This window comes from Plectropomus leopardus, chromosome 7, assembly GCF_008729295.1.
Source record: "Plectropomus leopardus isolate mb chromosome 7, YSFRI_Pleo_2.0, whole genome shotgun sequence".
NCBI classification, from domain to species: Eukaryota; Metazoa; Chordata; class Actinopteri; order Perciformes; family Serranidae; genus Plectropomus; species Plectropomus leopardus.
This window is the reverse complement of record NC_056469.1, coordinates 8,599,511-8,887,868: the sequence shown is the minus strand read 5'-3', so window position 1 is coordinate 8,887,868 and position 288,358 is coordinate 8,599,511. Positions and strand designations below refer to the sequence as shown.

Below are 288,358 nucleotides of genomic sequence, written 5' to 3'. Positions count from 1 at the left end.
CATAACCTTAAAAAATAATAATTACAGTGATCTAAAGAGTTTGTTCAGAACTAACTGGTACATTCAAGTTATATGCAGCCCGTAGTTTACCCTGAATTCAAATGCATTAGAGTGCATACACATAAGTATTATGGAAAACAATGCATCACTAATGCATGCAAAATAAGACGCATTTAGAACCAGAAATGCATCAGCTTCACACCCATGACAAAGCAGACACAACAGAGCTGAACACAGAAAGGCTGCATTTTTTTCCTCCCTTGAGCCAGCTGTTATTTGCCATTAAGCGTGTGCAGGGTGACAGCAGAGTGCTATAGCTTACATCCTGATGCATACAGTAGCTGTCTGTGGATATCTATCATGAGATAAAACAGAGTAAGGCCACAGGGATTTCATATGGCTGCAGATCTCCCCTCAGGAAGTGCAACTGAGACTGAAATCGATCCGAGTACGAGACGCAGAGAGGCAGAGACAGAGAGACAGAGGGAGAGAGAGAGGCTACTGGGGAGATCACATTAATTACACACACAGTGCATTTGACAGCTTCCTGGAATCAGATGCACTGGCCTCTGTGCATTACCTAATGATATGAAGAGGCCTGCTTTCTGATGGATGAGCATAGGTGGGTCCTTGTCCAACTTTTGCACCGTGGTGAGATCCAATAAACAGTATCCTATTAGTGTGACTGTGTGAACACGTCGTCTAAAGAAAGGGCCAGACAGTGACACAGCTGTAATTACATAATGATTTATTCCTGAAGAGATCTGAGGAGTTTGCTTAAAGCGGTTACCTATAATGTTTTTATTATAAAGACAGTCTGGCTTGTTTTAGTAATTAATTTATTTCGTGATTCAACATTAAAATCATATTTGAGCACATTTCCTGGAAAAAAAAATGTGTTGGTGATGATTGGGGTATGTATGTCAAGTCAGCATTCATTTACCAACAGGAAATCAATATGACCACCTCCACTCGCTGCCATTATTTCACCCTGACAGCCACCACCGAAGCCCTTAGAGCCAGGGAGTGGCATCATGATATCATCCGATCACGTTTCATGTCACTTTGGATCTATTTTTGGATTTAATTTGGAAGTCTTGCATTAAATTTATTACCTATATTCGGGGCTCAGGTCATAATCCTATTGATGGATTGCTGTTTCTTTTACATGCTTCACATTGTTGTTGTCTTTTACCACCCACACCCCCTATTACATGACTGTCTGCACAGAGAGGCAACAACTCTGTTTAAATTGCCTCCCCTGAGGTTATACTCTGTTTTTCTTTTGCCTTAGATGTTAAGGGCTTTGAGAAATGTTTTCATGCCATCATAACTGTTAATGCAAAGCCTGTAAGGGCTGTAAACAACATTAGAAAATCTTAGTCGACTGAAATCCTACCTACTTTTCAGCCAATCAATTGGTCCATGGGGAAAAAAAGGGGCACTTTAACCAAATTTCCGCAGCACATTGAGTGCACCTAGTTTTTGTGTGTTCATGACCTTGTCACAGGGCTTAACATTGACACAGGACAAGTAAACTCTGTGCTTAGGCAAGTGGAATGCCCCATGTGTAAAATAAATGTGATCTCCAATGTAATATTATGCAAAAATAAACTGGTCACTGCAACGCTTTTCAAGCTGAGCTGTGTGCACGGGTCCGTCTCACCACTTAGCATTAAGGTGGCATGATGGGAAAAATCGGACATACTCAAAACGTTAAAAAAGTTAAAAAAAAGTTAAGTCTGGGGATGCCATTGTCGTTTACAACACCAAGGTAGTAACTCAATATCTTTGTAACACTGCATGCAAGACAGAGTTTTACACCGGGTTCACAAAAGAAACAGAAGCGCCCCCATATGTTAAGGGTTGCGCAGCTGGCTGTTAGCAGTTGCCTGGCCGTTCACACCAGACGTACATTTCTCTGCGTCTGCTAGCGTTTCTGCTCCTCTGCTTTTTTCTAATCACATGTAGAGCTCTACCTGCTCACTCATGTGTGTGTCTGTGTGTGTCCACTCGTCTCTCGCTCTCTGTTTAGACACAAATGATAAATAAATGGAAGAATGGGGTGCATATTTATCATTGATCATGATCAGATAATTTATATAATATCTAATATTGTTGCCAGATCATCATTGTGTTTTACTGCCCGATTCGCTCACAGCTCATGGAAAGAACAGCCAAAACTACCGTTGCAGATCATGACACAAATACCGATAGGATTGGGCAGCATACCATGGAAAATCGGAGCGTATCGCAGTGCTTCCACATCCAGAGTGAACCCAGCAAAGGCTACTATTTTCAGCCAAGAGGTGACATTAGCCATCCTGCCGCTTCAACAAGAGTTCCAGTGTGATTGTATCCTTTTCAGAAGTTTTATAATCCAGCCTTAAACTGTTTCTTTTTGGAGACTTAGTAAAATAAATCAAACACTGAATGTCTTCTGTGATTTTTTTAATCCATTTTTCCAATTAAAACTGAGAGTTGGCAAAAGGTTGAACTTTTGGTAAAATGCTGTTCTTGTCGCTGTCACCAACCGTCCATTTACAGTCAAGAAGGGGAGGGACAAATACAGCAAAGACCACCCATTACAGAGGACAAAAACAAGTGCTGAACAACAACAACTGTTTTTTTGAAAAGAAGCTTTAGTGGACACACGGTTTTATTAAAGTAACAAATAAGAATTTGACAAGAACATATTGACCAACAGTCCTGTAGTTTATAGCCCATAACTGCTTTAAAACACATCTGACTGCCTGCTTGGGTAATCAAAGTATGCATCCAAATACCAGTGCTCCTTGCAGTGCAGCTCACACAGGTTACCCCTATGGCACTCAATTATTATTTCCTTTATCATCAACTTTATCTGTTTGGCCACCATATTCCTCATCACCACAAGCATCAGTGGAACAAAGCAGACGGCCATTCACAGTTTCTAGTCAGGATTGAATTCTTAGCATTCCCCCGTTTGAAAAAAAAAGTGGAGCAACACCTGCGCATAACTTGTTCTGAGAGGTAAAACCTGACAGGTCACGTTGAGACGACGTAACTATGGGAACATGCGGAGTGATGAAACAAGAACAAAAAGTGCAAACATCTTTCCATTCCTTGTTCAATGTGACAATCAGTGTGCTACATCTCTCCCTGCTTTTTACACACACACACACACACACACACACACACACACACACACAGACAAACAGATGAGTGCAAGAAGAGCTGCCCATTCATTAGGCACAATTTCACTGCTAATTTTAGGTGAGGCAACATCACATTTGCATGGTGGGTTTTGCATTGCAAATGTGAGATTCTGAGCGTACATTGCTCAAATGTCAGCATTCTTTACTCCTTCAGTATTTGTCTGTTTGCACAGGCTGGGATACAGTGACACACTTCTCTGTGTCAACAGCACAAAGGTAGTAGACTGAAATTAAACACAGCAGCCGAACACAGACAAGAGGAGCTCATATCCTAGGTCACACCTGAATACTCTTTTTCAAAACGTGTTTGTGAAAGCCGAGTTAAAAGTGTCTGAGCTGGGGGATATTCTGAGCTTCCGCTGCTTTTCAAACAATGCCTGTGTCGGACACCCCTCCCTGTCTGCCTTCCTACTGAGACACAATAAAATGTCCCTCTCATTCTTTGTGGTTTGGCCACAATAATTTAACTCAACATTAAAACACTAAAGTACCCAGATGTTTGATTCTGGGAATCAAAATTGAAATACCTTTGAGAGAGGTGATCTCATTTTGGATAGACCTGGGGCTGTCCATGGTCACTTTTTGGCCTCCTTGTGAAGAATGATGATAATGAATGCTGATGTTGACGCTTCAGTATTATTGCCTCCCTCCTGTGTAGCTGAAGTGATGACACAACTGGTGCCTAAGTCGATTCCTGTGTCTCAAGTGTTCGTACGTCTTTGGTCACTTTCCTCCTCTCTCTGCCACTGCAGGTCTGCTGACCAGGACGCTGCTCTGTTTTGGTCCCTGTGATACACCATGTGCACACACACACACACTCACTCACAGTCACTAACACACACCCACAAACATGTCGTGTGTGTGCAGGCATCAGCACAGTGCAAAGCTCCTCCCTTGTCCCCTCCTATTCTTCCTCCGCCTCCTCTTTCACCTCAAACTGGCTTTTCATTCAGTAACAGCAACACAAACACAGTCAGTCACTTAGTTAGACAGCTACCTGCTTTGCTTTTCATGAACCAGCCAATCAGGAAACTGTAGTAGAGTAGATTACCCAAAAAAATCAATCAACTGTTTCATTGAGGCTGACATTAAAAGGGATACTGTTGAGAGCACATATACACAGAAAGCAGATTTGTTGAGCTAAAGACATAGAAAAAGTACATGTTTTGAGTGTGTGTGTGTGTGTGTGTGTGTGTGTGTACTATACATGCAGAGAAACAGAATCCCCTCACCACACCCTGATCCCTGCAGTAATTCCCAGGATGAGCCTGCTGCTTATGCAGAACAACCACAAGCATGCGAGGAGATATAACAACTCTCTCTCTAAATCCTAACCAAACTAGCTTAGTGCTGATTACACATTTACCAGTTGTGAGGATCTGAAACACATCCCTGAGAGAAACCACGGTTTTTCTGTGACAGTAGCTGATACAAGAGCATATTGAAGCAATCGCACAAAGAATCAATGTTCAGTACTCATTTCCTGCAGCATTGATACATGAGTACCAGATGCGCTTTCTCGCTCTCTCTTATTGTTAATGTTTACTACAGTTATTCTGTTCTTTTCTGCTACTAACCAAGAAAAGAAAAGCCACTGTAGTCACGTTATATCCTTGTTGTATTTATGTTTTAACAAAAAAAAGTAGGGCTAGCTCGTGATGCGATTAAGGTCTGTAATTAATGCATTTACTTTTTTAATTGCGCTATTCGCCAACTGACATTCACGTACTTAAAAGGCTGTGCTGGGTTGACTTTTAAAGTTAGAGTGAGGATACTGATATAACATGAAAGTTAAAGACCTAAAGAACCCAGCGATACCAACCATGTCATGGTATCTTGTCAGTAAGGGGGCGTAAAAACGCTCCAAAGTAAGGCGTTCAGAGACGGACATGCAGGTACTGCACCGCACTGTCTTGGTCAAGAAGGAGCTGAGCCAAAAGGCAAAGCTCTTGACTTAAGCTTTATGGTCATGTGCTTTGGATTTTAACTGAAAGAATAAGATGGTAGATAGAAGCGGGCCCTCCGTTGGGTTTCTGAGCTCAGCCTTAGAGCTAAGGTGAAGAGCTCAGACTTCTGAAGGGAGCTCAGAGTAGAGCCACTGCTCACTAGTGTCAAAAGGAGCCAGGTGAGGTGGTTCAAGCATCTGATCAAGATGCCTCCAGGCACCTCCTGTTAGAGGTTATCCGGGCATGTCCAACTTGTAGGAGGGCCCAGGGTAGAACCAGAACACACTGTAGGAATTATATATCTTGACTGGACTGGACTGTACTGAAGAGACAGACGGACACTAGCTGCATTAACTAATTTATACATTTTATGATGTAACAAAGTGCTCACTATCCCAGTTTTTACTAGTTCCAGCAGTCAATGGATTTTTGTTGAAAATAGGACATTGTTCTGCCAAGATTGCTCTATCTTTTCCAAAATCTTCCAGTGTCAATACCAACCAAACAATTCATAGAATGGGATATGATGATATCCAGGTATTTATGGCAGGGGAAAAAACCCAGGATCAGGTTTAAGACCTTACAACTAAGTAAAGAGAGGGGGGGTATGGGTCTCCCCTCCTTAAGAGAATATTACCTAGCAGCACAGTTGAGGCCATTGATCTGCTTATGTACCCCAGATTATTCAGCACGTTGGAAAGAAGTTGAAAATGCCTTACTAGAAGGGATTCCTATTGAAGCTACTATTGCAGATAATGAACTTTTAAATGAACAATTGAACATAAGCAACCTTTGGTTAAATATATTATTGAGAACCTGGCAGGAAATTGTTAAAACTTGTAATTTAAATGACTCAATTAAACTACTGCGATGGTGTGCTTATGACACTGACTTTATTCCAAACAGATCTGATGGCGGATTTAAAAAATGGGCTGCTAAAGGCCTAACAAATTATTACTCATATACTAAGGAGGGGACATTCCATAGTTTTGAATTCTTAAAGAAGAGATACAATCTTGAGCAAAAGGATTTCTATAGATATCTTCAAGTTAGAAACTATTTTAACCAGAATCTGAGACCAAATGTAGGTAAAGTAGAATCAGGAATTCTGAAAATTCTTTTGTCAGTATCAGAATCTCCGTGTACTAAGATTATCTCTAAACTATATAAAGATGTACTCCATCCCAAATCAGGAAATACGTGGTATATAAAAGAAAAGTGGGAAAAAGAAGGCAATTTGATTATAACAGAGGATGCTTGGGAAGGAATATGTCTCATACAATGGACTTCAACTTGCTCGACTACTTGGCGTGAATTCTGTTGGAAAAACGTTGTTAGGTTTTTTATTACACCTTTACAAAAGAGACATGGGGGAGGGGGTTCCAGCTGCTGGAGACAATGTGGGATGGACGACGCCAATCATTCTCATGTTTTCTGGAACTGCCCAGTCATTGTTCCTTATTGGCAGGAAATCCACAAACACATTAACAATATATTTGGAGTCAATATTCCTTTTATTATGAATACAGTTTATATGGGAGATATTCAATTTGACGGATGGAGAAATAACGATAAAAAGTTGATTCAAATTCTCCTGGCCGGAAGCAAAAAAGTTATTACGAGAAATTGGCTCAAACCCCACTTACCCACTATAGATGAATGGATAGACATTATTTATGAAATTTACATAATGGAGCGGCTATCATATTCCCTTCAAGTCCAGAAAGATAGATTTTACAAAATTTGGAGCAAATGGACTGAGTATATTAAACCTATAAGACCAGATTTCTCTTAAATTATTGGAAAAGGTCAGGCAAACAGTGTTGTATTGACCTAGGTAATTTTTTGTGACCTTTAACCTGAACCTTTTTATTTTGTTATATGGATGTACTGATATTTTGTTTCTATACCTCTCCAATGTGAAGGCCTCCCGTGTTCATGTAAATAATTCACATTTAATGTTTACATAAAGGCTCAAAAACATCTGAAAGAGCAATATGGAGATATACTCAGTTGATCTGTGACTACTTATTTGATAATGTCATTGTATACATATGTTTTATGCTGAGTATCTTACGTGATTATGACATTGCAATTTGAAAATGCTCTTTCTAAATAAAAAATTAAAGAAAATAGGACATCGGTAAACAAAGAAAAGTATCTGTGGAAACAAGCACCAGCAGGAGCAGCAGCTCTGATATACAGGAAGCCTCCAGAGGCATCTCAGACATGCTCATTCAGTAAAGAGCTAATAAAGAGCCTAATGTACCATACCTACATAAACACTGCGGTTGTTTGTCTATTGTGATACAATCCTAGACTAAAGGGGAATAATAAGACATTTTCATATCTGTAGGTATGCTAAAATATATTACAAAAGTGCTTCCTCAACTCGAGGGACCCCTGACTCCTCTTGTGCTCAGTCAAAATATTCACAACAAAAAAGATGACAGCCATACCTGCTGTTATTTCTTAAAGGAGTCTGCCAATTTATTGTGCTCAGTGAGACATGTAGAGCTACATCAGACGAATGAATAACTCTCAGATGAGAATCATTTCTATCAGCGTTTGTTGGCCAAATCACAAATGTGGTTCAAAGCCAACTTATGTGATGCACTGAAAGCATGAATTATTTCCTACAATCTGCTAAAAAGCTTTTGATGTGGGAATGAAACACCAACTGAGAGACGAACTTGGCTCCGTCAACAAACAATCAGTGCCCAGTGTGAACAAATCCAAATATGTCCTCAATAAACTCCTTCCTTTGTGCCGACTGGCTGACTGACTTACACTGTGAGTATGAACATTAAACAGTGATCATCCCCATCATCACCAAGGAAGCCCTGCATTTTACCCAGCAGCACCGGCTGCGGTCAAAGCCACAGGAAATGGATTAGAGTGTACCAAATCAAAATCTAACAAAATAAATGATGGCGAATCAATCCGGCCTCTCATAGATGGTTAGCCTCCGCCTCGGCTCAGACAGCAGGCGGCCTTGTTGCAGAGCCATTATTTAATTCAGCTCTTACATGGCCTCTTGTACATAATAAAGGACGTCTGGCGGAAAAGGACTGACACATTTTTGGCAGCAGGGAAAATGAAAGTCTAGCTGCTCTGCACAGTCAAGGAGAATTCAATCGTGTGTGTGTGTGTGTGTGTGTGTGTGTGTGTGTGTGTGTGTGGGGTGCAGCTTGTGGTGGCCGTCTCTTGAGTACTTCTTGGGAATTTGCTATACAAGAGACGATACTTATACAACAGAATAACACACACACACACACACACACACACACACACACACACACACACACACACGCACACACGCACACACACACTTGCAGAAGGACCCAGCTGTGTGTTTTGTGTGCTGAAGTGTTTGTCTGCTTGCTTTGGCTGACATCAGAAGCTCTCTGGACCTCCGCCCGTCTCTCTCTCTCTTTCCATGCCCGACTCTCGTCACTGTGACATGTTCCATTACGGACGGCCAGACAATGCGACCAAGAAAATTTATATCTGTAATTACTTAATAACAACAGACAGTAGAATTATGCACAGACGGATCCTTGTGAATTGGTTAGTTGCTGCAGAAATAGCTAAATCATATATTACATAACTGTTATATACCTGCTTCAGCAAAATGATTACAGTTTAACAATCAATAAAGACTAAGTGATAATGTGAAAGATGAATGGACGTATGAACTGACTGCTGTGTAAATGCAGTCTTACTCCATAACCTGTATGCATCTGCAGAATCACCATTGTATGTGTCTGACTGGAAAAACAGCAACCCAATAACTACTACGCAGGAACAGACTCTCTGACCAGCAGGTTTTAATGTTGTGTCGCTGTCAGTGGTGTTCGCTAATGTTACGGGTTCTTGGATTGAAATAACAGATTAAGAATCTAAATTTATCCAAAGTCCCACTAGGAATGAAACAAGAAAGCCAACAAAACAGCTACCACAAAACGGGCAGGAAACCATGCAGACATTTGCTTATTTCAGCTAATGGTATAGTGATGTTATGAACAAATATGGATGTAACACTGATATTGCTATCAGTAAGAATTATGATTAATGTGGGCTGTAATCTACCTACATTTTAGCTATGCATCTTAAACAAAACTCAGTTATCTTAACAAACAAATGAGAAGGCCTAAATTCTGCTGGATAAAGCACCACTGAAAACGCAAAACAAGGCGTTTCACATCACCTGGCAGATTTTTGATCACACCACAGGCTGAGTGTTTCCAGCAAGGCCAAAAACCATGAAGCTGTGCACATTCCCGCCACTGCAGCGACATAGAGCTGGTTGAAAAAAAGTTAATGAAAACTGGAATTAAATGTTTTTATTTTTTCTTAAAATTACCATTTAACATGACAAACATTATCATGATCATACGTCATAAAACTTAATTTAAAAAAAGTGCTAGTTGATGGTGCATGTACCTCTATTTTTTTTGCAGGTGTTTTTATTAATGACAATTAGTGAACACAAGTGTGTGACGCACCCACACTCAAAAGCTGGTAAACTCAGCTACTGTGTGTACTTTAGTTTGAATAGAAATGTCAGTGAGCATTAAGTCACCTGAAAAGAGAAAATGACTCACTCATCAAATTAGGAAATAAGCAATATGCATCTGTGAGTGTTATTCGCCAACATGACTCATGTTTATGTATTTAGTAATTAACTGATTCTGCAGAGCTGTGGCAGATTTGCCAACACTGTGTGCGTTAATACACTGCCTGCAGCGGGATATTCAATCACAGATAATGCCTCTAATTACAAGAGTAAAATCCTCAGTTAGAGGGATGACTGGAAATCTAATACTGAGACTTAATAGCTGGATGCAATAAGAAGCTGTGAGTAAGCTGTGTCTGATGTGGAGCCAGAGGGAGGTCTGGTTGTAGATTTTAGTCAAATTTCCCCCAGTTGCCCTCTGTTGCAGATTTATTACATAATATGCAAAAATACAGAAATATTGTCATCTCTAAATATTGTCTAAATAAATACGTAGTTTGGCTTAAACTAATGCTAACATGGCAATATATGCACCAGGATGTAACATGTTTTTCACTTTTGACCTGTGTTTGACATTTGGATTGCGCAAAGATTGTCCTCCGTCATCCTTTTCAAATATTTTACAGAGATGTAAAACAAATCTCAGGACGGCAGATGCTCTTATGGTTACATACTGTAACAAACACAGCTCACAATGTCAAACACTAACTCTCCAGCTGCTCGAGGTTACAGGGATGAAACCCTTCAGCCACTAGCAACGTTTCATAACCGGGTCTTAAGAGGCATGAGAGTTATGAGGAGCAGAGCTTTTGTCATGCTAGTCCGGGCTGAGCCGGAGGTATTTGCTTCTGTGCAGTTTTAAGTCCAGCTCAGACTTATAGCAGGATCCTGCCAATCTACACAAGAGTTTATTAGCAGCAGACAGCCTGTAAATTGCTGAGGTTTATTTGTAAAGGCCTGCTATGGAAATCTTCTCTCAACCTCTTACAGACAGTCAAAGCTGGCTTTTGCTGCGTTCGTGATGAGTATCAGTGCGGAGCATGCCAGCTAGATTACTGCCTATCCTCCACTTTATTACCTTTTTCAGAAATGTCAGAGAAAGAGCTAAGTGTGTGTGTGTGTGTGTGTGTGTGTGTGTGTGTGTGTGTTTGTGTGTGTGGTTATTTGACATTATGTGTAACTAGCAGTAAAAAAGAAGCTACACGACCATCTGTTGCCATGTTACCAGAGATGTACACTTTAAAGTACTCCGTGGATATTTTGACCACCGGTAGAACTATGGAGCAATCTTTATAAGAACGACTGAGATTGCCTCAAGTCAAGCTTTTTTTAGGTGGGCGTTTTTTTGCTATTGACATGCAGCCTAGGTTTTTTCCCCACTGTACTGAACTTGCACTGAACCGTGACTCCTTAACAGGAATATTACCTGGTTCGTGACTTTTGTGTACAGACACACCCCAAATATTTAAGGACTACACATCATAGAGCATGAAAGTAATCAATGTTGCCTCTAAAATATTTTTTTTGTTGATTCATATATTGTTCCCTGTCACTGAGCAGCTGCAGATTGGTGCCACAAGGCGCTGTATTTAAAACAGAATTGGTGATTCTTTGATACAGTCACAGACTAAATGCCTTGCAGCCAATGATAATTATCAAAAAAACAAATCAAACCCTATCACATAGATGGGACATTCCGTCCTTAATGTAGCAGTAAAAGTGAATTTAACCCCCATAAATGAAGTTTGCTGTTTCTGTGTTAAAAAAGTAGCACAATTTTCTTTAGGATAAAGCTGCATTTTTTTCTCCATGCTTAAGCATAAGTGTTACATTTGGCTACAAACATAAAATCTTATTATTGTGTTGAATTTAGTAGCCATGTGTTGCTACCCTGTACCACTGCTGTTGAAAATGCACAGCTGATGAGTGTAAACAAATGCTCGCCTCCCTTGTGTTCCTTGTCAACCAAAGCGGCGGAGACTGTGTGTGAAATGATACAAACTGGCTTAAAGGGTTTGCAACATTTCCAAACTCTCTCTATTATTGTTCTGCACACTGCACTAACTGTTCTTTTTGGTACTTTTCACCTACAAGTGTTTCATAGCCCTGCTGGCTCTCTCCTCTGTCGACATCAGACTGGTAGCCCTGCTGTGGACATCCAGACAAAACATTCCATCTGTCTGAGGTCACGCAGCCCCTCAAATCTCCGGCCCAATGTACCGGCTTACAGGCCTGGGCAGCAGTCAGCGGGAGAGCAGCCTCTGCACCAACAGAGACAGTCTCTGTGTTAGCCTGTGATAGAATAATTAAGCCAATGGATGCTGAATACAACAGATCGCAGCCTGTCACACGAGGATGTGGTGTAATGTGAAGAGAAAGTGTTGCTTTTTCGTCACACAAGCCAAGTTTACATTGTTTCAGCTTCCACTGAATTTACTTATCTCATAGTTTATTAAATGATCACTTTCAACAGTTCCATGTGTTGTTCATGTAAACAACGCTTAACCCTTTTAAATCTGGATCAGCATCACATTTCGTGCGCTGCATTCAGATCCCTTCGACAAGTATTTAAACCTTTGAACACTAAGTAAATTAGTGTTCTTCCATAAAAAAGGCAATAAGCAATTTAGCAAGAAATGTCCGGCAAATTGCAAGAAAATATAAGATTAAGAAATTGATTTTTTTTTAAAGAACCAGGGAAAAAATTCCAGATGACTACATTTTTAATTATCATAACTACAAATTTAAAAAACTTTTTAAGCAGAGTTTTTTTTCCTCAGGTCATTTCTTTACTTTCTTTTGGATTCTAGTTTTTTGGGGGTATTTTTTTTTTTCTTTTTTCTTTTGTTTTTTGCTAATTTTTGGGTAAGTTTGTTGCCTTCCTTCAAAGTATTGAAAGAAATCATGCTCTTTTGCCCTGGAATCCTGAGCAAATTGTCTTTATATCTTTCAAAAAAATGGGGCGAAGGCAATACACAATGGAGGGAGATCCACAATTATCAAGAAATTAGTAAAAAGTACAAGAAAATAACTAGATATTAGTTAACAAAAAAAGGGAAACACAATAAATTAAAAAGAACGTTAAAAGAAAAACAGGGAAATATGCTTGAAAATTTAATTACTTTTGTAACAAAATGTTTAAAAATGTAATTATGATTATTATACATATAAAGTTTTTTCCCTTACTTTTTTTTTTCACCTTGTCATTTTCCCTACCTTTTAAAAAATATTTTTTTAAAATTCACAAATTTCTTGCAATTTTTTTTTTCTCCCTAAGTAACTCATTGCCTTTTTTCCACATGTTTTTGGAAGAAATCGCAACATGTTTCTAAGCTTTAAATACTTGTGAAAGGCATCTGTAAGCAGCACAAAAAGGTGATGTCACTCCAGGTTTCAAAGGGTTAAAAAGAATGTCTCCATGTTGACGGGCAAACATGCAGCTGTTGAAAACTTGACTCATTTTCTTACCAGACTGATAAACGCTGGTGAGAATTTCTGGGAATTAAGACAGAAGGGAAACAAGGCATGGAGCAAATGACCCCTGCAATTTTCCTCCCATGCTCCACCCTGCGGGCCTAAGACCAGGTCCCATGGGGGCTTTCAAGTTGTGTGAGGTCCCTGCCTATAAAGAGCCTCCCGTTTTCAAATTTGGATGAATTACAACACAGAGGCGGTAGACACTGGAAGCATCTGCTCCAAGTCACATCCTATTTGCAGAAAAGGAGGGTGTAATTTAGAGTTTTTTGCAGTGGGCAAGGAGCAAAGCCGAGGCCCCAGAGGCCCCCCACCCCACCCACGCTCTGACTCATTGGCTTAAACTCAGAATTGGTTGGAGCTGGACCAAGAACATCACTGGAGAGATGCTGTCATTTCAGCTTTATTTAGACTCGGCTACTGAGAGAGAGGAGGCTAATCCACACTTTGATTAAAAGATGATCTAGGAATCCCCGAAACTGCACTTAAAACTGACCTGCTATTAAATGGAATAAAGTAGTCATCTATTTTAGCTGCCATTCTGGATGGCCTGGAAGTCAGCTCAAAGCTTTTTATCATCCCCAAAAGGTTTTCCTTAAAAGTCCATTCATCTGCTTTTGTGATTGTCAGATCTGTTGTTATGAGGACAATGATCCACTAGGGGCTGTGCTTACCCTGTAAAGCCCAAATAAGCCCAGCCAGTATGAGGAGAGGTGAGAAAAGGTGTAAACAAATTAGATATTATGATCCTCCCAGTACTTCAAGAAATAAAATCATGAACAATGTATGAAAACTAAATGCTTAATAATGTCTTATTTAAATCACCGTACTCCCAAGAGCAGTGGTAAATGTTAGATCAGCTGAACATTAACGGAGGAAAATCCATCAATAATGGATAGCACACTTAGTAAAATGCATACTTAATAAAAGAAACCCACTTCCTTCTTCCATCAGCCCGCTGAGCTTGTGCAGGGAGTCAGAGGCAGAAAGCTCCAGGGAGCAGGGAGCTGGATGCTCACATAATGCTGGAAACACTGTGTTTGCCAAGCACTGCCTCCCATGGGCCTTAAGGGAAAGAACACGGAGCTGGCAGTGTGTGTGTAAAACAAACAAACAGTTGGATGGAAAAGCGTGACACTGCTGTGGGCTTTCATCACCATTCAAACCAGTCAGATTTTATTGGCAGGGCGCGCCACTGGTGCTTAGTTTACTGTTGTCGGCACAGCAGGGAAGATGTCACGATTGGCTAAGAGGCAGATTCTGAAATTTGTAATACTGCTTCTGGGAAGAGAACCAACTGGGAGATGCCTCATGAGCATGTATGTATGATTGTGTTCTATCTGAATTAGGGGCCGACAGATTATCGGCCATGCCAATTATCAGGGGCCAATATTTGGCATTTTGCTGATTATCTGTGTTTTATTTAAATGATTGCAGATGAAAATTAATTATTTAAAACGTGCAAAGAAAGTGTCAGCATGGGAGAGACCTTTACTTTGCTGTATATGATGTTAGAAGTTTCAAGTTTGATTAAGCATTTGCTAAACAAAGTTTTGTATAGGAGCGGATTCTCTTCCAAATTCTACATTGACAGAAATATTTTCATTTTTATTGTAAATGCATATCAGTTCCAAATATTGGTCAGTAATATTGGTCTTCTTAAAAGACCCTGAAAAACTAATATTATTTGAATCCCTATTTATCCCTATTTTTCCCTATTTATTTTCACTAAGATTTTTGTGGATGCATAATGAAGATGAGATGAGATTTTCATTTTTATTGTAAATGCATATCGGTTCTTCAATGTCTGTTATCTGTCTCATTAACTTATAATAATCTCTATCGGTATCAGCCCTGAAAAAACAATACTGGTCAACCCCTAATCTAAATGACAGCTTTGATAAAAGTGAAACGGAGTCAAGTGATCTATATAATACCTAATTACATACTCTAACATCACTATATTTTCAGCAAATCTTTGATTATTTAAATCTTTTAACGTTTATATAAAAGCAATATTTGCACATAAATTGGCAAAATAATAATATACTTAGGACCATCTTTTTGCCATCAGGGCCCCTTGGCTTTGGAACGACCTGCTAAAGGAGATACGACTCGCAGAATCAGTGACTTCTTTTAAATCACTTCTTAAAACCCATTTTTATAGACTTGCTTTGATGTGATGTTGTCTTTTTATTTCTTTTATTTCCTTTTGTTTATTTGTATTTGTTTTACCTATCTGATTCATGTTTTATTCATTTTATTTCCTTTTATTTGTGCTTTTATTGCTTTTATTGCTTTTGTTAGCTTTGGTCTGTTGTTATTATGTTATACTGACATTATTTGTCCTGGATTTTGTATTATTTGTCCTTTTGTTTTAATTTGATCCTAACTCCACCCTAGTTTCATCTCACTTGTGCTCACTGTTTGACTGTTTGACTTTCTTTTGTTGTATTGACTTTAATATTTCCTGATTCTGTTTTTGCTTTGTTTGTCAAAGCACATTATTATCTTTGTTTTTAAAAGTGCTATATAAATAAAGTTATTAATTCATATTAATCTTTCTATGGCAATGCTCCCGCCACAATATAGCCATCTGTGACTTAAAATGAATGTGAGCCTAGGGCAAAAAGTCAGGGGGCAATGGCCCATTCCCTACTTCCTATACTTTCGGTGTCCTTGCTTGGACCACATCCATGTTTATTTGATCATTTTGATCTCAGCTACTGGCCTGTGAAGTATTGTGACTGCATCTTGTCATCACAAGTTAATAAAATCTGTCCACAGATACACTGTAAGACCTTTAAACACTGAGAAAATACTCACAACAGCCTCTAAGATAATTGATAGCCACAGCTTTATGTCAGTTTACGACCATAGAAGACTAAGAACAGTAGAAAATATTCCCACTTGAGAGGGTGGAATCAGTGAACTTGTGCTTTTAAAAAAATAGTCAAAGGATTTATTCCTCATTGAAATAACTTTGGTAAAAGAAATCTTCATCATAGCGTTGAGGTGTCATGTTATTGAATTAGCATAGATTGTTTTGAAGGCCAAACATAAAACCTCTCCAGCAGTAAAGAGGCCAACCCTGAGAACAGGCCTCCCTTCTCACCTTACACAAATCCCTTCATCTGAACAGACTGCTGCTGAGCGTGCAATAAACCACATACCTGATCAATGCTAAGAGGGGGAAACACTGACACCCTCCTCTCTTTTATGTTTGTGTTTTTCCTTCCTCTTAATTTCTGCTTAGAATCTCTTATTTCATTTTCATTTCAGCACTCTGTCTCCCTACTTCCTGTCTTTCCTCGCTCCCACACTCTCTGAGTGCCTCATCATCTTTTTCTGTCTCTGTTATGCATGACGGGGGGTTTCTTGGGCGCCGCTCTGGCTACTGGCAGCTCTGCTCAGCTCCCTGGATGGGTGGTGAGACTTGTCCTACGTGTCTGACAGATTTAAATTGATTCTTTCACAGACCTTTCAGCCTTCCCAAAATTGACACTGATGTGTGTCTCTGGTCAAATGCCTCCTACCAAAAGACACATGACATAATTAAGCCACTGACTTCACATCTCTTTAATGGCTCTGGTACAATTCAGCAGACATTTCTGTGTCTAAAGGCCCTTTCACACAGAGATTTCTCAGCAGGGCTGCTACTTAGTCCCTTCCACTTTTGCATTTTTACACAGAACCAAACAACAACACAAACATGCCACTCGTGTGAGATTTTAGACAGCATGTCGGCATGGCGGAAGCAAAAGAGGCCAACATGTTCTCATCCAAAGTCCATGTTATAGACTTCTGGGTCTTCATATTATGCTGTTACTATCCCTCTGTGTCTGCTGATTACATTCGAGGATACCGCAACTCTGAGATGTCAGCATAAATACATGGTAGGATTACACTGCACGTGGTTATGTTTAGGCAACAAAAGCACATAGCAACCAACAATGGGATGTCAACAAACGCACATGCTGGCCGTCACTTCAACATAGACCTCAAACTGGCACTGTAAGTACCATTGCTACTGTCTCAAAGGCGAGACAACTCTGTACTCCAGTTTCACGACTGAACCTTTATTACAAAAAGGTGAGGTGACATAGTGGTGCGATATTCCTGCCATGAATAGGCAAAGTTAAAGAGGCTATAGTTAGGCAACTAACTTCATATGTCTTTAATTGCTATAGTACAACTCAGCAGGCATTTGGGTCTCATTAGATTCAAATCATGACTAGAGAGAAATTAGGCACTTTTTTGGCCAAGGCTCAGTAGCAGGGCTGTCACTTTTAACCAAAATCTTATTGTTCAACCAAAAATAAAATTTGGTCCGTAATTATCATTTCAAATTAGAAATTCCTAGTGTAAACTCTAGGTTATTAACTCCAATCTGCCCACATATGATATACTGTACCTCTGTAGTTGTAGTTCAGCAGTGCAACATTGACCATGGCACAACTTTAGGTAAAGTTTCCACGTCAACTGAGAGAGTAAATGTCATATCATATTCACGACGATCAGTCCTGGCCTTCAGCTGCGAATTCATGGAATGAATGTAAACTCCAAAGATGAGTGAAGTGTACCAGAGGTCACAGCATTCCTACCCCCTCATGTAAGCTTCTGCAGCTCTGCTACACATCAAGAGCGTGTGGACTGCCTTAAGTGTGATAACAGCTGTAACAACTTAGTGAGCAAAAGGTAAAAATGACACGCTTGTTTTAGTCCACACAAAATGCACTTTTCAATCCTTGAGGAGATGAAAGGCTGCTGGAGTGTGCTCTTTTCTTTATTTCCCGACAAAACACAGTTTGACTGTGTCAAAGTGCAGCTACAGCCACTACAGGAAGGCCAGAATTAGCAGCGATTTGAACTTTGAGATAAGAAAACAAACAACATGCAGTTTTTTTTTTTTTTTTCCAGGGGTTGGTGTTTGACCTGTGGTTAAAGAGAGAATGGACACACCCCTTGGAGACCCTGCCGGTCAATAGACACACGAATGCACGAGAGGTTATGTTTAGTTTTACAGCAGTCTGTCATCTCAGAAGCGGCTTTATTTATGAAACAAATCATGCCGTTATGTAAGTTTGCATAAGCCTTTTTGGTGAAACCCAGGAGGCAGCCAAACCATTTAGGGTAGTTTTTAACTAACTGCATCAAGAGAACATCTCTGTGGAAGGTATTTGAAGCTGCTAATAAGCTGTACTCCTCCGTCTTTGGTTTCTCTGACCAAAAGAGATTAAGTGATCTGCTAACGGAGGAGAATGTAACAAGTTATTCCTTGTGGCATGTTTGTAGTCAGCGAGGGTGTGTGTGGAAAGAGCGCTGAGAAACTTCATGTCGAATGTCAGTGTGTTTGCGTGAGTGTGCACGTGGGGCGCATTCCCCCCGTTGTCAGCTGTGTGAGGTGACCTGCTGTGACATTCCCGGCCTGTGTGGTGACTGTCACAGCGGCTCCAGTTGCCCTGAATACCACTGAGCAGCAATAAACTCATTGCCTGTTGGTCGGGAAATGACAGGGCTGACTAAGAAATAAGGTGTGCTCTCATACATCACTGCCTGGTAATACACATTACCAAGCATCAGGTCATGTGTGAAGGGGTGTTTCCATTAATACTCACTTCGTAATAACCCTTAAGTCTATTGAAGTCTTGTTGGCAACAAAAAGGAAATGTTTCCACTTGCTCTGGCTTCCAAAATCTGGACGGTTTTCAATGGGAATAAAATTACTCCAGCTATCAAAAAGTTTTTGTCTTCCCTCAACAAAGTGCTCCTTCACAGTGGACACAGACATTTCTATTAACTCAAACCCCAGTGAAACAGATGGTACTTGACAATTACTGTCAGAGTATGTCAAACAGCTGGCACACTGTCAGCTTTCACAGAATTCTGTCCTCATTAGTCTGTTTTCTTTCAAACGGTCTATGAATATTGGTCGATGTTTACACTTGTTAACTGTATTCTGGGGCTTCTGTTATAAAGTGTAACAGGGACTCTCTACCCTGTGTCACCATTTCACAAAATAAAGAAAATGGAACAGAGCTGAATTCAGGGTCAGTTTAAACACATGTGAAAACAGAAAATGGTGACAAAACAGCTTTTAATTAACATTAAACGTTCCATTTCAATTTCTCAATCCAAATATCAACAAGGAGGGTTTTCCAGAAGAAAAGACCAGACATCTGTCATTGTGAGGTGAAAATAGCACATGCAGTGACTACATTTAAGACATTCCAATACCTATAATAAGAAATAAGGATGTTTTTAGACCCGGGCAAGACTTGCATAAACTCAGCGTAAACTACATGTAAGAAAGATTGAAGAGATTAACTCTCTCTCTGTAAACCAGCAAAGACTCTACAAAGTCATTTTATTTTAGGAAATACACTTTACACAAGCTTAAACTATGTCCCTGCCCCCCCCCCCCCCCCCCCGTGTTTTTATTCCCAGCTGAAAATGCAAGGCGCTTGGAGCCCTTGAGAGTGCTCGAGTCTGAGAAGCTTTGGTTGCGTCTGGTTGCTATGATACTGAATATCTGCGGAAGCAAAAAATGTTGGCGCATTGTGGAATATTTGCTCTGGATGAAGGACGACTGAAGCCTTAGGGAGTGCCGGCCCCAAGAACTACTGAGATAAAGTTTTTTTTTAATTGAATTGAACAGTATACCTCCCTTCATCCTCATATCTGCCTTTGTTTTTCATGCACACAAACACAACTGTATTCATGCACATTAGCAGGCCCCTCAGTCCAGTTTTAATATCATTTGAGAGGGGAGGGCTGGGAAATGAGGGGGAGGGAATGTTCTACAAGCCAGTGACTCCTCTGCTTTTCAAAAGACCTTTCCACTTACAGTAGTATGGCGAAGCAATGGTATGCATGTGTGTGCGCGCGCACGCGTGCGTATGCATATGCATGCGTGCGTGCATGCGTGCGTGCGTGTTAAGCTGTAGTATGCGGGGATGTTTTTTGTTTTCGCCATTACATTTTTCAAAGCCCATTGAAGCCTTAAAGCTACAATCTCAGACTAATAGTGGACTTAATAAAGCACCAGAGCCCTGCCCAGCAGTACAAAGCAGCGGAGACACAGAGAGTCTTTTGTCAGACACAACCCAGGTGTTAGAACCTCAATTTTTTTCCACACAAATGTGTTTTCCACTCTTTTTCCCACTCAAGCCACAAAGCCATGTGTTTCAGCCCCTTGTAAAACTCAGGGAGAGACTCCGCAGGGCTCCTGGTTTCTGTGAAAAAAATGTTTAAAAAAGAGCAGCAGTGAGGCTCCAGGCTTAAGTCCAACCCTGACAAGCTGCAAACTGAAAGGTCTGGTGCTCCGATGTGATGCATGAAGGCCTAATGAACTGACAGCTGCCACTCAATGTGCTAGTTAAGCAGTTATTTTGTAGTTTCAAAGCAAACAAGACGTCAGATTAAATAGGATCATCAGCGCTGTTGGTCGCAGACTCCATCATCCACAGGAGTGCTGCGCAGCATGACGCAGTGAGACAGCAGACACACATCTGTCTGACTCAGCAGTGTCACACATCCAGGCAGGAGCATGACACTGAAAGGTGGAGCAGAGTTGAAATGGGTTTAACCATATGTGTGTGTGTGGTCTGTATACATTAGCATCACATTAACTTGTGAAGGTTGAACATGAAGGAGTATTTAAGTGAGTAGGTCTTAATTTCATATGTTTTACCGTTCAACACGAGAAGTACAGAAGAGGAAAAAAAAATAGCAAAAATACTGCAATGTTGTACATCCTTGAGCCTGTGTTATGCACATCAGTGTTTCCATTATGAATGATGTGACATTCTAGAAACAGCTTTAGCCAAGAAATACTTCACCTTACTGTGATAATAACAAAATGTTAGATAGAATGGGGATTGGAGTTAGAGCTACAGTTGGTAACTTTTATGAAAATAACTGTCATATTTGCAGAAACTGTCACAATATTCTAGAAGAAGTACATGAGACAGTTAATCCATGAAAAACATAATGCCAGCCCTCCTCTTTCCATTGCATCTGATGGCATTCACTAGAATCTATCGAGACGCACCAAAAACAACCAGTCAGTGCATTGCTTATTTCTTGCCTCAAATGTTTACAGGTACATATTTTAGTGCTGTAAAATGAAAAAGTTTGTGATCTGACTGTCAAGCACGGCGATAAAAAACTGATAGTGAAACTAATAATTTTGCAGGGGTTTAAAGTGTATCAACTGACACTTTTTTTACAATGTAAGTCTTTAGGACAAAGTCTTTTTTGGCCCAATGGGCAAAAATTGCCTTTAAAGCCCAGCACACTTCCTGTGGGGCCTGCACTGCCCACTGGCCAGACCAATTTTCATTTTACAGCTAAATAGTACACTAAAATATGTTTTTTAAAACAATGTGAGGTAAGAAATAGGCAATGTAGTGTCAGAATCTTTACATGATTGACAGTTGAAAAGTGGGTAGAGGAATACTTTAATAATTAAAGTATTTTTAGTAATTTTTTTCACAGATTGTGTCTCTCGTAGTGCTGTGTAGATATGACAGTTTAAGCGAATACGATAAAAGTTATGTTTTACAGAAGCTACCAACTACAGCTTTTAATCCATGTTCAAAAAATGCATTTGAAGCTTTCATTTTAAGTTTTCCCAATCTTAGCAGCAGGAAAAGCATACACAAGAGAAAAAGAAATGTTGACGGCACATTGAATATTTAAAGCTCCAAAAGTGTGTAATTCATGCAACATTTCGACCTACTGTCGTCGTGCTTCGACAGGTCTTCCTTTTTCCTTTTCCTTTGCCAAGAAACAGAACTGTTTCAGACAGGTTATCAAAAGCACTGTATTTGGAAGTCCAACCGAAAATAAACAAACCCAAATTTTGGTAATAAACCCTTATTGCACAGAGAAACTGCGTATACCCAACTACAACAAGACCTTAGCTATTAACAGGGTGTGTGGAATGTTAAAATTAGCCACAAGGGTGACTATGGAAATATTACCAAAGTTGTACAAAATGTTGATTACCCATCAATTGATTATTCACTTCCAATCAGCAGAAAGACAAAGTCCCTAGCAAGTACATTTCCTTTTAGGAGATGTTTTTGGTTTACAGACACAGCATCTCTGTACTGTTTTATGTATCTCAGTATATTACATGGTGTACTCCACAACATCAAACCTCGCTCCCTGTCTCTTGTAAACATTCTTTCCTTTTCTTCACCTCCTTTCTCTCTCTCTCTCTCTCTCTCTCTCTTACATTTCTCCGCTCACACACTAAGACATAAAGCACCAGAGATTCTGGCATAAAAGAACTGCAGCTTCTGTTCTCTAAAATTGCTGAGTGTTTGACAGGAAGGCCGACAGATTTGGGGAGCATCCCTCCGGAGCTTCTCTCTCTGCCATAAAAGGCTCTGAAGGAATCCCAGCATGGCCGCCGTGCTTATCAAGCCCTGCCCCAAAGTAACCTTTGACCTCAGCTGTGTGTCAGTGCTGATCTATCCCAGGCAGCAGGATGCTGACACACATGAAAAAATAAAATAAAATCACAGAGAAAAAAAGAAAAAAGGAACAACCTACTGTCTCTTTGGCTATACGAATGTGTCATTTCTCCCAGTAAAGCAGCAGCAGACCTAAAGGGACAAAGCTAAGCACTTTCTGACCCACACACACTGAGACACACCCTGCACGAGCTCAATGTGGTGCTTCATTTCAGTTGGCGTATTGAACAGAAATATAATAACAGAAAAGTTCCATTACGGAGACTTTCCTGTTTGGTTTGCATGGCGGGTAACTGGCAGCTTAAGCTCTGAAAGGGCACCGTTTGGCTGTGCTCAAATTTGGGAAAAATGTCCGAAAATGTCATGACTGAATGAAGACATACACACACGCCAAATTCACTGATTTTACACCAACGACCTACTTTCCATGAGGGTTTCACCTGGCACTGGCGTCTGTGTGTAGCTGACCTCAGTATGAATTCAGCACTTTGTGTTTGTAGTAGTAGTGGCCAGACTGGGCTCCAGCAAAAGAACAGCTTACTACAGTGGGAGAGGGAAAATAAACGGCACAAATTTAATTGATTTTACTGGCACTAAAGGCCGTGTGTAACGGTCATCATATTTATTTCAGGTTTCAGGTTCTTTTTTAAGCTATGTCATGTGTACAGTATGTGGTACACATTTTGTTCACAGGCTATATTTTTGTTAGCTGAGCAAGCTGCAACAGACTAAATAACTTGATAATTACAGGGTTCCCCCACACTGCTGCCACAAAGAGATTTCCTATTTTTAGAGCTAGACTGTACATGAGCAGCACTGTTGGAATATATGCACCATTATTGGTTATTGATTGCACCACACTCGCGGAGTGCAGAGCAGACTCTAAGCACAGAGGGAGTAGCAAGATTTCAGTCGCATGAAAGTGAAACTTAACTGTTCGTTCTGCTGGGTTTAAACTGCCTCTCGTTTAACTCGCCTCTACAGCTGCTGCTTCAGTCCATCAATCCAATGTGATCAGCTCTGAACGAATCAAATTAATCATCCACCTTGCGACTTACAAAGTGCTGCTGAGGAAAAATAGAGATCTCTACCTGTGCTACGTTGATGGACTCATTCAGATTTATAGAGGGTAGACAGCATGAAACAAAAGGATACACATGCATTTAAAATAAAGAAAAATAGAAAACTAAAGCGTTTTAGAATAGTATGTAGTATGCTATACCAGCCCCCTGTTGTGAGCTACCGCAACACATAGACTCTACCTCTGTGGGAAACATTAAACTGACATAAGCTCAAAGCTCACCGAGTCACTGTAATGGTTGTTGATTCTCAGTCTTATTCAGCTTATTGTTGTTGGAAAAAAATCCTGCATTACCTGGCACTTAATGGAGATGCAAATTCAGTTAAGAGCAGTCTGCCTACAAGTAGCCTTGTAGGCAGACTGCTCTTCAGCTGGGGTGCATAGACCCAAATGCAATTCTGCTATGAGACAGGTTAGATGTACAGTAAGTGATGACCAACCTGCTCTCATTTCCAGGTCATCAAATACAGACACGTAGACACGCCCCTCTGCATCTCATAGCAATGAACAGAAAACCCATCAGTTCATCTATGTGACGCACAGCTGAATCACCACGATTGATGTCACTGCGTGACGACCAAATGAAAACTGCGTAATTTTATATTAAAACAACACTGACTTTTGGTTTCACACAGGACATGAACAGTGGTTTTCTGGGTGAAAGTCTGGTTTCATTTGCCCCACCCACCTCACTTCCCTTCTTTGGAGCTCTTAATACCACTTTGGTTGCTCTCAGTGTCAAGTATTGCCACAGGTGGGTTTACATTTGAGTAAGTTAAAACCCCGTTGTGTCTCAGGGTGCCTTTGGTGTCAATGTCATACACAGAGGGGAGTGACAAAACGATGGTATTTGACGCCCTGAAAAAAAGAACAGACTAAGATGACCCTCAGATTCTTCTACTCTTTATTGTTGTAAATGCCCTTCACAATGCAATAAATCATAAGGTATACTATAAAACTTATGTGTAACTATTTGTGGTTTCCTCTGAAATTGTGAATTATGTGATGTGTAACTTTTTATAATCTTACATGAGTAGTAAGAGCGAGAGAATGGGCACTGTGTGTTTGACATCAAACTGAAACATAAACTAGATAACGAAATCCATTTACAAGAGCCAAAACATCTCTTTTTGAAAGTAGTAAGTAATATCTAGGCCTTACCAAACAACTTGAGTGCATTCACCTCTTGTTGTTGGGGGTTAAGTGCTTTTCTCAAGAGTGCCTCCCAAATTGTTCTCTCTGACCTCTCTATTAACACTTTTCAACCTGTGGCAGGCAGCCAACATAAAACTCAGAGAAATACACGGGAAAAGACAAGAAAAAGAAAAGCTCCACAAGTCATACTGTCACTGCTCAGGAACCAAACATCACCTTTCTAATTGATATTATTTTTCACGGGAACAGGAAATGAAAAGAGCTCACTGGCATTGGTGCCAAGTTCTGACCAGTCACAAGTGTGTGTGTGATGGGAAAACCCAACCTGTCGGTGACTCACACACTCGGCAGCTTTAAACAGACACACACTGGACAGCAGGTTTTAAAATATATATTACTTACACCCACATGCTCAAATGTCTCTCAGCTTTTTCAAGAGTTCACTCATTCACAAATCTGTGTCATGAATCACTTCCCACACCACTTCTCACCTCAGACAACACATACTGCAAATACAATCCACTGCAGTCACTCATACAGATAGCTACACTGTATATGTCTTTTGGACTAAAAGGTAGAATGATTATAGAAGCCTTCAAAATCATTAATCAAGTGATCATCACAGTTTCTATTCTTGTCGTACACTGGACTGCAGTTTGTTTTATCCACATCAAAGCTAGACTTAGCTTAATAATTCACAAATGTTTGATTTTTTTTTTTTTTTGAGCCAAGATGAAACTGGAATTTAAATTACCCATAGCAGACAATTAAGCTCGCCAAAAATAACCATTTAATTGGCCAGCTGAACATGGCCACGTCTATATTTAGGGGTTATTTTAAGCCTTGCGGGGCATAGGATGGGGCCTTGCAGGACACACACCGGGGCGAAATATGGATTCCAGAAGTGGCTGTGCACCCTCAGCAGTCCACCCGACATGAACAGGGCAATCCCCCGCTCAGACCGCCCAGCAACATCGGCATCAGCTGCTATCACAAACTGCATTAGAGGACACTGGGAAGGCAGCCAAGCCTTTACCATCTAGCCTGCTACAATTTAGAGCAGGCAATGAGACAGCAGTGAGTAACATTACAAAGAGCAGACTGACTGATTGACTATAATTGTATTCAACCCCTTTGGAAAAATATCAAGCCCATTTTTCAAATCAACCCTGGTATTTAAGTTCCAGGTTTTGCTGGGTTTTTTTCAATCTTGAAACTGTTATATCAAATATCTTGCTATTAAGAAATCAAAACCTTACCACTTTAAATTGCATACATTAATATAGCATTTATAACAAATGACAAGCATAATTAAAGCCTCCAGAGCTGAGTAAGGCAAAGAATCTTCTTTGTCTACAACTAAGCAAGCTAAGCCATGCTCACAGGTTAAGTGAGGCTGTACTAGGCACAGTAGTGCTTTTAACTAAATGCTAACATTAGCATACTACTGTAGTATGCTCCAAATAACAATGTTAATTTATGTTAAGCAACAATAATGTTGACAATTTTCATCAACTCAGTTTAATGTGTTAGCATGCTAACATTTGATAATTAGCACTAATTACAGCTGAGAATGATGAGAAGTTTTTGGTCACAAAAAATAAATACAGTATTGGACAAATCAAAAGTTTGACCTGATGATGGAGCCATTAAAAGTCAAGGGATTGCGTACATGAATGTACTGTATGTACAAAATTTCACAGCAATCTGTCTAACACTTGTGAAGAAATAACCAAAACCTCATTGTGGTGCTAAGGAAAAGTCCAAGGATCATCAGGTTCATGGCAATCCAGAAAGTGTGCTAATGCTCCCTTGTGTTTCCTTGCTGCAGATAGCCTTGCTTGCTCATGCTTCCACGCCTCATTTCCACCACCTGTCTGCCTGCTTGCCGCCTGCCTGTCCCGCTCTGGCTTTTGGAAATTGTTTGTTAGAACAGAGGACACCATTACCACTTGGAGGACACCACCAGAGCTCACTGCCACTCTCCATTCACCACAGGATCCCGGACACGTCAGCCCCGCCCCTTGCACCTTTGCACTGTATATATTATTATCCACATCAAATGACGTGATCTTTGACTTTTGTGTGGTGTCTTGCATTTGGGTCCTGTGTTCCTCTGAGTCGTTCCCTAACAATGACATCATTAAAAGAGTGCCAGGCAAAGCTAAAACAAAGGAAAACAATGGAAAAATAATGACGAGCACACTTGGGAATGGAAATGGAGTTTTGAACGACTAATATCACAGCTATGTGAATTCTGGTAACAGCCATGTGTGCTTACATAAGTGCGTTAAAACCATCCAGAAATGACAAAGAGAGCTTGCAGTGGGCTATGTAATGAAGGTAGGCCATGAGCGTAGGTTATTAATGTTTTCGCTGAATCCCTTTCTATTAGTCCCATTTGCCTTTAATCAATATACCATCTTTTCCATAAGTTTTAAACTTTTTTGCGATGTATTTAAGGATTTTTTTTTAAACTTTGGGCGCAAAAACTGAAAATGCACATAAAAAGGAGTGGATGGAAATGCACCTATTGCTTCCCTAAATGCATGCTGATATCAGCTGATATCTAAAGAAATGTAAACATACAGTGACATCACAGAGGAGTGATGGGTAAGAAGTAAGACCCTCTTTGCCACAGGTCAGCAATGGCACTTAAAAGAAATATAGAAGCACCAACTATCCCAATAAGAGGACAGCCACTTTCCCTACAAGTTAAAGTAGGCTGGGAGCACCCTGATAGGCAAACATCCACACCTGGAAGATGTGTCCTGTATCTCGAAGGCTTCAGTGATAACATAAGCAAATGATTTCTTTGCAAGGCAGCATGTTGAAGATACCAGCCAGCTTTCTAACGTCCAGTAAAGGTTTTACATATTATCAGATTGTAATTGTAGCCTGTCAAGTACCTGTACAGGAGCTATCTGAAGGCAGGAATATTGGAGCGTTCATTATAAAATGGATGATCTTTAAACTAAAAACAAAAAAATATTAGTCTTTGTATCTGAACTAGTATGTAGGACTTGTGATTTTTCAAATAATCTCTTGGTAGGGAAAATGATGGACTGATCAGCCTTAATCTGTCTTTGTCTCAGGACAAACCAGGGCAATGTGTGGAGACCATGGACAAGGACAGGTATTTAGGACAGCGTGGTTATAATCTGCAAGGACGAAGAAGAAGTGCCTTGAGAATGTTTATGAACCAAATACTTTCCATTGTGAAGCATAGGTATATCCAGGCACACATAACCTATACAACTGTACTGCATGCAGCAATAATGGTGCACACGGAGTCCTTCAGAGTCCCAACAGTAAGAACAAGGTTATTGGGTTCAGTCTGCCTACAGTGTCACACATTCTGCAGAAATGCAGCCCATTTAGAGGGAGTCTGCAGTATAAACCAATATTCTTTTAAAAATGACAAAGAGTAAAAAGTCAAAGACAGCTCTCTGATTGGCTGTGTCATCAGTGTGCCTTAATAAGGAGAGCCGGACCTCTGCGGAGCTCAGACGCTGTTGAGGAAGGAACACAGAAGAACGTCTGGAACATAAACACCTGCCACAGAGCCGGCTCCTGCTTCCCATTACCTCCTGGTACAGAAACAGCACCACAAACACAAAGATCACAAGACACACAACCAGGACACTTCTAGCAAATTAATTCCCATGTTTTATCAACATTTATGTCACAGTTCCAATTAGCTTGATTGCAAATAGCTCAAGAACACGTTGGAAGTCAGTTTCCTCAGTCTTACAATATCAGTCTTAATACAACTGCCAAAAATCCTTAAACCTTTCACGATATTTGCACCTGATAACAGCGCCTTCCTCCTATTTTGTGTCACAAAGCACTCTACCTTGTGTTCTTTGTGTTTCATACTGAATCTAACCCAATGACACACAATGCAGAGCTCAGTAGAGGCTGCCTATTTGGCAATGGCGCTGTTTGTTTACATAATAAAAGTGACATCTAAAATCAATGCACTCGTGCTCTACAGATGTAAAATGCACGACAGTCTTTGAAAAAAAGTGTAAGACTTCCACACAAATAGACCTGCTGAGGAAGAAAAACATGCAAACATGCTGATACACAGAAAACAAGCTATGTGATTCAGCACAAACCCGGTTGGATTCTCACAACACAGGGGGGAGAAGAAAAAAGAAATCTGGGGCAATATTTATAGAGGAGCTCTCCCTCTTCCTGGTGATCTGTTGGAACATAACGGATGAAACATGCAGGAAAAACATCAAGCGGGAGGAAATGTGAGAGAATACCAACACATGACATGCAGACATAAAAAAACAAAACTTTGAAATGAAAGCACCTTGAGGATGCTGCGGGCAAAGTGAAACTGGGCAAAGAGATGTGTTTGGGAAAGACTAGCTCTGATTTGGATTTGCTTTCGCTTGAACTTCATCCTCCACATCGCCATGTTTCTCTGATTAATTCCCCACCACATGAAGATTTCCAAAAAAAGTAAAGTATGTCAAATAATCCAACGAAGGCATTCCGGGCTGCCCACTTGAGCAGATAAAGGGATAAAGGGGATCAAATGAGATGAATATTTGGGAAGAAAGCTCCCTGGGCTGTATTAATGAATTTCGCCGTTGCTCGGCAGCACCTGTTAACGTCCTCTGTTGTGACTGGATCGGGGATAACAATCAGCAGAGCGCTGAGAGTTTAAACTAAAGCCCTCTCTTAGTCTCACAGAGGTCAGAGGTCGGTGGCATGGAGTTTGTTGCTACGGTCACATATCAAAGTGAAGCACTCCTGTAAATCCAGCTTGCGGCAGAGAGGCAGCGTGGAAGAGTGACAGCGAGCATGTGCGCCAATCAATAAAACACTCAGCAGTCAGAGATGCTGCTGCTCTGTTACACACACACACACACACACACACAGACACACACACACACACACACAGAAACCAGTGTGATCAAAGACAAGGCAAGGTGCATATGCAAACAGTCACATGCTTGCACCTGTGCAGAGTCAATAACACCAAAAATAGACACGAATACACTCCTCTCCCTACAAACACGCACAGACACCTCGTCCATCATCACATGTAGTTGAGCAGTCACTGTCACCACTGTAATGTAAGGCTTCCCACCTTTGTACTTCTCTCTGACGTTTTCATAAGCCTGGATGAAGTCCTGCTCCTCGGCGTTCGGAGGCAGGTAGGCGGGCTCGTACATGGCCATGCTGGCTGGCACCCCTCTTCTTCTTCTTCTTCTTCTTCTCCTCCTCCTCCTCCTGTCTCGGCTTCTTCCTCTTCCTTCTAGGTCAGCTCTCAGTGTCTCGGAGCGTCTGGATGTGTGAGGCAGCCCTGCCTGTGCTGTCCTCTGTCTGCTCTCTCAGCTGTGTGTGAACCCGCCACAGCTCCCAACTTCATTCCACAGCCCGACATCCCCCCCCACCCCCTCCTCTCCTCCATACCCTCCCATAGCCTGGCTCAGAAACACTAATATAAATGTCAGGCCCCTCCTCTTAAAGATACACAGACTTGGACCAGCAGGCACCACACACTCACTGCTTGCTGCTTGCCAAGCACAAACACGGAGCAGCGAGGAGAGCGGGGCAGCAGCATAAGGCTCTCTGGTAATACTACAACTGAATTAGACTGTGATGGATGGCAAGCAGATTGTAGGAGACCACTGAAGCACAGATACACTTCTCTTACTGTCAGAGCGATGTTCAAATTCAATTTTCCTGTAAAACTCAAGGGTGATATGTATTGCACAATGCATTTGTTGTATCAACTTCTGACCATAAATCTATAGAAAAGCGTGCAAGCCTTGTGAAATGACAGCAGTCCAGCATTTACAAATCGAAGTAGACACCACAGGCATTTGCAGACTTTGATTAGGCTCTATACTCAATGCTTTGGTTATCAGTCCGAGTTGAACAGGTGTGCAGAGTATATTTCATCATCCTGTGTGTCTGATAAATTTTCAATCAAAACTGTGCTGCCAAGTTTAGTCTTCTACTGTTAGATTTTGCCCATATTTCAGCAGCATAATCCACCATTAATCTTGTATCTGATAGTTTCCAATGGTACACAGTAGGATTTTCATACATGTTCAAGTTACTAACATCCAGAATAAGTTGGCCTCGGTAGTTTTTCCGTGTGCAGTCAAAGAGCAGGTATTTTTTTGATATGTTAAAGCAGCTTTTTTTAAATAAATTATTTTATGTTTCTTTATTTATGCCACTGTTACTTGTTTGAGGGCTTCTGAATGTTTAAATCGTGCTGATTTTGGACAATTAATTTCTCACCTTCATAAGAGCTAGAAAAATACTGATCGAAATGAAGCTACAATTTCACCTCTGCACAGGGTTTTTATGGTTTTGTGGTTTTCGTGATCTATGGCAGATATTCACATTGTATCGTAATGCTCCTACTCCAGTAAGTAGAAGCTGTTTTTTTGTTTGTTTGTTTGTTTGTTTTTTATGTTCAACTTAAACTGCTACACCACCAAAATACTTGATGTGTGCATTGTGCCGATGTATTATCAAAGTAAATAAACGTATCGGATTGGGACTCAGTATCGAAAGATATTCAGTATCATATTGATTTGATCGGGATCTGGGGCAAAAAAACTTGTTCAGGACATCCCTAGTGGCTTTAAAGTTGCAACAGCTGGAAATGTTCTCACCTCATGAGTCTGGTTGTGAATGTGGTGCTGAAGACACCAGTTGTAAAGGGAACCACAATAGCTGTTTTGCGTATTTTGACAGATGTTTATATTTCTGTCCATCTCTGTGTCTGTGGACAAATTTTGTCAATGTGATCACGTTGCTTCAGTGCAAGATAGATACACAAAACTTAAGCGGTGCACAGTTGAGATCATAATGATGGTCGAGTTTGAAGACGAGTGTGGTCTGAGAGAAGGCACCAGAAGTAGGGAAGGGGCCACTGTCCCCCCAACACACACACTTTACACCCCTGGCCAACATTCACTTCAAGTCACAGATATCTGTATATTGGCTGGAGTGATCTAGTGTCTATAGTACCAATCTGTTTTTGTTTGACTTAGTTTCCTTGTTTCAGTTTAGTGTTTATTGTTTAAAAATGTTTAGTTTCATTTTTATTGGTTTCAATATTAGTGGTCCAGGGGAAAATTTAAGAAGCTCAAAATAAGTATTACAATACACATACACACAACACTTTGTGAAAGCAACTGATTCATAGTCATGTAGACATTCCAGTCTGTATCCACACACAACTATGACTCATGCTTGTTTTGTTGACACATTTGACAAAATTGACAAAATCTAACACTAAAGATATTTCCTGTATATTTTTTATTCTATTTTTGTGAATTTTATACATACACACTATCGTTTCATTTTTTTTCAAAGTCTAGTTTTTATTTTCATTTCAGGGAGCAAAAGTATTTATTTTTTCACACCTACTTTGAGTTTTATATTTAGTTTTAGTTAACTATAATAACATTGTCTCTGAACTGTAATTTTATTAGTTTCCAGCAAGCTTTATTAAAAATACATTAGCCTTCCCCTGCTGGTGGTATTTGCAATAGTTTGTAAATGGGAAATCTGTCTATTATTTTTGTTTTTATTTTTCCTCATTAAGGTTTTTGGGGAATTGTTCCTACCCTAAGTGAAGGTCTAAGGACAGATGGTGTTATATGTTATACTGTAAAGCCCCTTCAGGAAAATTTGGGAATTGTGATATGGTATATTGATAAACAAATAAAACTGACTTGACAATTATTTTGACATTACTAAAAATGTAAAAAAACACATTGTTTCTGTGAAAATAATATCACCAAAGTAGAACCTTCTGCATAACCTTCATAAATTAAACCAGGGAAAACTCAGTCATTCCTTATCATATCAAAAATATGGGACCTTACGAGTTATTGTTAAAAATTGCCTTTGTTTAATCACATTTAATAAGGAAGCAGCCGGGCGCTACAGGAAGTAATCTTATAACAGAGAAGAGGTCCACCCTGTTTGTGGCGCAGTGACAAACTCCAGCTGGTAGCTGTTATGTTTCGGCCAGTCACAGACAAGGAGTTGATGCCTGCAGCGCCGTGAATGCATTCAAAGTGCAGATATGCCCTTGACATCCACCGGGAACATCAACTGTTGTAGTGGCCACTGAATATTCAGCAGATGTCCTGACCAGCCACCCTGATGACAGTCCAGACTAAAATTACATTTTGAGGAAAAAAAAACAACTGCCAGGCAGCCACACGTGCCAGGACTTTTTAATTAAATGTAGCTGCTTGATTGTTACATAACAAATTTGAAGTTGTGGCATTAAAAATTATTAATAAGCGATGTTGGCAAATAGACACGGGATCATGTCAACTAACGGAAACATACTTAACATCTGAAGCCAGCTACACTGTGTGGAATCTAAAAAATGATGTCTTGTTGGGGAGTTTTATGACAGCATGCCTCATAAAAAAGGAGGACGATATCATCCTGCACTGTTTCCATGCTGCTTTGTGTAGGAGTCTGCTGTAGCACAATATCAGAGACCTGATGTAGGAAAAAGGAAAATCCCTGCAGCTCAGCCCGATTAGCAGACATTTCTTTGGCCAAGGCCAAACTGACATCAGCCAGGACTCTTTCCTGAGAGGAAACACGATAAGTCCACTCCAAACTATCTGTTGCTGCTGCTGCAGAAGTGAGAGAGTGTGCATGTGTGTGTGTGTGTGTGTGTGTGTGTGTGTGTGTGTGTGTGTGTGTGTGTGTGTGTGTGCGCGCGTGTCTGTATCTTTGCAATCACTCAAACAGGAAATTTTACTAGCAGAGACAGAGTTGGGCACGCACGCCAGCATGTTTTCTTAATAGCAAAGTTAAGACACAGTTTGGTTTAAAAAAAATAATGATTAAAAAAAAACAAATTTCCAGACATTACTTTATTGTTTTGATTACACTAGGTATTTAGCTATCCTGCCAATATTGGTTAATGTTGTTTATGTTTTGTTGATTATTTTGTATATATTAAGCAGCATTAAGCAGCACATATTCTAATATGCAATTTAATGAACTCAGCAATTATGCACTATATTCCTATTCATTTACATTATCCTTTACAAAGACACAGTGCATGTCCACAATAAAACACTTGGACTTTTCAGAACACCTACTCACCAGAACAGAGTGGGTGGCTGCTGGCTTGGGTGGTATCAAGGTATTATGGTATATCCAGGCTCACAGGAAAGCCGCTCAGCCTTGCAGACAATTTTTCCCAGTGGCCACTTCTCCCCATAATTCTCCCCATAGACCACCATTATGAAAGAGATGTCTGTAAAACTGTTGACAGAACACCCTGAACTGCAAACAGGGTCATTTATGAATCGTTCTTCTGATTCTGAATTTTTAAGCCATCGTGGTTTTATATTTGTAAACTCAAGCTGAGAAAAGTGATTTTAAAAATCTGTGACGTCATCGCAATGCAACATCTATGAGCTGTGCTGAAACTCCACTTCAAGTGGAAGGCACACTACTACGCATACAGTCAGCCAAATACTGCAGAAGTAAACCTGCAGCTAGAAAACCTTTTATAGCATATAACCCAGGCAAATCCGCTGGAATAAATAAATGAATAAATAATAAAAAGGCCCCATATTTGGGAGGTATATATTATTAAAATATAGGTTTATAGTAGTATTTAGAAATCATAAAGGTATACTTTTAAATACTGTCAACTGTCAAAAATACAGGTGCTCCTCTTTCTTTTACACAGATAGGGAAATTAAGTACTGAGGCAATATAGTGCACAACATGTACCACCAGGGATCATTCTCTACTGGTGGAACCACCAACAGAGCAGAGAAAGATGGCGACTGCAAGCGATGGGGATAACGTTACAGGTTTAGTTAGTTAGTTACATTACAGGTAAGTACTGCCACATTTAACTTTCTCTTCAGACGACCTCAATTACAAAGTAGTTTATTATCAACATGTGTTATTCCAACACTCTCCTTTTAGCCCACTAATATGTTGGTATCCGTGACAACAATTCTAGGCTAATTGCATATTAGAAACACAGCATCGTAGGCGAGACAACTCATTATATAACAGTGCTGTTTTTTTTGTTGTTGTTTATTACACAAACAACATCTTATACCATACACCCTGGTGAAATCACAGGACGGTTTGAAAACCTTAATACTGCACAAGCTTAGCAGCTTCACAAATAAGCATCCTTAAAAGCCCATGGGCATATGGACAGATTAATATGCAGTCAACACAACCTCCTCCTGAGGCAGCATCAAACAGCTAAACGCTTACACATTCACTGAAACAGGGAGTGGCACGACAGAAAAATGACATCATCACGTTGATTCCTGCTTCTGACAGATAAAACTGCCCAGAAAAAGAGGCCAGCAGCAGGCAAAGTGAATGCACTCGTCATCTGTCATAGACTGCAAGCAAAACATGATGAAATATAATGTGTAGTTTGGCATGAGGCCATATTCACACAGTGTCCAAGGAGTGTGACATCAATAGTTTCTACTGGCTGATACATGTTGTGGAAGCCAAGTGAGGACATTTAAAACTAAATGTTTAGCACTTCACCCACTATTAACACTCACTGACACTGAAGCTTATATGTTCCTCGACACACACAGTGGTGACACTTAAGAGATACTTAAATTTCTTACAGGGTACTTAGTGGGTCATTCTAGCATGGTGTCCACTCCTAAATAGCTGGACCACCAAATCTGGCCTCAGGACATCTGTTTACTTAGTTGAGCTGTGACTCTAAAAGGCTTGTGATCTGAATGGGTATGGGCAAACATGTGGGGGTGTAACTGAGGGTACGTTTCCCACATCTCATTCAGCAATACTCGACAGGTGCATATAGGGGCTAAAGATCCTGGCAACTATTCTTTAGCTTGCTACCACAAGCTTTCCACATTAGAGGATCTGAATATGCTGATACGTTTCCATGTATGAACCCCTAAATATGTGTGTAAGTGCACTCCTGCCTCATGTATACATGCAGGCTATGTGTGTGTGCATTTGCACTTCATCTGACACTCTGCTTGTGCATGGTCCAAGGGGACCAATGGAACACAACAACCACAGCTGTGAAATGATTGCTTTTTGCTATACATTTTGTGTAGCACACATGTAAAACAGAGGATGTGTTAGTCACTTAGATGTTAACATTACAGATACATCAAGGCAATTGTTTGGCCAATTTCAAATTCCGATTTTTTTAAAAGTCTGACCTGCCAATTCCAATTTGGGCTTTCTCCTCTATAAGAACTATTATTGACAGCATACACAAATATATTTGGAACTTTCCTGCATGTACTTCATGCTGACACTTTCTTTGCATGCAGTACAGACTGCCTTCCCTAACGCTGATTGAGTGAAGTACGCACACTTTTTCATTAATTCATTTAATCGGCGATCATTAAGATAAAATGCCAATACGGATAATCTGCAAAACGCCAAATATCGGCCCCGATAATCAGCCAGGCCAATAATCTGTCAAACCCTAAAATAAATGTTCATAACCATTACAGTTTTATCCAAAACTGACCAACTGTTCGACGTCATTGCCCATCAAACTGAAAATCAGCAAATTCCGGTCACCAGCTGATCAATCAGTGCATTTCTAGTTAATATTGCTTTAACCTTCTCATTAAGATTTCTTTGTCTTATATAAGAATCGTGCAATTGATTGGACTCATTATAATGTAATTTAACATGTTTTTTTTTTAAATATTTCTTCCCTACAATACTGTACACTACATAAGCTTTTTCCTCATAACTACATTATAGTTAATACATTTGGAAAGTTATAAAATTTGAATCTACAATTTATGTGAATAATATATTACCCTTTAAAGATATTACACTTTCAATCTATGAATAGGTCCATTTTTGCAACATTCAGTCCATTCATTGCATTTCCAGGTGTTTAAAGAAGCTGCAATTCACAGCTGGCCAGTAAACAGTCTGGCTCTCTGTTTTTCCAGGTGAGTTTCCTTCTGTTTGATATTCAAGTAGGGCCGACTCATGAGACAAGAGCAGATAAATCATTATTATTATTATTATTAAGGCTTTTTTCACACCACCCTGTTCTGAGGAAAAGTTGCCAGTCTTCACAAATCACAGCGCATCTTTTATATAGCGTCAGGGGGATTACTGAAGCACTGCTCACCGCTGATGGAAAAAGCCATGGGGGAAAAACAAAACCTTGTGTACACAAATACACACCAGAGTGTACGCACACATGCAAGCACACACACACACAGGCAGGAGTTTAATACTGGCCAACAGCTAGACTGATAGTCTGGCTTCGCAAGATGACAAACCTCTCAACAAGTGTGACGGCTGTTGTTATGAGGGAATTTAAAGCCGGCACAGACCAAAACAGGCCTTTTTTGATGTTGATGGAATGGAAATTATTTTGTCAGCAGAGACATGGTTTGAAAGTCAAGAAAATCTCTCAGTGATTCTTTGCTTCCCTGTGCTTTCACCTTTCCTTGCTATAAATTAGATTCATTTTGATCTAAACTCATGGCCAAATTATGAGACAATGGGTCTCTGGGCACAGATGGGCAAAGGGCCCCACTTCTTCTCCTACAAAGTTGCAGAGGTTTTGCATCTTTTTGTGGTTTTCTGTCTCTTTGTAGTTGTTTTTGCAGTCATTTCGTGTCTCTTTGTGGTCGTTTTGTGTCTCTGTGTGGTTGTTTTGCCATTTTAGTAGTTATTTTGTGTCTCTTTGCAGTTTATTCATATATCTTCTGGGTCGTTCTGTCTCTTTGTGTTCATTTTGTGTCTCTTTGAGGTAATTTTGCATCACTTTGTGTTTGTTTTGTGTTTTTTTGTGTCTCTTTGTGGCTGTTTTGTAGTTATTTTGTCTCTCTTTGTGTTAATTTTAGTGACATATTGCAAGTCAAAGCCAGAGGGCCCCCAGACACTTTAGGGTCCTGTGTCTGTGCCAGGCAGGCCCGTTATTATATAAGTAATCCATCCATGGCTACACTGAATCTATGCCATGAACAAAAACAGACATTAGACTATAATTTTGACAAATGATTGCTGCTTGTTTTCAGTGTTTCAGCAGTGAAAGGACCTAATTCAAGACATCTCACCTCTTTCTTTCTTCTTTGTCATTGCATCAACTGATTATAACCAGTTTTTAGGCATGATACAGGTCCCTGTCAGTCAGCAGGGCTGGGGCTGCTCTGGCATAGTGCAATAATGTTGCAATGTTGCTGTAATAACAGCAAAATAACAGTCAGGGCAAGCATAGAAACAGGCCTGGCTCCCTCTTCTGGATATCCCAAACAGTGTCTTACTTAAACACACTGATATATACTGATGTTTTTTTCTGCCTTCTTGGCCTGGATCTGCCCTTTTTGCTGTGGCTCATTTACAGAGTTTCAAACTGATGCTGAGGGTCAGCATTCCTTCTCTGCTGCTGCTGCTGCTGCTGCTGCTGCATATAATGGGCAAGACACAAAGGTCAAATCTGCCAAAAAGGAAGAAATAAAGCTGTTCTGTCTGATAGACTGCTTCAACAAGCATAAAACTTTTTGTCTGCTGAAATGAGGCAGAGCACTGAAGGCAAAGCAGCACAAAGAATACACTGTGTAGTCGATGCTATCTGAGACGGGTGTGAGAAATGAGACACATTTTCCAGAAGCTGTGATGACTCTCCAGGAACACTTTAAGGCTACGGCCTCTTTAACAGAAAGTGCCATCTAGTGGACAAAAGGGTTGTTGCTGTCTGAAATGTGTTACCTGCATAGAGTTTGATTTATGCTTAGTTGACATTTAAACCCTGTAACACCTGGATCAACATTACTTTTCTTGTGCTGCATTTTATATTGCTTAAACCTGAGAAAATTGGCTTTATTTCTGTCAAAAACATGGAATAAAAAATAATGAGTTAACTTAACTTAAAAAAAAAAGATCTGCAAACTGCAAAAAAAAAAAAAAAAAAAAAAAGTAAGGTGACAAGAAAATGACCTGAAAATTCACAGTGGGTAGGGGGGGATCATTAGATATTGTCAAAAATTAGTGAAATATGTCTAGAAAACTATATTTATAATTTTCTAAATTATACATTTAAAATTATGCTATGGAAAAAAAGAAAAAAAAGTATTTATTTGTTAGTACTCGTCTGGCATCATGTTCTTTTTTTGCTGGTTTGTTTGTTGTTGTTTTTCAACTTTTTTTTCTTATTTTCAGAAAATTCTGTTACAACTTGTACTAATTTCTTACAAATATTTGGGCAATTTCTTGTTAAGTTGCTCTGTGCTTCTTCCCCATGTTTTTGAAAGAAATCAAGCCAATTTGCTCAGGTTTCAAAGGGTTAATAAACTATTGTAGCTAAACTGCAGCTGAGATCCAAGAATAGGTAAAAGGCCAGAGTTTGTAAAAACATCATAATCCCAACACTTAGTTTACACAAGACATGTCTTAAACCTGAGAAATCTGATTAGAATCACAGAGGCTTTCAAACTGTAGGCACATCACATCAGCAGAGCAAAATGCAACCCATAATATGATAAAATGCCAATGTATCCAGCTCTAATGCTTCCATTAAATGTGCTTTACTGCACCATTATGAAAGCCGCCGAGAGCATGAGTCCTATGACTGTCTGTGGTACTACTGGTGTAGATGAAGATTTACACATTTGAAGGGGCATTTTTGTTCTGCTCCTGTCACAGTGTAAACTGATAACATGGAGAACAGACAGTGTGTGACTACAATAATTCCCCCATACAGCCTGTAATATACAAGCTACAGTACAGCTGCGATACTTAGAGCTCTGTTCATCTGATTATTTCCACCGTAAATCTCCGCTTACGCCACAGTGTGTGAGAGAGTCCCTGTGTGGCAGCATCTCTGTCAGATCATAGCCTCCTCATGATGAATTATTGAGGAGTACTTTGCAAGGAATTTGGAAGTTTAAGTACAGCTCCAGGCCAACACTGGAACACACACACATGCACACTCACTGACTGTGAGATTGACTGTCAATATTTGTTAAATAAAATTAAATCTCACATAAGTATTAAGTATTTTAACCCTTTGAAACCTGATGATAAGAACATTTTTTAAAAAGTAGGGAATAATGTCCAGAAAACCACATCCACAATCATTATAATGGCATATTTAACATTATGTTACAGAAAAAAAAAAACTTTTTTTTTTTTCATTTTTGGCAAATTTTTCAGGTAATTTACTTGTTAGTTTTTGTTTTTTACTTGTTTTTTCTCTTATTTTCAGGTGATTTTCTTATTTTTCTAAACTAATGTCTCGTTTATTTTGGGCCACGTGTTGTTAAGTTGCTCATTACTTTCTCCTTGTGTTTTTCAAAGAAATCAAACCAATTTGCTCAGGGGTCAAAGGGTTAAACTAATAGCACAATTAAAACCAAAAGGCGTATGAAATTTCCAATTTTACAACAACCTTTGAAATTTGTATGGCTGCTGCCTGATAACTACAATGACGACAAAAGAAAATCATCTATAACATTTTTATTAAATCGTAGATTGTGTTATATTGTGCATTATCCATTATCCAGGGCTTTATGAAGCCCTGTAGAAGTATAGGCAAACTCTATTTAAAATACGTCTGAACAATTACTTTAATATAATCACCTGAAATTCAAAATTGTGGTCAAACTAATCAGAAAAAGTCTGTCTACTGCAAATGAAAAAAACTTTCATAAATCCTTTAGTGGCTGCAGAGCGAGCTGTGATGAGGTCTGATAAATTACCTTAACTGATGTCACTTAAGTCAGAGTCAGTTTGGGGCTAAAGAAAAATAAGTTAATAATAAGTTACATGCAGTGTTAATCTGTGTAATACTTTCACAATCACGACCCAGCAGATGATTTTATCTCACGTCACAAGTGAAGACTTTAATATTATTCATGGAATTGACATTTTACACAACACTGGTTGATGTGCTGCTGTGGTAACTGTATTACTTCATGAATAATGACTCTTCGTGAGAGATAATGAAACCTATCATAAATTCCCATATTCTGCAAGACATGATTATCACTGGGAGGGTGATGACAATGTTCTTTTTTATATTTTGACATAATATGATATTTTCAGGTTGCACTTTTCAATGAACTCATGCTATTTTAATGAATGATACCACGATGAACACAGGCATCAGTCAGTTCGTAACTTAATGGTGAAGGCAGGCAGCTCTGTTCTCATGCATGTTGGAAGAATATGTTGACTTGATGGGTGAAAACATTTTGCAAACCACTACTAAAGATAAATAAGGCCATGGATGAGATCCGAATAACCAATCAAACCATACCAACCACATGAACAATATTTTAGTAAAATGGAAAACATATTAGGTGACACCGTTTTCACACAGTCCAGATGTGTTTTTGGTGTCTGGTGATATCCAGAGAGAGTTACAGCCTTATTTGCTATGCTGTGGTAAAATTACATTAACCTCATTGCTTTTTAGTGGTGGCAGAAGCCTTTGTGGTGGAGATTTCAAAACCAAGATAAATACTATAGACCGTCTTGCGATGGGATTACTCCAGCCACGATACAGCAATTCACGACTTAAAGCAAATGTCAGCCAGGGCCCGAATGTGAGCGCCCTTGTTTGGACCACTCCCATCTTCGAACATGTATCTCTACGATACATTTTTAAAATTTCGGGACTGTATGTCATGCGGTTGCTACGTTATCACATTGACAAAACACATGGACTCACAAGGTGAAAACAACACCAGCTGTCATGAAGTGTTGTGGCTGGTAACAAGTGAACGTAGTTTTGTGATAATTCTTTTTTGTTTTGTAAAATGGGTTAACAGCCCTTTTAAAGATCTGTGTATCATACCCCACAAGCGAAGGTCAAACAGTTCTATCAACAGTCAACCACAAAATGTGAAGGTAAAGTGTCTAACCTCAAAATGAGATATGTTGCAGAGCATGGTGCCAGTTCTTGGGTCTCATCCTTGAGCCACACTGTGGACAGTAAATCCTCCCAGCAACCAGTCTGACAGCTGACTGACTGGAGAACTTTAAACTCAATCCACTGGTTTGTGATTGGGAGGCCACATGATATCAGCAGCAATTATGCAACTGAACAATTTTGCATCACCTACATTTTCTTAATGACATATGTAATGCACAAGAGAGAAGAGACAGCAGGGATTTCTTTTAAAAAATAATTAGTGCAGTACTTAGTACTTCACCATACAAGCTTTAATGGTTACACTGGTGGGCCAGTCCATTCCTCATGTCATTCTCAATGGAGTCTCCTCATTTCTATTTACAACTTCCTAATGTCACTGCTGGGTAATAAGATCCGATGGTATGTAATAGCTTAACACCAGATCTTAACAAGCTCGCAGTCTCATTTCCCAAGGTCTGTTCTCACAAGTGATTAGAAACATGCTAAGCTGCTTTAACGGGTAATTAGACAGAAAGATGTAATTTAAAAACTAATTTCCTCATCTGCAAAGTTGAGAATAGTCATGAATTTCAAAAGTGGCTGACAAGACACAAAAGAGAACACATGTCCAGCAAAGTCTTAGCTCAAGTCATAGAGTTGTGTTAAATACTTTTTCAAATTTTTTACCATTTCTACCACTTATTCACTTTCTTGCATAGAGTAAAAATAACAAGGTGTATAAAGACTAATTTATGTCAGACTATTTCTTGGCAATAAGCAGTATCTTCCTTGAGTCCCTGCTGTCTGCCTGGCAACCTCCCAGTGACAAAAAGACTCGAGGAAGACTATATGCTCGTCCAAGAAAAAGTCCAGCACATAACTTCTCATAAAACCACAAATCGCCATTTTTAAATGTTGTATTTTAACAGATTAAACGATATAAAGCATGCTAGACAGTGAACTATAGAAGTAATAGTAGGTGCATTCTGGCCTTGCTCAAACTGCCAGCCAAAATCCGTTTTTTGGCATATCTAGATTGTACCCAGATTTTTTTTTAGAAAGCCTGGACCGCATAAAACCACATTACATGCCATTTTTGCAAACTGGATTCAAACCACATTTGGAGGTTGTTTGAAATGTTATTCCCACTAGATTGCTAAAGAGGCGTCTCAGTCCGGCCGTTGATGTTATGTATTTATTTATGTGTTTTCCAAAACAGCAGCTAGAACAAAGAAACAAAGTCCATTCCATCATTTCACATGCTGCTTCTAACAATAATCGATAAATGACACAACTGGTGGGTTCCTCACCCACATGAAGATCTAATGCTTCTAAAGTACCAGAGACACAGTCTATTGCTGCCTCAGGCAGGTTATCAATAACGAGAACTGTGCACAGTCCACTTCTGATAGCCCCTCTAGCACATGCTCATCTATATACAGTCAGGGATTCTGCAGCAGCCAGTTCATCAGTCAGCAGAGCCCACAACAAAAGCTCAGCCTCACCCATGGGTGCTGACACAGCCTGACCTGGCCTTCTGGTGGATAGAGGAAGAGCAGTGCAGGATGTGGACGCAGGCCTATTGTAGGTGCTAAAGTTATCCAAACTTCCTCTTAGCCAGGCAGGAGCACAGCATTCTAAAACAAAACTCCATCAAAGACTTGCTGTGCTAGAAATGGCACATTAAAAATTTGTACTGTACTGTACATTTCATTTTTGCACTGATAAAGACACCATACAAAGACATACAGACTGTTGTGTCCATGATGGCGACACCATTTCAATATGACTTCAAAGACATTTTTGAATTTATGTAATGCAAGTGATACTAATATACTCCATATGTGTGAAAAGCATAGATTATCTGATAATATCATTCTGCTAAGTTAAGCTCTACTGTGTTAGAGACACTGCATTGCAATGTGGTGAGGTATACAGTAGGTCATTACACAGACCGTTAATTGCATTGACACCATGATAACAGTTATATCACTCAGGGGTGATTTCAGATATCAAATGACTGGTGTACTATCATATTGTTGCCTCAATCACATTGTGTTATAGTGGTGGCACTCATAATTACATATAATGAGGAATGATTATAACTTGGAATTTCTAATAAACTGATGTTGCAGTCAGTTGTCAGTGCATGAGGTCTTCACTGGACTGTGTAAATGTACCTAACACTTGGCCTCAGGCAATCAGCACATCACAGCAATGGCACTGCTAAAAGTAGTTTAAATAAATAATGTGTTTCCAGTATCCCCACAGTTGAACTGGACAGGATCCCAGTCTATTGTTTGAGCAAAAAGAACCACACCTTACACTTGGAAAACTACTGTCTCTTGCCGCTGTCCCTGCATTAATGTGTAAAGTGTACAGTATATCCTGTTCAGCTGGCAAAAGGCATTTAAGTCTTCAGGGGAAACAAATACCTTACATATACTCTGTTTTTCTTTCCTTTTTGAGTACAGAATCACTCACAAGGTTAATTGTTCCTTAGTGACCTGACATTTAAAGGTGCACCAGACAAGTAAAGGCTGCTTAAAATGCATAGTAGGGCTACAAAAGAAAAGAGCCTTCCTCCATACCACTAACACAACCGCATGTGATCGTGTCCTCAGCCTCCTCTACCATCAGACTTTATAAATGTCCCTTAAGCTATTTTCAAATACTGAAGTCCACAACTTCTCACGGCCATTTCAAGACACAGAAAGTGCATTTACACCAAAAAATAAGCACAAACTAGTACAAATTTGTTACCTGTGGAATTCAGTTGTCAATATCTCAAATGGAGCTCTCTTCCAATTGATGTCATGTTGTATGACAAGTTCTACCCTGAATGCAAACAGCAAGATTCCCACAGAGGACAATGGCCCTTAATTGAGCTTTCAATTGCTTTCCAAAAGTCAACATCATGAATAATGTTCTTTGAGAGCAGTGTGGTTTCCACTACCATCACAGTAGACAAAACCCACTGATGCATGGATGAAATAAGTTTTACAATGCACTTGCTGTAGTGACTTGCTTCCTTTTTTTTCTTGAAAGCACTCATTCTCGTTTCCCAGCTGTTGTCCCCATGTAGAGTAAACAAAAACTAGAATTACCACTTCAAGGTTATATGCCACCGTGCACGAGTCAAGTTTCAATTACAGTTTACATCAATGTCTGTCCAAAAGCTACAAATTCTAAAACATGGACACTTCACACGCAGATCTATACAACAGCACAGTTTCAAGTTGGGCACTAAAGAGTAGTGTCACAAATTCAGGTCACAGGGACCTTGACCTTTGACCACTAAAATCTAAACAGTTCATCTCTGAGTCAAAGTGAATGATTTTGCCAAATTTTCTAGAAATATTTCATGCATGAGAATGAGACAGATACGGTGACCTTGACCTTTGACCTATGACCACCAAAATCTGGTCAGTTTATTATTAAGTTTAAGTGGACATTTGTCTCTAATTTGAAGAAATTCCCTAAAAGTATACCTGAGATATCACGTTAATGAGAATGGGACAGATAATCCAAATCCATATTGTCTCCAGCCACTATCTGCTTCGACCAGTCTTTAAAGGTAACTAAAGTAAACTTCAGCATCACCGAGTACATGTACGCACTGTATCACACGTGACAGTAACACTGCAGTTGTTAAAGAGAATCCTACCTGCTATACGAATGACAGCCCTCTCTGCTGGATCCAGGACGTCTCCTGAGGCTGACTTGGAGCGTTTGACCCTCTGGTGTTTGGACAGGTTCCAGGGCAGAGTGTCTCCAGGACAGGGGACACTGCTCCTCTCTCCATAGCTTTCCTCCAGTGGGGTTCGATCCCTGCGTCTGTCTTTACGGGTTGCCATCACCTTCGTGAGGAGATTAAAAGACAGAGTTTGAGAAAAGCTGGTGCAGTAACAGTTGTGGTTATTTCCCTGGTTATCATATAATACACAGTAGTTTAAAACCTTGAAATATTCATCATAAGGGTGTCTCTGAAATCAGTCAACCACTGACTCCTTAATCTAATAGCCAAGAACCAAGTTGTTAAAGAGAGACACCCAGCAGCCAGGGCCAGCCTGTGTCAGGTGTCTCCTGTGTGCTGTGACCTCACTCCTGTACTGTTTGACTGCCTTTGAAATGTAAGTTGAGATAAAACTCAAAACACTTTGTGTAAGATCATCATAAAATGCAAAATGTAGGGTGAGACACACAATGTGCTGTGGTGCATGAAGATGCCATGCAGGGTGAGGCTCCATGACTGTGATAACAGCACTGTATAGACCATCACCTGTTCATGCAAAATACAAAAGATGATTGCACCTTAATGGCATATTTTGCTCTTCATATGTGGACTTTGAACAGGAGATGAGAGACGAAAGTGAAACATTTCTAGAAAGGATCATTCTACTGATTGAGCATTGTACTTTAATGACACATATACAATAGCATGACCGTATTCTCATTAAAAATGATTTTCTTCTCGAATAAATCATTCTGGTAATATTAGGATTTTGTTCTCAGAATCTGGCCCTAATACTACTGTTGTACCTCAGCACCAGCCAATGCTGGCTGACTCAAGTGACATGACTTTAGGCAATTCAACCAGTTTTGGAGCCATAAAAATGTTTTATCCATTTCAAGCATGAAGTACTACTTCTCAATACCTCTGATATGTAAAATTTGGTGGAGTTCCCCTTTAAGTTAACACTACATAACAGTGCTTTTACAGAACATTGCTGACAGCCCCTCACTATGCAGTCGGTGTAGTTTTATTTGCTCTGTCTTTGACCTTTGCCCTTAGATTAAATATTTACCAGGAACATGCACCGTCAGTTACTGTATAAATAGTGACAGAGCAGAATGGAAATTATCTGTGAAATACCACAACTCACTGCACATGACATCATACCCATCCTTCTCTACATTAACACGTGGCACAGTACATTGTGTAAAGTGATAAGGGGAAATAAATCCTCAATAGAAATGTAAGAATTTGCCAGTAAAATCCAACAATGGCTGAAATCAAGGCAAGTGCCACAACAACAGTTTGCATGACCAAGAACCGTTGCAGGTTTGTGAAAATATGTGCAGACACCATGATTTATAACTGCCCAGGGTAACATACACATACACACACACACACACACACACACACACACACACACACCCATGCTTAGAGAAAGTTCAGCCTAAGTTGCATTCATAAACCTGAGCAAGTCAACACAGAGTAGTTGCATGAGTCATCATAAATCTCATCTGTATATCTGCCAAATAAGACTGAAGAGGTGTTTCCTAAAGGGCCCTCTGAGGTGACACTTTCTGTCACCTCATGACACAAACACTTAACTTTCTGTCAGCAGAAATATTTCAAGAAAACTCTGGAAGTGTGCTTTGACTTAAAGGTCCATTGTGTAGGATTTAGTGGCATTTAGCTGTGGGGTTGCAGAACTGAGACTTCTCCCCTGTAGAAGAATGACAGTTGCTGATGCGAAAACGCATATACCCCAATCTAGAGCTCCATGCGCCCGAGAGAATAAGAATCTATGTGTGGCAGGAAGGGGACGGGGGGAGCTTATCATGGGAGGAGTTTGTGTTGCGGTGTAGATACAGCTGATCACATGGATGAGAGGCGTAATTAAAAATTACATTTTACTTTCATTGCACCTGACATACTGCTGCTCCACGTGTGCAAAGAGTCCGCTCTGATCTCCGAGAGTGTGGTGCACATGACTAATAGAAAAGTGTAAATATTCAAATCATGCACCTAATTAACAGTGCACCTCCAAAATTATAAAAACAATTCATGGCAGCAGATGATTTAATCGTGGGATGTGTGAGAAACCCTGAGAGCCAGTGTTTGATTAGTCCATTCTTGGTGACTGTAGAACAACATGGCGGAGATATATTATTGATAATGTGCGTAGATATAAACAGCTCATTCTAAGGTAAAACAATTCATCAACAATTATTTTCAGGTGATTATCAACTAATAAAAACATAGTTATAAATATTATACAGCATATCATTTCTGTCATAGATACCCCTAAATCCTAAACACTTGACCTTTAAGTTCAACATTGATGACTTGAATAGCTTATTGACTAATTTCAGTAAAGAAACATTTCTTTTGATGTTGTTATGACAGTGACACACCCACTGCCAGCTATTACAGTAGGTGATAGCACAGCTGTAACATGCCACAGCTGACCTGAGTTCAGAGTACAGTTATCATGCTCTACATGCAAATATTTTGGCAGTCCAGCAAGCACTGGGTCATGATGTCATTGTAAAACAGTAACCACGTTCTCAGCAAATAATATGATCTGTTAGTTCATTTGTTTCCATCCCAACATAGGAAATATTGTCTCTGGAGAATATGTGTACACTGTTTACATGAAAAAAAGTCCTATTGCCATGCCTTATACTGCATTACAGACCACACACAGAAATAAATGGCCAGTGCTGTAGGATTACAGTAAAAGCCGGTCTACTAATTGGCTCATAAATTATATAAAGACAGAGTCTGAGATCTCATAATTACTAGTACTGTGGGCCCTCATCTAAGCCCTCTGTGGTAAGATTAAGTTGTTGTCATGTTGCTGACAGCATGAAATTGTGGCAGTTATCTGCATATTTATGAATCGCAATATGAGTGGCAGCTTCAGTTTGATTGGAACAGATTATGATCAAATGGAACGTTTTATTGAGGATTTTGGTGCAACTGATCTCTGCGTGATTATGCCAGACACCTTCAGGACTCGAGGAACCTGCACCACTGGCCTGATGCAATGGCAACAAACACACTACAATATGATGACTCAGTGAGACAAGTTAACACTAGACTCCTGTCTCTATAACCTACCAGTTTTTCCTGAACCCAAACCAATGCACACACACACGGCAGCAGTAGTGACAGTGTGTATCAGTGTGTATCGCCTTACCTTACTGCTGTGCCGGATCAGTGCGTAAAAGCCCGTCAAACAGCCATGAATGCATGTGGCGGTGCTTCAGTCTGTGTCCTCCTGCAGGTTATCGCTAGCCAAAACAAATAAAGTCGCAGACAGCCCGTGTGTGTGTGGTAGCGCACTGCATGTGTGTGCCGGTAATGTTGAGATAGCCACTCCTTTTACAGGAGGCAGGGCTGGAGGAGGCTGGAGGAGGCTGGAGAGACGACCCGCCGTGCAGTATCCGCAGTCATCTGTAGTGTTTCTCTGGCTCTGCCCGCACTTTCTCATCTAACCTCCGTCTCTGGCGACACGAATTTAAAGGTCCGTACAATCATTCATGCATTCGGCGACTGACACCCCCCACAAAACTGCAAAATGCTGCTTCTAATCTTCATTATTGCAGAAACATAAGGAAGCAGGCGTCCTTGCTCCGCATAGCAGACCTGCTGTAGAGCTGCTGAACCGATCGAGAGCAATTAACGGCATTCCGCCACCTGCAGGGACTGGTGCTGCGGTGAAAAGCTGCATGACTCGCTGTTCGATTAGTTTGCCTGGGTGTCCCGGGATGAGCATCTCTGTGTCTGCAGAGCTTTCTCAGGGAGTTGTTGAAAAAATTAATTTTGTTGTCTTAGGTTGTGATGATGTTTGGATTAGTCTATGTATATAATATATACTGTATGTATGTATGTATGTATGTGAGTGTGTGTGTGTGTGTGTGCGTGTGTGTGTGTGTGTGTGTGTGTATGTGTACAAAACCAAACAACAAATGCTACAAATGGGGTGTCTGGTGACTCAGTGGATAGAGTGGGTCCCCCATGTACAGAGGCTGTGTCCTCACTGCAGCAGCCACAGGTTCGATTCCGGCCTCTGCTCTTTGCTGCATTTATGTCAAGCTACCTAGCAGATTATAAAATAATGAAAATCAGTCCCACCTTCATCAGCTTCAACATTAAAATGAACACCCCATAAATGCACCAATAGATGTATCTATAATGAAATAAATATTCTTTCTGAAAAGGGCCTCACAGACTATTCTATACTTTGATGCTACTTTGATTTGTAATTTTTGGTAAGTACAAATTTAAACACGACTTTTACTTGTAACAGAGTATTTCTATACCTTGATATTGCTACTTTTACTAAAGTACAAGATCTGAGTACTTCCTCCCACACTGGGATCCAGTCACTGTCACTTTTCACCATTTTTGTACATTTGGTAACATTTGTTAGGTACAACCAATATGGACGCATAATGGGCAAATCTTTATGGCAAAAGTCCAACAGAAAATTTTACATTCAAGTTATATGGTAATGATCTCCTCAGGGACCCACCTCAAGGACAGCATGTACTATGAGCAGCCCTGAGTCAGCATTTCTTGCTCCTTTATGCTGTGTAATGTTCAACCAATCAGATTAGCAATTGCAAATAGTTTGGACAAATGGAAAATAAATTGCAGGGCTACAAAACCTTTGTATAAGTTCAAGGTGGCGTGAGAACTCAAAAAACATAAAATGAATTTGATATATCTCTGGTTCTCAAGATCATTTTAGCTTTTTAATGCAAACGCTTTACCATCTTCAGGCCATGCAAGTCATTCAAAAAATGATCAAAGAAAAAAAATACAATCTGTGACAAAGAGTCATGACAGACATTGCTTTCTTTGAAAGGGTCAAATGCCAAAAAGGTTGGGATCCACTGTTTAAGTATATAGAGTATGTCCTACATAAAAAAATATACCTTGCTAGAAATAACATGTGCAAGTAGTCCAGCAATTGATATTTGACTAGTTTTTTGTAGTATCATGTTGCTGTTGAGATTTTGTATTCACTGATGAAATACTGCATTGTATCATATTCAGGTTCTTTGAATAAATAGGGTTATAATTTATAGATTTCTGCAGCATAGAAGCAAAGGACAGTGAATCTAACAAGGACCATTAGTGCAGCATAATAGAACAAGCACAAAGAACAAGTCTAGACATATTCAAACCCCAGTGCAGAGGTCACGTAATATATCTGCTAAGTGAAACTTTTTTTTTTTTGATGTTTTCAAACAGCTTAATTGCAGATATCTCAAATGCTGTCAGTGAATGTCTGCACTATAAAAAGTGCCTGTCCCAAACATACATCACTGTGATAAACTGTTAAAAAGCCAAACACTCCCTACTTAAAACACTAAGTTAAACCGTCAAAAGGATGTTATACCTTACTGCAGCATTACAGTATTTCATCTTAAAACAGCACTGCAGTTAAGGGTGGAGAACATAATGATACACTGTACTTGGGTTTAATTTGTGGTACTCACTTGAGTATTTACATTTTGTGTTACGTACTTCGCTACACTTCAGAGGAAATATTATACTTTTTTCATTCGCTACATTTATTTGATAACTATAGTTACTTGTTCATTTTCAGATTAAGATTTTGCATCCAATAAAATCACGGCTGATGATCTTATAAATTGCAATTTTAAACATTATAACAGTGATGCCAACCCTTGCTTGGTTTGTGTCCCCTCCAAAAAAGCACTGTCTTATTAGGGGCCCCTTGTCACATTTTAGATGTCTATAAATTGTTAGCAGTACCTCCAAACAGACAATTCTTCTCAAAACTTCTCACATTGTTTTGTTTTGTTTTTGTTGGGTTTTTTTGAAGCCCAAAGAATCAAACTGTCCAATATTGTATAAAAAAGCAAAACTTCAGTCCAAAAACCCAAATTTGAGTTGCAGAAATTGCGATGCTTTGAGGTGGCCAACCCTTACTAGGGGACGATAAAACTACCTTACTTTATATAAAGTACCACTCAAAGCTATAAACCAGCTAAATATAAATTGCAAACATACTGATGCATCCTTTGGTAACAATGCAGTAAGGCATTTACAATAATAATCAGTCATAGGGAATATTCTTTAGTAGTAGTAGCATCCTTTTGATACTTGAAGTACATTTGCTAATAATACTTCTGCGCTACTCAAGTTGAATGCAGAAACTGTAATGGGGTATTTTTTCATAGACCTTTACTTGGTAAAAGATCTGAATACTTCTTCCTCCCCTGGTGCCCTCAGGACGTGTTGTTGGTGTACCCGATCACCTCTGCTTGCCAAGGAGAACTCAATTATCTTGTCAGTGACAAATGTCTCACTGTCCCCTCACGGCCAGATGTGTACAGCTCAGTACATGTACCAGACAGTCAGTGACCTGGAAAGGGCAGTTGTGCTGTTGCCTAGAATGATGTGGTGCGGGAGAAGGGATAAATTATATCAACGTACACAATCAACTGTCTAGAAACTTAAAACTGCATTAATTTATGGGATAGTTTTTTTTTTGTTGTCAAAATTTTTAATGTAATAGAGGATCTTTGAGGCCATGCACTACACCAGCTATTTACTGAATGGGCATATTGGGGAGGTTATAATTCTAGAAACAGAAGTGATATGAATCTGGAGGGAAATAGATTGTAACAATAAGAGGATTAGGACAGACATTAAACACTAAACGAGTGCATTTGAGAGATAAAAAGATGTTTCCCATCTTCAAAAGATGACCTTGACTTGCTCACAGCAAAGAGGCTCACTATTTTTTTTTTTTTTTTGCAAGAGTTCCTATCTCAAAGACTCTGCAGCTTAAGATGCCTAACAAAATCCCATTATTGTACAAAGGGTCTAACTTTGCTTGACAAGCTGAAAAATGTGTGGCTCTGTGAGTGTAACAGTTGAATAATGGAATGAAATAATAACCTACTCTCTAAAGCAGTACCACGAAATACCTGGATAAGTGTTGCAAACTGACACCATGTGTGAGGTTAAAACTTTTTTTAAGGCCTTAAAAGAAAAGTACTCTGTATAAAATAACTGTATAAAATTAAAAAAAAATTAACCCCTAGGGACTGCTTTAATATTACAGAGACTCATATTGCTCTGTGCACAAACTGTGGTTTTCAAAATCAAGCTTTCATAAAATATTCTAAGTATTCTAAGTTACTTTTTGTAACCAACATCAATCCTTATCATAAGCATCAAATATTCATTACTTTTCAGAATTTTATCCCATTGAATGTCAGCTTTTTGTCGACAGATATTTTTAGATGAAATAAAAAGAACTGTTTTCAATATACTACATGAAATGGTGATTTTTATTTTATTTCTTTTAATCATTATTTTCCCATTATCGCAGTCTGCAATATGTCAGTGATTTTGCAGCAGCATTGACTGATTGATTGATTGCTGTGTATGTTGTGGGACACAATCTAAAGCAGTAGATTCCAACTGGTGGGTCGCAGGTGCATTCTAGTATAGTGTATAGTATAGTACAGCAAATTTCTAGCACAGAGCTTTTATTTTGAAGTGCTATATCTGTTTATTCTTTCAATATGTTTTATTTCATTGTGTTCTAAGGCCAAAATGTTGTTTACATTTTGTAAAGCTGAATGCATGGTAATTTATAATATGTGCACCTTGAACTAATGACTAAGGAGAAATATGGACTCCGTGACTGGATCAGTTGGGAACTACTGATCTAAAGCATTATATTATTATATTATTATATTATATATTATATTATACATCGTTGTGCATATTGCTGTAATATTACTGTAGTAAGTGTAATGTAATAAGCTGTAATATATATTTTAACACATGATTATTCTGGAAATCTTACTAGAAACTTAAGCTATGTCTCTTGTTAGGAAACTTCCAGTGTCTCTGTGATCCAGTAACATTTCTTACTCCCCTGTTTGGGGTTTCCTAGCTACCTTTCAGATCCGCTCACTCATTCTGCCAAGTTTGAAGTCTTTATTTGGCCTGTAACTTTCACTTCTTGCCAAAACAACAACAGTACTATTAGGTTGTGCCTTCCATTAGTTTACTGTTTGTGTCTCTGCATTAATTAGTCTTGCACTTACTGTTCTGTGTCTGTGTGGACAAAAGCCAGCCAGCAAAGGATTTTAAGGGAAATGCAAACACCGACAGACCAAAGTTTCTAAAAATATTTACACATACTTTTTTTGCAATGCATTGTCTTTAACATCAAATACATGCATTATTTCTGGGCTTGTTTTCATTTTGTTTTACTTGTTTTGTTTTGTTTTGTTTTGTTTTGGGGGGGGGGGGGCAGTGTTTTGTTTGTTAGTTTGTTTGTTTTATTTCCTTTACACTTGTTTACTTGTGGATATTGCATATTTTGTCCTCCAATGGTACAGAATTACGTTAATCAAAACTTCAAATCAAATTAAAATACAGAAAACATGTTCACTAATTTTCAGACTGGTGCGACAACCCGCAAATTATTTTAAAAGATAAGAAAAAAATGAGAAATAAAATTAACTTTGTCAAAACTAACTAGAAAAAAAACTATAAACATGAAAGAAAAAAAACACAGTAAGAGTACAATCCCTAAAAGGGATTTAAGGGTATAAATTGGCAGATATTGAATAAAATATAATAACTATCTTTTCCTTACTGTGTTATGTGTCATGTTTTTGTTACTTTTGAATGAACAGTTTATATTTACATAGGGTGTGGGTCCTAAACCTGGAGATCGCCATGTGGTGCCATCATGTTTCTACAGTAGCCCAGAACAGACAAGCCAAACAGTGGTTCTAGATAGGGCCTTTGGTTTTGCATTTTTCCCATCAGCCACTATAGTTAGCAGTGTCTGGCAGCATCAGATAAACACTGAATTTTTAACATAAAACTACTTCATTCTGGGTTTTTACTTGTTTAAATCACCGGGTCTGCTTGTTTTGGCGAGGAAGAGGCCTCTGCAAAAAAATCAGCTCCCAGTAAAAACCTCCTGAACATCTGGATCTTGAGTTATCAGAAGAGAAAAAAAAAGGTAAGCACACATTAGCAGGTGCTGGGCTAACGGCTCATCTCCAACATGCCAAACAGCATCAGAGAAATACAGATTTGTAATGTGAAACTGCATTATTCAGTGTTTTCACTGGTTTGACTCACCGGGTCCATTCGTTTTGGAAAGGAAGAGACCTCTGTGGAAAATCCGGCTCTTGATACAAATCTCCTGAACGTCTGTGACATGCTAAACAGAGTAAGAGAAACACTGATTCGTAACATTAAAGTGCTTGATTTTGTGTTTTTACTGGTTAAATCACTGGGTCCATTTGCTTTGTTTTTGTTTTGTTGTTGTAGTATATAACAAAATCTGCCAAACAATTCACCATCAACAGATCTGGCTACATCTACAAGAAATGGAAATCTTTAAACACCCTCAAAAAATAAACCACCCATCCATTTTCTGTAACCGCTTGTCCTGTAAGGGTTGTGGGGGGGCTGGAGCCAATCCCAGCTGTCATCAGGCGGAAGGCGGGGTACGCAGGGCTGACACATATAGACAGACAACCATACACGCTCACAGTCACACCTAAGGGCAAATTAGAGTCACCAATCAACCTGTGCTGCATGTCTGTGGACTGTGGGAGGAAGCCAGAGACCCTGGAGAGAACCCACGCAGACACGGGGAGAACATGCAAACTTTGGTCCACGGACTGAACCCCAGTCCAACCGGGTTTTGAACCAGGACCCTCTTGCTGTGAGGCAACCGTGCTAACCACAATGCCACCGTGCTGCCCTAAAATAAACCATCTAATCTAAAAAAAAAAAGTCAATTGAATTGATCAATAAATGGTACAAGATTTCTTTGTGCGGTCCCATATTGATCCCATATATACAGCATACTACTCGTCTGGACATAGCTTACATGCCTCTGTGTTCCTGCTGGTGACTCTGACCCCAAAATAGCTCAGTGGTGTCCCCCACCCCCATACTAGCTTTCAGAGTGCTGCATCATCATACAGTCCAGTGCTGAACAGGGAATGCTGGGACAGGAGCCAACTGAAGTCACACAGACGAGGTTGAGTCCCTCAGAATGAGCTGACCTGACCTCCACTGCCCGATTCAAACAACATATTTAATATGAATGTCTAAATCTACTTTCTGTTGCTCACGGTGGAAGATTTGGAAGGGTTGGGGATCGTGTGGGCGCATACTAAGTAGGCTGGAGGGAAGAAAACAGACAGCACCAGTTGACCTCTGTGATGCTGACATTGTCTGTGTTCCTATGCAAACACCCTAACACACATTCACCTGCAGCAGCCATGGATTATTACTAAACCAACACTGCCCTCCAGTGGAATTATTACAATTATTTCCTCAAATTCTATTAAAAAGTGGGATTGGGTTCAAGGCAGGTCATGTATTATTCCACATGAGAACCGTCTTATTAAAGCAATTGGAAGAAACTTTGTTTTATCCACAAAGCCTCAGACATAACATTCACCACATCAATAAAGATCATCCCATCCCTCAAGCACTTAACATTCACCAGGCATCTACTTCCTTACCCAACGGAAATACCACCTTAGCCACCGGGAGCCTTTTTCTGTTTAAAGCATCATAAGACTCGTATTTTTTTTCATGTGTTTGTGTGATGGAAGGCACATATTTTCAGAGAGCGATCACGCCAATAAAGCCAAAAAGTAATGACGGAAATCTGGAACGCTACGGGAAACGTTATGTTCACTCTATATGATTTACATAAACAATAAATGGAAAGACTGAACGCTCCTCTCCGCAATGAGTCACTTTTGGAGCACACTGCATCATGGGAGAGTCTGTGCATGGCAATGAGAGGGCAGCAGAGCGCTTTGAGATATGTTTGCATTAACGTTTGACTGTGTATCAACAATATTAAAGTGGATATATAATGTGATTATTACTAACCGCCAAACACACTCGCGCACACACAGTCACACCACACAGGCATGCAGGATGCAACGCTGGGCCAGGCGTGCACGCATGATCCACACACATGGGCCCTACTACTACACCCACGAGTCCACACACATACACACACACACACACACACACACACACACACACACACACACACACACACACACACACGAGTCGAGTGCGAAACCACATATACACACACAGGAGCACTCGCTCGCCATAAACCACATTCATACACACACGCACACTTCTGCAGTGCATACCTCCCCACTATTGGTCCAGACCCAGACACCGCATGCCAGTGCACCTCGCTCCCTGAGCCGCAGGCCGCAGGAGGAGAAGAAGAAACAGATGGGTACCAGCTGTTTGGATGAGAGCCTCGGGTACACAGCTACTGTATTGCAACCCACACACACACACACACACACGCATGCATGAACACAAACTCATTCAAGTTGTTTAACTGTGCCCCTGCCTATACTGCTTCTAGTGTTTACTCACACAGCATTTACAGGTGATGCTTTGTCAGTGCTCTGTTAAACAAGTGTAGATGTGAGTTGCCAACCTGAAATTCAAAAGCAACTACTGCAGATTTACTGGTGTTTAAATGCTACACAGAGCAACTTTAACCCTTTGAAACTTGAGTTAATTGATGTTATTTCTTGAGGAGAGAATGGGGAAAAGGCTATGAGCAAGAACTTAGTTATAAAAGTTACAATAAGAGTACCTTAAAATGAGCACAAAAAAGTCAAAACAAACAAGAAAATGGCCCAAAAAGTGCTAAATATTTAAAATATATATGTGTACTTTTTCCCTGTAACGTAATTTTAAATATCTAATTCTAATGATTGTAAACATGTATGAATTTTTCCCTATTTTTTGATAATAGTCCTGCCCTTTTACAAAACCAATTTTCAGTAATTAAGTAAGTAAAAATAGTTTCAATCATTTTCTTGTCACATTACACTGATTTTACACAATTTGTGGCAAATGTGACATTTTTGCAGAGTTAGTTATTGCCTCTTTCCACATGTTCTTGTAAGAAACCAAACCAATCTAGTTTCAAAGGGTTAAAGAGGATATACTGCGCAGTCAGGAGTGTTTGTACAGGGAAATGATTCTGGCTCTCGACCTAAGCAAGCACACTTTATTTAAGACAAGAAAAAAGAAGACAAAAGATAAAGAGAAGAAACTGTACAAAACAAACATGTATGTTAAAGTCACAATGTCAAGAAAAATCCAAAGAAAGCAAAGGGGTTTTGAGATATGCACTGATATGGCTTCTCTGAGACGAGCACATTGCATTCTAAATGAAAGAATAACTATGAGGTTAAAGTGCTGACTTTGAATGTGTTCGCATCCATATTAAACAGAGTAGGAATGGTACAAGGCAACCAAAGAGGTTTTCAGAGCAAAATGTTGAATGCTCTTGACTTGCCGTGTCAGTCACCCCACTGAACATGTGTTTCACTCTCTAAAGAAAAGACAGAATGTGAAAAGTCCCTAAAACAAGAGTGCTGCACGGCAGGCCTGGCAAGGAAGATACTGAAGTTTCTGCTCGTGTCTGTGGTTCACAGACTTCAAAGAGTTTGTAACCAAATATTAAAGCTGCACCACATGATATTTTCATTTTAACAATTGGCCAAATGACTACTCACTTTCTGGTGGTGACAATCTCACAGAGAATTATCACATGACTGCAGGTCTCCTCAGCTGCACGGACAGGTTTAGCATCTCCTAGCTCTTTGTTTTGGATTAAAAACATGCAACTTTGCTGATTTGGTTCACTCTCGCCACATCTCACCTCATCAGTATAGTTTCCAGCAACAGCAGATTTTGTCAGCAAAAGCTCTGATAAACTCACTGTATGCTACCTGTCCTGCACCAAACCGCAGACAGGCAAAGCTAGCACCTAGTTGGTTAACATAATGAAGCACCCAGCAAGCAGGGAACTTTCCCACAACATTGACTAACGCTACCTACAAGTTGCAATGTTTCAAAGAAAACATTTTCATCTAATGTTTAAAGAACATTTTAAGGATGTTTATCATATCAAATAATGTCCCTATAAGGTTAAATTCTGACTAAGGTGTAACGTTATAACAGCAACATTATGAGGATGTTTTGGTAATGTTTGAGATGTGATAGATCATCGAGTCTTGTTTTATAAAACATTCCCACAATGTTACATGAGAACAAAGGAAGAAACATTTCAAATCAACATTCATAACATGTTATTGAGGACTGAGATAATGAATCTTTATGAAAATGTAATGTGACATGTTAACATTAAAAAACAACATTTGTACCATTTCTTGATGTTTATAGAGAATGTTAGCCCAACTTTAACAAGAGCACTTTGGGAACTAAAAGAAAACTTGCTGCTGAAAATATTTCTTAAACACCACATTGGTTGCACTGAACCATTCTCAGAATGTTTTAAGAAACAGAAATTGCTAGCTGGGGCATTTACCAGCTAAACGGACACAATTTTCCTTCAGAAGTTGGTGCTGACCAAAACAGAGCTAAAAAGGAAATGAATATTGGCACATCAAAATTAAAGTTAAAGTTGCTTCCCAACTGCTGAATGTAACCTTTTGCGAAGACATTTACCATTTAAACTTTATAACACTGTATTCACATGGATTAAGGCAGAGGGTAGTCGGCATTTCGACTCTCATCATTTTAGTGGAGAAGAGCAGGATTGTAAATTAGGTGAGGCCAGGAGGAGTACTGTGAGATGCCATTGCTGTCCGGTGTTAAAATGTTTTGTAAGTTTTTGCCATCCTCCGCAATGGAATTTACTAACTGAGGTCGGGTAGCTTACCCGCACAAGGTGAAAACATGGGTGATCCGAACAATTACTGGATATTACTACAATAATGACATTAATACTAGACTGGAAATAATATTATATGCTTTTTTTATTCCAGTCTTTGTAAGAGAAATATGTCACTATAGTAATATATTGTCATGCTTGTTTCATTTTGCAGTCATCCTGCCATCCCATTGGACTGTTTGTGTGTTACTCCCATGCCGTCCAGAGAGTGTTGTCTGTCCACTATGTACTGTCTACCTAAATCCATTTGACTCCAGCATAAAGCAATAATGTGTGGTGTTTACAGCTTGTTCCACTGTCCCCAAGTGTAAAAGAAAAAGAAAAATGCTTTAAATAAGATGACCTCAATTGTTTACTGTCCAAAACCAACAGTCCACTAAAATTGAGATTATGTATAATAGGGGCTACATTTCACCAGTAAAACCAATTTGATGTAAACATCCTGAAACGGAGCCTTAAAGTTGGCACTCCAATGTCTTAAGTCACTTTTTAAGGCAACACTGCAAAAAAAACAAAATGTGTCTCTGTGCTACGTGCACTGTATAATGCAGCAATGTCATACTGGACAGCAGGTGTATATTGAAAAAGTATCACTTTGGAACAATATATTGAGAGATTTAGAGATTTTTTTAAAGAAGTTATAACATTTATGTTTCAGACTACTGAATTTATCCTCAGAGGTTGTTTTTCTCAACAACTGTGACCACCGTTTCCCAAATAGATGTCAAGTTAACCATCTACAGCAAGGCCATGGTGGATGCTGTTGATCCTTCAGGATTCTTTCTTTCTTTGTGTTTCCTCCCCGAACCCAACAATTTCTGACCCGACCTCAGCTATCAACTTTCTTCCTATGAGTCAGTCGAGGTGGTGACTCCTTCAGCTCATTACAACATGACTTACTGAAACCAAAACTCTCCCTCTAATGCATGAAATGCATGTTTCCTCCGCCTGATGCCATTAGTTACAGCCAGTGGTTGTTCCCTCTTATTACACTCACTTTGAACACAATCTGTCTCATTAAATAAAAAGCACAGCATTGTGTGAAGTACAGTAAAAGCGAGGGCTTAATTCATCAGTATTTGAGGGCTGCTGTGACAGTCCTGCCACTACAAACGTGACATTAAACATCACAGAGCGCCATCTGCGCAGCTTACCGGCATCCTGGAGCAACACTCGCTAACTGCAGCGGCTATTGAACACTGTGCAGAAAAAGACATGACAAATGGAAATGGTATTGTGTGTATGGTTGACCACGGCCGTCCTGTGATTTCCAGCTTCGGCGCTGATGTGGTCTGGCCAGTGTGGGTTTAGAGGGCAGACCGGAGCAACGGTTAGGCTGGTTCGGGATCTTTTTCCCTCTTGAAGCCAACAGGATGTCTTTAATGAACCACAGTGTGTTTGAACTGTCGCATCTTACCATACTGCAGTCCAGCCCTCATCGCTGGCGTGCACAACATGAAAAGGAAGTGAAATAAGACACAAAGTGAAGATGTATCAAATCCAGGAAACGCCGTCTCCGAGACAAAGACCACAAATCAAATGTTGGCCATAACAGACGGGAACGTCTTTGGGTAGCGTATTGTGGAGGTCTCAAGTGACTGGGGCAGCCCTGCTCTTGTTGTGTCCAGGCAAGTGTTTTTTACTTCCCTGCCGCAAACGTCTTCATGTCAGACTTGATGTGACCTCAGAATGAGATTGCAGCCAGTGTTTTTGATTCATTTCTTAGGGTTTTTTTAGGGGAACACTTTTGTTTACCACAGGTTCCACAGTTGACCCTTGCTTGAGTTGTGAGTGAGTTTACCTGTTCTGTCCACAAGATGGTGTTGCTGGTGTGTCATATAACCGGCTCGGCTGCGGTGCCAGCTATTGTGTGCAGCAACAAAGAGAAAACAAGCTCACATCATTATCACGATATCTGCAAACTGTGGTGATGGTTCAGTAACTGTGAGTGTTGATATGCCGCATATTGTTTCAATTACTCCAAACTGTTGTTCCAGACCATGCCATAGGAAAATGCTCAAAATACTCCATGTTTGATCTTGTGGGCTCTTGTGAAACTGGAAATGAATGGTGATTAACTATAATGATGATCATCATGGTGAAAGGTTTTGTGCCACAGGTTATTTGACTGTGTGAGCCAGTCGGCCTAAAAAAGGAAAGCCCCTTAAAACTCTTACAGTTTGCGAGGAATATTGCACGTGGACTTCAAGAACCACATTGTAGGCGCTGAAACAAGTCAGCAAATAAACTTGTATTTAATTGAAAAATGCCAACCCAAATTCCATAAGCGCGACAAAGTTGTTTTCCGTTCCACGTCGCATGGCAGTTGGAAACAAATAGAGTCAGTTTAGGACTCAGTTTTATTTGTGTGCGTGTGTGGTGTTGTAGTGGGAGGCTTTGTAGTGTTGAGTGAGAAAAAAAAAGGATATGGCTATGATTAAAGTAGGCACTAAAGCAAAGGTGGTAATTGGGATCATAAACACTCACTTTTCCATTTACCCCTCTAATGACGCGTTCCTGTTTATTCTGAGCAGCCGATTCATCCGAAAAACAGCATCCACTCTGAGCTGGTCTCGAGTGTTTAGCACCATTCAGATCTGCTTATATGATGGCGTCAGCATGATGAAGGATGTCAACAAATACAGAGAGTACAGGACTCGACAAAAACAGGCATACAGTAGAGTGAAAACGCATCACACACTGATTTGAGGGTAATGTTATTGTACTGAGGCCACTGCTAACTGATATGATGGGCCAGTTTGTACATTTTATATGAAAAAAATATAAGGATTAAGAGAAAGAACAATAAACAGTCATATATGCCATCTTTCCATCCAAATTCAGTGCAAATTTTAAACAAAGTTCCAGAAAATTTGAAAAAGACTATGGGCATAAATGCATGTGTCCATCACCTGCTGTCATTTAAATATTATGAGTTGAACACTCCAGGAGAAACACTTGATAGCGCTAATTCTTCAGTCGAGCACCATGAAACCAGAAAATAAGAAAATAATATTAAATGATATAATCATGTAATGTGCCCATTTTGAAAACATGATGTATATATGGTATTTATGCATGTTTCACTCATGAGGGCATCTCCTCATCGGTCTACACAGATCTGGAATTTTTGTCTGTTGCAGTGGAGCGAAAGCTTAAGTGGACATATAATTTGTTTCATGTAGGCTATGATTTACTCACTAAGTAAATTTCCATTTGCACCATACTTTTTGTTACTTTTTGGTGTATTTGCTAAGCAGGCAGTTCTCACTGGACTGGATAAGCACCATCTTGGGGTGCAGTATCCAGATCTAATACTACATCAATGGCTAAGGTAACATTCATATTACAGGGTTTAATGCCCGATTATTTCCTCAGATACAATCTGTTTGCCTTTGACAGTTCACATTCATGTTTGAATTGACATATATCTGACACCAATGAGAACTGATCTCTGCCCTCAATTGCCTCAAATGTAACCTATAGCTTCGCACATCTGGGCATTTGAACAACAACACAAAGCATCATATTTGCAAGCCAGGAAAAAATGAATGGCATTGCAGAGGAAGGAGCAAAAGAATCAGATTTAGGCCAAAGGTGCTTGTAGTGTGAACATAGCCTAAGACATGCCCAGTCACTCCTTCATGCTGCAGGGATCTCTAAATACTTTGTACCAAAATATCAAGATTTAGACCTTAATCCATCAACAACACTACTAAATAATAACCATATAAACTGGTTTACTGTTTTATATAAAAAGTCTGGCCTTTCCTCCTTTCTCAATATAAAACATGTACTAAGTATTTTAAGTTTTGATGGGGACACACTCCACAGCCTTCATGGATCAATGCTAAAACAGATTGTGACAACGTGCACTGCAGGAGGGAGTCAGCCTGCCGTTCATACACAAAAACCTGTGTTACACCCTCTGTTTAAGCCCAATTCAATTACGCTCTGATTCAGAACTGCATCAGTTTCTTGTAATCCGGCATACCTGCTTCCAGGTATAACTGGCCTTAAAATAGTCAAATTCAACTATATCAAGTTCCAGAGGACATAACCTCACTGCGTTTACATGATACACACTGCTCTATTGTTAAATAGACTTAAATCAACTTGAAACATACATCTCTCTCAAGAGAGCCCTGTCAGTGTAGAACTGTGCAGGGCAGAACAGCAAGCAAAATTGGCGTTACATCACTGTTGTAGAAAATGGCAATAAAAATGGACGTTTAATCACAGGATAATATTAAGAATAATTACTTTTTGGCAGGGTAAGGTCAGTTTTAATCGCAGGTTTTACAAACTGCCACCCCGGAAGCTGTTTAACAAAACTGAGAGGCACAAATGTACTCAAAAAGTGAATCTAAATATTATAAAACCAGAATTACTGCCACTCAATGTTATGTCTCCATACACCAGTCAAGTTACATGCACACTTTACATCTATGTTGGTGAAAAAATGGTTGCTTCAAAAACATCTTCCCCCCAGGAGCACAGATGATCGATACAATCAACACAATTTCAAGTTTGGCACCCAAAGTTACTGTCACCAGTTCAATATACAACCAAATGTCTCCCCTTCCAGTGCTGAGATCTAGTGTTTCAGTCATGGCTAGAAAAGTGTTTTTGCATAACATTTAATTAAGTGAAGTTGACTTCTGACCTCTTAAATACAAAATGTCATTACTTCATCATTATATCCTAGTAGACATTTGTGTTAAACTTCAGCATATGAATTCTTGAGTCATGACCAAAAACATGTTTTATGCAGTCACGGTGACCTTGACCTTTGAGTTTCACCCATCAAATTCTAATCAGTTCATTATTAAAGCCAAGTAAATGTTTGTGCAAATTTGAGGAAACTCCCTCAACGGCTTCCTAAGATATATTACGCTCATGAGGATTAGACAGACGCAAGGTCACTGTGACCTTAACCTTTGACCACAGAATTCTAATCAGTTTATTGTTAAGACTAGATGAATGTTTTCACCAAATCTGAAGAAATTCCCTTGAGGTATTCTTTAGATATCACGTTCATGAGAATGAGATGGACGCGAGGTCACAGTGACCTTATCCTTTGACCTATGACCACCAAAACTGAATTAGCTCATCCTTGAGTCCAAGTAAACTTTTGTGTTAATTTGAGCAATTTTCCTGAAGGCTTTCTTGAAATATAATGTTCACAAGAATGGAATAAGAGCAAGATCACAGTGAACTTGACCTTTGATCACCAAATTCTAATCAGCTTATTGCTGAGTCCAAATTGACGTTTGCGCAAAGTTTGAAAAAAAAAAAACCTCAGTCAAGGCGCTCGTAGGACATGTTCACAAGAATGAGACAAACAAGGTCACAGTGACCATTTGACCTACGACCACCAAAATCTAATCACTTCTTTGAGTTCAGTGGGATGTTTGTGCTAAATTTGACGAAATTTCCTCAAGGTGTTCTTAGGATATTGCATTCACAGGAATGGGACAGATGTACAGACAACCTAAAAACATATTATCTCCAGCCACAGCTATTGCTGGTGTATCTGCAAGTGATGGATCTTTAGTTTTAGCCTTTCACATGCAAAACATACTCACAGCTTACTAGAAGATGTAATGTCTTTAGTCTTTGGGAAACTGTGATCATAAAACACTATTTTATAGTGGTTGAGATAGGGGAAAGTAAAACTAAAGCTTTGGGGATCATGACAGGGTCAGACCTAATTCTTGGCTAAACAGCCATTTTTCACCTAGTTTCCTGCAATTAATTAACCTTGCAAATGGGACTCAAATTGCTCTCAGGTTGTGTCTTTATAGAGGTAGTCATCACTGGAGGACAGAGCTGTCATACATGTTTTACTGCCGATCTGGGCTCTGCCAGGCTATCTTAGTGGTGGCTGCTGTAATGCAGGCTGTCAGACAGGAGAGATATTAAGCCAAAGTAACTGGCCGCTCATAATCGTAAATATCAGGAGGGAAATTTCACTGTTACTTTAGTATGTGAGAACACACGATGTCACAGAGTCCAAAAAATTATATGCAGCTCATCAGCTTCGGGTGTATTTTCACTGGTTTGACAGATGCTTTATTACAACTGGAAGTGTTTAACTAAATATTACGCCTGCCCTCTGGCTGCTTAGATTAGGATCTGTTTAACATTCTTTGCTTTCCCTTTAAAACGAAACATATATCTATTAGACCATCTGCATTTCCAGTTCAACCCCTGCTTTTAAACCTGATTCTTTTCGACTTTGCCGCTCACCCAGTACAAGGAACGTTAATTTATCGTAATCCTTTGAAGAGGGGACCTGGAGGAAGCTTGCCCAGTCAGTGTGTTCCCTTTGCCTTTCCAAGTCCAAATGCCATGTGGCATGTTTGACATAGCGAATGAAAGGAATAACGCAGGTTGTCAGGTAAGAAAGAGCCAGGCTGTGAGGCCACAGCAATCAGGAAAACTTGGTCCGGCACTAGGCATGACTTCAAAAAAATACCTCCAGTCCTACTTTTAAAAGCATTAGTCCAGGGCAAATTAAAAAGTAGAGTGCAATTAAAAGAAATCACTGTGTAAATGTTAGCATGTGGAAGTTTTTCTTTTCCTTTTCCCTTTCCCCCCCTTTCCTCGTAGCTGAACAAAGAATGCCCCAGAGGCAGAGCTGCGCAGCTGCCGAATATTACTACACCCATGTGTTTTAAATAAGACCCCATTATAATCAAAATCATAAAAAAGGTAATGTGGCTCTCTTAAACATTTAAATTTGAGTTAACCAATGTAGAGTTCAAGCCTTTGTGAGCATTTTTGTAGTTCCTAATTGAATCTTTGGAAGAAACAGATTAAGCAGCCATCAAAGACGCCATTATTTGTAACAAATATATTGCTCTATTGAAAGCATTTAAAGACATAGTACATGTGATTACAAGTTCTAGTCAATCAATCAATCAAATCTTTATTTGTATGGCACTTTTCATACAAAGAGTAACACAAAGTGCCTAACAGAGATTAAAAACAATAACAGAAATGAAAAACATCAAAGAAAATCAAGAAAAATACAGACAGCCTGACCCTCCCACCCCCACAAATACGTACGCAACAACACACACACAATCATGTAGATATTCCCACACATATTCGCAAAGGCACCCGAACATCCACCCTTACCACCCACACACACGCACACATACACCAACACACACCAATTGTTACTAAAAGACAGAGACATGGCTAGGCACTGAGACCTGAGGCGAGGGAGAAGCTACCTTTGGGGGCCAACCTCACTGAGAGAGGTCACGGTCCAGCACCGCCGGGGCGCCGCCACAGAGACCATCCCAACCCGGGCGGACAGGAGTGCCCGCACCAAGATGCCGAGCCCTCTAGCCACCCGGGCCGAAACAGTCCACGGTACAGCACCCCCAATGGTGGACCAGAGACCACTCCCAGTCCGGTAGGCCCCGATGAGGAAACACTGGAGCTAAAAACTAACACAATAAAATAAGGTAAAGAACATAAAAGCTAAGAACGTAAGGGACTGAAACAGTAAAATAAGACAAAGAATACAAGTGCACAGTAAAATAGTTTAAAGGTTATAACCGCTAATAAATATAAATAAATAAATGGGAGACTAAAACAGTGGGATAAGATAAAAAATAAAAAAGTAGAATAAATAAATAAATAAATAAAGTTAGTTAGTTAGTTAGTTAGTTAAAAGCCTGATTGAAAAGATGGGTCTTGAGCCTCTTTTTAAAAACCTCAACACTGTCTGTGATCCTGAGGTTCTCCGGGAGGCTGTTCCACAGACGGGGGCCATAGTAACTGAAAGCCGCCTCCCCATTTCTTTTAGAGCTAACTTGTGGTATGGTTAAAAGGCCAGTGCCGGAGGACCTCAGGGTCCGCGAGGGTTGATAAGGTAAAAGCAGCTCAGTTAGGTAAGAAGGCCCAAGACCTTTGAGACACTTAAAAACAAGTAAAAGAACCTTAAAATCAATCCTGAAACGCACCGGGAGCCAATGAAGCGATTTTAAAACCGGTGTAATATGCTCCCGCCCTCTGGTCCTCGTCAGCACTCGTGCGGCCGAGTTCTGCAATAGTTGTAAATTGGAAATGCTCTTTTTGGGAAGACCAGAGAGCAGGGCATTACAATAATCTAGACGACAAGAGATAAAAGCATGCATCAGTACCTCCGTGCTGGCCTGAGAGAGAAACGGGCGGACTCTGGCTATGTTCTTTAGATGATAAAAACCAATTTTTGTTGTGTTTTTGATGTGTGGGATAAAAGTAAGCTCAGAGTCAAAAATCACACCCAGATTTGTTACAGATTGTGATGTTCTAAAAGCCTGTAACTTTGGTAAAAGTCTCTCTTTCTGGCCTTCAGGACCGATGACTAAAACCTCTGTTTTGTCCTGGTTGAGCTGTAGGAAATTTGCTGCCATCCATGAATTTATGTCTGAAATGCAGTTAAAAAGGGCATCAATAGGCCCTGTGTCATCAGGAGACACAGCGATGTACAGTTGAGTATCGTCAGCATAACTATGAAAGCTGATGCCGTGACTCCTGATGACGTCCCCAAGGGGAAGCATGTACAGATTAAAAAGAGTTGGGCCTAAAATTGACCCTTGGGGAACCCCACACTTTATCTCATGGATTCCTGAGGAACATGTATCCATACTTACAAAGAAGTGTCGATCTGTGAGGTAGGAGTCAAACCAGTTCAGAACAGTACCAGAGAGGCCGACCAGGTTCCTCAGTCTATTTAATAAAATGTGATGGTCTACTGTATCGAAGGCGGCGGTTAGATCCAGTAGTACCAAGACAGTGATTTTATGGTTATCTAAGTTGAGCCTGATGTCATTTAAAATCTTTACAAGGGCCGTCTCGGTACTGTGATTCATCCTAAAACCAGACTGACACCTCTCTAAAATGTTATTTGTGATTAAAAAGTCATTTACTTGGTTAAACACAAGTTTTTCCAAGATTAAAACTTAAAAATGGTAAGTTCGATACAGGCCGATAATTATTAAAAATGTTGGGATCTAAATTGCTCTTTTTCAGAAGGGGTTTCACCACCGCCGTTTTAAAGGAGGTGGGGAAGACACCCGTCTGAAAAGAGCAATTCACCATGTATAACAATTGTTCCTCAAAGAATGCATGAAACGTTTTAAAAAATGGAGTGGGAATTGGGTCTAAGAGGCAGGTTGTGGGCTTTACTTGGGAGAAAACTCGACCAAGTGTCCTCGCATCTACCAGGGCAAAACTCTCCAGTGTTTCCTCCGGTAAAATCAATGATCTGGGTGAGTCAACACTTAAAATCTGATGCGGTAAAAGACTCGATCTGATGTCATTGATTTTACTTCTGAAGTGGTCTGCAAAATCCTCACAAAGGGCGTCACTTGGTATCTTGGAGGGTCTATTAAAGTCCTGTAAACATGTTGTGGTTGCCCTTTTGACCAGATGATGCATCCAGGGAAATTTCTCTGTTATGCAAGGCTGGGAGAAAGAGTTTACAGAGAATATTGACAGATACAATCAGCTGCAGCAAAGTGAAAATGTGTGTGAGGTGGGTGTCATCTCCGCCTAAAATGAGAATTATAGAGAGTGTCCTAGTGACCTGTTGTAATCTTGTTATGGATTCCTGGGTTCAATATGGCTGCCAATGGCTGCCAATCTTTGATGCAAGTGATGTCATCCCCCCAAACCGTCTCTTGTTTCGTGTTACTCCTCTGAATCCTCTAAATACGTATTTGCTGTTTAAAGTTAGTTGAATATAAACATTATTTCTAGGAGACAGGACTGCTTTACCGCCAAAAATCCTAAAAGTGGTTTAAATGTGTGAAGATTATTTTGCCATACTGCATATTTTCTGCAATACTCGAAAATCCATTGACAAAATACTATTGGCTCTTGTCAGTGAAACTGGGCCTTGTTAACTTCTGGGTTGGCCGAAAAAAAAAAGAAGAAAAAAACCCTGTCATCCCTACATGACTTAATTGTTCGTTTAAATGATCTCACATGTCACTACTCAGCCAGTCAAATCTGTATTCTGGTAAGCATTGACATTGACAAGACATGACAGTCAAAGAAATAAGTGAGTTAAAGGAAAGTGTTCTTAAGAAAAAAAAAGACAGCGAAAACTGAGCTTTTAATTAGGAAAGACTCTACATGTTCAGCCTTACCAATGGCACGTCAAAACCAGTATGTCTCATCATATGTTCCAAGACAGTGGCAGTTATTAAACCTTCCAAACCTAAGCAAATCATCTTGATTTCTTTCAAAAACAAGAAGAAGAATAAGGCAATGACCAACTTGACAAGAAATTACCCCAAAATTGGCAAAAATAAGCAAAAGTTACAAAAAAATTACCTGAAAATTAGTAAAGACCAGAAAGTTAAAAAAAAATAAACAAACAAGGAAATTGTGTGTGTGTGTGCGTGTGTGTATATGTGTGTGTGTGTGTGTGTGTATGTGTGTGTGTATATGTTTGTGTGTGTGTGTGTGTGTGTGTGTGTATTTATATGTGCATATATATTTATATATATTCTGTAACATATTTTAACATCACATATTTTAAATATAGAACTCTAACAATCGCTATTTTAAAAAAATAATTTTTGAATATTTCTTTCTCTGTAAGAATTTAACTTTTTTGTCCAGGTTTTAAAGGTTTAAACACTTGTGAAAAGCATCTGAATGCATAGCCACTCAAATCCACATTTCACACCAATCTATTAATTTGTGACATACTAGGTACAACACCAGTGAAATGGACTGGTGGCTGGTGGTCCAATCCAGAACTACTTACAAGCAACTGAGCAGGTAGGTAGTTGTTGGGGTGAGATCAGCTGTTACTAGATATTCAGAACTTTCTTTGTAAAATAAACAAAAATGAATAGATAAAAACATGAGAAATATCTAAAATACAAAACAGCTGACTCAGACAACCTGCAGTTGTCAGTGGAGCAGATATAAAGTGGATTTGAAGTGAATTCCTTTTCAAAGAAACCAGAGGACCAAATTGCGGATACATTCTGTGGGGCCTACTGGTCTGCAGAAGTCTGCTGTGCTCAACCCTTTAGTTAAAAGTCACCGAGGGTGTCGCCTCACACCAGGACAGATGAGTTTCCATGGGAGGAACGAAGATGTCTGGCCAAATCCACTTTTCCCCCTTATTAAAATGGATATTTCCGAGCTGTCAGAGGGTGAAGTCTGGGTTTTCAGAGACTCTCGCTGACAGTGGGCTTCCTTTCCCCATAGGTTCAATATCTCCTGTGGCTCTCCCTCCCACCGTGTGGTATAGCGGGTTCCCTATGGGTCCCGAGCCAACGCAGCTCTGGCAAGCTGTTCACTTTTCACTTAGCGGCACACACTAATTTACTGAGACTCTACACTGTTTTGGGTCCGCGGTGCATTTCCCACGTTCCAGCTGAGAAAATATATCATTAGTCCCTCATCGTGTAATGCTTGCCACGTTACGTTATAAAAGCTGGGTGTAAAGCGACATGGATAAAACAGGAGTGATTTCCAGCGTGCCTCATTTTGACCGCCTGCTTGGAATAAGTGGTGGGCGTTAAGGATTTGAAAAGGGGACAAGATGCGGTGTTGAAAAGGCCATTTTGCTTACTAAATACTCCTGGGTGGCTGGAAGACTAAGCATTTCCATTGCAAGCGTCTCCAACAACGTATTACAGCCATACGAGCGGGAGTCTTTACGAGCCTGCCTTGAAAGTTATATGGATTAATTAACTTTCCAGGCAAATTAAGATGCCATGCTAATTGTAGTCTAGGTGAGTTTAATGGGATCTAAACAGAAGATGGGTACCGCACAAACAAGCCCCCCACCCACCCCACCCCCCAACAGCAGTGAAATGTAAGTACAGTCACTCAAGTACTGTACTTGAACAGAAATTTGAGGTACTTGTATTTAACTTGAGTATTTTATTTTCATGCCACTTTGTACTTAAACCTCACTCATTACTTTACAAATTAAAAATCAAAATTTTGCTGAAAAACATAAGACTTTAATAGATGTTGATGTAGATGCTTTTTTGTAATAAATTAAATTATCAAATAATTTACACAAGTGCAGCTGCAACAATTAGTTGATTAATCAGTCGATTTACAGAAAACTGATTGCTAATTGTTTGGATAAAGCCTTAAGTTTAAGTTTTCATTTTTTATATATATAATTTAGAGGTTTTTGGGTGTTTTTTCCGCTATTTTTTGTTCATGGGGGGGGCGGTTAAAAATAAAAAAAATAGTAATTGTGAGGGTTTTCAAGCATTTTTGTTTTCTTTTTCTTCTAATAATTTTTAAGTGTGGTTTAAGGTTTAAGTGTGTTTTGTTTGTTCTTCTTTTTCTTCATTAGCTGCTTTTACTTTTAATACTTTAGGTATACTTTCCTGATTATACTTACTTACTTTTATTTAAGTAACATTTTCAATAAAGGACTTTTACTTGTAACAGATAATTTTCACCATGTGGTATCAGTACTTTTACTTCCATAAAGGATCTGAATACTTCATCCACCACTGCCCCCACACGTTAACTCTCTGCTGTAATTCTTAATAAAAGAATAAAGTTTGTTTACCACTCACTAGAGGCTCTCCAGATCTGTCGCTGACCTATGTCTTGCTCTGTCATTATGCACTGAGAGTGAGTGAAGACCCTTTTTTGGCACAACACCACACTTTTCTGGGTTCTTCACTTCACAAACATTTTTACAGGCGTGACAGGCTGCGACCGAGCGTGCCGCAACAGACAGCTCTGTCACCTCAAAACAACCACCCCGCAGGGCCACACTAGACGGCTAAATATATCACCTCCCAGGAAGCCGGGCAAAAAAGACTCTGTTGAGTCTGACTGGCTGTATCTTGTGGCTTAATTAACGAACACAGGACACAAATTAGAGGCTAGTGGAAGCTCTTTGACTGGATGCTTTGTAGGCTTTAACCACATGGCGACCGCAATGCAAATGGCCTCCTCATATCACTCATCAATGCCATACACCCAGTCACCCCGGTTTACTCTCTGTTAACTTACCTGCCTATCCGGAATTACCTACAAACCATCCTCTACACCCCCATCTGTCTATTTCCTTAATCACAAGTGCACAAGTCATTCATGTGGCAGCAATTTGGGACAGCCGACACCCAGTGGTGAATGTGCCTGACCCCATTTCTGCCCCCTCTATTCCTCCCTCCACATCCATCCTGACACAGTCTGCGAAGCCACATCTATCGCAGGAGCCTTTGGGGCCCTTACTGGCAGGCCCTGCCCATTAACGCTGGCTGCATCCATGAATTGGAGGTATTACAGGTTATGAAATGTTCTGGGCATGTATGTCACTTTAGCAATGAGCATGACAGTCCACTGTACTGTATTAACACATGAAACCTTTTAAACATTTTGAAGATCTATAATCCTATTTAAACAGCCTTAATATGCCGTTCGAAAGGCTCCACCAGACTTAGAATGTTATGTTAGTTGAATTAGATCCAACAGTTAAATATGATTATTTGACGATGCGGGGTTTGTTTTTTTATAAAGTTTTATAATTTGAACAAGACATTTAGTGTACCTGCAGTATTCATGTAATATAGTAAACAAGTGAATGTGCCCACGATGGATTGCAAATGCACAACATTTTTTTGCACACACTAAATATCAAACAAAAGCCAGAGACTGTGCAGTATGAACCTGCTGTGAGCTGTAAATTCACCACTTTTTCATCCTATGGTGCGGTCTCTCGCTCCCTCCGAGCCACTGCATTACTTTTGAAATTGATGCTACACAATCAGAAAAAAAAGTGAAAAAGGATGCTTTTGCTGAAAATGTAGTAAACCTACAACTACCAGAATGCACTGCGCTGCACTCAATAAAAATTTCCGCAGATGGGTGATGTAATGCAAACTCAATATGTGCCACAATGGTGGCCAGCTGGCAAGAACCAATCTCACATTACAGTTAACCCTTTGAAATCACTTTTCTCATGCTGATTTCAGACGCCTTACACAAGTTTTTAAGCCTTTGAATCCTAAGCCAACTGTTTCCGTTCAAAAACATGGGCAAAAAATGTAAGGAGCAACTTAATTTAAAAAAATAATAATAATTGCAAAAATTTAAATTAAGAGATTCAAAAAAGTGCTTTTTAAAAAACTAAGGAAAAATATCTAGGAAAAAATGTCTAAATGAAAAAAGGAAAAAGATTTGACCAAGTCTTGCTTGCCTTGTTTGTTTGTTTATTTTTTCTTTTATTAACTAATTTTCAGGTCTTTTTCTTGTACTTTTTTTTCTAATTTCTTGCTAATTTTTCTATCTTTATTTTTCTTTGTTTTTCTTTTTTTCCTTCCCATGTTTTTGAAAGAAATCAAGCCAATATGCTCATGTTTCAAAGGGTTAAACAATAAGCTAAAACATGTTTCTGAAAACATTTTAAGTGAGAAAAAGGCAGCTCCATTTAGATTAGATCAGCACTGCTTAGTTTACCATTTGATCAGATTATGGTCCCAGTTTGAGAGACAAAACGGGGGGGGGGGGGGGGATTATTTTGATAAAAAACTAGTTAAAAATCAGCAAAGTATCCCTTTAATTTAACCAGTCTGTTATTCATATCTTGAGTGGAAAAGGATAAAAAGAGCTTACATTAAGCCAAAGTCCATTGATGCATTTATTACATCCTCATATTAGGAAATAGAGAAGCAGTTTAACTTTTTCTGGCGTCCACAGTAGCAGAATGCACGTTTTGTTAGTGCAATGGCTCCTGTTAAATTGTTTCATTGCCACAGAAAAGCAGTGCCCTTTGACTCTGCGCAGAAGACATCATCCGCTTACAAGCTCTCACAATAAAACCCCTGCGCGCCGTAATAAGCACCGCTTTGTTTCAAATACATCCAAGTGAAAACATTTATTGGACTAATTACAATGCTCTCCCATTGGATTTTCTTCCTGCGTTACACATGCTTTGGCAAAGTTCCCAGTATTGTGTCAGAAAAACTCACTGACTGCGGTGCAAGCTGCCATTCATGAAGAGGCAAAGAAGGAGGGGAAAGCACAGGACTGATTTTGAGGGAATAAGTCAAGATCAAGGGCACCAGAACTTAAAGTTGCACAAGAAGATTACCTGTGGTGTGAAGGAACAGAAATGAAGTGGGAAAGGGAGACAAAAAATGGACAGAGGTGAAGACAGAAGGCAGCTGAGACAGGGACAGATGGGGTCAGTGCCCTGGACTGACAGCAGAGAGGAATATTGATCTGCATGATGACGTGAATCTGACTGTTGTGTTAAGCCAACAGTAGCTTTATTGAGCCAAAATACTGGCAGGCAGGCTAAATGTTTAAGAGACAAACACTTATGAACACAGTTTAAAACAAGTAAGCTTGGAAAATCCAGACCTACACTGCAAATATTTTTAAATAGAAAAAATAATGGATGTAACCAGGGTTTGTCACACTCATCAGTAAAAGAAAAAAGTTTTGTGTCAATTTAAATCATATAATATCATATATTTTTTATATGATCTACATAACTTACAAAACCAAAATGCAAATAAATATATGGACTGAATATTTAAATCCTTTAACTCTTTAAAGTTTCTCTTCTTTAAAGTTTTTGTGTGCTGCTTTCAGATCCCATTCACAAGTATTATGCCCTTTGAACCCTGAGCAAAGTGGTGTGATTTATTTCAAAAACATGGGGAAAAAAGGCAATGAGACACTTGGTAAAAAAAAAAATAAATAAATAAAAGTATATCCAGAAATTATAAGAAATTTGTAGATTTGGGGGGGTGGGGGGGGGGTGGGGGTTGTCATCAGGGTGATTCATGTGGTTTAACTGCTGGTTCTTCTGTGTTACGCAAAACTGAAATTGCTGAAATTTCCTCTGTTGATCATTTGTAATTGCACCCTTTACACTGAGCAGTTTTTCAACACAGATTCTCATTCAATGGAGGATTTTCTGTACAGGTCAAAGAAATGCAGTCATCCACACCTGGACCAATACAGTCTTACAGTCTTCATCAGTTTTTTTTTTCTGCAGGTAAAAATACATTGTAATAGTTAAATTTTCACTAATTTCACACAAAAGTTCACTGCTGATTTGATGCTGTAAAACAAACAATGTGGCCAAAGGTCAAAAGCTGGAAAATTTCCATTTCCATTCATTCAAGGGATAATACAAAGCCCATTACTGGAAGCAGGTAAGTTCTGTGTGTGATGAAGCAATAATGGCCCCCGGGGAGTATAAATACCAACTCTTTTTACGCACTGAACCATTAGACATAAAGAAGATCTGACAGACAGAGTTACCAACAGATCTGCTCAGCAACTGAACCACTTCTACCCGTGACATGGGCACATGCGCCAGCAAGTTAACAAAAAAATGAAACAGAGAGAAAAAGGAAATGTTCAAGTATTTCTACAGATATTTCAGTTTAGCAAGGCATTTGACATCAATGCATCTCTAAAAAACACATCTGTTACACAACAATGATTGAGAGAGTCATAAGGCACCCACTCACACACAAATGCACAGGCACACACTGACACACACTAAGAATACTTAATCATTATACGTGCAGGTACTCACAAACACTATCATTAAAAGGGAACTAGTATGATATGGGTTAGATTTTGTTTTTTTGTTTGTTTGTTTGTTTTTTAAGAAAAAGAAGAAAATAAACATATAATGGGAATTAAACAAGTGTTGAAAATAATGGGCATTTTGACTTTTATGGCAAAAGGAAATATTGAATTTCCTTAAAATATACTTCATTTGACAGTATGGATAAAGATCAAAAGCAGAAAAATTTCCATTTCTATTGTCAGCATTAGTCAGTTGTGATGCAAAGCCCATTACTGACAGCAGGTCTGCCTGTGATGAAGCAACAGTGGCCCCACTGAGTATAAATACCCTGAGATTTTACACACTCAACCATCACACAGACAGAGGACCTAACAAGAGTCACCAAGAGATCTGCTCACCAACTGAACCACTTCTGCTCTCCTAAGATGAAGACATTCAGTGTTGCAGTTGCAGTGGCCGTCATGCTCGCCTTCATCTGCACTCAGGAGAGCTCTGCCTTACCCCTCACTGGAGTAAGAAAATTATTTTTTTTTTTGCTTTCTGGTTATTAGTGTTTTGTGAAAACACTTAGATGACGTTCCTCAACATTCAATATTCATCCACAGTTAGAAGAGCTGGAGCAGCCAGTGAACAATAACAACGGTGACCTTCCAGATGCTGATCATCCACTGAGTCGAGTGAAAAGGGGGAAGGTATATTAAGTTAACTGACTGAATTTAGCCAAACATCATGAGCCAATTCTGTCAGAGAACAAACAGAACGAGAGATAATCTTGAAGATCATCACTTCATATCTCTTGTCTTTCACTCAGATTCCAGGGGGGCCTATCTGCTTTCCTTACTGCTACCCAACTGGTGATGGAGTCGAGTGCGGTGTCCGCTGCATTTTCCAGTAACAGACTTCCACGACAACTGCTTACTATGAATTTGTTGTGCTTTTTCTCTTAAAGCAATTTCCACATTTTCAATTGTACATGTGCTTCTTGAAAATCAGAAGATGTTACTGCATTTGGTCATGCTGGAGTTCATATGTTCAGTGATGTGATTGCATCATTGAATATCTGCAGATACCACAGTGTTTTATGACAATAAACTTTTATTTTACCTATATTTAATGTGTAAATGTCTTCTTTTACCAATGTACACAATGAACAAACAGATTTATTAACATAACGTATAATTTGACTAGTTAAATCTGATGTCTACTAAGAGAGTGACCTTGCGTTTAACTGTGTCAAATGCATCTCCTGCTGTAAGTATTTATGTTACACATAAAGCAGAATACTAAGTCATTTTTCAGGACATTTTTGGACATATGTATCTACAACTTTGGCGTGTTTACAGGATTTTAGGATGCTTCTAGGATATGATATTGTTTCTGGGATGTGGGGATATTTCTAAGACTTGTATAGATAGATGTATATAGATGTATAGAATTTTAGGACATTCCCATGATTTAAGGACATTCCTCAGATTTGAGGACATTTCTAGTATTTTAGGATGTTTTGGATTTTGGGACATTGCTAGGACTTTAGCACATTTCTAGGATTTTAGGATGTTTCTGGTATTTGGGGACATTGCTAGGATTTTAGGATATTCCCTCAATTTTAGGACGTTCAAGAATTTTTGGACATTTCTTGGATTTTATCACGTTTCTAGAATTTTAAGATGTTGCTAAGACTTCAGGACATCTAGGACTTTAGGATGTTTCTAGGCTTTTGGGACATTCCTCAGACTTCAGCACATTTCTTGGATTTAAGGATATTTCCATGAATTGCTTTTCATGAGAGCAACTCCTAAACTCATGGCTTCGTCCTATCCTGTCTTAGACCTCATATCTTAACTCAAGAAATGGTAAGCTGTAAATTGGATTCTTCATTTTGCAATTATTCGGTCATGCTTGTATCTGTGTTTGTAATGAATACAGAATAATTCCTTCATTGGAGTTTAACTACTGGTAGGCCACTCGAGATGGACAAGCCATAATGTCAACAGCTCTCACTCGTCACTTACTAGCTAACTTGCAACCATGGACAAAAATAGATGGGAATTCAATTAGCTATGATGACTTGGAGGCAGTAATTGTGTCAGTGGAGGAAAGGAAACCCCATCTTCTCAGGAACATTAATTTTCAACTACGTGAATGGATCCAAATTGATTTATTAAGTTAATTTCTGAAATTTAAAGTGTTGTTGTTTGGTTTGAGTTGCCAACTAATAATTATATTTTGGTGTTCATGTTGTTCTCCAACCACCTTTGTCGCCACAGGCACATTTTTGACAGTTATTTTGAATTTAAGACAGAGTTCATGCTATCTTCACTGAGGATTCCTGGGAAATACCAAAGTTAGGACAGTTGTGAAAGAGCTAAATGTGCTTTCCTGAGACGAAATGGGCATTTTACCTAAATGCAAACATGTTCTTTGTGCAACCATGTGCTGCGTATGCAAGTGTGTGTGATTAACACAAAGTGACCTGAAGTGAACACTCATTTGTTACACAATAATGACTGAGACAGTCGTAAGACACCCACACACACATTTTCACAAAAATGCACAGAAACACACTGACACACATTTCGATACTTATTCATTATATATAGGTACTCACAAACACTATCATTAACAGACTGCTAGTATAAACAGATTTTATATGGCTAAGATTTTTAATAAGTGAAAAAGAAACAGAAGAAAATGAAAACAAATAATGAGAACAGAGAAAAACAAGCATTAACTCCAGCTTAAAATATTGTTGATCTGTTGTGGAACAATTGATACGACCAAAGGTCAAAAGCAGAAAAATTCCCACTTTTTCCCAGCATCAGTCAGTTGTGATGCAAAGCCCATTACTGGAGGCAGATACGTGTGTGCTGCCCGTGATGAAGCAACAGTGGCCCCACTGAGTATAAATACCCTGAGATTTTACACACTCAACCATCACACAGACAGAGGACCTAACAAGAGTCACCAAGAGATCTGCTCACCAACTGAACCACTTCTGCTCTCCTAAGATGAAGACATTCAGTGTTGCAGTTGCAGTGGCCGTCATGCTCGCCTTCATCTGCACTCAGGAGAGCTCTGCCTTACCCCTCGCTGGAGTAAGAAAATTACTTCAAAATCATCTCTTTTGCTTATTATTTGTAATTGGTGGTTGTAAAACTGCGATGTCATTTCTAAATATTCCAAATTTCTCAACAGGTAGAAGAGCTGGAGCAGCCAGTAAACAATGACAATGGTGACAATCCAGTTGCTGATCATCAAGAGTGGCCAATGGAAATGGGGAATGTAAGTTCAATTAACTGACTGAATTAAGCCAACCACCATGAACCACCAAAAACAGTGTGAGATAATGCTGAAGATGAGCACTTCATGTCTCTTGTCTTTCACACAGAGGCAGTTTAACATCAGAGAGAAGCGGTCTCCTGTTAAATGCACTCCTTACTGCTACCCGACTGGTGACGGCGTCTTCTGTGGTGTCCGCTGCGACTTCTGCTGTTGACCTCCTCAACAACCACCTAACATTACAATGTTACACTTTTTCCTCTTACAGCTAGTTCACTATTTTACTACTTGCTTTACCGGCTCTTGCAAACCAGAAGATGTGACTGAATTTGGTCACGCTGTAGTTCATATATGCTCAGTAATGTGATAGTATCCTAAATATCTGCAGATACTACAGTGTATTATAACAATAAACTTTTTTTACTCATATTTAACGTGTGAACCGTTTGTTTTACAATGAAAATGCACAACTAAAAAACAGTTCATCATGGCATGATGTATAATTTGTCTTCTAAAATGTTCCACATTTATCTTGCACAAAAAAAGAGTACTACTTTTAAAAGGTTCTGTGCACACTGAACCAAGATGAGATAACTGGGCATCATGCATGAATGTTTTCTTGCAGGTATTTCTGCCACACTATGATACACTGAAGAAACAAAATGGCAAAAGGACAACAGCAGAAAATGCTGGTAAACAACTAAACATCTTCTCTGCTGAGATAAAAATATTCAGCGTTGCAGATGCTGTGGCTGTCGCTCGCGCATACATTTGCACTCAGAAGAGCTCTGCCCTACCCCTCACTGGAGTTAAAATATGACTTTCATTTTTTCTTTGGCTTTTAGGTTCAGTTTGAGTGATTTTATCAAAACACTAAGATGTGGTTCCTAAAAGCACTCAGTGCTCAAATATTTGACTGCATCATCCATGCACTAAGAATCAGATACTGCAGAGCACTTTGTCCATATCTTTTGCATCAGTGAAAAAATACATTGTGTTGTATTTTTATCTTCACAACACATTGGAGCAGTATTTAATGAAGGACTCAACCCACTCTCACCTTTAATTGTGAACCGGAAATGCTGCAGTTTAACAAAAGCAGCTCAAATTGTGGCATTCCTATGTTCCTCCTCTTCCCTATACTTTTTGATTGTCCGACGTCAGCTCATGTGACTTTCAAGTTTCTCTCTGCTGAAAAAAAAAAAACAATAACAAAAACAAAACAAAAAAGTAGGGCATTCCTTCTATTTTCAGTGGAAAATGCAGTATTGTATCCTCATGTCTTGCCAGAAAATGTTTGAAAAATTACATTTTCTATCACTGTTATGGTCTGTATGGTTGCTGAAATAGCATTTTTAAAGGGCACTATGCCACAATTTTAAGATCAGATAAGTGTCCTTAGCAACCACCATAGCAATGATAGAAAATGTAATATTTAAAAAATTTCTTAGCCAGGCCTGATAAAACTGTCTTAGAAAAAAAAAAAGGATCATACACATTCAATAAGTGAAGACAGGGAAAACAAAATGTACACTTCTCACTAGAAGTTTTATCCAAATGCAATTTAATGTTGACACCATATTAGAATACAACATTTTCCACTGAAAGTAGTGGCAATGTACCCCTCAACCCCCATTTTTTTGTTTTCCCCAGAGAGAAAGTTGACAGTCATGTGAGCTGACCTAGGTCAATAAAAAGGATAGGGAAGAGAAACGAGGGAATGCCACAGTTTTTGAGCCATGTTTGTGAAACTGCAATATTTTGCTGCTTGGACAAACGCAGGTTTTACACAATTTGACATGAGACTGAATTGTTTAATAGCAGGGTAGTTAGGTTGGAGATGTTGCATATGATTTAATAAGAATGAACGCATTGCTCACTGTGATTTAGATTTCCTGCACGTGCACAAGGTATTTTTCAAATTAAAGACTGCGTTAGACACAATTAAAGAATCCTTATAAATAAACTGACTCTTTTTGGCGCTGTACGTCACCTGGTTTTTCAGTGGGGCTGCAATGAGATTTTCACCATACAATAACTGTCTCAGGAAATGTCACAGTTTTACAACATAATATATATATATATATTTTTTTTATCAGCTTATTCATCATTTACATTAATGGAAGTATAAAATTAAAAAATAACTACAAGCAAAATAAAGGTAAATTCTCCGACCAGTTGCATTTTCTCTGGAGTACTGTAAATAAGCAAATGTACACAGTATCATAACCGTGACTTTTCAGACCAGGGTATACGTTGAAACTGGCATACCACTGCAATACTCCTCATTAAAGAAAAAAAGGATTGTACTATCATGGGTTTCAAAGATACAAAAATATATATGATCATCTTATAGTGGCAAGCCCTAGGCTCATGGCTGTCCTATCCTATCTTGGACCTTTTATCTTATCTAAATGTAACAAATCCTTACAATATGTTGACTGTAAATGTGATACCTTAATTGGCACTGTCCTGTCATGCCTGTGTCCATGTACAGAGTGTACACAGACTGTCTGTGTCTTTGATTACAATGTACTGGTAGGCTGTTCAAGATGGACAAGCCATTACATCAACCTTTGTTCAGGGAGTTTTCTAGTCAGTTATTTGAATTTATTCACGATAATTAACTGATTTAAAGTATTGAAATTCAAAGCATTATCATATGGTTTGAGTAGCCTTTTAATCATTATACTGTATTTCTGTGTTTCTGTTATCCTGCTTCTTCATTGCCATTGCCATACAGACACATTTTGGCAGTCATTTTGAATTCAGGACATGACATTCCCGGCCTTGGAAATCCCCCAGTTAGGTCAGTTGTGCAATAGCTTAAGTCTATCCGAGGATAAGATAGGGTTTCTTTCCAAAATACCGTTATCAGAAACATGTTTTTGTCGTATGGAAAATCCTAAATGTCGTCCTTAACTGAGAAAAGATTTCAGACTTAGAAAGTTTTATCCACTCTTTCTCCTCTTGTTGCATATGCATACATAGGTTAACACATGCACACATAGGTGTATGTGTGTGTGTTGTTAATGGTCTCTTAGGAGAAAACCAAGTGATTTGTAATGAAACAAACATCCTCTTTTTTTCTTGTTCCTTTGTATTTACACATAAGATACAATGCATAATTTGCAAAGGAATGTTAAGAGAATTACAGAAATGGAGTACATACTATTTGTACGTATCTGTCAATAACTTAAATAACAAAAAAAAAAAAACAAAAAAATGCATAGTTCATCCCAGAAAACACCCATCTGTTACACAATAATGACTGAGGCAGTTATATCACACAAACTCGCACACATGCACAGACACATGCGCGGAGGAGGGGATCACCAACACCATCATTAGCAGAATGAATGTAAACTCTTTTGAAAATGAGCAATAAACAAAATGATAGAAACAAACAAACAATAGTCATAATGCCTCTTTTACAGGTATGACAAGGGAAAATACTGAAAACTAAAATTTGGTTGATTTGCTGTTGTGTAACACACAATACGACCAAAGGTCAAAAGCAGAAAAATTCCCACTTTTTCCCAGCATCAGTCAGTTGTGATGCAAAGCCCATTACTGGAGGCAGATACGTGTGTGCTGCCCGTGATGAAGCAACAGTGGCCCCACTGAGTATAAATACCCTGAGATTTTACACACTCAACCATCACACAGACAGAGGACCTAACAAGAGTCACCAAGAGATCTGCTCACCAACTGAACCACTTCTGCTCTCCTAAGATGAAGACATTCAGTGTTGCAGTTGCAGTGGCCGTCATGCTCGCCTTCATCTGCACTCAGGAGAGCTCTGCCTTACCCCTCACTGGAGTAAGAAAATTACTTCAAAATCATCTCTTTTGCTTATTATTTGTAATTGGTGGTTGTAAAACTGCGATGTCATTTCTAAATATTCCAAATTTCTCAACAGGTAGAAGAGCTGGAGCAGCCAGTAAACAATGACAATGGTGACAATCCAGTTGCTGATCATCAAGAGTGGCCAATGGAAATGGGGAATGTAAGTTCAATTAACTGACTGAATTAAGCCAACCACCATGAACCACCAAAAACAGTGTGAGATAATGCTGAAGATATGCTGAGATGACTTTCATGTCTCTTGTCTTTCACACAGAGGCAGTTTAACATCAGAGAGAAGCGGTCTCTCTGTGTTAAATGCACTCCTTACTGCTACCCGACTGGTGACGGCGTCTTCTGTGGTGTCCGCTGCGACTTCTGCTGTTGACCTCCTCAACAACCACCTAACATTACAATGTTACACTTTTTACTCTTACAGCTAGTTCACTATTTTACTACTTGCTTTACCGGCTCTTGCAAACCAGAAGATGTGACTGAATTTGGTCACGCTGTAGTTCATATATGCTCAGTCATGTGATAGTATCCTAAATATCTGCAGATACTACAGTGTATTATAACAATAAACTTTTTTTACTCATATTTAACGTGTGAACTGTTTGTTTTACAATGAAAATACACAACTGAAAAACAATTCATCATGGCATGATGTATAGTTTGTCTTCTAAAATGTTCCACATTTATCTTGCATAAAAAAAGAGTACTACTTTTAAAAGTACACAGCAAACTGAACCGAGATGAGATAACTGGGCATCATGCATGAATGTTTTCTTGCAGGTATTTCTGCCACACTATGATACACTGAAGAAACAAAATGGCAAAAGGACAACAGCAGAAAATGCTGGTAAACAACTACACATCTTTTCTGCTGAGATAAAAAATATTCAGTGTTGCAGATGCTGTGGCTGTCGCTCTCGCATACATTTGCACTCAGAAGAGCTCTGCCCTACCCCTCACTGGAGTTAAAATATGACTTTCATTTTTTCTTTGGCTTTTAGGTTCAGTTTGAGTGATTTTATCAAAACACTAAGATGTGGTTCCTAAAAGCACTCAGTGCTCAAATATTTGACTGCATCATCCATGCACTAAGAATCAGATACTGCAGAGCACTTTGTCCATATCTTTTGCATAAGTGAAAAAATACATTGTGTTGTATTTTTATCGTCACAACATGTTGGAGCAGTATTTAATGAAGGACTCAACCCACTCTCACCTTTAATTGTGAACCGGAAATGCTGCAGTTTAACAAAAGCAGCTCAAATTGTGGCATTCCTATGTTCCTCCTCTTCCCTATACTTTTTGATTGTCCGACGTCAGCTCATGTGACTTTCAAGTTTCTCTCTGCTGAAAAAAAAAACAATAACAAAAACAAAACAAAAAAGTAGGGCATTCCTTCTATTTTCAGTGGAAAATGCAGTATTGTATCCTCATGTCTTGCCAGAAAATGTTTGAAATATTACATTTTCTATCACTGTTATGGTCTGTATGGTTGCTGAAATAACATTTTTAAAGGGCACTATGCCACAATTTTAAGATCAGATAAGTGTCCTTAGCAACCACCATAGCAATGATAGAAAATGTAATATTTAAAAAAATTTCTTAGCCAGGCCTGATAAAACTGTCTTAGAAAAAAAAAAGGATCATACACATTCAATAAGTGAAGACGGGGAAAACAAAATTTACACTTCTCACTAGAAGTGTTTATCCAAATGCAATTTAATGTTGACACCATATTAGAATACAACATTTTCCACTGAAAGTAGTGGCAATGTACCCCTCAACCCCCATTTTTTTGTTTTTTTTTTTTGGTTTTCCCCAGAGAGAAAGTTGACAGTCATGTGAGCTGACCTAGGTCAATAAAAAGGATAGGGAAGAGAAACGAGGGAATGCCACAGTTTTTGAGCCATGTTTGTGAAACTGCAATGTTTTGCTGCTTGGACAAACGTAGGTTTTACACAATTTGACATGAGACTGAATTGTTTAATAGCAGGGTAGTTAGGTTGGAGATGTTGCATATGATTTAATAAGAATGAACGCATTGCTCACTGTGATTTAGATTTCCTGCACGTGCACAAGGTATTTTTCAAATTAAAGACTGCGTTAGACACAATTAAAGAATCCTTATAAATAAACTGACTCTTTTTGGCGCTGTACGTCACCTGGTTTTTCAGTGGGGCTGCAATGAGATTTTCACCATACAATAACTGTCTCAGGAAATGTCACAGTTTTTTACAACATAATATATATTTTTTTTTTTTTTCAGCTTATTTATCATTTACATTAATGGAAGTATAAAATTAAAAAATAACTACAAGCAAAATAAAGGTAAATTCTCCGACCAGTTGCATTTTCTCTGGAGTACTGTAAATAAGCAAATGTACACAGTATCATAACCGTGACTTTTCAGACCAGGGTATACGTTGAAAACTGGCATACCACTGCAATACTCCTCATTAAAGAAAAAAAGGCTTGTACTATCATGGGTTTCAAAGATACAAAAATATATATGATCATCTTATAGTGGCAAGCCCTAGGCTCATGGCTGTCCTATCCTATCTTGGACCTTTTATCTTATCTAAACGTAACAAATCCTTACAATATGCTGACTGTAAATGTGATACCTTAATTGGCACTGTCCTGTCATGCCTGTGTCCATGTACAGAGTGTACACAGACTGTCTGTGTCTTTGATTACAATGTACTGGTAGGCTGTTCAAGATGGACAAGCCATTACATCAACCTTTGTTCAGGGAGTTTTCTAGTCAGTTATTTGAATTTATTCACGATAATTAACTGATTTAAAGTATTGAAATTCAAAGCATTATCATATGGTTTGAGTAGCCTTTTAATCATTATACTGTATTTCTGTGTTTCTGTTATCCTGCATATTTTGAATTCAGGACATGACATTCCCAGCCTTGGAAATCCCCCAGTTAGGTCAGTTGTGCAATAGCTTAAGTCTATCCTAGGATAAGATAGGGTTTCTTTCCAAAATACCGTTATCAGAAACATGTTTTTGTCGTATGGAAAATCCTAAATGTCGTCCTTAACTGAGAAAAGATTTCAGATTTTTTCAGATTTTCAGATTTTTTCAGATTTCAGATTTCACTTTCTCCTCTTGTTGCATGTGCATACATAGGTTCACACATGCACACATAGGTGTATGTGTGTGTTGTTAATGGTCTTAGGAGAAAACCAAGTGATTTTGTAATGAAACAAAAATCCTCTTTTTTTCTTGTTCCTTTGTATTTACACATAAGATACAATGCATAATTTGCAAAGGAATGTTAAGGAGAATTACAGCAATGGAGTACATACTATTTGTATGTATCTGTCAATAACTTAAAATACAAAAAAAAAAAAAAAAAAAAAATTCATAGTTCATCCCAGAAAAACACCCATCTGTTATACAATAATGACTGAGGCAGTTATATCACACAAATTTGCACACATGCACAGACACATGCGCGGAGGGGATCACCAACACCATCATTAGCAGAATGAATGTAAACTCTTTTGAAAATGAGCAATAAACACAAATGATAGAAACAAACAAACAATAGTCACAATGCCTCTTTTACGGGTATGACAAGGGAAAATACTGAAAACTAAAATTTGGTTGATTTGCTGTTGTGTAACACACAATACGACCAAAGGTCAAAAGCAGAAAATTCCCACTTTTTCCCAGCATCAGTCAGTTGTGATGCAAAGCCCATTACTGGAGGCAGATACGTGTGTGCTGCCCGTGATGAAGCAACAGTGGCCCCACTGAGTATAAATACCCTGAGATTTTACACACTCAACCATCACACAGACAGAGGACCTAACAAGAGTCACCAAGAGATCTGCTCACCAACTGAACCACTTCTGCTCTCCTAAGATGAAGACATTCAGTGTTGCAGTTGCAGTGGCCGTCATGCTCGCCTTCATCTGCACTCAGGAGAGCTCTGCCTTACCCCTCGCTGGAGTAAGAACAATCATTTCTTTTGCTTTTTAGTTATTAGTGTTTTATGAAAACACTAAGATATCATTCCTAAACAATCAAAATCCATCCACAGGTACAGGAGCTGGAAGAGCCAGTGAACTATGACAATGGTGACCTTCCAGTTGCTGATCATCCACAGTGGCCAGTGGAAAAAGAGAAGGTATATTCAGTTAACTGAATGTATTTAGCCAAACACTATGAACCAGTTCTGTCTAAAGAACTAGGGAGCAAACAGAATGAGACACAATCTTGGAGACTCACGTCTCTTGTCTTTCACACAGACGCCTTTAAATACCAGAGAGAAGCGTGCACCTAAATGCACTCCTTACTGCTACCCAACAAAAGATGGTGTTATGTGCGGTGTCCGCTGCGACTTCTGAAGATTCCTGCAACCGGATTAGACTTCCACAAGAACCTTTTTTTTTTTTTTTTTTAAACACATTTTCCTTTTAAAGGACTTTTACAATAACTCTGTGGATGTTGCTGTATTTGGTCATTCTGTAGTTCATTTATGCTCAGTGATGTGGCTGCATCATTAAACATCTGCAAATACTACAGATTATTACACAATACAATAAACTATCATTGGACTTATATATAATGTGTGAACAAGTTCTTATAACAATGATGAATGACCTGACCTGTGTAAGCCCAGATAAGATGATTGTATTTAAAAAATTATTCATTTAAAATATGACTGCCTTTAATTTGCCAGGACGTGTCACAATGGTAAATCAAACTTAGAGACCCAATCAGAGATTGACCCAACTCCACAGTCACACTTTGCATTTGGTCAAAAAATGAAATAATCTGCTGGTAATATTATCAGCAAAAGAAAAAAAAATAAATGCTTATATTATCTTGTAGTACATAATACAGGCTTCCACTTCTTTAAAATTTAAGTGGATTGGAAAAACAGGAGATTGGATAAATAGGGCAGTGGGTCGTGGTCCAAAAGCAGCAGCAGTTCCATTCTGACTTTAACTGAACTGACTCATGAATGTGTCAAGTTTATAAAAAATGAATAAATAAACCTGGGAATGAGACTTAACATTCAACTATTCAAAAAAAACATACTGCACTTCTGAGTTATACTGAGAATTCAAATGCATTTTATTTTAATGGTCACTGATAAAATTAATTAATTAAAAAGTGCAAAGAAAGATTCAGCATGGGAGGAAATTTTGCTTTGTACAACCAAAGGGAGGTATTTTTATTATTTTATTTAAATTTTCACTTGACTTTAGAAGAAAAAAGTTGCTGAGAACTTGCTGTATTTGATGTTGAAGTTGTTGATTAAACATTTTCTAAAGGCATTTAAACAAAGTCTCATTAACTACTAATAATCAGTATCGATATAGGCCCTGAAAAACCAATATCGGTCCACCCTTACTTTAAATAGCCATTTAAAAAATGCTGAAGGTGATGCTCCCTTCTCATCTTAAAAAAATGCTACTCAGCTGTATATTGCAAAAGATGTGGAGCTATTCAGGATACTGTTTGCTGGCATCGAGAACTTAGTGCTGAACTAATGGTGACCCGAAAGGGTTATCGGTAAATGGGACAGAGTGACATTAAAAAAGGGATTTTGGTTATTGCCCTAGATATCTGGAAAGCCTGAAGTTACCAAACATTTAAATGGCCCGTGACATTATCAGTGTTACCTTTACTTTTTGGGAACAACCAGACAATGCTAAAAGTAAAAAAAATATAATATTTAGGTGATAATGTTTAGGTGTTTTTTGATGATTTGAATTGTTATCTATCCTTTCAGGCCCAGACATTGACCTATCAACAGTGGGTCACAAATGCCAACACATTAGTATTAGTATTGTAATAAGGTAGCTAAAGTTTAAAAAAAAAAAATCTGATTTCAGTACTTTTGCACTTTGTTGAAGGAGAGTTCACATAGTGCACACAAGGACAGAGTGTGTTTTAATTCCACATTGCATATATTGGAACTGTGTGTTCTGTTTACTGCTGATGTTAAAGACACTGGCCCCTAATCTTAACCTTAACCTTAACCTTAACACAGAGTAAACAGAGAACATCGAACATCCCATTACTTAGGAAATTCCGAAAACAACACCAGGAATCATCCAGGGAGTGATGCAAGCCCATGCCTGGAGGCAAGAAGGCTAAGTGCAGCTGGGGATGAAGCAACGGTGGCCTGACTTAGTATAAATAACAGCATGTTTCACAGACTCAGTCATCAGACAGGACACCAACTCAAAGAGCTGACAAGATTCACCAAAACATCTGAGGTTTAGATGCTCTGCACTTTAAGGACTTTTAACAACCAGTCAAACCCTAAGATCCTAAGATGAAGACACTCGGTGTTGCAGTGGCCATTGTGCTCACCTTTATTTGTATTCAGAAGAGCCTAGCTGTCCCAGTCACTGAAGTAAAAATTCAACTTGAACTTATTTCACAATATTATTATCTATGAGATTTTTTTTAAATGCTAAGACTAAATGTTCACATTTTTTAACAGGTGAAAGAGATAGAGGATCCAGTCGGCACTGACAATCCAGGTGCTGAATATGAAGAGACATCAGTGGAAACATGGATGGTACCTTCTAATGACTGAATAAAAAAAAATCATTTAACATGAGATAATTCTAATGTAAACTGCCCTGATAGTTATGTAAGACAGAATGGCAAAAAAATTATACTGGAGAACACCTGTCTTCTTTCTATGAGTATTTTTTTTAATTGTTAAGACTAAATGTTAACAATTTTTAAACAGGTGCAAGAGCTGGAGGAGCCAGTCGGCACTGACTATCCAGCTGCTGAATATGAAGAGACGTCAGTGGAAACATGGATGGTACGTTCTAATGACTGACTAAATTAAGTCCCTTAGTATGAGATAATTCTAATGTAAACTGCCCTGATACTTCTCACATAAGACAGGATGAAAAAATAAATGATGGAGAACACCTGTCTGCTTTTGTTTTCACAGATGCCATTTAACATCAGAGGGAAGCATCAGAGTGGCCCCATTAGATGCCGTTATTGCTGTGGCTGCTGCGTGCTCGGCGTCTGCGGCATGTGCTGCAAGTGAGGATTCTTTTTCCAGCTAGGGATTTAAACAGCGTTCGCTCAAATTGAACTTGTTTTTTTTTTTGTACTAAATTAAAAATCTGATGACAATGGCCTCTGTGATGTGACTGCATCATCAACCCATTCTACTGAATACTGTATCTGCAGTTGCTATTGTATATTATCAAATTCCTCCTTAATAAATAAACAAAAATATATGATCAAGATGGGTGACAAGTGTCCTGGATGAACTTAGGATAAAATATTACACATTACCTCGCTTTAGTTGTACGTATATAGTCAATAGGACATAGCTGTGACAACCAAGGAGAGAAAGCATAATGGGGGGAAATCCCATCCAGAAGTACGTGGCCATGAGCTGCCCTCTTCCTACTTTCTCTGATGGGTTAGCACAAGCTAACTCAGCAGCAGTAACTAACATTCAACACAGAGCCGTTAAACAGTCCCAACAATCTCACACCAGCACCAAAAGGGCTTGATTCTTGGGTAACCCATTGGGTAATGTTAGCCATGTGATGCTAGCAGTTATGCCTGTCACTTTGTGTCTGTCCCAGTGTCAAGTGTAGCACTAGCCACAAGCTAAACAGACAGAGAGGGGCAAAAAGGGGCTGAGTGGATCAATACTCTGTATGCAGTTTACAATGAATTGAGATATCACCCATTTTAAATAGTAAAATTTTGGTTGAAGTTGCAGGAATTGGACATAATTGCAAGACCCGGCAGAATTCACAGGCACTGGCTTAATTTATGTTAATTGTTGAGATTGAGACGTCGCAAAATCCCAGAGGGACTGAGATATGCTGCAACTCTTGCCACCATACAGGCCCAGATATACTGGGGTGTTAAGCAAGTCACATCCTCCATTGGCCTCTAACAAACAATTCCTCCAGAGGCAACTCCATTTTCCAAGGGTGGTCTGCTGTCCAAGTGCTAACCAGGCCCAGCCCAGCTCAGCTCTGCTGTGCTTTGCTTGTTATCCAGTACAATGAGGGGAGGTATGGCACATGGCCATGCATGCTATTGTGTTACTTTCAGCATGGCTGGATCACACCTCGCAATTATAATGACCACAAAGGTCAAATAAATGGTCCGGTGTTAACTCAGTGCAGAAATGATTAGGGAACACACAGGCTCAGATTGACTCTGTGACGGAGTTATGAATGGTGAAACAACATACAGAGAGGTCAACATATTGAAAGTGACAAGCGGAACAATGGCGAACCTGTGGTTGTTATTTAAACCTGTGTGATTACGATTTAATTGCCTCCACACACACAGAAGGGCATGTACACGCTGAAGGACACACATTTGCTTGCAGTCATACATGCACAGACTACCAGTGTGGAGCCTGGTAGACTCCTACGCTGATCCCACCCTCATGCAGCCTTGCAGGGGGCTGAGCGGCATGCCAGGCCTGCCTCGCGCCCAGACGGATGCCCGTTGCACGCCCCCATACCAACAGAGCTGCTGCCAAACCACACAAGGAGATAGTAAATGAGAGCAGAGATTTCTGTTCAGCTTCCTCACACACACTCACACGCACACCATGTGGTTTATTTTATCTGACTCATACCCACATGCACACTCACTAAACACAATGCATGCAGGCAGGCAGCAATTAGGGGCCTGTTCATCGGTGAAATACAGTATACAAGGTCTATAAATCTTCAAGCTAGCATTTTTTCAAGTGTACAAAGTGCTCAGGCGGTTAACTGGAGAATTTACAGGATGTTACTCTTGTGGAGATAAATGGAATTAGAAGCTAAGTAACAACAGGTAGTTTTAGAGTTTTTTGTTTTCTGGAGATATGTTAGCCACAAGACTGATGAGAAGGTGAACACATATGTCCTTTATTTGCCGTTTCACTACTAAACTAGAATTTGCAAAGCAGTCAGATTGCACTCATAAGTACGTGACAGCTTCAGTGCTTCAAATATGGATGTTGCTGCAAAGCTACAAAGTCTAAAAAAGGGATGCTTCACACACATCTTTAACCCGGCAACATAGAAGATCTATACAGTTTAAATACAGTTTAAAGATTAGTGTCACAAATCATTTCAGTATGTGACCAAATGTCTGCGCTGAATAATGGACATAAGAGTGTTTTTGGATAACATAATAATGTTCAAGTGACCTTTTACCCCTTGGCTATAAAATACCATAATGGGTTCTTTGGATATCATGTTTACTAGAATGCAGTGGTTGGGAATAGAGGATGGATAAGTCGAATGATAAATTGTCAGACAAGAAAGAGCGTGCTATAGTCTCATTCACTTGGTACACGCTTGTTTTGGTTAAAACCAAATATCTGTATTAACAGGACAAAAGTTCACAGGTAATCAATGTAATCCGCAATTTCGCTACTACTGTTTACTTATGTGGGCACTGTGCGACATGTTCTGTTGATGACACATCCTTGTTTATTATGGTTTTGAACCAAACTGGTGGAAATGCGGGCTGGTTCGCTATATAGGACCAAAGTTCCAGTGAAACCATTTGAGGACAGAGGTGATTTGGTGGAAAAGGGGTATACATATAAATATCTAACAGTGTGGAGTAGAGCTCTGGAATTGCTCTCTATTAATGTCCCCCTTGATTGGATGCCTGAGATTGGCAGGGATACTCTGAATGGTCTGAATGCTGCTTTAGTTTAGCATGATAACAAGCTAACTTTTGCTAATAAGCACCACACACAAAGCACAGCTTAGGCTAAAGTGAAAATCATTAGTTAGTGCTGAACTAATGGTGACTCTTGTCGGTCTAAATTAAAATTGAACTAATCAAAATGTTGACCTGTTGTGCTAAATGAAAAGTCAGAACCTAAGTTATTACAATTCATCCTGAGGGAAACATGCGTGTCTGTACCGAATCTCATGTCAATCCATCTAATAGTTGTCAAGACATTTCACTAAAAAAACACAAATGTCAATTACACACATGGCGCCAGAAGTAAAGTCCGGGGATCACCAACGTCATTAGGACACGTAATTTGGAAACCGTGATCTTTTGTGCAAAATTCCATGGCGATCCATCTGGTATTTGCTGGGACATTTAAGTCTGGACCAAAATACAAAATGTTTTACAGACTAATTTCTTTACAGTGAATGATGAATTGTGAGTAATGCTCCATATAAATATCTAACAGTGTGGAGTAGAGCTCTGGAATTGCTCTCTATTAATGTCCCCCTTGATTGGATCCAGAGGGTCACATTACATACAATATTGACTGTAATATCTCATTTGACTGCAATTGTTTCAGACTCTCCACCGACAGATTAGTCATCACTTTCCCCAGTTAATCACTTAAACCAGCAACAGCAGAGAGCAAAGTGTGAACCAGAGGCTCCACCGCAGGTCACACTCCAAAGCAAAGGCTGGGAGCCATTCATACAGACACACACAGACAGACACACACACACACACACACAAAATCAAGTCTGGGAACCACTGACATGAGGTCAAGACCTCCCCGACGGCAGAGTTGATTAAACACGTTTCTGCAACCCACACACTGCCCAATAAAACGTGTTGTGCTGAGGATGATGACTAGTGCTGAACACACTGGGAGCATCACTGGCTCCAGCCTTCCCAGAGAGCCCGGCCCAGCAAGTGAGGTACAACACCCTGCCACAGCGGCTCCACTTCCACCTACTCGCTGTGCCTTGAGGGAACAATCAACCTGGCTTCTTATGAGGGGGATAATGCCAGTTTGTACGTGCGTATATGTATGAATGAATATTCCCTCCACGGACCCTCCAAGTGGAGGCAAAGGTTGCTTCAGAACCATGGCGCTGCATAATCCAGCCTTGAACGAAGGCGGGGGGGAAGATAAACATTCCTGGACAATGAGACCCCTCCTTTACCCCCTGCCGTGCTCATACCCACTTAAAATCTGCTTACCCACAATGCAACACTTGGCTCAAGTGTATAGCCCCCCTGGAACCGGTGCAGTGCCACTACAGAATAACACAGCCGTGCTCGTAGAAGCCACAAGTGTCAGCTATGGCTCGGATACAACCCTTCTGGGCCCTTACTGAGCACATTATATCCAATTCAACTGGTCTTAATATACTTTAATAAGACCTGTTTTCGATTAATTCTCCCTTGAAACCGGTAGTAACACGGCTACTAGGCACATATAAAAATTGAATGAATGGAGCGAGGCTGCCAGAGAGTCAGAAGGGGGAAAATAGGAATCCTTGTGGATTTGTCCTCACCAGCTGGCTCTTGAGCCCAATATAATGGTTGTGCCCATGGCTCTCCGAGCACGAGCAAGAGGAAATATTTGCCCAGCCTGTAATGTGTTTAAGGTGCGCAGTATGAATCAGTTCAGGTCATAAAGCCCTTGCGTGTCACATCCTGAGAGGAAAGGACAGAGCTGCTCTGCTATATTCCCCTCAAGTGAACAGGGACAATGGCTTTGTGTTGCGTTTGGATCCCAACGTAGAAAAAAAAGCCAGAACGACAGGGGTTGAATGAGCCAAAAAAATACTTACAGCACCCATAGGAAACGCCACACCGGGTCGTTATAAAATGCCTGTCCGTTCCGTGCAACAGATGGTGATAAAAAATCCCATGTCCTCCCACTGCACCTGCTGTTATGAGTCCTAACCGCAGAAACACTACCACTGCAAGTGACTCATAAATATTCCCCCATTTGTCAAATCAAGCGCAGCACAGTGATATTAATGCGCAAGGTGACGATTAAGAACATTAATCTTTTTCACTTCCTGTCCAGCAGGTGAGGCAGATTTGGAGGGGGCTAAATGACTGCGATCGGCGTGTACTTCCTTCTAGCACAGCTCGGAAACCTTTTTTTTTTTTTTTTTTTCCCCGTTTCAAAAAACATTTCTGCAGAAAAGCAAATAACTGTCACAGACAGTTAGTTTTTATGGAAGACCATATTTATTTTTGGGATTAACTTGTTACCTAGCAACTCCGACTAAAGCCAAATCCGCACTGAGAGTTGACTTTGGATTGCATTTTTGCAATTAGGAGCGAGTTTAGTAATAAAAGTCACCCATTAATGCCACCATTTAGCGGGCTTGTACACACCATGATGGCTTACATATGGCAAACTTGCCCAAAATGTTAACATCGGCTTGTCCTTTGACACTGCTATGTTCCTGCTCGTTGCTGTTTCGGCCCCTGCCAAACACCATAGCTAACCCATATTAAGATTAATGATTCCAGATTTCCTTCAACTGCTAAGGGCAAGCGATGGCTCATTATACAGTTATTAAAAACTGCAAATTATTACAACATTTATTATCCCGGGCAATCTCATTTGCCCCACCAATGTCATAACTTCCATTTCTGCCATCTGCATTGGAACGAATGTGTCACATGTGCCACAACTACTGCAACTCACAGTCGGCTACAGTATGTGAATGTTGAGCAGAGGTCCCTGTGAGGTACACACAGTGCGCACAATAGATGCATTTACGTGTCATAACGACCTGCCTTAAAGCACAGATTGCTATCACTGATCTACACAGCGTACAGCCCGCTGGGTCATTTCCTGTTGGTGGTTTCACTTGTTGTGCCTTTGAAGCAAGCTTTAATAATAGGACCCAACAGAACTAATGAAAATGCTCTCTGTCAGATTAAAAGGGAGCTTCAGTCTCAGCCACCTAACCACAGTCAGAACAAACATTAAAACACACGCACGCGCACAGAGGCATGCGTGCACACATACAGTTCACAGAAGTGGTTTACACAGGGAGGACCAGCACTTCTGATGTGTGGATGGCTGCTAACCCTCTCAACAACACTGAGAATTCCATCGGCACTTCTGAAAGTACTCAGATCCTTTACTTAAGTAGAAGTACCAATGCCACGCTGTGAAAATACTCTGTTACAGGTAAAACTCCTGCATTGAAAGTGGTATGTAAGTAAACGTAGGTATAATCAGGAAAATGTACTCAATGTATTGTTAAAGTACCCATTCGAAAAAAAATTTTGAAGATACCCCCCAAAAACCTCAAAATAAGTAAATGACTTAAATGTTTATCAGAAATAGTTGCCAAATCTTCCAAACCACGCATACAACCAAAACAAATCTCAGAATTATTAGGAAAATAAAAAAAAAATTAAAAAGAAGGGAAAAAAATCCAAAAAGTCAAAATTAAAGAGGAAAGAAAGAAAAAAACACCCAAAACTTTAACTTAAAAAATGAAAGAAGGAAAACCACCCCAAAACTCAAAATCATAAAAAAAAGTATAAAAACTATGTGCACTGAAGACTGAATGTAACACCCTCCGAAAACCCAATTTTAAAAAAAGAAAAATACTTAAATGTTTCTCAAAATAGTTGGCAATTAATTTGGACAGATTGATTATTCAACTAATTGTTGCAGCTGTACTTGTATAAACAGTTTTGTAGTTTAATTTATAGCAATACATCATATTTAAAAACTTTCTTTATGCAAAAATCTTAATTTTTTAGAGTTACTAGAGCTTTTAGGTGAATGTAGTGAATTTTAAGGTGCAATATTTCCCTCTTAAATGTAATTGAGTAAAGTACAAAGTAGTCTGAAAAGAAAATACTCAAGTAAAGTATCAGCACCTCAAATTCATACTTAAGTAAAGTACTTGAGTATACGTAATAAGTTACATTCCTCCACTGACTATCAGTGTCCTGTTTCTCACAGGATGGTAGAAAAAAGAGACTTTATGTCAAAGGTTAGAGGTGAAGCAGAGTGGAGGTTTCTGGCACAACTTCACCAACTTCCAAGATGCATGGAGAGAGCTGCAGCAACTTTATATACTCTACTTTTAACAAAGTCGTTCCTCAAGCTACAAGTGTTGCTGGAGCTCTTTGAACTTTCATAGGTTAAAGGTGAGCAAAAATCAAGAGACCTTCAAAATATGTGATGTGATTCTCTTTGTATCCCTATTTTTCCACTGTAGACACTGCAATGTGTGCTGTAGTGGTGGTCTTGTGCTTAATGAATCCACTTCAGTGCAGTTCCTCTCCGTAAGCCTTTAGGTTTAATCCCTCAGTCTGGAGCAGTGATAGTCTGGCCCAGGGGATGACATCTGTGAATCGTTCATTAACTTGTAACCAGTAGCAGATGTCTTTAAAAACAACTCACAACATCTACGCCTTATTCCTTTCCCTGCAACAGTCATCTTGGTTTTGCTTCTTTCACTGGTGGGCCAAACTGGCTACACGAAGCCGTTTATTGACCTCACTTTAAAAAGAATATGCAGTTTTTATGACATACATTTATAGCAATATTAAGGCCCCAAACTTACAAAATGTGGTAAAACGTCATGAGACAAGTAAAAAATATAACTAAAGTAGGACTGTCAGCGTTGACGCATTATTTACAATGCGATTATGGTCCATACATAACATATATTGTTAAACTAGAAGACGTGAGGAATCCTGTGGTACCAAACATGCTAGTTTCCCAAAAAGAGGACTAAATAATGCTCCAAAGTCCAGCTAAATTTTGCCATTTCATAGGTTAAAAAAAAGTGATAATTGAATATAAAAGTATATAGAAAATGTATGCATTTATCAGAAAGCTTTACTTACTGGTTACGTCACACATTCAGATTTTTGCATGAAAAGCATGAGAAGGTTGTTTTAAATTTAACTACCCAAAAGTGTAAAAAAAAAAACAGATTTGGCAACTATTTTTGACAAATATTTAAATCGTTATCTTCTCTATTTTTGAGGTTTGGGGGTTTGTTTGTTAATCTCCTTTTAATACCTTAACTACATGTCCTGATTACACTTACTTACTTTAATGTACCATTTTACAAGCAGGACTTTTACTTGTAACAGAATATATTTACAGTGGTATTAGTACTTTTAAGTAAAGGATCTAAGTACTTCCTCTAACACTGGGTGTAGGCAAAAATGTGCGGGTATACTATATTAGCAAGGATTTCTGCTATGCAACATGCAAGCTTATTGGACATGCTCAGACACCTTAAAATGTTTTCTGTCTCTTGGCACTGCAATGACAAACTGTGAGGCAGACGGTTAAAAATTAACTGGCTGGATAAAATAATTATGAATGATGGTAAGTTACATTAAGCTAAGAGGAAAAATGCAAGAGCTTACATATACTGTATTGTGTATGTGTTTTTTTTTTACATTACATCTACATTTTGTAGATATTTGTGATTTAATGTCTTTTTCATAAGGTCACAATGTCTTGCTCACCAAATGCTTCAGCTAATGTTAGAAGAGTTTAAACAGTGCTGCTATGGATGTATAAGGTATGTAGGCAGACATGTCCAAAGTCTGGCCTGGGAGCCAACTGTGGCCCTCGAACCAATTTTAAATGGTCCTCAGCTTGACTTACAAAATAAAATATACAGGCTGACCACACAATATTGGCTGCTCAAGCAGTATCACTGCATTTTTTTCCCTTTCACCTCACAATGGCAGGACTATAATACAATTTGCAGACATGCATCAAGTCAGAACTAAGCAGGCAGAGGTGATGACAGACAAAGAAAACAAGCAACAAGAAAAAACAACAACAAAAACAAAAACTCATTACCTAACAGCAGACATGTAGCAGACATTGCCTTCCATCATAGCAAAGAGAAGCAAAGTCATATCTGATGACTGACCCCTTTAGGTGCTGTGGAAAGTTCAATACTTTTTGTTACTGAACGATGTAAGAACCCATTTGATGTGATTTTTCACACACTGATTTTTCTAATCAGGCCCCACTTAACTACGTTCGGACACCCTGTATGTCAGCATTTAACATAACATGCACTGTGTAGTTTGACAACAGTTCACCCAGCTGTTGAGTTTAAGGTTTCTCATACAACATATCATTCAAAAGCTTGCTTCTTTCGATTCTTGCGATTCAATCAATTCAAAACATTTCAAGATGTAGTCACCACAGCCGGTGCTGTCAAGGCCTCTGTCAGACCAAAACAAACAGACAAACAAACAATTTCAGCTTACCTGTGCAGCCCCACTGGAATCCACCATTCGATAATATTCCCACAAAACGGTCCTGATACACGATATTAAGTCCAAACACATTCTTAGATCCAGAAATAGCCAGAGAGTGTTTTTGCATCCTTTTAAATCTTCTTAGATCCCCCAACTTGAAAATGCTCCTGTCTCAGGTGGGCCTAACTGTGTTGCTGAAGTCACTTTCAAAAACGGCAGCTGCACTCTGGGCTTTTGATTGACACCTCACCTGAACCAATAGGATCTCTCATGTCCTGTCCACAGCGAAAATAGCCAAAGAGATTCAGGCAATAGCAAACAGTTGTGCCAATGACTGACACTTCCTATAGCCAATGAACTGCTAGAGTGCCTCTTTTTTTTTTTTTAAATCAAAATGGACCATTCTTTATAACTAATAAACAAATTATTTTATATTCTTGAGGGATATTTAGATATTTCTGTTTTTGTTAATTTGTTTTCAACCTCTTTATTTGGATAGCACCCAGACAAACCCTTAGAGAAATGTGTAAAATATTTAATATGTTTGGTATTATTATCTACTTTGAGCTTGGACTAGGTAGCTTCATGCTATGGTGTTTTGCAGCTAATAAGTCTAGGCTATTGTTATCTGCAGGCATCTGTTTTCAAGAGAATAAAGTAGTAGAAATCAAAAAATCTTCTACTGCAGTGTGTTTAATTTTTTTTGTTATTGAATGACAGTAGCACTGATAGTAATTCTAACTGGTGAGTGAACACTAATAAAATAGCCGGTGTTACCTTTTAAGAAAATACAAATATGTATTCCATGTGGTTTAAGCAGCTTTGAGTTTAGTTTGGGTATGCCTTGGATAGGCGTTTTGGTCAAATTGTACAAGAATGGTAAAATAGTTTGACAAAAGTTAGCTTTAGTTATCTTATTCCTTATTTTTGATGTAGTGCGTTAGATTTTTTTTTTCACAACATTTTGTCAGTTTTGGGACTCCATTGCAAGGTGGAAGTGTTAAGCTGTGAAAATGAATAGCCTCCTGTGTAAAATATGTCGTGCCACTTTGAACACCTGTGAAAGATGTTCAGGCACTTAAAACTGTTCCGTATTAGGCCTCAAGATGGACACGGAGCATATAAAGAGTGGGGTATTTCAACACTGACAGCCTCCCTATGGAAATATCATGTGTGATTTCAGGGGGGTTAACCAGAGCAGGAAGACTGTGGTCTGAGTCTCACAGGATGATATATATGTGACACAGCGTGATTCATCTGCTACTGTGCATCCATAAGCTGTCCGGCAGATTCTGCTTTTTTTTCCCCCTCTTTCGGGACAATGATTATACAGTGTGGATCTTGGGCTAAATTAGCCGTGACTTGCATTAAAACATTTTCTCTTTGCCTGTGTACCAGAGATTTAGGCCTAGAGGAGACTTTTTTAAAAATTTTTAATGTGTTTATTTGATGTTTTGAGAACCACAAAAGTGAATAAGTGCGACATGCATCACATAAAGAGGTGATCGAATGTGTGTGCGTGATGAAAGGCGAGTGCGGCAGCCAAATGCATGTTGTTGGAAATGAATGAGCCACCAACAGCATGCGCTGGTTTTGTACCGTTCATGAGAATACGTCATTGTGAATTACAAACCCTTAACAGTGCCGTCATGCTGTTAAGGCCCAATCGACCATATCCAATCCTTTGGCTGGAGGTAACACTCGTGTCATGCAGTGCGACATGATGGATTTTACAAATGTTTTTGAAATCACATAATTGTACACTGAAGTGAGACACGGAAACGGCAGTTTCAGAGTTTAGCCACATATATTATAGCCATAGACAATAATGAAGAGCTTCATCATACAGTCACATGAAATGTATTTTAATAAAACACAATGTACACATATGCAGTCCTATGACCATACATTTGCTGGATCCTAATCATTAAACCTAGAATATGTCAAAGCATAGTTTTGTCTTATTTTTTTAACTTCTTCTTTAAAACATTGAAATCAGTAGATGAGGTCAAATGAATGTAATACAACACTTTGCGCGACATCAGACAAAAACCTTTCTTCACGCGTTAAAGATATGCACTGCTATAAGGAACTCAAAGAATATTTCAGCATATAAGAGTAACAGTATGAGGCAAAAATTCTCACTGAACCAAAAAAAAAGTACAAAATAGAATTAATAAATAAATCAAATATATACCATATAAATGAAATAGCTATGTGGCGGCTATGTTTATTATTTGTTTTTAATCATTTTAATCTGTAGCTTGGTATTACAACCTTTTTATCTCTAAAACATTTAGAACGGTGAACAAGTCAATACTGAAAATACAGTAATAAGCTTTCATAATTAGATAAACTATATACACATGAGTCTGTTGCCATGCTAGTCGAACAACTAAATTTTTTTTTTATCCACACTATACAGTTAGAGCATAAAGCGGTCTGAACGTAAACAGTTTGTGCTGAGAATAAAATACTTTGCAACTATGCATGGTAATTTCTTTAATATTACTCTCAAAAATGTACATAACATAAAGGCCACACATGGGAACACTCCGTCTCCGTTCAGAGGGGGAGGTGAGGGAAGTTTTGACATAAATATAGGAACAAAAAACAGTCTCTTTCAGTTCAAGATGCCATTTTCTTGTCCATCAGCATCATTTGCTTCAGCCGAATCTCTTTTTATCTCTTCATCCTCCCTCTTTTGATTCATCCTCCCTGGTCCAACCCCCACCCACCCCCACCTATTCTGCGAGTTTAGCTTGCCAACTCCCTCACTACCTATCCCATCCACCTCCCTCTATCCGGCTCTCCCGCCTCCACAGTCTCTGGTTTGCCCCTCTGTCTTCCATCACCCTGCACAATTAATGACATTGTTAATGACAGGAAATGAGTTCAGTAATGCCAACTGTAAAGGTCCACAAGGCAAGGGGCGGGGCTAAGAGAACAGAGTCACCTGGCTGGCGCACTGCAGCAGGGGGCGGGGGAGAAGCAGCGGGAGGCAGAGGCATGAAGCATGTGTTAAGTGTGTTGATATCGTACGTTAGACTTTATTTTTTTTTTGGTGTGGGGGTTTGTGGGACAGGGGTGTGTCGGGGGGGGGGGGGGGGGGTGGGGAGGTGGAGGGGTTCATGATAGTCGTCGGTCAGAATATGGGTGCAGCGGCGGCTAGCAGCTTTGCGTTGGTTCTTTGTTCAATGGGAAGTCCGTAGTTTCAGTCCTCACTGGCTGGAACGAGCGGAGGCCAAGTGGTCGCTGTGCTGGTTCTGGGCCCGAAACCGCAGCCTCTGCTTGTTCTTCTTCTTTGGTTCTTTGGTTCGGTGCTTTCCCGAGCCACCTGGGAGTAAACAGAAAGAAAGAGAGAAATGGTGATTTCTTCAATCGGTACTGCACATTTGTTAGGTTCTCCAAGAAAAAGTCTTCCTGTGATTCAACTTCAGAACCTCATAACCTCAGACCCTCAGGAGCCCTGAAGGCCGCAGGTAGTCGGTGTGAAAATTACTTGTGGTAACTTCAATTAACTGTAAATCAGTCTGAAACACAACAAGAATAGAGACAGTAACTGCCCTGAGGTGACCGTTAAGCCCTGTCCTATGCCCCTTACCCCAACAGGTAAAAAGTAGGCAGCAGCATGGATGAAGGTTTGTAAAAACTTTATAGTGGTTCTCTCTATATATCTCATACTTAGTCAGTCTTTCTTTCAAACTCGTTGCAGACAAATCTGGATCGATGTTTTAGCACTGTTCAGGTGGAGATGGACAGTAAATTGTGTCGGTGTGTCATTGCACCTCGCCGGTTAAGGGGCTAAAATAACCGCGTTCACTCGTGTGTTGTTTTTCCACCAATGGGACCAGAGCTAGAGGCAATAAATACCTGTCACCAAGAAAAACTGAAGGGCATGTATATTGATGTATATTGAAACAAACTTGTTATATTAGGTGAGATTCTTTTTTTCAGCCACTGAGCTTTTTAGAAGAAATGCTGTGAAATGTTTGTGTTGCTAGCGCACACTATATATCCTTTGTTCTTTCAACATCGGGTTGTATTGTTAATGTGCTAACTGGCCAACTAGCATCTTGAATCTGAAGGGTTTCAGATTCTGGTTTCCCATTTTGAATGGCAAACACAGACTACCACTGCTTGCTGCTACGGAGAGTTATTTCCTCTCATGCAGGCGCAGAAAGTACGTGCTAGTTTGACATTGGCTGTAGTCTTTGCGGTGTGTTTAAGTGCAATTTTTTGGCCGAAACACAAGCAAAGTAAGGTAACACGACGAAACATTTATTGCCACTACTTCTTTAATGTTGGTTTAGTGTGTGCGGCTCTATAGGCAGACTGACGAGACGATCTGAAGCCTCCATACCATAGAAGAATCCAGAATGTCAACATTTATCAGGTATTTTATAAGTGAAAAGATCCATGCAATCCCACACAGCAAAACTGTTCCATCACATAACCTCATTGACCTGGCCTCACTATAAAGAGATTGTTGGCAACTGTTTGCTGCTGCAATAAGCATATTTGCTTTGAGTGCACCAGGGGCAGGGCTGTAGTAATAATAGTGGCTGCGCTCAGACTCAAAATTGGGAAAGTTTTTTAATATTGTGTTAAATTTGTACCTGATCATGTGGTCAGAATATGTCTTGCCAATCAAACCCCTACGGGATGATGCAACATATTGATGGGCGCTTCTCAAGCAACAGATTAATGACCTGTGAGCTCCACTTGTATTGATTTGACTTTAAAATGGCAGAATGTAAAAGCACAGCCATGAAACAGACTGCTGTGGAATGGATTATGTTGAACTCAACCTGCTTATTTTGGGCTGGAGTACGCAGGATTTGGGGCTCGTGCTTGGATTTGATTACACCATCCAAGAGTTGGGAAAATTTGAAAAAGGTGATGGAATAGGAAGATAACCACTTGGAAAAAAAATCTGATTTAACTACAAGTTTCTGAAAAGAATCAAAGTGCACTTCGAGTACTGATGGCTCAGGAGGATTCTGAAAAAGTTACATAAAGAACCTTATTACATATCAGGTCTTGGTTTGCGTTGATCGTCAGGACTGAACCTCAGTTTTAAACAAATGTCTGCTCAGCCCAACACTTTTCTCTGTCATTGCAATAGAAAGGGGAGATAAGTATGGGAAGTTGCATAACTCTCTTTCCAAGTTGGAAAGGTCCCCCTGCCCAAGGTTAATCCATCCCAGGTTTCACTGGGACGAGCAAGGCATGCTGGGAACTGACTTCCTGCTCTCATGGAAGCTTGTGCGGTGAAGGTTCTGCACCCACGGCTCTCTGTGACAGAGAAAACTCTGGCTACCGAACCGCAAGGCAACAATCTGGCTGCCAAGGCCACAAATAAGATAACGAGGTGTGTGTGCGAGATGTATGTGTGCGAAGGGGGGAGTGAGTGTGAGGGAATTTAAGGGAAAAGAAAATCTAATGGGGGGAAAAGTGGAGTAAGGCTTGGATGATGAGACACTATCTGGATCCTGATCTAGAACACAAAGAAACAAGCCATGCTATGGTTCGCTGAGGGGGGAAGCACGGGAAAACGCACCAAAAAAACAAGTCTCGTTGTTTCGTTGCCTGGTCCTGGATCCTATTACTGCACTTGTTGGAGCTTTTTCTCTCACGAAAAACAGGTAACGGTTTGCAAAATGCTGCATTATCTCTAACTGCCTTCTCATACATTCTGGCATCTCGGTGGCCTTTTAAGCACCCATACTAAAGACATATTTCCCATTGGGCTGCGCTGTGATTTGAAAATATTCACTCGTTTAAGCCGACACGCATGAGAAAGCGAGATATTGCTCTGCTAATAGGGTCTCCCAATGAATAATACAGATGCATGCAAACATCAAACCATCTCAGAGCTATTTCCTGCAATTAATCTAATCTTGTTATTTTGTGTCCCATTGCCAATCTGAGCCATGGCAATAAAGTTTCTCGCACACAGCTCCTAGTTAACATCACTCTTTGAAAACAACTTTCACATCTCTTCCATCAAAATCTCATGGCCCTCATTTTAAAAATTATTACTTTGGGGGACTTTGTACACTTGCTTAGCTGATGCCACTTTAGATTTGACTAACTGTATGATAATGTTTGTTAAAGTAAAGCTGGAGCTGAAAGGCATTTGGCCTATAGGTTCATTTTCCTAATTGCTCTTTAAAGAGGTAATTTTCATTCAAAACAGTGTTGCTAGGTGCCTGATAAACACGGCTTTCGGTGCAATCAACTCAAGATGAATTACTTTTGACGGCAATAAAGTACATGGTGCGGCATTAAACTCCCCGTTTGTAACAGGCAAAAGCCTTTGTGGGCCATTTCTTGGACGCAGGGGCGTCATTTAAAGTGAAAAAGCCTACATTTACAGCAATTGCTTGAAACACAAATACGTATGTGAGAGTTAAGTTAAAAAGTACTTTTCCTGGCTTGCTCAGAACTGGGCAGTAGATCTGTGATTCAAAGAGTGTTACACTCTATTTTACAGCGCTTACAACACAAACTGACATTCACACACTTATTCATACAAAAACTGCAGGAAAGAAACAAATTCAGCAACTGCATATGCAGACCGAGTTCAAGAGGTAAGCTATAAATTACAGATAGATTTTATAGGTTCACTGATATAGTCATCTTAAATTTATGGTTAAGTTTTTAAAACTTAGAAAACAAACATAGGCCAGTCCTATCACTTCCTTACTTTTTATGCTTTTTTTGCAGTAATTGCAAAACTGAACCACAAAAAACAAATAAATAAATGAATTTTAAAAAAAAGAAAAGACGGTACTGTTTATGTATTTTTTGCACCCAGGTGGGAATAGTCACAGTATTGTAACTATTTGGCTAGGCTATTTACACTTTATGGATTTTATGTGATTTGGTGAAAACTATTTAAGCTACATCTAAATCACATCTTCAAATCTTAAGTCATATATTAATCTGTTACATTGATTTCAATGTAAATATACAGTCTATGACATGGACAGACATTTGATCCTTATGGGCTATGAACTTTAGGCTATAATAAAACTAGTTGAAATGGACAAAAAAAAGCAGAAAGAAAATATTTTGTATTCCACAATTTCGAATATTCAATAAAGATTAAATGTAGAGTGCAAAATATATATTTTTAGGTATGTTTAATGATATTTAGGGGGTTAATAGTTTGCCAACCAGCCTGAAGTTTTCACTGCTTCTGTTGTTACTGCTATCAGTCCGTCTAGCACAGTTAGGAGCTTTCTAAGGCTCTTATTCTGGTTCCTGTGTTGTGCCCCAAGTTGATGACAGCTGTCAAGACAGCGTACAAGTCAAATTATCATGCTGCACACGCAATATATTAAAAACATTCTTTCTGAAAGAAAAATAAAGGAAAGTCTTTATAGCGGGAAACCAATAAGTACATTCAGCTGATGCCTGATGCTTTCCAGTCATCCCTTTTAAATCGTACACTTAGAAATCACCAGATTCTGGATATTGTAAAAATGCTGCATGTATTCTTACAGTATCCAGTGTACTGATAACATCCACTCCATATTATTTTGATCAAAGATAATGTTTTGCAGACACAGAATACATCCAATCAGACTCAATAGCAGTATTATGTGTTTCAAGCTTCAGCTCAAACTCCTCAAACTAACTAATAATACACTCACTGACACAACAATCTCAGACCATATTTTATAACCCAGTCTCAGTGCTGACAGCTAGAGGGCAACCAATCCCCACATAAGCCCCTTCCTCCAGCATCTGATACCAGAGAGATGGCCTATCATACCCAAGAACTCCTATTTAGCCTTTCCTCAGGGCACTACGCACTCTGAACAGCGAGCTTTCATCATCTCATATTTACGACCGATGTAATCACTTAAGCTGATTACCAGGGTTCACAGAGGAAACAGTTTAATTTGCCTGGAAAGAAATGATTAAGTCATCTCAATTGCTTTCAAAACCAAGAACAAATTCATAAATCTTCGAGCATGTTAAGATAATTTTGTCTTGGAAGGCACAGCAGGTTTCAAATCATTTACTGTCTTTGTTTTGCAACTGGCACAGTGAGGATCAAATCAAAAGAGCATGGCTTTTATCAGAAAATTATAATCCTTCTTTATACTTTTCTTTCCGTTCTGGCGGCATTTGCTATCACTCCGGCAAACCATAATTTCACCAATGTTTAGTTTTCCCTCATAGATACAATCTAGCCTCTGCCAGCTTGACATTTGTGTTTGAGTTTGAAATGAAAATTAAATCAAACAAACAAACAAAAATCTCAAGAGCAAATCAAAATGTTTTGTATTTCGGAATCAGAAGCAGAGCCTGCGGTGGGATGGTTGTTTACCGCTGTCAAAAGTGACCTTTGTGGAATTCTTTTATGTATCCGTGAGTGCGTGTGCCAGCACTTCTGAATGATACACATGCCCTTTATGCCTGTGCGTCAGTGATTGGGAGCTTCTATATCACCTATGTAAGCTTGAGAAATGCTTAGTGTCATTTCCAGTCTTTTTAGCTGCCAAACCAGTGAGCGAAGAAATATTAAACTCCTCTGCACGCACTGTGGTGGACGTTCCTCAATAACCTCTCAAAGCCAGCCGGGATTCTCCACTTTTTTCTTTTTCTTCTTCATCACTCTCCCCTTTTCTCCTCTTCGATGCTATTTGAGGCTCTCAGCAATAATCGAGACGAAGGCATGAAGGTCCAACTAAGAGTTAAGTGCTATTAGACGTATCATATTATTAGGCTCGCACTCCAGAATAATATCTCCTTGCGGAACGGCAATATGACTACTTGTCCAACTGATGCACTGAAAGATAATCAGTCAAATCCATATCCAGGGGGAAGAAAGCCAAAGCCAAAGCTCCCTTCATCTGTGTCAAAGCTAATATTTTTGTTTTGGAAAAGGGGACCAAACTCAAGAATATGCACAAGTTTACATGACAAAGAGTCTGTGTCATGCAACAGTTTCATTTTCTCTGAAATACGGCTTTTATCTACCTTTTTGTCAACGTGCATATTTTGAAAGACTGTCTTTTCTTTTTCTTTTCTTCTCCCTGAGGCTACAGTGGGGGTATGTATATGTTACCCTATAATCACAGAGGCCATGACCTGCTAAAAAAGAGCAATGTACCGACTGTCGGCACCGGCCAAGTGATTTCATCCACTAACGGCTCCGGCGGCAGCGCAGGAATCGAAGGCCTAATCTTATCTCCATTGCTTGCGGTTTGAGAAAAATCGATGGCTGACCTCGAGAAGGCATTAAGACATACGGTAAATGGGATCCTATACTGCTGAAAACTCTCCCTTTGCTCTCCTGTTACTCCATCCCTCCACTCGACGCAGACGGTCAATTAATAACTTTAGTTGTATAGGACAGGGAGGGGGGGAGTCAAACAGAAAAAAAAAAAATCCAAACAATTTTGAAGAAGATTCGGGTGGACTTAAGGAAGGTAAAGCCGGAATTTTTGGCGGCTCGTCTTTTTCATAAACAGGCCAAGCGGAGGCCATTATTTGTGAGGGAAGGAGAGAACTACTGGCGCCAGTGAGATTTGATTTCAGTGGCAGAAATTGGATTAGCAGCCATTAAGGGCCTCCTCACACATACATTTATAATGCTGTGAAGGGGAACGGATCTGAAGCCAGCCAGTGCTCTCTTTACTCACACACCGACAACTCCTCTGTCTGGGAAAAGGTTATGGACGCTGACACTGCCCTGTGGTGCTGCTGAACTTAGTTTTTAGTTGATTTATAGGTGGGACACAGTGGTGTGACCTCAAGTGACCAATAGTTCATTAAGGCGGAGGCCAGAGGTAGGCCAAAACTTCTAATAACACTTTGTGCTGTTGTCTGCCTGCAGGAAAACGCTGCACAAGGCTGATCTGACATTTGGAACACTGTAAAAAGACTAACTATTTGTTTTAACTTCAAAAAGTTAGTGTCAAGGCCGCCTAAAAAATGTAATTTGACTGAGTTTGAGAAGAATCATTACAAAATTACCTCAACTTGTCTTCTCAGATTCACTCAATTCAATTTCAAGGCAGTCTGGACACCAGCTTTTTTAGGTTAACTCTTTGAAACCTGGAGTGACATCACTTTTCTCATGCTGCTTTAAGACACCTTTCACTAGTATTTAAACCTTTGATCCTGGACCAAATTGGTGCAGATTTTTTTTCAGAAACATGGGGAAAAAGCTGATGAGCAACTTAGTAAGAAATGTTCCACAAATTGCAAGCAATTAGTAGATTTTGAAAATTATGTTTAAAAAGCTGAAAAAATGGCTTGAGAAAAGAGAAGAAAAAAGTGAGGGAAAACTATATTCATAATTATCATAATTACATATTTAAAATCATGTTACAAACTTGTCATCATTTTAAGCAGTATTTTCAGGCCTTTTTTTTCTTAGTTGTTTTGTTGGTGTATTTCAGGTGATTTTCTGTTTACTTTTTTACTTATTTTTTGCAGATTTTTGGGCTGATTTCTTTCATTTCTCATTGCCTTCTTTCTATGTTTTTGAGAGAACTCAGCTTTCAAAGGACAAAACAATTTGGTTTTTTTTACAGTGTAGATACAGATTAAATAAAAATTAAGTGCAAAAAGGAGGAATTTGTAACAAAGTGAAAAAAATACAATATTTGGGAGGAAAACTAGTGCGGCAGAGACACCAGATCATCAGATGTAGGAAAAAAGAAATCAGCCTTTTGACGGAAAGGACAATCATTTACAAGGAGCTCATCTTGCCAACCAACTGACAAGAGGCTCTCTGCACAGCGTCACTTAGCCCTAACAAGGTTACTCTGGATCACACTCTTTCATTCACTTTTTCATTCTTTCGTTCCCTTTTCCCCCCATGCTCTGCTTACTATCACCACGCTGCAAGGCGAGAATGATTTAAAACATACGCATTCCGATTTAAAAAGCTAATGTTGGGATTAGGCTGGTCATTATTTTCTCATCTATGACCCGGCGGAGGATCTGCACAGAGATTAAAAAAGCAGGTTAGCTCACTGCTCGGCTCTTTGATGCTTCGTCTCACTGACAATAAGTTAAAGCGAAAACCTGGCTCGGAGATTAACGTCTCTAAGCAGAGAAGTCCCGGCAAAACATGCATGACTGACACAGTGATTAATACGCCTGATGGTCAGTACAGACAGCGTGTTTTTTCCCCTCTGGAGAAGGTCGATCACACCAGCGAGAAGCAGCCACAACCAGCCCAGGGAGGCTACAGAACAGATGATGACCCTGCACTTTAGAGTTCTTCTCCATCAGTAGACTCAAAGTTCAAAGTCATGCTCTGCTGCATCTCACAATACTGGGACTCAAGCATTGTACTGCTGGGGTTACCACCTCTGGCCCGGGCGCTCAAAGGTAGGTTATCAAGCAAAAAGCTTCTATGACAGGTGTGAAATTAGGCCGATTTCCAAAAAAAGCTCAAAAAAGTACTCTTTCCAGAGCTATTTTCTCTACAACACCTTCACTTAAACACTCAGATGCTGTGTTTGAGAAACGTTGGAAAGTTATGAAATACTTCTTCCTACTGTAATGGGAAAAATTAAATGGTATAATCCATTAGGTCAGATTTCCAAGTTGGAAACTTGGGGCAGGATTTCTCAGGTTTCTGAGACGCACTTTGATGCTGGCATGTCAACATGACACTGTAATCCCTCAAAGACTCCTGGAGTTTGATATAGAGCGTTGCACTCTAGGAATATATTAAATCTCTTTAAACATCTGTGTGGCAAACTGTCTAGCCAGTTAATTGAAAAATGGAATCAATTACTCGTTATTCATTATCTACGTGTACATGCAGACTAATATTCCACAATTATATTATAATATCTGAATATGACAATATTACGAATTTGACGGGGGTCGTGTAAACAACCTATTCATTGTGGATATTCCGAATTGGACCTTTTCCGCATGTTGCATTGTCTGATAAGGACTTGTGGGATATTCTGATATTATTTGGATTTTTTTGGAGCATTCTTTGGATATGTATACCATACACTGAGAGTATGCATCCCAATTTGGGTTTTTACTGCAGTTTGTGACACACGGCCTCTTGGCTGTTTACGATCAGCTCAGTGCATTGTCATGAATGCCAGCTTGGCAACAGTTTGCAAGGCTGCGGTAGAGATTAGAGATGAACGGCCAAAAGGAACTGCAACATTTCTGGTTGAAAGTAGGATCACACCTACTTTTAAACATTATGAAAGACTTGGATATCAACAGGTTCCTCTGATATGCACAAATATCACAACACCAATGGGGGATGAAAGAGGGAGGCTGTGTTTGCACAGTCACACGATGAAGTCCACCACTGATGGAAAATTCCTGTTTGATGCAAAGAGGCAAAATAGGTCGAAGTGGCTCCAGCAGTTTCACTTTACAATTTTTTGATGTGATAAATGACAAAGTTGGGCACATTAATCAGAGTATGCACAGATGCATATAAACGGGAATATATTTTGGAATATTCATTTCCATTAGCCATGTAAACAGCTTAGTAAGTATATTGTCTTTTTTAGAATCAGGGCAGAAACTAGAAGATTTTGTGCATATTAACTTAGTCAGTGAAATGGTAATTACTTTGCATTACTGAAAAGTGCCTTTTACCAACTCCAAAGCCTTCAAACCATGCATCATGTCTTCTGAAGCACTTACTGACTATAAGCAGCAAGGACCTTAGCCTCTGTCACTGGTGGCACTTCGTTTCCAAGCAAAACCATACAAACAAACAGTATAGCTCCTATAAAATGGTATGGAACGTTGTCAGTGGTGTTGCGTTTGCAGCCACTCTGCTAAAAGTTTCTCGACACATTATTGGTAATAGGAATTCCAGATATTTCACACTCAGAATTACAAGTGAGAGGCTGACATTGATGTTTTTTTCCCCACTTGGCTGCTTGTAATTATGGTTTAAACCTAGCAGCTAGGGAAAACACAACACATATAAGACAACTTTGGAATTACTGGAAAGTGCATTCCTTTTTTTGTGCCTCTTTTGAGGAATTATTCATTCCCTACATCACATCACTGACAAAAAAAATATCACATCACTTTAATGCTTAACTAATAAATGCCTCGCCTCTTGACACTGCTGTGAAATTTAAAGTTGCACTTTTAGTACCTAGCTTATTACCAGTGCCAAAAATCACAACAGTAATGGTTGCAAGCAATATAGGATTTTACATGACCTATAGAAAATCTTAAAAGTGTCCACAGTTCTTCACTGGTTTTTCAATCCCGCATCAGTGCAACATAAAGAAGCAGTTATTCTTATAGCTTCTGCGACCTCCATTACTCTGGAAATTAAGAGGCTATACCAAACTAATCTTACAGCCCCCAACTTGCCACTTTTCAGACCTTGCTACTAGCTCAAACAACAGAAAAAAAAGGGTGGTCTTTACTGACAACATTTAGTTGTTAAATTGTTTTCATTGATGAACAGCTAAACATAAAGTTTACTTAAAAAAAAAACACTGTAAAGTGCGTTGACATTTGGTGGACACTTCACCACTGTAACATGACTGCTGCAGCACTATCTCTCTTGGCTGGGGGAAGTTTAAAAAAAGGGGCCCCACACAGGACCAGATGGTTTCTTACCAATCCATGTAAAGTTTATTAGTTTAAAGCTGCACTAGGCAAGATTTATATGGAAAAATACACCTGGCTTCTCAGCTTAAATTGAAATATGGGCATTGAAGTTGGAGTAGCATCTCAACGTTTTAGTGCCCTTTTTTCCTGATTTTTAGTAACAGACCTACACACACACAACATGTTTCCTATAAACGTCACATCAAAATAGAAATGTGTCTCTCCTAAACTGCAACAAGGGCTGGATGTCCTCATCCCAGTGGTAACGCGGTTTACCCATTACTTCTAAATGTCTGGTGGGGGTACCAGACACAGAGAGGGAGAAATTAGGTCTGAGGAGTTAAATGACGTTATATGGTTTTTGGGCTATGACACTCTGCCAACTGTTACGGTTTTCCCACTTCCGCTTGAAGCTGCCAAAATGTAACGACTTGTAGTTTAGCTTCAAAGCAGGAAATCTGTGCGCACGCTGTCGCCCCCTGCAGCAATGACAGCCTGCTGTTTACGTGACTCAGCCACTGCAAAACTCAGAAAATGTGCCAGCTAGTGAGGTTTGATACTCTCTCTTCATTATTCAGTTTTGAATTAGGCCGTATAACTGATCATTATCGACTTTTTTCCCCACTAAATGGAACCTTGCTTCATTGCAGTGGCTTCACACAGCCGATGGTGTCATGAGGGTAACGTCAGCAGCCAGGCAGCGAGCAGGCATCACCAGTGGCCCGCTGAGGCTGATGCGCCTTGTAACCGCAGGACTCAGAGAGAAGTGAGCAGCCCCCTCTGCGGTCTGCTATCTCCCGACTGACTCATCGACACATCTGGGCCTAAGTATATGGGGCTCTCCTGCCCCGTGGGCACTCGGATAAATGAGGGATAATTAGCTTTAGTTGACTTTAATGAATGGCTTAATGTTGTGTTTCATTTCTGATGAGAAAAATATAAAGCTCAGCACTTATCAAAGGGAGGCCCCTGTGCCGATGTTCCTGAAGGCTTGCCGCTGGTGTGGGTCTGTTTGTTTTTGTATTTGTTGTGTGCATGCGGGCGAGGCATGCTGAGCTGAAGATAGCTGCAGCATATGAGGGAGTGGTTTAAAAATGTGACCGCACATGTAAAGATCGGCAAACCTGCAGTATACAGCAGCAAATTCATCACTGGAGGAAGTTAGCACAGATGTGAACTCTGTTTGTCTTCACTTGAAGCTAGAAAAGGCCCACTCCACTTTGATTTCCTTCTATATCAAGATGAGGCCGCTATAGCAGCTTTGATCCGTCTCATAATCCCCACATGCTTTGATATGAAGCAGGAAGTGTCTCACGGAGTTATGATAGTCATTCATCTTAGTTTCCGATAAGTGTATTGCATTGAGCTGATGAAATTAATCATTTTCAACGGACACAAGATCCCGCATGGATTTATTTGTTCTATTCAATCTTTGATAACGGGCTGCTCTCGAGCTACTCCGATATAACTGTCATCTACATTTCTCCTCTTTACACTGATGCACTCACTTGCCGCAGCTCGATATAGTTCATTATCTTTGCAGTGCCGCTAAAAAGTAAAAGCTAATAAAAGCTGCACTTGGCAGATCACTTTAGTGTACTTTTACACACTCTACCTTTTCCTTTTTACAACAAATCTGCCTTGGCATCCTTTGACTAATAGAATAAAACACACTCAGTCCAGACAACCTCACCAATCTTCTGTCTGTGTAAACCAGCACCTCACCAGGATTAACTGTGCTCATCTAAAAGCACCCTCATACTCACAGTGGGCAGAAAAAGCACATCCTGCAACGGAGGTGACCTCTTTGCACCACTATTAAACAAATATTTGGAGTACTTGTTATTTATCTGAGGAGGTGAATCTGCATTTCCAGGATCTGGTGAGTGCAATGTAAGTCTGGGCCTCAGGTAAAGGCAGGGGGGTCAACCCCCAACGGAGGGGATTTACCTGGCTCGACCCCCCTCCCCTGAGCCTGTCTTCACAAACAATCCCTCTGCATTACAGCACCCCACCCCACTTCATGGAGAGGAATAAAATGGTTGTTAACACAGCCACGAGGGGGGCATGCAATAAGGTGCGCTAAGAGTAGGGGGCTTTCTGCATCCCTATGGGGCTATAAGGTGGAGGAGGGAGGGATAGGTGAGGGTTTCAACAAACAGTTTGTAAACACTGTTACCTACTGGCAGGTAGCACATGCCTGAAATGAAGTGAACACACACAACCCCTCCCCCCAAACACTGATCATCCAATAGTAGCCAGGAATTCAAACTAGGCATAGCAAACCCATCATTTTTTCTCTGTATGTACATCGACTGCACAGTTTGGATTAAACAGTGTCTGCCAGTTCTGCCGCTAAAGGGTGGTCAGAGGGGACACAGCCATTATTAGACAATTGCTATATACCCCTCCCCCCAAACACTGATCATCCAATAGTAGCCAGGAATTCAAACTAGGCATAGCAAACCCATCATTTTTTCTCTGTATGTACATCGACTGCACAGTTTGGATTAAACAGTGTCTGCCAGTTCTGCCGCTAAAGGGTGGCCAGAGGGGACACAGCCATTATTAGACAATTGCTATATATATATATATATATATATACTGCACATATAGCCTGACCAGCTAACTATCTTACTATCTAGTGACCTAGCATTACTTCCAAGGCCAAGAATCATTACCTAACAAAATGATTTCATCTCTTCATGGCCAGAATATTCATTGTAAACTGCATATATGTCAGAGCAAAAAGCTTGACATAGCAACAATGTCTAAGGGGCGCAGGGACAGAACAAGATGACCATCTGTGATCCACACAGTCGCCATCTCCACCGTGCGCCATAAAACAATGAGTGTTCGTGCGTGAGTGTTTTTCAGGATGCATGTTCGTGTGGGTGCACACACTCCTCATTCTCTAATTCCACCTGGTCTGCATCCTCCTGGTCTCTGTGGGTCTGTAAGGGAACGGGGAAGGATATAGGAGGAAATTGTCCAGCATGATTCCCGCTTTGTAACTCATTTCTGCACAAGCTCTTTTTATATATATATATATATACTGCACATATAGCCTGACCAGCTAACTATCTTACTATCTAGTGACCTAGCATTACTTCCAAGGCCAAGAATCATTACCTAACAAAATGATTTCATCTCTTCATGGCCAGAATATTCATTGTAAACTGCATATATGTCAGAGCAAAAAGCTTGACATAGCAACAATGTCTAAGGGGCGCAGGGACAGAACAAGATGACCATCTGTGATCCACACAGTCGCCATCTCCACCGTGCGCCATAAAACAATGAGTGTTCGTGCGTGAGTGTTTTTCAGGATGCATGTTCGTGTGGGTGCACACACTCCTCATTCTCTAATTCCACCTGGTCTGCATCCTCCTGGTCTCTGTGGGTCTGTAAGGGAACGGGGAAGGATATAGGAGGAAATTGTCCAGCATGATTCCCGCTTTATATCTCATTTCTGCACAAGTCCTTTTATCCGCCCTTCCCTCTACTGGGAAACCCCAGGAGGAAATCCCTCACATGGACGTGGAGCACAACTGTCCCAAAACAGGACCAGACCCTAACAAGCAGGGAGCCAAGCTAAGTCAGACGGGCTTAGACACTAAAACAGAGACAGGGGCCATCAGGATCATGCCGCAATCCCCGTGCAATGGCCAGTGATGAGGGAATCAAGTCTGGCCGGCGCTTTTTGTTTTCTTTGATTGTTTGACTAACTCTCGAAAGGCGCTGCTGCTCAGCCTCCTCTGATGATCCAACAGACTGCACATATTTTTTGATAAAAATAGTTCATTAGTTCACAGCGGAAGAGAGGGGGTTGGAGGGTGTGTTTGATGTGTTCACGGAGCTCCTGTTGCACAGGGGGAGAGAGGTAAAGCCAATTCAGGAAGGGCTTGATCCTCTCTAAGGCCTGTGCTGCATCAAACACTTGTCAAACACCAGGCGGACAGACAGCTGAGTGGCTCTGACAGATCTGATCACAGACACGGGCAATAAGAGTCATCGCTGCTCAGCTCCTCTATCCAGGCACCGCTCTCTCACTCTTGTCAATAATCTCCCTTCAACTCACTAAAACACAAACAGAGGGCTTTGGGGCATATGGCAGACATTTTCTTGTTGTTTTTAGCTGCGTATGATTACAGTGCAATTTCAACGGTCATTTCAGGGTCTCACCTCGCTGAGGAGAGGTTTGTGTACTCCAGAAGGCAGCAGCATCTGTCAGAGATGCAGCAGGGGAAGGAGAAAAGAATCAAATCAAAGGGATGCTTAAGCTCCCACTAATCCGAAAGAAATGTCTCAAGGCCTGTCAGGATCACGGTCCTGAACCTTGCCACCCAGCGGGAAGGAGCATTTATGTTTGAAAGGATTTGATATGGTACCTGGGACCGGGTTGAGTTTCATGACAACGACCACTCAATCATGTCTCGAGATTTTCCTCTGAGAGCCATCATGTTACATTTACTGCAAACTCCACATCATGGGTGTTTCTCACATAACATTCTGAAAATACAAGCCTTAATTTACAGTATTTTGTGCAATTATAAATGTTGAACAAAGCTGAAAGTTTTTGGCTTCAGTCTAAAATTTTTGACCTGCACCACTCGCATTTTGCACAGTCAGTTTTTTGTTGACCAAATCATAGTTGGAACAATACTATTTTTTTTTTAACTGGCGCTCAGTGATGTAACGTTAGTTCCTCATGATTCTCTCCTGCAACTTGATTGGATGTTGTCAGACTGGGTCAAAAGAAATGGATCTGGGAAACTTATTTGCTGTGAATGAATCATGTTAATGTCAGTTAGAAAAAGAAGGGAAATGGATTCATTTCTGGCACACTAAACAACTTACTTTTCATCTTTGGGCTTGGGGGAAGGTATCAAATATCTCAAAGTCAAAAGGCTGGAGTCCAAGCTAAAGCACGAATAACTGGTGTTAGAGTCCAAAATGAGTTGCAAGTTTGTTTTTTTTTAATTTTTTAATTTTGTCAGATCGAGTTTTAAGTTATCTGTTATGTGACTCCAGTCCACATCTCTGATAAATGTCTTGATGCACAGCTTCTGGCACTAGACCAGTGACTTTTCTTTCACCTCACAGAGAAGCAGTTTATAACTGCAGACAGACTTGTGTCTTTGCTGGCTTGTGATTTTGATGCAGTGAAAAAACATGTTAAGGTCACTAACTGGTGCTAATATTTTCTCCGTTCATCTGAAATTGTCAGGGTTCCCGCAGCTTAAGGCAAGTTAGATTTAAGACTTTTTAAGACTTTTTTAAATGCCACCTAGAATGAAATTTAAATTTTACAGTAGCCAAAACTGAAGGGCAATTTTGCCCAAATATTTATTGTAATATAAAACATGACTTTTTTTTGTCCTGTGAAAACCTTAGATTATCTATACCAAGTGTAAAAAAAAAAACTTTTTAGAATGGGACACATGTCGGACACGAACATATTAAATTATAATATTCTATTTGGGTTACCAATTGGAGTGGGAATATACGTATGACATTTTCTGGCTGGTTTGCTTGGCAATTTTGTGTTTTTCACTCTGCATGTGAGATCTCATTGCCTGGATTCCCGTCATGACAAGTTCAAGAGGAGGAATTTAAGAAATGATTGAACAAAGAAAAATTCCAATGCAAAATCAGGAAGAAAAAGATTTAGAAAATCCTACTTCTCATGTCCCAAAAGACTTTTGAAAGATTGATTTGAAACATTTTAATAACAATTAAGGCTTTATTTTTAGATGAATGAATTCAGTGCCTTATAAGACTTCTTAAGGATCCACAGGAACCCTGATTGTGAACCAGTGACATCACCTCAGTGTTAAGCTGTTTTTGCGCTGATGGGAGTACAGTGCTCTTCAACCTTGGTAAGTTTGTCCTGGCCTCTACTTACCACTATAATGCCACTGCTTTTAGTCTGCACCCTCCCCTGTATTTGTCACTGTTAATTCACACACACGCATAAAAACACCCAGACGTACACACAGCCAAAGGCCGGCAGGTCTATACTTGCTGCTTTGTTGTGTCTGCATGTCTGTGCACCGGGTCCACGACCTGGACATGAGTGGGTCAGAAGCCACAGCCTCTGTCTGAATCAGCAGCTGTAATTAAAAGCTGTGATGTCTCAATAAAGACGCCCGCCAGAGATGGAGAGAGAGAAGATAGGAAGGTGGAAAGAGGAGGAGAGGAGCAGTGACGAGAGGAGAGGGGCTTCTGGTGGCTGAGCCAGCGCAACTGTGCACCAGATGTTCTCAGGCTATCCCGTTCGGCTCCTTGCCTTCCTTCTCCTCTCCTCCAGCCAGACCACTGGAAAGGGAGGACTCCAGTGCACGCAGCGCTGCCTCGAACAATGCGCGCCACGCGAGCACATCCTCCTCTGTGGCATGCACATTGTTGCTCAGCTGGCTCTGCACTGTGATATGTGATACATGAGCGAGAGGGTGTCATTCGAGTGCGAGACAGGAAAGGAGAATGGAAACAGGGACGAGGAAGAGAGTAGATAATGTGGTGACTTGTTCTGCCTGTGAGGTCTGTTTTATTGTTTGGCGGTGTCTATTACACACTTTGGGTGCGTGAAATGTGTGTCTTAAAGTGTGAGTGCATCCTCGTCCTTCCTGGTGTGGTGGAGATGTAGAGATGAAAGTGTTTGCGGCCCACAGGAGAGCTGGCAGCAGGGTCAGACTAGAGGGGTTATTTAAATATGAGGTGAGAAACCTCGACACAGGGGTCTACTCCAACTTAAGGTCAGACGGCTATAGGAACTTGATGTATTTTAACCCTTTGAAACCTGGATCAACATCAGTTTTCTTGTGCTGCGCTCAGGAGCCGTTCACAAAGTATTTGACCATTTAAAGCCAAGTCAAAAAGTCAATGACATACTCTACGAGAACTGTCCCACAAATTGCAGGGAAATTAGTGAAAGGTGACAAGGAAATTACCTAAAAATAAGTTTTAAAAAAGAGGGGAGGATTACTAGAAAATTATCCAAAAATGTCCAGAAAACCATTATAAAAAAGTCTATATTCATAATCATTTCATGTTTAAAAATATGCTGAATGAAACTGAAGCTATTTAACCATTTGAAACCAAAGTCAAACAAATCAGTGACAAACTTGGCAAGAAATGTCCCACGAATTGCAAGAAATGAGTAAAAGGTGAAAAAAAACAAAAACAAACAAAAAAAACCAACAAATATTATCATTTAAAAAAAACCCATTTTATTCTTAAATAATTAGAATAAGTTTTTATGAAAAGTTTTTTAACTTGTTTGTGCTTATTTTTCAGGTAATTTTTTGGAACTTTTTTAACTTTGTTTTTTGGGGGGGGTCAAGTCAGTTTTCTCAGGTTTCAAAAGGTTAACTGGATTGATGCAGAAAACTGATAATATTGGGTGTATGTGATACAGTTAAATTTCACTGTTCCAAATGCTTCCAAGAAAGTGCAAAACTCAGTGTTTTCCTAGAATTTTATGCCTGTCAGGGTGGATGAACGTCTAAAAATTTGGATCATCACAGCACATTCCAAAATCCATACTAATGAAATGTTTTAAAGCAGGGCGAGCAGGTTTCATTACAGGTTTTACAGATTGCCACCCCTGAAGCTGCTCTGTAAAGTCCTTTAGCACCTCAATGTATTGATTTTCCTGGTTGGCCCTCTGATATAAAGAAATAATCATAGACTGTTCTCAGAGGCAAACCTCCATTTTATCACAAGTTGATGTCTCTGGCTGGTAGTCATATATTTTATAGAAGCCCAAAAAGAGGTCCATATATGAGTCCTACTTCAAAGATCTCATCACAAGCTGTTGCCATCCATCCCTGTAAAGACCCAGACCGTGTCTCGTCTGCTGTAAAAAACAATCACAGGGTGTATAACAGCACAAACTGCCCATCAAGGGAGCGTTCACCGAAGGCACGCTTTACAGCCCGGACCGTGTCATGGGCAATATCAGCCCATATACCACTCAGCGGGGGGAAATAGCTCCCGTTTGTGGGGCATGAGAACATGAAAACATTCCACTTCTTTACAGTATCTCCCTCTTCTTCTCCTCCTCCTCCTCCTTCTTCTTCCCCCCTCCAGTTTGCTACCACTTTGTTTGTTTGTGTACGTCTGTTTTTGATGGGGCTGTTGATGTCGGCCCCATATGCCTCATTTCCTCTGCCAGAACGACGACAACGGAAGCCTTGCAACCAACACAGCAGTGTTCCTCCTCTTTGAACAATATGTGCAGGCGGGTTTTCAAGCTGAAAAAAGATCCATTAAGGTCACGATTTCACAAAATGATGCAGAATGGAGTCACGGCTGAGCATAAAACATCAACTTTTGTCCATGTTTTGGTTGTTAAAAGGACATCTGAACATTATCAAAGTGCATATCTATGCCCGCCGGCTTGGATTTATTGGAATAGCGTTGCTGCCGATGCACACACAGCGAGTCAAACAAATAAGAGGACTGCTTCATCTAATGTGTGTACACGAGTCTACAAAAGGCAGCACAGCAAAACCACAACTCAACTGGGCCAAAGAGTGTGAAAAAAAAACAACACACCCTTCACTCACACCCCTCCTCTTTCTTCCTGCTTGGAAAAGACCAGATGACAATAATGTGGAGTACGGAGCCCCAGCGAGCACCGCTGACCCCTCCTCTTCCAGCCTCCCTCCTTCCATCCATCCCTCCACCCCCTGGTCTTTGAAAGGCCTCCACATGTTTATGGCTCATGCCTGTGGTATGACGATGGATTCTCCATATAAAAGCCAGCAGGATCATGGGGTGTTTCAAATATTGCTCTCTGAAGACAGTTGCTGACAAAATGACAGCAGCCATATTTATTTTGGTCAGAGTGCAGGGGCACTTAGTGGGAAGTTAATCAGAGACCCCCCCTCCTTTCTTTTTCTCCCCAAAGCTTCCAGCATAGTCCCCCTCCTTCCTGACCCCCTCCAATAAGGAATGTACCAAGGGCAGAGAAGTCTCACAGACTACTGGTAATGACTTTCTCCTCCGACAGAAGATTTAACGCTGCTAAACTGCGCGACAGGCAGAAAAATAAACCCGAAAGTTTGGTTTGAGGACATCAGTATAAAGCAAGTGTGGATTGCCTGTCCAGACATGGGCCTCGATAATCAATTTTCATCTGGTTAGGAGGAGATATGAAACATAAGTGTAAAGACGGAGGGGAGAAAAGAGAGAATAATCTACGGCAGAGATTTGCAAATATGTTATAGTTGAAACAGAACTTGTGTTAATTTGTGAGTGCGACCGCAGCGGTGACCATAACTGCCATTGGCATTGGGATGCTGGAGACCTGGCCAAGTCAATGACAGGTTGATGTGTCTTTCCTCTTCAGCCGTACTCAGTGCAAAGCTTCCAAAAGCCTCTCAGATTTGCAGTTTCACAGCCGCGTGAGGACATGTTCATTATGTCTCTGTTTGCAGCTGATTATTTTCTCATCATCACAACCACATTTCTGCAGCTTTTAATTAAATTAATGAACGATGCAAGCTTGCACGAAGTTGGTTGTCCCAGTCAGACGCCAACTCGGGCCCTGTGTCCTGAGCCAGGCCATCCATGCTGTCCAGAGGAGGCATGGTACTTCTGAGGCCTTCTCACCAGCTACTGTGTCAGCTCCTACAGAGCGGCCTTATTAAATGAAGATTAAGCTGTGGCTCCCCGAGTCACAACAGGCTGCGGTGTGAGGCACACATAATCACTATGACAGGTCGGCTGCCAATTAGTGCTCTCCTTCTGTCCTGGGAAAACGCTCCTCACTCTGCTCCCGCTGGCGGGAAGAACTGATCCGGATTGTCCATGATATTACCCAGGCCAGAGATCGCCGTTAATCACCACCCGTCATTCCTCTGTGGCAGAAATGAGAGCAGCACTTGTCATCTGTGCACCAGCTCTCTCTTGCAACAGTCCTGACTTCCCGTAGAGCACACCCGGAGAACATTAATTGGAATAATGAGATAAGTACATGAAGTAACAGAAGTGCAAACCTCTGTTCAAGACTCTTTTGGGTCAACATCAGAGTGGTGGCTCGAGCAGGGCTCGATTGTTGTTTGATTTGGACAAACTGCCCCGTGAGCTCTTCTGCTGAGACGAGGAGAACACGCTCCATCAATTAGCCTAAAGTTGAAAGCGTGCATCTGTTTGAGAAAAAAGCTGGCCCGATGGTAGAAGGCAATGCTGACAAAAACACATCCAGAAATGTGTTTGGATGTCGGCTTTCCAAGCCAAACGCAGGCCAGACTCAGATGTGATCACGCTGCCTGCGTAACTAAAACGCTCAGAAGTGAATGGCATCTTTCGCCAGAGCTTAAACCTCTTGGCTCAGTGAGTATAAACACCAAAATTGTGTGTCACACGCTCACACGCATGCACGCGCATTAACTGCTTGCTGGTACGCAAAGACTGCCAGAAACCGGAATCGTTTTGGTGTCCCGAGTAGTGTGCGTTACAGACAAGGCGGTTGAGCTTCCTCCAGAGCGGATTTGAGGCAATCACCGTTGCTCTGTGCATCGTTTTACAGGAGCAGAGACTTAGGCGCAGATGGTTTGCAGACGGTGAGGACCAGGAGGTCCACATCGCTGTGGATTTACCGCAGAACCACACTGGCTTCAGACAGAACCTGGCATAGATCCCACCAGCCAACCAAACCTTTCTTGGGTCTGGTCGATCAGGGGCAGATCTGGCTTCACTTTGGTCCCCTGCACCAGACTGTAGGTGCTTGTGCGGTAAATTAAACAACTGCCCGCCTCTTTGTCATGTCCAAGGCCTTAAATACAGACAAAGACCTCTCAGGGCCTTCAGATGTCACACTGCAGAGGAGTGATGAGGTGGTAAATTGAGTCTAGCTTGGTAAATCCTCCTTCTACATCCCGGCCACAGAACGTGTAACGAAACTTGTTTATCCAGGGTTTCAAATTGATGGCGGAGGGAATAGGCTGGGCATCATGGCTGCAAGAGGTAGTTATCACAGTTACAGTGCAAACACAAACTGCACACAAAAGTTATGACAGACAGTATTAGTGGTGGCTGGAGCCGAGCACTCAGATGACGGATGGGATGGAGGGCTTGGCCTTGATCAAGCCCTACAGCAGAAATGGTTTCTCTGGTTACACACACGGGAGATCAATACTCCCACAAAGGCCTGCAGCTGTCCAAGTACAGGTACATAATCCGATAGCCAAATATAATCATTATTTGCTCCATCTTTTTGTACTTCCTCTTTCCTTTTTCTTTCCATGAGATCAGTAGTGTGGCTGTGAGACTTCATGGGCTTTTAGAGTGTAAACTGAGCTGCATTGTTCTGGAAACCTTAATATGCTTTTGTTATCAGTTCCAAAATTTGCTAAGCTATAAATTTTTACTATTCCATAACTCCATATTGTAAAACTTCTGTTCTTGTTGAGGTTAACTCTGGGCTCCTGCACTACAAATGCCCCTGGAAATAATCTACTTTTACCTACAAATCAAGCAAGCAGAGCTGCACAAATGTCAGTCCTACCCGCTACCATTAAGACTTTTGCGCCGTCTGAGAATCTAAAAGCCGATTTGCGAAAACTGTCGGAAATTAGCCCGAGTTGCAATGGTGCGTTTGTGTTGGACTTTAGTCCCTCTTAAATCCCAAATCGGGGATTACGTTAAGAGTTTGGAGAGCTTTCACGTTTTAAGTTGTTTACACAAGATCTAATGTCGCTGGCAGAAGCAGCTGTTGTTCCAAGATTATAGTAGAGTGGGTGGGCGAGACAGAAAGAAAAAAATGCACAGATGGATTGATAGAGCAGAAAAAAAGCAATCAAACTTGTCACACACGTCACTTTGTAAACCAGTGAATCTAGTGACAGAGGCTGCTGGGAAATCTCTGTGGGGGATTCCTTAACGGCATCAATGTGGAACAGCTGGGCGCTGCAGCGTTATCGCTCTCCTCACCTTTCCTCTCCTCTCCTCCCATCAGCTCACAAGACAGAGTGGGGGGGGCAGTCTGTCAATGGTGATAGCACTGGAGCAGCTATTAATAAAGTCTCTTTATTGTTTATAGCCTTGATCAGAGCAGGACTCCAGGGATCCGGAGGACAGAAGAGCATTTTACCGTCTCAGGGGTACAATGCTGGCACACACGCCAGCCAAGCCACCACGAGACAAGACTTTCTTATTCCACTAGAGATTGTCTAGCACATTTTCCATTATATCAAAACCATCTTCAACCTTTTGAAACCTGAGGAAATTGGCTTGCTTGCAGATTGCAATAAATAAATAAAAAGTTACAAGAAAATGACCTGAAAGTAAGCAACAAAATAAATAAAAATAAAACAATACAAAAAAAGACCTTAAGAAAGTGGTGAAAAATCATTATATATATATAGTATATACCTCTTTTGCCAAGTTGCCTTTTTCGTTTTTTGAAAGGAAATCAAACCAATTTTTACAGGTTTCAGAGGTGTTAATGCTTTTAAAAAGTATCTGACCACAGCACAAGAAAACTGATGTTGATTCGGGAGTTAGAAGGTTAAACAGCTGGTAGAATTTTACAAAGATTTTTATCAACATTGCTTGAACGGTTTTCTAATCATCCGATGTTTTCGGAAGTAATGTGATTAATAACCATGGGAACACCAAATAAATAAAGCTGCAGCTGTTTAATCTCAATGCCAAAAACAAACACACAGGTTAAACTATTCAATATGGCGTCCTTCGTGCAACACAGCCAGTGGAAATGCACCAAATCTCAAGTTTATTTTGCCAAACTTCAAAAGTTTGCTTAAAATTAGCTTGACAGTTGGATGGAAAGCACCACCACATATTTTGTCTTTCCTCGCCATTTTGGGGGACAGCATAAGTTATCAGGACACTGCTGTCCTGGCAAACGCGGCCCAAGAACAGCAAATGAATCCCAGCAGTGCGAATGATATACAGTGTTTACACTGATCGGCAACTTGTACGGAACACATCAGACACGGTTTACACAACTCGTCATGTTTGCTGTGAGTGCCTCGCCTCTTGACATTATCTGGGCTTTATACTCTTTCTGCTCGTGTGTGTGTTTTACAGAGGGATTAGATCTCTGCCGACACAGAGGGGAAAAAGAAGAAGATCACTCGCGTCGTCCTTATGCGTCTCAGGCTAAGCTGGGAGACAGGGATCTTTCAGTGACGTCCAGTGTAATTGAAATACGTAGATATGTCGAAATGCAAGCCTGGGTGATCAGATTAGCATTTCCATAAATAGTGTATACCTACATGCTGTGTCCTCTTATTTCCTGTCTCCATTTAATCCACAGCATCTTTGCGGTCTGCAGTTATATAATCCTATGCTTATCCTAAACATTGGTGTCTGATGTCCCGTGAGAAGAGCTGATAAAAATGTCCATTTTTAGACTGTCTTAAGTTCCAGGTGATCATTACAAGCACTTCTTATATTTATATTTCCCTTTTGAATACAAAAAATCCATACATTGAGGTTGCACTTCTCTAATTTTAACATTTTATTTACAATACTGAAGTCCTGTTTTTTTAAAGGAACAGTTCATCCCCAAATCAAAAACTACATATCCTGCACTAATTAGCAGCCAACGCGAATTGCTATTTAATAATCTAGATTGTTTTGTGAGTTGCAGAGTGTTGGAAATATCGTCTGTTGAAATGTCTGCCTTCACTCGAATATAATGGAACTAGATGGCGGTCAGCCTCTGGTGCTCAAAGCACCAAAAAAAAAAAAAAAAAAACACATTTAAAAAACTCAACAGCAATATCTCTCTTCATCTATTGCTAGTTTACGTGAACCACTGAGCTAGCTCATGTTACAGCTCACTGGGGATGGGACCTGATAAGATTTTATTGACATCAATGCCATCATCAATCTGTCCATCTGGTTCTTGAACAACACTCCCTTATTCATTTTTGATTAAAAAAAAGTCTATGTGTATAAAAAGTAAGTCTCCAAAGATTTTCAGCATCAATCCAACTGTTACATTATTATGCCTGCATGGCGCTATTGTTGTTATAACATAGGATATTTACACTTTTTAAGCAATGTGCTGCTTGTTTGGGAAGCTGTGGCAGCTTTGCTTAGAGTGTCAAATACATGGCATTCCTTGAATTTTAATGAATATTGTCAGAAAAGGTTTTTCAGAATTTTGTGGGTGTTTCCATCCTTACCTGAAATTATAACATTAAAGATAATACAAACAGTACCAGTGTCATCTTTCTTTGTAAAATGGAGACACACTTTAGACCATTTCTTTCTCTCCCCCATGACTCCTTCTTGTTGTAAGTTTCCAGCAGCGTAGATGCATGAGTTTCACATCGATGTTTTGTAATACACTACTGTCAGAATAAAATAAAATAAAATAAAATAAAATAAAATAAAATAAAATAAAATAAAATAAAATAAAATAAAGACATGCTGGCATCCATCAAATAATATAAATAAGCTTGCATACGATTATGAATCAGACAATTTGGAACCAATTCTCAACTGAAACCAGCTCTCAGTTCCCATTGATACAACTCAGCTGGGGAAGACGCCATTAATGTTTACATCTCATGCTGTCACAAGCACGACCCTCTTGTCATAAGTAGATGCACTCCTTCTGCCTGAGGAGATTGGGTGTGGTTTGTTCAAAAAAAAAAAATAATTCCACATGAAACTGCGGAAGGTTTGTGGATTATCTTGAGTCACTGGTATATTATTTTGGCACTTTAAGCACCACAAGCCGACATATCTATGACTGATATGTTCAACGCTCAGCAACTCACACCAAAACAATCTATACTGATAAATATTACATCAGGTAGATGGATGAATATTATTATTTGATTTAGGGGTAAACTGTCCCTTCATGTAGTATTAGGAAACTATAGCCTGCAAAGTCCTTCAAATGTGTATTCATTTAAAAGGTCACAAGGTTTTTCATTTTGAACTCAGCCATAGTTTTACCTCCACTTCCTGATCACTTGCATTTCAGAGGGTGGCCTCTCTCCCCATCGGACTATGCTTTATTATCACTCGTGGGAAGTGATTATTTTACAATGTCAGTCGGTCGCGCTCCCATGTGACGGCACTGGATCTCACTTGCGTTCGACTTCAGCAGCTTACATTTTTACATCGTATTTATTTGAACTGAAGAGTGTTGCCTTTCACTGGCTTTTGCCAAGTGGGATTTTTCACTAGCGGTCGAGCAGTGGGAAATTAACAACACATGCCTTAAGTCTGAAATTTACCTTTATTAAACAGGCCACCGCGGCACTTCTCGAGCCCGCAGAGCCCTAAGATGCACACGCAGTGACACGTTTACACACAGCTTATAACCACACAGCCGAGGCCGGAGGAACTGTGCTGAAAGATTTGCAATGGACAGTGGCAGGGAGTCTGCTGAAGATGAATGGTTCTGCTATGCACTCAACAACAACTTGACATCAGTGACTTCATGCTCGGGACAATTAACAGCAGTAACCAGGCGCAACAATGCCAAATTTTAATTAAAGGAGGTCATAAAGTTTGTTGGAAAAGGTCAAACAGGCGTGGAGGAGTCATGAAGAGGTGCACGGGGGTTGGGGAGAATTTCCCTGACAAACAGGACAGGGCTTTAGGAACTAAATGTGCCATGGAATCACAGTTTCCAACCCAGAGAGCCTTGGTAGTGCTGAAATATGAGAAACTATCAGGGTTTATTTCAAGTTTATTTACTCTTTCACCACTTCACTAAATGATCCTCCCATCCAACAGTCCAGGCCAAAAATGGAGAAAAATCCTCGAGGTTAGAATATTTTCCTCCTTCTGTTAAACAATGTTTTTCTTTTTTGACAGCCTGAATGATATCTGCCACTGTAATTGCTTCCTTATTTGGTGAATTAAATATTTACACTTGGCCTATCCTAATCCAAAGTTTATGAGAGACGTAAAAGTGCATTAAGGGAAAAGACATTTATTTTAAAAGCACTGCTAACTGAGGCCATCACCCCCAAATGGTGTGTTTGGACCGTCTGAGAGAAATGGTTTACTTTTTGAAAAAAAATATTTCCCTTTGCTGTATTCACACAGAGAGAAATTCCAGATTTGACTTCTCATTTAATGGCCTGACATACATGCTGTGCACACCGCAAATATCTCTCGAGCTGACGGGAGGAAACAGAGACGGCCATTGAGGAAACCTGCAGTTCGTACTTTGAAGAATTCCACTGAGGAGAGGGGAAGGGAGATGGGAGAGTAGGGGGAAAAATATACCTCAGAAAAAGGGCTGGCTCAAACAAGTTCGCCGTGGAAAAATACTGATATTTCATGCATGGGGACGCCACCTCAAAAACACAGACGGTGAAAAAACAAGGCTGAGTGGAAGGTACGAGGGTTACATGAAACAGGTGGAACTGAGAGAGGGGAAGAGAGTTCTCCTATGGGACAAGTGGGCTGTTTTCTTTAATACTCAGTGTAAACTTTAAAGCGAACATGGATGAAGTTGGGACCGACTGACAGACTATCTCTCTCACACATGCCAACATATGGCGGTATCGCATCCTTACCTCTCCTGCAGTGCCTCATGGCCATTTTGCACATCCTGGACTCAGCGATGGTGGGACAAGGTATTGTGTCCTTGGGTGGTTTCTTTACAATGTGCCGCGTCCGGGTCTCCAGACCCCACTTATAGCCACAGGTTTTGTTTCTCCTGGTGCAGGCTCCCCATTCGCTCCACTGGCCCACCTCGCAGCCCTCTGCAGAGACACACAGTCTTCAGTTACATGCATACCAATGTAACCTGTTATTCTGAATTAGGGCTGTTAAATTAATAATTTTTTAATCATGATTAATTGCAGAATTTCAATAGTGAATCACATTTTTTATTCACATTTCCTATTTCATTATTTTGCATTACAAAACAGTTGTGAAGTTGATATTGACAAGGTATTCAGATATCTTAAAGTCGGAGGTCAAGGGGCCACTGTTTTTTCCATAGCCAAAATTTAGCCTTACTTTGGAGCATTATTCTTACTACTTGTTGAGAAGATGATATGACATGGTTGGTACCACTGGTACAGTCTTAAAAAATGGGAAATTTGGCCAACAATTATTACATTGAAAAAAACATAAATGCGTTAGTTACAGACCTGAATCAAATCGCAATTAACACACTCATGCTGACAGTATTTCAGATATGACAAAATTCTGAATTTGATGCAGATCATATAAACAGTATATTCCGTTTAAATATTCCAAATTAGGCTGTTTTCCAAATTTGGCATTTTCCGATTAAAACATGATATGCCGGTGTTACTGAGGTTTTAGGGGCATTATTTGGACATGTATACAGCCAATTTGGAATGTGCATCTCAACAGGGGTTTTTACCGCAACTTGTGACACACGGCCTCCTGTCTGTTTACGGTCGGCTCTGTGCATTGTCATGGTTAAGTTGTACACCAAGTTGCCAACAATTTGCTAGGTGTGGGGTAGAGGTGCATTCAAATGAAAATCCCATATTTCTTGTCAGAAACACACCTGCTTTAAAACTTTATGAAAGACTTGGGTATCAACAGGTTTAGGATATGAAATATCACAAGGCAGACCTTTTTCGAAAGGGGAAAGAAGGAAAATGGGAGTCTAACACGTCTGTGGCCAGTGGAAAAATGTGAAAAAAATACAAATAAAATAAAAAAAAAACATTTTGATGCAAAGAACAAAAATGAAAAGCATCTCTTCTCCATATTTTGACATGATAAACGACACGTAAAGGCACGTTAATCAGAGTATGCACAGCTGCATGTAAACATGAATGTTAGTGAAATATTTATTTTCATTAGCCATGTAAACATCTTAGTAGGAATATTGTCTTTTTCAGAATAAGAGCACAAACAGGACTATATTGTGCTCGTAAACATACTCAGTGATGTGCAGTGAAACCACGGCAGAGTGCAAAGACCCCGGGTCAAACTTAAATACAGGGCAAAGGAGCTTTACTGGGATGCTGTAACCTCTTTGTGTGTGGTCCCAGTTCAACTGCTTGCCCAAAATAAGCAGACCAGCTGAGAAGTTACAGAATACTGTTTTCAGGTAAAGCAAGGTTTTAAAGAAAAGCTTGTTTACTTTCTTGACACTTTTTTGCACATATTTGTGTTTGTTGGACGTACCTCCACACTCCATGGTGTCCTCCAGCGGGGCAAAGCCCTCGGGGCACTTATCAAAGCAACGCCCTTTGTGTAGGTAAAAGCCCGACTTGCACTTGGTGCAGAAGTCTTTGCTGAAGCAGGACTCGCAGTTCTCTATCCTGCACCCTGGAGAAAGGGGGAGAGAAAGAGGAGAGTCATCAGGGTCTGAGCAAAACCTCTCATCTGGAGTTGATCGAAAGCTAAGGGGTTTGGGGAAGGGGGGTTCTTGAAAGGATTATGCTGTCTCTCCCGCAAGAGAAAAAAAAATGCAGTCGATGCCCTGTGAATCATTTCTCTCAGGGCCTAAATGTATTTCAGAAAACTTGTTTGGCCTGACAGGTATTTTATTTTTCATCTTCCTGTTCTTGTTTAGTGTGAGCAAATCAACACAACAGCCGAGACAGCGAGGGATTATGTCACGGTGACTTCTTTCAACAAAATGCACCAATATTCAACAGTTTGAAAAGAAACAAACAAGGGCGTTTGTTTCGTTTCAACATTGGGGGACGACACTTATGAAACAGGGGGTTTGAAAAGTGTGTAAAATGCACCAAACAGTCCTTAAGGGTTAATTTGTTATGTTATCACGCTGCATAGCTCCAATCTGTGTCTGCATCCATAACTGAGAACTATTGGGAAGTCAGGTTTGCATTAAAGTGTAAATGATGGCTCATCATCATAGTGCTGGCCAGCTGTGCGGATCCTCAAAGTTCTGGCTTACGATATGAAAAGGGGGAGGTGGGTTAAGAAGGGGGACACATGGGGGAGCGGGGACAACAACATTTTCACACTGCCTTGCCAAACAAATGCTGATGTGTTTAGTCAGCAAACACAACAGCACACTTATCCTCCCACGCCACACCCTGCCGCTGTGCATGACACACAGCGCCGCACTTGCAAAAAGCGAGGCACGGCAATGTGTCATCAAGTTCTTACTCTGCAAATAGCCCGTCAGGCAGGGCCAAATTACAACAACCACACCAACAGGGCGACGCACAGGCCCACATGATTAGAAGGAGCCTCCCAGAGCTGGCTAATTTATGACGTTCCTCAGAAGCTCTGTGTGGCTGTGTTACCCAATAGACTTCCAATATATAACCTGCAGACACTGCTTGCAGAGGGCGTCCCAGGTAGGGTGTCATCTGCTCGTCTGATTGTGTCTCACACTTCTTCGCAACCATGCATTAGCCTCTGTGTGCATTTCTCGGTGCATAAACCTGCGTTACTGTGATTTTCCACATGTGAGAGCGACGGAGGCTGAGGGCTGCTCTTTTATCTGTGACCCTTACAGGGCCCGGGGAAGGGAAGGTTCTCACAATCACACCCCTTAATTACACCATCTCCAGCTAACCATCAGGCCTACTCCTCGACATTCCTCCAAAACGAGGGGGTCCCTCCCCGCTTTACTTTGAACCCTAAAGTATGGCCTCTGCCCACTCACTCTGGTCTCACGCTTTCCCGACCAGTCTAAACAAACCATGGACATGCACACACGAACATGCACAAACACACACATACCAATCAGATATGGCTTGAGATAGACCCGCTCTACAATGAGGCTGTACTGCACACTCATACACTGACCATAAATCACTGATCTCTTTGGTAATTTCCTGTGTTCTCGCATCGTTTTCACAACATAAATTCAATCATCTGATTTGATTTATCATATCTAGGTTTGTATTTTGCTCAATTTTTATCTCATATATCAACATATGTCTTGGATCTCCACAGTTACACGGAACTATAGAGATTTTGCTATGGAATACGTGATTCTATGAGAAGTTATAAATGCATTTTGCTGTCATTTTTTAAGCTCTCTGCCTCTCCTCTACTTCTTTTTTGTAAAACTGAATCAGTCAGATGTGATACAAGACAAACCCAATACAAGGAGCAGGCTAATAAATCACCGAGCTAATTGGAAAGCACAAAGCTGTCTTTTACCCTTCAAACTTCCCAGGCCTGTCATCACCTGAGAGACTTTTAGCTCCCAAAACAAAAAAATAAAAGAGTATGAGGGGGAACAAAAACATCTGGCAGTACTCTGAAACACTGTTGCGCAATGCTCAGTTATTGACAGTAAATAGGAGCGACGCAGATGTGTGAAATACTGTATTGTTGCAGCAGCAGTAGCGCTCTACAAGGTTTTTGATTAAAACATCACTGTCGTTTTGGCGCAACTGCTTGGAAATGTTTTCTAAATAGAAGATAAGTAATAGATGGATGAGGTGGATGACACATCAATGCGGCTCCATGGGAGTTAGAATGCAGGGAGGCAAAGCCGGAGAGGTCAGAGGTCATCACAGAGCACAGCGGGTAGGAAGGGATCACTATGACAGACATTTATCCCTGTGTCCAGTTATCTGGACACCGTTATCTGGGACAGCGTGGGCTATCTGTGACACTGGAGGAGCTCCCACAGCGATCAATAGCCGAGTCGGCAGTTGGGCAGCTCGTCCAGCAGCTCCAGAAACTGATACAAAGGGGGAGCGGGTTCATTCTGCCTGTAGGATTAACCTCTGGACCACCTTTAAAATCTTCATCTAGGTGCCTCAGGGAGACTAATGAGAAGTAATGAGGTCATCAGATCCCACTGAAGGCCCGGTGTTCTTGGGACTTAAACGTATTATCATCATTATCTGCCGGCCTGGTTCTGGCTGTGAGTTATATTATGAAGACAGGAGGAGAAGCCTTGTGTTTCAGCTCGGAGAGGAATTTCAAAAGCTGCGGGGAAAGTGGCCGAGTGCATGACATGGGTATCAACTCAGGTCACAAATTTGATGACTTTGGACTTAACACGAAAAAAAATCCAAAAGACCTGCAATTTGACTTGGATTGTAACACCAAAGACTCATAACTTAACTTGGACTTGAGCCCTTTGACCTTGAAATACTTGATACTTTCCCAAAAGCCAATTTGTGAAGAGAAAATTATAAATAATAATATAGTGTTTCCATTGTAAGATAAGTTATATACAAGAGGACAGAACAGAAACATACAGAGTGCTATATGCTATGAAAATGCAATGTCAGCACTACTTTTTATTTTTATCAGTTGCACTTGTTTGGTCTATATCGTTTTAACAACGTTGTCAACAAATAAATATAAAACTTTCATAATGTTTATAAATGTAATATGTACTTGCCCCTTCCTTAAAATGGCATTACATTCGGTGAAGAGTGCATTTCAACTTGCTTAAGACTCGAGAATCAAACTTTAGGACTTAGGACTCGAGTTTGGACTTCATTTGGGACCTGCCTGTCATTACTCGGGACTAGGATTTTACTGTCTTGACTTGGGCCATGACTCAGGACATTCCTGTCTTGAGTTGGGACTTGCCTGTCTTGACTTAGGCCATCACCCAGAACTTGCCTTTCTTGACTTGGGACTTGACTCAGTGCTTTCCTATTTTGAGATGGGACTTGACTCAGGACTTTTCTGTTTTGACTTGGGACTTGACTCAGGACTTTTCTGTTTTGACTTGGGACTTGACTCAGGACTTTTCTGTTTTGACTTGGGCCATGACTCAGGGCATTCCTGTCTTGACTTTGGACTTGACTCAAGACTTGCCTGTCTTTTCTTGGGACTTGACTGGGCGTTTTCCTGTCTCAACTAGGGACTTGATTCAGGACTTGCCTTTCCTAAAGTGGGACTTGACTTGGGACTTATTTGTCTCGTCTTGGGACTTGAGAACAAAAATATGAGCCATGCTTTTAACTTGCAAAACATTGACTTGGTCTCACCTTCTGTTCCTGATTTGAAGTGATGTTAACCAGATCCACGGTTCCCCGTATCTCTATTACACTCCTTTTGTTGTTTGTTTGACTTGACACTTGAATTTCATGTGGTTTGCATGTCAAGTGCATTAGGAGCCGGGAGATGAGTCACAGAGCGTCACTTGTGATCTAATGGCGCATGCTTGGCAGCAGCCGGTCCCTCCGCTGCGGTCTGGACAGGGAGCCCGCCGATTTTATCACGGACACTCAAAGCCTCAAGTCAGCTTCAGTCAACTGCTCTTCCCCCGCAGGCTGACAACACCATGTGTAATCACTCTATTTATTTACATGAATATTCACTGTGTCAAGAGAGGGTGCTAAATCATTTTGTGAAGATGGATGAATCTCTCGTGTTCCAGACGGGGTCTTTTATGTTATCTGAGCTGGAGGCGGGCTGCAAGACCACTCATCAGTCTACCAAGAGAGCCTCAGCCTCCTCCAGAAAGCTAACCAGACCCGATGTTGCGCAGCAGGAGTGTCCATGTCGTAAAAGGCCTGGCAGTGAGAGGGGGAAAACAAGCCCGATTTTTCCATCCTTTGCCTCCAAGCTGAGTCGAACAGCTCTGACCTACTCTCTAGGCTTCGGGTTTGGCTGACATGGAAGCTTTGGCTTGCTCGCTGCCACCCAGCCATGTCGTGGGGAGCTGTGGATGGCAGGAGTTCATGGCAAAGGCCAGAGCTGCCATGTTCCTCCCAGCTCCCTCAATGCTGTTTTTTCCACCTGGGTGCTCCTCCGTGCGCCAGCGTCGGGCTAGGTGAAGCAGAATTGGTGTTCCTGTCAATCAGCATCTCCCACAGAAAGCACAGCGATGACAGATGTGTCAGCGGCCCTCCTAGCTTCTTCACTCCAAGGAACACACTCTGTGATATACTGCTTTTGTATCTGCTCAGCCAGCACCAGCACCAGCACATGCACACACACACACACACACACACACACACACACACACACACAAACACACACACACACACACAGCTCAAGCCTCAGACAGTGGTCAAGCACAGACAGCCCTTCCACTAACACTAGAGTACGCACAGTTACGCAGAGTTGTGAGAAATAACCCGATTCAACTCTGCGTCTGGCTGTAATGTCCTGGGAGCAGGGCTTGGTTTGGTGGGTCCATTGTATTGTCTGGCAGATGTGAGAGTGCAGTTAGTAAAGCTGTGATGATTAAATGTCCCTTGGTAAGGCTCAAAGGCCAAAAGCAACTGGTCTTTTTGTTGGTTAGACTGTGCAATGGAAATACCCACAAGCTCAGAATTAGAGCGAGAAAGAGAGAACTTGAATGAAAGACACGGAGAGAGGCTGCCAGCACTGCCAACTTAAGGTTGCAAAACCCACGTAAGTTCCTTTATACAGCCTCAGTACCAATTTGGCTGAGGCCCATCACGCATGGCTGTTATCCACCTCCAGCCCAACAAATTCCCATGATGTACTTTAACTCTAAAACGATCTTGGAAAAGGCACATCCAATCGCCTTCTACTTCCAGCCTTAATGTGATGTGACAAAGCAGCAAGAAAGACAACAATGGGATTTGGTCACATACTTCCTCAGTCCGAGAAATGCAGTAAAAAATAAATCACAATTGGCAACCAAAAAAAATTACCTCTGACAGAGGAGTCTCTAGTGGCACATTAGGCTGGCACTGACTGAGCTGTGATATTTAAACCACGCTTCCAGGATATTGGCAATCCCAGGCCTCCATCAGACTGGTGGCTGGCTGGCAGCGGACACAGCTGGGGTTTCTGTGTGTTTTTAAAGCCTGCTGCAGTGGGATAAGGCAACAGGGTTGGTGGCTAGAGTGTGTGTAGCAGTGGGGGGTCTGTAATACACCCCAAGGGAGGAAGTTTTGAATGCAGCCGTGCTCCCATGATGACCCTCTCAACACTTTCTCTTCTAAATGACAGCTTTGATAGTCGCCTTTCAGCTCATAATTCTTTCAGCCCGAGAGCTTCCTTGTGATACAAAATGACAGAATATGCTTTGGCTTGGGAATGTATGTTAAAACCGAGGTATTATGAAAGAGAGTAACCACATTCCCGCAGATTTGGCTGTACATAAAGCAGCACACTATGTGACCATTGCTACAAATCTTCCCCACAGAGCAGTGGGTTGACACCCTCAGACATTGGTGTGGGGCCTCTTCTGGGCGGCTGATAAGAACTCCTGTGGACAACACTGCAGTTACTGCATATGGTGTATGGCTCATATCAACATGTCCATTAGCTGTTGAAAGAAGTTCTTGCAAAGCAGAGACCCGGAAACATAATATATAGACATACAGGAAGGTATTATGCAACAGAAAGGCATAACTAACAAACCAACTACATCTCAGTAATAGTAGCTTACACTGTGTCTCCAATGCTTCGGGCCTCTCTGGAGTCCAGCTGAAGTGTAGCTGTAAATGGTCCCCCGGTTATGTTATGTTGCGGAAAGTATAGTTCCCATTGTTGTTGGCTCTAACTACGGTGTTATTTTCTCTGCAATGTAGGAGAAAAACCTCAGAACAGTGGACCTTAGACCCAATCCATAAGGACATGGGTATTTTTGCAAACAGAGCATTTAGTTTATACGTACTGGCCTTCTGTCCACACGCAAAGTGCGTCTTAGGTCACTAAATCAGCCTTTTAGGTTGAGGATGTTCAGAAATTGTTTTCAGTGCTGCTGTGTAGACAGGAAAAATGGGTGTTTTTGGCCTGTAACGGCAGAGTTCGTGGGGTTATCTCATTTGTAGGTGTCACAAATGAGGTGGCATTTCGTGCATTGGCAAAACAAAATAATGCTGGTTCTAACCTTGCCAACAGGTCTTTTTACATTTTTACACATAAGTGTGCAGTTACTTTTCCACTATATTGAGGAACAGAGGTGTCAGAGTGTGCCACGAAGGTCACTGCTCCAGGTAGCCATCCGATAATAGCTTTTTTTCACACTGTCAACATGGATTTTTAATTTCACATTGGACACAACAGTGTCCTTGACCTGTCCACCACCCTGACCTCCTCCCTGACTTTCTCACTTTTTATACTACCTATAAGGGTGCATAATTAACCACTTCCCATGTCGTGATATTGTTGAACCACAGAATTTGTATGTCCACCACTGCTAAGGATCCTAATTGAATTTCCATTGACACTGTTCTCGTAGTGCTGGCATATCATTTCAACACCATACATGCCACCACCATATAATGAGTCATAAATGTCCAAGTTTATGACCAGGAAGTTGACTTATAATGAAGTCTGAACTATGACATTTAACTTTAACACATTACGACTGTCAAATATATTGCGAATATATCACAAAACTAATATTTTAGCCAAGAACTGATGATCTATCCAAAGTTGTCCAGTGCATGCTGAGATAAGCTGCAGCCCACCCATGGTGAAGAAGAGGAATACTGCAGAATACTTTCTAAATACTCTTTCAGAAGTGAACATCCAAATAACATATTTGCTCATGCTCATAAACAGATTGTTTCAGTCTAAAAACAGCAGAGTAAAAAGTGTTGGACAATTCATCACTCCTCTTCGCCTGTGGCTCTCTCCATCACATGCCTCGGGAGGCCCTTCAGAAATATTAAAAGTGAGGTTCCAGCCAGCGAGTGGCTGAATGTACAAGCTGCTTGCTTGTCTTGCTCTTGTTTTCCTTTACCCAGGCAGTCCACAAAAAATTCTTGAATGAGATAAGATCACACAGACAAACTCTGGTGTAATAATAAGCAGCTGCTCCCTAAGTGATTTCAGAGCCTGTGTTTAAAAAGCTCATGATAACAGAGACGTAATGCCATGTTCCAGGCCTCTTTGGAAGCCAGGAGCACCCGGCAGCCCCGACCATGTCGGCGGAGAACCCCCTTACCGTCACTCGTCCACTGTGCCTTTGAGCTCTTGCATACCAGTTGCCTGTGTCAACTCACAAGCAACATTCACTGACCCGACAATTAGCTTCCAACCCAATAAAATATCTGCTCATGGAGGTTGGATGTGAACTGTTTAGTGACATGCGGAGCACAGCTGAGAATGGGGGTCAAATAGGGAACTGGATTAGAGAGCAATGACTGAAGCAGCGATCACATCAAAGTAGGTCTTGCTCTAAGATCTGATGCTACGTGACAATACAAGATGTTGTTCTATGAGCAGTTTGTACGGAGAGGGATTCAGATTAACTTGCCGCAAATCAGGATCAGTTAAAGTCAAAACTCACCCAGCATGGGGATACAGCGGTTAGGATAGCGGGGTTAAAGATAAATTAAAAAAATGAGTTTTTAGCAAGATGTCTTTCTCTTTCAATTCTCTCAGTCTTGAAAATAGGGTGAAGTGACTGTTACTGGTTAAAACTGCAGGAGACAAAAAAATGATCTGTGCCCAAAGGACACAGAGATGCAAAATAGACCATATTTGTTTTTAGAATTTTGGTGTTTTATATATATATATATTATATATATATATTATATATATATATATATATATATATATATATATATATATATATATAGTCTATATATATACAGTGTCAATACCAAAAATCATCAACATCATGTAAATCAACAACATGTAATGGTTAACTTTTTCTCTATTTAATATGACTAAATATTGGAAATGGGAGTTTAACATGAATTTAGCTGAAATTTTTGAGGCATTTACTGACCATTAACAGGTAACTTAACATCAGTATCTGTAACATCTACGAGTCCCGTCCTCCCTGAGGAAGTGTGGGTTCATTCACCCTCCATCTCTGAACAAAACTACTGGCCTTTGGATTATTGCATAAAATAAACTCTGTAGTGAAACAGAAGTATAAACATGTTTTCCTCAGCAAGATAATCCTCACAAATGAACTCCAATTTTATGATTTTTGAAGCATAAATGCAAATAAAAAGCAAATGTTATGCCATAAACAAGGTACACCATTGTTGTATGACTTCAACATCACCAATACAAGGGCTGTAAACCAGTGTTCTTCATGATGATAATCTATAGTCTACCGTCTTTTTTTTAACATGTAAAAGCTTAAAAATTCACAAGTGGGGTATTTGCTGACGTATTTTATGTCATAGAGCAAACTGTGAAAGCCTCTTCAGCTTGTATGAACCACAGTCCTAATTTCAAGCATCAAACTAAAAACTTAATCAGAAAACTCCTTGAATGCAAGACCACAAGATTGTAAGGGCTAAAATGCTTGCCCATTTCCATGTTTAAGGACTCATTCATGCCCAACTCTATATACACTTCATCTCACTCCTGGTGAGACAGTTAAAAAGCTGACCCTCAAAATGTCAAGGTAACAGAGCTGTAATTGAGCTGTTACACATCTTCTAAATAATACAACTTGTAATTTTTAAAAAAGCATTAATTGTAGCATGTCACTAATCAATGCATTTCTATCCAACACTGATATAGAATCACAGCTTGTCCAACTTAATGTGAACATGCTTGTCAGATCAATCAATCTTCTGAAACCATCTAAGGTACCAGTATCTAAAGTTGGATGGTACACCTTTAAATTGCCTTTCATTTTCATAAACAAATGCAGCCAGTGGATGTACTTGCATCTAGGTTGGCAGTGACTGGCTGAGAAGATTTTTTTTTTCTTCCTGCGGTTCCTACATGTTCTGAATTATTGGGCCTAAAGGTCCGGACACCCTCCTCTGGGGCTTGCGTCTGTCAGGAGTTTGGCTCAGAGAACCAAATGAGTTCAAGTTCCTCTCTGTTTTCATATGAAACACTCAGCCAACACCTCAGGCTTCGTGTAAAGCTATAAAGGCTCTCTCTCTCTCTCTCTCTCTTCCAGCATATTCCATGTTAAAAAAAGGTTATGAGACCGGGGCGCTACATGCAGAGGAGAGGGAGACATTTCATTAATTGGATTTTAGAATTATTCTTTAACGAGAATCTTGAGAGCATATCAATACTGCACTGTTATTGTTTGGATTTTTTTTTTTAATGGTAAAACATAATTCAGAGTGTGTGAGACAGAATGGGTGGTCTTCTGAGGGAAAACAATATGTTCCACAAAAAAGTACGATAAAAAATAACATTTACTGCTTTGACTGCAGACCACAAGAGTAATATGTGCAACAATGAGACTATTATGAAGCTTTTAGCGAAAAAAAAAAAATATTGCTGAAACAACAACTAGAGTGAGAAAAGTTCATTTTGCCTACCTTGTGAATACATTACTGATCTTAAGGGCCAATGCTTTGTTTTTTCTTATCAAACGTTATTAATGCACAGTTGTTCGTGGAGGACAACTGTGCATTAATTAACGTTTGATAAGAACGGACACTTCAGTTGTGACTGGCTTTCTGTTTAAAGTCAAAAACTACTTTTGCTGCCAAGAAATTACACTGTCTGGTGGAAGTCTAAATCCACAAGCCCTTGCAGGCGAAAAACAAAAGAAGTTAGTTTCATGCCCTAATGCGAATATATAATCATCTTTGTAGTTCAGATGATATTGAATGACATGACCAAAAGGGCTGGTTTTTACATGTTGCCTTTAATGCAACAATACAAGTCTCTGGAGGAGGTTTGGCCGAATCTTCAGTGCATCTTGGTTGCATTTGCACCTGGATTTCATGCCTTTAAACATCCTCGTGACTGGTATTGTAGGTGTAAAGGGAGTGTTAAAGAGAAATGGGAAACAGCGCTCATTCAAGCATTGGAGTTCACCGTTAAATCCCGAGGGAGACGCTGCTAAGACGAGGCTTCACTACTTACATCCACCTGTGTGAACAGATGAGCCGTTCAAATCGCGAGGTATGTGTGTCTGGTCTGGATAATTGACAATAAATCATGTGTTGTGGGAAAAGGGGAAGTTGAGGGAGTGTGTATGTGTGTCTGGGGATGATGGGGTGTTAGGGGTGTTGGGAAAAGGAGGGGAAAGTCAGCGGTGTGGGAGATTGAGGAAGACTGGATGGGTTAAAAACTCGAGAAGACTTACTGGAGCACATGTTGAGTTCAGGGCTGCGCATGCCGTAGTATCCGGCTGGACAGTCGTGAAGACACTCCCCGTACTGCCTCATTCTCTCCCTCCGCAAAAACAGGAAGAGTTTGGGCTGGCAGTTTACACAGCCGTTGTCTCTGGAGCACACCGAGCAGCCTTTGCAGATGGGGTACGCTCCATAGCTAGCTGCAGGACAAACACAGAAGTAAAGGTGATTAATAAGATGGAAGCAAATGCGTAAAGGTGTCAGTATGTGTCAGCCGCAGTGCTTGTTGAATAGTCAGACAGTATCTAAAGCTTACTTCCCACACAATTTTTTTATGTCTGCTTCCTCCAACAATTTTTGCAACTTTCTAAAATGACAATAAACACGTCTGCTCTATGCAGCAATTAGTCTGATGTTCAGACGTGAGACAACTGTCTTCAAATTTTTGTTTCAAGGCCTCTTTTTGCAATTCTCATAACACTATTTCTGTCAATGCCGTATAAATGAGTGCAATTTGAGTGCTGAGAAGCTAAAAGGTAAGACTGTCCAATGTGTATGCAGTTAGCTGCATTTCAATGATCATCATTGCTCACCTCCATGTCTCATTCCCTATAACAGCAGGATTCTCACCCTTTTGAATGTGGTTGCTCATCACAGCTTTACACACTTTTGACTTTTCACTTCTGACTTGCATGGTCGGACATCACACATCTTATAAATGAAGCATTGAGAACTCAAATAAGTTGACCTACAGCTAAAATATACAAGCTATCTGGCTTCTAACCTTCGCTAAGGCCCTGTACACAGTGGCAAATATGCTTTTCACTGGTTTCACAGAGACCAAAGATACCAAATCTCTTGGCAATGTGAGACAACACACAATGCTTACATTTCACACCTCAACACTACTCAATATTCATTTGGTTTCCACATTGACTTTATGAGTCAATAACCTTTCAATGAGCCACTGATGAGTTGATCATGAAAGCAACCAGTTATTGGCAAAAAGGTTTACAACAACTCAATGGACCCATCTCTAAATGATCTTTGGATTCTATCTATCTCTTACTCTGAGGAAATGTGATTGCCAGTGCCTAGTTTTGTGGTAAATGGAAATACAGAATTCACAAAAACTCCTTCTTAGGCTCATTTTCTTTTTCAAATTTCCTGGCAGTTTTTATGTTACCTGGTGTATGATGGTGACATATACCCAATTAGGGTCAGGGTAATGCTATCGTGTGCATGGCTCCGTCATGTGTCAAACATCTAACTTTGTTATACTTATGACCCGTGAGCCAAATATGGGTACTGGGTGGCCACTCAATCATTTTCTAATTCACCATTATTCACATTGAGAATCTGATTTGTTCTTTGAATGTAAATAAGGTGCTGGTGTTCATGAAAAAAACACAAATATGGACCTTGTTTATCAAAGAAGTGCAAGGGGAGGATCCTTTGGATATCTCGCCCAACAGAAGTCTGGGCTAAGCCCCTACTGTCCTCAAATCCTAGTTATGGTCTTGTATACACTTGACCTGTGCAGGGCTGCTGCATTTGAATTTGCGTCGTGACAAAGATGGACAGCAAACAGTAAAAGGTTAAAATGTGATGAATATTATGAACGTTTGAGTATTAATTGGCCCGTGGCCTTCTGTCATTTTGCAAATTAGCCTCTGTGCAGAGCAAATGAAGTATCCCTGGCTTAAGAGAAGCAATAGCAATATGAGGTCAGTACTATTGTTAATCTTTGCATCAGCCGCACTGGAAGGTCCTTCAAAAATGGTGGTTGAGAAAGCTGTTTATTCTGCTCTAGTAACAGAAAGCAGAATCCTCTTAGATCTTTGTATCATCCCTCATGTGTGGATGACCCTGACTTCACCCGATGACAGGGACAGGGTGAACTGGAGGCAACAGACTCAACTGTGGGAGGGCTGACCAGCAGAATACAAGCCGAGTACAAGAATAAAACCAAAACAACCATAATAGATATATCAGCAGGATATTCTCTAATTCATAGTAAATATGTCCAATTCAACAATTTGTCATTCATGCAAACTCTGGCTCCCCTCTCAACGTTCGAATCCTGATTGGTTATGAATGTGAATATTGCATTAATTCTGGTCAGAGCTGGCCTCCTGAACGATTGTGTTGAGACAGCCGATGAAAGCCCCCAAAACCGCAGTGGCTCTGGCCTCGGCTCGAGTTGCCTGCGGAAGACAAAGGAGCCAGTAACAAGACAGTCCATTCCACAATAAGTGACTTTCAATGTAAACTCCTTAGCGTCCCGTTTACAGGAAAATGTCCTTGGGCGAATCCAGTCTCTCCGAACGAGAGACACTTCAGCTGATCTAAGCCAAGTCTTAAATATCACAAGCAGGGACCGGGTAAGAGCGCCGCTCAAACTGAGCGACCTACCACAACGCTTCATAAAACACTTTGCAGCAAACTGGACAAACCCTGAGAGACAGAGCAAAGCATGCCTGTGTTACTGGCCGTGGATTCGCATATTAGATTTCGCCGAACAGATTCACTCAGACAAAAGTGAGCGCTAAGTGAGCCCAGTGCAAGCATCAGTTTGTAATCATGTGAAAATCAGTCAGCAAATGTCAGAATTATCTTTTTTCATTTCTTTTGTTGGTGTGCTGGGAGACGGCCTTTTGAGAGGTATGCTGGCTCTGCCAAACTACGCTCATTCTCCTGAAGCCGGGGTGGATGGAAGTAAGATTAAGTGCTAATCAGAATGTGTCTCCGATAGTCTTTAGGGATGAGGTTTACAGCGACACCCCATCGATCACAGCAGCGCCGGGAAGTGCGCTCCAAGCCTATTCATCACACAGACTGGTGATTGTTCATCTTCAGTCGGCACTTGCTCGGTAAGACATGAAGGAGAAAACTCAGAATTATGACTGGCCTTCGCTCTTCCAAATCTCAGATGGAAAACTGTGTACTATGTTCAATTGTCAATCCAATGTCTCAGATATTGTTATTTCTTATTGTAGTGGTGCCAATGCCGGTGGTCTCTCAATTTGGTACAACATCTATGGAGTCAGCTGGCTCTACTTGGTGGACACAGGTGCTGTTTACCAAATTTATAACTGGCTTAAGTTCAAAAGATCAAATATGCAGCTCTCTGTTTTTACTTTTTGATATAGTTTTAAAATCATATGTCTTACAGGAATATTTTAAATATTGTGCAGCCACTTACATCTTGATGTATGTTGTCTCTTTTCAAAAACAATCTTATAATGTAGCTGAAAACCTTAGTTTTTGGATTTACTTCCTCAGGTTTAGTCAACAGAAGAAGTTGGTTATCTTTAGAAAAAAAAACACATCACGGTTTGGCTTAAAATAAGCATGTTTGTAACTACTGTGACATAACGTATAGTATACTGCATGTGTGGTATACTACATGACACATCTCACGTAGTATACCACACATACTAACACACATGACATTTGGTTCTGCACAGGAAATGAACAGCAGCCTCCCAGATGCAAGTTCAGAGTTTATTTAACCCATTCATCTCCACTCCCACTTATCCTATTTCTTGATCTATACTATGGTAGTTTCCTGTGGCGTCAAAAAATGCTGCATTCTTTGCATCTCGTACCACTGCTAAAGGGCACTTCTGTGCATTGGAATGTGATGCAGAGGGACACTGATCAAGTGTCAGTATTTAATGACTTGGGAATGAGAATGGGTTGGTTTTCACACATATACAATTAAAATACTAACAATAAAACATGCTAAAACATAATAAATGCCACTTTAATTTTAACAAAACAAATAAAAAAAAAAAAAAAAAATAACAGATGAAGCTGTATTAAGTTTTTCATGAATTTCTAATATATATATATATATATATATATATATATATAATATAATATATAATATATATATAATATAATCTAATACATATATATAATAAATATATCTCGCATTTCATTCTGTCAATCCTTCCATTCAGTAAAACTAAACTGCACCATTAGACCAAACGTCATACTTAACCATATATTTCTGTGGAATATACAGACCGGATGTGTTTACAGCAAACTGACATTCACATTAACTTGGTCACATTTACTCCCTCTGCCCTCACCAGAGTTAAACACAACACTGACAGGAAGGGAAAGCTTACTTGGCAAAAGTAAAAAACTGTAAAGCTGGAAAGCTTATTTCTCCAGCCCGTTCTGAGCGAGCTCAGCTCAGTCACTATTAACAGAGTGTTAACAATACTATTCTCACACTAACAGAAAAAAAAAATCAGGGCCTGGGGTCTCCTTAGATCACTGGCCGATCAATCAGCAAAGAAATTATAGTCGCTGAAAAGTCTTCTCTTGACTCTGTCCTAAAAATCCATCTTGCTCTTTTGTTGTCAAACATTTGTTTTGCTGGTTGCTAATCTCGCAATGCGTGCTGATTGAGGGCAACATAATCACACGCGGGTTGAATGCAACAGATCCCACATCCTGGAATTAGCATACGGTTTCGGGGGAAAAAATGGGGGGGAAGGAAAGGCTGTGTACGATGCAGAGAAACTCTTTTGGTGCTGATCTTGGGAGATTAGTGTGTATGTGTCTGTGGAAAGGTTTGGAGGTTCAGGCCACAGGTATGTCAGGAAGGAGGCCACAATTCACAGTGTCTGGAGCAGTGCTGTCCAACTCACGTCCTACACTACCGGCATAATGTCTAGCGCACTTTACATCAATCTGTCGACTGCCAGCAGGTTTTAGCCATTCTTAAAGAAAACACTTATTCATATGAATCTGATTTTTGAGACTAGAAGAAATATAAAAGTAGCTCCGTTAGAGCTGAAGAAAAAAAGTATTTGGAAGAGCCTTGTCTTTTCTTCAGCGTGCTTCATTGGCATGAAAATTGAAAACAGTTTGCCAAAGCATGTAGCGGCAATGTTTTTAAGTGGCACTAAGGAAGAGAAAATCAAAGGGAAATGGGTTAAGTGTTAGTTCTGAAGTCTCTATAGATCATTGCAGCTTAACCTAATTTGGCAGGAACACGAAGCCGTATGTTTAGTGTGCAGGGGGATGTGTTCTGAGTTATGGATGTGGTTTTTATTTTGCAGATTGTGTCTTTCTCCTGTTCTCAAACAGCAAGCGCATTCAAACCCAGTCCATCCGAATGACGACCGTGTTTTGACACATGCTCGACTGCCCTCCATGGCTTCTCCTTTCCCCCACAAATCATATAATGCCTCAGCTCTTCTAACGTTTCTTCTGTCAATCACGTTGTAACCGAAGTGACCCAGACATATAGAAAAGCCACACAGAAAGTGGTCATTTTGAAATTATGGATACCCGGTTTACCATACATGTTTTTTAAAACAAGAGTGGAGCATACATGCCATTCAAAGTGCCAATAGCCGCGCACGATAAACCGACACCGTTTACGGTTTCAACCACAGAATACGTATTACGTGAAACAAAACAAATCCACAGTCCCCACTTCTGACAGCTAAGTGAAGATCCTCCTAAGCCTCAAGTATTATATTTACAAAAGCCAGGGCCCATATGAAAATCACTGAAGAAGCCTCTGCAAGAACTTTTAAATACAAAGATTTAATAAGAGCCTCAATGTGTCATGTTTACCAGGCAGAGGGCAGCTATAAAGCTGCTGCTCCCACATGAAGGATCCGTCATGTACTCTTCCACACGCACCACCTATATATTGTGGAAGATATACTGAGGATGATTTTGTGTAACACATAGAGAATGCATTTAACATTTCAAGGGAATCCCATTTTTCACTGGCATTAACAAAGGGAAATGTCCCTACTGTATGTGTTTAAAAAGAATACTTTGATATTTTGGGATCTGTGCTTATTAGCTTTCTTGACTAGAGATGATGAGAAGGTAAATCACATGTGTCCGTGTGTAAATATGAAATTGCATCCAGCAGCCTGTTAGCTTAGCAAAAAATCTAGAAATGGGGTCTAGTCTGGCTCCTTACAAAAAAACAACTTACATAACAAAAAATATAAAATGTGTTTTTAGAGAGGTGCTTATACATTTTCATGCCATCTCATCAAATATTGCCGCTTGGTCAGTACCATCTGTCAGTTTACGCCTGCCAAATGCATTGCATGTTTTCAAAATGCACTTCTGTTTTCACAATAAATCTACATTTTCTGCAGTCTTTTCCTGAATAAATGTCTGTCTGTAAAACACCTCACATCCATATGGGAAGCAAACCATGGACTCCCTAGTGAAAGTCTGGGGTCTGTTGGACCCATCCACCTCCCACTCCCTCCCTTAAGACCTTCTATTTCCTTATATTACGTCGTCACTGGCAGCTTTTCATACTAACACCATCCTATAGCATATTAGACCACAACAAAAAGTGCCTTCCATCTGTGTTATAAACAGATGCTGACTGTATCTATGAGAGTAGTCTTGACCTTCCCTCTAACTTTAACTCTCAACAAAAAGGTGAATAACTATACTTCCCCAAATGTCAAACTCTTCCCAAACAAAAGTAAAGACCATTCCTTTATTTGGCCATCATCATCTTTGAAACTATTGTACCTGACAATTTGAAAAATCACAATTTCGGCCATAAAATCAACATTACATGGGGAAATGGCCTTGCAGACATTCATTGATAAATATCTAGCTTTTGCAGGTGAGGTTTTGGCCTTTCATTCATGTGAAACAGTCAGGCTCACAACATGAAGAATGACGGCATGTTTGGAGCGTAGCACTTTCATTCTACAGCCGTAGGCTTGCTGGGAGGTTTGCTCTGAAACAGCTCAAGAGCAATTAGGGCCGCACTGAGATGCAGCAGAAACCCAAACTCTGTCTCAGGTACGTTTTTATGAGTCCAAAGCAAGCGTGACAGACTATGCTTGAGGCTGCCAAAAACCTCCACATATACAGGGGGTTCCACCCACGGCCGGCTCACTTCCTGCCTTCCACTCACCTACCGTTACCCATGAAATCATTCACATTGACCCATTCCAACTTTCTGCAACCCGAAACTCTAACAAGGCAAATTGCACATAATTTTTGTGTTTCTTTAAGAGTCCCGAACTTAACATTGAGAACAAGAAGACATTCTTACGTGGGGTTTCACTGATGTGGGCTCTTGTAAGCTGACTTTGATGAAAAAAAAGGACTTTACAGTCGGCGCTGCTGAAAACTGATACCTTGGAACCATTTTCAGCTCTTAAAATTTGACAATTTTATTAATGCTAAAAAATAACATAAAGAAAATGCATTAGAGTATTAGATGTATAGTGTAATATAAAGATCATTTATCATAGCCATTGTGTCAGTTGTGAACCATACAAACTGGACCATATCTGATTTTTAATAAAGGTTTAGTAGCATTTCCCTTATGTTTCCTGTTTTATGAACAAAATGGGATTCAATGCTATCAGATGTGGGAGTTTTACGGTCTACCATATATGAGAAATGTTTTAAAAGTGGTTACATGCCCTTTTCTTACCTTTCAGCTGTTCACTTCAAGCACAAACTTGTCAATTGAGCAGCTTCAGAGAGCACATAAGATATTTTCTTGAAGAGAAACTCCATCTTCTTATCACTTCTCTACCCTGCTACCAGAGGTGTGGACTCGAGTCACATGATTTGGACTCATGTCATAATTTCAGTGACTGACGAGAGTCAGCTTTACAAAATAAAAGACTTGCAACTTTACTTGGACTTCAACACCAATGACTCATGATTCAATGAGCCTTTTGCCTTAAAAATATTCGATACCTTCCCCCAAAGCCTGAAGCTTAAAAAGTATGTTATTTAAAAAGTGAGCCACAAATCGATTAATTTCCGTTTTTTTTCCAGAATCAGTTCACTTTAACGCTATTCCTTCCCAGCAAGTCAAAACTTAAAATGATACTACTGTGGGTAGTGTGTGTGGGTAGTGTGTGTAAATGAAGTGTGGTGAACTTCCCTCCATCTAACCCATGCCTGGAGGGAAACCCTGCTGGATGATGCAAAAAGGGTCACTCAACAGAGTTTTGGTGGCTCTCAGGCTGTTTCTCATACTACAGACTGTAATTCCACATTTTCGTATTGCCCGTCACTGGTGGCGCCACCCCGGACACAAAAAGTATAAAAGTTGATCAAGAGACAGACACACCCCTCTCTCTCTCAAACTCAGAGAAACTCAAATCAAACTGCAGAACTAGGCAATGCTGATAAAATATGAACCAAAATTCTGTCACTGTGCTGCCTATTTCTCGCCTCTAGTGTTTCTAGAAACATGTTTTAGCTCACTGTTAAACTGTCATTTCAGATCAATTGTTACCAGCTGGTTGCCATTGTTTCAAACAGATAAGTCTGCGTTACTTCAGCCTAAGTGAGAGCATTTATTGGTCCAGTGTGGTGAAGTGCATTCTGGTAGTTGGAGGGTTTTCTATCACTTGAGCAAAAGTGGTCATGTAGCATCAATTTCAAATGTATTTGCATCTTCCTATTGAAGTGACAGCCCAGTTTTTATGAAAAGGCATTTTTTCTTGCTATGAAATACTTATTTCTTCTTCCTTTCTTCTTCTCTAATTTTATTCACATACAAGAAATACACGTTGGTTAACAAAAAAAATAACTGCATCATGCAAAATGTAGGGGTTGTAAATTACAGACTAACAAATGTTTTTAAACGAACAAGTACAAATTTTGACTTAGGACTTGCCTGTCTTGACTTTGGGCTAGAGTGCAAAATCTTGAGACTTCCTTGTGACATGCAAAACAATGACTTGGTCGCACGTCTCCCTGCTACAACTACTTTCACATTGATTATTAATTTTAATTGATATTGTTCCCCCCTAAAAACCAAAAGAGAGTGCAATGGCTCACCCATATACATATCCAAATTAGAAGTCAATTATAACAGGCACAGAGGTATATAAAAGATGCTTGTGATAATTTTTTATTAGACCCTATAATTAACATATAATTTTCAATTATGAAATAAAGCGTGAAAGGATAGGATGCATGCATGAGTCTTGATTAACCACTAAATTGATTTAAAAAATGCAGCAGACTTGACACAATATCATAACTCAGCAGTGAATTCCAAACCCAGCAATGGGAGGAGGACAAGAGCTTATATTAAAACACAACTGTTTCTATTCTCACAGTTCTGCTACATTTCTCCAAGGGCCCCTGGTATGTAAATCTAATAATGCAGCCTGTGAATGCAACTAACCAGCAGCCACACTGCCCATTGTTTGGAAAAAGCACTTACAGTAAAGTCTATGTGAGAAAGCTCATCAACAAACATGACAAAATACTGATTCACAACATCTATATTAATTGAAAATGTCCTACAGTGAAGAGGCAGCGATGGCAAACCTCAAGTTTTGGTGTTGCGAAGCAGCAGCAGGTCAAGAAGATTTGTGCTCTCATGTGGAAAGCATCACATCCACCAACAGAATTATACGTTTTCCCCGTGGCACTGAGAGAATTATTGTTTATTGTCCGCCTCCCTTGTTCCCCCTAAATGATGGTATAAGCTTACTGCTGCTCCACTTTAGAGGAAAAAGAGAAAGCTTGAGAGAGAGAAAGGGCACGTATGGGACAGAGCAGCACTGCAGTCACCGGCCGATGGGCGGCAGGCAGCACCATAAGAAGCAACAGGCGCTTTCTAGATCTCTGTTCAAAAACCACCAAACCATCCAGGCTTAAACTTTGTAGCTGTAAAATACAGGAGAGCCAACAGTGTCAACCCTTGCACTCAGAGTTCACCAGCCGTTGTACCGTCTCAACATTGTTCAAGCTCGTTAAAAGCTGGTACATGGAAAATGACATCAAACCGCCTGCTTTTCAGGCCCGTGACTTCATTTGTCATGGAACTGGAAGTTGCACTTAGCTTAGAAATTGTGGAGAAAAAACAGAAGGGGTAAGAGGGGGGTACTTTGGGCCTGTGCGCTGAAGGCACATTTCTGTTCCAATTTAGCAGAAAATATGTTGGACTTGCCTCCGACTCTTTTCCAGCTGGAAATAGTCAGGTTTTAGGATCTACGTTTTTTTCCCCCCAGTTTACTTTAACAGATCATACTGTAAGCACATGTTTATAATTTAGGACAGTCCTGCTGCTTATAATGATTTTGCAGCATGAGACTGAGCAAACACATTTGCTGTCAGACATATTAGCGCGGCCAAAGTGTTCCTGTGACACAGATCCACCCGGCGAGGCGGGCAGTGTACAGATTTGAACCTTCACTTGAAAGGGTGGTGGTTTATATAGTGAATGGGTAAAACAGGCAGCCGTGGTTCAAACAGGCAACTGGAAAATAGGGGGCCAATTTAAAGCTGCTTTTTAGTGCTCAATAAAACAGAAGCTCAAGGTAATTTATTTTGGTGTGATTCAACAGGTTCAGACACACACATGCAGGTGAGAAAACTACATTTGACTCATTGGATGACCACATCTCCATCATACAAAGTGCTTGTTGTTAAAAGAATACGTCAACATTTTGGGAAACACTCTGATTTCCTTTTTTGTTTAGAAACCAAGTTGCTTTACCAGTCTCTTTAAATGCAGAGTTTTAAACAAATTAAACAGTTAAGTTATATCCTATTGATCAGTGAGAATCAGAGGTGCTGGTAGGCAAATTTTATTTCTTAGTTTGGACAGAGCCATGCAAGTGCTTTATGCTAAGCTAAGTTAATTGGCTGCTGGCTCCAGCTAGGCTTTATATTTCCGTACAGATGTATGGAAATATACAGATATCAATGTCCTTGTCATAGACTGTATACTTATTATCTTATTGTTCTTATCTAACTCACAGCAAGAAATTGTATACATTTCCCAAAATGTCATCTTTAAAACAGCTACCACTGCAGATACAAATGACAATTATAAGAAAATGCTAAATGCTAAAATAGTGTTGAGTACTAGTAAGTACACTACTACTAGCTTACTTACTAGCTACATTGCTAAGCCATTGTAACAGCAGCAAAAGCAAACAAAAGTCATAAAGTCAGCAAAGTGACTCAAAGATGTTTCTTAGACAGCAATATTAACCTGAAGATTGCTAATATTAGCAACATAACAACCATACTAACCGAGTAAGGCTGCAACAACAAACTCCTTGAGTGCACTGAACTGAGCAACAAGCCTTTTACTGCTTGAACTAACTGTTAATTTGTGAGAAGTTTAACCCACAACAAAATTCTTTGTCATTTTACTAAAATGAAATCCATTCAAACAAGTGGTGAATGCACTTATTAGCTCCTTTGCCAGCACATGCAATAATTCATCACCACAAAATACCATCCATCCCCATCCAAGAAGCACTGGAACATCATTCAAAATTTTGTCGGCATAGTTTGAGAAAGACACTGAATCAGTAAGAAATTCTAAAAATGAGTAACCACCGTAACATTTTCACTTGCTGCTTTCTACTGTTTACTAACCTGTTCTCCAGTCCTTCCGTGACATTAAATGTGACATACCAGAAAAAAAACACACAACTGTAAGGCACACTCGTCTACAAAGCCATGTACACAGCTCTTATCACCAGTTTATCACCTACTTTTTAACCGGTTTTCCCACTTTTAAGAAATCTGAATACATGCGCTTAAGCTGATGGGAAAAGGGTATTCACTAACAAAACTATAGACGACTGTATATATCAGCAATCTGCAAAATGTCACCTGTACGGTGCAGGATAACCTCTGTTCTATGTTTCTGAACCTGCAGCCAGTCAAATAGAGACATTACCTTATTGAGTCAATCTGGAAACGCTCGGTGCACCTTTCACCCATCTGTCCAGCTGAGCTCATCATGCCTCTCACCCCTGCACTCTTTCCAACTCTATATGAAGACCCTTGGTTAGTTCACTTCCTTATTAACATCTTTATGATGGATTATGACTTAAATCCCATGTCCTGGGTCAAATCCCACATCTGGATTCCCTGATGTGAAAGAGCCCTCATAATTCTGGTTTGAGGAAAATTAAAAATAAAAGGTGACCTAGCTGACCTAATCTCACGGTATGTTTTAAAGTCTTTCTGCCATATTGATGGACACTTGACACGATAGCACCCTTGACCATAGTAGACATGTGACCGCAATGGAAAGCTCCATGGTCACACAGGAGGGAAAAAACTGAGAGAATAACCTTGATGTGGTGGTCAAGTAAAAGCATTGCCTCTTCACTGTGGGTTGCGGTCCCATAAAATGTTTTACAGCTTAGTCGGGCCTTGAAGACAACGGAATATCTGTTCACAGTTGATGTCAACATAAGCTTAAACAATGCCTTAAAACAATGCCGACCAACATTAATCTTAAACTTTTGTTCCAGCGAAGGAAAAATCCATTCTAGTAGACGGTTTAAATACTTTTAAAAATAACTACGATGCTGCTTTATTTTTGATGGTGGATAGTGGCACAGCTAGTAAGTGGTTACATAAAAAATCATGTAAATGGCAACACTTTATCACAATATAGTGCATAAAACATCACGCATTTAGTGAGAGCTCCCCTTTACCTCTGCATGTACTAAAGGACTAAAACCAAAAACCTGTCTCTCTGATCACTGCTTTAATTTCTTCCCCTTTTATTTAAAATCATTGTGGCACTTCAGCATCTGCCTTTGAGTCTTTCATCAGTGATACTGCTTCAGACATGGTTGGTCAGCACAGGTGCAAAACGACTTCATGACACTCAGGAATGGAAGCACTATGGGAGTTCAATGACTCATGGAGATGGACTTTATCGCTCTCTGGGCAGGCACCAGAAGATAAGCATGTGGTTTATGTTTCTTGCCAGCTCTTTCTCTCTCGCCCATCTTTAGTGACTCTTTCAAAGAAAAAGGTTGATGTTCTTGTGAAACGCTGCAGTAAATTTCAATTCATCTTCACCGTTTCTCAGCAACTCGCAACATACCTACAGTGTTGTTCCATGAATGCAACATGATACAAGATCTGTATTTTAGCATTAAAATACAACTGCAAATAGAAATTGGCAGGTTCCAAACACCATAGCAACTATGGTTAAACTAAGTTCTAACACTTTGCAGATTTAGTCAATATGAAACTTATACATACACATATACAGACATTTGTTGGATTTCTGATAATTAGACATGATAAATAATAGTGTCTTTGCAAACTTGTGCCAAAACACATTGGCCTTAAACTGCAAAACTATATAGAGTATCATACATATTTTTACAGCTTTTGGCTGTGAGATTCCAGAGATGATGCACGCCATGCCACATTTGGAAATGATTAGTTCAACTGTCCAGAAGGTGTTTTCAAAATACAGTTCTGTCAGGAAATTCAAATTCAGAGAAATATAGGAATCCATCATGGCACAAATCTGTGCAACTGATTGAACTTATGCCTGCAATTGAAGAAAAATAAGAACTTCGTCTCAGTGACAAGGGAGTTTTCAACCATCTGACAAACTACAGAGGCAGTGTTAATGCTGTTCTTTGAAATTTAGCTGAAATGTTTTACTTTATTGTGAAATTTCTAAATATGTCAGTTTTTCATCCCACAGAATCTTTAAATTTGTGGGTAAAGTGTGCCTCACTTCAGAAAACAGAGGGCAGATAACACTAATGGATATTGACATGATTGTTTAGTCTTTGTTATTTCTCATATTAATCTGCCAAGTGCGGCAACAACACATCAGCCTGTAGCTACAAAACTCCATGGAATATCATAAATACTCTAACAGCTTTTAGTCGTGAGAGTCCAGAGATGCACGCCACATTTGGAAATGATTAGTTCATCTGTTTAGAAGGTGTTTGCAAAATAAAGTAGGTCTGTCAGGAAATTCAAATTCAGAGAATTCCAGAAATCTAACATAGCAAGCATTTTATGCAACTATGTGCAACTGATGGAGCTTGTCCCCGAAAATGACGAAAAAAGAAGTGGTCTGGACTATTTTGCAGCTATATCTTAAGGTTTTATATCGACTTTCTGAAGATAATTTTTGCATAAACCAGGGATCAAAATGAAATTACCTAAGTCAACATTATAGCAAGACACCAATAAAGTAAGAAAAACAAGACTTGCAAAAAACTATGGAGGCAGGAATACATTTAGCTGATTTTTTTTTCACTTTTGTAAGAAATTTCTGAATATTTCAAAGTTTTTCATCCTAATAAATTATTTAACTTGTGGGAAGAGTGTCACTGCAGAAGACAGAGAAACGTTAGCACAGATGGGTGTAAATACTGTAAATTAGTCTTTGTAATATCTCATATAAATCTGCCCGTAACACCTTATTTTTTCCCAAGTTTCCAGGTCTTAGTAGTAACCAATAAAATACAAACTGAAGATGAAGCACAAGAAGTAAGAAATGACCTCGAATAGAAAGACAAAAGTTTGGGCCTTTGAATATTTCAATATTTACACTCCCTCAAATCCACTCAAGCTGTGGAAGAAATGTGATTCCCCCCAACAGAAAAAGGGAAAGGGAAAAGAGAAAAAGGTGGGTGGAGGAAAAGGTGGAGTGGCTCCGATTAGCCCACATGTTGGTAATTTATCACACATAAACCTCACACCTAATTTTCACACCTGTAGCTCAACGTGCTGGAAGTCTAGTAATTCACTCACTCACTCACTCACTCACACACAGACGCCCACCACACCTCCCACACATACACACGCACACGCACACATGCTGCTATGTGGGAGCTGGCCGTGGGTTTTCCTCAGTGCGAGAGGAGAATGAGGACATCACAGGCAAGGACCAGTCAAGTTAGCGGGCATGCTTGGCATATTTTCACCCCATGTAGCATTGCTCTGTCTCTCCCACGCAAGCCCGTTTTTCACTCTCCTTTCCCCATTTGTCATCACCTTGACTAAACTCATCCCAGCTTCCAGCTCACACATCTGAGAAACAGAAGAGTTGGATGTGGATTTTTCATATTTTTGCCAGAAAGCACAACATACTGTAGCTGCAAAGCCAGATGGGAGATACTCATCCTTTGCTAAGTGTCACACAAAAAACAGATTGTAAACTAAAACACTATCAAATGTGAATAAAAAACAGTGTTTTATTACTTCCTGTCACAGACCGATGGCTGGAAAAAGAAAACAAATCATTCATTTACAATCATATCAGCAGAATGTATTTAAAGTTTCCAAAATAGAAATATTTTGCAGCAAAACTTTAATCATAGTAAGATCAAGAATTAATCAAGAATAGCAAATTCATGATATATTGTTATAATGGTGTCAAGGAGGGGCTATGTTTTATAATGTTAACGTAGCCTGTGCAGTAACCCTGCAGCATATTTTAGCAACTGATGTTGTTATTTTTGTTTTTTGTTTAATGTAAAATTGTGATCATAAAGTAACTAAAGCAGTAACTATTACTGTTAAATGAATGCAGCGGAGTAAAAGTTAATGTGAATGTAATTAAATAGAATTATTAGGTAGCAGAAAAAGGCAAGTACCTCAATTAAGTAAAATACTTGAGTAAATGTAATCAGTTACAGTCAACTGCAGACTGTTGAACAGTAAAACCTAAATGATGTAGCTTGTAGGCAGGTAATTTTAAGCTTTTACATTTGATAATGATACTTTCATGGGGGTTTTCTGGGTTTTCTTCTATTTTTTTTTTTCAAATAAATAGACAAACCAGGTAGTTAGTGCGAGCAAAGTAGCGCTACTTAAACAAACTCAAGTTTCATCATTGACATGTGATGTATGGGAAATACAAATCTCTTTATTAAAGCTGGAGACTAAACAATAAAAAAGGGAAAGGAAAAACAACTCACTATCAATATACCCTCTGCTGACTAACTGCCTCCATCTCCCTTTATACCGATCTCAAGCAGGACATCTGCTACAAAGTTCTACCTCATTAACCCTTTAACAAGATACAACCTCACAGCTCTCCTCGCCCACCGAGCACAACAGGGAGATGTGAGGTGATCGCCAGGGTCAAAAGTGGAGTGCACCACAGGGGACGGCAAAGACATGGTCTCACTTTCACACATGGTGCCTGCCACAAAAAAAACCAACAAAACCCTAAACATCAAAGCCTTATTTTTTCTCCCAAGAAAAACTGGGCTGGATCCAATATCTACATAACATGTCTCACAGGGAAAGAAGACAACTTATCTTGTTTTCTCCCCTAACTGAAATCTGTTTTCTACTAGAGGCACTGCCACAGCATTATTTAATCATTGTAGACTAGTATTTTTCAACCTGAGCTGTCATCAGCAAATATGTTGTTTCAGTTGTCTTTAAATGTGACCATATCTTGATTAGTAAGCATTATCCCAAAAGTGCAAGAGCACAAAGACTGCAGAGGGAAGTTCATCTGAGGTGTTCCACAGGCCTGTGATATACAGCTTGTGTTGTATCCAGATGAGAGCAACCACTCTCTTCTCTAGCAGGTGTCTGGATTACATCTGGCCACATGTTCTCACACCACCACCAAACTGCACCTGAATGGCTGGCACTGCCCGGGCTTCTTAAAAGGAATCGGCTTGTGTTGGCTCTAAAAGAGCCACGCTCAGCCCTACGAACTACGCATTTCTTTTTCTGCAGTGCCCTTTGAGGGAGAACTTGGAATAAATGCTTTCATAAAGTATGAGTGGCCTCCACAGGCCAAAATGGAGCACATAAAGCAAAATGACTGTGGTGCAAAGATAATTTCCTCTTAGTAAAAAGTACTATGTGTGCTTCTGGGTGTGGAAATGTCATCTGTTGCTGCAGAAAAAAAGGTGAGCTTTGGTATGCAAGTAAGCTACAATCTGACAAAGGTGTTAGATGTTGTATTAAAAGTAACTTTTGGATGAAGAAACAGAGACCTACGTCCAAAATCTGTGGGTGGCACGAGGACGCGAAGTGTATCATTACATGCAAGCAACAGATGCATGGAGCTGTACCTGTCTTGTGCCTACACGCCACAGTGTTTACTGCTACAAATGAGCAAGCAAATTGCGTTGTCATGTTTTGGCTGCTGTTACAACAAGCGCTGATGTGCCAAAGAGCTATGCAATAACTCAACCACAGGAGTTGTCTCCTCTTTTTTTAAAAACAATGTATTATATGCAATCTCTTATTCTGAAAAAGATAACCCTTTGACCTTTAAAGTTATGTAACCTCAGCTTAAGAATATACTGTTCTAGCCACTCATATGCATATGCATGTGTGCCCTCGTGCTGGTTGATGATGATAACCAGCCCCACGTTGTCCATTACACTTCTGCCCATTACTGCACCAAGGCAGTACCATCTCTGAAGCCATTAGCTGGTAAACACGTAAACTACATGTGACCCCTGTCTACAGATACCTATTAGTTATGACTCCTGCTGGTGACAGCTGTTTACACAGTGAAGGCGGCTGCTCCTGAGACCTGGCCCCAGTCCAAATAAAATAATATCCAGTTAAGGAGAAGTCAGCCAAGATGTAATACAAGTGCATAACTAGAGTGGAGAAAAAAAGGAGCAAAAGAATTTGGGAAATGTTAATGGACTTCTTTTTCTTTTAAAGCTTTATGCTTTTTCTGTCTAGCATTTGTCTCTACCGCAGCCTTATTTCATTGTCTGGACCCTAAAACAAGATTAGTGAGAAGCCCTGATGGAGAAGGAAAAGTCAAAAGTAGTCACCACAATTGATGTCCTCTATGTCAGAGCGCAACGTAAAAATGTGATGATTACAAATTGACTTCCAGTCTTTGTTTTTACACTGTGAGTGTGTGTGTGTGTGTGTGTGTGTGTGTGTGTGTGTGTGTGTGTGCGTGTGTGTGTGTCTGTATGTCTATCCCAAGCTTGCATGGCGTGCAGCCAAAGCAAAGCATAAAAACATACATGGGCTTAAGTCAACACAGACGACTGCAAGACAAACAACAACAATGACCACAACCACACCACAACTGGCTCAGACATGTATATAATGTATAACAATGAATAGGACTGGACCCATTCTGGTGGACATCTGGCCCTGTGGTGGAGAAACCAAAATCAGCTGAAGAGAGCTGGTTGCAACTCAAATGCTCTCAGTGACAAGTGAACTGAAAGCATCATCCCATGTGTTGGACTGAGCCGTGGCAAAAGTTCAAATCAGTAATTATATAAGGAGTGAAAGACTGCCAACCAATTACACCTGAGATATGTCATGTACAGTTTTAATTATAATACATTTCAATTAAAATGTGAAATGTTCCAGCTCAAACTCCTAGAAGACAAATCTCTTGTATTAACCTGCACATGGGTATCAGATTATTGCAATAAGTGTATGGCGACTGAGATCTAATTAGTAAGAAGGGCAAAGCCTTTGATTGACATTATTTTCACACTCATCAATGACCCCACTGCCCTACATGTATGCATCTGCATTTGTTGGTTCGTCACCCATTTCTTCAGATGTTTCCTTTAATTTGTCACCCATCTGTATTTTACTTATGCGACCCAACTGCAACAACCATGGAAGCAAATTGCAAGCTGTAATTGGACTGACAAGATGTTGGATCCACCCACAAAAGGCTAATTGTGTGAGGCGTCAGCGAGGACGCCATTCAGTCTGGCTGTACCCAGACTGTAAAAATCAAACGTTTTTGGTAGAAGTTGCAGATCTGAATAATTCAAACTTAAAGTTTCCTCTCCGGACACTGATTGAACCTCTAAGAACTCATCTCTGTTTTTCAAAATGACATATTGAGAACTTTTTAATGGAAAAACTTCTAAATATGTCTTGTAATGGCTTAGATATAACTCTAAACTTTTCCCTCATTTAGTACGCACAGATCTATGAATATGCAAGTAACCCCACCCCCTAGCCATTCACCTGAAGCTTAGGTGTACCTGCTCAACCTTGACTTGCTCATCGAACATACAACTCTCTGCTTGTAGACGGTGACAAATAAAATGAGCATTTGGAGAGACTACATTATCAAAGAGCTACTAATTTGTTGCTAATTTTAGATAAATGTAGTTTCCGATCGCTTGACAAATTTAAATGAAAATTAAACTTAACTTGCAAAATAGCTAATACCCCTCATTTCGCCTCCGTGTTTTGGAAAGCCTGATCGTGCAAGTTGATGGAATTGGTTCCTTTGGTTTGTGATGTAAAAAAAACCCAAACAGGATATCTGAATATGCTTTACTAATTTGGTTATTTGAACACTGCAGTTCCAGGCAGAAATGCTAAGCCACAGTGTCAACTTATTAGTTTGCTCATGATATTTTCTTATTAAAAAAACCCACATGGACCTGTTAACAACATTATAACTTGATTTCAGGGTCTTTAAAGATTCTGTAATAAATACTTTTGGATGAACCATGGATCACTAGTGTGAAACCCACATACAGTTATCACAAAACTTCTGTTCCCCTCAGATCTACTGCGCTTCTTAGCATCTTTCACCTAAAGCTTTGGTTTTACGTCTTGCAACTTTGGTTACTGTTTTGGTTCAGTCTTACCACTCGCATTATTGGTGCCTGTAGACAAAAGCAAAATGCCACATATTTCCCTCAGGAGTTGATGAGACCAAGTCACAGCAAAAATTGATTAAAAAATGGACTTGCTTTTGTTACGTAGCCAGAAATACAATGCTAACATTGCTTCAAATCTGCTGGATTCATAAACAAGCAACTTTTTGCTCACAGGTTAGCCATAACAACTTTATAGGATGATAATATGTCAGTGTTGTGTTTAGCTTTTTTTCTACTGCCCCCAAATGACCAAGAAATTAGTGCAGGTTTAAACATCTCTAACATAAAACGCTGTTATTTGGGGCGAGGCTAATTTATCACTGCTTGACATCTAGGATGCAAGCAAGTTAGTTTGAAGTTATGGAAAGACAGATAGAGGCCCCGTCTTGTCACAGGTACAGCAGATGAAAATGAGCAACAGTTACTGTGGTGTGAGCTTGAAATGCTCTTCGCTGCCTTGAGGCAAGATATTATGCACTGTTCCATTACATGATTGATCTACAATCTTATTGCTTCGCTCTGATAACAGACAGATGTATGTCCCATTCAAGCCCTCCACTGTTCTGTGCATCCTCTCTTCCCATCCCATTGCTGCCTCTATTCTGACCGCATAAATCTTCAGGGGATGACCCTCTAAGACCTCTTTACATCTGACATGCACGCTACGTTGCCCTCCCTGTCCTCCCCCCCCACCACACTCTCTGTCTTCCCCTCTCTCCACAGAGGGAGTCAGAGAGACAATGAGCTCAACATCAGGGCCCAGTAATGACTCCCAGCCTTGTTCCTGATTAAAAACACACCGGGTGCTTCTGCACTCCGCAGGCAGCCATGAGGCCTTCCCCTCCTCACACCACAAGGGCCTGAGAGCAAGGAGATAGAGGAACAAGCCAGCCTCAACACAGCTCCATGCCCAAGAAAACAGAAAAAAATCCAGTGTAAGCCATACCCACTGTAGCATTCAAAGCTCTTGCCCTGACTAGTCCAGGCCTAATTCCACAAGCAAGTCTTCATTTAGTCTAAGGGTGCCCAATTACCATCATTAAGCCCAACCTCAGCCAAAACCATAACAAAACCATAACAGAGGCTGCCTGCAGTCCCTGGCTCGGATACATCACGGGTGGGGCTAAAATATGCTGTCACATATTTGCACGTTTTTCAAAGTGTGTTGGGTTTATCTTTCACACTTCTTCATCGTTATTTTGACAGAAAATAGGGAGAAAAACTCTGATCTGTAACTCGATGGACGCGTCAGTCAGTATGTGACAGTGGGGGCAGCTGCACTTTTACCTTTACCTCTCAATATCCATACTTGGGCCACCAAATTACAGGCAAGCTCCATAGAGACTCTTTATTGCATCTGACCAGCTCACTTCCTCTCCATACCAAAGGCATTGCATGCTGAGCTTTATTTTGATGTGGCATGTAAGCATAATTAGAGGTCCCAAAAAGGGGGGGGGGGGGGGGAGTCTTGTCCATCTGTCGAGTGTTAGAGGGTGGGCACGGGGGTAGTGATCAGAGCCCCATGGCTCGCTGCTGTTACAGCAGCCATTCCAACAGGCATTGATGCAAACAGTCTTTAGCGCCACACTACAGTCAGTGTGTGTGTTTGTTTCTGCACATGTCCGCGTATTTTCTCAAGGGGCCTCCTTGAGTTTCAGATTTCCAGGCCTTGCAGATCGATGCAAAGTAGGTACTATGTCGGCACGCACACAGAGGAACACACTGACATGGCAAACAAGAGCAGATACAGAGCGTGGCCTTTTACAGAAACGTTAGACATTAAACATCCTTCTAAGGGCTCCAGGATCCATGAATCTGTACGCCTATTTAGGGCAGGTGACTAATCATATTCATGGCCTGTTAAATAAACTCTGCATGAAAAAAGTTGTTTAAAGGGGCAGTTCAATCCAAAATCAAAAATTCATATTTTCCTAGTTAGCTGTAGTGCTGTTTATCAGTCTAGATTGTTATGGTGTGAGTTGTCGTGAGCTGGAGATATTTGCTGTGGAGATGTCTGTCTTCTCTCCAATATAATGGAACTCGATGGCACTCGGCTTGTGGCACTCAAAGCGGCAAAAACGTGCTTTTGAAAAACTCAAAAGCAATGTCTATCAAGAAATCATTGACCCGGTTACTGAAGATAATCTACAGACCTTGTTGTGAATGGTTTCATGTGGAACTGTTTTCTCTCTACCAAACTATGCCAACCAACTGTATCACTGCGCAAAAGAGTGTGTGCTCCTCCTGCTAGCTCATCTAGCACCACTGATGGCTAACGTTACAGCTTAGCAGAGGAGGACATCATTACCTAACTTTAACATCTTGCACTGTCACGTAGACCACATGAGTGGATGCTTGTTTCCTTCTGCGCAGTGATATGGTCGACAGGTGCAGTTCATCAGTAACAAAATAGGTCCCACTTGAAACTGCCCACAACAAGCTCTGCTGGATTATGTTGAGTAACCGGGTCATGATATCTGGAAAGATGCACTGATGTTGAGTTTTTCAAGTATATTTTTTGGTCAGTTATATTACAGAGAAGGCAGAAATCGCTACGGCTGATGTCTCCAACACTTGGCATCTCTCACAAAAAAGACCTCGATTAATAAATAGCACAACACGCAAGAGGAAAAATATATATTTTTGATTTGGGGGTGAACTGTCCCTTTAAAGGAAATGCAATTACTTTCTTGCCGAGAGTTAGATGAGTAGATGGATATCACTCTCACATACGGTAACCATGAAGCTAATGTCAGCATCTTGTTAGCTTAGCTTAGCATTAAGACTAGAAATGGGGAAAACAGCTAGCCTGGCTTCATCCTACCCACACTTGAATGAACATGTTGTTCACGGTTTTAAGGTAAATTATGTGTGGGACTATGTCTCAGCTTGGATCCGCAAACTGCTTAGAGTCTCAACTGGTTGTCTCATAACTGCCAAGCAGTAGGCTTTTTTTTTTTTAGCATTAAATTAACAAGATGTAATGCTGAATTTGTGAACGTTGGGATGTGCAAGTAGATAGATTTTTTACACTTTTGATGGGGCCAGACAAGCTGTTTTTCCTACACTAAAAAGCTGCTGGCTTCAGCTTCATATATACCGCACAGACATGAGAGTTGTGTCGATGTTTTCATGTCAAATATTGGCAAAAACTGAATAAGTATATTTTCCAAAATGTCTGAGTTTGATTTACTTTATTTTGTAAACAGCAAAGGGGAAATTGTTCATTTTAACAATTCCCAAGATTAAATTCACTGGGGAAAAAACACAATGGATGCCTATTGTGCCCACATCATTACCTCTAAACAACTCTTCACTGAATTCTTTTAGAGGTGTGTATTAGTAATGTGAGAGGTAAGTAGTCTGGAAGTACATTTCAGAGTACGCCTGAGGGGCTCCATCTCCGGCTCTGGGCAGCTCTCCTACCTGTGAAGCTGCTTGTATGAGTCATTTTTTCAAAAAATGCTCCTTTTGTGTTGTTGTTTTATGTGTGGCACTCAGAAATGATTCCCACATTAGAATTTTTACGGCCCAATAAACTTGAGAGAATCGGACCAAATTGGCTGGTCATATTTAGTAGCTTTATAAGGAAACATATTAAGGTGTAATTGCTTTGGAGGAGCGCGCAATTGACGGAACGGGCATAGGTGAGGGTTACAAAATCGCCCTCGCACTCTGGAGGGACACTGCACTTTTTGTCTGGCTGTTCGGAGAGTTTCCAATCACCATGAGGAAATATGGAGCGTATTATAAGATTTTATATAATGCGTTTGTTTTATTTCACATTTCCGAAAAAGTGAAGTTTTACAGTGTGGTAAAATGTAGCTTGAAATAAAACCATCTGTTTGGCATTTAGTTTTGCCAGCGCATGGGATCCTCTGATGACAGTGATTGAGGGTGGAAGAGAAGATCCCCCTGTGTATTCCCCCCGAACCAAAAAAAAAAAGAAAAGGAGGGAATGAATGTTTCTTCGCTGTGATGTGATAGATTTAAGTGTGCAGAAGTGTTACAAAACAAGCTTTCCCATCTATGTGAAACCCTGAAACAAGGAGCAACACCCAAAGAGTTGATAGATGAGTATGAATCCAGTCTCCCAGCTCCTTGCATCATTCAGTTCACAAACCCGCAACATAAAAGGGGAAAAGGATTATTTCCCCAATTAAATTAATTCGGATTTTCAGATACAGAAAGACGGGAGAATAGATTGAGGGTAAAACAAAGAAAAAGTGAAATAGATCATTCCCACTTTGTCACGTGGTGCCCAAAAGAATCTCTCTCTGTGTCTCTCTCCACAGCAGAAAGTTCATGCCACTGCATGTTTTTTTCCTCTGCTGGGGTTTTTCGGCAGTGTAGCATGGCATGAGCGCACTGAGGAGCCTTTCACCGGCTTCATCTGATACCGCTGTGACTCGGAGCAGGAGCTGCGTTACAGGCCAGGATCGACATGCATGGGTTAGTAGGTCAAACAAGGAGCTAGTCTTTCGACAGAGTTCGGAGGCTGGGTCAGACTAATGTGATTTATCAATACAGCGCATAAGTGAATCATTGTCCTTAATGGCCGTGATAATCCCCGAGACAGACCGTGGATGTGATTGGTCGAGGAGTTGGGGGTGGTGGTTGTTCTGGATTTGATGTTTTCATTAGAGCATCGGCAACATGCACCTGCAGTGTGTATCTCCGTGTGCTCTTTTTCTCACACACACGCACTCAGATTTACACTTATGTATTCTTGGCTGATGGGGCCTGGGAGCGAAAAGACAGAGCTATGTTCCTTGACGCCGGAGCTCAGGCTCAGGTCAAGACTCGGCTCGCTGTAATCCCTCTCAGGTGATGCTGTTCACATTCAGCCGTTTCCAGCTGATCTGCTTAAATATGCCTTCCTCATCCCCCCTGAAAAAGCCCCCGCTTCTCCTCAACCTTTTGCATCCTGTCAAACCTCAGATAACTTTTCCTCCGAGTGATGAGTAAAATAAACAAACTCCCTCTGTTTTAATGGAAGAAATAAAAGGCTCACATCACCTGGATTAGAGTGGCATCATGTGAGAAAGCCTTGTTAACAGACGTGCCATTGCGGGCGCTTTCTTTCACTTTTTCCAAAGAGTGGCGAAGGCTGGTTTAAAAGCAGCCTCTTGGAGCGTTCCCTCTCCTCCCCGTTAGGCACTTAATCAACGTATTATATTGCGCCGAAGCACCAGGTTCCAACATTAACACTTACACCCACAAACCTGGGACTTTGTGTGAGCTTTCAGCACGCTGAGGCCTGATTTCCAGAGCTTAGAAAAGAGGGGCCGCTGTGTTTGAATGACTTATCTGCACTCAAAAATGCTAAAATTCTTTAATTTATACAGCCCTGTAACTGCTTTTGACTTCACATTTCTAAATCATTTCTACACTAACACACCACAGAGTTAATTCACATGCTTCAAAGAAGTTCCCACACTCTTTTTTCATGGGATCCATTGTTGAATTACGACTATTTTCTTTCTGTTTTGGCGTCAAAAATCAGCCACACACACCCTTGTTGCAGACTGTCATGAGCGGTACAAAATGTCATGCATCTCTGACCTCACTTCCCCCACCCTGCTCGGCTCAGTGGTTTCATCCAATCACTTTTGTCTTTAAAAAACCAACTGCTGCTAAAGAACCAATTCACAAAGTCGAATATGACCTGAAACATGCTTGCTGCAAATTTCAAGGTATGACATGGAAGGGGTTAACGGTATCACATGGCAACTTTTCACCACTCCTGAGTGCTATTACCTATTCATTACCTGTTTAAACGTCTCAGGGCCCCTCTGTGTGGCTCTATTCCTTCAGGCAGCACTGGTACTCCAGCCGGATTTTATGTAGTCAGCAGGTGGCATCATTAGCCAGAGAATAAAAATGAAAAGTAATACCCTTGTGTCTAGCTATGATATCATAGGAGGACTCATTGGCATCATTTCCCCTGTTTCTAGTGGGGCAGGATAGGGGGTAAGGAGGTGTAAATTTAATATGTTTTGTCATCTGTTGGGGGAAAAAAATGTATATGCACAATTACCGCAGCCGAATGGGAGGTTAGGTCATGCCATGCAGAGAGTGAGCAAGACAAGATCAGCCCAGAAACCACACAAAGATCCCAATCTCGCCTCTACTCATACATTTCGAGTCATACCCAATGACTGCTTTTCTCCATGACATCCCCTAATTATAATGGCCATCTCCATCCTTTTTACACCTCAGTTGCTCATGTGGCTGCAGACGTATAGTATACCAATGGCAAAACTTTTTCATGCATTTGTTAAATTGTGCAGGGTGTTTTGTTACCCATAAAACAGTTACGCCTGAGCAGGAGTGTGGCCCAAATTGAGTTTCTAACATATCGGGGTCTCAACACTCCTGAACGGTTTGGATAGCTCCCCCGTGCATGCCAGACATGCTGTGTGTATAAAGCTGTCACAGGAACCTTGAGGGTTAGAAAAATATTCAAGCATTTCTGGGCCTATTGGACAATGATCTCTTGCACATGCTTTTTTCAATATAACCGTGATAAATAAAGGAAGGAAGCAAATACCGAACACTTGGCCGGCTGCCACCGCCGCTTGCTAGAATGGCACTTTTGGCCCGAAGTGCTGCCCCCCTCCCACCAAACACACACACTTTCAACAACACTGTAAGGGCAAAACCTGTACATATTTGCATGGGATTAGTTTGACAAGTGTAACATCCGCTCTGAGAGCTGGGGGGGAATGTTGTGTAGCTTATAGTGCTCAGCCTAAAGCAGTTCTAGAGGTCAAATGTGTAAGTTAACCTCTTGATCTCATCCCCACTGGTTCGCACACCCTCCACCACTCCCCTTTCTCCTTCTTCTCTTTCTCTCACACGCCACACAGAGACAAATGTAAAGACTGGATTTTCTGCTTGACCATCCAAAATACCCTCCAGTTTCAAGCAGTTCCAGAAAAACATTGATCATACTATAAAAAATGCATTCTATCTTGCGTATACTATCTACGGACACACAGTCCTCATAGGGAGAAACACACAGAGGAGCTGAAAAACGTGTGTGTGCCAGTACCCCGCAGTGATTGCCTGATTATTTGCAGATGGGCAGTGGAGGGGTTGCAGAGTGTGGAGGTTCCCCCTGGCACGCAGCGCATATGATTAAATCTGTGATTGCCTTACGATTTACAAGACCCCTTCTCTCCCGACTTTAGAGTTTCAGCTGTGTACTGCCATACTGTTTGCGCTACCACAAAAGACATTGTCCCCGTGCGTAATTCTCCTCCTCCTCTCATGGTCACCTCTGAAGTATCTTGGTAATGTGTTATGTCACAAGTCTCGACGGGGGCCACTTTACTAATCCCACTGTCTCCTCATTCATTCAGACTATAGAGTAGTATTTACAAAGGGGGGTGATCCCCTCCCTCCTCAACTCCCGCGCGCCTCCGCTGAGCGATTGTTATGCTGGTTTCCTACCAACTGTTCAAAGTGGTTATGAGATCAATTAAAACCAGCTTAAGGGGCTGGAGTGGAGATGTGCAATTCATAAGTCAGGGGAAGGGGTATCTATTCATTAAATAACTCCTAACAATACAAACCCCCTCCTCCCCTTCCCCTCCTTTAAGCCGCCAGCTCTATAGACCGACCCGCACCAGCAGCTTTTTAGCAGTTTCACGTGTAAATATTATATGGAGCTCTTTGTTGAGGGGGCACCATCGGAAAGTAGCGCTAATAGTGCGTTTGAAAACGTTGTGTTAAATATATTTAGAGATTAAAATGGCGCAAAGTGTTTTCTTATTAATTTTGGATACGCGTGGCCAATTTTGCGCACATTTTACGCATTAGCTACCGGCTCTTAAATCGTTGCATATTGTGGAAGATCATATTTTAAGATGGTAATAAATTACACCAGATGCCGCAGGACTAAATCTTTCAGTGTGAATTTGTGGAATTCTCCTGATTTACAATCTGGATCGGCTACTCTCACCTGTGCGCTTCAAAAGCCAAAACAGATTGTTATCAGTATTGGATGTCCTTTTTTTCTGACTTTCCGCCTGCTCTGTGCGCACACGCGGTCAACTGAACGTACGAGCAACCTTGTTTTGGACAGTTGCCTCCTTTGACCCACACAAACTCTTCAACCATCTGTTAAAGTCACCCCCTGGATGCTGCTCCAGGCTACAACCCTCCCGTCTTACCTCTTTTGTTTCTCCTCCAGCGGTGCGACGGCGCCTGACAGTTGCTGTACTCCATACAGTTCAATACGATCAGGGCAAAGGAGAAGAGTCGAAACTGCATCTGGACGGCGATCTGTTGTTCGGACTCCAGTAAAAAGGTGCCGGCGGGGGGCTCGAGATGAATTCTCTGACTTTGCAGTGTCCTCCTCCAGTTCTTTCAGTCGTTCCTCAAATGTGTCAAACATCAGACGAGATGCGACATGTTATCACGCCGCCGATTGGGATCATTTTATGAAGCGCGCTGCTGATCCTCCACTCACTGAAAAGTGTCCGCTTCTTGGTGCGCTGCGGAGGAGAATGACAAAAGGAGGTTACTGTGATAACAGTGTAATGAAATCAACACCTTCCTAAACAGTGATGCGTGGGCTGATAAAAAAATAACTCTGTGTGTTAATGTGTTGGAGCAATCACAGATGCGCGCTGCTCAAACGCCCCTTCCACAAAAAAATAAGCGCAGCCGTGCGTAATAGTCGCCAAGACGCTCCGTGAAATAACGTGTCAGTGTATACCTTGCATCAGATGGAGTGTAATTCCGCTCCGGTCCACTTTTTTTTAGGTTCCCTCTGAGTGCAAGTGCGGCTCGGGGACATGCAGCATCCCTCTTTTGTGTGAGAAACTTGTGTCTCCAAAAGAGAACAGAGGTCCGAGGAGGAGGAAAAACGGTGGTCGCGATGAAAAGCGGGGGGATTTCCTTTCCTCCTTCTCTTGAAAAGCTTTAAATTCCGTTTACCTGCGTTTCCTCGCTCGCGCTGGTCCTGTACGCGTCCTGGAGCGCAGCACAAACAGAACTCACATGTGTTGCTTTCTTTAAAAACGGAAAACGAGAGCCGGTAAGTGAGTGAGTATATGCGTATTGCGCGCTGTGCTGCTGAGGTTGAACGGTGGCTGACTCCAGAATGGTCCTGATGCTTGCTGCCTTTTTGCTCATATAGCCCTGTGCCGCTGTCACGTGTGGAGATTTCGAGTTTTGTGTTTCCCTTCTTATTTAAGATGTTGAAGATGACATTAAGTGTAGTCTCCCCCCACCTCTGCGCCCCCCTACGCGCGCGCACTCACCCACACTGGCCGGCACGAGGTTGCCTCTGGGTCCTAGTGAGCGCAAAACGCTGGAAAGGAAACATCCAGGGGAAAAAAAAAACTTCATGTAGTATATTTTTAAGGGATATGTGATTGCAAAAAGTTACTTTACTGTAGTCTACTTTAACATCCACATTCTTTTTTTTTTCCAATTTTTAAGGCAATTTCATTTTTCCCCTTTATGGATGTCTTCACATTAGTTCCAAATTAAAGTATCTCAATTGTAGATTGAAAAGTGTTGTGCGTAATTGCGCCAATCTATCTAATTTCTGCTTTCTTCCGCTGACGATAGAGCTATTGAATAATTAGAGGTTCGCCCCCCAAAAAAGCAATTATCTACATAATGTGGGCCCGCAAGTCAACCATCCCGTCACGCCTCTTTTATTGCGCACCCAGGACTGCCCTCCTTCCCTTCCCCCCTCCTCTCAAATTAATGATAATCGTTGGGGAGGCTGTAATTGTGGGACATGAATAAATCATTCAATAAATTCGGAGTTTTCCAGACTCCGGCTTCTCACACTGAGTGACCTACGCGACCTCATCAGCTGAGACATGTGAGACTGTCAATGGAGGCAGAGATTGTCCTTCAGTTATAGAAGCAACTTACCTTGTGAGGGGGGAGACAGGAGAGGGCTGGCAAGCATCCACGCCACGGTGACATTCAAACGCTGGCTGCTCGTCAATTACAAATCACAGAGGAGACGTGACAGTGACTCGGTGGACGTTGGTGACAGAGGCTTCTGGGACAAGAAACAGATTGCAAAAATGCATAAATATAAGCAGCTAAAAAAAAGACATTTCTGGCATTATTTTATCACTCTCCAAAATAACTGCTCCCTATCCTGATTAGAGTTCAAGTTGTGAATGCTCTACCCCCTTCAGCCACTAGGTGTGGCACTTAATCTTTTATTTCAGGAAATTATTTACATGTGGGAGTTATATTGCCCCTGTCAGGGATTTTACATCAGCCAAACTAGTGTGAAGTCAAGAAAAACAGACGTTAGACAAAAATATATAAGGATAATGTAGGATTCTGTGTAAAACTAAATAAATAAATAAAAAGTGCCAAAGAAAACGTTTTTCCATAAAATCTGGTACCCTCACAGACCTCCCATCTTAATATTACAAAATGTCTTTTACACACTGGCTTTACACTTTAAACACCACCTTTAAACTGGTGAAACACATTTCTACCTTCAGGCAGTAACTCACTTAAACACACACAAGTTTCCATTTCGTCACTAGAACTGATTGAAAAAAATGTGTGTGGGGGAAAACCTCTAACAATACGTAAAGAGAAAAAAAAGGAGGAATCGTGGTCATTTCCTTGCCAAAACCTATAGTGACCTTTGTCCTGCCTTTGTTTATTTATTTATCCAGAGAGCAGTGACAGACATTGTGGTCAGGAGGGCTGTTAGCCGCAGGCAGTGCCTTTGGTTTGGATTCCGCTCTAAAAAAACATGTGAGAGTGCACGGTTAAGGTGAATGTGATAATTTAGGCCTCCGGCACTTTTTATTTTCATGATGTGTCATGGAGAAGGGGGCCGGTAAACCAATCACTTTATTCTCTCCATCCCTCCTCTCCTTTCCCTTTTCCTCACCTCCCTCCCCTCCTACTCAGTTGCAGTGCACATAAGTGGAGGTGACGTCAGCATTTGGATGGTCTGGCTCTGAGCCCTCAGTGCCATAACAGCAATGAGGGGAGCTGCTGTACACCCTGTCCATCACGCACTCAGGCTGCAATGGGCTTTAGCGTGGGCCAGTGTCACGGTTTGCTAGGTAAAAGAAAAACAAGTCCCAGGCCACAGTGGTCATCCCGAAGTCGCGAAAATGTCAAGCAGAGGACGAGAAAGAGGCAAAGTGGGAAAGTTCAAGTTATACTTAGCATCCCTCTATGTCTGTGGCTTCAAAATGTCCAGAAATAATCTAACATGACATTCACAAACAAAGCTGTAACCTTACAGCCCACATGGACAAATACAACTTTATTGTCACCAGAAGTCTGACTGACAAAAGTATCTCACCTCAAGATACATTTAGAAGCTGCTCTAGAGCTTGAATTAGGAAAAAAGGGGGGGATTTAAAGATCTATAATTCCAAAACAAACAAAACAAAGTCTCCATCTGTTGAAGATCATGTGATGGTGACAATGTTTTGTCACCTGCTAGTTAAGAATAAACAATAAACCTCACGCAACTTTAAACTCCTGTAGGCTTGAGAGGAGGCTGTAAAAAAAGTTGTTTTTGCTGTTGCAGTAAACGGAGGCTGTAAATCAGCTTGAATCCACAGCAGCAGCAATAGATTTTTAAGTTTATGGTCCTTAAAAAATAGTTTCACAAAAAAAAAGAAAATCTGTGTATCATTTACTCCACCCATGTTATGCTGAATTTGTAAAGAAAACTGGTTTTCTTGCATGCCTCTATTGTAACTGATGAATCCAGAAACTGAGAATATTTTTAATGGTTTGAGGTCACAGGAACATGTTTAGCATTAGCAAAACTATATCAAAACATCTGTTCACAAACTTAACACAATTTGAATAGTCATTTCCAAGTCTTATTTATCCAGTAATATGCTTAGTACCTACCAAGCACATGCATTTTGGCTAAAACCTTGCTATTTCAAATACTTCTGCATTGACAATATCACGCATGGACAAGCGCTTGCCTTTGAATTTTGACTTCAAACACAGCTGCTTGTCCAGGCTTGCAAGCTGTATGCAGATGTACTCTTAACAGTAATGTTTTAGCGAAAATACGTCTGAAATACTGAGCATACGACTAGGTAAATGAGACCTGGATTTTACTGCACTGTTTTTAAACGTGGCCCCCTTTTAACCCAATTCATCAAGAACTTTCTTCTCGAGGATTCGTCATTCACTAAAGGCACACGATAAGTTTTCATCACAAATTCAATATAACGTGGGGTGAGTAACTGGTGGTGAGTAACCATTTATAATTTTGCGGCTGAAGTATTCCTTTAAATTCATCTAAAGGATCTGAGATAGTAAAATGAAGACATGCAATTCCTGATTTTCTCAATCAGCTTATAAACCATTGGGATCAAGATGAGCACAACATTTTTTGCCAAAGTTGGAAGAATTTTGATTGCTTCATATTAGAGATTTCTATTTTTAATGTCTTCTTTTCACTAAATTGAAGTGGGCGGAGCTTTGTTGAAAAAAAAGTATTGTCACAAACTTTGGTGAAACTATCAGGATTTAAACCAAGCAAGGGTTTTTAATGTTTAACTATCAATACCATAATTAATGTGCTCAACTCCTATATTTATTTACTATAGTTATAATTCATGTTAAAAAGAAACAAAAGATGCAAGACCAAGTTTTCAGGGGCTTTATGTAAATAGTATGGCCAGATTTCTTTTTTTTTAATAATAAATAACATTTTATTCCTGAAAACACATTTAGTCAGCTCCACCGTTCAGACACGTTGCAGTTACCACCTTGAAGCGCTGCAGTTGGCAGCCGGCTCTGACTTATTATAGGTGAAAACAGAACAAATGGAAACAAAAACAGAGCAGTGCTAAATGACTGGAGCTTCATGCTCTCTGTCCACAGATACAAACTAGGTTCATAAACCACCTGCATGTGAAACAGTATTGACAGACATAAAGCTTCATTACTTCTTAAAAGATGTTTATGGCTGAAGTTTTGGACATTTTTTGAAAACGATGTTAAAATTTGTCTTGTAGTCAGTTCAGTTTAAGGGCTAAAAAACTCTTAAAACCTTAAAAGTACAGAGAAAATACATTGTACTTCTATGATTTACCTGTTTGTTCTTGTCTAAACAAAACAATGATGCTTGTCTTTGTGGGCTGATATATCACCGAAGTGCACTAACAGGTGCACTTTCCAGACTTTTGAATTATCCTAATAAAGCAGGTGTATCTCTACATAAAATCCCTGTTTGGTAGTTAAATTAGACATAAGAGGAAAATTAGAGGCATGTGAAGGAATGAAAGCCTGTTAGTGATAGAGAGGGAGGGACAGAGATGCAGAGGACTGAGTTATGAGAAGGTCGAAAGCAGAGAAGAGCGGGGGTGGGGTGGGACATTAAAAAGATTGTGTCCGTCTGGCTAATGGTTCTTTATGGCTCTCTCATGTCCTCAGATGGGCAGAATGACTGGCAGAGAGTGTGACCACTGCTAACTGTACATCACCTCTGTTTGCCCCCTTCCAGCTGACGTCCCACTCAGCGAGACTGCCTGCCACGGCGCAGTGAACCGCTGAAACACCATAAAACCAACAGACTAAACAGCCATTCATCATTACCGCGCACACATGAGCTCTGCATCACACGCAGCAGTCTTAACTGTCCCACTCGGGTGACTCAATGCACACATTAAAACTTCATCAAGTATTACCGATACAAAAAAGTCTGACCACTCAAACCTCAACCGCCGTTTGTAATGTCCAGAAATAAGGCAATCATGGGTGAAAATGGTTTTGTTGGTCACTTTTTATTGAACTGGTGATGACTTGAACCAAGTGCAAAACAGCACTATGTTCCGTCAGATACAAGTGTGGAAAAAGGATGTAACACAATGAGTCGGATGGATCAGTCTTCCACGTGTGGCTAAAATCCAGTTTCCTGACCTGCCCAGTTTGGTGTCTGGAAGAAAAAAAAGCGTGAAGAAAACGTCAAGTTAGACCATTTGTAGATCACTGAGACTGATCAAAACAACATTTTGTTGTTGATTGTGGGAAATGTGAAAAAGTAACATACATGTGCAAGCAGTTAAGCGCTGACGTTTTTGCTGAGAGCTGACAGGGACCCTGAGCAGCCGTCCCAGATGGTAGGCAGTAAATGTTCTCTATATGTAAGTGATTTGTAGCCTTGAGGACAGCAGGATGTAATGGTTCTCTGTGAGTTGTTTGCAGCCTCTTCTGTCTAATTACAAAAACTCCTTAATGAGGGAGGCCTTTGCTTTTTTTTTTATAGGACGTGGTTATGGTAGCACTCCTGCTCCAGATATGCAAACAATAGGGAGGAGGGTAATTGAGCACATCAAAAGATAGCCACTTGAGAGCTGCGCGGTTAAAAAGTGAACATTTAACATGTCTGTTGAAACTCCCTTGGTGATGTCAGGTGTCGGGGCCGATCAATCTCATTTGACAGACGTGCGTGTCTTCAAGGAGCGGGGAGTTCCAGTTCAGTGCGTGACATTCTGTATAGCTGTAGCACTTGAGCAGTCTACATACCACTAAAACACACAAGGTCAACATCAAAAACACTTAAATGGGATGACTGGACCCCGAGCCAGACATCTGCAACAGGTCCTAAGTGCAGTGAACTCCAGGCTTTAAGTAATGTTCACCAAAAGCTAGTGTGAGGGTCCACCTTATTTACGTTGCTGAGCTGAGTCACAGAGCTCAGGCATCGTTTTATGGTTGTTTGGAATCTACCTTGTCATTAGGCCTTTGAAGAGCCATGGAGGGATGAAAGCGTCAGCTCTGTTAAACTTGCTCTTACTGGCTTATTTCGTGTAAAGAGAGCTTTTGTTGATGGTTGTTCATCAACATTCTTTAGCCTTGTTCTTTTGAGCTGATCATTTGAGACACTTTGAACTGCGCTGAGCTCATGTTGACCTTCTAGCAGTCTGATTGGTTCAGGGAGGGATGGCTGCCTTCAGTGACAAGCAGGGAATGGTGGTTTACGTGCATTTGCATGTACAGTATGTGTTCGTCACCTCGTTCTTGGTGCTCTGGGCCTGCTTTTTCTCAATGTTCATGGCCAACATTTGGCTGCGGAACGACAGGCTCTTGGTCTTCTCAATCACTTGCTGGTAGGGTGATACAGCGTTGTTCCCCATGACCACGTGGCCCTAGAAATCCGGACAAAAAAGGACAACAGCTTCACATAAACAGTCAATAAGCCAATCACATTTGGTCTTGCAGACACACCATCCTGCAAAGACCAACCAGAGGCTGCTCAGGTCCTATTCACATCTATTGTAGGTACATCTAGATAATTCTATGTCATTCTGGAGGACTGGGCTATGATTTGCTGATTACAGAGAACTGTTGTGATGTGTATGCCAAAACATGCAGGTTCAACCTGGAGCCTCACAAAGGGGACCAAAGAAGGGTGAGATATTATGGTTACAATGTCCTTACAATCTACCCTTCAATTACAAAATCAGGACATAAATAATTCTTCTTCCCTCTGAAGTCACACAGGAGGAGCATCTAACAGGGCTATATGACTGTCACTGCTCCTCCCAATTTGCAAAGGGCTGTTTAAAAAGCTTTGATTAATTAGTTAAGTGCTGAGCCGATTGATTGAGGGCGAAGACAGAAGGTCTCACCAGTTTGGAGTCTATCTTTGCATCCAGCCTGGCATTGCGGATAAGATTGACGATCCATCTCTCAGCATCCTCTGGCGTCATGTTCAGCTTGTCTGCCAGCATGCTGTTGAGGAAGTGGAGAGACATGAGGCTCTAACCAGGGTATAAGGCAACAGAAAAGGTAGGAAGGTGCTGAGCAGATTGTCCCGAAGATAAAGAGATCGCCTCAGGATGACTAACCTGGCAAAGGACTCGGTCTGTAACACTGCCAGCCTGGGAATAACTATATATGAGGATCACATATAATTAGGTAATCTTCCAATGTAGCAGATCAAAACCTGTCGTATACACTGAGCATGCATTAAAATTTTACTAATCCACTATATAGTCTTATGTTTTTTTTTTAACTGTATGGATGTCAATGTTTGTTCTTTTACTGAAAATACCTTGAGACATACCACATGGATTAGTGCAATTATTCTGTACAGCCATACATAGTTGCAAGACTATGTGTCCTAATGACTTTGTTGATTCCCCACTTTTTCCTATAGTGCCAGCACCAAATGCGAAATTTCAATCAGTCTTACACTTTGGTTTATGACTAAATACCTGCAAAACTTATCAGCCTCAGCTGTACTTTGGTGGTTTGGTGCTAATAAGCAAATGTTAGCATGCTAACACACAGATTATGGTGTACTCCATCTGTACTGCAAAGTCAGATCTGCAGAATTTTTGGACTCAGAAATTCAGAGAAACCTCACTCACGCTGACCTCAAAGTCCAAGCTGGCTGGTCCACGCAGAACCAGTAGTGAAAGCTGTGGTAATATACTGTTTATTAGCACTTCTGCCATACATACAGCCCTGTCCAAAGTCTATGATGTCTTGCTACGATGTTTGCATGTGCAAGATACAGTGTAATGTGTTGTTATCAACTGGTTTTGCTAACAATGGCTAACCTGGCTAGAATTGGTATTTCTAACAACCCCTTGGTTTTCTGCCTTGTTGTACTGGGACGTGGTCAACTCGGGTGTGACATCATTCCCAGTTCTGACCTCCGAGGTAAATTGAACGCATCATTAGTCCTTTACAAACAATGACTTCAATTAAACTTGGGCTGCTGCCTGAAAGTGTTAATGCATGTATGAAATATGTAATAGCACCAAATAACTCCCAGTCGACCGTACGCTATTTTATGATGGATGTTGCACATTAGTTGCCAAATGACTAAATGTCATTATTTTCATTTGACAGTGCTAATTAACGGCCACCATATTGTGCTCAGGCAAAAAGGTGTACAACATGAAACACACCCCAAAAACACTTCTAATGTTCCCCCACTAATGGAAGCTTGATTTACAGACTTGTACAAATAACTCAATTAGAAGTGCTGGGACTACCCCATGTTGTGAAGCTCTGTGGTTACTTATCCTTTTATATGTTTTTCTTGTACCTTATTCAGGGACACACTCTCTTCCCACCTGGCTTCTAAAACTTGTCATGGTCAAACAGTTACTGTCCCTCAAAATAAAATCCAGGTTGGAGAGCGGCTTGCTCTTTGAAACAGCTAGACTTGGATGTGTCACAGTAGAGGGAGGGGTGGTACGAGGGTGGCTGGCATTCTTTGATCCAAAGCTTTCCCCACTGCAGCTGGCTTCCCTTGTGGCTTTCAAAATAACTAGACCTCCCCTCGATACCCCAATCTAGACCCCCTTCCCCCTACGTTTCCTGCCCCCTTCCTCCTGTCTGACCCACACCACCCTCCACGCCTACCGCATTTCATATAAGGGCCCCAATAAATATCCTCAACCCTTGTGTGCACTGCCCACAATTACTGCGGCAACCCTACCTCTCATTTAAAAAGCAAGACCTCTCCAACCCCTCAAAACCCTTACCAACACACATACCTAAAGAAATACTGTAGGTACAAATTTGTCATTGTGTACAGCCTGTGTCTGTGTATGTGTGTATGTGTGTGTGTGTGTGTGTGTGTGTGTGTGTGTGTGTGTGTGTGTGTTTGTACAAAATAATAGGGGTTATATAAAAACCATTTACTCTACTAATTATCACTCCCTGGTCCATTCATCACGTTTTGTGAGACTCCCTCAGTGAGTAAGCTCGAATCTGCCTAGACCACACCACTTCTCACGCCATAGTTCTGCAAACACACAACCCACCACCACCATTACTGAGCTGTCCCTCTTAGAGTCAGACTTATTCAAGACATTCTTTTGGGGAAAACTAATCTTTGGGATTGGTGATAATGTTAGTCTTACCTCAAGGTTTAAAAAAAAGACTACCACTGTCTAACCCATCAACGTTGGTCAAACGGTGGCAAAACCACATAAAGAGGGGAAGTGAAATGATGTCAGTGTCTGAGTGAGGCATTAAAAGCATAAACAACAAATAAAAGCATTACCTCAGTATAATGAGCTAAATAAGGTTTGGCCTCCAAGTGACAGTGCACATCTCTCAACACTTTCACCGCAGTGATGTGATGGAGGAGGTGGATAATGGGATAGAAAAAGCTCCAGTTGTGAGTTGATTCATAGTATCTCAGCTGCCCAGAGGATGGGAAAGGGATCCAGAGAGACTGATCAACCTGTCATTCACACCAACAAACTGTTAACGTAGCTCTGCTGGACAGCTGATTACACTTCAGCTCATCAAAACCTGGAGAAAATGATGCTTGACAATGAAATTGCTCCTATGGATCATTATTGGGAACCTAACAAGTTTGGAAAAGTGTCAGCTGTCTAATGACGCAAGTTTAGGTTGTGATGGATAACACATGTGGGCCATCACAGAGACACTACTAACATTGAGGATTTTAGTCTGCAGGCCTAAATGTTGCTAATGTGGAGTGAATTGAAGAATAGTGGCATATTGAAGAATAGCATATTGATAGCTGAAAGGAGGCCTATTCAGCTTTTACACATTTTGTGTTTTACAAACAATGACGGACATTCATATTAAACATCGTCCAAGTTTCAAATAATGAGGTAAATGTATGTAGAAGTAATTCCTGTCAGCAAAACCTCTTGTTTTCTACATTTCTGAATACTCTGGTTTTAACAGTCTTTTAGTCTGTCTGTCAGACAGAGTCAAAAAACGATGGCTTTTATAAGCCTCACAAATAAAGCATATATGTTTGTGTTATTATGTCCACGCCTTGTATTGTGCTCAACACACAGCAGCAGTAGTCAACACCTGTTAAGAGCACCACTCCTCCACACTCCCTTCCATTCAGACTCACCCTTCACTTATTTACCTAACAATCAAGTAATCTAAGGCAAATCTGAATGAAATTTGTTATTGGTTTCCATTTTACCCGTGAGATTAAGTGATTGCTGCGTAGCGGTACTGGGTGTTTTGTTTGGCAATTCAGTAAAGTGGGGGCACATGTCAGTCAAGTCCAGGTCAGATATGATGATCAAAACAAACATGATCTGGTTTCCTTGCCGGGGAGTTAAGCTAACCCCTAACCCCTCTAACGTGATCTGTGTGGCAGCATAACAGGAACACAGAGTGCCCCAAAAGGCCCAGGGCCTTTGGCCTGTACCAGCCAAAGTCCTCTAATCTAATTTATAAAGGAAAGTCTGGCAATGTTTTCCTCCCAGGAAGGACATTTGTATATCAGAGGAGGGTTACTTTATCTCATTGCGCCTCTGAGAGGTGTATAGCAGCTACCCTTACTTAAACCTTGGGGTTAAAGTAGGAAAGAGGAGGAAAAAAAGAAAGAATGAAAAGAGAGAGAGCAGGGAATGCGTTGGACTTGTACAACCTACACTATTGACATCCTTTGGCCCTTAAGCCAAGCAGACAGCCTCTATGACTGGTTTTATTTTACACAACCATGATCCTGTTCCTTGGGGGAGAGGGGATCACTTTCATTTCGACCCCTTACTCACTGTGGCTCCTGAGCTTTCAACTTCAGGCTAAGGGACTCCTTTGGGTCTCAATACCAACCTCACACTTGAGGAGAGGGGTCAGGCACTCTGTTAAAGGAGAGAGGAGGATGGGGGGGGGTGTCCTTCTCAAAAGTGCCCCCCTTCTTAACATGGCTGGCCTAAAATGAATGCATTGTTAAGCACTAACATATGATAGTGTTTGGGCGACTCCAAGCCATTTGGAGCAACCTCGCTTTCGGCTTGGGGTAAAATTGATTTTTCGGGGAAACCGAAATGATCGTGTGGTCTTTTTAATGACTCAATTGTGAGGTGGAAAGATCTTCAGTGTTGCATCCAAATACACAAGACGCTGCTTCCAACTACGAGTGAGCTGTTGTGTACAAATACAATCTAGTGATGGGGGGGGGGAGTCAAATGATCATGTGTCTGAAGCATTTACTCGAAATGTCAAAGGACAAGTGTGCATTTGAGGTCAAAGCAGGGTCTTGCCGCTAAAACGTTCATGGAAGGACGAGGGAAATAAACCCTGTAAATCAAACAAGGAAAACAAAGCTAAATTGGAAACACACACTCGGGACACTGAAAAGTCTAGACAAAAGGATGTGTGTGACTTCAATTATGAGAGCAGCCTGAATCACATTTTCACTGCCTACAGTAGGTTTTACATAAGGCTTTATTGCATAAAATAACTCAATTACGCCAACTTCTGGTCTACTTTTGTGTCCCGAGCTGTAGGCAAAAGGCGAGCTAAATATCTGTGAAACCATCATGGCCAACAGCTGTAAAAATGTCCTCATTAAAAACAGCCATCAAATTCATTTGCGTCCACGCTTGGGTGCAGAGGGCTTCTGGGTAGAGGACTAATGACTTGGAATTTGGGTGTCTTTCAAAAATAGACATGTTCTGTCCATCGTCACAACGCCACCAAAAATAAACAGAAATCCCTCACTGGTGCTGATATGTGTTCCTGATTCAGAAACCTCAACAGACAAGAGCAGAAGACACTGAAAAAAAAGGTGAAAAGTAGAAAAATCACCGTTCGACTTCCTCTTTCAGTGTTACCACTAACCTTTGTGGTCCTTAACAAGTAAATGGATCCAATTGCAGTAAGTCTGCCAAAAAGAACCAGGACTCCTAATCAATTCCAGACAATCTGCAACTGGAGATTTCGACAGGGCCTGATCATGTTCCACGGTTCAACCTTGACTACAGACCTCCACGGCTCTATATAACAGGCAATGCAATCATTTTCGTGTCAACGGGAGTAATTCATTCCCTCTTTCCACTGAGCATCATGTGTTTGTGGACCGTATTTGAAATGCAGACGTTCCTTCAAATCTTCAGCGTTCTCAGTCTGCCTGAGGGGCAGGATATTATGAATACAGCCTGCTGAAAGCAGTGGTAAATCTGCACTTTAAATTAGTGAGGAAAGTAAAAAGAGTAACAAATGCATTTCAAAATATCAGAGATTAGATGCAGCAATGAGAACAAATCCACTGTTAAAAAGACAGGGATTAATAGCTGAGGAGGGTGAACGCTCTGTTTTTATCTTTGTCACTCTCTAAAATTGATGTAAAGAAGCAGCCAAATCCTATAATCTCTCTTAATTGCAGACAATTACTATAATCTTTTTTTCTTTCCACTAATGCTCACTATAATTAGCATTGACTAAATTTCTTGGTTTTGGGGAGGCATCCAGGGTCAATTTAATTTTAATGTAACTAAACTGGAGTTTGAACTAAGAGTCAGTAGAGACTTACAAAACCCTCTGACCTCCCTTCACCCAAAGAAAAGGAGCTGAAAGGTTCCTGGGTCTAACAGCAGCTGGGAACGTCTTAACTCGTCTAAAACCCTGACCTCTACCTGAGAGAAAACTGTCCATGAATTGGCCCCGGACAGGTGGTCTTAAAAGTTTAGTGAGCAGAGCAACCTGTGGAGACCTGGAAGCACTTAAACCTCCGTATACTTAATCCTCAAGATGTGTGGGGTCAGCATGGCTGTGTGTGTGGAGGGCGCAATAAACACTTATCTGTGAGGAAAATTCCACTAATCACAAATCCTGTGCTCTTACTTCCTGTTTACAAAGTGCTTACAAAGTCTAGTGATAGCAAATAGGACTTCCTGTTAGTTTTAAGGGATGTGTGCCTTGATTTTGCTATGCAACATGATTTAAAGCAAATTCAGTGTCCCCATATAGCATCCCCAAAAAACAGAGGTTCAACTTCCAAATGTTAGTTTTACTTTAAGGGTTCCAATACATTTTCATGGACAAAATTTCAAAAAAATTCCCATGACTTTTCAAGGACCCCTAATAAAATTTACATTTTGGAAAAGCATGAACATTTATTACCTCCACATGTGAAATTTCAGTCCCAAGTCTGAAAAAGGGCATGGGCCCGAAATGTCACACGTGGAGGTAATAAATGTTCAATGGAGCATTATCTAGTGTGTGGACTCTATTTTTGTATTTTTGTATCTACTTTTTTTTCTGTCCAGCACCTAGTATTTTAGTGCTTTTGGATGTGCATGCTGCTAGACTTTTTTTCCTCATGGAAAATGAGAACCATGCCAGTTTTTCTTTTGTATAAAGCAACACATATTCTGTTTAAGTTAATTTGGATGACTTGACATCATATATCATGCAATGTGAATATTGCGGATCACATTGTTGATGCTGATACGATGTATCTTGCTTTAAGTCTACACATATTAAAGTCATGTCAACAGTTAACTTAAAAAAAAATAAAAAATTGCCATTATGTTACATTTAGGTGGAATGTTATTCCTGGAAAAATTACTATTAATTTCATTACACACAGCAAAATTCCATGACTTTTCCAAAACTTTCAATTCATTTTTATAATTGCATAAGTTTTCCAGGCCTGGAAATGAGATTGGGAATACGATGACTTTTCCAGGGTTTTCCATGAACACAGGAACCCAGTACTTAGTTTGTATTGCATTGTGTGACTAACCTGATGCTAATGCACTGGTGAATTCTGCAGAAGGTCTCAAAGATGAAGAGGCGGGCGTTCTCAATGAAGTCCTCCAGACAAGCAACCAGGAAGAAGTCATTCACAAGAACCTAACAGAGACAGTAAGCATGTTACATAAGAGCATTGTAAAAAAACTACACAAAGACCTGTTTCTGTGTAGTTATGGGTCTTCTTTAAAGTCTCTCTTACTACAGTCTGAGGTACAAGTGAGGCGAAACAGCTAAATATGTACATACATCAGAGGTTTGCTCAGACTCATTAGGACAATCAAGCTGAAACCTTCCGATTGAACAGCAATGGAGAGTCATGAGTGTAGCATTACAAGTTTCAATCGGTCAGCTTCTCTGAACTTTATGTCTCATTCAATTAAAGAGAATATTTATTCACTGAAACCAGATTCTGATCCAATTTTGATTAACAGTCAGAGTAAACAGGGAAGGGAGAGAGAACCATACTGGCTACATATACATTAACAGAAAGTCTGAAAAAGCAAAGAAAGCTCCCTGTAGAAGGTAGTAAATAATGCCCGGCCCTATAAGATGCTTCAAACAGAGGTTGAACAATTACCAATTACCATGTTTATCAGTATCATTGTAGTAGTGTAAAAATGTGCTGAAATGCTCAAAAAGTGTTGATAGACACACTGAAATAATTTGACAGAGGTTTTTTTTGTTGTTGCATAAAAATCAGCCTCTCTTTGAAATTCTTGCTCAAGTGCCTCTGCCACGGTAGATGAGGACAAGTAAAATAAGGTTGAAAAATCTTGGATTGAAGGTTTGGACTTTTGGCCAATGAACTGGACTCCAGTTTGACTTGAGTCACAACTCTGATGACTTCAGACTCAACTTGACAGAATCAAAAAAAAAGACTTGCAACTCAATTTGGACTTAAACACCAATGACCTCACTTCAACTAAAGTCTTTAGACTTGAAAATACTTGATACCTTCCACCAAACCCATAACCCATTAAAAAGTATGTTATTTAATTATTTTCCCTTAATTTCCTGAATCAACAAATGCTATTCATTGGAAAAAAATGACATCAAAAATCATTCCATTTGCTTACAAAAACTATGTAGTGGTAAACAAACGCAGTAACAGTATGCACAAAATGATGCAGAGAAACAAAACAACTTCCAGCAATTTTTTTTAAAGATTATTTTTGGGCTTTTAATGCCCTTATTTGATAGGACAGCGTAAGTGTGGAAGGGGAAGAGAGAGAGGGGGTGACATGCAGCAAAGGGCCATCGCTGGAATCGAACCCGTGGCTGCTGCGGCGAGGACACAGCCTCTGTACATTGGGCACCCGCTCTGCCCACTGAGCCACCAGGCGCAATACTTAGGACTCACGATTTGACTTGGGATTTGAATGCCAAGACTAGACTTATTTGTGACTGATGACATTTTCGAAATGTGATAATCACATCGGACGTAGATGGTGATTAAAATTTTAAACAGTAGTACTAATAATCAGGACTTTAATTGGGTTCATTGTTAAGATGGTAACCATTTCATCCCTAGCTTCGGGTCAACCACAAATCTTCAAATTCTTCAACCACCACATGATGACGTCAATACAGTAAGAACAGAGCTAACCACATAGGTGACCACATTGTGACTTATCACCAGTCATCTAGAGCGGTGGTTCAGTCTCAACTCCTCTGTGCCAGATTGCCAAATTTCATGGCCAAAGTAATCCAACTGCACCACCACCAGTTCAAATACACTCACAGATGAGAAGTTGTTTCAGCTGTCCACATACTGTATCACATGTGGCTTGTTACGGTAAGAAATACAGCCTTGCTCAGAAACTTTTACACTACTGCATATGGTCAATTCATCTACTGTAAATGTTCATGACCCAACAATGGCCCCAGAGGTATGACTGTGTGAAATGCTCCCATTTCTCACTGCTTGCTGCATTCCAACTCTCCATTTCACATCACAGACCTCCATCTTCAAAAGTTCTCCAAGAATTACCAGCACTTTGTTTGCTTAAACTTAGAAAGCTGCTATCTGCCCAAAGTTCTGCTTGAATAAATCCCAACTACATGGCGCTATCAGGCAATGCACATTTCAGCTATGACAACGCTTATCTAAGGCTGATAAACTTTGAACAGCTAAGTGCCCTAATTACTGTCATGTGGGATTCAAACCACAAAGCTTCAACAAATTTCGAAAGGGGCTTGAGGAGCCCTTTTATGCGCAATCTGAGGGCCTGACTATAGGTAGGCCTATACTTTTCAATCTTTGACATGCATGCATCCAACATCTGACAGTGATTCCAGATTTGGGTGGAGTGGGAAAGAAAAAGAAAAAGAACTGTACAGTCTGAACAGGACAATTTAAACCAAGCTATAACGATTTGAAAGCACTTGGCTCAAACTATTGTAGAGGGTACAGAGAACTGAAGACAAGAAAGCTGAAAACAATACCCTTATCTTGCCATTACAGCAATCAGTTAATAGATGGGTGCCACTCTTCTCAATGGCTCAAAATTGATGCATTACAAATGCTCATCAAGAGAAGAGTCCACCCCAATGGGGTATCCGTTTACCTCAGTCACTCCACGGTCTGTGAAACATCCCTTTACCTCTGAAATAATGCGTTTTAAAAGGCTTGCGTGTGAATTTCTGCAGGGGAAAAAAACTGCATCACTGACTTCAAACAGGACCATTTTGGGGAAAATGTTTGCAGACCATCACAGGTAATGCATTAAAGGTGCTGTTAAACATTTTTGGAACCACCCACCTCGCTAGACCTGCTTGTGAACTGAATGAGGTCAATAGAGGGCTTTTTGTGCCTACTGGACATGCTCTGATAAGACTGACAGGTAGGGCAGTGATAAAAGCACCTGGGATAATTTAGGCTCTGACCTGAGAGGTAGTTGGCTTTTGAGCATCTGTTTCAACCACAGTAGAGGCTTTTGTAAACAGAACCCTATGAAGTGAGGTCAAGACCAACCCAGAGAGTTCCTAAAAAGTGCGTGCAAGTGTTTAACAAGGTCTGTGATTGAGGGCGTGTGTCACGTCTTAGTTGAAATAGGATACAGCTCTAATAATGTTGATAGTACATGTCATCATTTGGAGATGGCCCCTGGAGGCCTTTGCACAGGAAAAATCTCATTTTCTCCTGGAACATGCTTTAGATTTTTTCTGACCATGAACAGATTTTTTTCTGAGGGTCTAACCGAGTAAAAACAAATCTGCCCAATTAAGTTGGGTTATAACTTCCTCATCTGTAAAATAGTGATTTGGGAAGCTGAAGACTCTTTGTATTAGCTTAAAAATAGGTTAAAACAAAACGGAACCGGCAGTAAACCGCTGACATGATTTATAAACATTTACTCCTGGGAAAGAGCCATTTGATCAGGCCAGATGTTTTTCATTTTGAAGGTTTATCGTCGAGAGGCAAAAGATGAAAAAGGGGCCAAATAACCCAGAGTTTTGCCTTTTATTCCTCTGCAGGTCCAAATTATCAAATCCACAGGGAAAACCAAATTACAGTGTGTCCGCAAAGATTGAACTAAGAGATGAAGTTACACAAAATATACATATAGCACCAGTTAGGACACCTGCTCACTGTTGAAATCCGGTTACTGTACACTGATTTTGCCCCCAGAATCTCACCAGCCCCTCAAAATAGCAAAACATGGTCTGCTGGACTTATGCCATCAACACATCATTTATCATTATGTTGTAATGGCATTCCTGTTATTGTGTCTACCTGATGTATCTAACTGAATGAAAATTGTAATGTAACACTTACATTGCAATATATCAAAACGTGTTGCAGAGCAAACCACGATGGCAGCACTGCAGAAGATTTATACAAAAAGAAACTACATTTACCGCCTTGCAGTTGTATGCCTCTGACAAGCAGTCAGTTTCCACTTGGTGTTTACATCCATGTGAGTCTAATCTCATATATAGCCTTGATAGTTGACAATGGACATCCAAGATTAGTGTCACCAATTAAGTATCAGACCAAATTTCTCCAATTATGTTAGTGTATTATGGCATTAAATAATGGCCAGAAAAGTGTTTTTGCAAAGCATTATGGTGTCACTTTGAAGTCGACCTAGGGGTTTAGATATAAAAAGTCATAATTTCCTAATTTTATCCTATTAGACATTTGTGTGAAATTTTGCCATAACTAAGGTATGAATTCTTGAGTTATGGCCAAAAAATTTGTTTTGTGTGGTCACAGTTACCTTTGAACACCAAACTTTAATCAATAAACCATTGAATCCAATTGAAAATTTGTGCTAAATATTAAGGAAATTCTCTCAAAAAAGTGTTGCTGAGACAACTGTATTCATGAGAATGGGATGAAGGTAAGGTCACAGTGACACTGACCTTTGACCACCAAAATCGAATCAGTTTATCATTGAGTGCTGGTGAACGTTTGTGCTACATTTGAAGGAATTTCCTCAAGGTGTTGTTGATACTTTGCGGTGACAAAAAATGGGACGAATGGATGGGTGGAAAATGCAAAAACATTATGCCTACAGCCACAGCTGTTGTGGAGCCAAAAAAAGGGGTTTTTGTTTTTGTTTTACACAACTGAAGATGAGACAAGTCTTGAAATTGTTTTACTGACACCCTAATCGACAACACAAATAAAATTGACCTTATACAGTGAAAGATTTATCTTCACATTGTCTAATGGTTTCAGACATGCCACATTTTCTTGATTGAGAAATAAAGACTCCATCACTTTAATTTTTCAATACTGAATCAAAGTCCAAAACAAGTTTTTCCTACCTTTTTCTCCTCTGTGCCTTGTATAATATCTCGTTTGAGGTCACTAACTTATCAAATCGCATCACACTGTTCACTGTGTGTTCAGCTTTGCAGGCAACATACAGAAAGGACTTTTACAGTACTATCACAAACCAAAATTGTAATAACTGCTCTAAATGGCGGTGCTATGACCAAGCTCCTTCTTGAAGCGAGTGTCTGCATGCCTCTGCGGAGACTTTTGCATATAAAGCTTTTACTGTTAACTACTTGCCTGATGGGTCAATTACAGGCCACGGTAAAATCTGACTGCAGCCTGAGTCATACAGTGTCCAAGAGGACCTCTATATCTGACAGCACGATACAAGGCACAGACTATCACTGTTCTGTCTGAACTGGACCCACGCACAAGTCCAGCAAATAGAAATGCTGTGATCAAGCCCAAGGTCAGACAGAGATCAGATGATTATGATGTTTACGACGTTACTCTGTGTGAAAGTTCAGAAGCCTGACCTGTAAATCTGAGGTCTTCAGAAGACTTTTGTATTGTTATGCAGTGGCACAACAAACCAAGGCCAACTGCTTCTCATAGTTTGGGAACAGGGGGTTGAAATGAATGTCGCTGAGGTTGCTGAAGTGGTTACTCACCGACTCACACTCCCTGAGTTTCTTCTGGGCACTGTCAAAGTCAAAGTTGACATACAGGCACTCCACAAACTCTGTGATTGGATCCTTGTAAGTGTAAGACTCCTGAAAATAGAAATACAGTTAAATCAAGTCTAAATTGTGTAAGATAAATAAAATACAGCAGACACACACTTCAACAAACATTGTGAGATGCACATGTGATTCTGGTTTCTTTTTTTCAGTCAAATAGCAATCACTAATGTCAGCATATACACATTCAGAAAATTCAACTTTGGTTTAAGACACTGACAATAATAACCATTTCATCAAACCATCCACCTGCTGGGCACAATAGCTAGAAAAACACATCAATTCACAGGAACTTGAGTGAAAACACATTCTGAACTCTGAGCAGTTCCCAAATCATGCTTGGAGACAGAGACCCAACCTGAGGCCACAGAGTAGATAGCACTGGGCACATGTTTTAGTGATTACCACAACCCACCAAGACAGTGCTTAGATCTTTAAAGTAGCTACTGTCATGGGTAGAAAAGGCATCGGTACACTGCGGTTGGTCACTGCACTACCATTCATCAGAAGTAATGGGTTCAAGGCTTTTCCAGCTTGGACCCAAACCCATAAACACTCACTGAGCTTAACTGGAAGCGTTAGCAATGCTATCGGGTTACATGGTCAGTAACTCATCCTCCAAAGTCTGTATGGTTTATGAGCAATGACCTAATACTGTAACTGTGTGCAATATGTAAACACCAACGGATGAAAATAAAAAGTGTGGTACCTGCTGGATGACCTTCACCAAATCCTTTAGGACCTGCCGGCGCTTGCGGACATCCTTGTTTGTAATGATCGCTGTGGTCAGGTAACGCAGGATGTGTGGGCACATCGTCTGGATAGCATTGAGGTATCTGGGATGAAGGAGGATAAAGGTAATCATTTATCAGACTGATGTTAGCAAAGACATGATCTTTACAAGGACACATAATATAACATTTTGGCTGCCTGTTGGGCTCCTGGCATTTAGAACAGAGGGAAAGCCTTTGGAGCTAAAACAGATAAATGTCCTAAAAGGACCCTCACTTCTGGACATGGGTCCCAGCTTTAAGCCGTCTCTTTCATTAGTGTCCTATGAGAGGGAGGAGGAAAAGGAAACCCTGGCACAAAGTTACAGATCAGTGAGCAGGGACCTGCCCAGTAGCTGAAATCAAATCCATCAGGGACTGATGTTTCAACCACAGGTCAACTGGCTAAGGGCTGAACACAAGAGACAGGACGCTGTTGCAGGCTGACTCTAATCCCACACCAACTCTGGAGACAGTGTTCTGTAGAAGCAGCATGTAAGGTCTGCACACACACACACAAACACACACCACTCTCCTTGTCAAGATAGCAATCAATCAACAGTAACTTTGTCGTAAGAACTGCTTATTGGTTTCTAAATATCCAGTAAGGTTGGGCCAGTGTGAAAATTTTCAAACCGGACCAAACTGGTTTACCTAATTTCCACGATTCCAAAGTCAGTCCTGAGTGGAACATAATGATACGGTGTCTCAACAGAAAAGCATCACAGAACACTGGAGCTCTCTGTCCACGCTGAATCTATAAAATATGCACCTCTGTTACTTCATGTAAACTAACAGTAGCTATCAGCTGTGCACTTGAGATCAGACCAGAGACGTGCACACTTAAAAGATGGATAAGAAGCCCACTTTCAATCTTCCTACGTTTGAATCGTTACTTTTTAAATCAGAAAACGCACATTTTATGTTGTGATATTTACAAGAAATTACATACAAGATAGCAGCAGAAAGTAATGTTAGCCAAACTTGTTCTTAGCGATGCTCATTCACTTTAGTAGAAACTTCATGGCAATCTCCTTCCAGCCAGCTGACACTGTGTTACGGTTTTTGTATTGAAAAACATAGATTGTGTAAAAATAATTCCTCATTGTTACTTCATGAATCAGTCGGTCCTCGTCCACTGTGCAAGCATCAGATATAAATAGAAACACAGTGTCCTATGAAAGTTCACCTCACAACAGCGCTTGCATCCAGTAAGGACAGCTCTTTTTTCTGCTTCAAATTCAAAATGTTGTCTTATTAGCCTACTTTTAATCTTTTTCAGAGAATAACTCCATGTCACCGTGGGTCCTATCATACCAAAAAGCCAACAAACAAACGTGCACTTCTCTCCCCCTGCTCCCCACTCTGCTGAAATTTGATTTTTCTCATGTTTGACACCATCAAACCAGTTTAAGCTTGTACACCAGATCAGACCAGCAAAACCGTAAATCAACCCAACTCTAATATCCATCTTTGAACTTCAAACCTCCACTCAACCCCAAACTGGCCAAATTACATCTGAAAAGAGGAAGTGGAGTGGGCCCTTTCAGGTCTCCTATAGTCGAGGCCAGAGGAACACATGGTGTTCAGAGAAAGAGTTTAATTAGCTGAAACAATTAAAGGGACAGGGGACCTGTGGCAGCAGTGATGTTGAGTCTAAAAACAGCAGTGGGCTGCTTGGCAAAGCTATCGTCATTCTGGTTTTAGGAGACCCCTCTCCCTCCCTTTGTAGCTGCCTGACTCCTGTAGACAACCGCAATGCTCCGCACTGTGTTCCTGATTAACTTACACCTACTCACTCTCCAGGGGGGGCTCCAATAGCAAGCAATCTTAAACGAGTCACTGTACCATATCTGGGGGGCATTCACCCTACTCCACTTAGGGGACTTCATTTTTTCCTCTCTCATTTTTTTCACTTTTGAGGCAACCTGCGTCGCTGCACTGGTTTGCTGAAGATGCTACTGAGGCATGCAGCCAAGAAATCAAGTACGAGTTCAAATTTCCTCCATTCAAGGGGGGCTGTGGGAGAACACAGGAGACGGACAGGGGAACAAGGTCCCATTTCACGGACTGGAAAAGAAAATCATGTCGAACAATTTCACGAGTGATACAGACAATCAAGCAACTCATGATATATTACAGCTGTAGCATCAACCCAGTTTGCACCTGCATCATAATTAGTTACCAAGCATTGTTTCCTCTAAAATCAGTGCAAATTCATTGTCTGTCAATAGTACACAAACAAGGCTTTGGCTTAACATGTGCTGACTGCAGGGGTAACAGAGGTCATCTGTGGAGCTGAAGGCCAGCCACTGGTCACCGACTTCAGCCAAAGGAAGTACTGGTCAAAAGATGGGAAACAAGAGCCAAGCCTCAGTGGGGAAAACATGAGGTTTCTCGACTGTGAAACTGCAAAGCACACAAAACTACCTCAGTTTGTCCACACAGATGGTTGGGTGAGCTTTTCATGAGTAATTATTGGGCAGGCCTCCTTAATCATCCACAATAAAATTAAAAACTGAGTAAAATTCGGGCAACCAGACATTCGAGTATGCTGTGTTGTGGTCGCCTGTCATACTGTCTGTGGAGCCCAATCATCTGTACAATTATACAAGCCTGCAATCAGAACAGGGGGAGGGAGCAAAGACATCAAAATAGGCGGTGCGCAAATTTTAACACAGTGTATAAAGTTTCCGATCTGCGATACACATGGCCTCGTTCTCGACTTGGAGAGTAAACAGACCGCATGAAAACACACACTTCTGAAACCACTTTAAAAATACCAGCGGGGTTCATGAAGAAGCCCACCACCCAAAAATGTCTTATTACCAAATGGGTTTCTCTGAAACAAGTTAAGGTTAGAAAATGACTGAACTTTTCTCCAAACCCTGTCAGAATCAAGAGTTAACTTTGTGCTTCACTATGTTTAATACAATAAAATTTTATATTAGCCCACAGAAAAAAAGAAAATTTGAAATATCAAAACCAAACACACTGTGTCTATCACACAGCACATCAGAAATACACAAACAAATCATTTTAATATAACAGCGCAACTGAAGGCAAAAACTTTTGTCACCAACAGCCATTATAAAAACAAGAACACACAGTCTCCAAATTGCTCTAGGTTCTCTTGGAAGTATAACGTGGCAGGTTTTTGGTTGAATTTACCAAAACATAAACTAAAACGAACCACTGTAAGCCCATTTCCAGGCCTGTAAACTCCTGTGGGATGGAAAAAGGCAACGCTTCTTTGTGTTGCTGCTGCCGCTGGGCCAAATAAAGCTACAGCAGTTAAAAAAGAACTACACACAAACAAAATGTTTCAATGTAGATATCACCACATAAATTCTAGCTTGTTAATGCAGGTGATATTCCAAACAAAACTATTATTGTCTTTAAAAAAAACTCCCTAATTGTTGAAGAGTAAACAAGAATCCATGGTCTATTACATATGTTGACCCCAACCACAATGCCCCTGACTGTGGTAGCAGTTGCCACGGCAAGTATAAAAAACTGGGGGGTAACTGTAGCCCCAGTTTTTGCCTCTCACACACAGCCGCTGATGCTCTACCATCAGCAAGACTGTCAGTCAACTCTAGAAATACATCGATACGAACTCTTCCAATCAGTGCAGTTCTCAAGGGTGCATATTTTTCTTTTAAAACAGCAAATTTTTCCAAAAGGTGACGAGTTTGCAATTATGGATTTCACTGTATCTTAATGGGCAAACAGACCAAAGGTTCAAAGAGCTTTGCCTTTCCTGTTGCTCTTGTTTTGTGGAAATTGTTCTTATCTTTACAACTACTTCCTGCTATTCTTGCCAAAGTTTTGCAATTTCCTGGATGTAAAAGCAGGGGTTAAAACAGGATTTTAAATAAAGTACAAATGTTACTTACTGTGGCTGATACAAAAAGAGCTCAATGATGTTGTCTCTGCCCTTGGGGTGGTTGAAGAAGACAAAGAGAGACCAGTGAATGAGCCATGTCCTCTGCTGCAGAGACTGGAGAGGGGAGGTGACAGACTGGACAGGACAAAGACAGAAGTGCACATAGGAGAGAAGAAAAGGAAGGAAGGTAAGAAAGAAGCTAAAAAAGTCTCAATGTTTTATAACAGTTTTGTCACAGTCATATATAAGCTGCCCTATCCTCCAGTTAGGCACAGGAAAAAAATCAAGTGTTCCTGCCTTTAAATGGCCATCAATCAAATGCACTACCACTTCATGCTCAAACCCAAGTTCTTGAATAGTCAGACAAGAGTGTGTGGGTAAGGAGTAAGATGCCACAGCAGAGCTCTACTGAAAGTGAAATGTCAATATTAGAGTCTATGTAAGAGAATCTAAATGTGGTATCAAATTCTGAGAAGTGGGGCATTTACGTTGTTATCGATAGTCTCTCTCAGGCGGGTGAGGTCCTCCATGGCAGCCTCCCAGTTCTGCATCAGGATCTCAGAGGCCAGTTTGCCCCAAAGAGAGTTCAGGGCATTCCTGTCGGTAGCTGGGACCTTGGGAGCAGACATGGTACACTCTTAAAATCTGAAGAACACAACACCACAACATACAAAACAACAGTTTTTCCACATGTTCCTTACACAGGTTGGCGGACTGTTCGGTAACATCTGCATCCACACAGTGAGACTTAGCTTAAGCTTGCCACTACTTGGTTGGTTTCTGTGGCACTGCTGCGTAGTGCAGTCACTTTTCTTATTTATACTGGATAAATGGATTAAATTATGTCATCTTAAGGGAATGGAACTTGACAGAAAAAGAGAAATGGATCATGAAAGACTGTTTAGCTTCTAATAAAACCAAATTTGCTGCACTTTTAGATACTACAACCACTGCATTGCAGTTGACCATACAGTTTAATACTTTCAGATTACCACACTGAGTAAAGGCATATTTGGAGCATGTGTGTCACTAAGCTGTCTGAATAGTTTACTAGAACTCAAACATTGTGGTTGTGGTGGAGTTTACTTGATTGGGTAATGCTGAAGGTTCTCAAAACTTATGGTGTATCAGCAGTGACGCACTTGGAATCAATGTCTGTATCATAGGTGATTATTTTATTATATATATATATGGTGGTGAGCCAATGCTAATTTGCCTCTGACCTGGGCCTTTTGTTGGGGAGCTCCAAAAACTGTTGGTGGGTGGAAAATCAGGGCTTAAGTCATGTAGTGTGAATTCAGCATAAAGAACAAGCTGGCCAAGTCAAGTCTCATTTAAGAATCTTAATTTGAGTAAAGTTTCTTGAAACTGCTTTGGGATCTGGTTATAGGTATTTGTCATTTTATTTTTATTTATCTTGTTGGCCAAATGATTGTAAATGAAAAAAAAAAAATCAATATATCGATTGATAATTAATATAACTAGATGCAGCTTTCGTGATTGATTAAAATCCTAAGAAATAAGGATCACCAAGAAATGTTCTGGGTTGGTTGTCAAACAGCTAAACATGACATTAACTAACCTGCTAAATAGTAGTGCCTCATAAATAAATGCGAGTACAATGTTTCCAGTGAGATTTGCTTTGTTCTTTTTTTGCAAACTTTACTCCACTTCAATCGAGAGCATGATAATTGCAATAATCTCCATCCATTTACCTTCAGTAACTCCGGACAACTCTGTCGTTATCACAAGGTAATTATGCTGAAATATGAACTGACGCTAACAAGACACATCTTTGTGAGGATAATCACTCTCAAAAATGTTGCAGGCTACTGTTTCTGATTTCCACAACAGACTAAAACAAACAGAAAAGAATCAGATAATGAAACACAGGTTGAGAATGCCTCTGAACCTCAGCAAGGCAATCACTGTGTAGTGGACACTGGACTACACCCTAGGGCTCATGGGAAACTCTGTGCCGCAGTAGTTCACGATAACACCGAACACCAGACGCAATGACATGAGTCAAGCAGGAAGTCAGGGTGGGTGTCTGCTGAGCGCCCAGAGAAACCTAGATCCTAACCACATACCCCCGTACACCGTCGGACAGCCGCTGAAGTGGACTGTGAGACACGACAGATGCACAAGCAGAGGAAACACTAAAAAAGATCAGGTATCCGCTGGAACCCCACAAATTGGTAAGATTATTCAGATATAGAGTAGTTTTTTTTTTTTTTTTACAAAGAACACTCTGATAACATTTCAACTAACTGCCATAAAATGAGATGGTGGTAGGTAAAGGGGGAAATATTTGGAAAATCTCCTGTAGTATTTCCCCAAAGGAGAACACAGTAAGATGTGTCCGTCCATTCAGTAGAGCAGCGGAGTTTCTTTGATCACAGAGCAAGACTCGGGTCCATTATGAATGATTTTTTTTCAAGTGCAGAAGTCACAAGAAAGATCAGTATTGTAACAGCGAGAGAAAAACTTGGCACTGCTGCCAGAGTAAAGGTCAGCGTTTCATCTGTTGAAGTGTTTTGTTTTGTTTGTTATTTTTTTTCCCTCTCTTGGAAGTCCCTGCCTGCTACGTTTGGCTGACCTCCAGGTCATTATGGCAGCTTTCTACACACACACACACACACACACACACACACACACACACACACACACACACACACACACACACACACACACACACACACACACACACACACACACACAGAGTCTGGCTTTCACCAGTGGCCACGCTAGAAAAGTTTCAATACCTGGGTTTTTCCAGCAGTTACCTTAAGTTTCCATTGGTTTGTGAAATGGGCACATTTTCGCTGACTGACCAGCAACAATAAATTTACTGTGCTGGGGATCCGTCGGGATACTCAATCTTTATTCTTAACATTCAATCCCTGCATTAAGTGATGATATGAATAAGTTGCTCTTTTCGGGCTAGGCCACACTGTAACAAGACCTGAGGCATGGATTTTGCAAGGCTGGCTTCCTTCATTTAATTGACTGGGTTTCCCACGTTAAATGACTTTATGGAGCCTCACCTCTCCCATACGGGGGAGGGAGCGACAGACAAGGGGCCTGTGAGGATGGGAGGTCCACAAAACACCGAAAAGATGGGAGGGGGAGAGCGGTATACAGACTCCCACTAATGAAATCCATTTCTACCTTTTGCTCGACTAAAAAGCCCCTTGCATTGTCAAGAGTAAGCAACAGATATCTAGTTACAGAGCCTGATCTGCCTGGAACTCAAAATGAGGGGTATAACGATTTGAGGGGTAAAAAGAAAAAAGAAATCTGTGCTGGACTTCGAACAACATACCTCAATTAAAGCAATTTTGGTTTATTTAGACTGAGTTGCAAAGCCATAAACAACTGTTGTTGGAACAGTGAGACATATCCGTTGCAAGCTTTTGAAGACTTTTCTTAATGCCTTTTTTTGGTAGGGAGTGGAAGGGGAAAGCTTGGGCGAATTACCCGTCATCTTGTCTCGGATGCAACTCTTCCTTCTAGCACATCAGTGAAAAAGCCATCAAATGAAGTACCCAACTGCTTTGGGTTAAGAGGGTTGTTTGTAGCGAAGAGGGTTCATCATTGCTCGAAGTCACTGCCAAGTTTTTCAGGAGGGGACACTCCAGCATAGTGAATGTGCATGACTAGCCAGAGTCACTGACATCCGAAAGACAAGAGGCAAGGCAGTGCAGTATCAAATGCCAATTAGAATAGGAACAAAAGATGGTCTTAATGTTTTTCACTCTAATGAACAGACAAAATGTTGATCTTATTCTTGCCCATTCTTTCAGGGCTGGCTTTGGCACAAGTCCTTGCTTTACCGCAAAGCTAAATGCTGAACCAAAGACAAACAAAAGCAGGAGGACAAGTGAGTGACACTTGGAAACCACCGACTATGCAGACTGGTTCCACTGGTCATTATAGGACATTCAGTCGAGTTGAACTTACTAGCACTTGATGCAAGATAACACTGAAGGAGTCAAAACAGAGCTAAATTTCCACTGGAAGTTTGGTTTGATTTCCATTGGAACAGTAATCTAGGTCAACAGGGTGGAAGCTACACACTTGAAGATGCCCTACATGTGACCTTGAAGGCAGCTTCAGAGGAGGCAACAACTGACGCCACTCAGGCAGTTCTGCTTGCATAGCTAATGATGGAAACGCTGAGTTACAGAGATTTGTTGGTAATTGATTTCTCCCTAAGATCGGCACCTGCTAGAAACTTGTAGTGTGAAAGCAGGGCTGGGCAATTAATTGCATTACACTTTCAATTTTGGCTTCTAATTATTGTAATAACAAGATTATCAAGAAAAAACAACTATTCAATAATGCCCTCATTTTGTCTTGTGTTTAAAAAAAATCCAGACACCCCTTTCCTTTACAGAGGTGCACTGTTGCCTTCTCTAAAAACCACCACTCCCTCTATGCCAGGCTGTGTGATGTTAAGAACATATTAAGCTTAGATTTTTTTTTTAAAGTTCAATAAATGCAAGATGTTTTAAAAGTCAATGAGCAATCATGTTAAATAATCATGATCTCAATACTGATCAAAATAGTTGTTATTATGATTTTTGCCATAATCAAGCAGCCCTATGTTAAAATATCTTGTATCTAAGTAGTGTCTTATAATGTTCACCACTCTGGAAATTATCACCTCAGTAGTATTATTGATTACTGTAAGGATGCTGCCTGGAATAGTCTACCTCTTTTTCTGTAATCAAAGAAAAGCCTGGAAGAAGGTAAAACTTTTAAGCTAAACATTCAAGGAACAATTGTTTAGAAACCTGAAAAAAAACTCAAAAAAATTAGGTAAAACGTCAAATTATTTGAAGTGATTGTGGCAAAACTCTTCTTATGGCCAAGGCGACTGAAAAGTTTCCATATCTTGTGAGAGGCAGCACAAAGTCCTTACAGTGAAGTTGCACCTAGCCCATTCACTGTCTAGTTCATCTTTCACTCATTTCTGAAGGCAAAGGGAGAGAAGCCACAAATGCCAGAACCACGGCAACAAGTCTCTTTGTTTATAGAGGAAATTGGGAGTGTGCATGTGCCCTTACAAGAATACTGCCAGTACTCTGTATGAACTGTAATTATCCTCCTCTGCAAAACATACTTTGGCGTTATTTGATTTTTATAAACATTTATCTTGAAAACTATTTAATCAAACTCTTTTTGCATACATTTTTCTTTTTCCTCTGGCTCATCATCTTAAATGTAGGAAAGACAGAGCCTCCTAATATAGACAGCCCTTTGTAAGTACATTTCATTTTTGCCCACCCCCACCCAAAATAATAAATGCACAGCGTCCTTGAAACACCTTGCAAAATTGTGTGTAGCCCTCTCAGTGCTAACTAAGAGACGTCTTGCATAACTTAAAAGCACGCCATAAGCTCAGAAGTCGTGACAAGGGACTCTCTGGCCACAGCACTCAAATCAATAAGCTGTCTACTGAGGCCCGCCCCGTGAGAAGACTACAGACAGATTATGCAGTCCACCACTGATCACTTGGCCCAGTAAAAGATCCTACTCAAGTCCTAGAGCAGCAGTCTCCCCCTAATATAAAAGACGTGCAGGGAATTGAATAGGCAATGACGTAAGCTTTTCACATTCAATTACTTCTAAGTGTTCTTTTCCTCTCCTATGCGAGCATTGGCCATCTGAGGAATTAAAGCAATCTGGCAAACATAATGTGATGTTCAATTTTAATATGTCAGAGAAATGCCTTAAGACAGTGTATAAATGGGGACAGTAAATACTACAGACACTCTGTTAAGTGAGGTAAGGTGTACAGTTATCAGTGAACATCATTTGTGATGTGAACCAGTGTTGAATGTCAATGACAAACGCTGAAAACTCACCAAGACGCGGAAGAAGTAGAGGTACTCTGCAGCACCAGAGTAGTTTCCACACTCGTACTGGAACTTGGCATATCTGTACAGCGTGTCCAAGTACTCCTGACGAAACTTCAAGAGGAATAGCAGAGTATCAATATCACTGACAGAGAAAATGTGAATCGTTGTCAAACAATACATATTTTTAAATCAAACATTGTGCTTGCTCTGTAATTTTATGCAGCTGTGGTGCCTGAAAATCCCAATTTTGTGTCATATCTATGGATTTTTCAGGGTAAAGGCCTTTTCACACCGAGGATAAAAAAAGTCCAGATCTGTTTATCATATGTAGGCTATGTGTTTGTGTACAAGGTTTAATGGTCAATTTACAACAGTCATCTTCTAACATCAGAGCTCAGGTGAGTTCTGAGGAAAGACATTCAGCTCATATGCTTAAATTATTGGCCATAACAATAATAATAAAATTAATTTTAACATAACACTGTCACTTATCCTATATGGTCAGTTTTTATGCCTTTCACAATGACGAGGCTCAATGTTAGACATGACACATATAATATCTGCAGCTTAACATCAGCTAATACACTTGAAAATTACTGATTATAACCTACATTATTTCAACAGCGAAATATCTTTGCCCCTCTTTTATCAGCCTCTCGCCATCACAAAAAGGTCGCTGCTGCACTTCTCCGAGTGATCTCATCATATTTGTTGTCTTTTTGGGGTGGAAATCACCAGACGCCCCACAATACAATTACATTACAATTAAGTCATGATACAGTATTAATGGGATTATTAATGTTTTGCAAAATGGTGAGTATAGCAATGACGTATATTGCAATATATTGCGATTTATTACCTTCTTCAACTGCAAATTATGTCCTAAAAAAGAAAACTTTGTAAACATCTGTTTTATCTAATAAGATCAAGTTTTCAATCTGTTTATTTTACTTTATCCTTTTTTTAGTGGACTGAAAAAGAAGCTCTACTGAGCTACAAAAAGTTTAATTTATGCTTGCAATATTAATAATTTATAAAATTTTTAAAAAATGTTACTTGGGGTCAATGTAATAATACAATACTGTTACGCAAAATAACGCATTTCTATGCTATATCAATAATTTCACCCCTATTGTCTTTATGATCTATTTTTAGTTGTCAAAGAGGACACTTTTCTGCAGGATCGATGTCCCAGAAAATCTTTTGATTGAGTGGACAAAAAGTCAGTTTATTGGTTGGGTTCTTTTTATTGGCAACCTAAACTCACAGAATTGAAACAGCTGAAGAAAAAAAAATCCTGCAGGATTTCAGATTTGGTGTGGATTTGCTCATAGGGATAGATGGGCTCAATTTTTTAAATTGCTTGCTTATGGTGTGAGACCTTACCAAAGACCTTATGGGTGTTGTAATCAATCAATGTAACAATATTACATCTCAGTCATCTGGGCTAAATAAAATATCTTTTAGATCACCGTAACTAAATTGCACATCTAATTTTAATTCCATATTTATTTGGAGCAGTAACATGTTTTTTTTCCTGCTGTGGTGGCACACCACTGCTAAATGAATATAGAGTAAACACTGCTGGAGCATATCAGTGGTATTTTGCCATGAATGGCAAGAGAATATTTAACTTTTGTAACAAATCTGCCAAGGAGTGGTCATGTGAACTAAATAAGAAATGCACATGTATATATAGGACTATCATTTCAAGCCTACTCCTCTTCCTATATTTAACTGTTCCTCCTGCTGTCCAGTATCTCACAGCAGAGTGCACTGACGTCAGGCCATTCACTAAGATTCAGTACAACTGTGACAGCCAGTGGCTGCTCCGGGCTGCTCAAGCCTTTCCCACAGCATGCAGAGGGGCCCTGAGTCTGGGCTGTGAGGAGGTACACTGAGGACAGCATGCAGGTCAGCGGGATACCGGAGTGGGAGGGGACCGATGGAGGGGAGGGTAAGAAGCCAAACATCACGGTAAATATAGAACCTCCGGCATTCTTGCGGCTCTATCCACGAGTCCCGAGCTACTCCGTTTATTCTTAACAATCCACCACAGAATGTAAATGTCCGCAGAATTTGTGCAAGCCATACAAACCCCGAAAATGAGTTAAGGGTTTTGGGAAGTAATTCTGCATTTCCCTGCTCGGCCTGCCCCTCCTACTTCGCCCCTAAAACAACCATGGGTTCACACAAGAGCCATGGGAAATGCAGTGGAGAAGTGAGATGTCAGCAGATCAGGCCAACTTACGTTATGTTTTTCTGCCAAATAGTCGAAGAGCATTCGTCCATCTCTGCAAAAAAAAACAGAAAAAGAAAGAAAGCAAGACAGTTCCTGCAGTTAGAGGCCATTTAACTTGAGTCGCCGTTTGGCTGACATCCTGGTGTTTGGAGTCCCATTCAGGTATATTTTTCCACTTCTGGTCTAAATCAAGAGCTGTACATAAATGAAGACCATTTCACTTTTAAAACAGTGTGATGGGCTGTTTATTACATTTGGTTTGGCTACTTTAAATCTATGCTAGCCATGTCTAACAAATTATGTCTGGTGAGGAAAGTAAATACTGATTTCTCAGCACAGCCTTTGAGTCTCTATGGCTTTTTTTTAAATGAAGGTATGCACTGGCTCCTCTAAACTGTTGTACCCCAACAATATTTTGTATCTTTGCCCGTAACCTAAAATCTTTCTAAAATGAAACTATGTGCGTTTCTCAGCTATGTCCACTTCTATGATGTGAATAAAGTAGTGTATATTTGCGGCCATATGCGTAAAGTGTGTTTGGTGAATCTCATTGTTCATTGCAATATCCTCAGAAACGCAATGAAGCGTAACAAACAAAATATGCTGTGGAGTGTCACCTGAAGAATGTTACCAGATAAGTCGGCTTAACAGGGGACATGAGGGGTCAGCAAACACCCCTCTTTAAACTAATGTTTTTGGGGGTCAGTGAGTATAGCGCTGGCAGAACTTGTCATGAGTTCTTTGTTTCCTCAGCAGTAGTTTGAGTCACTGGGTGGATAATTAATCTATTCCTTCACAACTGATCAGATCAATGAATGAGAGGAGCAGCTGCTGCAGAGGGAGTGAAAGCAAACGTTTAGACTTTACGACGCACTACTGCACCGTCTGTGCCCAGAGTATGCTCTGAATAACCAAATGGTATATATGTATTCCAATAGCAGTCCTAATGAACGGTCCAGCTCCAAAAATATCAAATCAATATGCGGCGGCAGATATTTAGATTGTGGCATGCTGCCAAAAAATAACTGAATACATTGGAAACCCTGAACTGATGCATTCTTTAAAGTAGAAACATTTTTTTACCACTTTTCCCCAGGTCGCACACTCATTTCACAAGACTGTTTAATAGCCTAAAAAAAATCAGAGGTGCACAACCAAGCAATGCAACAACTTTTAGAGTATTTGCACTCCATGCTAAAGGGGTGATTATGTCATTTTCTGGCACACGGGCCCTCACAGGGACACTGGAGTGAGCATAAACCTTACTTAACATAGGATGGTCTACATCAGCTCCTGGGTGACTTTTTTGGTGAAATGTCAGCCTGCTAGACATTAAGGGAACACAGATCCTGATGAGTTATCTGGGCCACTGGCTATAGCATCTATGTCAGTATAAAAATGTCTTTATTTTTACTTTACTTTTAAACTCTGGGCAACAAACTCATGGGCAACAGAATATTATGCACACAATGTCTTAAAATTGATACAAAATCTTATATTTTGCTTTGCACTTGTTATGAGATTTAAATGAAAGTCAGCTGTTGAGCTGTCCAAGAGGCAACTGTTCCTGAAAAGTCTGCACAGCATTACTGCCACCTTCTGCACTGAAAAAGTCAAGGAGCCATCAGCAGCATGTTGACTTAAAAACCCCCAAAGTGGTTTTCATTGCTTAACAAGTCCAAATAAATGAGAATATAAATCATACATCACTCTAATGGTTATCATAATCCACAGTGTGTGTCTTATAATGACAGATTGTTTATAGATATGGTACTAGCATGATTTATTAGAATAGCTGGGCTTGGTTTCTGGCTTCAATAGTTGTCCAAATAAAGCCTGGTAAGGCATATAGGCCTATTAGCTAACTGTTCAATAAAAGTACTTAGACCATTAGGTTCTATTACCCTGTAAAATGCTTTGTAGATCTGTGAGTATTAACCCGACGGACAGGGCACTGGGGTTCAAATATCAACCCATTTCTCATTTCCAGCGCTGGATGATCCTCTAATGCAGAAATAATGTTTAAACGAGCAACTGCATCAAGCATAATTTAGGCCATAATGGTGGAATAAAACTGTTGCATGTCCTTTGGCTAGAGGGAGAATTCTTCATTGACCCCAGATGAGTTTCCTATTGTTTTACAAATCCAATGGTATGAAGAAAAAAATAATGTATAACTTAAGACAGACACATGATTCCTCATCCAAAAGGAAGAGTTCCTCCTTACTTCATCCTGACAGCAAACTAACAATAACACAGACATGTGCTAAGTCGATGTTGGTATTATCAGGCTTCAGATCTCACAAACAGTTCCTTTAAATCTATGTCTTAAATAAACACATGTCTACAGCCCAACTAAAACAATATAACAAAACAGTACAAACTGAAAAGAGATGGAGATGGAAAATGCTTTTGATTAACTGTACACACTCTCGCCAAGAAACAAAGGAAAGAATAAAGGCTGAATGTGACCAAACTATTTTAATCAGCGTAGACGACAAAGCAGTCTTAATAAAGTTAACCACAACATCTTGTGTCTGCCTCTTTTTACGTCTGTCTTTGCTGACTTTGCTCAGAGAAAGCCCTGCAAAGCCTTAATACATTTTTCATTCAAAATGCAGTTCCGTGGACTCTACAAAATCCCTCAGCAATGCTGCTGTGCCGTCTACTGTTTCAAATAACCGGTTTTACTAATCCGAGAATCACGGCAAGCAAAACCAGAAATAAATTTCACAACCTCACTAAAGCTAAATGCATAAAAATCTGTTTTAGGATAATAATTAAATCAAGTGAAGACAAAACTATTGATTTTTTAAAAAAGGCTTTACCTGGTGGACTGCATCTGCCTTGTAGTCTCTGGGTCCTCAAACATCTTCACAATGGGTTCTGTCTCAGACTGCAGCTGCTTCAGCTGGGCCACAACCTCTGTCCTCTTTTCCCTGAGAGCTGACACAAGAAGGGTAAAGAAAGTCACTACTTACAGCAACACCATATACCAAGATGTACATGCACTGAAAATGCTATAAAAATTAGATTATTGCTAAATCAAATCTGAATGGAGTGAGTACTGCAGTGCAGTATCCCTTTCTGATTTCCATCAAGCAATATTAATATCTTCCTTGGTTTTGTGTGTTGTATTGCTTGAGAAATGAGGACGGGGAGTGTGTATCTACCCCTAGTCAACACTTACTTTGTGGAATTTCCTTTTCAGAAAAAAGGCTTCTGTACACATCCATGGCAAAATCCACCATGTTTGTGTCACTGAGGAGGTCCAGTTTTCCGTGAAGTAGCTCCTGCTCATTGTAGATCTTCAAAAACAGGGCAATAATGGAAAACAGAGATGAGAAGGGGTGTTCTTGAACAATATTATGATCTTATCATGAGGTTCAGATGGCAATAAAAAAAGCCTTCCCTAGACAAGTCAAAACTACTATAAGCTATGATTTGTGTTGCCAATTGTGTTGCCAATTATTATTACACCAATAACAACGTTCATCTTAACTAACAAATGACAGCCACTGTCAGCCCATTACACTTAACATTTGGTCATCTGATACAGTAACAGATGTTAGCTTTCTGGTTTAACCTAAAGGGATGCTAGCCAACGCTAACGTTACTTTCAGGGAGCCTGATAGTGTCTGCTGTCCCTGGTAGTTGTATAAAGTGCTGTGAACATTGTACTTTCATATATATATATATATATATATATATATATGTTCATGTTTTGTTGCAAATTGACCCTTTTTTTAGCTTCAAACTGTTAGCATCTCCCGCGAAAGCTCAGTTATGAGTTTCACTTCTCAGTATATATACTAATGTTACCGAGCAGCAACACCGGTAACCTGTACAATGCTACCGTGTAAACTTATGTGGGCACAAGCGAACAACTGTCTGTATTACAACAGACCTACTAATCCTAGTTTAGAAAAGCCGCACATACATACAATAGAAACTAAAACAAGCGTGGCTGACTTGAATGTAAAGTTAATGATAATCAAAAGACGGCTTCCGATACTTTATTTTCAGAGTAAAATGATGCGGAATATTTTATATCATGTTTTCGTTTTACTAACTTCTATTTACACTACATTCATCGGTTTCATCACTAAAGCATCCCTCTGCAGATTCGTTTGTTCAGTTTTCCCCGACAGTTCCACGTTTTTGTCACAAGCGACATGTTGTTCTCGCTTTTATTGTGAAGTCAGGAAGCTACATTTGCCGCTCTTCTCTGGCTAATTGTGGCTACTTTACACAGCTACAGAAAATGTGACCAACTCCTCGGCTTACACGGCTTTTAAAACTGTCCACAAGTCGTAGATCGTTTCTTGAAACAACGAAAAAATGCACCGGAATGTTTACGTGAGAATATAGTTCGTACCTCTTTGACAGACAGGAACTCCAGTAAAGGAAAAACGAGATGACGGTCTAAAAAGTGGGCAATTTTGGTGGTGAGGTCGTATTCCGCCATCTTTGCACTGGGGAAAAGGAAGTGGGAGCGTGATGATGCAGCTTTCGACAGAGGAACTGACCAATCAGCGACGTTCTCAACATCCTCAATAAGAAATAGGCTACATGAAAAAGACTTATTAGGCTGATTTTACAGTGTTATTTTATCCTAAATCCATACATACTAGTATAATTTTGTAATCTGTATGAACTAAATAACTATAAGGCACTTTTTGTCACCCAGTATATATATATAGACAGAAGGACATGCATTTAGATAGATAGACATATAGACAGAGAGACTGATAGATAGATAGAACACTGGTTGAGCTCTTGCACTGTGCAAGTTTATTTATTTAAATTATTTGTTAAATTAATTTTTAATTTAAATCTATTTATTTCCAGTATTTACTGTTAAGTTTTGTTATTTTTGGCTCAGTTTTCCCAAATGACAAATTCCATAGTTTCAAATCACTGTCTGATTCCAGTCATGTTTTTTTCATGTTGCAGGTCTTTATCTTAATGATAATATTATTAATAACCTAATAGTCTTCATTTCTTAATGACAATATATTTTTAAAATTTATTTCAATACAGTCATAAGTTCAGGAATGTAAAATTTGGGTGAGATGTTTTGTGAAGTATATATGACATATTATTTTGGGCTAACCTACATTTTAATGATTATTTGATACAATGGCTTAATTATCCAGTGCCCAGTTATGGAAAGGGGGGTTTTAGGGCCACTAACATTTTTATCCTTTTATTCTTGCACATGTATGGAAATAAAGATGCTTTTTGTGCTTAATTGGTTTCTCAGAAGGAGGCATGACTGTGACTTGTAAACCTTTCAAAATTCTCATAATTTCCTTGTGGTGTTGATACAGTGAAACATTTCATTTATAAAGTGGAATCCAAGTGAACGTTTTGTTGAATTTCAAAACATAGGCTTTCCTCCAGACACCACCAAAAATTTTTCTAAAAGCCTGTGTGCGACTGTGAATGACATCTTCATTGGACTAAAACCATTTGAGGGCAAATACAGTCATGATGAACCCCCACTCACGAGCGTGCTAAATTTGAATGAAAACAACCAGATCATTTCCAATCATTTGACTTTTCCACAAGGTTAGAATGTCTTCACTGTGCATCTGAACCATCCTCTTTTCTCCTCCTCCTTCACTTCAGCAGCTGCCTCATAAAGGTGCCCATGTGTCGACCATACACAGCCGACAACAGCCAATATCAGCTACTAAATGGACCATTTCTAATAGGTTACTCTCCTACCGTGTTTTCTTGACAACCGCACGGCACTGTCTTGTGTCCTCACACAAGTCTTCCCTTGTTACCGCTGAAGTCTCACTCTTCCACTCCCACTTCTCCCTGCCGCCTGATGGCAGGTAGAAATGAGTCATAAACAGACACCACTCACCATGGCCAGTTACTGTTTTACTGGGTGCTTCTGACACAGTCAGCTCTGGCTCAGTGGCAGCTCCCCTAAAAACAAAAAAAAAAGGGAGAAAACACAGCGCTTACTCTGCTGAAGCCTCCTTTGTGTTGTCTGCCTAATTTCAGGAAAGGTTTTGCAGTAAAAAGAGTCACCTTTTGGTCACTCTAACAACTATAATTTAGGACTTTGTCTCTATTAGATCATTCATAGATTTATTCAAATAATTAAAGCTCCAGACAGTTTGGCTGCCACCAAGTTGGCTTTATAAGGTCACAATGAAATACTTCCTCCTCTCCTGTTTTTTACTACAGTTTTCACTAATGTGAGCAGCCAGCAAACGCACTGTATGTGCATTTGTTCATTTCTTCTTGCTGTGTGCACAAGATTATTCTTTCACTTGTGCATTCCTGCTCAGCATTTGCTGGAAACATTTTTGTTTTAATTTTTGATTATTAAAAAGTTGTACTTCTTTTTTACTTTTGTGCGTTGCATTATCATGATATTTGATGTTTAAACCTCCTCCAGGATCCACTGACAGTTTTTATCTCAGTTTTCTTGACAAAGTTTTATAGTTAGGGACCGTGCAAAAGTTATTTGGGTGGAAGAGGGAGACATAAAAGGTGGAATGTACTGTATATTTCTTTCAAATGAAGGTAGGGTAGTTTGGGTAGGGGAGGATTTTTTATTTTATATTTTGCCCTAAATCAATAATGTATTTCAACCTGTTACATGGAATAAAAATACTTTTGAGTGCACCAATGCTCATATAGGTGTACAGCCACAATAAGCAAAGGACAACAGTTCTGTCTTGATATGAGACTTTTATTAATGTGCTAATGTCCCTCATTAGAAGTCTCAGTATATTATAGGAGCTACAAGAATATACGAATGTATAACAATAATATGAATAATATATTGAGATTCAAACTGGAGTGCATTTTTAAACAAGGAGATGGAGATTAGTGAGCGAAGCCATAACATCATTGTAAGTTTGTTAGCTGCCAGTTAGTTAGCCAGTGCAATGGTTAGCACAGGTGCTAGGGGCAAATATTTGTGAGTAGCAAAATACTTAAAAAATACTCCAGCAGCTCTACATGCACAAGTAACACAACATGAAAACCGACATTGTGCTCGGTGTAAACAAATTGTAAGGCAATATCAACAACCAAGGGGAGGGCCTTCAAAGGTTCAAGCCCCCTCACTACATCAATCATTTTTGTGCAGTCCCTTACCAAGCAGGAAAACCTCTATGTGTCCTTCCAACCTTTAGTGTAAAGTGATCATATCCCAATAATTTCTCCTCTGTGTAACATAAACACATGTACTACCATTTTCAGTGTAATATGAGTTGCACTTGATGTGCAGTGCAGGCAATAATACTTATTATTACACAATATTAAATTAGGAAACAGCGGGAAGAATCTTCACTGGTCCAGTCAAAGCCAATGAGTATTCTCAGATAGGTTGAACACCATAAGTTTAATCGAAAATGACAAGAAACCATGTATTTTAAACACTGATACGATGGCCAAAGTGCTTTGGTTTCTCTTATTTCAACTACACAGTCTTTATTTTTAAAAAAAGGTGCTTGGGAGGTGGTATTTTGGAAAAACTTGCATGCAGTTCTCTTCAGTTTCTTCTGATTTTGCTCTGTTTTCTTTCTTGACACCACACTGTTATTTTGCTGACAACATGCTTAAATAACAGACTTCCCTCTTTGAATATTCACCACGCAAAGACTTTCTCTGTATAGAATAGTGAGAGTATATTGTCTTTTTATTGAAAAAAAAATATAAGTGTCAGATATGCAGGAGTGTGCCTGGAGTTTATATTTGCAAACCCGACAATCCTAGCCACTGAACACCATTGAGGCCTAAACTATGCGCAACCCATGTTTTTTAAAAGGTCCGGTGCCAGCTTGCTCATCCATCCCCTTAGAGAAAAGCAAAGCCAAACCCATGAATTGCAGAGAGTTGGGAAAATGGGCAAGGGGTGATTGAGAAAAACAATAAAACAATTCAGAGGGATGGATCCAGGCAATTTCCTGCTGGACACTCAGTAATATCTTGAGCATCAGCTCATATGATGCTCTCAGATACTGTCTCACGCTGACAAAACAAATGTAGGCTCCTTTTCTTTGACTTTATTAAATAGTTGTGGCCATCACACAACAGTGGGATCGATATGCATCATGTCTCCAGAGGAGACGTGCAATTTACCCATGTGGCACAGCAGTAGCAACTTCATTATTTAAATCCTCTGATGTGGCATTGTGATCTTTCTTGAAGAAAATGCTTTACTGCACGGCAAACAAGCTGTTGCACACAGACTAAAATGAAGAAGTTTATACAGTGAGATCAGTGGGAACAGGTTGAGTCTAGTTCCATCAAAGCTGTCGGGACATCTTTATTTTACAGCAAAAGTCCAATATTGGACCCCATACACACATGCACATTCATATTCAACCTCAACCCACTATCACCACAGCCACCCTTTTTTTTGCCATTTTGCACGAACTGTTGCATGGAGAAAAACCAAGCAACAATCTTAGAGGCTTAGAAATTAAGCCAACATGGAAGTAACAATAATTGCAGCTCCTAAAATGGCCACTTGATCCTAGCTCCATGAAGAGCCCACATTCTAAACTTCAGAGAATAAATAAACATGTTTACAGCCTAGTACAAAAAATGATTTTGGTCTCCTTCGCTAATTTCAGCATTCATTACATCTGTATGGGACTGAACTGCTGTATAGGTCACCTGTTTGCATTTTTTTTAAGTCCCAAAGTTACGCATCTTTAAGGGCGGGGCTTCTTGAGTGACAGGCTGTTTGTGAGATGTTGCTTCAGTCTGTGAGTCACATCCACCCTCACTCCTCCACAGCTCCACCCATTTAAATATAGTCACTTCTGCTTCCCATAACCAAGATGGGAATGTCCTGACAAACCAACCAACTACTGGACTGACCTAACAAAGCAACTAATAGAGTGACCTACAGAGCTGCTGGTTGCAGCTAAAAGTAAGACTATAGAGTCCCAATAATGACAACCCAGTTTATTATACTAAGCCTATACATTATTGTAGATGAAGTTAGTGCCTCAGAGCCAATATGTTTAATACTGCACATGGACAAGACTTTCAATGTTTTGTGAATTATAAATTTATGCAAAAAACCCCCAAAAAAAAACGGGTGTTGTTTTTTGAATTAAAGCCTACATACATGCCGTGTTGTATTGCTGTCTTTTGATTCTTCACAGTGCTTTACAGAGGTCAGCTTTTCCCCTTAAAACCAAAAGACCCTAATAGACACCCAATATAAAGATGAAATGTTCTCTCCTCTGCCTTGCGATATCTGTCACCGGAATTTCACCAATACAATGGAGGTATACAGAATTGATTTTGTGGTACACCATTAAAAAATATGAAATAAACATTTATAAAATTCAACAGCAAAATCTCTTTCCAGAAACAGTGCCATTGTTTCTCTAGACTCTCCACATCCACAGACCACAATGTTTTCATGACCAACCCCTAACTTCATTGGACAATTGCTCACTCCCTTCACAAATCCCAAATCAACCTCTGCAAACATGATATAACACGTTAGTGATCTTTTTTTAGGTGCTGGGCAGACTTTTTTTGTTTTGTTTTTACCTTCTAATAGAGCCAGAATAGCTGTGCTGCTAGGCTAAGCTAACCAGCTGCTGGCTGTAGCTTCATATTTAGCGTATAGATAGGGTGCTGTGGGAGTTGCTGGGAACAAATCATTAGTTACATTCACCCTGTCGGTTGGGTTGACTGAGAAGCACCTTGGCAGGAGGCGATTGCAACGTTGCACATTGCCAAGTCATAGTTATGTTCTAGAGCAGACCACCGTGAACTGTATCCACACAGAGGTTGAATCTGACAAACAACAATCAGTTTGCAGTAACTGTGCACAATTAGTTTGACATTTTGGGGAAGTACGCTCATTTGCTTTTTTGAGTTAGATGAGAAGATCGATACCACTCTCATATCCAGCCAGGGTAGTGAATGAAGAGGTTTGGGCTAAATGCTTATCAAAACTTTAAACAGTGGAGTAGAAATCCACCATTTCTGTCTCTGTAAATCAAAGCATGTGTGTGAAGGAGGAGCGGGTGCAGGCAGTGATGGCTTTGACCGTTCGATACAGGGATGCTGTCAGGAACACAGACACATTTCAGCATGCAAAACAGTTATCCATCATTCAACGTGTTTGTCTTGCAGAAAATACTACTCAGCCTTAATGGGATAAACTCAAAGGGCGCTGGAGTGATGGGCCAAATATTCCATGAAAAACCTCAGCTCTCCAGTTCCCTGAAAGCTTTCTTGGTCAACAAATGAATCCAAGAGAGGGAGAGGAGATGACACTGCCAAAGACACCCACCACTGGCCTCGTTCTAATATCTGTCAAAATATAAATCAATAAGACCTGAAGACAAATGACTCGCCGCTGGATGCTGCGAAGCCAAGCATCCCCGCTCTGAATCCGAATTCCAGCGTCTCATATGAATTTCAATGATTCTTTTGTAAACTTTTTAGATATGCATCACCTCGCTCGGAGTGCGTGTCAGGTTATAAATCAGCAGCCCACGCTCCTGATTCAGAGCCCAGTGCTGACTTCAGCATTGTCACACTCGATGGCAAGGGGATGAAGGTTATCGACCAGACCTATGGACCAGAAAACGATACAAACTTCCAGCGAGCACCCAGTGGCACCAAGCATGGCAGAACATCTGGGCAGCACATGTCTGCAGCACAGACAAGGAGCAACTTGTGCTCACACACATCGGCAATATCACAGAGGGCTCACAGGGGAGTCGATCAATATCTGACCCCTCTAATCCTTCCTCGGCGAGCTCTGCTCCCATGCTCGCTCCTCTCGTTATGCACAACTTCACTTTTCCTCTGCAATTTTCTTTGCAAACATGACATTACAGAGAACATGGCGCTATCTCCAAATTTGCGGTGAGCGAGCGTTCTTACCAGAAAAGAAAAGTGAAATCTGATAACTCTAGATTATTCTGTATAGTTACAGGCTTCCACTGCATGGGGAATGGGATTTGAATATTCCTCTTCCTGTGGATTTTAAATTTCTGTAATAATTGCTATTGTGTGTATTTATGTAGCTAAGTGGAGGCCTCGGACTAAAACCGCTCTTGAAATAATGGAAAGAAAGTTAGACCAGTGAACAATAGCCGTGACTTCTATGAATGTCAAACCTCAACTCAGACCCCCTGAGAGGTTGTAGAAGTGCTGTAGACTTCAAGTTGGAATCATGCAAAAAAAAAAAATACGGCTGGAATGAATGAACTTCACCAGCTGCCGCAACTTAGGATGGAGATGATGTGATTCTTGGATTGGAGGAGGAAAAAAATTTTAATATTTGGCTCGGAGGTGTCAAAATTGTCACGTCACTGCCAAATACTCTCATAGCAATCAAACTTTCTCTTTAATAAGACTGCATGAGGGTTATGTAAGATTAGGCTCCAATGTGGAGTCCTCCAATATGGCTTTTTTTTTTACTGTAATAAATTCCAGGAGGAGCAGAGGAATGTGCTCATGTGGAAATCAATTTATGGTCTCCAAAGCTTGTAAGGATGAGTATTTCTCATTCTAAATTACCATCACTTCTGGTGATGAATGTGGCCATCACCTTCAGCCTGTGCTGAAGTCTTCTGGAGGTAAACTCATGCATGGCGATGTTAAATCCTTGTTGGAATTTAATGAGAAAGGACGATTGGCTATTAAAACCAATCTAGCAACACATAATATACTACATGTGGTAATACTCCGATCCACAATAAGCAATCACGCTACTACACGGGGTGTCAGGGGAGCAATACATCCTACGCTTCGTACCATGTGAGTAATGTCAATTACCAGCGTGGTGCTGCTCTGACATGGGGCTGAATATTGTTCTTGGCACTGAAGCCAAGAGAGAGAAGAGCAGGAGAGTGAGGAAGCCTAATTGTGATGTGCCATAATTTCCCGCTCAGGGCCTCTCACTCAGGATATGGGTGAGGTCAAAGGTGCAATAGAGGGAGTCCATCAGAGGCAAAGCGTGCTGAAGTCATCTGTACAGAGTTATTCGCGGTGAGGTGAAAGCAACTTGGTCAGACAGGGGACCTAATCAGATTTCAAAGTAAACACGGTGCCGCCGGCTCCAGAAGGCTGAGTCCAAACATTGTTGCTAATTGCATCTGTCTTCATTTTCCGCAACTCACTGTACAACACCAATGAAAAAGAAATCTAGATGGAACAAGAACTATTTCGAAAACCGCAGAGAGCACCTCAAACTTACCTCAATTTTTAGTCCATAACTGTTCATTTTAGAGATTGCCAACTCTGATTGCTTCTGTCAGAAATCAAAATATAATGCCTGTGAAGTGTTTCTACTGGAATAATTTTTTTTTTTCATACATGGAGACTGAAAAGGAAAATATATATATGCTTGTCCTGTGTGCCATATGTGGGGGCTTCCAGAGCATGGAAACCTACGTAAGCACCAGTCAAGTAGCACAATTTGGGTTTTCAGATGGCTGCAATTGATCTCCCATATTGTGACATTTCTGTTCAAGAGAGCAGCTCCAAGTTAAACAGGCGCCTTATGTCAAGAGGCTTTTTTCACCACCACCACATCCAGCTGCATCTCAAAGTTATAGACAGCTTGTTCACAGAGCGCTTTTACCATCCTGTCCTGAAATCCCAGGAGTCATGCTCGTTGCATGGTGTTTATTGCAGGTCACTGTTAGGGCCCTGGCCTTCAGTGGCACCTTGGCAGACAGGGGAAAGACCTCGAACCCAAAGGACAGTGTATGATTGTTTTAATGTGGTTTCTTTGGTATTTGGTGTTCCAGCAGAAACCCAACCACATATCAACTGACTGCCATGTGCAGACTTGAAAATTACAAGTGCACAGAGATCGCCAAAGCGGAGCGTAACTTAAACTGTACACAGTGTTATTGTTTGTATCCCTGACAGAGATGATGACATTTCATCGTCCCCTTGTGCACTTGCCCATTACTGATGATGCTGAGCTGTTTTAAATATCAGTGTCCTTGAGGGAAAAAAAAACAGCTCTCCTTGTTGTCCTTTCGGCAAAGTATGCATAACAGTAGGCTGTGTGCAGCGAGCGGCACTGGATATGACATCAGATCTCTGAAATGTCTCTGTAAGCAAGTTTGTGCTGAGTCCACATCAACAAGTGTGTAATGTGGTAAGAGAGAAGTGTGTAAGCGAGCATACACAGCCAGGGGATGAGATTCACAGAGGCTCCTGAGGGAAATCAGGATAAAATGGTAGATGTGCTTGGGAAGCACATTTCATATTTTCGGATGAAACTGATAGATTCTAGGCTCAGCCGACTGTCCTACCCAATACTTAGCAGGGGAGTTATATAAAAATGGAAATGGAGCATGAGAACGACATCATCTGGATTGTAAGTGTCTGCTGTTGCCTGTTAACCATCATGCTGCATGATGCTGACTGCTGAACAGTGCAAGTGTAGGTTAACAGTGTAGTGGAATCTCATTATGCCCTGTGCCTAAGCCAGAACATGTGCAACTTTGGCTTGAACGTCAAACTCACCAGTCTTAAAACCTGAACATGAAGTCACTGTTGATATAAATATGTAAGGGTTTTTAAATTAGTGTCACATCTCATGAAATTAAAAAACAAAGTGCTTCTACTCAATAATTACATAACAACAACAACAACAACAACAACAACAATAATAATAATAATGATTATTATTATCATTATTGATGTGTAATAATTATTGATTACTATTATATAATCATTAATTATATTATACAACTATTTATTATTAATTTCACATCCCATAACATTAAAAAACAAAGCACTTTTACTCAATAATTATATAATCATAATCATAAAATTACAGCAACAACAATATGATGATGATAATAATAATAATAATAATAATAATAATAATAATAATAAATAATAATAATAATAATAATAATAATAATAATAATATTTCAGTATATATTTTAGTTTATTATATTATATTTTATTATCAGCATCAGACACGCCTACAACTGACAAAACGTGACGTAGGCACGGCGTATGTTGTCAAAAAAGAAAAGATGGCGTCGGTGTCAGAACTGTACGATGTAGGCTGGGAAGGTAAGAAAAAAGATCAAATAGATTCTCCTCCAGCGCCCTTGAGACCGGTTTGTGTCTTTTTGAATACATGTGGTGATTTCTTGATATTTTTCTTGTGCGTGAAACCTACGATCGGTTGTCATTGTCTCAGACACGAGCAAGTCGGCGTATAGCTTATAGGAGTTAGCGAATGCTAGGTACCATGGATAGCTAATTTATCGGGTTAATCCACACAGAGGATCCATGCAGTATATACTAATGACGGAACTGTTCACGGTGTTGTAACAGCGTTTAATGTGAAGCAGAAGACGATGTCTTTGTACTTTCATATAACCTTAAAACGTCTGTAGCATGCTAGCTAGTATAACTAGACAGTCATTGCTTCGGCTAACGTCAGCTATAGCTACGTTGCAATAGAGTCCTGGCTCTGCAAGACACATATAGCGTAGTAATAATAACGTAATTGTATTGTTTGTGGCGTTTTATCATCTTGCGAGTGCACTAGTAGCACTAACATTGCCGTTGCGGTTTTGATCAGTAGATCCACTTGTCATCATTAATAAAGAAACGGTAATTTGATGAATTGATTGCAACCTGTCGCGTGTCTCATTAGCCCCAGTAACGTTAACCTCAGTCCCATCGTCCACACCGGTTGAGAACACGCTTAGGTAATAAAAATACACGTGACTACACATTTCAGTAAAGCTTAATATGTCTTGCTTTTCACGATTTCATTCCAAATGGTATATTGCACAGTCCCACGGTTAAAATACCAGTCTTGAGACGTTGTATTGAAAACTGTTGTTACTACAGATTACAGCTGTCTTTATGGTTAAAACTTTTGTTCACAGAGATGAGAGACAAGCTGCGTAAGTGGAGAGAAGATAACAGCAGAAACAGTGAACAGATTGTGGATGTTGGTGAGGAGCTCATCAGTGACCATGCATCTAAACTGGGAGATGACAGTAAGTGTGTTAATAACAAAGAAATCATAATTTTACATCATTTCAGGGATTTCAGGGATTTTTTTTAACAAGCATACACTTACTATTTGGCCAACATAGATAGTGAGTTGTTATTTCCAAATGCACCATTTTAAATGAGATTTAAAACAAATTAAGAATGCTCTTTTCATGCACCAGTCTGTAGATGATTTAAATCATCAACAGGTGACTGTAAGCACATTGAAAAGGAGAAAGCAGTGGCCTGTTCTCTAGACTCTAGAAAGCAAGGGGAAAACACTCCTTTTTCATCGTAATATAACAGACAGCTTGTCATCATTTCCTTGTGGCATCATCATATAAAGAAATAAAAGATAAGTAGAGCCAGCAGGTCTGAGTAAAGTTTTAAAACATCTTTTTTAAAATGAGGATCTCCTGCTTTGTGGTATCAGAAACCACCGAATGTCCCTCTGTAAAAACAGTCAGGCTAATGTTATTGACTGTGGGTTCATCTGTACAACTTTTTGAGATGTGATTGATCTAAGTGGGTGATTTTCCCGCTAGCTAGATTTTTTTTTTCTATCCTCTCTCTTGTGGTATATATTTTTCTTTTGGATAAATTTCTAAACAGGATCTTAGGTTTCCTGTGATGTGGAAAACACAGATAGACCAAATCATTGGCTGAAAACCAAAGTCCAGAAATACAAGATTGCTTCCATTAAACGGAAATTTAGGAGGTTTGAGGTGGAAAGTTAAAATACTTAACTTGGAAAAGCATCAATAGAATCAGGTGACTTAAGCCCTGTTCGCACGGGACTAGCATTACCTGGGGATCTCTGGTTATTTGTAATAATTGCAGAGTTTTGTCTGTGATCTTGATCCTGTGCAAATCTGCTGAGACTGCAATTTGTCAATTAAAAATTCCATTGCAAATGACTTGCCAAAGTTCGCCAAACACAGAGGTGGTGTGACAATATTAGTCCAGTGTGAATTTGCATCTTGGTGATTTTGGGTCATGTTCAGGCTTTCTGTTTCTTCTGCGCCTCATTTCTGCCTCTTTCCCGGTCAAGAATTATGGAGGCTCTGTTGGAAAATATAATTAAAAGTTTTGACAGCATTTTGGGTGCATCTCGCTACACCACATGGAGACCCATTTGCAATAAAAGCAAGCTGAAATCCATCAGATGAGATGCATCTTGAAAGATGATGAGATCAATAACATGTAAAAATGTGTGGCAGAATTGGCTCTGGTCGTTAAACCCACATTTAAAAGAAAAAAGGGAGGTTAACATTGTACATCATAGCAAGTAGCGCTGGGGAGTGTTTCCGTGTTGCATAGAGAGGAGTTACAAATGACTGCCTATTTTATCTGGGAAATAATGTAAGTAAGTTTGAGTAAAATACAGACTTGACTTGTGTGCGCGAATGTGCATCACAAAACAAAGATGTGGTTGTGGACGGGGATAATTTCTAAGGTACATGAGGTCCCAGGGTAATACTAGACCCGTGCAATAGACCTTTAGGTGATGAGGAGGAAAATTCACAAAGAAGAAATAGCAATAAGATTAGAATATAACATTAAAATGTACTATATATACTACTATATTCCAGACATACTTTAAGCAGCGATACAGTAATTTTAATAGTGTGAAACTTGCAGATAGCATAGTCCATTGCCTGGTATTGCACTGTGCAGTGTTGATTTTGTGAGATTTTATTCCAGAAGCGGTGGTGAATTTGACTTACATAAACATATCAAAGGTCACGCTCTCCCTTACAACAGCACTGTCCTGCTGCATTTCCCCGTAAAACTCTCCCTTTTCCCCTCATCATTATGATTCATACAGTCCTCAGAAGAGGCGGATAAACACTTAACATGCCATGGTTTTTATTGAAACCAGCTCTTAAATTGGCTGTGAAATGAGATGGCAATTATCAAAACAAGAGCTGGAGTCATTAAAGTCAAGAAAACTAGAGGCATTTGTTTGTTTTGGCATGACCTGCCAGTTTTAGGGTGGAGCTGGATTTTATTATTCTTTTCAATTAACATGGGGTGTTCATTTGGCTGAACATGTCCAGTTTGCTTGTCAGAGCTGTCTGTCTAACATGTTGTATTAATTCTATTAATTGGCTTCTGTAGCCAGGCTATTAGTCAGAATGTTATAATGTTACAGCTGACTGAGTGAAAAAACATTTTAATAAACTGTTTCATTTTTTATAGCTAACCACCCAGTGAAACATGTATAAGGAATGGTTGTGCTTGTTAATGATGGTGCTCAACATGCCGTGCTCTACAGGGATATAAACATAACTGCGGTCAAATGTTCAGACGTGATTGGTTTTATGTATCTACATATACATGTTTTTGACCATATTCAACCACACTGCACACAAAATTTCAATACATTTTAATAAACATTGAGCAGTAAACAAAGCAGAGGTGTTTAATATTGGTACGGTTGTTGATATGATTAACTACAACCAGTCTACAACTTAAAATACAAATCAGTATCACGGTAATTATGTCACAGAAGCAACACACTGTGTGCATGTAGCCCCTTTATATTAAATAGACAAGCTGCAGAGGTGTGCAAACATCATTTTTTTAAGAACTGACTATTGTGAGAGCCTTCTGGAGGATTCTAAAAAATATAATCACGCTTCAAAAATGACTAGCTAATTTTTATGATTCTCTTCGTGCTGAAAAGTGTCGGGATATTTTGAACCTTTGCGTAAACATATTGGGAATGCTTTAACATCACTCACTCATCTAATAATTGTTATATTGTGTTTACGTTAAAACTGATATTCACGTCTCTATTTTTAGTGAAAACAGACACATGTTGTTAACCCAACCGAATTTAGCTGTCGAAACTTGTTCTGGCATGCGAACTACAGAAGCTGTTAACACTGTCACACAACCCAGAGTGGGGGAAGAGAAACAGCATGGCATGTACAGAAATGTTAGTTCAGCTACTTTGGTTTCAAATAGCATCGCCAGGGTTTTTTAACAGTGTTTTCCTTTTAATAAAATGTAGCTTTGCTGTCATTTAAATGCTCAACCTGCGACTTTGTCCCCTGTTGTCCTCTGATACCTGTAAAGAACACCTTCACATGTTTCTGCTCTACTAATACACAGTGGAGAGAAGACATGTCATAATGAGGAAAATGAATTATGAGTGGGGGTGTAGGGTCAAACTTTTCAAACTTCAGTCTGAAATTGAGAACTGATCGTAACATAAAAACTTAGTTTCCTTGATAATGTTACCCCACATTTCCTCAAATGTAACACTATGACTGAAATTGAATTTGTAATTTACTACCAGCTCACTGCGGGGAAATGAATAACATGACTGTAAAGCCTTACACCAGGGCGTTTGCTTGAAATGATCCCGCATTCATGACTGTAGTTCTGTCCAAGTTTTAAATGAATGTATGGCTTTTGAACACTATCTTTAATGTATTCCATACAGAAAACAGTAAATGTAGCAGAACGTATTAAAGGGAATGGGAAAGTTCTTTGAATGAACTCTCAGGCTGCTGGTTCACATCATGGAAGCTTGTTTGTGTGAGCAGAAAACATGATGTGTAGCTGCTGGGGACAGCCTCGTAAGCTGGGACGTCAAGTGTACAGTTCAATATATCATTTTTTCATGTTACACCAGGCAGTGGAATGGAAAGGGCGTTAACACAGTCTTCTTTGTCCGTGTCTCTTCTGCCCAGTATGGATTATTTATGAGCAGGTGATGATTGCAGCGCTGGACTGCAGTCGGGATGACTTGGCTCTGGTAAGTTTTTACCGCTCTTCCTCACACGCCCTAAGAGCTTCAAAAGCCATCGTTCACTCTCTCACAGCCATTCCTACTTTGCAGCTACCCCCACCGCCATCTCTGCCAAATGTGAAAATCTGATTTTTATTTGGCCAAATAGTATTACTCTGTCTGTACTTTGGAAAAACAATTTGCTGAGAGTTGGAATTAGAGGGTGTAGCAAATGAGAGCAGGAGCATGCTTCAAGTGTTAGCTGAACTTGGCCATCATTTATGGAGTTCAGCTGCTCCCCCCGCCCCCCTCGGGATTTATTTGCCATCCTTAAGCTTAATGTCATGTTTCTGACTGCACGTTTTGAAATATTCATAGTGCTGAAGATGGTCAAATCTGCACAGGATTTAAAAAAAAAAAGACAAGAGATCATGGTTATTGAAACGGTTAATCTCCAATCAGTATGGATGCAACGACTCCCTTGGCAAAAAGAATGACTCACTGAGTACAGAAAAGGCAGAACTCAGTCATTGGAATTAGTTGTCTGTTGGCTATCCTTTCAGACCCGCTGCCAGACTTAAAAAAAAAAAGCAGAAGGACCAGCCTTCAGCTGATGGATAGTGCAAAGGACTCAGATCACGCTGCAGACAGATCTCATTGAGGATAATGCTGAATGTGATAATAAGCATTCCTCAGCTCCTTCACTACGGTGTGTTCAGACGCCCTGTGGCAGAGCACCCTCACTCCCCTTTTTATCGCGGCCAGTGTGGTTGCCTAAATGATTAAAAGAAATAAAATACACGGTGCGATTTTGTGCTGTCCCATACGAAAGATGACCAACGTGAAAGAAACGTGGTGATTTCTTTGATCTCGGCTACAAAAGGGCGGTCCTGTGTCGCACAGTGAGAGAGGTTTTTGGATGGCCATTGTCACGGTTTTGCGATCAAACACAGCCTGGGATAAACTTCTGACGGTGTCAGAAATTTTGGACGACCTTCTCGCTGCGTGACTGCTGTTATGACCTATGTCTAAGCATGAAATGATGCACTGATCAGCACAACACCGCTAAATGCTACTAGATGCTAATACTTGGAGCTCTCGTTTGCAAAAGTGGCAGCCGCGACCACGTCCACATTCTCCTCCTCCTCTCCTTCAGACTTTATTCGACACACATAAATGGCATGATAGCGAGAGCTCGACTCATGTTTGTTTGCATTTTCGTCTAAACACTACAGTGGCGTAGATAACGACGCACGCTGACAACACTTTGTTCTTGTATTGATGTCGATGGACGTATGTCATAGCCTGCGATTCAGTAGGCGTTGTCTTCGAAATGACTTGCAAACATCAAACTTAATGAAAGTTAATTAGATCCACGACGCATAGTCTAACTGCACTAAACCTAAATCGCACAGTCTGTATGCTGAAGGCTGTGAAATTGGCCTTTTGACTCTGATCTTGAGTCAATGTATTCATTTTGTTTAGCTTAAACACAGGCAAAAAATCTGACATTTTCAAGACAGGTGGTTTGTATCTGTAGAGGTATGTGTGTGTGAGAGCAAGAGTGTAACATAAACTTAAGTTACAGCCAACTATAATTGGTCTCTCTCCTCTGCCCACATCCTTGCAGACCTGTCTACAGGAACTGAGGAAGCAGTTTCCAGATAGCCACAGAGTGAAGCGATTATCGGGCATGAGGCTGGAAGCTTTGGAAAGGTAAGCATCGGGCACCGAAAGCTCTACAGACAAAAAAAAAAAAAAATCTCAGCCTCACTATTACGTGTGGTACTTTTGGAGGCTCGGGTCGAGAAACTGTTAGCAGATCCTAAGTGGTACAATGGGCTGGGTGTGTGTTAAGTGCTTTGTGTGTGTGTGTGTGTGTGTGTGTGTGTGTGTGTGTGTGTGTAGGGTAGGTTGTGTTTGTGTTGGATCACCCAGCATTCCTTTTGGAGATGAGGGGAACGGAGAGAGGAAAGGTTCAGCGCTGTGTAGTCCTGTGGCCCTTTTAGCCTGAGTTAGGGATTCCCGGGAAGGAAGTGGTCGGATCCCAACTGTTATTCTGGGGGTCCCTCAATCTTCTCTGGTTTCTACTCCTCTGTTGTTTCCTTATTTTGTTACTCCTCATCTCTCTATTTTTCTCTCTCTTTGCCCTTCCTATTTTCATGCTCCATTTCTTGTCCTGTTCTGATCTCTGTACTGCGAGTATGTCTTGGCCCTGTAAATATTGACATGAGGCATTTGCGGGATCATACGGTATACCAGGGTATTTAAAAATCCTGACATTGTGATTTTTAAATACTGTCCCCTCTTCTTTGTATTAATTTCATACTGGGGAGGCTGTAATGAGGATGCTTGTGCACATCACATGCCCTGGAGGGTACGCCCGGGCCACAATGCATACGTGAGCAGTGTGTATTCACATTGTCCGCGTTTGTTTTTGCGGCGCTGGAAGACATGAAGAAATTGAATTGTATGTACTTAATTTCGAACATTCAAAAAAATAAATGAAATAATCTGCATATGAAAAAAAACACAGTATTGTTCATATATAACAGATTTTCAATCAGTAAAAATAGCTTCCGCCCAAGCCTAAGTTGCATGTCACCACAATCTCAGCGTTGTCACCCTCCCTGCAAAGCAATGCGTTTTATTTATGAATCGGCAGTTCATAAAAAAAAGTAAGCAGAATGAAGGGCGTGAGCAAGAAAGATAAACAGCGGGTATTTTAGTCTGTGCTGAGCTAAAGTAAGTGTAATTCAATCTGTTTACTCACAGTCCCCACCCAGATCACCATTACTGGTTTATCGGTTATGTCAGAGTTTATGTGATAATTGAGAGTGATTGCTTCGGCGCTGTCAGATTAAATAAACGACACACTGGGATCTAATTGGCAGCAGACAGAGCTCCACTTGAATGACACAGCTTCAAACAGCAAGGCCCCTCCCCCTCCACACACGCACACACGGTTCCTAAATAAATAAGGCAAATCAAAGTGGCTCGTGAGTGGTCGCCCGGTGCCATCTGAAATCTCCTAACGTGTGGCTGAGTAATAAAGTGAATGTGAGGGAAGCAGCAGCGCTGGAAGTGGGGCTTCTCAGTGCTAATGGGAACCAGAGTTGCTTCTGTCTGTTGCTGGCGGTGGGCGGGACAGTTTCTGATCACTGAGTCCTGTCTTTGGCTGCCGAAACATCAGCGTTGCAGTTTGCCCCTAATCGAAAAAAAAAGAAAAAAAAATACCAGAAATCATCCTTCAGCGCCTGATTTGACATGACAAGTGAAGTGAACATACCTCCTATTTCCAGATTTCTTTACCGTATGATTTGATATTTACAGCTCATAAATTTCCCCTTTAAACAGAATCATGTGGGCTCAGGCCAGCAGTTTGAGGCACGCTGTGTTGGATATTGTTGCTTATCAGGTTCACATGTGTGTTTTGTGGTTTTATGTACGGGCCAAGAGACAGACAACTGAACCAACAACTTAGCTGCAGATCTGGACGGATGTTAAAGCAGCAATTTGATTTTGTTTAAAGGTGAATCAAACTGGATACAATCAGAATGAAAATACAATATTCGAAACAGCGCTTTGTTTGTATTGATTTCATGAGTCACTGTGAACCGATATAAGCCTCTCGCAATGTCAGCCGTGTGACCGGCAACCTAAACTTAAGCGAGTGTTTATTTCTTTCTTTAGATCACCACTGATTTCTGTACAGTCTCACTGTAATCACAGGAACCTGCCATGCTGTATACAGAAACTTGATTACTTTGAACTGTGTTTGATTTCCCCACCACCTAATTTTACCCGACTGCGGACTGGGATTGGTTAAAAAACAAATTTGTATTCTTTTTTCTCTCTCTCGTTCTCTCTCTCTCTGAAGGTACGACGAGGCCAACAAGCACTACGATGCCATTCTCCAAGACGACCCCACCAATACGGTAAGACTGAGGAGTCGGGAAAGAAAGGGGAAAAATCCCTCAGCTTAGCATTCTACTTTGCTTCACTTTGTGGTCTCAGCTTTTTGGAAGGCTTTAAATCTGCCGAGGCACTTTGGTGTTAGCAGTGTGAGTTTGCTAAGTTAAACTCCCCTTGGCCTCTCTGACCTCAACCACAGAGCTCATCAGCCTTTCACCCACACAACTGAGAAGTGTTCAAGGGAGGGGGGGGGCTGGGTGGGTGGGTGATTCATGGTCTTAGTCAGTGGCAGACATGTTTGGTGGAAGTAAAACGTAAATAAAGGTCTGGCCTTTGAAGACGGTGATTTACAGCATCTTTCAGACCCCCATCCCGAACAAACGGGGCTGATCTCTTGTCCCACCTTCTCCATTGCCGTCAACGAGCTTCAGGTGCAAAGTCTGCTAATGTCAAAGCAGACAATGACCTTTCTGAAGCTCTGCTCTTGCTATCTTCTCAATTTCCTATTCATCTCTGTGAAATGACTTGCAGAAGCATGTCTAGCCCATGTCCTGCCAATCCCACACCACCAACCCAAAACATCATGTACCTGCTGTTAATTGTTTCCATAAGGATGTGTGGCCATGCGAGAAAATAAATCTTTTTAAGGGGTTTTTCAAAAGAAACCATGACCTTATTTATTTTGGCTAAACCCCTCACCCCTCACCCCAAAGATGTTCGACAAGTTTCATGTGCCATGCTTGACATATGGATCGCTTTAGATATATGAAACATATTCTCTCAGCTGGCAGAGTGCAGACACAGCACAGACATTTGTGCTTTGGATGCCATACGAGGTTATTCACATCATCGGTTGTCTGCCTTAAACAAATAGAAAACTACAAAAATAAAACTAATCTTGCTTTGATGCACACCACCCCACCTCCTCTAAGAAGCCTTTTTTACACAGAGATGGAGCAATAGGACTGCTATGAAGTCACATCTTTATGCTACCTTTGTATTTTCACACAGAACCAAACCAAACTATCAATGCACTCCAGTAATTTTAGACAGCATGCCGGCATTGTGGAATCAAAAGTGTCATCTGCCCCCAGTGTGACATAACATAGGCATGTGCAGCCATTTATAAATAATAACAATGGCACAACCTGGAAATAGCAATCATTTATCTCCTTTATTATATTGCAGTCAGTTTTGTCCTTGGCTTGTAGTAAGGAACTCCTGAATTTAAATGTTGTTCACGACCACAGTTCTCTGTCTTTCAGGTAGCTTCTAACTTTTATTAGCTGCTTTTTAATACTTTTTAATAATTTTAATACTGACATTGTTTCAGCGCTGTTAATACCTCCGTCCCCCTATTCCACAATTGCACCTTGTATGTAGACTGACAAGGCTGCATAATGGTAGGAAGTTCTCCCCTTGAAGAGGCTTTGTAAATGGGGCAACAGTGACTGCTCCCTTGTCTTTATCTAGCCACAGCTGCTGCCTCCCACCTTCACTTTGTCAGGAACATCTCTGTTTATTTTCTGGTTTTGTTGCTGTTGGAAGTTTGCAAGTCAGATTGGCATGTCAGCCTTAAAAACAAGAGACAGGACTGTTTTCATGGGCTGCTCTCCTCACTTATATTTCAATTTAAAGAGCGGTTTGGGTCACGGGATATAATTTCTTTTACGGCAAGGGATACGCTGAATTTCACAACAAAAGTGTGCACTAGTCGTTAGAGTATTTTTGCCCAAATTATAACTGAAGTACAAATAGAATTTCTTTTGTAATTGGTAGCATACTGTAAGGGTATACGGTCCCAAAAATGATGCTGCCTGAATCAAAATACTACTGAACAAACAATGAATTACTGGCTGACTTCATTATAATTTCTCAGTCATGGCTCTTGCATCTCTGGCGACACAAATAACAAGCAGAAACATTTGCATGATGGTCTGCTTTCCTAATTTCTGCTGAAGTCTTGATCCATGTCTGACAAGGCAATAGCACAGGGAAGATTACAGTGAATACTTTGGGTAATATTGTCCGAGTTATGCTGTTCAATACAAGATTGGAATAAAAGCCATAAATCCCGTTATTTTCTTGTAACGCTGTCATTTTCATGTACAAAAAAGGGTGTTGTTCTAGCAAATTTTAGTTTAAGTAATTGGTGTGATCTGCAAAAAAAAAATGCTTCACATTTAACCACTGTTTTGACAATGGGAGTTGCAGTTTCAGTGAATCCCAGGGCACCTCCCCGACATGGCACAGGTCCTCTGGGGATTCCAGGGACATCCTCGGAAAGGGAATGGTCGGTTTCCTGATCTCTGCATGCTGGATACTGCCACCCTAGCGAGTGAGGCTGTCAGTCATACCCGGGGCTGGGAATGGAACAAAACAGACAAATAGCTCTTCTGTGCATGGGATGTTAACCTTAAACCTCTTTCCCACAATCGTTGTGGGACTGACTTGGGCATAGTGGTGGAGGGTGGAGCGGTGATACGATGGCATCGTTTAGGTCACCTGTCTTGGAGTGAGGGCTGTCTCCTCCCTGCATGTTCTCCAACATGCTCTTAAGAATCGGGCAGGGGACGGGCCTGAGAAATGGCGGAAAATTGGCGACCACAAGGAAGACTTGCGAGGCATCCCAGCATGCGAAGCAGAGATTGGAAACTGAGCTGTTGTAATTACAGGCTGTGGAATAGATGTGGTACCCATTAACCAAAATTGTTGAATCAACAAAAATTGCTCAAGGTTTTTTTGCCATGGCGGCGTCCAAAAAATGTTTCAAACTCTTAGCCCTTCCATTGCTTGCTATGTTCCAATACCTACAGCAATGATCTGGCAAAATTCTTGTCTGTGTGCGTAGATGCATTTTTTTTCCACCTTTTTATTTCTTCATGTGAGTATTTTCGATTATGCAGAACCCTCAACATTTGCGTACAAGGATTCACCAGTTTATTATTGTTTTTAACACTGAGTTGACTCAGTGATTGCATTAATATTGGATTCCAACGCTCTCATTTCACCCTAATTGTTCGATATAAAAAGCTAGTATTTCTTAAACAAGCCACTGAGGTCACATAGACGACTCCTGAGGTTGACCCGCAATCATATGCAATTACAGATTGATTGAAGGACAAGATTATACATGTTTGAGTCAAGTCTTTTGAAATTTAAGGCCCTAATTCAGAATTTTTTCGACCGCATGAATGTGAAGTATATCCACAAAATAACGTTGACTTGCAGTTAAAAAATATTATGTATTGATATAATATATTGATATATGAAAATACACACCTCTTTTGCTGTTATGTACAGATGTAAATAAACCATAAACAGCATCATGAAACATTAATATTTGTATAGACCTGCTCTATCACTTCCCATCCCCTTTTTTCCTCCATCTAATTTCACGTGTGTACAGTGCTAGGTGTGCCACCCTCGCTGTGATGTTTCTTATTATAAAGAAAGGTTGCGGTAGGTCGCAGCAAAGAGCCAGGGGTGATGTAAATAATCCAGTCCTCACTCCTGAGGTCTCCTCAGAGCGCTAATTAAAAAAGAATCACGACAACAGAGGGATCAGACCCACTGCCAGGTTTTTCTGGATCATTAGTTAGAGAAAGGAGGAGAGAGAGGAGTGGTTTGGAATTGCTTCTCGTTTAATAAAGTGCCGTGTGACTCTCTGGGCTACCAACTTCCATATGTTCCTTTGAGCCCCAAGTGGTTCTTTATCTGGAAAAGAAAAAAAAAAGCTGGGAGAGAAGAGAGGTGGGTGTGGTGATGGCGGGGAGCGCACAAGTGCAAAAATCCACATTCAACATGGCTGTAGTGTTTGTTTAATTTTTTTTCTGCTTCCCTTTTTTGGTATTGGATGAGGAGAGATCCCACATGCTTGTAATTTGGTCTGAAGTGAGTATAAATTCCTGAATCGCAGAGCTCTGGTGAAATGCACTGGATGTAAAATGGTGTGATCTTTGTTTTATACACGTAGGACATGCAGAGTAAGGGTTGACCTTTCACACTGTAAAATCTGAAAAGTTGATTTTACTTGTAAAAAAATTTGGAAAGCGATTGCGTTAAAAATTGTAAGTAAAAAACAAGTCTTAATTTATGCTTGCTTTTTATCTAATTGTTATGTTTACTTACATTTAATTATATGCACTTAATTTTGTGACGTTGTTGCAAGTTAAAAATGACAAATTTGATGAAATTGTAATGATTTAGAACAAAACTGGGACTCCGATGCAGAGAAAAGCACCAAACACCAGCCACAGTTTATCAAATCCAAATCTTTACTGAAGGAAGCAGAAATCATACATATGTAGGCAGAAAAGTACATTCAGGGAAATCACAGAAGTAAAAAAGTCAGAAACCAGGTGAGCGAACACAACGAAAAAAGGCTGGAGAGCATGAACACACCAGGCTGACATTGACAGTCTGGCAACTAAGTGGAAGACACACTGGGCTTTAAATACACAAGAGCTGATCACTGATGCACTGATGCACACAGATGAGTGAAATAAGACAGGTGAAACACATGAGGCAATCAAAAAAGCGGGAAAGCTCAGGAAGTAAAAGTAGCACTAAACACAATGAGAACACATTTCAAAATAAAACAGGAAGTGGACACAAACACATGAACAGAAACTTGACACAATATCACATAAACCCATCTTTCTTAGTTTTAGCAACCTCAGTAAACCAAGTTTACAGTGCTATATATATATATCTGTATTCTGCTCGCAGATCTCTTAACTTCATCACTGGCAAAATCGTCTTTGTTGTGATCAAGTTAAGTCAGACTTAGAGAGAAATACATAATTTCACTTTCATTTTTAAGTTGCAAAAGCTTTTTTGTAAACTTAACACCTGTATATAAAGTAAACATAAGATTAATAGTCACGTTTACTTTAATTTTCCAAGATTATTTTAAGTAATAATAATTTGTAAGATTTTACAGTGCACTTTTCTTTTATAACTTCTTGACATTTTCCTCCATATGCCTTTAGACCACCCTGATACTAAAAGTACCTGCTTCTTGATATGTGACAGTGTGTTTGGGAATAACGTACGTTGTGGTGTGGGTAGAATTCTTTATTGTTGTTGTCAGAAACCTTCTTTGTTTTATCAAGATGTTGTACTGTTGCCTGCTCACTTTTTTTTTCTCTCTCTGAGAGACTGAAATATTGCTTGTCAGTTGAGGCTGCAGCGTCTCTGCAGGTCCCTGTCCCGGCTTGATGGATAAGTGGATTTCTTGTGATGGCAGTGTCAGAAGGGGCCCAAATTTACAGCACCCTAGACATGACTCATGCACAACCCTCAATGGCTTTGGTTAGGAGAGCAAGAGAGGAAGCCCTACTCAATCAAGTGCCAGTCCATAAATAAAATAGGCTGTGGCAGGGCAGTGCGCTTCTAATGGAGCGGCAGCCTCCCGTTAGGGTTTTCACTTACTACCGAAAGCAGGAGGAGGAGGGGGGAGTCTGGGGGAAGTAAAACATTTGGAAAAGTCGCAGCAGCAGGAGTAATACTTTCTAATTCAGATTGATGAGAATCTAATCCACCTTAAGGTCACTTCAACATCAAAACGAAGCGGAAAGCAATTTTCAGCTGATGTAAGTTGGGCTGGTGCAGTGCTAGATGCGTGCCGTGCCGGCAGGAAGACAGGGGTTGGGGTTTGGGGGAGTGTGCCATTTTCCCCACTTGGTTAGAGGATGACTCACTGCTTTATCTCAGCCACTGAGCTCATTTCTACTCCCAAACACTGACTCATAATTTGTGTGTCCATCTCCTGTCGGACACGGCCACTAACTATCTCCAATTACGTCGTGATCGGCTTATATCGATTTAATGTCCCCATTTAGATATGAGTAAACTTGACAAACTTAACTGTCGAACGTGACTTTTGTCCGTTTATTTTCACGCCTGCAGTTGCAATACACCAAAGTGCTGATTCATCTTATAAAAATGATTCAGTCTCACAGCGAAACTTGGAACAGGATTGTGATGTACACACTTCAACTCACAACTCTTACACTCACTCATCCTCTCACCCCCCTCCAGACAAACACTCGAGGAGCTGAGCTCCTAATCCTGTTTACTCTCTGCTCCACAGGCAGCAAGGAAACGCAAGATCTCCATACTGAAGGCCCAGGGGAAGAGCGCTGAAGCCATCCGGGAGCTCAATGAGTATCTGGAGCAGTGAGTGTTTCTACAAGAGGGGGAAAGGGTCAGACACCCCCTCCTCCCCTAGCTTTTCATTTTAATTAAAAACGAAGTTTGCTTTCAATCGAGCTGGCACAACTGCATGAAATGCCAGCAAAGTCTGTCTCCTACCTTGACAGTTGGATGGCTGTCATTATTGTAATAGCTTATTTTACACGTACATTTTTACCTTGCTGTGTTACAAATGCATTCTCTGTTTCAAAATAACTGTTGTGATTTAATGTGTGTAACTATGTTTGAGGAAGATTATTTACTGTCATTTTGTGTTTACAGGTTTGTTGGGGACCAGGAGGCGTGGCACGAGTTATCAGAGCTCTACATCAACGAACACGAGTAAATGCATTTTTATAATTAAAGCAAAAATGTAATTTTAGTATTTGCTATTTTTTATGCACTGTAACATTTCTTTTATATCAGTTAGGCTAAATCTCAAGGATGATTTACTTTGCACAGAACACAAGAGCCGCATTTTCAGATTTAGCCCAAAAGAGTTATTCATCACCATAAACAAAGCTTGGCAAGTGTGATTTAAAAATGTTGTTATGAAGCTTTAAGAGCAGAATTTTGAAAAAGGCTGAGTCACCTTTTTATACTAATACATCCATTTAGGAGTGCTGCTAGATGTGACAGGAGGGCTACATTTTCTCCATTATGTACTTTTCTGCCTGCCTGCTCAAAACGCAGCTTTGAAGCAATAGCTCACAGTCTTTGCTGTGATGCTGTGACCCACCTTTGCCATTACAACCCATTTAAGTCAATAGACAATTCAAGCAAGACATTTCCACCAGTTGCAGTGGGTAAACTGAAAATTGATTTTAATACAGTTGGAAGACAAAATACGCTCCCTTTTTCATTACAAAGATGATCTAGTATGTATTGTTTGTATTTCAAAACAGCATCTTTGATGAATTGCTATGACAGGGCAGACATGGTACATATCTCGATGGAGTAGAAATATCAGAAAATGTATAATTAGCTCACAGTCTTTGCGGTGTTGCTGGGACCCTATATATATATATATACACACACCTAGTGGACTGAAAAAGCACTTTATTTGTTCTAGTAGGCTACCAAAAGTTGAATTTAAATTGGCAATTTTACAATTTACACAAACAAAATTGATCTCTGGCATCCGTGTAACGATACGATATTGCCACACAAAAAAACCTGCAATATTGCACTGTATTGATGTTGTATTTAATTCAAAAACACACTTTACGTAAGAAATAATTAAGCCAAAAAAGAAACATAAGTAATTTTTCAACAAGTGCTTAAAAAGTTGGCATAGCATCACATTTTTTGCCACCAAGACGAACAAATTCACGTTCATGTCTGTTGCTTTTGGATGAACAGGCGATTGCTCCAAACATCCTGCATGGCCAAATAAATACTTTTTGAAGTGAGTACTTGAGGTGTATCTCCTGGGTGTTAAGTTGCTGTTTTAGGGTGAACGCTTCCTTAAATTACAGATGCTAATCATATAAGAAAGTGCCTCAGAAAGCAATGATCTGTTTCCAGTAAGGCCACCATATGTTGATGATGTATCTGTCAGTTTAAGAGAGCTTCACATCAGACTGATGGCTTGATCTCCAGAGGGCCGTTGGATGGCCACAATGGAAGGCGGTGAGATGCCTAAACTCAGCCAGGGGTCTGAATGGAGCTCTGTCCATGTTTGTCACATAAGAGTAGTTTAATAGGATTTCAGTCTTAAGCCTCCTCTCCTACATATGAGAGTAAAAAGACTCCCCGGCCTCCTGCTGATATCTCAGTCGCCAAGGAGAACTGCCAGACAGACAGGAGCATTGTAAGAAAAAATTATTTTGTTTGTGTCATCTTTTATCCCTCCTTAATTGTCTGCGGCTCAGAAGTTAGTGAAGCAGTGTCTGTAGTTTGGTTTTATACTTGCATGTGTGTGTGTGTGTGTGTGTGACTCTTTGGCTGCTCGGTTGCTCTGGTACGAGGGCAGCGGCTGCAGGAATGTGCAGCACGGTGAGAAGGCTACTTATTGGATATTTCATGCTTTTGTCTGGGAGGCTTTATTGCTGTAGTAGCCAGAGGAAATCCAGGGGTGAGCGGATTATCTCCCAGCTTATCCCAACACTTCTAATATCACACCATTCACTCCCACAGCCCCTTATCTCTACAGGCGTGTCAATTTCTTTTCTTTGTTTTCTTTATTTTGGGTTACAAACACTCCCCGTTTCCCCTCCTCCTCCTCTTCCGGATAGCCAGGCATTATCGCCACTCTTTTCCAGAGGGATAGAGCAGAGAGGGGGGGGCAGAAGGAGAGCGCACTTGCTGTGAAAATTCCCAGGAGAAGGTGGTGGCACTTTTCTTTCCCCCTCAAGCCAGAGAAAACACAGGGTGACGGAGGAGCGAGGAAGAGAAATAAACTCTCCTCCCCTCACTGCGCAACACCCTGGGAGCTAAAAGTAAACAAGCAGTGTGTCTCCGCACTGCCATTGTTGGGGTTGCAGCAGACATCGGTGTTCACACATTAAAAAACGTAATTAATAGCCTCTGAGTTGACACTGTTAAAACAATCCTTTTTCCAGCGGTGTTTAGACAGGAGATTATTTTTGTCTGTTTGCAACTATCGGAATCTGCTGCTGGCTCTCATTCTAATGCAGCTTACCAGACTGACAAAATTGGACCGGTCATCCAGAATTACAGGATAAATAGTAATAATTTTTTCAAACATACTTTGCCCAGTCTGAATCCATTTTTGTCTTATATGCAGTCAGAATGTGGTATTGAAATGGGGCGAAAGCTGCTGCTGATGGTTTTGCTAACCTCCAAAAGAAACAAATACGATTCTTACAGTCTCGCACATGATGGTGGCTACAACCTTTCCTCAAGCACTGTGGTTTAAGAGCGAGCTTAGGAGCTGCCATAGAGAGCCGCTCGGTGATGGTGGGGTTAGATGGCTTAGAGGGAGAGTAGAAGAGGTAAGGGTCTGGCTCGGGTACAGGATTCTGGCTGATGGCTGATGGAGCGGGCTCTGTTGCAGGCCATGGCCACTGCATGAGCACATCTGAAAGTCTTTATGGAGAGGAAATGGTAATTGTAAGCAGCCCCCCCCCCCCCCCCCCCCCCCCCACCAGCCTTCCCTCTGATCTCCCCCTCTACCAAACTCCCTTCCCCCTGTTTATTCCTTTCTTTCTCTGTCCCCACCTTCCTTTCCCTCCTATGCTGTTAATCTTTTAGCTAGTTACCATGGCAGACTTTATATAGACTGATTCTTCATGTTGTGGCGAGCAACATTTGGATATTTAGTTCCCGCCTGCATTTCCTTTGATTTCACAAGCAGTAAAATTGCTCCCCATGTAGCCCGGTGCAGAAGTCTGTTGATGCAAGCAACAGCATGCTGTTCTGTATAAAAGCTATGATGGCATAATTGAGGGACGGAGTTATCTCTCCTTTGAGCCAGCAGCAGAGGTATAAACAGTGCCAAATAGAGGTCTGTGGTCAAGGGACAGCCAGCAAGACAAGATCATGGGCGAGGTGGTTGTGACGATTTGACGGCGTGTTATGTGTGCGACCCACAACAAGAGATTTAAAAAAGAAGACAGCAGAAGTTAGCTGCTAACTTGAAGAATAGTAGTGGTTGTGAATGTCTGCAAATAAGGGAAGCAGTGGGATTCAGGGGCTCCTTACTGTCCAAGCAGAGGACAAAAAGGTACATGATTGATATTACCATGCCATGCCATTGTTGTTGTTTAGAAAACGCTGCCAATGTGTATGTTATACGGCACGCTAGTGGTAGATGTTTTTGTGGTAAATCTCATGCCCCTTTCACCTCTTTTGCTTTCACAATGCTGGCATGCTGTCTAAAATCAAACACTGGAGCGGCATGATGCTGCAGTTGTTTGGTTTTGTGTAAAAAATGCAAAGGTGGCATAGAGAAGGGGACTTTATAGCAGCCCTATAGCACAACTACTGTGTAAAAAATGTGTAGAATCTAGGGCTGTACCTGACTTTGAATCATGCCAGTCAAAACGGATTGGGCAGTTCAAAATGAGTATTTAGCAAGTTATTTGTTTTGTTTTCCAGTTTCAGATTTTATTTGGGGCTCCTCGAGAAGTTCAGTGTGACAGCAGCATTCATGAGACTGTATTGTATTAAGTTGCGGTGAGCTGTAAATTCACCACCTCTAAAAAGATGGTCTCTCCTTACTCCTCCTCTGTGCTGCTGCCTGCATCTCTGTGTATCAAAGAGCAGTGTGAAAGTTGAGAGCACTCACTCCGCAACAAAGTTTGGGAACCAAAACGTCCCCAGAAGAACACTACACAGAAAAAAAAAGACTTGACGACTTGAAGCTATCTCAGCCAACTGAGAGTCTGCGACCAGACTGGCGGTCAGAACTGAATCTCCAACTTTCAAGGGGCAGCTTTTGTAAAATCTTGCAAAGCAAAAGGAGAAATTAGCATTGCTTAAGAGGTGAAGGCTTGGCTACAAAGAATGACCTTCATGGTGCTTGGATGTGTTGATAGACACGCAGAGCAGCCCCGTTTTCTGTCGGTAGTTGTGCTTCTGCCTCTGTCTGTGTGAATTGGCTTCTGTTTTGTTAGGTGCACAGCCGTTTTATGACTTTGTGTTCAATGATATACTGTATCTCAGCTCGTCTTGGCCTGGGCCCGTGAAGGGGAAACTGTGTATTGGAAGTGGAGTGGCAGCAGATTAGTGTGAGGTCAACAGCTCAGCAGTCTGCTGCTGAGAAGTGATCTCATCTGAGTATAGGCACAGTGTGCCAGCTCTTACTGTAGTGCTGACCTCAGGAAGGTAGTTAACTACACATTAAAGGCTGAAAAAACACACAGACGGACAAGATTGATCCTCAGTGTCCCCAAAGGAGGGAGAATCACCACACTAGATAGGCTCTTACCTTTGCCAGCTGTCTGGACTGAGTAACCTTTACAGCAAGTGTGTAAATAAACATCATGTCATGTGGTGGATCTTTACGGATCCCCACAACTTGAAGTCCACTGCATGTCAACTGACCCCACGTCGTTTTCAGCTCAAATTTATACCTGTGAATTTATTGGGCATGGCTGTTGTGCTTCACAGTTGAGCAAGCGAAAGGATGACACATCCACAGCTGTATCAATCGGCTGACTGTTTTTCTTGTCATTTCCACAGCTATGGAAAAGCCGCGTTTTGTCTGGAGGAGCTGATGATGACCAACCCTCACAATCACTTGTACTGTGAGCAGTACGCTGAGGTAGGTACCCGCCTGGACGTCCGTCATCAAGCACGGGGGCAAACTGTGGAATAAATATTAGCTCTCTGTGAATGGCGCCTCTCTGTAAAAAGCAAGAGACACCAACACGCACTTAACGTCACTGGGAATACGGGCTCATGAAAGGAGATGTGTTTACATGAGGTTGTCATGTGTTGCTTATTCAGATGTCATGCTGTCATTGCTCAAGCTGCCCTTTAGCACAGCTTATTGGCCATGTTTTAATACCTCCTCACACAGGTGAAGTACACCCAGGGGGGGCTGGAAAACCTGGAGCTGTCCAGAAAGTATTTTGCCCAGGCACTGAGGCTGAACAACAGAAACATGAGGGCATTGTTTGGTCTGTACATGGTGAGTACTTGCTTTGCATGAAGAGAGAGAGAGTGGGAGAGAAAGAAATAGGGAGTGGAAGAAAAAAACAAAAACAGTAGAGCCTTTTTTGTAACCCTGTGGTTTGTCAAGGTTGAGGCTGGCCACTGAGTGTGTCAAGCCCAACTGTACTGTGTGTGTGTGTGTGTGTGTGTGTGTATATATATATAAGTGTGTTTTTGGGGGGAGCGAAGAAGGGGCTCTCAGACAGGTCAGCTCAGTGCTGACTCAGACGGTGAACTCCAGCATCGGAAAAGTCTGCCCCTCTGGAGCTCTTTATTTTAGTAATAATACCCCTTTGGTGAGACCTTTTTTATGTTTATGACTTAAATAAATAAAGTAGTCCCGGAGTAAAAAAAGGGAAAGAGGGAGAGCGGTACCACTGCTGCAAGCATTTTGTCACTGGCAAATTATCCGACCAGGTGCCAGTTTGATTGTAGTTTTGGCCCAACGGCCCCTTTCATCTACATATTTGTTTAAACAGGATGTTGTCTGCAAGTGCCAATGCATCATATGTAAGTCGAGACTTGACATAAAAACACAAACGAAGCAGCGCAGGGAATAAAAGGTGGAGAGGGGAAGCAGGTCGAACACAGAGAGCCCCAGTGTTTTCTCTCTGTGCTGCACTGGGATTCCTCAGGTAGTCCAAACACCTCTGAAAGTGCTCCGAGGTGTAGCACAGGAGGCGCAGGGCAGCGTCAAACCCAAGACGTTCGCTTCTGTTAACTCTCACGCTTATGTGGAGACAGAGCAGGCCCCAGCACGGTTTCCTGACAAGTCATCCGCTGACACTTGGCTCTTTAATGAATACTTCAGGTGGGAGTTTGCGCCTTAAGAGCGTGTTTTGCAGATTGTCAGCAAGTCTCGGTGGTCTGCGTCTTGACAGGTGCAAGAAGTTCAGTGAAGGGACAGGAAACTTTCACCATCTCATACCATCTGTGGCGGTTCGACAGGAGACCTGGTAGCACTGACCACAGTTGGGTTGTGGGTTGGTTACTCACAACACTTGCATGGGGATTCCCCTCCATAACTGGGATAGCCTGCCTGGGTTGATATAATCTAAATTAAGATTGCTCTTGAGTTAAAAAAGAAAGAAAATGCTTACTAAAAAATACAGAAGCCAAACCATTTTATCGAAAAAACAGGGCCAGGTTGATTAGTGTGTAGTTAAAGTTTCAGCACACTGGTAGGGAGCGCTTTGAAGTGCACGCAGGGTAAGCCCTCTGGGGTTTGCTGTGTGGAGATGATGGCAGGAACATGGGAAAGACATGGGATTTGTGGTTCGAATGGGAGCAGGCAGAGACCGTGATTCACATAGCGCTCCTCTCACTGCGCGCCGCTCTTTTTTCTTTTTTTTCTTTTTTTTTTTTGTAAAGACATACAAGGTCCTTTCATCGCAGTGAATCGATGGTGTTGGAGAAATTAGGCCCCGTTAAGTGACAATTTACGTATGAAGCATTAAAACACTCACTTTTTCCCTCCCCATAAATGATTTCTCCTGTGTCATCAGGCCAAGGTCTGTTTTTTCTCTTCCTTCTGCCACAATGACTAGTAGAGTGGTAGATGGTAAGAGTGGTTGCACATTCATCTCAATTACGCTTTTATTGCTGTTTCACCAAGTTTTGATATAAGAACACCCCCTTCATCTGTTCTCCCCTTTTGCTACTCCTTCCCGTTTTCTGTTTTCCCTCTAGTCGGCAAGTTACATCGCTGCCAGTCCAAAAGTCAGTGCCAAGGTGAAGAAGGACAATATGAAGTACGCGGCCTGGGCTGCCAATCAAATAAATAGAGCTTATAAGGTGAGTCACATAACCATTGTCTTTAGGCATGATAATAGCTTCACTCTATATGTTATTCTAGCCTCCATATCTTTGGTGTCCCTCCAACTGAAAGACATCTTTTTACTTTTTCCCACATCCCCAATTCAGTCCGCCAGACACTGCAAACCACCAATCGTTTCTCTTCTGTTGTGTCTCAGCTTCCACGGGACATTTGCACACAATATCCAGACATCCAGAAATCCCCTCATTTGCATAGTATGTGAAAAGCATTCACCACCACCGAGTGACCCCTGAATGCACAGCAGTCCTGAAGGATGCTTTCGACTTGCAGTGTTGTAATAACAACCCCGGTGTCTTTCAGTGTGTCTGGGTACATTTACTGTTAATGTGTTGATTTAAGGCCACAACGTCTGCTAAGACTTTATTCCACACCCCGGCCTCACAGATGAGCTCCTCGCAGAGCCACAGGCTGACTCTCCGAGGACCACAATCACGCTAAACTGTAGCAGAGAGTTGTCTAGTTCAGTGGTTCTCAAAGTGAGGTTCATTGACCGTCAAGTGCCTTTGAACTGAATCGAGGAGAAAATTCACAAGCCTAATTGTAGATTTTAATGTTTTTCAGTTGCATCTTTCCTTTAAAGGATTCTTTCTTGAATGGCAGGCTATACCTCTGCATTTTTGTATTGCCCACCACCCAAACCGCCACCGTGGACACAAAGAGTATACAAGCTGACAGAACTGCCCCTTCTTCACTCTATCTGTCTCTCAAACTCGGACTGAAATCTGATCAAATGGTAAAACTAGGCAGTGCTGATCAAATATAAAGGGAGAGTTTGTTGCTGCACTGCTTATTCCTCTTCTAAAATGTTTTCAGAAACATATTTTGATGCCCTCTTTAGCTGTAATAGCGAAAGTTTGTGAACAGAAAGTGGACGCCATACTGCTTTCTGCATAGTGAAAATGTATGCCCCCCCCAAAAAAAGAAAGAAGAAACGTCAAAACGTTAAAACTAAGCAGCAGTAATCAATTATAAAAGACCATTTCTCACCTAAAATGTTTTAGCTTACTGTTAAGCTGTGATACATTGTTTGTTACCAGTCGGCTGCCAATGTGTTAAATGGACGAGCTCGCATTGTGTCACCCACCAGCTGGGGTGTTTATTGGTCTGGTATGTTGCTGTGCATTGTGGTAGTTGAAGGTTTTCTACCTTTTTGAGAAAAAGCAGTCCTTTTTCTCTGTTTTTCTCTGGTCATTTAGCTCCAATTTCAAAAGTATTTGTGTCTTTCTACAGCATAGACAGCCTAGTTTTATGTAAGGCAAAATACGTTTTTTAAGTTGATGAACATTTAATATTATATCAACTTATCTGAAAAGTGATTTGAATTAGACCTCCTGAAATTAAATCTGACTATTGCTGGCCAGTGAACCCGTTTGTGTCCATTTGTGGATTTTTTGAGAAGATTTTTTTGAATGACTCTGACCCATCGCTGTACAGACAGTAGCAAAGTGGACAAACTGGGGGCATAAAAGTATGCTCACATATTAGTATCTGCACATGCACACTGCGCAAGCAGGGGAAAAATTGAAGAGCTACTCAGATGGTATCACTAAAAATAGTTTATGCTGTTGTCATAGCAACCCAAGTATGAAACCATATTCAAAAGCAATCTTATTTGCCATGTCGGCCATATGTGTTGCTTATTTGGGCATTGATGGTTAAACATGTAATAAGCGGTTTCTTGCTGAGCATGTGTGGGTCCTGTTGAGAGAGAGGGGCTCCCCACTGAGCCTCTAAAGACCTCGTCTCACCGCACTGGGCTGTCCTTGCCATATAGACACATTTCACATGTCGAGCGCTGAGACAAGTTTGAGGGCTCTATTGGAAAAAGTCTGCACGTGAGTAACGCCACGGTGAATGGCTGCTCTCTTTCAGTGCTCTCATAGAAGTGTCATGGAGGAGATTTAAGCTTTTATTTTCTTCTGAAAGTGGAATATACTAACTGAAGAGGTGCAGCTTGTTTTGTTTAGGTTAACAGGTTTAGATCTTAGATCGAGATCTTGATAAATAGAAAAATGCAGAGGTGGTTTGGTCAATAAGATTAGTCAATCAGATGCCTCGACTGATGTCAAGTCCGCACTACTCGTCACTTTGATCACGACGCTTGCTGACCTCACCTCATGTCTTCGAAAGTCTTTGATCCCAGCAGGAGACAAGATGAATATCTCAAACTGCAAACGTTTTTATCATAAATCAGAGGCCCAAAGAGAGGGAGAGGGACAAAGTGTGAAAAAAGAGAATCATATTTTGAGGGAACTCAGCAGTGTCCAAATATCTGAAGAACATCAGTGGAACTTGAGAGGGATCTGAGGCATCAGGCTTTGACAGGACCGCCAGAAATCATGATACTGTCTGTAACTTCACCTCCTTTTTCTGTTGACATATTACACAAAACTGTTTAAACTTTTTATTTATAATTCAAACTAGTTATGTACGGCCTGGCAATTGCCAATAATGGATTCGTAAGTACATCAGATAAGCTTGGAAACAGACCTATTATAACATTACTTTAGGACTTCATCTGAAACTTGTTACAGGGATTAGACAGTAGCCTAACCAGTAGTGTAGCACATGTTTTTCTTGCTTAAATGTTTTCATTGCCAGGGAGGTGTGGCAGAGGGTTTACCCACAGACAGGGAACACACATCTGTTTTTGGTGATGTTGGCTTTAATAAATCAAATAGATTGCTATTTGCTACCCAAACTCTGCCTTACATAAGACAAGACTATACAGTTCAATAGATCCTTTGTATTAATATCTTGATGGGCACAGATCTCAGATGTGGAATCAACACTTGGCAGTGATTTTCAGGATTCAGGATTACCTTATTTGTCCTAAGGGAAACTGAACATAAAGGCTGCCACATAAAAATACATAAATAGTGCAGAAACAGGGGTAAAGTGGTTAACACAGACAAGTGCAGACATTAAGTGCATTCAAATAAATGCAACACTACCTGTCATTTTACATACTCCCATGTCCTGAGTTCAGGAGATTCACTGATTTTATACCTTTTTAAGTATAACCTTCTGTATTTAATTACAACCCTACTGCATTTACTTTCCACCACCAGGTTGGTTCAGTAAAGCTCAGTTCATTACCATTGTGAAAAGTTGTGGATGGTACCTTTAATACCTTTGGAACCGTCCTTATTTTTCGTCACCCTTCTGCTTTAAGGTACCTAGCACACTGATCTGGCACTAAACAAGGAAGCTAGAAACAGTGCAGTCCTTTGATTGGTCATTAGAGAATTAACACTCTGCTCATGCCCGAGCCACCACTGTTTCATATCGTGACAAGAGTAAACTAAAACTTTAAAATGAAAGGATGTTTGCAGCCTCTCGCAGCAGCTGCAGACTGAGTAATTAAAAATAATTTAATTAACTGGAGCAACTGCTGGCACCTTTTAAGGTGGAACTTTAACTTGTAATGTTTCTCAGTACATGAGATAATGACGTGAATCAATCAGCACACCTTAAATTTCAATATGACATCTTCGACCACTCCATCTGTTTTTATTGTCTCTCTTGGATGACGTGTTTAAAAAATGTATGTTATATGTGATTGGATAATGTGACGACACATATTCTAATCTTTATTTGGAGAAAAGAAGTGTCAGAGCTTCGTTCAGTGTGCTCGGGCAGCACTAAAACCCTGCTTTCGCCTGACAATTAGTCAATGCACATAGCTGATATTTCAAACATCCCATTGAGAGAGACTCACTCCAGCCTGCAGCCCTGTTCTGTGGATGATAAAAAGGGTGGAACATGGGAGAGATTTTGACAGAAAAATGTCCCTATTTCTTATTTAACTCATTATGCATCAATTCTGTGTTGCGGAACATATTTATCTTTCACACCTCTAAATGGATTTACAGGACTGAAGTTATATTTCAATCAGGAAGATTATTTGGGCATCACTATTATAGGTAATGATGTATGGCTCAGAGCAATTTTCAGTTGATTTGTCATGACGAAAGACTGAAATACTGAAAAACTACTAGAGGCCAGTGAACAAAGCTTAAGTGTTAAAACGTTTGACCCTACGTTGCTTTGACCCCCTGGTTACGATAATGAGACACCTCAGTCAGTCACACCTTTGTCTTCCAGGGAACATGATGTGAGTTTCATGCCGCCCCTCTGCTCCTGCCCTGGTGTTTTATTTATTTAAGTTGCCTGGTAATAGTGAGGTTGTGCTGGGATGTGTATGCACAGTATGTGAAGCCTGGCACTACGCACGTGTGCCTGTAGATGTTGTTTTTGGTTGCTGTGTGAGACAAGTTAAATGACAAGGCGTAAGGTTGCCTTCCCACCTCCACTTAAATGACTCCTGAGATCTTTTAAAAGGGATCGGGCCATCGTCAGACAGCTGCAGGCTGCTGCGAGCTTGCGCTGCTGATTGATGGCCTCTTTAAAGCGTTGCTCGTGTCAGTCGTCCACTTTTATTAGGCCCTGGTACCTGGTGATTGTCATACTTCAGTGTGAGAAAAAGGTAGGCAGGTGAGTGCAAGTGGGAGCAGATGTCAGCTAAAGGTCACGATGGACTGGGGGCCCATTTAAAAAGAAATGTAATTACTTTGGTGGGGTCGGCTGACATGTAAAAGACATGGAGATGTGTGGGTCGTAGGTGCAGGGGGCTTCAAAGCAGCACTACATGGTATGCCCTCCTGCCCTAACTCTCGAAACAGATTCTCTGATTAGCTCCTCTGTCACGGACCACAGGCTTCCACTGCGTCATGACTCTATTATCAGATGCTCTAAATAGATGTGGAGCTGTCTGGTTTGCTCCCACTGTTGTAGAACAGGGCAGAAGTTAATGTGGTGGTCTCACCTCAGGCTGAGGAGATAATTGACTACCGGCCCGGGGTAATGGCGCATTAGGCAGCAAGGCAATGAAATGCACTGATCATTATAGCTACCCCACCACACACACACACACACACACACACACACACACTCTAAATGTAGAAGAATGAGTCACACTTGGAAATTACGTAGCAAATTGCACACCTTAGCCAATTGCCCTAAGATGGAGTTTGGCAAAAGAGGAAGGAAAAAACTTTAGCCATGGAAATACAGTATAGGCTAGGTTTAGGCTACAGTTAGTTCCTGTTTGTAGAAGCCTGAACATGGCCAAAGGTTGAATGAATAAATGTCTCACACCATTAAAACGTTGCTTCATGTTGAACATAGCGTTGATTGTTGTCTGTTTTGCTGTGTTATTCCACCAAAAGATAAAACACAGAGGAAGGACTGTGTGGTTTTGGAAGAAAGCCAAGCTGGTCTTGGTGAGGGCACAAGGCTTCAATTTCGTCAGCCAGCTGTGCGTGTCTCAAGTATAGAAATTATTATGTTTACGGTGAGCGTGTGTGCTTCTGTTTAACCAAGTGTGCACATGCTCTCAAGGGCCTCATCTCTCTCCTCGGAGGACGTGCAGGATGTGCTCTCTTGTCCAGAGGCAGCACTGAAACTGTATCCCCTGCCTGTGTTTCACTCGGGGTAATGGTGTTTTTATAATGATTTAATTGAAAGGATTCCGTGGTGCTGTTGCCTCCTGCTTGTCCTTTGTTGTTCCACTGTGTTGTAGTTGTTGGTATCATAGTTGCAATGCTTTTGCACAGCGGCAGCCTTTCTTTAAAATGTTTTTCTTGATTTTTACCATGTTTGATTTTTTGCAAATTCTCTGTTGGAGTTTACTCCAGGGTTAAATTGGACCGGTGCTGTCCAGCACATCGACTGTACTTGGGGGGGGGGGCTCGTCCAAGTAGATAAAATCCGAATTCCAATTTAACAGCTTAGGCCTGTCTTTGTAGCCCTTGTCTAATCTGTGTATTGGCAGCAACAGAAAGTTTGCTGATCTGGTGGGTAGTCAGGGGGGTATGGGATCAGAGCTCTGGAGTTTTTGCTGGCTGAATCCCAATTTAAACCTGGCAAAGCATCTTTGGAAACTTGTTCCTGTTTATAGTATTTTTAATCTGCTTCCACTTGTTACTTTTACTTAAATGTTGTTTGTACTGTACTGATTAATCTGTGTGTCTGTAACTAACTTTCATGTTGTATGCTGTCCGAAACAGGTCTCTATTGAGAATGAGACCCCGTGTGTCAATGAGATTACCTGCATGAAGAAAGGTTAAAAAAATTAAAACAACAAAAAAAAAACTAAACTAAACTAAAAAAATCCTGATTTAACCCTTGCTTTTACCTTTCCAAGTTTAGGGATGTGTGAAGTCTTAAAAATGTTGTTGTCACATGACTACATATAACTTACATATTTCTACATACATTTGCAAAGATATTCTTTCGACAAATTGTACTAACCTTTATGATCCCTTTGACTTTTTATTTAGTTCTATCAACAGCTTTAAATTTTTTCCAATACATCAGACCGACGCATGGCCACTCAACCTTGTGGGTTCTAGACAGCCAAAGCTGCTATGGATGTCAAGACAGTGTGTTTGGATCATTATTTTTGACACATCTGTATGCTTTTATTTCTGTTAAACACGCGTTTGTCTGATGGACATGTCCAATAATTCTTCTGCAACCTTTCCTGAGCCTGTGTGCTTGTGACACCTTAATAAGTAAGGGTTGAGCTACCAGCCTCATTTAGCGATTCAGCACACTGACAGTGAATTATGAGATTTATCATGTGCCTCAAAGCTCAATGTGAAAGCCTTCATTAATCCACTGCACAATAGCTTCTCTGCATTTCTTACTTTTCTCTCCTCAATGTTTAAGGTAATGTTTTTTCTCCCCGAATGGTACATAGAATTGGTGATAATGCAGTGCCATTCTGGTCTGTAGCTTGAAACAAAATTACGAGTTGTTATCTTCTAGCGACATGGCAGGGAAGCAGTTTTGTTTTTTTATTCATTGTTTTTCCAACCATCTACACAGCAACCCTATTAATCGTGTTATGAATTTAAACTGCATATTGCAGTGTATATGCATGTTGTTGCCATCTATGCAGACTGCTGGACAGTTTTCCCTCAAAAGGGTTAACAGGTGACGAGAGCCTCATGTGGATGAAGTATTGCCTGTCTGATGTGTTTATGACAAAATACCCACAAAACTAATGACGCTTCCATCACCCTTAAATGTTAGCATGCTATCATGCTAAACTACGGTGGCCACCATACCAGCTTAACATCAGCAACTAGCACTAGGCTAGTATGCTTGTACATTAACAATAAGTAATAGTGTTAATGTGGCTTTATTTTACGTCTCATTGTAGCTCAGAAGACATATTTAAAAGCATATTTCTAACTTCCTTTAGAGATTTCATAAAGATTTATGTCTGTCTATAAATGTGGGTGAAGTGAGGTTAATTAGACTGATCCCTTTATTATATCCCTGGTTCCCTGCCCAAGGTCAAGGAAGTTGTCTCTCTCACTGATATTTTTTCAGGGGTTGCCTCAGCTGTTGCAGTGTGTAATTTGGTAGAAAAAGTGTGTGCCTGTATGTGCACGCATGAGTAACCCTGGATGTACTAGTGGATTATAATTTGCGGCACTTCCTGTGAAAGCCTTTGGACAAAGAGCAGAAATTAGAGCAAAGTGTTACATACTCGTGTACTAGAGGCCATGGAAGTGGACTAATCATGAGGGCATCCTGTTTCAGAAATCTCACACACACAGAACTAAAATGTCACTTATGCAACAATTGAGCAACCTGCTGATTTAGAGGTATTTTATGACCTGTTTACCAATTCTATCCAGTGACCACTGTTGTTATTCTCTGATTCTTTTTGCGTCTAGCTTTGCAAACCCTGTGAAGTGTGATTCAGGGTGGATGAGGTTATCATGGCCTCTGTGATGCTGCGTTCAAGCGTGTTTGGCTCTCTATTGCTTTAGTTGGCGGAGAGACCTAATGAGCTGATGTTCTCTTTTCTTCCTCCTCCCTTTCTCTCTCTGTCCGACTCTCTCTGCCTTTCACCCCTCTTTTCTGACATGAAGCTGGCTGGCCGTGGAACCAAGGAGAACAAATGCTCCGTGAAGGCGGTGGAGGAGATGCTGGAGTCCATGCAGATCACCATGTCTTAGATGCCCTTCGTCTGCACCTTCCTCCTTCCCTCCTGTTCACACACAGCCACTTGGAGCGACATGGCAGCTCATATAGCCTTGCAATGTGACCACAACCGGATCTTTAACAGATTTCTTTTTTTTTTATCCCTTCAAGTTCAGTTCTGTAATTAATTGAACTCGACATGGACAATGGAAGACATTTGTTTCCCTCAAGTGCAAAGATTTCCCCACCCATCTGGAAGCGACAAATTCCAAGTACTCCAACTTATTTTAACAAGTTCTACTTAGTATTAACCCAGATGCAATTCCACATGTCTGGATTACTTTATCCATCCCTATCTCATACTGTCTTTTAGGTTAATCTCTAACTGATATTAGCACATCCACATCAAGGCTATAACTCTGTGACCCGGGAAGATAACAAGCTGTACAGTTAAAGCTATTTATAAAGACTGTGGCGATCCCACCTGTCTGCACTGAGGTCCTTTACTGTTTCCGTACTATCTGTAAATGAAACATCTTTATCTAATAAACTTGTTTTTTCTTTTGTCTAATCTATCAAAATGTTTTAATAAAAGTAGGACTGATTGCAGATTCATATTCTTATTTGTGGCATCAGTAAGTCGGTTTTTTGTGGGATTGCCATTAGGGATGCGTGATAATATTGGCATGTCATTGGTATTGGCAGCTAACTTTTTTTTTTTTTAATTGACAAAGTGAAAACATCAAAACATCAGCTCGAAGTTGAAGTATTTTTTAAATTTTGCATAATGAATGAAAATGATACACTGAAAAGCATCGATGTCTCCATCTGTTAGTGGGCCATTACAATGAGAGAATGCATAATATGATGTTAATTCCATTTCAGAGGAAATCTGATGATCATTGAATTTAGTTGGGGAAAAAAAGTGGATATATCAATATCGATATCTGTTATTGGCCAAAGGAGTTGTTTTTATATCAGTATATTGGATAGAATTGAAAAAAAATACAATGTCATGAATCCCTGCTTTCCATGTATCTCAACTGTGGAGGGTTAGCAAACTTCTGTTTTTAAACTTTAAACTTTTTTTTATCACTCTGTGTCCCCTATCTAAATGTTTTTGTGGGTCTGTGAACGTAGCGCAAGTGTAGCTTCTCATGAATTATTTTTTTCCTCAGCAGCACTGTGAGTCGCTGGGTGGATAATTGATCCGTCAATCCAGTCAGAGCTAAGATCACATAGATGGATGAGAGGAGCAGCTGCTGGAGAAGCGAGTGAAAGCAAACTATTACACCCAGCAGAATGAACGGTTAAGTTTAATTTTCACTGCGCCTGGCATTCTGCTGCTCTGTCTGTGCCCAGAGTACCCTCTGAAAGGTGCAATGAACAACCAAACATTCCAGTAGCGCTCCTAATGAACAGTCCAACTCCAAAAATATAAAATCAATACGTGGCAGCAGATGTTTTAATTGTGGCAGGCTGCCACAAATAAATAAATGTGTGGGAAACCCTGTACTGAAATAGTCATGTTTTACCCAGTAATGGCACTTACTGACACATATAAACCTTCCATAATTATCCTGGAGAAGGATGGGAGGCATATGTCTTTATGAAGGCAGAAGTAGTAACAACAGGGGCATTAAAAAATGTCATCTTTTTTCCTAGTAATTCCAGCTGCAAAATCCTACTTTTCACTTTGCTTGGACAGCAGCTGAACATACTTCAGCACACTGAAGAACACCTCTGTCATTTCAAATTTAGAGAGCCCCACAATGCTGCCAGTAATTAACACGCCACAAGTTGGAAACGAAAAAAAAAATGTATTCATGAATCTGGGAACTGTCATGACAGGCGGGAAAAGAAGGATATTTCAGTGCTGTGAGAGGCAGCGCTGGTCTCCTCCACTGTTAAAGTGGTACACTCAGTTCAGTGGGTGTAATTGTTCAATCTGAATTGATCCAAATGATCATCTCAAGTCTTCACTCACCCATGCAGGGTCAGCTGTTCCTTCCATCTCTTTTGTTTATTAAGTCGTGGCAATTGTCTCATAATTTCACTCTTCGGCTGATGGAAAACTTGAGCGTTGAGTTTATGGTCTTTTTTGGACGCCTTTTAAATTGACAGAGGTCACCAGCTCAAAGCTCAGAGTGTGGAAAGCTGTTTTCTCAAGTTTTTTAATACTCTCTGGCCTTGGTCAGTGGATGAATGTGTCTGCATTTGATTTGCTTCACCAATCTGGCGGAACCAATGAAAGCCAGGGGACATTTGAACATAAACTGACTTGAGTTATTTTTGCAGGAAAAAGGGCTGAGGTGAAATGAAGCTCTTTTTGAAGAGTTACAGGATGAAAGCTGTTTGATTTGAAGCAGAGTGATTCATTTCTGTTGTAGCTCCCATGTAAATATTGCTCTATTTGCAAAGGTCATTCATGAACTAGTAAGAGGGGAATAAAGGATGTCAATCAGTTTGATGGTCCTTATTATGAGATATTGGTAGCCAGTGCCAACTATACTGAGGCAATAGTGCCATCTGTAGTCTAGATGAAGAACTCTGACTTTGACTGCAATGAGTGACAACATGCACCTGGAAGTGGGCTATCGCTGTCATGCACTAAACTTAACCTGCATGTACTGTTATTTCCAGCCTGTCTGCAACTCTGATTTGCTGTGCAAGAAAAAAAGTCTGTTACGCATAATTTCTCAGTCATGAATTCCGATAAATCTTATCCTTGCGCTCAGCTGTGCAGTCCAAACATATCCTTGAAGAGTCAAGAAAAATAGCATGTTGGCCCTGCTGAGTTTTGTAGTCTACATCACTTCTCACCTCACTGTTGGTAACACCTCCAGCTCCTGAGAGCCTTTTAAACCTCTGTCCAAGTAGTTCAGAGTTTATGAACGTCTCATCAGTCCATACCTGGACAACAGAGCCAGAGCAAAAGACAGAGGAAGGTGAGGAGAGAACCCTCTAACCCCACTAAGCTGCTGGCTCAGTTTAGTGTGTGTAGGGGATTCGCTATTAGTGCTGCCCATAATCCTGGATTCTCCAGGAGATTAGCCCCTGGAGAGGGTTTGCTTGTCCTCGGCTGCTCTGCAGTGGCCAGGTTAGTTGAACAGGATGAGCTACGGGATGATGAGCTTACACCGGGATAGAGCTGAGTTTTCTGATCAGTCTATTCATCAAAAGCAGCTGTGATGACGATGATTTACAACTGTCCAAGGTGTACGCTGAGTCACAAATTAAAGTTCCCATATTTTAAAAAGTCAGATTTCCATGTCTTTAAAGAAAGTTTATGTACTATAGAAATACTGTGAAAGTATCGACACCGTCAATCCACAGAGAAATGCCCACAGTCTGTATTCAGATATAAGCCATCACGACTTTCTTGAAGTTGTGATGTCACAGTTACGGACAGAAACTTCTGCTACATTCACAGTCATTCCCAAGCTACAATAGAGTGCTCGAGGGATGACATTTTTCTGTATGCCAACGCGGAAGTTAGCATCGCTCTATTTCCCTTGTCAAAAGCCCTATGGATTTTTTCATTGGATTTTGGATTATTGCAGAAAATAATGATCTCTGTAGCAAAGAACCATTTATGATACTTAAACATTAAGTATCATAAATCACAAATGAACCACAAATTAATCACAAATCACAAATTAACAGCATTTATCACATATTAACACCATTTATAGGATTATTAAATCCTAATTGCAGTTGGCAGAAGTTATCATTGCCCCCATCAGAGCAAACTGGTAAATTTTCCACCGGGTGACTTCAAGAGACAGGCGCTGGAACGGAGCGTTTAAGTCAGAGAGTGAATCCAGGTATATTCAGGTAGATCATATAAGAAAAATATATAATATATAATAATGTTTTTTGAACATTAAATCACGTTAACGTGTTCTAGTAAAAACCCAAAATATAAGTATGAACCTGAAAATGAGCATTTTATGAGTCCTTTAAGCTTCAAAGAATTCCTAGCATGACTGTGTTTGATACAGAGGAGGGTGCTAGCAGGTGGGTAAGCCAGAGGAAGAGGCTGCAGGGAGTTTTTTGACGTCAGTGAGGGTCAGAGAAATTGTTGAGGACTGTAAGACAGAGGGAGGAGCAAACCGCTCCATGATGCTCAGGACCGAAGCAGGGGGGAAGTTTCCCAAGGTGAGGGAGTGAGTGGAAAGGCAGAGCAGGGCTGCAGCTATAGCTCATCCATCTCTGTCTGTTTTAGGGGGAGAGGCCGGGAGCGCTGAAGATGGATGAGGCATGCAGCGCTAAATCCTGCCCTGTCCAGTCACACAAACCAGGGCCTGGTGATGAAATAGTGTTTTGGCTACGAGCAGGGACGGATTGACCCACTCCCTTTTTTTCTGGGAATGGAGATGCAGGGTTGGACCAGTGAGGATGGATCAGTCAAACAACACCTGATGTGAGAGGAGAGCTGTGAGGAGATAACTTCCTTACATCAAGGAAAAAGCTGAAAATGGCTGTGCCCTTTGTTCTTATTGTCTAGGGTTCTTACAGAGTTTGGTTAAAATACCTTCATGTATGCAGCTCCTTATATGTGGAATCATTTGCAGACAGACTTAAAGCTGCACTCGTTGGTTCCTCTAGGCGATTTCAAAGCACTGTTGCTTGACTTTTGTGTGTCATCTTCTACATGCCAATGTCAGGGTGTATCTTAATTTTTTTTTTTTTTTTTTTGTTTTTATGGTTGACTTATACCATGTATTAACATACTTTTTAGGCCAGGACACTCGAAAGAGAGATTTTTCCTGGTTAAATAAAGGTTAAAACCTGCTTAAATTGCCATCCAGAACTTACTAAAGGAAATCCCAATAATATGCAATTTTTGATGCAAGCTTTGGATCCGTTTCAGTTAGCTTTGAATATTAAAACAAATACATCATCATAAATGCACATTTATTCATTCTGGTGTGTTTGCATAGATTTGCTTGGCTTGTCATGTCAAATTAACTCTGTTTCCATGATGAAATTCATTTTGGGGAATATAATGTTTGACAATTGTGCATTCATCAAAGTAAGGGTTTTTTATGTCTTGGATACAGTGTTGAACACAATGAGAACATTTAAACTTGCACTACATACTGATGATAAGGAGGTGGGATGCTTTGGGGAAATTTGGATTGCCTAATAAAATGCAATCGTTGCATATGAAGCAGTAAGGTCATTTGGCAAAGTGATATTTTTGGTTTCTGGTCATTGCACAATATCTCCTTGTTGGTTTTGTATTATTTTTCTCCTACACAATTGCACCAGCATGAATGCAAACTTAGCTTTTTCTCCAAGGGGCACCGATGCTGGGAAATAATTTCCTCTCAAGGCAAGACAACATCCCTGAGAAAAGTGTGTGTGTGTGTGTGTGTGTGTGTGTGTGTGTGTGTGTGTGTGTGTGTGTGTGTGTGTGTGTGTGAGCGAGTGGGAGAGAATGTGTGGTTATGAAAGTGTGATTATGAATGTGCAGACAATGTGCAGGCATGCCTCTGTGTCAGCTCGAGTTTGCGTGTGCATGTGAGTGAGACGATGTGGTAATTTCAACAATATGAAGAGCTTTTGCCCGTGGAATTAAAACTATTGGCCTCGGGCGGTGCTTGTACTCCTAAACCTCTTGACCAGGAGGCTCCAGACTGTTGCGATCTTCTTCCAGAGGATATTCTGCAGCCTCCACGGGCCGTTCTGGCTTCTCAGCTCCAGGGCTCGCTGGCAGTAGCCTCGGCCGTGTGCTTATAGAGGCTGCATCCTGTCTGCAGAGCTCTTGTCACAGCGTAGGGCATGTGTCAAATCAGAGAGGGGCAAGTTGCTGGCTCCGATACACAGTTGTTCTTTCCAGCCCAGGCTTCCCAAACCGCAAATCCCCTCTCAGGGCGTCTTCTCAGCCAGAATGAACGGGCTTACCCCACACAAGGCCTGGGGCCTAATTACAAAAAGGAGGGAAAACCAGAATTGGCTACTGATTGAGCTTCCTGGGTGAATGTTAATGGCAACCACAGAGGGATATTTTATACCCTGAGAGGGATACAACAGAGCCTGGGAGTATGGGGAAGCAGAGGAGGTTTGGGGTTCTACAGAAAAAGCTTTACATGGGTTTCTGAATACATACAAGCTGTTACATGTTTCATTTATTCCATAGGCATTGTGAGACATCTCATCTGTGTACACTGGCATGTCACCATCCAGGAATGGTAAACATGATTTTACAACAGTGCTGGAGTCAAATGAGTTCCAAGGCATGGTGCCAAACCTCATTCCAACTGGGAACAATGGGACACATATAGTATTCCTCCACATTGTTGCTTTGATGAGTATGAACACTTCCTTCGCTTGATTTTGATTACCCACACATACCATACTGACAATTATAGAATATAACTCAGCACACTCCCTCAAGCACTGTAGCTACTTAAAGGGGTAGTTCACTCCCCAAATCAAAAATACATATTTTTCCCTCTAACCTGTTGTGCTATTTAAGCTATCAGTCTAGATTGTTTTGGTGCGGTTACTGAGTGTTGGAGATATTGTATGACTTGCATTTTTACAAACTGAATAAAGGTTTCACAAATCTGAAATGTTTTTTTTAATAAATGGTAGCCTCTCTGGTATAATCTAGTCCAGATTTGGCAAGACTAAGTATTGTAGTTTTTAATATGGACCTGGTCCAGTTTGGTCGATGTGAAAAACACAGTAAAGTCTCCCTTTTTGGATTTTCACAAATAGAATAAAGGTTTCACAAATTTGATAGTTTGGTTTTGGGTTTCAGACAATGCTGAGGCTCTACTTAAAACGTCTAACATGCTTTCATCACAAAAGGAGGTGCAAAAAGCCGAGAATCGGTCCATGAGCATTGCAAATTACGTTCCCCTTAACTGCTGAATCGGAGGCGGCAAATCAAAACTTGTTTACTTCAAGTGAGTGCACTGCACTTGAGATTTCTCGGAGAAAGGCTGGTCTGTTGTTCTGCCTCTCTGTAACGTTATACAATGTTACACTTACCTTGAACACACAAATGAACCAAAATGATGAATTCATCAAAAAAAAAAGGTAACTAACTGTAAAGTATCCCAAGGCCACGCAATAGCATCAGGTTCACTTGATTTAGTAAAATGTGGCCTTGATTTGTTTATTTTTTTTCTCTCCCTGGCAACTCCCATTTCCTCACTTTTTGTCTTTGCGCTAGGCTATGCTAAAGTATTAAAGGACATGCTTGTGCGGTCTGTCTATGGGCCCTTGGATTTGGAAAATCCGGGTAATTTTATAGGTGGGAGTTTAACTTTTTTTTGCTTCAGTGAGAAACTTTATAATAAAGAATAGGCCCGGCCTCCAACATTAAGTTGTTTCATAAATTTGAATTTTGCATTGCTACTTTTCCTTCTGTAAAACATCTGAATACGTCTTCCACCACTGCATGCTGTTAATCCCTGACTCAGCATCCCTGTACCTGCTACAGTATGAGGCACAAGGCCGAGCGCCTCAGCCTAATTCCAAAGCATTTTGCTCAAACTCCAACAGCATGTTTTCCTATTTAGTAATCTCCAGCAACATCGTTATTAATTACATCCATATGTGCTCATAAGAGCTGCAACCATGCGTGGTTTAATTCATCAGTTGGCTGGTTCCTCTATCCTCATGGTAGCCATTTGTCTCTTCTGCTGTCTCTGGGGTGGTTGGTCACTGCTAATTTCCCCAACTATGATAACTGGCAAACACTGAGGACTTTAAAAAACACAAGGCTCCCCCAGTGAAAAGCCTGACTCAGCCTAGTGTTGTTTGATATGTGTAAATTATGGCATCAGTGAGAGATTCAAGCCCACATCTGCAGGACATACTGACATGCAATGTGGTCTACTGACTGTATTTGTTTCCCAACTGTTCGCTCGCCGTCTTATTTCGCAGCATAGTAAGGTTACCATATTACATCCTTTCTCACATATATCCAGTCAAGACCCATCACTCTCTTTGCCCGTGACATGATCTGTAATAGACAGAAAAACACACAGTGCAGCCTCAGTTGTGGAAGATAAGGGGGAATTTTCAAGTAGCCTTTCGCCATGGATGGGAATGAACTCTACCGTGTTATTGCCACGTACGATTTTATGTGCGGTCACGTACACACACATACACCAAATGGATACTTGTGTCACACACACACACGTTCTCGTCAGTGTAAACTTGGCAGGATAGCGATGCTACCATCTGCTTGTGGGGAGAGGGATATGGCAGGCGGACGACCACAAACAGCCAAGGTAATAGTGATGGGTTCCACTCAGTCTCTATCTCCCAGACAGCAGTAGACTCCTCATTCCACAGCGCTTGGACTTTGTACAACATGGGCCACGGCACAACGACAAAGTGCTTCTCCAGTTCGCTGGCAGCTACTGTAACATTTCTCAGACGTTTACGTAGTTTTGTGTAAACCAAACAGAATATCTTATTCATACAGTTCCTTCACATGTAAATCTTGGAGCCAGTTTCCGCCAATACTTCCAGGTAGGGATTTTTAATAAATGCTAATTGGGGGAGAGATCTGTTTGCGGAGGATTGCTCATAGAGACACATAAAGTATGAAACAGAAACACGCAGAGAGAAAAGCTTGGACTGTGAGGTATATCCAAGAGAAAAACAGAAAAACAAAATAAAAGAACTTTTATGAGCAAGAAAATGACTAGTTAGAATCCATGCCAGAGTATAAAAAGCATAGGCTACACATCTATTATCTATGGCAACCTTTTAATGGACATTTTGTTCATCTGGACTGTGGACAGCAAAGAGTCTTAATTATGAATTTCTCTGTTTCAGGAAAACATCCATGTACATAATGATACTTGTTAAATCTGTTTTTTTTTTGAGTGATCACATTGAAGTTGCAGGCATTCATCCAACATTGTTTCTTCAATACGTACAGTAAGTGTAAATGCTCTCTTATAAATCATTACATTTCCTATATTAAATGACACAGTTGATCAGCTAAATTGCGGTTGCCCCCTTGACCTTCCCCCAGTATTAGTGTTGGCTAAAGTTTGCAGGTTTTTGCTTCGGTCTCCCAAAGAGCCAAACCATAGAGTCGAATTTCACCACATATTCCTCTTCGGTCAAAGTGGGATCTTTCACATAAAAACATCATTATGTAGGTGCTTTGCAGAGGATCTCCACAGACAGTCTTGTTGCAGATAATTGTAACTTGTTCAACATTGCAGATTGTATGCAAAAAGTATAATGCATTGCAATCAATATTGGCAGCGATCCACTTTGTCCATTCTTAATAATTCATCAGTTATGCATCAGAGGGAGCACAGAGAGGGAATAATTATACTCGCCGTGGAGGCAGACAACAAACATACTTCACATGGATGCTCGTGATGAAGAATGCTTCCACAGGTAAGTTTGACATTTAAAGGAATATAATTAGAAATATAAAAACAATACATTGTATCAAACAACAATGTGAAAAACAATGTGAAAGGGGATAATCTGCAGATAATTTAAATTGTTAAAACTGTCCCTATCCTGACAGTAGTACATGAGACAGAAAGTCTCCTCCTAGCGCACCTCATGTCATTTACAAGGATAAGTAAGTACCGATAACCAAAAGTATGCTTCAATAGAGTTGGTCAAGGTGGTCAAGCAGTTTCTGGTATCAGCCCTATACTAGTTGTTCCAGATTTAATTTAAACGGTTGGTTTAGGCAAAAAATAAATAAATAAACAAATAAATAAATAAAGTATTTATTTCATAAAAAAAAGAAATATGTACAAAATAACATTTATTTTCTTTAATACGCTTCATACAACTCCTCAGATTTATCTTGTGAGCATTTTGTGTGATATACACCACCAAACTGTGTAGAATATTTCTACATACTAAGGTCCCCAAAACAGTATTGGAATTGTATAAATGGTGTATGTATTAGCCTACTGGAAAGCGAAGGCTTTTGTGGATTCAATGAGATAAATTTTATGATGATGTCAGTCGTAACTATTACATTGTAGTGAGACCATTTAAAAAAAATAAATAAATGGGCATCACTGAATAAAATGACTTTTTGTGAACTATAGGATAATCAGAAACTTTACAGCCACAAACTAGAGGCCTCGGGCTTTCACATGTTTTTTGGCAATACAGGAGTTTCTTAGCATTTTCCAAAACAGAGGTACTCACCGTCCAAAAATTGCAATTCTTACAGAAATACAAATCTTAATGTCAAAAGTATTTGATATTAAATCACAGCATGGATTTTTCTTTGATGTTCACCGTGATCTTTTTGACCATTTTCATCAGTTTTTGAGTGGTCGAAAAAAAGCCTAATTTTAGCACTAAATTTGTATATCAAATGGCATCACGACAAACATTGCTGCAACAACGTCTGTGACATAATAGAGTATTGGGATGGCCATCATATACTTCTATGTTCTCAGCCCATATACACGCTAAACTTTTAGAACCTGAATAGGTGCCAAACCAAAACACAACGTTTTTTTTACATATTTATGACTAGGAATACATGACATGCAGTGCTGAGCTGCACATCAAATCTTAATCTTGAGGTCCCCTGCTTTCAGGTGATGTACACCACTTCTTTGTGAAATATACTGTCAACTTGCCATCTTCCTTTAAAGTTTCCCTGTCTCCCCTAAGAAAGACAAAAATGGGCCCATGGTGGGTCTCTAAGATATGGACCTCTGTACTTATTGCACCATTGAAAAACAAAAACATCCAAGGCTATGTTTTCAAGTAATATTATCACTCAGGCTTTGGGTTGAATTACTTAAATGACACCAGTCTGGATATTGTAGCTATGTATCAGCACATCCAAAGGAGCATCAACAACACCACAGTGAACAGACAGAGGAGATCAGGTTCTTCTTTAAGCTATCAAATTCTGCAAGGTCTAATAAAGTTTACCTTCTCGTCGGCGACTGAGACACTTAAGTCCAGCTCAATAATCTCAATTGCCGCTGCCCGCTCACATTAAGGCCACTGTATTGTACAGCAATGCAACACTTGCAAAGATCTGGATAAGTAATGCATATCACATGCTGAATGATGCATACTTGTCAGAAGGGTAGGGTTACCTTTGTGGTGACTGTTTGTCAATAATTGCGACGTTTATACCTCTGGAAAGTTTCTGCAAGATTTTTCTCCCTCCTTGGAAAAATAATCATTGATGCAAATTTGTTTTGTTGTGGAGGCTATGATTCAGTCCAAGATCGAGACCGGTCCGGTTTCCTTGCAGCCTAAATTGGGCTATTTTTCCTCCGAGAGGTCTCAGTGAGTGGGATTAAAAAACCAAAACTATTAAGTTCCTTGACTGAGCGCATTACTGTTTTGCCCTCGTGCGTCAACACTCTTATGGTTCTTATTTTCTTTTGATACATTGTTGGAGCGTTATCAAGCCCTTAAAGTAGTAGAGTCTGCAAGTCTACCTGAATGCTTGATGGGCATACTTGAACCAGGAAAGACAGAATGCCTTTTCCTCCTCTTAACTACAATTAGAACAGATGGTAGGATTGACTTGGACTGCGGTATTTCTGCATTTGAAAAACTGAGTTTGACTGAATTTAGTGCCAGAACATTTTTGAGAGAAGGGGGAGTAGATCGAGCTTCATTGGCACAGAGGGAACGAGAAAGAGCAGGGTTGAATTAAACTTTCTTACCTTTATATTCGATAGGGAAAAGAAAGGGACCCTTGCCGGTCCTTTTGGGCTATGGCTTGTCCCTGGAAATTAATGTAGCCAGACTACATCCCACAGACACACAGAAATCGCCATTATTCAAACTGACAGATCAAGGGTTGGCACTTTAAATATATTTCATTTGAATAAATACCTCTCCTTGGTGATACACACTATCTCATCACTTATCCTCACTGCTACTGCTGAGGTCACTACTGTCAACCACCCCTGCACCCAAAATAAGAGCTACAGGGGTTAAATATTATTAAGTCTTCCTCTAGGTTTGGATCGAGCGTTCCTTGTCTGTTAACACTAAAATAAGGAAAGCAAATGGTCCATCATCAAGAAGCAGAGAAGTAGTGATTTGTTTGTGGCTGTCCATTCCAGCCTGTACCAAATCATCCAGAACAAATGCCCTGATCCAGCTCGCTGGCATCTCAGCCCACCCTCCTCACTCTTTGCTGGCCGGCTCTGGATTCTGGGAATCAGGGATGCTGTCACTCATCATCAGCAAGTCAAGTGGGAAGCCAGAGCTTTATATGGATGCTGAAGTGGAGAGGGTTAGAATGCCAACGAGCCAGCGGCTGTGAATCCCCAGCTGCTGGTAGGGTTATTTTTAGTAGCAAAAAGTGCAGAATAGTAGTAGCAGTTGCAGCATTGTCTGAGTAATATACAGTATATATGACTGATAATATTGTTCTTTTTGTTGTGACTGTATTGTCATTGACACTTTTTCCTACAAACTTGAATGCAAGAACTGTTCTGTCTACATGTGTCTTTATTTTTCTCCACATGAATCAGGCTAACCAGTAGGCTTCCAGGTATCAAACTGGAGGTGGTAAACTGCTCTGACAGCCTCCATATTGTACTATTCTGCTAATAAGCTCATGTTCTGAGTAACAATGCAAACAAAGTCTGTTCAACTTTCAGAGCCAGTGTGTTGGAAGTGATACATTCCACACTATATTTGTATTTTCACACACTGAAATCAAGCATTAACCCAGCAGTATTGCTTGCTGGCACATTTTCAGAGTTTTGCAGTTGGTGATTCAAAGAAATGGCACATTTCCCCTCACAAACTGGTGTCATTCTTGGGAATTTTAGACCAATGCTGACTGATAAAATGTAGAAAAGCTTCAAGTGAATTGTATTTATTACCTTAATAAATAAAACTACAATGGATAGACCAAAGAACAATAAACATAAAAAGATTTTGCAAATAAATGCACTCATATAAGAAGACCCTTTCATTTATTTCCCATTGCACATAACATGTTGACCACAGTCAAAGTCAGATTATTCAATCAGCCTATAATTTACTTTTTGATTTTTACATGTTTTGCACAGAACAGCATTGAAATGTATTAATCAAGTCTTTCTTTAACAGCTAGAAAGCACACATAATGTTGTTTTGCTTTCATTCAGCAATCCATCCTCTTGACAATACCTTGGCGAATGCCTGTTCTTATTAATGTAGACACAAATCTAAACTCTGCTGTATATTTGTGAAGTAGCTCAGACCCTTGTTTATAAATGCCTTGGTTTCTTGGTATCCAAATGTGTTAGGTAATATGTTCAATGGCACATTTAACAAGGGCTGGAAAATATTTATTTAATCTTGCAGGGATTATGTAATATTGCAGATTTATGTTTTTCTGGAACTGTGTTTATGTTTGAAACAAACTCATAGCAGTAAAGGCATGTTTGGTCTGCATGAGAACGTCTGACATTCACTTCCTGACCACACAGAGAAATCAATTCAACGGCTGTCGTGGCCCTTCAATAAATCTTATGGCTCAATACAGGAAGTGTCGAAGTGCTGTCTGAGAGTCCAACGTAATTTTACTGCTGCTCTGTTGACATGTTCTCTACTAACACTTTTACTCAGCACCGGCCCAACCTGAGGATATTGTATTCATAGATTCTCAGAAACGCATTTGATATTTCTGAGAATCAACACATGGAGTCACGATTTTTGACCATATGAGCACAGTGTTCTGTCTGTAGTTTTTCTCCTTTTTTGCCCCTTTTCAACTCTTTACCAAACCCTGATTGACTGGCAAAACTCGCCCACTGTTAACCTCATACACCATTGGATACACTTTCATTAGCTTTCTTTCGTCACTAAGGCTTGGCAGTCCTGTTGCACATACAGAGAACACAGAGTGATCTTAGTGGTCCTATGGACAGATTGTCCTTTCACTAATAACTATAAAAACAAACATGCTGGATAGGCCTAGAGACAATTGTGGTGTGAGTATAGGTCCAAATTTTATGAATGACTAATAATTGTTTCAGAGTTGGCCAAACCTTAAACTGTGTGCTGTTGGCTATTTACGTGGTAGTCACATTTTAGAAATAAAGTCAATTGGTATTAAAGACAAGCCAAAAGCAGATAAACATTTCAGTTGAGCATACTGTGCTTTGCTATTTAATGTTGACTAAAATAAAGTTGATGTGTTGACGTTTCAGTCATGTCATTTACTATTCTGAAAGAGAGTAGAGTAGAGTAGAGTCTTTCTGAGGCTTTACTTAGGAGCAGCAGTGCTTTGAACTAAATGCAAACATCTGTTGGTGCATGATCCTAGAGGGAAAAAAAAACAGTGGATCCCCTAAATTATAAGGAAACATTGTCTAGAGACCATAAATGTTTGTACACATTGTTGGGCAAAGGCATTTGGTCGATGTTTAGATATTTCACAGGATAAGTCAAAACTTTGACCTGCGTGTGGTGCCAGAATATGACGTCTAGTGGTCATCAAATTGATTAGGATTCATCCTCTGGGGACTTGGAATGTCTCTACAAAATATCATGACAACCCATCCAACTGTTGTTGAAATGTTTCAGTGTGGACCAAGGTGATGGACTGAAGAAACAAATGGACAAATCAACATTTTTATTTGTAGAACCTTGTTTTAAGATTGGCTAGAAATAGAAAATTGAAGAACTCTCAACTGTTTTTCAACTATTTCTTGCTAAAAGCCAAAGGGGAACGCTTAAGGGACATTTGCTTGTTGTCTTGCATACTTTAGTGGTCCCCTGAGAGTCCCCTAGAAATTAGGACCACCCATATAGCCTTGTTAAGGTCACCTTGCAACCTGAAAGCCCTCTGTAACAATTAGCTAGCTGGTGAGTAAACAGACTGTGGTGGAGAGAGATGCTAAAGCAATCTGACCTGTTTCACTTGTGTGGAATCTGTGAGAATATGCTCCAGGTCTCCAAGTCAAATCTAACTCCTGGAGAGGGCTTGGCTCAACTGCGAAAAGCTCTGAGTTACTAAACAGAGCCATTAGTGTTGGGTAGACGAGTGGTCTGGCCTCAGGGCCTCGCTGAGCGGCAGGGGTCCTGTGGTAGGAAGTCGTGGTCTGTATAAGGCAGGCAAGGGGCTTGGGAAGCGTGAAGCTCAATACACATGGCCTGCTGGCTGGACCAGAGCACGAAAGAGATAGGGTGTCTGGGAAAATATGTGGATATTTTGGATTCATCACATTTAGAGACCACAGAAGACACTGAATCGCTCTGTCCATCTTCCTCCACAGTCTCCTGAAGAACATAACCAGGGACTTGCTTTTGTATAGTGTGTAAATGTTAATTCATCCACCCCTTTGTTCTTCTCCCAAAATATGCATTGTGAAGAGAAATGGGAATTGAGACTTTAACAATGACGCATGTATGTATTGTATATCATCCAGCAGGATATGTGAGTATTGGTGTGTCGGATGTCAGAACAGATTGATTAACTTTTTGGATAAGAGTCATGGCCCAAAACACAACAGGTCAATGCACCACCATTTCCAGTAAATCTGAATGTCAGACTCTGTCATGAATGTGGTGCAGGTGGACCCAAAAGCAAGAAACAACAGAAACTCAAAAAGATCACAATTTAAGACAAAGCGGCAGCAACAGAACATCATATAATCAAATCAAGGATCTAACAAAGACTGACTTGAAAACCAGGACTTAAATACAAACAAGACTGATAAGAGGATGAAGTGCAGCTGGAGAAAAAAAGGGGGGGGGGTGGGGGGTTCTCAGGTGAGGGGAATAAGTTGATGAGGCAGAAGATCAGGCAGGGAGCTGATTGACTGGGAGAAACTGAGGAGCAGAGAAGGACTAACCAGGCAGATGTAAGACAGGTGTGACAGAAAACAGGCGGGAAAAAGACAAAGGCAGGAAGTCACACTAGACATGACCCATGAGGAGATAACCTACTAAATAAAGCAGGAAACAGACAGATGGAAAAACACAAACAGAAAACCCCAAAAAATTAAGTGCAAAAGACAACAGAATATTGAAGAAAAAAACAGGGTCGTGGCAGATCCCACTATACCTCATAGTGAAAATGGTTTGGCTGACATTGAATTTTAGTTGAAAAAATGTATTTCATCATTGTTTGCAGTCTCGGATTTTGTGACTCGTGACCATCGACCTTGGCTCAGCATTGGGGAAAAGACGCAAAAATACATTTTTTAAAGACTTTTTTGTCTGTTTGAGAGCCAAGCCATTTCAGGTTGTTATAACCTCAGACCTGTGACCACTAAAAGTCAGTCTACATTGTTAGAGCATCAGCTATGAAGGTTCATATCCCAGCTTTAGATTTCCACTTTTCTGGAATGAAACAGTCTGATGTTTTTTATAGATGAAACAGGAAAACATATAAAAGAGAACTGCCAAAAATTTGGCATTTAAACACTAGAAGTTACAGCTTTAAATAGCAGACAATTGCCATTTAGATTCTAAATGCTGTCAGTACATTACAATGATGCTGATAGAACAGAAAAGACTATGTGAATATATATGTTGCTTTATGTTGCGTGCGTAGGTATTTTTTGCTAAAATGCTGTATGTTGTTGCTGTGCTATAGTTTTGTACTATTGTTCTGCTGTTTTCTGCTGCTATTTGTTATAGCTGTTGCTTTCTTTATGGTGTCCTGCTTATGTGAATTTGATCATTTTACAGGTTTCAAAACATCTTGCCAAAGGACTATAGTTGAAAATTAGCCTGATGGCTAACACTGGTACATTTAGAGAAATGTTATTTAATATGTGTTAAAAATAAAATAAATGAAATGAAATCAATATAAAATATATACAGCACTGATATTTGACCTCAGAGCTTACAGGTGGCTGTTGGCTTGCTGGTGGAAATAACAGCATGGCTTTCAAGTGAGCATTGTAACAGCAGACACACAGAAAAAAGATTGCGTAGTACACTGCCATGGTTAAAAGGGAGCTTTGGATATACATGTTTAGCAGATGTACAATAATCATCTTATCTATGTAATAATTAAAACAACTGTACAATATAGGAGCAATAATTCCAAAAAAGGCACTATGTACAATAATTTTGCCATTTCAATAAACCAACAAGTTGTGCTTGTGATTTAAGAGCAACATCAGTAACCGATCACACCTGCAGCTCATTCCCTCTTGGCTAAAGGCTTTAAATGAGAAATGACACAGTTTTCAGATCTGGAGCTCTTATTTTGAAGGGTAAGAATAGAAGGAGTGGCTGTGTAATGGGTTTGGACTGAATGTGTGTAACTGTCTAGTTCAGACTACAGAGCCTCTGTGTTATCTTTATTAAAGATCTTGTATGCGACTTTTAGAACATTAATATAGCAGCAAACCACTTTTTTTCTGTGTAAAGATATAGTAATGTAATGGTGTCCTGAGCAAAGAATGAAATGTGTGTGTTGTAATCAGAGTTTCTCTGTGGTTTGATGTAGTAAGCAGGTCGCTTTGCATTGTGCTCACACGGAGGTTACCGCTGATATCAGGATGGTGTTGTTGCAAAGGCATAGCACCCAGCCTCCAGTTTCCCTGTCAGCTCTGTCAGTACTGTTGCAGTTGTTTAGCGCTGTTTATGGAGTTAGCACCTCCATGTTAAGAGCCACGTGCAGACAACAAGTTAGTATGCTGGCCCCCTCCCAGGCTGTTTCAGTTTGATACTTTTTGTTAAACTACAACCATTTTAAAGTCACAGTACAATACAAATCAAGTATGTCATGTGAGTGTTCAACATGTTCTCACTCTGAACTCGTCACACGGTGCTGCTCTGTCAGGACTTTCCGTGTCTTCCTATGACATTTTAGGTATCCTTGTGCGTCAGCTGTTTACGCTCCAGGATGCTGTTATGGTGATGTCAACAAATGCACATGGTGGGATGACGTCATGGTGGAATGACGCAGCCTATTACCATGATGTCAACAAATGCGCATGTGATGGCATAAAGCAGCAAAGTCCCTTACACAACAGCAAGGACTGTCACAATGGTTAGGATTAAGCACCAAAGGGACGGATGGTTAGATTTAAGCAAAAGAGGCACATGGGAACACACAGACACACACACACCCACATAGGAAGCCAACTCCAAACTCCTGCATGAAAGTCAGTCGTTTGTGGGACCCATCCACCTCCCCACCCACATGCCTGCCCTATAAGCACACTCTCCCTCCACTCTAGTGGGTACTGGCAGCGTTATTACCTGACTCTGTCTTTCAGCATTTCAGGCGCATCCGACTAGTTTTGTCTGGCTGTATTGTCAAGTGATGCCGCCTGTACGAGTTGCATGTGGACGCGCCTGCTACCATCTGGGTGTTCGCCAGCTTATCATAACAATCCCGCCGGTTCTGTTTGAGCGTGTTATCATCTGACGCATCCATGCGTGTTGCATGTGGATGCAGAATGTGACTTTTGGCGTCATACTTGTACGCTGAAAGCACTGACAGGGCAGCGCTATTTGACGAGTTCGGAATGAGAACGGGTTGGAATGTTGCAGCAGATTTGAAGCTCCATCAGTGAAAATGGACAGAGGAAGTGTGATGTATGACAAGAACGCGTTTGCTGCCATTGCCATTGAGTGAACAATGAACACGCGATCACAGAGATTTGGATTTCCAAAATCTTAAGCTTTAATAAAGGGAGTATACTCTTTATGGAAATCTCTCTTTATGCTAGTGGTTCTTCTCCCTCTCGTGTTCTTTCTATGTATGAGCTGTGGGTCTGAACAGTCTGTACTTGTTTTGGAGAGGCCCAGCAGTTATCACTTCAAACACATACCACATCTTTTTGCATCCAGGAGGATTTTTACCTGTGGTTGCATGTACTTCCAGCTCTAATGAAATCCCACAAACCTTAGGGCAACATAAAAAGCCAACTGCTAATTTGTTTACTTTCAACAGCTCTGTTCCTTTCATGCGATCTCTGTGTTTGGGGAGCTTCTGGCACCTGCCGGGGGTTTTCTTTGAGGTGAGGGTCAGCCAAACTATCCCCATCGCCCCTGTGGCTCACTTCAGCCACACTGGACTGGAGGAGGGGGAAGAACTTGAGCTGTGGTTCTGTATAATTTCTGGCTCGTTGAAATGGTGATATCTTTGGAATAACGGCTGTGGTGAGTGGTGAGATGGTGCCATGTATCAAATCCTGATTGATTTTATCATTACATCAGTCTTCCTGATTGTTAATTGTCAACTCATGATGGAAGTCCAACCACTCACACTCTTGCACACACACACACCCTTTTACAATAACTCAAAGTTGCTGAGTGAATAAGGCAGTGCTTAAGTGTATCTCTACCTTTGACAAATCAAATCAGTGGCATTAGTTCAGGAAGCAGTGGATAAAATGAAACACCGCTGGCCTTCAGGAAATGACTTATTCTCCTGGTCTCTTTTTCCAGTTCTTCACCCTTGCTCTGCCCTCCCACTGTCCCTCAGGGAAAGGACAAACATCTGAAGACGATCAGAAGGTAGATGCAAACCTTGTCTTGCTGGGGGCCCAACTAATGCAGTCAAAGTACAATGTAGAAGGTCATCATATCTGTGGGGTCTTGGCAGGATGACTCATACTGCGTTATATATTGGTCACAGCAGGGCTTCCGTTCCGGAGTTTGCCACTTTTCTCAGAGGATCATCTTTCCAACCACCATAGGGCTAAATTACACATGTGCGTGTTAACTTGTGTTACTTTCACCTAAAGCAGCAGCAGGTGTTATCGGCTACTTACAAATGAAGATGCCTTACCCTCACAACATGACACGGATGAATGGTTTAAGGCAAAAAAAGGAATGAGCTGATCAGGGCCGAGTGTAGAGAGTAAACAAGTTTGAGGTTTTACACGTGTTCGCAGAAATAGAGAGGATGATTTTATACAGATGCAACTGTGAACTTTAATAACCCTGAGGATGCTTTTTGCTGTTATTATGTGTACTTTGGTGCTTCCATTTTTGAGCCAAATCCTCCTTGTACACATAATGATAACCATAAGTGAAGAACATCCTCTTGGGTATACTTTATTTTCCACCTGACCTCAGAACATCCACTCTGAGCTGGCTTTTGATCAACTTCAAACTACCATTAGTTCATTGTTAGTATACAAGACATTAGTATAATTTCTGTCTTCTCAAGGGGAGGCACTTGCTTAAATCACATCAAATCAGATGATGCACCACTTACTGGATGTAGTACACCGATGTGTATTGGTCTGCTGGCTTCCCTGTCGGAGGAGGCCGCAGTGCATCAGATGAGTCACCCTTCAATAACATCAATGAAATCTTCATTTTCATACTGGCATCAGTACGAGTTGCAATCTCTTTGCCTTCCCTGTGCAAAAAATAAAAATGTTTGCTGCTGTAATAGATGCCATGACCGCTACACCAAGGACATAAACTCAGCACATTAAACCATTAGAAAACACATCACAGACAGGTTTTCATGTGCATTTAAAGTAACACTGAAATAAGGAACTACTGCAAAATGATACTGCAGATATTGTGTGCATTTCCAATATTAAAAAGAGTATAAAACGAAAGTTTTTTGGACTTTGGTTGGGTGTGAAAGAGACGTCTCTCTAAATTAGTGGAAGTTTTTTCATACATCAACTTTCCAGTATGAACACTTAATAGCCCTTTTACAAATCATTAGGCAAGTCCAGAGTTATTTCCTATTGTCATTCATATGAACAAGTCTGAGACTTAGTGGTTGGGAGGCAGGGTTAACACCAGTGCACTTACTCTGTGGTTCCGTGGATGCACAAGATCCAGGTAATTTTGTACCCAGAATTCCAATTTTTTTGCTTTATGGAATATAAGGAATCATTGGGCCAATTATGTATCCAGTCCTCTTTGTATGTCTATGGTCACAACTCTCAGCAACAGGTAGTCCGTATCATGACATAGAAGAAATGTAAAGCACAGAGGACGCAAATCACAGATAAGACTGAACAATTGCAAGTAATGTATGCTGGTTAACTGTCTGTCTTTTGGAACTGAAGTAATACTAAAAACATTTTTTTAGTGATCACCAGTGATGACATTGACCTGGATACCCATCGTCATGGAAAACTTAAAAAATGGTCATAGAATTTCACTATCACATTTTCCAGGCCTGGAAAAGCCATGGAATCTTTAAAATCTTTGAAAGTCTTTGAAAAGAAATGGAATTTTGATGTAAGTAATGAAATCATTACAAAGATCTTTCTTATATAACCTTCTGTGTCATGTAACATGTTGGCATATTTATTTTTTGCAGCTGTTGACGTAATGTAGCTCTAATATGCATCAGAGTGTGACTGTTTTGTTTACCATCACATACATTTCTTCATATTCTCCCCACCTCTTGTCCCTCCCTTTATGTATTCAAGCATTTGTGTTTGAATCTGATATGTTTGAAAACCGCCAGGCAAGTTTTGCAAGAAAAGTCATGGAAAAGTTTCGAAAATTTGTCCATTAAAATGCGTGGTAACCCTGATTGACAGTCTGAACCAAAAGTTCAACCGACTCCACAGAGTTGACTGATTCTCCTGGCATTGTTACATGAAACAGAGGTTTCTTGGTTGACAGTCCACTAATCTAAAGAGCCCCGCAGGGGGAATAGCTATTAGCCAATTCATGCTATGGATGGGAGCTGCAGTCAAGCAGTGCACTGAAACCAATAAGGAGTACAACAACAATGGTGACTGGTAGACAAGATAGATGCTGCCATCAAGGCTTTTTGATATGGCACAAAGGAGGAAGTGGGAAGGAAGAGGGTGCAAAAGCGGCATACAGAGGGAACAGGGATGAGCAAGCGAGCTAGAGCAGCTTAAATAAGGTGGCTCGAGTGAGTTAAGCAAACCAGATGCTTAGAGGCGAATCAGATGAGGCTTGCATGATATCAGCTGATATCAACAGAAGCAGCGCTTGACACCGTGGCCTGCCTGAACTAACCCTATGCTCACTTTGTTTTGACATTGCTCTGCACTTTTAAAAGTCTGTTGGCATGCCTACACATCATAGTCGACTTTAAATGTTAGATTAAGGTGAATACATTGGTCCATAGTGATTGCCTCAGGAAAATCAAACCCCCCTTGTCAGTCTGACAATAGAAATGGAGTGTAACTACATGACACCAAAGTAGCAGGTGCTGTCACTACATTGAAAATAAATTCTTACAATTAAAGAAATAAAATTTAAACCAAAAAGTACAGTAGAGTACAAAAAAAACCCTTATTTCTAAGCAAGCATGAACTTTAGTATCAGCTCGACTTTAGAGCTGACATGATTATTTGACTAATCAATTAGACAAATCAATCATAAAATCAGAACATTAATCTGCAACATTTTTACAACTGATGAATTATTACAGTCATTTTAAGCAAAACTGCCATACTTTCTTCAGTGTAAATTTCCCCAATCTAAGGATATTCTGCTTTTATTTGTTTCATATAATTTTAAATGAATTATCTTTGGGGTTTGAATAAAAGAAGACATTTGAAGATATCACCTTGGACCCTGGGAAATAACAGGAGTTTTATTTATTCTTAATTTTTTTATTTTATTTATTTATTTATTTTTTTACAATTTTCTGAAATGTTTAAAACTAAAGACTAAAACAAATAATCAAGAAAATAATCATCAGATTAACTGAAAGTTAAAATAATTGTTAGTTGCAACACTGTTCTAACATAATATTTGCAAATATTGTAAGCAAATAACTTTCATCACTGTGCACAGCTGAAGAGGTTGAGGGAAATTCCAGGCTATGATTTTGTGTTAAGTTTTATAGACAGAGAAACAATTCTGTTCTTACGTCTATCCACACTGCCCTGAAGCACGTTGTATCTTCTCCAAGTGATTATCTTTTACCACTCACCATCTTTACTGGCTCTTTATATTGCCTCTATAACACCAGAAGTACTGGAGTTCAATTCTCAAGCAAGTGCTTGAGTCTCCCCTGAAACTCTGCAGTTCTATACATTTTGTCAGTCATGTAGCTCCGAACTTTAACGTCCCCCCTTCAACACTTTGGGATTTATGGAGGAGCCATTCTAACATCCACAAGAGGTTTATGAACCCCAGTAAAATGTTATTTTGTTCAGTCTTCCAAATGGTCAGACCACAAACCATCCAATCGTGGCATTAACAGTCAGTATTGACCTGTTTTTCTGCTGTGGCCTGCTCCCATGGCATCCAGTCAAGACACTGAAGACAGGCCTCCAGCCCAAACCTTTGCTTGGATGGAGGGAGCAAACTGAGCCAAGCACTTCTTATTCTACAATAGTCCAGAAATGTTGGACATCTTCCATGGTCTTTTATTGGTTCAGGCCCTTTGGACTCTTGCCTTGATCACAGCGTCTTTTAAGTTTCTGGGATGTTTTCGTGTGAACCAAGGATCACACAAGGTCAGATATTTTTGAACATTCCATGTGGTCTATGCCATGTGTGTTTGTCTATGATACAATCTACGTTCAATACGCTGTGTTGAAGGCATGTTTACCCTGATAGAGGTAACTATGGATATCGACAGACAATCTTGGCTAACCTGCTCAGTTTTATGATTTTAACATTGAACAGAGGATTGAACTCTATGAAGTTCTCAGAATATTACATTTCAAAAGTAATAACTTCTGCACTGAATATGATTATTTAATTTAAGTGCAATGCTCTATCAGATTGGACAATAAAAATTATATATTTAACTTGTCAATTTGAAGTCCTGCGTGAGTTTCATAGTTATTGACTGTTACTTTTGCCCATTATTATTGTCTTACTGCGGCACTTTGGTTATTACTTTGGACCACATAGAATCATATCTAACACAAGTCTGGCTCTTCCGTATGATTGAAAATGACATGGATGGAGACAAAATAGCCCTATGTCTCCATTCGCATCAACTTCAATCATTAGGAAGAGCCTGTGTTTTAGATACAATTCCATGTGGTTATTTACAAAGACGCACTTGGCGATATTTCTTCTTCTCCAGATAATTATTAACAAGAGTGCTCTTTCTATACCTACCTTGTAAAATGTACAAATGTTACATAATGAATTCAACTTTATTTTTATTTTTATCTTGGGAAAATCCCAGTCTATTTTTGTCCATTTTGAATGGCATCAACAGCATATGCACTGTTATCATTTCCAATGAGCGATAAATCCTACGCCAATCCTTTGAGTGTGGTGTCCTACAATTTGGTGGAAAAAGCACAACATCTTAAACTGTACAAGTGAGAAATACATTTTCCCACCACAAAAGGATTACATGAAGGAGACATGACTAGAAACAGGCAGTGGTTTGACATAGAAATAGCACAGTGGAAAGTAAGGTCGTTGTGGTTGGGGTGGTGGAGGGCTACGTACTTTTGCCTTTAACTGCAGTGACCCTGGTTGAATTCTCAACTCATAACAATAGGGCTTCCAGTTTTAGTAATTTTAATGAACAGGCTTTTAACTCTTACCTCCTTTTTAGCTACTTAACCTTTACCAAATCATAAGATGCCGAAGTGTGGGTTGTAAGAAGTATTTATCCATAGTCAGCGTATTACTCAGAGTAGATAGCGGTAAGCATGCCCCCAGTTTGGAGAAGCAGGCAGGAGAACTGCCGCAGAAGGTTAGCAATTAACTGCTATAGATGGATGCAGCAGCAAAACATATTTTGTCCATCTATGAAAATCAAACTCAATTGTATGTTATATTTAGATTGTTTTATTTTGCTGTCAAACAGCCCTTTCTGACTGGGAACTGAAGCCATTATCTATACTCTTTTAAAAGCCACCAGACTTAATCGACAAAATTTTTACCTTGCAGAACATGGGAGTTGCTGGTCTATTTCTGACCTTAGTTTGTTTGTATTACTGTATGACTTTGGTGTATCCAAACCAACCTTTTAAAACACCACTCACACAATAACACATACAAATTTACTGTAGCAATCAAGGCAGTGGTACATCAGCATCTTGTGTTTTCTGCAAAGGTTAATTACCTGCTTTTGTCAAAGGAGTTTTGTTGGGATTTTTTTAGCATCTTTTAAATTTTGTTTTGGTTTTACAGCCCACAACTTAAATGTTTTGGCTCAGGGTCACCACACTTATCAGCATTGCTTCCAACAGCATCAGGCCGGCATTTTGGGAGAAAAAGCCTTGAGAAACCCACTGACACTACCTGTCTAACATCAAACAATAACTGAAAGCCGAGGGATGGTCTAGAGACTATGCAGGAGGATGGATATAACGCAAAATGTATGGTGCTGAGTTACGTTTTTGTTTTGTTTACAAAGCCAATGTAAGTTTTGTTATAAGTGATGGAGTCCTTGCCAATGTATCTGATGACTTTGGTGTCTTGCAGTAAATAACTCTTATTTGAAACCAATGGGAGTTTGTCTTCTTCTGTCACGATAGAAACGTCATCAACATGCCAACTTCCTTGCAGTCAATTTTTCAGACAATGACCTGCTCCATATTTGGGTCCCAGCGGACATTATATGGACTTTGTACTAGGCAGAATAGAGTCTGTTTAATATATGGTCCAACTGATTCAGACATTTGCATTCTCACATAAAGGTCCTATGGGTAATGTTAAGATAGGTTCAGGTTTGCGATGCATGTGTATAAAGGGCTAAAGTTAACGACAAGTAGGTGAACATAGTGGATCATTTTGTGGCTTAACAGATAGCCATTTTCCTCAGGTGTTGGTGGAGACCAAAATGGAGCTAAAATCAGAGTGAATATTGGACATTTGTAATAATGGCCATGTTTTTTGAGCCTGGTTCATTCAAACAAAGCCTGATCTGAATGTTGCTAACTAAACAGCTGATACTGTGAATCAGCTGTGAAACAGACTTGTGTTTTTTCTTTGAGATGAAAATGCACGCAGACCACCCTCAAACCATTTAGACAGATTTGTGTCAACTCATGCCCACATCTAATGATTTCCATATTATCTCCTCAGACCACCAGTTAGGAATAAATGCAGTTAAGTGAAAGATGATGTTATGTTTGTAACCTGAATTAACCTATCTCAATTATATATGACAAGGGACGGGTAACAGGACAGGGTGATGATGATGAGGATGTAGGCCCCTCATATACAGGCTCATTTCATTATGAAATTCATATACTCTTTTCTTGTCATTGGCCTGACCACAGTGCACATCTGCAGTGCTTTCTTTTTGGCCTTCCTGAAAATCTGCTGGAACAGGAAAAGAACATTTGAGCTGTATCATTGTACTCATGGGCTTTCCCCTATTAATAATATCTGTTATTAAACAGAATAGCTTGGTAAAATGGTGACAAATCATGATGAAAGACAAGTGGCAGTGTGCCTGGTCAGAGCTGATCCTGCTGTAATTGGAGAGCTACAAGATTTTTATTTTTTTTAATTTTCTTTTTATTTAAATAAAAAAAGGAAATCATCAGGTACAAAGTCACTTACACTGTACACTTTTGTAGAACTGACAAAACAAACAAAAAAAAAACAAAAACAAAATAAACAAATAAAACAAATACATAAACAAATTAATAATAATGTACAGAAAAGTAATTAATAAATGAATAAATACATACATACATGCATACATACATACGTACATACATATGTACATACATACATACATACAACTTTAAAAAAGAACCCTGGAGTCAAAGTGTAGCAGGTCACCAGGACTAATAACAGTAATGCTGGGTGATATCAACTAACAGCTGCATCTCAACACTTTTTAGGATTTTGGCAAAATGACTGGTTTTGGCATTTTACATAAGCTGCAAGACAAGAGCAACAAGAATTAATCCCACAGGTGTCCATATGTGACTACAAAATGACACGGATCACAGTCTTGCTCAGTCAGTTGCATTGACCATAATTTCCATTTGATTTAAACAAAGTAATCTGAACTGAAACATGAAGTGCAATGTAAGAGTCAATGTGTAAGACTCACACCACTGATACTCCGGTGGCACCTCTTACCTTCCATGTTTCCTAACTTCAGACACTGGCGCTGAACAAGAGAGGTTAGTCCTTGGAAACTGTGCTGCCATGGTCACACACACACACACACACACACACTGTCACAAGTACATTTCCATGTGTTCTCTCCTCAAGGCAATGAATCAATCAAGCTTACATGCTATAAAAGCAAAAAGGGGGTGTGATTATTATTGCACTAAATACTGTGTTGTCAGAGTGCCATTTTTTTTCTTTTACTGCTGGTCACAGATGAGTGTTTTATGGCCCCACGGCCTCTCGCGCATGGTCCTGATGCAGTAATGGGGCCCTCACATTCCCGTAAGACTGCTCTTTAAACAGACTGACATTGTAATTAGGCCTGGCAAAGGGCTATGACGCAGCATAAAGCGGTGCGGCTATCTTCGTGCAGCCTGTATAAAAACTTTTTTTAAAAATCACATGACTGCAAGAGAGACCTCTGCACTAGAGCTCACACGACCCTCACTGATGGCTCAGCCAGTGAAAACCATCCTGCATGTGTTTTTTTTTCTTAAATTTTAGGTTCTGAAATAACAACGAAGAACAATGAAGGCGCCAGGCCGCAACCCACGCTAATCTGGACACACCTAGTGCAGTGTTCACGCTCGCCACCCTGGTCCGAATACTATTTAGGAATCTAAAAGAGCGAGGAGGACAAATGAAAAGAGTGTTAGCGAATTATGGGGTGGCTTATTGGACCCTGGTTGGAGACACTGGCCTGAGCAGAGGTCCGAGCTGTGAGGTCATCCAGACAGAGGGTAGGGTTTTACAATGCTAGCGGGCGTCGCTCTGTGGGTGGTGCACAGCGAGAACAGGGGCCAACTTATTTGCTGTCATACTTGTACCCACATATTGGATTTCTGTGAAATAATATTTGGGTTTCCCTGTGACTCCTCCTGCCCAGTGTTTGGTCCAGACTGGCTGCTTGGCCCCAGAGCGCAGGAAAAGCATGTGAAAATATCAAAGATAGCGCCGCAAAACCAGCGAGAATGTGTAACAATACCCAGAGGCTAAACTTGTGTTTCCCTCTATTTCATGCACTGAGTTTCTCCTGCAGCCTGACAGAGTTTGATTTATCTGTAATTTATTCTGAAATGACAGTCAGAAAGGATTTATTGTGTTTTCTAAGTGAAATAAACCATGTCAGGATGATGTGAAAATTATAAATGACTTCAATAAGAAGTTACTTGGGAATAATATATGTCTGACTGCAGTGCTGCTACCATAGTGTAAATGTTCTGCTTGTCCTCCTACCTTTACAAATTGTTTATGAGGAGAATAAAGTGTAAGCAAGGCACTAAAGGTGATCTATGAGGAGACTTCCTCTAAGGCAGAGGCAATAATGGAAGAGGCGCTCCTCCATAAGTCTGTAACAGATGTGATCAGGCCACTTTGGGCATTCACGTCTCGTCTTACAGCTTCTTCTACTTAGTGGATTGAGTAAAGGCGAGGGACATCACGTCTTAAGCGAGTCCTCTTCAGTGCTCTAACTCCCAAGAAACTACAGAGTACACTCCAGGGTCCCTCTTCAGTAAATTATTGTCACTTCAGCAGCTGAGAGTGGTAACATTGCCTCTTGGATCATTTATAATTTCTAATGCATAAATCTTCCCGGAGGAAATGTCAAGTTGTCGATGCTATGGCAGTCATCTTCCTAATTTGCTAACTTTGCTCTCTGATATGATTTGCTCATATTTGCCATGTGAACTTCAACTTTTTATTGCAAACTCCACACTTCTGCTGTTTTCCAGCAGCTTAGCTTCCATTAGTTTAAAAAAAAATCCTGCAGAAAGTGTTGAGTAGCTTAACATGAACAATGCATAAGGATGTAGAAATAAATTAAAATAAGCAGTGTGTCTCAATCAAGATCTTACTTTAGCTTGTAGGTAATAAACATTAGATTCATAGGGGGCTTTGCGAAAACAACTTGTAACATTCAGGAGTGGTATTAAAATTCACCAATCAAATTTTACTTTAAAAGGTGGATTCTGACAGAATATGGGGGCAAGTGACATGATCATAAACAAAGGTAATGGAAAAACATTAGTGGGCACAAATATGCCAGGTGTTTAAAAAACTGAGGTGAAAAAAATGTGTCTCAACTAAGTGAAAAATTCACACTTATTTTTGAGCCTTATAAATCTACTTCACAAGTTTACAGAGACGGGAAGAAGAAAGGACAAAGACAGGAGGAAAGTAACAGAAATAGTTGGAGATTCTGGTGAGTTTCTGAGCCCATTTCAAGGCTGAGCTGCCACCAAGCAATAATTTCCTAGGCTAAAAAATGAAAGCCAATGCAGCAGTGCCAAAAACTGCAATTCAGCGAATGGCCACTTGAGGCTGGCTCCAAAACAGAGTAAATAGATAGATAGATATACATTTCCATTTAAAGACTAGTAAAATAATTATTTTTTGTCGCTGTAGCTTATTTCAACTAAGCTATAGAGCCCAAAGTTACGAATAATTAAGGGCGGGACCACTTGAGTGACAAGTAAGAAGGGTGTCACAACAGCGTGTGTGTGTCATCAAAATATAGTCACTTCTTACTCCAAAAAAACAAGATGGTCAAATATTGAACTTGACGCTTCAAAACAGCAGTCCACAACCTCCATTGAAGTCACTGATATGCTTTCAATTTTCTTGTGCTCTCACTCATGCCTTTTGTTAGAACATTTTTTTGGATCTGTAGAGTCAAGGTGAGTACTATTTATATTTAATATCAATTTCTTTCTTTCTTTCTTGAGGTGTTTCATGATGCTGGCTTACTGTCACCTTAACACACACTAGAAAGGAACTTTTGAAAATAGCATGTGATTACAATATGCTACTGGTAGAGTGCCAACAAACTTTCAATATGTTCTTATATACCATATAGCATACAATATTGAATGAACTGTCAAGAAAATGATGTAGCAACTCATCCCACTTCTCACTAGCTTCTTTTTTAAATACTACAAGAAATTCCAGCTGCAGCCTCATGAAATGAATTGCCTCCATTACTGGAGCCAATGGCAAGCTCCAGAATAATTTTACATATTTTCTGTCAATTTTCTGTTAATGCTGTCCAATTAGCGCTTGCTTATTCACTGCAGGAAAATTTCTAAAACATGGTCCTGATTTCACTCATTTGACAATGCACCACAACACAACAGATAGACCTCACCCCCCACCCAGTAATAATATAATGAGAATTACCACATTTCTGACTGTCTGACTGTGAAAAGAGTCATGGTTAGCAGTCATAACAGAACAATAGCGAACCTCCGCAGTCATAATTCTGCCTCAGAGGCAACATAGGCACTGGCACGAACGCAGCAACTGAAGTTGAATAAAAACGGAACACCATCAAGGTCACAGTGCCACAATCCACTCAAGCACATTGCTATGGGAAGTGGGAGATGTTGAACCAGATGTTTTTCATATTGGTTTTGTGGCGTGGACTTGATGAGTGCTCTGTTACATTAGCGCAGCATGCTGTGCTGCTGTAGGAATCGCATTCAATTTCATCTCTCCCTAATTACAAACAATAAGCTCTCACTCTCTCAGCGTAGATTTACACGAATCCCTCTCAGGACCTGCACTGCCATAAGAGTCGTCAGTCGACCCGTTCTTTTTTCAGACCTAATATTGCTGTGTTTCAGTATCCTCTGAAGGTCTATTAAAAATCCCCATTCAACAACATCATTTAGACAATTTACATTTGAGGATCAAGCAAAAGCAGCATGTGTTTCATTTTTTGAGCACGAAGGTTTCCCACGAGAAGTAGAAATGGAAACCAAACACTGAAACCCCTAAAATAAATAGCTTTTTATGATTAACTTTATTGACCTAAACCGGAGGTGGGAATATTTAGGACTTTCCGACCTGGACATGGTCAAAAGCCCCTGATTACCAGGATATTTTATATTTGTCCTGCTGTGGCCTCGGTGCACCTGGCTGTATAAATAAAACAGGATTTGTGCAGGGTTTGTTAATGATGTTTGGAAGCATGCTATGGTCATGAAAGTAATAAATAATGAGCAGATCCTATCCAAAGTATGCACTCTTATGTGGATGGATCTGACATTGTCCAGCTCTGCCGGATAAATTTGTGTTTGTCCTCTGTCTCCTTTCTCTACCTCTTTCCTCTAACACATAGTACACACACATACACACACTCTGTGCTGTTCCAGTCTGGGAACAAATGAAAATGGACATGGAGTTAATGATATTAAAAGGAGTCCAACATTGGCTGTCTCCATTACCCTATACCTCTGTCTCCCCCGTCCTGTCCCCCAGTTTCAATGATAAAGAGGGTTGTTTCACCATTACACCATTGCTTTGACTGCAGTGAGGCCAGAGAACATGTCTCACCATTTGTCTCAGTCAGCGCAGAAGGGCACATAATATGTAACACCTTGGTTTAAGAAATGCCTTTTGGCACTATAACAAAAGAGTGGTTCAGTTTCAAACTGCAATTAGATTTTTATTTTTATTTTCTGAAAAAATCCTCTGCTGCACAGAAAGTGAGGGTAAATATTAGGCTCAAAGTTTTGATAACTGAGTGCCATTTTATGGTGCAGGCTTATACATAGGAACAGTGAAAGAAAAGTGCAAGGATTATGACTATTTTTTTAATAAGGGTGTGTGCCCCCTTGACTGCCTTGTATGTAGTAGTGTACTATCTAGAGTTGAGATAGGTGATAAATAATACAATTGTATTTATTCAGAAAGGACATTTACAGAAAGAGTCACTCAGTTTTTTTGGTGATTTATAAGAGGTACATGCACTATGCAGAAATTGTGGGTTACTGTTTGTAAACATTCTCGCCAGCAAATATGAATCTGTAATTATTTAGTACAAAACTGGGACTTAGCTGCAGAGAAAAACACCAAAAGCACAAAACACCAAGAATGGTTTATCAGAAACAAAGTCCATAAATCCAAACCCGGTCCAAAAAACAACAGGTAATCAATAATGAGGAAAAGACTGCAGAGCATGAACACACTGTGGCGACAATGGCAATCTGGCAACTGAATGGGAGAAACACTGGGCTTTAAATACACAAGGGCTGATTACTAACTACTCACAGGTGAGAAAAACACATGAGGTCATCAAGGTAGGGGGGAGAACTCAGGAGGTAAAAGTAGCAATAAACACAATGGGAGCACATTTTAAAATAAAACAGAAAGTGGACACATGCGCAGGAACAGAAACTTGTTATATCCCAGAAAGTGAAAGCCAGTCTCAGATTCACACTTGGAACAACCTTTACCTGCTTGGCATTTTGCTTTGCTCTATTTGTGTTTTCAGCATAGTGTCCACAGTTTTTGTAGCTTCCTCTTGGTTGCCTGCTGCTTACAGTCTGGCACCTGGTCACTGCCTTTTTATAATGTCCCCACCTCACCTGCGTGCTGTGTGGGGCACACAGCTACAGCAAAATAAGAAGAAAATAGGCAGAAAAGAAAAGGCAGAAGACAGTCTAAAATAAATATACTGCCACACACTTATAAGAGTCATTAAATGATGATTGAGAGGGATTACTTTTGTACAAGTCTATACATTGTTATTAGGAGAACACTACAAAGTGTAGCTTTAACCCTTTGAAACCTGAGCAAATGACCCAGAAATTAGCAAGAAATCTGTAAAAAGTACAAGAAAATTACATGAAAATTAGAAAAAACAAAACAACATAAAAAAACCCAAAACAACCCCGTATACAAACACACAAACAAAGGGAAAAATACAGGAAAGTTAAAAAAAAAAAAAAAACACAAAAGAAAAACAAAGTGTTTCAATAAATAATTTTGAATATAAATATATTTCTCTGGACACTTTTCCTTTACTTAAAAAAATAGCAGCTCATTGCCTTTTCCCCATGTTTTTGAAAGGAATCACACCAATGCATGGGTTCAAAGGTTTAAATACTTGTAAAACGTCTCAATGCAGCACAATAAAAGTGATTTCGATCAAGGCTTCAAAGGGTTAAAGATCTTTTAAGGAATGCACTTAATCACTCTGTAAAAAAGAAAGCCTGGTTCTGTCCAAAGGTAATAAAATGTGCCTTCAGTCTCCTCTGATGTACACTTATATCTTGTTAACTGAGTCCAAATGTATAAACAATACGTTGACGTTTTATGGGGTATAGACTATTTCTTGGTTCAGAGCAGCAACTTCCTGGTGTAACAAGCAAAGACTCCAAGAAGTCAATGTGCTTGACCTAGAAAAGGTCCAACACATAACCCTTTACTGTATACAGACATGAGTGATATAGATCCTCTCATCCTAACTCTAGGTAAGAAAGCAAATGTCCCAAAATAACAGGTTATTAATTTTTCATTTTCTTTGCAAATGAGATGACTGTTCAGTGATTAGATGTATAGAGTGCTCTCAACAAGGTCATTTAGTTGTGTTCTAACATTCAGTTGAGACTTGTTCATGGGAAAAAGTTACTAAATTCAATCTACATAGTACGATAGACATTGTGAATTTTGCGTAAAAGTGACTTAAGTGACCAAGACCAACAAACTGAATTGTTATCACATATACATATCAAGGTGCAAGTCTGAAATGAGCTACTGACAGTTTATCACAGGGAGATGAAGTGAAGAAGCAACAGATATTGAGGTGATCTAAAGAAGCTCAATTCCACTGTCCACTTTAGTACAGCACACACACAGATACAAAGAAACAAACTGGAGGCGCAGTGGAAAATCTGCTGTCATTTGGTATCATTTTCTGAATCCTGTCTGGCCAGTCTTTTGAATAGGAGGCCAATGGAAACAAGTGCTACCTCGGACTCCCAGAGATCCCAGTGCTGCTGCGCTTTTCGAAATAAAACAGGCCGAAAACTGCAACCAACCAACCTATCATCTTCATCTTAAGTTACACATTCTCTTTATCAAGTACATTTGCAGTAAGCATGAGTGACTCATCATATTCACAGAGAGCATCCCCAGCACACGTCAGAGCTCTCCTCCCCTTGCCATCACCCTTTCACCCCAGAGGAGGGTTTATATTCCAGTTCAGTGCAATACGCCAACATCCCTCAAGCCACACAAATGCTTCTTATTTTCACTGCAACCTCTCGATGTCTCTTTTATGAGGGTTTTGCCAGAGCAGGACGGCTCTTTGGGTTTAGGAAAGAAAAGACCCGACAGCTGCCAAAAACGATCGGTGGTTGAGAAACAATGGCACGCCCTGTGTGATTCTCACTGCTCCTCGAACCCCAGACGTTCTCCTTGCTGTAATCCTCTGTTCCTTTTATTTGTCAGATCATGGTTGGCTTGTCCAATTGGTTGTGTCAGCTTTGGCCCAGGAACACTGAGACGACCTGACCAACATGGTCGTGCATGTTGCCAAAAGGACAGAGAAGAAAGGAAGAGAGAACGAGAGAAATGCTTTAATTGCTGCAAGAATCTAGACAGTTTGGGAAAATTTGTTTGAGAAATGTGCGGGTAATAAGACAGAGGCGAGGCGAAAAGTGGCAGTGTGATCCAGCGGACTCGAAATTTGCTGCACTTCCACTCGCGACTTGTGTGGCAGACACTCTCCGGCTGGGCCCGGGCCATGCTGGGACAACGGCAGAGAATCGAGAACAATTATAAAAGTGTGGGTGCGTGTGTTTGTCGCAGCCACGGGGGTGGTGGTGGTTATGTAGATGCAGGGGAAAGCCATGGGTAATTGACGCTGACAGATGTGGAAGGGGTCTACTCGTCCAAGACGCAATGAGAAACAATTGAGGAAAGATGACTGTGCGGAGCCACTTCCCATAGACATGAAGTCAACACACCGCAGCCTGCTGAAAACACTCGGAAGTATGATTTATTTTTTCTTTTATAGACATAAATAACTGTAACGTTATTTGGTGAAGGGTTTAATGCAGTTAACAAGGAGCTTTGAATCGTTGTAAGATCTTTGGAATATTACTGATTCTTTTTCATCAAGTGCCCCTGGAGGAAGTCTTCATACAGTAGCCATCAAGTCAATAATTTCTACAGAATACGTGCAGAAAGCTGCTTCAACCCCGTTGCTTTGGATTTAAGCTGAGAACTGTGAAAGTGATCAGCGCTGTGGTTTCTGTCTGCATTTCAAACGTCTGCAGCACTTTCATTCAGCGTTGGATTCTGACAGCAAATATTTGAATGAAGCACAAAATTGTGTCATCAAATACCGACACACTCATTCACTTCGGAGAGGGTTTGGGGGCAAAGAGACATTTACGGCCATTGCAGTGAGTTTATTGGAAGGGACGCGTGGGGAGAACAAGATTAATGGCTTTAACTTTATCTTGGCAAATCAAATTCCAATAAAGCTCAAAGAAAAATTAAAATCTGGCCAGTTTGAGCACTAAACTGTGACTTGATTGATGCGTGAGGGCAACGTGGTTCGAAGAGCCTGCAGGTGATTCTTTTACAGCCCAGATATCCAATTCAAACTAGAGGTTTTTATTAGCGGCCGATTGTTGATTCAGGGATGGTCATTTCCCAAATGAAGTGCTGCTCACCTGGACATGTCTGTCAGAGGGGGAGATTTATAATCTCCTGGTTTAACATTTCATTGTATAAACTACTGGACATTTAAGTTGGACTCATTTTGTAGAAAACAAACCCAACAAGCTGGACTGAGGGTCGTATTCAGAGCCCCTTTCTGGCAGAATATTATAATGCATTTTACAGAGACAATATATTTACTTGAGATTGAGACATTCATTCATACTGTCTGCTATTGAGGAAAATAAAACAATTGCTTCTTCTAGGTTCATGATGTGATTAGGTAGCAAACATTTCCAAGTAGTTTTCTTTTTCTTTGCAAATGTCAAGAATTTAATTGTTTTGTTTGGAATTTAGCTCAAAGACACTTCAGCAGGGTGAATCTAAGGATACCAGTGTAGTACTGGAACTACCAGTCAGTTTGACCAATCATGACTTTGTTTCCTGGAACCACACTTTGCACAAAGAGAAGCCTTTGTTTGCATGAGTCAGGTCTTTTGGGATGAAGAAACCATCTCATCATTGTGTATTATCTTTAACGTTTAAGGCAATTCTCCAACACAAGAGTTATGACCATTTCATAACTATCCTCTATTTTTATTGCCAACTGGGACTTTCTTATTCTCTTCCCGCTCTCCCTTTCACTCCTGCTGTCCTCCTTGCATCAAGGCCGTCCTACATCTAACATTTGCATTTTGAAAGGTCATACAGTAGGTCGCGTCTCAACCTCTGTCATTGTATGATGCCCTGCTGGCTGTAGGGTTCAGGATAAGGGCAATGTGTGATGGCTGCAGTCTTAGAGGTACTGATTGCTGAGGCTGAGGGCACGCCAGAGGGTGGCCTAATGGATGGAAACCATTACTGGTGTTTAGCCCCTTCAGGCCTGGGTCAAAGAGGGCCAAGAGAGAACCAGACTAGATAAATATGGATGACCTGACAGGAAAACATGATTGTAACCTCTTTCACCCCACTGAGACCTTGGACTGCTTTGTAAACTGAGTGTTTTTTCTGTGTAATACAACAAGTCAATTGAAACAATAAACTATAAGACAACTGAACAAGCCTGTATAAATATCAAAACACACGCGCGCACACACACACACACACACACACACACACACACACACACAAAAACAACAATATTACCAACAGGGGACTGGCATAGAATCTGACCAAGTGTTTTTGTAAAAATATTTTTTTGAAGAAATTGCTCAGAAGGGACTTGCATCCTGGAGCGACATTTGTCTATCAAAGAGGGGACCTCCATACACTGCAGCAGAAGTATCTGCTTCAAATCTCTTACCTGATGAGCGTTTGACTTTCTTTTTTTTTCTCTCGAAAATTGATACTTAAACTTCAATGTTATCAATATTTAAAAAAAAACTGTGATACAAATATTACAGAAATACTACTTTCCCCTACATTGAGAAAAAAATGTTTTCCCTGCAAGACAAAAGTAACTTGGCAGCATGCACTAATATCAAGGACTGTAGTATATAACAAATTTACTTAATCTAGGCATTACCAACTAACTATAACATATTCTTAAAGTTCTGTTTTTCACCTGTGCACACACCCACGCATGGCATGGCCATTTTTAGCTTTCTATCTTCAGCAGCACTTCTGGTTAATACCCATTAACACCAGTGTGGGTGCATGGGGCAGGGCCAGGGGGGTGTGTGAAGCTGGAGATGAAGTGGATGGCGGTGTGGTGGCCCGTGGTCGGGTGCCAGTCAGGCCATCATCGGGAGAAGGCCATCCCCGCGAGAGAAGATATCACCATAGCCTGGTTGGCTGACAGCTTCAGGGCCCTTATTGAAAAATCAATGTCCATTTGTGCGTCCAGCTCACCTGGCCGTCTGCCAACTCGGCTGAAGTCACCTAATGAAGCCTGATCCCGTTACCTGATTCCTGATTCACTGAGTCAAAGTGACTTTGCAGCTGAAGTCATCCACCCATCGGGGACCTCGGGGGCGAGTTCAACATGAACCATGCAGCATGTTGTTGTTGTTTCTGTTGTTGTTTTGCTTCGCATTCTTCTGTTGTTGTGAGTGTCTTGACTCATACTGACATGCAGCTCTGTCGCTCCCTGTGATCAGATGCAGTTATGGAGAATGTCATTGCTTAGGTTAATGGTTTTAAGAGCCTACATAATATTTTATAAATGTAATTTACAGTATATTTGTTTTTATTTTTATCATTGTTTATGCACAGGCATTAAAACTATTCAAATTTTCAGGTTTTACATTATTAAGATATCATTTAAACTCACTGCTTATTAAAAAATGTTTCAGACATGTTACATTTATGTCATATTTAAATTGTAATTACTGATTTTTCCATTTTGCTTTCGGGTTGTCCGTCTGTCTGTCCCATCTTTGATGAAATCATTTGAAGATGGCGTTCCCAGGTCTATTCTTGGTCTATCTCATTATCTTGAACGTCATACGTCAAAAAGACTTTTGAGAAATTTGCTCAAATTTGGCACAAACATCCACTTGGACTCAAGCATAAACTGGTTAGAATTTGGTGGTTGAAGGTCAAAGGTCAAGGTTACTGTGACCTCATAAAACATGTTTCTTGTGTTTATGCCATAACTAAAGCACTCATACACTATGAAAAAATTGAATGAATGAATTGAAAAAATGTCTAATAGGATAAAATGCTGAAGTGATGACATTTTATATCCAAGAGGTCAAAGGTCAATCTTTCTGAGACATCCTAATGTTTTGCAAAAACACTTTTCTTGCCATTAATAATAACTCAGGAACACAAGGGGACACAGTTGGTCAGACACTGAAATGGCGACACTAATGTTGGGTGACCACCTTGAAATTGTGCTGATTGTATAGATCATCTGTGCTGCTGTGTGAAGCATCCATGTTTTCACAGATGTGGCTAAACTCGAAGTGCAACTTGACTGGTTCGGGCAGGCATGCATCCGCACCAAAAATTCTAGCTCAAAAAGCTCCAGTATACCAACTTATCAATACAGAAGTGCTTGAATACCACAGAAACAAAGATGTCTCCAACAGCCAAAGTCCATCATTCGAAGCATTGAAACAAAAATGTGATTTAAATCAGTTTAAAACCGTTACATTAACTTCTTCCTCATATTCCCTTTCATTGCGACTCATTATTAGTGAGCAGGGGTCCTGCGTCATCAGAACTCAACTATTGGCTACCCTTACACTAAGCAGGGCTGCTAGCCAATGACTGACCTGGAGGCAAGCATGACAGAAGTATGTGATGTTTAATGAAAATGACAAGCGTTTGGAGCATAGATTCAGATGGACAGACATGGGATTAAGATGAAATTTTTCATTGCTTCTTTAATGTTGATTAGATGGAGAGGGGAATTACATTCTTGCAATCTCTGCATTGTTTTAGCATTGGAAAACTCGGGTAACCCCTCTGTCTAATAGCATTCCGTAAATGACTCATACCGGGATGGATTGCTAAAACCAAAATGCAGCCTGTATCCTAGACTATACACTGTGCAGTAGATTGTAACTGTGGTCATCTTTTCAGGCCTTGTGGATAAACCACTGTAATATCACAGCTGAGACTGAGGCTTTTCTTCCAGTCACTCCACTCACAGTTTACCATTAGATGGATAGAGGGACTACAGTATGGTATTGTGCATTGTGATTCATTTTTAGCCCATGCAAGGACTGTGGTCTAATTGTGTCCGGGAAACCTTTCCCGTGTGTAAACGCTCGGCCACTCTGACTGATCATTATGTTAAATGTCAGCTGGCTTTAAAGTTGTGGCTGAGGCAGCTGAGCAGCAAAGCCACCCTTCTTCGGTGGATTACTGCTCTCTGTGAAGTTTCATCTGTCCACGGATGAACGGCCGACAGCGGCAGCAAGCTGTAATCCTCCGGGCCACAACAGCGCTGCCTGATCCAAGGTGGAATGAAACATCCAACTGTAAAACCCCAATCAGAATTGAAATCCCAGTAACTCTAGTGGACTGGGGCAGCAAGCTGATCCGGCGGCTGGTGATTACTACAGTACATGACGCAGATATACTATCCCCCTCCGTCCGGCTGGGTGCTGCGTTCTTCCCTCTGGCCTTGGAGAAGAAAACGGGGTTTTGATGATGAAGTGTTTAGAGGAGCATTCCTGATGTACCTTCACTAAAGGGTGAGTCATATCGGGTGGGGTAGGGGGGGAGTGAGGTCAGTGAGGGTGAGGGGGAGAGAATGATGAGGAGGAAGTTGCTGGAGGAAGGAAAGGAGGAAGAGGAGGAGGGAACTGGCGAGGGCATTTCTCATGATAAGAGACACCATCGTGCAGGAGGGAGTGTGCTCTGCCTTTAAAGCGGCCGATGCTCTAAAAGTTGGGCTGGCATTCATTACCACAATGACGTAGTCTGTCTGTACACCTTGTCTGTCCCCAGTCTGACCCTGAATTCACACCGGCCCCTGTTTCCTCTCATTGAAGGGGAACCAAAGGAGGAGCAATTGGGAGTGGACCTTGACTGAAGAAATCCATACATACAACATACAGTTTTGTCCAAAATTCCTCCAGATATTGGGAATGCCCCCCTTGGCACTTCCAGCTCCCCTCCACCCCAACAGCTCTGACTCTCCTGTCCCCCCCTTCCTCTTCACCGTGGAGCTTCATAGAGGAGTCAGTGTGTAATGCAATTTGGTTGATTAAAAGAAAACATTAAAGCCCTACCTTATTGAATTTGACGGCACGTACGGATCCGGATCTCACCGGCCACTCTGTTTTATTGGCCGGGATAAAGGGGATCACGTCATTCCCCATCACGCCCCCCCTGCCACCCCCTCCACGTCCACCTCCACACCACCCTCCGAAACCGGCAGCCCCGCCTTCCTTCATCCCTTCCAGCCCGAGACAAACCTTGGCAGGAGGACGTCCTGGCAGGACAGAGATTTGTTTAGACCCCCCTCTCCCTCTCTTTTCCGACTCCCCGCCCTTTCTCATTGCGCCTCTCTAACCTTGGCCACCACAACAGAGAGAGAGAGGGGGACAGAGTGACAGAGTGAGAGACGTTACACATGGATGAAAAGAGAAAGCGAGAGAGAGAGAGAGAGAGAGACCCCTGGCATAAGTAAAGAGGAGTCATTTTGTTTGTGTCAATAAACAGGCTGATAGGTCATCAATCTCATGAGCGGATGGGTTAGAGGTAGTAACCTCCGTCACTGTCCAAGATGACTCATCCGTTGTTCCTAACTGGTTCCAAGTCTCATAGTCTATAATTTAGACTCAGACGTGGTTTTTTTTGGGGGGGGGCTAGCCTTCAGTGAATATCAAACACCTGCCAATCTCCTTAGCAGAGGCCAAGTACGCTCTCAGCTCGCCATATCCAGTCCATTTATTAGAGTTATGGTGATGGGGCCGGTCCGCCCGGTCGTGTACGGGAGCAACAAAACAACTTCTGAATGGAAGTCCTGTGTTTAGATGACATCATTTGTGGCTGCTTCAATTACACTGCAAGAAATGAATAACAGCGCACAAGAGGTGACGTAATGCATCAGCACTGTGTTGAGCCACTGACTTTAGACTTTTAATCCATATTGGCCTCAGTGCATTGTTGACTCCAACAACTTCATTACATCATCTACAGTCTGTCTTGTGCCACACTGTGATAAAAGACAGAAACTTTTTTGTCTACAGAAGGAGTGACAGCAAGCTTGTTGTGCAGAATTTAGAGATGAAGTTGAAATGGTGTCAAGGTGATCAATATATCACTGAGTAAGGGTGTCTGAATGTTTGAGCCAAAGTACTTGTTGGACGGTCAGACAGTGTCTGTCTGTTACGCTCTGGGACTTTGATGTTTTCATTTGCTGTCATTGCAGGAGTTGAATGGCATAGTTGATATTGATTAGTGGGATGGATGGATAGATGGATAGATGGATGGATGGATGGATGGATGGATGGATGGAAAGGTAGAGAAATAGGTAGATTGAGAACAATTGAACTTACATACAATAAAAAGTGTATATTAAACACTCTTTTATAAACATAATTTTGTCTGTATGTTAATTAACTGGTTCTGGACACGTTAAGGCATCTGTGTGCTTCATCTGACCTTTTACTCATGAGAATTGGAGAGGATGTGTTCACCCATTTTTGTTAACTTTCCATAACCCACAATCCAAGAAACACGCCCACAAAAAAGTGGGCTTATTTCAGCTTCTTTTTCCTTTTTCGTAAATGTAGTTCTATTTATTTATTTATTTTACAAATCAATGCAACACCATAAGTGCCTTTCAGAAAAGACTGTCCAAAGGTGTGCACAGTTGGACTATTTGTTTGGTGACAATTTAGCCTCTGGGGGTTTCAGCATAGCCAGTAAATATTCTTGATAACAGATATCCTCTTGCATGTGCCGGTCATTGATCATCAATCTCTGAACCCAGTAGCTCTCAGTCTGCTGACAATCTTTAAACAGATATCTGCAAATGAGCTAAATCCTCTGGGCGATAGCCAATGGGTTCCGAAATTGCATTATGACCAGTGGATTCTGCCTCTTTTGCTTTCCACACAGATTGGTTACGTGCATGCAACCAAAGCCTACTCAAATGTAAAATAGCTGGTCAATACTACTTGGACTACAAACGGAAACCAGAATGCTCCCATGGCCAATATCTTGTCCTGTTGCCTACAGTTTCTGCATTGATGTGCAGGTACTTGTTTATAGAGAGCAAGGAAACAAGGAACAAGGAAAACACCTGCCTTGTATCATTTAGTTTGTTTAAAGCATACCCTTGCCTTTGGCATGGTGTGGGGACTGGACGCAGGAGGAGGTAGCTTGGAAAACATAGAATAGGTACACATACCTGTACATTCAAAAAAATATATTGCTTACAGTCCTGCAAGAAACATTGAGCTGTTGATAGTTAGAAAATACCTCTAAACAGTAGGATGGCTTCTTGTTTAACTAACATTTTCCATCCATTTTATCTTTTTTTTCAATCTTCTACATATAGAAGATAATGTATGGGGCTTCAGATTTGTTGGAAGGTGCTGGTTAGAGCAGAACGGAGTAATAGAAAGTAAGGTAAACAACTGGTTTTACCGTAGAGTAATTACTAATGTAAGGCCATTACCTTTTTTTTCAATAAGTAATGAATATT

General features: G+C 40.5%; 6 protein-coding genes across 10 annotated transcripts; 4 read left to right on the top strand and 2 right to left on the bottom strand.

Moving 5' to 3' along the window:
• Positions 1–76,178: 76,178 nt before the first annotated feature.
• LOC121945740 (hepcidin-like) lies at positions 76,179–79,545 on the top strand. Of its 3 annotated transcripts, none has more exons than XM_042490053.1 (3): positions 76,179–76,349; positions 76,443–76,529; positions 76,649–76,946. In XM_042490053.1, exons 1-3 carry the CDS (start codon positions 76,263–76,265, stop codon positions 76,730–76,732), a joined length of 258 nt encoding a protein of 85 aa, XP_042345987.1. In that variant the 5' UTR covers positions 76,179–76,262; the 3' UTR covers positions 76,733–76,946. The 3 variants fall into 3 exon arrangements, with proteins under 3 accessions (XP_042345987.1, XP_042345986.1, XP_042345985.1); XM_042490052.1 differs by lacking the exons at positions 76,443–76,529; positions 76,649–76,946 and adding exons at positions 79,033–79,119; positions 79,226–79,545 and having other exon boundaries at positions 76,181–76,349; XM_042490051.1 differs by lacking the exons at positions 76,179–76,349; positions 76,443–76,529; positions 76,649–76,946 and adding exons at positions 78,765–78,932; positions 79,033–79,119; positions 79,226–79,545.
• A 3,223-nt stretch (positions 79,546–82,768) lies between these two features.
• On the top strand, positions 82,769–83,562 carry LOC121945808 (hepcidin-like). Its single transcript, XM_042490150.1, has 3 exons — positions 82,769–82,938; positions 83,039–83,125; positions 83,240–83,562. Exons 1-3 carry the CDS (start codon positions 82,852–82,854, stop codon positions 83,348–83,350), a joined length of 285 nt encoding a protein of 94 aa, XP_042346084.1. The 5' UTR covers positions 82,769–82,851; the 3' UTR covers positions 83,351–83,562.
• A 3,209-nt stretch (positions 83,563–86,771) lies between these two features.
• LOC121945807 (hepcidin-like) lies at positions 86,772–90,231 on the top strand. Of its 2 annotated transcripts, XM_042490147.1 has the most exons (5): positions 86,772–86,946; positions 87,038–87,124; positions 89,459–89,536; positions 89,714–89,791; positions 89,927–90,231. In XM_042490147.1, the coding sequence occupies exons 1-5, from the start codon at positions 86,860–86,862 to the stop codon at positions 90,026–90,028; spliced, it is 432 nt and encodes a 143-aa protein (XP_042346081.1). In that variant the 5' UTR covers positions 86,772–86,859; the 3' UTR covers positions 90,029–90,231. The 2 variants fall into 2 exon arrangements, with proteins under 2 accessions (XP_042346081.1, XP_042346082.1); XM_042490148.1 differs by lacking the exon at positions 89,714–89,791.
• An 11,830-nt stretch (positions 90,232–102,061) lies between these two features.
• On the bottom strand, positions 102,062–170,916 carry rspo2 (R-spondin 2). 2 transcript variants are annotated; one of them, XM_042490723.1, is made up of 6 exons: positions 170,699–170,916; positions 168,976–169,299; positions 141,422–141,610; positions 130,690–130,833; positions 129,090–129,278; positions 102,062–102,298 (listed from the first exon to the last, which is right to left on the bottom strand). In XM_042490723.1, exons 2-6 carry the CDS (start codon positions 169,073–169,075, stop codon positions 102,183–102,185), a joined length of 738 nt encoding a protein of 245 aa, XP_042346657.1. In that variant the 5' UTR covers positions 169,076–169,299; positions 170,699–170,916; the 3' UTR covers positions 102,062–102,182. The 2 variants fall into 2 exon arrangements, with proteins under 2 accessions (XP_042346657.1, XP_042346656.1); XM_042490722.1 differs by lacking the exon at positions 170,699–170,916 and adding an exon at positions 169,524–169,976.
• A 3,638-nt stretch (positions 170,917–174,554) lies between these two features.
• eif3ea (eukaryotic translation initiation factor 3, subunit E, a) lies at positions 174,555–206,006 on the bottom strand. Its single transcript, XM_042490077.1, has 13 exons — positions 205,908–206,006; positions 204,720–204,837; positions 204,358–204,475; positions 201,539–201,581; positions 199,294–199,398; positions 193,909–194,034; positions 193,431–193,555; positions 189,471–189,597; positions 188,693–188,794; positions 183,282–183,391; positions 176,419–176,521; positions 175,801–175,935; positions 174,555–174,722 (listed from the first exon to the last, which is right to left on the bottom strand). Exons 1-13 carry the CDS (start codon positions 205,995–205,997, stop codon positions 174,687–174,689), a joined length of 1,338 nt encoding a protein of 445 aa, XP_042346011.1. The 5' UTR covers positions 205,998–206,006; the 3' UTR covers positions 174,555–174,686.
• Positions 206,007–215,553: 9,547 nt separating this feature from the next.
• On the top strand, positions 215,554–246,425 carry emc2 (ER membrane protein complex subunit 2). Its single transcript, XM_042490376.1, has 11 exons — positions 215,554–215,593; positions 216,424–216,537; positions 220,237–220,301; positions 221,905–221,990; positions 224,155–224,212; positions 230,287–230,372; positions 230,670–230,729; positions 235,536–235,617; positions 235,876–235,986; positions 237,699–237,803; positions 245,799–246,425. The coding sequence occupies exons 1-11, from the start codon at positions 215,554–215,556 to the stop codon at positions 245,883–245,885; spliced, it is 894 nt and encodes a 297-aa protein (XP_042346310.1). The 3' UTR covers positions 245,886–246,425.
• The last annotated feature ends 41,933 nt before the right edge of the window (positions 246,426–288,358 follow it).

What these genes read in the sequence shown, in the direction of transcription:
- LOC121945740 (XM_042490052.1), top strand. Translation starts at nt 76,263, where the DNA reads ATGAAGACATTCAGTGTTGCAGTTGCAGTGGCCGTCATGCTCGCCTTC. An exon ending in CTGCCTTACCCCTCACTGGA is followed by an intron (nt 76,350 to 79,032) that starts GTAAGAAAATTA and finishes ATTTCTCAACAG; the next exon opens with GTAGAAGAGCTGGAGCAGCC. An exon ending in GGCCAATGGAAATGGGGAAT is followed by an intron (nt 79,120 to 79,225) that starts GTAAGTTCAATT and finishes TCTTTCACACAG; the next exon opens with AGGCAGTTTAACATCAGAGA.
- LOC121945808 (XM_042490150.1), top strand. Translation starts at nt 82,852, where the DNA reads ATGAAGACATTCAGTGTTGCAGTTGCAGTGGCCGTCATGCTCGCCTTC. An exon ending in CTGCCTTACCCCTCACTGGA is followed by an intron (nt 82,939 to 83,038) that starts GTAAGAAAATTA and finishes ATTTCTCAACAG; the next exon opens with GTAGAAGAGCTGGAGCAGCC. An exon ending in GGCCAATGGAAATGGGGAAT is followed by an intron (nt 83,126 to 83,239) that starts GTAAGTTCAATT and finishes TCTTTCACACAG; the next exon opens with AGGCAGTTTAACATCAGAGA.
- LOC121945807 (XM_042490147.1), top strand. Translation starts at nt 86,860, where the DNA reads ATGAAGACATTCAGTGTTGCAGTTGCAGTGGCCGTCATGCTCGCCTTC. An exon ending in GGCCAGTGGAAAAAGAGAAG is followed by an intron (nt 87,125 to 89,458) that starts GTATATTCAGTT and finishes ATTTTTTAACAG; the next exon opens with GTGAAAGAGATAGAGGATCC. An exon ending in CATCAGTGGAAACATGGATG is followed by an intron (nt 89,537 to 89,713) that starts GTACCTTCTAAT and finishes ATTTTTAAACAG; the next exon opens with GTGCAAGAGCTGGAGGAGCC.
- rspo2 (XM_042490723.1), bottom strand. Translation starts at nt 169,075, where the DNA reads ATGCAGTTTCGACTCTTCTCCTTTGCCCTGATCGTATTGAACTGTATG. An exon ending in CTGGAGGAGAAACAAAAGAG is followed by an intron (nt 141,611 to 168,975) that starts GTAAGACGGGAG and finishes TTTGTCCTGCAG; the next exon opens with CTAGCTATGGAGCGTACCCC. An exon ending in CATGAGGCACTGCAGGAGAG is followed by an intron (nt 102,299 to 129,089) that starts GTAAGGATGCGA and finishes GTTTACTCCCAG; the next exon opens with GTGGCTCGGGAAAGCACCGA.
- eif3ea (XM_042490077.1), bottom strand. Translation starts at nt 205,997, where the DNA reads ATGGCGGAATACGACCTCACCACCAAAATTGCCCACTTTTTAGACCGT. An exon ending in AGGCAGATGCAGTCCACCAG is followed by an intron (nt 201,582 to 204,357) that starts GTAAAGCCTTTT and finishes TTTTTTTTGCAG; the next exon opens with AGATGGACGAATGCTCTTCG. An exon ending in TCTACTTCTTCCGCGTCTTG is followed by an intron (nt 194,035 to 199,293) that starts GTGAGTTTTCAG and finishes TCTGCTCCCAAG; the next exon opens with GTCCCAGCTACCGACAGGAA.
- emc2 (XM_042490376.1), top strand. Translation starts at nt 215,554, where the DNA reads ATGGCGTCGGTGTCAGAACTGTACGATGTAGGCTGGGAAG. An exon ending in AGGCTGGAAGCTTTGGAAAG is followed by an intron (nt 221,991 to 224,154) that starts GTAAGCATCGGG and finishes CTCTCTCTGAAG; the next exon opens with GTACGACGAGGCCAACAAGC. An exon ending in CTCAATGAGTATCTGGAGCA is followed by an intron (nt 230,373 to 230,669) that starts GTGAGTGTTTCT and finishes TTGTGTTTACAG; the next exon opens with GTTTGTTGGGGACCAGGAGG.